The 251,809-nt window shown below is 40.6% G+C and overlaps 3 protein-coding genes and 1 long non-coding RNA gene across 13 annotated transcripts; 1 reads left to right on the plus strand and 3 right to left on the minus strand.

The window, feature by feature from the left end:
• Nucleotides 1-8,671: 8,671 nt before the first annotated feature.
• Nucleotides 8,672-18,917, minus strand: LOC131573026 (uncharacterized). 2 transcript variants are annotated; one of them, XR_009276108.1, is made up of 3 exons: nt 18,865-18,917; nt 18,315-18,375; nt 8,672-9,189 (listed from the first exon to the last, which is right to left on the minus strand). It is a non-coding gene; the product is annotated as an uncharacterized LOC131573026 (long non-coding RNA). The 2 variants fall into 2 exon arrangements; XR_009276107.1 differs by lacking the exon at nt 8,672-9,189 and adding an exon at nt 14,017-14,408.
• A 15,983-nt stretch (nt 18,918-34,900) lies between these two features.
• LOC131572987 (methionine-R-sulfoxide reductase B3, mitochondrial-like) lies at nt 34,901-114,040 on the minus strand. Of its 8 annotated transcripts, none has more exons than XM_058826468.1 (8): nt 113,606-114,040; nt 94,553-94,586; nt 90,351-90,422; nt 80,990-81,098; nt 79,091-79,168; nt 69,533-69,561; nt 42,430-42,527; nt 34,901-37,523 (listed from the first exon to the last, which is right to left on the minus strand). In XM_058826468.1, exons 1-8 carry the CDS (start codon nt 113,804-113,806, stop codon nt 37,359-37,361), a joined length of 786 nt encoding a protein of 261 aa, XP_058682451.1. In that variant the 5' UTR covers nt 113,807-114,040; the 3' UTR covers nt 34,901-37,358. The 8 variants fall into 8 exon arrangements, with proteins under 8 accessions (XP_058682451.1, XP_058682449.1, XP_058682453.1 ...); XM_058826466.1 differs by having other exon boundaries at nt 94,460-94,586; nt 113,606-113,786; XM_058826470.1 differs by having other exon boundaries at nt 94,460-94,586; nt 113,593-113,732.
• Nucleotides 114,041-114,741: 701 nt separating this feature from the next.
• On the minus strand, nt 114,742-157,289 carry LOC131572780 (inner nuclear membrane protein Man1-like). Of its 2 annotated transcripts, XM_058826128.1 has the most exons (13): nt 155,661-157,269; nt 140,840-140,877; nt 138,339-138,405; nt 131,153-131,220; nt 129,210-129,289; nt 128,981-129,129; nt 128,257-128,358; nt 127,084-127,186; nt 126,670-126,848; nt 120,129-120,210; nt 117,337-117,442; nt 117,169-117,247; nt 114,742-116,932 (listed from the first exon to the last, which is right to left on the minus strand). In XM_058826128.1, the coding sequence occupies exons 1-13, from the start codon at nt 157,177-157,179 to the stop codon at nt 116,769-116,771; spliced, it is 2,736 nt and encodes a 911-aa protein (XP_058682111.1). In that variant the 5' UTR covers nt 157,180-157,269; the 3' UTR covers nt 114,742-116,768. The 2 variants fall into 2 exon arrangements, 1 of the variants encoding a protein (XP_058682111.1); XR_009276048.1 differs by lacking the exons at nt 114,742-116,932; nt 117,169-117,247 and adding an exon at nt 121,796-121,920 and having other exon boundaries at nt 117,417-117,442; nt 155,661-157,289.
• A 17,540-nt stretch (nt 157,290-174,829) lies between these two features.
• LOC131572868 (wnt inhibitory factor 1-like) lies at nt 174,830-212,009 on the plus strand. Its single transcript, XM_058826275.1, has 10 exons — nt 174,830-175,006; nt 175,109-175,248; nt 191,820-191,928; nt 197,837-197,977; nt 201,036-201,131; nt 202,712-202,807; nt 204,136-204,231; nt 208,005-208,100; nt 208,699-208,794; nt 210,936-212,009. Exons 1-10 carry the CDS (start codon nt 174,871-174,873, stop codon nt 211,055-211,057), a joined length of 1,128 nt encoding a protein of 375 aa, XP_058682258.1. The 5' UTR covers nt 174,830-174,870; the 3' UTR covers nt 211,058-212,009.
• Nucleotides 212,010-251,809: the final 39,800 nt, after the last annotated feature.

Consider the following 251,809-nt stretch of genomic DNA (forward strand, 5'->3'; position numbering starts at 1 on the left):
TCGCCAGCAAGGTAAAGAAGTCCTTCTTCATGTTCAGGTGGAACTTCTGGAACTTCCTGTGCATCCATTTCTGCCCATTGCCTCTTGTCCTATTGCTGGGCACCACTGGGAAGAGCCCAGCTCCATTATACTGACACCCTCCCTTCAGATAATTATAGACATTGATGAGGTCTCTTCTCAGTTGTGTCCTCTCGAGGCTAAACAGGCCCAGTTCCCTCAGCCTGTCCTCATAAGAGGGATGCGCTCAATCATCTTTGTTGCCCTCTTCTGGACCTGATCCAAGAGCTCCATGTCTCTCTTGTACTGAGGAGCCCAGAGATGGACACAGCACTCCAGATTTGGCCTCAACAGGGCTCAGTAGAGGGGCAAGATCACCTCCCTTAAATGGTGGGAATGCCCTACCTAATGCACCCCAGGATACCTTATCCTTTTTGATGAGAAGGGCACTCTGCTGGCTCATGGACAACTTGTCCACCACAACCTCCAGGTCATTCTCCGCAGATCTGCTTTCTCAGCAGGTCACCTCAGCCTGTGCATGAGATTATTCAGATTCAATATTTTAGCTATGTGCATGACTCAAATCTGCATATTCTACAGTGGCATTCTGGTCCCACTGAATTTCATGGCTCACCTACTGACTTCAGTCTCGGTCAGGATTTCATCAGGGCCTGAAGATTGTTGAGGTCCTGGATGAGAGGCAGAAAAAGGCAGGGTTTGTTTCTTGGCACTGTTTGTCTATTGAGCTTGTGTGACTGGGAGATGGCTGGTCATCTGCTTTTTAGAGTTGTGCAAAGCAATTCCCCTGTGGCCTCAGACTGTTTGCTGGAGGCTCCCACTGTAGGTGTCTTGGCTGCAGCTGGCCATAGAATCATGGAATGGTTGAGTTGGCAGGGACTTTAAAGACTGTCTAATTCTAATCCCTTTTATGCACAGGTACACCTTCCACCAGGCTGCTCAAAGCCACATCCAATCTGCCCTCAAACACGGCCAGGGATGGGGCATACACAGCTTCTCTGAGCAACCTATTTCTAATGCCTCAGCACCTTCACAAGAATTTCTTCCTTTTATCTAATATAAACCTACCCATGCACAATACCCCTTATCCTGTCACTACAAGTCCTTGTGAAAAGTCCCTCTCCAGCTTTCTTGTAGCCCTCTTCATGTACTGGAAGGTCTCCCCAGAGTCTTTTCCTCTCCAGGCTGAACAGCACCAGCTCTCTCAGCCTGTCTTCACAGAAGAGATTCTCCAGCCCTCTGATCATCTTCACGGTCCCCCTCTGGGCCCACTCCAGCAGGTACACAGGTTAAGGAAGCTGTGGTCCAGCAGACCTGGGAAGAGGAGTCTGACTGCCCAAGGCACGTTTTCTTGGAAAGCCATGATGTGTCAGCAGAGAGAGGAGATGGGTGGGCCCCGTATCACCTTCACCAGGATCAGGGCCAGTGGCAGGCAGGGTCCCAGCTGCCAGACTTCTCAGGGCTGCATACATCCTACCAGCTGAAGGTGTTTCTGAATACAGGATATGTGTGTCTACTCACCAGTAAAGCTCATTTCAGAGCTCAGGTACGCAGGGTCCACCTCAGCCAGCCCTTGGCTCTGGAGACTGCCAGTCCTTCTGTGAGCAGGAGGATGGAAGGTAGATGCAGGTCTCCCTCTCCCATGGCTTTCATTTTGATGGGAGGTATTCCATCAAAACTATTCCCACCTCTCATGTGAAGGGGGCACGCTATAACACAGATAGTCTTCACCTGCATATTATGAGAGTGAATTTATGTCACCTCACTCTTTAGAAGAAAAGAAAAAAAGCAAAGAAAGCATTCGATGATAATTTTGAGAGGGATTTGTGAGGCAGAGGATGGCAGATGTGGCTGTGAGCAGACAGTGCCAACTGCAGTTTGGAGGCCGGGCAGGAAGGGAGCCCCAGCCTCCAGACAGCACAAGAGATATCGAAGGCCTTTCCAGACACCGTTATCTGCTTCAGCAAAGCACTGGGGCTGGCTGATGGACCTTCTCCAGGGAAAGATGTATGCAGCTCCTCGGAGGTCCACACTGAGCTGGGAAAATGAGGCTGGTGTGGATCTAGACTCAGAAACTGCAGAGACGGGGATGTCTGCATCTTCGGCAGGGTCACTGCTTGCAGCCACCCAGAAGTTTGGATGGATCCTAGACATGCGACAGAGGAGCAGATAGCATTCTTCCACATTTTCACATGCTGTATTTACTCCTGACTGACTGAGGGTAATAGCAGAGAGGTCCTTCTGGAGCTGGCACTGCTGTGTTTTCCCTTCTGCGCCACTCACTGCTTGCTTCATCAGTCCAGTGCAGTGCTGCAGCTGGCTCCTAACACCCAACATTCCTGCCATGAAACTCACTGACTGATAAGAACTCCAAGTCTGGCTGCTCATCCTGGGTAGTGCCATGGTAGCATCCTTCCATCATCCTTCCTTCCACCATGTTGACAGTCATCACCTTGCATTTTCCACACTCCTTTCTTGTTTCTGTGCAGAAAGAGATTGTACTGCTGCATGGGATAACCAAGGAATATCCCAGCCTTCTCACCCTGAGCAGGCCCACACAGCCTCTCTGTGTGCCCCCAAGGGCTGGGGGCAGCTTCACAGTATCTTGCATTAGTGCATTTCTCCTCATTCTGTGCCTTCCCCGGGAGGCCTAAGGCCCTCAGCGGTTCACAGGTTCCCACCACCTTTCACCATCCATATTTCTCCCTCTCCTTCTCCCATCACAGAAAGCTTTAAGATGAACTTTCAGGTGAAATGGGGGAATTTGGAAGCTCCCTCTGGCCCCAGCTAGAGAAATGGTGGGGAAAGAGGGAAAAGTGTGCAAGGGAGGGGGAGGAGTTGACGTGATGAGAGAATCTGGGGGCTGGAAGCATTATCTAGGCAGAGTGTGACTGAGGTAACGGGCTCCTCCCATTCATGCTAAATTGTGAATAGTTTTTCCTCAACATTAAATAGCCAGCTTCTTAAAAAATTGTATACATTTTCTTGTCAGAGATCCAGTCTTAGATGCTGCATTCAATTGACTGACATATCTTAATCCAGTTGAATTTAGATAGGCTGTTCTCATTATCTCTGCAGAACCAAGTGTCTCAAACCTGAGCCAACTGCATTTTCCTCCGGAGCTTAATATAATAAAGATTTTAACAATCATATTCATAGGATTCCAATTAGGATGAGGTTGAAAATAATGATACAGTGCAAAGATAAATGCACTTTGGGTGGTAACTAAGTACTGGATATCCAACATCAAATACACCAGTGATGACACAGGCATTAAATGTTCATGTAAAGTATCCATATGCAAATTACTGACGGAATGTTATATTTATGTGCAGAAAAACATACTTCCTTCTCTTATCTGGAAAGAATATAGGCTGAACTTCTGCATCTGCTTTTCAAACCAAAAAAGGACTCCTGAAATGGAACTCATTAGTGCAGGCTGGTCTACATTTCCAGGACAGCTGAAAAGGTAGTAAAACCAGAATTATTCACTTCTCTTAAAATTTAAGTTTTGCAAATACTTGGATGTTTCATATCTACAGAAAGAATGTTCCCTTTTGGATACAAATAGCTTGATCCTGCAACCACACCAGAATCATATGGAATGAAATTGGAAACAAAAGCCATTTTCATATCTGCTGTCAGTCTTCATTTAGAAGGTGGGGATGAATGAACCTTCCAGCTCACTTTCTCATGACTATTTCTGTGAATAGGATTTTGTTTGCAGTGGAGTCAAGCAACTATGGGCTCTCATGTGGGGTACTGCTGGTATTGAAGTGGCCATGTTCAATCTATGGGTTTTGAAGGCTTGGGAGAAGAATAAAGTGTTTTAATCTCCCCATCAGCAGAAACATAAGTAGGTACCTTACTCAAGAGAAGGACAAGAGTCTTGGAGATGAACTACACAATATAACTCGAATAAGAAGACATATCCCATGGTTTGTCTGTGTTGATATTAACATGCCGTAGTGAAGGAACTTGAAGGAGCCATGGGGGATAAGTGTTATGAATATTTAAAAATCTTGTTAGCTCATTTATTGTACCTTCAAGAAGAAAAATGGTGAAACTTTCTACCAGTATTTCTTTGTGTTACACAGGAGTTGTAATCCTGATTCTTTTAACAGAAAGAATACCCCAAAAATGGATCTGCTTTTTAGTAAGTCTTCTCAGAGGGTTTAGCTGCTGTGGTGCAGCACAGCTGTTCACTGCCATGAGATCCAAGGGCATCCTGCAAGGTGGCTGGGTCAAGGGCTGGAAGCATGGTTAATTCTGGAGACTATGGGACAGAAAGTCTTGCAAAGCACCAGGGCTAATGTTGTTGGGCTGGTATGTGATTTGTCATAAACCAATACAATATTTCCTCATTACAGTTTTTGTTCCTTGAAAACAAGCTTCAAAAAAGAGTAAAAATATGTATTTTCCAGTGGCACATAACATCTATGTTGTATCAGTCAGTAGGCAACCTCTGCAATATTATACGTTCACTGTGTGTCACTGCAGGTAAAAAAACTTACCTTTGCAAATAGTGTTTGTTTTGTTTTTTTTTTAAAGTGGAGACAAGCAGTTCATGACAATGTTACTGTATTAAAAAGTTCAACTTTTCTGCTTATTCTTTCTCTCACTCCAAAAATATGTTCTAGTCCAATGTATTTAAGTGGAGTTTGGATTTTTCTCTCCCAAACCTCTGTTTAAAATCTCAAATGTCAACATAACCCCACAGTTTCTTCTCTTACCAAAAGTCCCCTTTCTGTAGGACATGGAGCGGGGGGAGGGGGTCTTTCCAGGAGCTAACACAGAATTTCACACAGAAAAAGCAGCCAGTCTTCTGCATCCCAGTTTCTTATTTAATTTCTGGATCATCTGCTCAGTGGCAGCATTTCAGCTGCTCATGGAGTTTTCCAGCATCCCACAGCCTCCATTGGGTGTGCTGAGGCTTTTATTTCATTGTTGGTTTCCCTGCTATGCTGCCAATGACTGACAGCATACATATGCCCCCTGAGAGCACGATGGACTGTGTATAGTTCACCAGGGACATCCTGGCGGCTTGTGAACCGATGCAGGAAATATTGTCAACTATGTGTTACTGATATATCCCAGCTCTTCTCATGACTCATATCTTTGAAGGTTTGTTGTTTTTTGGTTTTTTTTTTTTCCTACTCCAGCAATTGATGGTGCCTGGAGCAACCCAAACCTGGTCATTAACTAATAAATACTTGGTTTAAAATATATAAGTTAACTAATTTGCTTTAAGAGAACTGAAAAGTCATTTATTTAGTCTTTGTGATCATATCCTAACCGGGTGCCTCATTTACAGCTGATTTGTAAATGTGCATCTTTAAAAAGCTGGCTCCTGTGCGTCCAGCTGCACAAGGTGAGATGAAAATGAGCTGTGAGGAGCCGGGATGTGGAGGAGAGGGCACGAATGGCAGCACTGCCTCTGGGAAGTGCTTCTCCTGCACCAAGGGGCAGCGTGGCCTCCTCTCACTCCCAGTCCCAGTCCTGACCTGGGCTGTGGCCACCTGCCCCACTGCAACCCTCCCCTCTGCACTGCACTCACATCCTTTTGCAGACAAATGCATCACTGCTGCTTATGGTGTACATGCCTTGCACCCAAACCCATATCATGCTCGCTCATATCCCACACATGCGTTTCACAAGTTCACAAACACACCTTGCACATCTGTTCCCAGTCTTCTTCTTGCTGTAGTACTGGGCCTTTCTCCAACACCTCCAAGAGAAAAACTGAAAATGAAATGTCTCCTGCTAGTCTCTTTAGCATATCAGCAGATAGTGCAGTGGGACAAAGAAAATTAGTTTTTTTCTAATCGTTCAACCTCTGCTAATGCATGACTCAAAGATAAAATTTTATTTAATCACAGCTAATTTTACTGTTGCTTTACCAGCCACAACAAAACGAATCAGGAAACTAGGTGTGATTGTTGGGCAGTTTCCCTATCACAAGTGGGTGAGGAAACTGAAGCAGGACCCCTTGGTCCAGTTCAGGGCAGCATCACCTTCACCAACAGATGAAGCAGGGCACCACCTGGTACCTGGTACCGTTTCTATGAAATGCCATGTTTTTCAGATCCTAAATATCTATGTGCAGCAGGGAAGAGAGGCTGCCTACACAGCTGGGCATCTCCAGGCAGAGGAGCAAAGCTGTTTCCCTATTGTCCAGGGAAGTCATTGAGTCACTATCTCTGGAAGCATTAAAGTATCTGTAGATGTGTCATTTAGGGACATGGTTTTGTGAGGACAGTGCTAGGCTAAGAGTTGGCCTCAATAATCTTAGCGACCTTTTCCAATCTAAATGATTCTGTGATCCTACATCTGAAGGAGTCCAGATCCTCAAGTCCAGATTGCTGAAGATGTTTTGGTTGTATTTTAATGGACACTGGCTTCAGTGCAATTAAGCAGGCAACTATCCATAAGAATTTGATTCATCCCATCCTGACTACAAGATATCCTCCCACTTTTTCAGCAGTTCATGCTAGGGTTGCAGTACTGTGGGGCAGTCACCTCTGCCTGTGTGGGTAGCACGTCCCCAGGCTCTTTCCTACAGCCCAGAGGAAAGAGGGTGTATCACTCTTACAGACATACTGCTTTCAAAACAGCTGGCTGCTCATTGACACCCACAGACAGCCACCAGCTCTTCAGTGCCAACTTCATGTATTTCTGATGGTTTAATTCAAATTATTAGTAAGTCAGAATGAACATAAGAAGATATCTCCCAGCTAACTGGGAGTGCTGTCTCCTTAGTGTGCTAAGGAGAGAATGCTCCAACATTTCAGTGACTGACCACCTTCTAACTCTCTTTCTAGTTTCTGGTCAAGATCTGCTACCTGGACAAAAAGGTGCTTTGAGCTTTTGACTGATGTTAATGCTCTATTTTGTGAGCAAAAAGCCTCATTTACCAGAACACCATAAATCTGGTTCAACTTGTGTGCTGGAATTCAAACTGACAGGTACAGTAGCTAGCTACAACTTCCCAGCCAGGCATATCCTACATCAGAGGAAAATCCACAGTGTGGAAAAGTGGTTAAAGTTGTGATAATTATAAGAGTCCTGTATTTTCTACCAACAATGAAATCAGCTTATAACTCCTGAATGGAAAGAATTATTCCATACCACTCTTCATTGTTCTGCATCATTACCAGGAAACAGGGCTATTACATAAGATTAGGTTAACCCTAGACAAGAAGAGATACATTTTGTTTTTTAAAGAGAATAAAGAAAGAAGAAAGTAAATCCTTTCTGATCTGGCAAATTGCTATTTTTTGCATGCATAAAAAAAAAAAAAAAGGACTTTTTAAAGAACACCTCATAGACACAGCATAAACAAAGTAAAATAAGTTAAGGTAGGTGCTGTGTGCTCAGCTAAACCAGGGATAGCACATTAAATCCTTTCAAGGACACCAAAGGTCAATAACCCTTCTCAGGCTACATCCATTAAGGGCTGATAGTCACCAGCAAGGATAACTCCAGCCATGGCTACTCTTATCACTGCGGGTGTCTCCATGCTGCACCACCTGTTCCAGCGTTGGTGGTGGTACTTAACCTGCAGCAGTTTTGTGCCAGGTCATGCACCGAAACATCTCAACAACATGGCAGTCAAAGTTCCCTTCTGCAGGACACACCTGCAGCTGGAGTCAGGACTACAAATGTCCACTCTGGACACAATGACCACAAGTGATCATTCTGACACACAAGAATTTGGGAGTTTGATTAATCTTTAGGCTTTCAGATAAGTTATACCAGTAAATATAAGTAAACACATACTGTAGATTTCACTGTGGTATGCAGTCATTTTGATACAGTCTTTCAAGTATTATTAAAAAATCAGCAAATCAGTTGAGATGTTGATCATTACATATGCTTTGCTCTATAGAAGTGAAATGATAACACAACAAATAGGTCCTTTTCATCATCATTACCTCCTCATTACCTCTCTACTTGCTGGAGCAGGGGCAGACATGGAGCCATTCCCTAGGCTGTTTTGTGTAATGCTTTTTTAATCTGTTCCAGTCATTGTTTTCAGGTGTTTTATCTGTTGTTTACTTGAAGGAAAGCAGATTTTCCTTCTCCTGCTACAAAGCCATAAAGAGGAAAGATTGAAAGATGAACAGAAAAAAGCTTCTAGCCTCTCTTCCCTAAATCACTGCTTTCTAATGTGCCTTGAGCCTTTCTGGTTTCTGCAAAAGTTTTTGCATTGAATGGAGAGAAACCATGTAGCAAGAAGGAGAGGTTATCTTCACCAAATAATGAGAAATACACTTCTTTTTTATTGCCTAGGCCCAAACCAGTCCCCAGCCAGGGCAGGACTGGGAAGCCAGACCATCCCATGGACAAATCTGCCCACACTTGTGTGGGGGCACGAAGATGCGTGGCAGGTTCAGTCATTGCCCACCCTGCCTGCATCTGGGTGCTGCAGATGGACTTTGGAGATGGTGTCCTTTGGAGATGAATTGTCTTTTCCTGATTGTTAAAATCACGAGATGACTCTGTCTGAATTAAGATGCAAACCATATGCTGAAGTCAATAGCATGGATTTTATTTAAAAGTAAATGGGTGGTAGAGAGAGAGAGAGGTGAGGGAAAGACAAAGAGAATAAGAGTGACAAAGAAACAGACTAAGTAGAAAAAAGCTATAACCACTCTGTAGATTCTGACGGCATCCCATTTTCTTCTGGTCTTCTCAGTGGCTGCAGACTGTACATGCTGAGTGGTGGGGAAAGACAATCCACAAAAGTCTCCTTTCATTAGTGGGGTTTATATGGTTCATGGGTTAGGTGGAAACCTCCCCTGGACGATGTAATACTGGATTAGGAACATTTCATGAGTCTTCATTAAGACATTATGACAATATGTCAAAATAGACATATGTCTATTTCGGTCTTTCATTTCACGTCTTTGGTAGATGAGCAGCTGTTTCTTTGCAGTTTGCTACAGTGGACAGAAGTCTTTTGGTGATCTTAGCAATGTTTAAGCTATTAACCATTTCAGTCTCTGGCACCTGGGAGCCCTGCTGCTCTCCAGCCAGGCAGCACGGGCTCTCCAGTAGTGGCGTGGGGCATCCTGTGTGTGGCTTGGCCCCAGGGCACGTAGCAGGAAGAGGGCTAGTCTGGCCAGTGGGGACACCCTGCTGGCTGCAGTACCCACAGAGTGCGTCCCACACCTGGCAAGAGAACACACGCAGCCAAATTTGTACATGTGCACCCAGTGAAGATGCCCTTCTAATACCTCCTTTCCACTCCTGTGCCACCCCTGTTGCCTGTGACTTTCTGTAGTTACTTGGATGTTGAATTAGAAACATTTAAATGTACTCTTTGATCCTTCACTGGAAATGGTAGCCTAACACATTTGGCTGTTAGCAGATTGTAGGGACTGTATGCACAGGCCTGTAGAGCAAAATATCTTTGGTTTTGTATAGAAACCCAGCTGTGCTCAAACACGTGCCATGGCACATGCTGCACTGAAGTGTGATGACAATCACAACTGAAAACACAAGATGCTTTCAGGGGCCTGTAATTGAAGCAGAAGGAAAAAAGGCTGGGCTTAGAGCCTGTAGTGATCAGTACCAGGCCATGCTCTCAGCAGAACGCTGCGTTGTAACTGGCAGCATTTGTCAGACTTTGTAATTGCCTTCCAGGCCTGGTGGCTGTTGCTTGTGCAGAATTGGAAATCAGAGCCATGTGGGACCAACCAAGTGGCTGAAGTCTGTGCTGCCTGAGTTTGCCTGCTGGCAGCAGAGGTGATCCCTGAGGGAAGTGAAGCAGGGAAAAGAGGGCTGGGAATTACTAGCCACCATCTGCAGCTCCTTGGGAAGGTGCCCCGTTACATCAGAGCCCTGCACCTCAGCCAAGGGTGTTTCTTGCTGGAACAATGACTTCATTACATGCCAGTGCCTTTTGGTTGATTGACTTTTAATGGAAGTCTGAAGGGTGGTCCCTCTGCTGAAGTTGCCTTCAAGCCCCTGGGAGCCTCAGTTGAGATGCAATTGCAGTGCCACCAGTCATCGTGAGCCTGAGTAATTGGGCTTTTGTATTTCCCATCTTGCCTTATTTGGCTTTCCACAGGTGTGTTTACTCTTAGCTTCTCCTAGCTTCTCTCTCTAAATACATGCCTGTACATACCCTACAAGTATATGTAGAACAAAACATACTCATTTATGTACCGTACTTGTGATATTGTTGGCTTATTTCCCTGGATTAAAGGATTATGTGCAAAAGATGTCCATATATGCTTGACTATTCATGCAATCCTTTAACAATTATTTACTGCCAGTCTGACCAGTCTGGGCTGGGTCTGATTTTCTGCTGGGAAAATTCAGTGTCACCAGCTTAAACTTGTCGTCTGGAGATCCAAGAACTAAATGCCCCATGTCAAGCAGCAGGAAGGACTGACCTCTCTACTTACCAGACCTTACCAGGGTTTAAAGAAATTAACTTTGCTAGAAGAACTGAAAGAAAGAAGGGAAAAGCAATAAAGCATCATCTTGGAAAATTTGGTGAATCTTCCCAGACTCAGAGAAAACCAGGGAGAAAGTTGCTCTCCTGTACCTGAAATGCATGTGGATTCAGGGAAGATTACAGTATATTCCAAGAAAAGTAATCACTTTTATGGCTTGGCAGAAAGGCCTAAAGTATCTATGCTGGTCTTTTTATTAGATTAAGCCTAACACTATCTTGGATATACTTGCTGCCATCAGTCTTCTTTGTTCTCACCACTTCTTCTCTACCACCACCTCACTGCCCAGAACATCCACAAAGTATTCCAGTATTCCAGCTTTTTTAAATAAGGAGAAGAAACATGGCAATGTCTCTTGGAGACATTCATGGTTGGTCAGATATTCCTTCCCAGAAATTCTCCCCCTTTCCTCATACTCCCTTACTCAAATCTCAGCCCAAATCTCACCCGTCTTCCTATGTCTGCTGGCCCCTGGGGCTTGTGGGACACAACTCCATTTTCCTCAACTTTTATATGCAAATTTTTGTAACAAATATAATTCCATTAATTATAACTGGCAAAGAAATCCCACTGGTGCAGTCAGCTTTTTGCTGCTGGCAGGGGTCTGTCTCAAGCTCTCACAGCTCAGCTATTCTTCTCCCTGTCCTGTCAGCAGAAACAAGTGTTGAGTTTTTGCCCTTTTGAATCTCCCAGTCCACATTTTGGGTATATGCATGTAAATATATACACACACACACATACACACACATATATCTGTGCAGGGAACCTGCTTGAGAAGGGAAAGCAAGAGAACCCTCCCACTGCCTTCCACTTTGTGGGTACACTGAATTCAGGGAAGAAGCTCATGATATGAAGGACCCTAATAACAATTTTTAACAACTAAATGAGGAACAGTGCAGAGAACCTGTGTGACTGTTTAATGTTTCAATTTCATTACATGCTCCCATCCCTTGGAGTATCTTTGGGCAATCTCCACATTGGGATGAGTCTCATGAGGGTGTGGCCAAGCTGTGCTGTCTCTGAGGTTCAAGACCTGTCCAGAGAAATTCTGTGTGGATCCAGGTTTGAAAACAGCTCTGGCACCCAGAGGTCTTCTAAGCTGTGTCCTTGGTAGTTGGCCTGTAGCAGAAACCACAAGGCTATGATCATTCTGATTCTTCAGAATAACACAGGACCAATTTTTGCCTTATATGTTTTCAGAATAGTTAGAGGTTATGTGCCCAGTTTCATTGTTTCCCTTAGTTCTATAACACATTATCAGTCTTAACTTGTCTGCATTTTCATAGAGGTGCTTATTTTTTTTATAATTAACAAGAACATTAAATCAAGACAGCACTTGTTTAACATTTCAACACATTTTTGTCTGTAGTGATTCACTCTGCTTGTTTTCCTGGAAAAGGTGTTTTCTGGGCCTGTAATCCCCTAGGTATGTGTTTCACCTTCCAATACTGAACTGGTATGGACATATGGGAAGAAAATCTTATCTTCTTGAATAATACCTAATACCACTTCCAGAAAAAATAATAATGATTTGGAAAATCTCCAGCTATTAATGTTTTATGAGTAACTAACCCCTCAATATGCTGTTTTCATCCTTCTTCTTCAGTACAGGAACAAAACGTCCCAGGCACTCCAATGCATTTGCCAAGTTTCTCTAGCACTGCATCATCACGGCTTCCATAGATGCTCATTGTAATAAGAAAAATCATGGGGTACTGTTTGATATTTATGTGGATATTTAATGTATTTTTATAAGCTTTCTTGCTCTTTCTGTCTCCCTTTTGGATTTTTACTTCAATGACAGGTATGAACTCTATGCATAATATAGGGAATGTATTTAATACACAACAGTTGTTCTCTCATATGCAAGTGGTTTCTATAAAGAAACCATCCATCATTGCTATATAATAAGCCACATCTTTTCCTGAATGGTCTGTCCTTCTGAACTGACATATGTGGGGATAAATAATATTGACTATAAAACAGGGAATGTGCAAATACTGGAGTTGCTCTTGGAAGAGTTATTAATTTGAGATAAAACTATTAAAAATGCTCAGATAACTTATGAGTCCAAACCCCATTTTCAAAAGGAGGTGAGATCAAAACCAGTGAAAATATGTAGATGACTAACCAGCATAAATAACCTAAACCCTAGTGAGGGCTGCTCTGGACTGTTTTAGCTCTTCAGTCCTTCTCCTGTTGTGTATGAGTTGCACACTCATACTTCCACCAGTGACATTCCCTGGGCTTGTATATATGCACAGGGTGATCTCAGGATTTTTGAAGCTAATTCTTACTTCCTGTACTGGTTAATCTCTTTGATATAACCCAGTTTTCCCACTGGTGACTGGCATAAGAGCCACTAGGATTGTCCAAGACCCATAATGTGCTTCACTACCCACCAAATCTACATGGTTCCTAGTCAGGAGATGGTGATTGATTCATGGCCATGTGACAAAGCCAAAACATTTCATGAAAATATTTTTTATTCTGGAAACCTTTGCCATACCTAGGCTGGAGCTTTCTTGCCAGTCTTGCAGGCTGTGTTCTGTGGCAGCAGATGATGCTCAGTTCCAGTTCAAGAGTTGCAGCTCCCAGGCACTGCACTGCAGCAGGGCTGATGGCCAGTCTGGAGGCCCAAGAAGGAATGGGACCAAGGAGTTTCTATGCTCCACACATCATAGAAACAGTCCAGGAAATGCTGTGGAGCCATGTCTGACACCATTGCAAATCAGATGTGGCAGCTACTTGAGAAGACCACTCCTCTCCTCCACATGAGCACGTCTGCTGCATTTGATTTTAGAAAAGGTAAAAGGTTTTAAGCTTCCTAGAGCAGAATATTTTCAGAATTTCATTTCCACAGGAAAGGTAAAACTTTTTTAGGCTTTGCTCCAATCCAGAATGGAACAAGAAACTGTCTGGAAATGTCAGCATTTCCACAGAAACAAAATGCCAAGTTTTGACCTACATTTTCTTTTAAAATTTCTTTTTAATCTGAGTCACAGAACATGAATTGCTAAATATTCTGTGGAAACTGTGGTTTCAAAGCCCTTGTTTTTTATGAGGATATTTCAAATTTCTGTACCCACATCCTTCACCTCATCCATGTGTCTCCCCTCCATAACTGTGTATTACACTACTGTGTTGTGGGGTATTTGTGTCCAAATGTGTGAGAAGAAATGCAATGCCAGGCTATCTGTTTAAACTAGAATTAAATTATGTGATGCAAAGTGAGCAGTGTGTGATAAAAACATGATAATGTGCAAAGAGAAAGGATCTGTTCTTCTCTGAGCATGAAAGGGAATTGGCTACGCTTTTCCTGATAATACTGAATGATGATGGATGGTCATGTCCTTTTAGATGCATGGGTTTCTTAATTTCTCCTAGCATGAAGTGTGGCTCCCTTGGTATTGTGGCTGCCTGATCCTCTCCTGCATTTTCAGGGACTCTCACTTGCTCCTCATGATGCCACTTGGGCTGCATGGGGACATTTTATATCCATTTCCTACCTCCATGTACAAGTGAAACTGTTGGCCTGCTCAGAGAAGGGTGGCAATGAGAAGTGAGACTGACAGAAATCTGGAATTATTAATTTCTAATGCTCTGAAAAAACACCAGCTTTTAGAAGTGTAGAAGGCTAGAAGTAAACTAAATGTTACATCAAGAAACATCCTTCCCATTTCAGATATTTTGCCTACAATTTTGCACATTGTCCTTCAGGGTGACAAAAAGCCCTGGCTTCTCTAGCCTTCACTCCCCATCACAGGAAAAATGTCCTGCCCAGCCTTGCAGGAACTCCTCTGAGTAGTCACAGTGAGCTGCCTTTCCTGCTGGCCAGTGTGGACTCTAAAACATCTCTTCCACCTCAGCTGTTTTCTTCACACTCCTTGTTCTAAATTCTTGTGTTGTGGTCTGCAAGACAGGAACCTGGAGATATAAATGTAGAATAGTTTTACCCCACCTGAAGCTACAAAATTTTTCTTCCTCCTTAATTTAGGAAACAGGGTTTTCCAGAGGAGGAGGAATCTCACCGATTTATCATTGTTGTCTGGACATAATCGCATGCGTTCTGTAAAGAAGACACAGATTCTTTTGTAGACCTTCCTAACAGGCCTTAACTCACAGCTTCCTGATACCTGCAAGTGAACAATCCTGCTAGCAATAAAAAATAATCTCCCAGGAGGACCTCTGATCCTAAAGCAAATGCTGTTTAATTCACCACTCATTAGGAGTGTATCTGGATTGATTTATTGAGCACTTCTGACCCCAAATCTTTTGACCAGCATTCCTTCACGATTAAATAGGGAATGGATTTGGGCAACACTTTTGGCAGGCAGAGTGGAAGAACGCAAGTGATTCCTGAAAACATTAATATCATGTAACTTAATGAAAATATACTACATGTTGGCATACACTTGGCCCAAACCAGGAGGGATATGTTTTCCACCCAAGGCTCTGGTAACTTTTGTAGTAAATACAGCTAGAACAATTCATTAATTATACATTTGTGGTTGTTCCACCTTCATGTGTATTTTAGAAATATGCAGTCACATTCAATCCATAAAAAAAGGAAAAAAAAAAAAAGGGCAGTATATTTGGGTCCAAAGAAAGTCTGTATGTTTGGTAAGTACACGAGAGTCTGCAACAGCAGAGAGTATTATATCCTCTAGGGAGTCAACTCCTACTTTTTGCTTAATATTCAAAGAACAGAGAAATGGACAAAACTGTACCAAAAGTCTTTCATATGTGACTGGCTACAGACAATTGCTTTCTACATTGAGGAAAAACAAACTTTCTTGCCAGCTGTACCCAAGTAATTACAAACATGAAGAGAATTGGCCTCTGTTCTCTGAGCATATAACAAAACACTTCGGACCTTGTAATAAGAATCAAGAGAGCAAAATACAAGCTCCTGCTATATGCCTTGCCATTCTCATTTGGCTACAAAAGCAGGATGAAGCACGGAATAGGCTGTTGGCTGTATGAATTATTTGGCCAACAAAGGTATATGCAGCAAATCTGGCATGTACGCTCCCCTCTCTCCTGGCTTCTGGTTAACATGAGAGTGCAGAACCTGGCTCGTCTCCCCCACAGAGATTCCAGAGAATTTGCCAGAATATTTGCATCTACATAAATCACTAAAAACAACTGTTGCTTTAGGTGCCACTGGAATGGTAAGCAATGTCATCAGCTCTCATGAATTAATCGGAAGATTCCTAAGAAAGTGAGCAGTTATCTTCAATCAGATCTCCTGTTCACAGGAGACTAAGTGGCTGGGAAAAAGCCTAATGAGAAATTTTTGAAATGGTTTATCTCAACTGACTTTTGGCACCTAACTCTCCAAATCAGATGTCTATTTCTGGTGGGTTTTCTCTGTTCTTAGCAGAGAGCAAGGGTTTCTTCAGAGAGTGAACTAAAGGACAGAAGAGCTAACAGTGAGTGATTAAGATCCTGAAGTTAGGTCCCTGTTGCATAAAGTTAGTAAGAACTGTGCAGAAAAGACCTACGATGTTGCACATTGTCAATTTGTCATCAGTGAGGATCTGACAACAGGATTTTCTGTGTGGTGCAGACAGGTTGCTGTGAGTCTGCTCCATCTAAGATGTTCAGAACCAGAGTTTTCCCTAAAAGGGGCACTGCTGGTTAGCTCTGTCAGCTGCTGCATAAGGCATCAGAATGTCTGGAGAGCAGAACTCCTTGCTTCATGAGCATGCACAGGACTGGGAAGGGTGTGTTGGTGGGACAGGAGTGCACATCTCACCAGGCTTCTCTCCACAGAGGCACCTGAAATGGGCTTGTGCTGTTCTCATCAAAACACTGATCCCAGAAGAGCTGACTTCTCTGCAGGTGGCTTCCCAGAGCAACCCTGCTATGGTGAAACTGGGCATGGTCCCAGTGGATTGCTGAGTGCCATGAGGGTGCCATGAGGGCAGCCTCATCTGGTATGGTCAGCAGGCTCCCTCCTGAGGTGTGAGCAGAAGCCTCAGCAGAGAGGGATGGAATCTACCTATCTCCAGGCACTGCCTAACCAGGGAACAGGACTTTGCAGTGTAGGTGGGGGAAAGATCCTTCCCTCAGAAGCATCAACACACCGAGAGCAACACAAAGCCATTAATTACCTTGCACTGCTAAGAACAAGCGACAGAAAAAGCTTTGTATCTTATACTTGCTCACTGAAAATGCAAGGAAAGTTTGTTCACTCTTCTGAGACCTTTCCAAGGGGCCACACAAGTGGCGAGCCGAATAAAGCCAGACGCAGCCAGATCTGCCTTTTGCTTGGGCCTTCTGGATAAAAAAGTTTGTGGTACATGAAAGAGCTCTTTGAAGTGACTGATGTTGATGCTTGCAGTGCATTTGGGTGAGCACAGAGAATACCAGGGCTGATGGTGTCAGGAGTCAGGGGGGCTCTTCTCCTCGTGCATGCAGAAGCTGAGGGTATCTGAGAGCTCTTCCTAAGACACTACCCGTCTATATTTAAAGAACTGCATAAATTTAGATTCTGCTGAAAAAGGAGAAGGGTTTGTATGCAGGGCTGAGGGTAGAACAGCATTTGCTGCGGCTCTGAGTCCTGCTTCACAGTGTGGTTTTGTTGCCAAACCCACCTTTCCCTGGGTGGCTGCTACAAATTGTTCTGATGGCAGGGCACTTTTCTGACTTCGGAACACGTTCCCCACAGACGGCAGTGAGTAGATTCATTTTCACTGTACGCAAAATTTGTGACCTTCGGTCTCCAGAATAAAACATACAAGAACCTATTGTAGGTGGGCTTTTTACAACAGCTCAAAGAGCTGCCAAATGACCTTTCTTCTCTTGGTGGCAAAACAAGTCAGTGTGTTTGAGACAGAGTTTTCCATATAGATTGTAAGGTAATTAAGAAGAGAGGGGGAAAAGAGCAAAATGAAAAACTAATAAAGATAAAAAAAAACAGCTTTGTGTCACATCCAGAACAAAATTCACATCATAGGCTGAGAGTTTGTGAGGCAGTGGAACTTTCCCTGTGTTACAGTATTTAAGCATTAATTAGAAAACAAATGTTTAATGTCTTGGGGCGAAGGTGCAAAAAGAACAAAAACCAGTCTGCCTGCTCCCATTAGACCAAGAGGCATCCATGTCACAACCCTGCACCGGCTCAACCCCTCTGTGTACTGCTCTGTTCCCTCTAGGACAAGCAGGTGGAGAAGACCAGTGGCACCAATGGGGAAAGCAAATGGTGCAGAGGATTTGAGCTGGGATGACCTGGCAAGGTACTGGCAAGGAAGTAGAATGGTGCTTGTGTAGGAAGATGGATCAAAAAAAGACAAATAGTGAAGGAGTTACATGAGGCTATATTTTTAGCCCCTTAGCCCTGACATCTTCTTATTTTAAAAACAGAAAACTCTAGGGCACAAAGCAACCCAAAGACAAATCCAATCTGTTCAGCTGGCAACTCCTCCCTGTTCATAAAGCCATGAATAGTTTCCAAATATTCCAGTGTGATTAAAAAGAGGAAATTCAAATACTTTATAAGCTTTGGGTTATAGGATTAGGCCTGTAATAGTTTTACTTGGCTTTATAAGCCTGATCCTGTCCCAGTGAACATGATGGGAGGTCAGTTATCAAGCCACAGGGGGTAAGATAAAGCTCTATATGAGTTGCTATTTTTTACTCTTAAAGTTAGTCTTATTGGGCCCAGCCCAACTTCAGCTGAAGTTAATGAAAAGACTCCTGCTGACTTTAATGGGAGTTGGATTGGCCCTATTGTCCTTTGTTGAGTAAAGTAATTTTAAAAGGTCAGAAGGTGAATTAAAAGAAAAAGAAACAACTACATCGATAAGCTTTATTCAAAGTGCTCACCTTATAGAGAAGTAGTGTTGTCTTAGCTGGTGAGAGTAGTTCAAACTAGTCCTTGTAGACTCTGCAAGGATAACAAAGTATGGTTTTACTAAAAAAAAAACAAGTGGAAATGAAAATTTCTGAGTTCCGATTTAATGATCTCCCAGTGGCTTCTATCTGCTCAATTTACAAATAAAACAGACACCAAAGTTAGACCCTAATCTCAATGAAAGCAACCTTGTGCCAGTGCAATTTCACTGACTTTAATGGCTTTCTTCTTGAGGCTTCAATGGATTTCTTCTTGATTGACATGGGTGGGAGAGCTAAAATAAGATGTTCTGTTTCTATTTGCTATGGCCACACTTTGACTTGATCAATGCGCTCTTCCTTCAGGACAGTCGCTCCTCCACCTACATCTGAAGAAACTTGGTAGTCAAAGTGACAGGGAAGAGAAGAAGAGTTATTCAATAAATCTGCTGATTGTGTAAAAAGGAGCACAGATGCAGCTGATTCTCCAAATGTTCCCTTGGTTCTGAAGGACAAAGAGGACAAAAAGGAAAGAAAAACTTACTCTTCGCTGTGTGAACCTTCTGGGTTTTGACTTGCACTCTGTGTCCTCTCCAGCTCTAAGAAAAGCAGAGTACAGGTTTTATCACCATAGTCAGCAGATAAAACTATAAAATGAAAAGTTGCTATTTTTACACAATACTTTTTCATTATAAATTATAGACCAGTCTCCCTCAGAACAATTCTCATGCACTAGCTGTCAGAAGATGCTGCTGGCAATCAGCTTCACAAACTTTTTCTTTTCCTGCTTACCCTTTTTTACAGGATGCATTTAGGATCCAAGGGGCATAGAACATGCTAAATTTCTTGGGAAATGCCTGAAGGAGTTTGGTTTTGATTTCTTTGCATTGTCCTTGCTAAATATTTCATGCTGTGAAACTCAGATAGCCTTCTCTGATGCAGGAAGTAGCAACAGGAAAATTAAAGTGTACACCCCCTCCACACCCCACACCCCAATTTACTGCCATTTTATATATACAAAAATAATCTCTACCAAGCTGAGATGAATCAAAACCATCTTTCCAGCAGATGGTTAAAACTAAAGGGAGAGAAGGATGGCTTCATTGGGCTAATCCAAGAAAGGGAAAAGCCCTCTAAGCAGTTCCCTTTGCAGGCAGGTTAACAGTCCCGCTCTCAGCAGGTTCTGACCATCAATGAACTAACCCTTTCCTCCAACTTGCCTCCCACTGGGCAGGAATTCAATGCATGAGCAGAGGTCAGTGTTAATGCCATCCTGCTAAAGGCATCCAGCTTTCATTCACAAAACAAGCCACTTTACTGGCTTGAGAGAGAAAAGGAAGTTACCCAGGAGAAGAAATGCACAAAGATTTTCTATTAAGCGAGAAGCAGTTTACGATACAATACCAGTTGCAAAAGGGTTGAATCAAACATTGATATAATATATCTTTAAAGCAGCTTCTTAAGCGAGAATCAATGAAAGATTATTTTGCCCATGTCTAAGCTTAATGGCACACTTACACAAATAAGATGAGAAGCTACAGCTGCAGTGAACACTTGTGCTGCTGCTGCAGTTTATAGAACAAACATTTGGGATCTATCTGGCTAGTCATGATATATTTTTCATGTGATCATCTGTTTATGTTTCTTTGGTTTATATGTCTTGGGACTGGGCTGCGTGCCAAGGGGCTGGGTGCTGCACTCAGCAAACGGGCCCCAGTCCCACGGGAGCCTTGCAGGACCCTCAGTTACAGCTGCTCCAGCCTCACAAGGGAGCAGGTCCCCCCCCACTCCTCCTGCCCATTTCTGAGGATGCAGTGTGTTTGGAGCAGCATGGCTTAACCCCTCCTGTCCTTCCCACAGCTCCTCTCCCACTGGAGCCACAGACTAGGCATGCATATGTAAGCACAGTGGCATATTCTGTTTAGTGCACATTTTAACCAAAAAGCTGTATGGAGCCCTGGGGTAGCTCAACTGAGCCAGTGCTGGAGACACTTATTTCTGTACTTGCTTAAAAAAAAAAAAATTTTTTTTTTCTTATGTTGTTTATGTCACTTGGCCAGTGTCAACATGAGGAACTTGCCATGGCTGCCTACTGAGCTGGGCACCCTGGGTTGGCCACTGTCCCCAAAGGCTCTGTACTGTTGTTCCTGCACCAGACCACCCCCTCCTACCATATGTGATTCCCACAGCTGTCCCACCAGGAAACCTTCACCCTTCGTCCATGTGCATCCACAGAGGCTGTGCTTTCCGCCCCAGCTCCTTGCCTGGTGCCTCCCCCTCCACAGCCCCACAGCCAGCTTGCAGCCCAGGGTACAGGGCTGATTTCTGCTCTCCTGGACCACAGCCAGCAGGAGCAGGTTGCACCAGCCAAGGGCCAGCCCATGTCAAGTGCTCATGCCCATTGCAGCCCCCATGGCCTCCCTAGGCTGGACTCAGCGGGTGCTCCTCTCCAAAGCACAGGTGTGGCAGCAACACACTGCTGCTTGGCAGTCAGATCATCAAAGCTGAAGATAAAAAATCAGGGTGAAACCTGGGCCGAGCAGCTGTTAAGATGCTGGGAAGAGGCTGTCTACATGTGAGATGTCCTGCTTCACTCCCATGGATGAAGTACAGCTAGTTCAGAAAACACTGAAGCAGACACACTTCTGTAGGAATTGCAAAATACAGAGGTTAAAGGAGCCTTAAAATAAGCCAGTGATGGTCCATGCTTTCAGCTCAAGGCTATGATAAATTTTACAAATGTGATGCTGCTAGTGGGGCCTCCAGCTGTGATGAAGCAAAAATAGGGCTCTCTCAACATCACAGCACTACCCAGGTACTGGCAGCAGACAGGAGGATTCAGAGCAGCCCTTGAAGATGGTTCTAGTTTTGGCAAAGGAGTAAGTCACTTTAAGCCCCCACACAGAGTGGCTGTAGAGTAATGAGAAGGAAACGCAGAACGAACCTGGGTAAAGCCACAGACACACAGCACCACAACTGTAGCCCACACTATACCTGCCTATTCTGCTGATGGTCACTGAAGTTACCCACTTCTCTGACTAAAAGGCAAATAAATGATACCATTCTTCTCCATCAGTAGTCACGCATCTGCTCTGCAGAGGACCACAGACTCCCCAGACAAGCAGTGTGAGGGCTGAGTGGGGGTGTGCCATGTGTCCCTCAGAGGTGCTTGCCCCATCTCAGCCAGGCTGGTGTTGCTGGCTCTCCCAGAGGAAACTTCAGCTTGACCTTGCCCTTCATCCCAACAGAGACTAGAGACTCTGTGGGTCCTTCTGCATACACACACACTGGACTATGGGCAAATAACAGCGGGGTCTGTTATGCCCTGCCTGCTCTCACAGTACCTCAGGATTTTGTGGGGTGGACATCACCAGAAGGTGATGCACCCAGAAAGCTGCAAGCCAAAACAGTCTTATCTGCTGGCAGGATCTCAACAATAGCATTGGAAAACTGCCCCTCCAAAAATCCCACCACTGAGGAAAAGACAGTTGAAGTCCCAATACAAGCAGCCTGCTCACCTGGAGAGGAAAGTGCCTGTACTTTTCAAATGCCTCACAGCCAAAAGCAGGTCCCACATGGCCTGGCATGATAAAGGACAAGTGTGTCGGACCCTGACTCAAAGGGCTCTATAGCCTCTGTGGCTGCTGGCACAGCCTGGAAGGACAACCCTGCACACAGGACTGTCATGCAAAGCTGAAGCATGTTAAATCCCTGGCTGAAAAGGGTGAGTGAGTGTTTCTCTGTGCAGTCTTTACCTCCCTGAAGATGTTTACTTTGCTCCTTGTGCTTCTCTATTTCCTTCCTCTCCACTTCACACCACCAATACATTAAGGACAGAGTAGCAATGAAACAGAAGAAATGAAAATGCAGTCTCAGCAGCAATAGCTCTCAAGCTGTGCTGGAAGGAAAAGATTAAGATGGGTGGCTGAGGGAAGGGAGCAATGTGCTTGTCTGGCTGGTGGGTCCCCACAGGGAAGCCCAAGTGCAATGGTCTCTTCCTTATTTACATCCCTATGGCACAGCACTTCAGTCTGCAGGAATACCATGAAGAGAGAGGATTGCCATGCAATCCCTATCCATTGCCATGCAATGACACTTCACAATCAGGTGACAGCAAAATTACTGGAATGTGTCCCTGCAGTGTGGCCAAAGAATAAGAAAAGGAGGTACAGAGAATGGCAAAGGAAGGAAGTGTGGAAGGAGGTCCCACTCTCAGTCTGGGATGTCCCAGTTCATACACTTTTGAAAAGAAATTATTTTTCATCACGCCTAAAGTGGGTTACACAGTGTAAAGCCTCCTCCTCATTGCTCATTAGCATCACTGAGGCTTTCAGACAGAGCCTGGAGGTCTTTTCCCTGTGTTGAACAAGTTATGTCCCGTGAAGGTCATGGGGATGGCTGAGTGAGAATAGTTGGCTGCCAGAGAGGCTGGTGGTTGCTGCACTGGCAATTTTTCTTTTCATCAGTCATTTTTAGGCAAGCCAGGATATTCCTTTCTCACAAATCTTGATCTTAAAGTACAGGCCCCAGATTGCTTAATATTCTGGGTGCTGAGGGAATTTCAAATTCCTGCAGTGGGACATATGTCTATAGAGACTCTTTGTAGTATTTGAGACCCTCTGTAAGACTTGAGTGGGTTCAAGTTTGTTGGTTTTTTTTTTCTCTCTTTTTTTACGATAGCAATATGAGAAAGCACAAAGCTCACATATCTGATGATTGCACAAGTGGGATTTTTTTGGGGGGGAGAGAAATAATTTCAGTCTGATCTTTTTCCATTATTTTTATTCAACTCTACATTCCTCAGTTCAGCTCTACTTAAACACAAGGAAGAAACAATGAAGTGGCCCTTGTGTGAGGAGCAGCACTTGGAAGAGACAGTCCCTGGGAGACCACAGGTGCTGGTGGCCTCGTTTTATAGGACGGTGACTGATATCCACCAGTGTCTGGAAACACCAAGCTTATTCACATGAAAAATAAATCTCATGTGAAATATGGGCTTCCATGGATCATCTAGTAAAGGTGAACGTTTTTTATATCATATTGCACACTAGGAAATAAAAACCAAACTGCACTGACAGGATGCATTGACAGTGCCCTTTCTACAGCAGATTTTTATGTGTTTTCCAGAGTCTTTAATTCTCTTACTTCAGAGTCCCTCTCACTGTGGATTTATGACATGTTTCCTGCCTCCCTTCTCCTCATCTGTTCTCCCACATCTCTTACTTGAACTACTTTAAAGTGACACGTTGACGCATATCCATGCGATGAAAGCGGGCACATAGCTCCGGACCCGACAGAACATGTTTCTCTGCAGCGTGGTGACTCCGGAGCAGCCAGCACTCCCAGCCAATGTCCGAGTGCAAATGCAGTGGACAGACAGAGGGACCTGGCAGGAAAAAGGCCAAAAATGGGGAGGTAGAAAGCCTTGGCCTCCACAGAGTAGTCAAGATACTGATCTATTACCAATTGAACTTTGGATGCCAACTGGACTTCAACCCTTTGGATGCCTCCCTGGGGCTACTGGGTGAGAAGTAAAACTTCTACTGCTACTAAGTCACAGCCCAGGATGGCAGCGCTTTGACAGTCCTCTCTGGAGCAGTTATCCTCTGGTAACTGCTGATACCTGACTTAGATACATTTACCTTCAAAACCCAAAGCCACCCCACCACCCTCCACCCACAATCTTCCTCCTCTTTCTTCCTCTAAGCCCAGGTAGCATCTGCTTGCTCAGCTTCAGTAGCAGGGGAGCAAGGATAGCATGCAGAGCAAGGAGCCGAGTGTGTGGCCATGCCTGCCTGGGGACTAAAGCAAGGGTTCCCCTCTCTGACTGACCTCAGATCGCTCATAACTGCTTTTGTGCCTTAGTTTCCCCCTACATAAATTAAACGAGTCTATTTCTTCCCTGTTGGGATTTTTTATTATCCTTTCTAATTGTGTTCTTCCCCCATTCTTACTGATTCAGTTCAGTGCCGAAGAACATCTGTATTTGCTAATGTTTTGAATGAAATAATTTAAAACATGTTTTGAGTCCTTCTGCTTCTCAATGCACTGCATTTCATGGAAGTGTGAAACCCTAGCAGGAGGTTCAGACCCACAAATTAAGTATACCAAATGCTGTAAGAGATCACTGTCCTCTCCCCACTGAAGGTCATCATTGTTCTCTGTCTAGATCAAGGAATCTCCTTGCTTTGGTCCTTACAAAGAAATGCTTATATGGAGGACTGTCTCCCAGCTCTCTGCAAAAAGTGAAATGCTGAACACCCTTGTAAAAATATTGATCCTCAGCACCCCTTCCTGGGACATCTGTTCCAGGGCAGCCTTTCCAATGGATGCCTTGAGCAGCAGGGATTACTCATCCTGCAGAAACAGCAGCACATGACAGCTTGCTGCTTTTGCCTTCTGCTGGGCAGAGGCTTTTGGAGGATGTGCACTTTTAAGGGATGCATTAATTTACCCTTCAAATGATCTGGCTGCACATGGTCTGGCTGCATCATCATAGAGAAATTGCTTGTTCCTGGTCAGTACAACCATAAGTTAAATCTCAGCTGTTCTCTGTGTAAATGTGGACATCAATGCTATGCAATGTGACAGCTATTAAGACCCTTTTCACTATCACTAGAGTAAAAAAGAGTATTTTCACCATAACACTTGTAATATAATTATGTGAAAATATGTAGATCTGCTTGCAAAAGCCCCTATAAAGGGGTGTCTTTAAGGATATTAAAATTTTTCCAGTGTTAGCATGAATCTTAGAGCTTGATATCTATTGAGATTAGCAAGGGGGAAGTTATTAAACAGGGCTATGGAAAATCATTACAAAATATCAAACCTGTGAGGTCATGCTCTTCCATAACTTTGCAAAACACCATGCATTTGGATTAGTCCAGACATCTATCACCTATAATAAAAATATGAATTGAAAAAAGCCAGTTCAAAGCAAGGCTTGCACAGAGCTAACCAGCATCCCATAGCATTCTGCGGTACTGAATCCAACAGAGTCACTCAGTGCTGTACAGAAAGGTTCTGTCTCTTGCTTCCAGTAAAACCTCCTGCCTGGAAATTTTACTGGGTCCCTCTAGTTCTTCTGCCACAAGAAACAGAGTTCCCCTTATCCATCTTCTCAACATAATCTTACAGTATTCTGGTCATCTGCCAGGATACTTTGGACACAGACAAAGAAACAAGATTTGAGACGGAAATAGTTAAAATCTCACTCTGACAGCTGCATAAGTGGGAAGCAGCCTGTGTATTTGAAAGTGTGAGAATGAAGCCTGCTGTATACAGAGAAGTGGGCATTTGTGTGACTTCTTAGTTTAGACATAGTCCCTCACAAGGTCACTGTTTGCTACTGTTCCACCAGGTCTAAAGGCCTTTGGAGTAGTTTTTTGGAAAGATTTTGTAACTCAAGTCAACCGCGACCTAGAAAACACTAGTCCATTTCAATACTACAGCTTTGCTCTCAGCTCAGATCTACATGAATCATGTTGGGAATTCAGCACATTAAAAAAAAACCATAGAAATAAGAATAGGCTGACTTCTAATTCCAGGGAAGTGTCACAGGAGTCTTGTCACCATTTAAAGTCACCTGCCTTCCAGCACTCACCTTCAAGTTCAAGGTATGCTGGCCATAGTCCCTGTGCTCTTCCAACACAGGCCATTTAAAAAAAAGTTCTTATTTGAGTATTGAGTATTCTGCAGCTGAGCTTCATTCTTTGTCTTCTCTCACTTTTTTCTATAGCAGACTTAATGCTTAAAAACTAACGATAAACCTACTTTCAAAGGGACCTGAGCCTGCAAGAAATCTCTTAAGTGAATCTAGTGGGTTATCACAAAGATCTCTTTGGACAAAGGCCTTTTCCATGCTTCCTGGCCAGTTAAAGCTGGATACACACCCATTAAGTCTGAGGGACACACTTCTGAAGAGTTTGCTAAAGTCAATAGCAGAATTTGTCCCAGGACAGCAGGGAGAGCAAAGCATAGGGTCACAGAGCATAAAGCACTATGAAGGGGTGTGCAGGATATGGCCCTCAAGCACCAGAAGAGATCTTTTTGCCACATGCAGCTGAGGAGTCTCAAACAAATGTGCTCTGCAATATTGCTCATACAAATGGCATTGGGCTGCGGAAGCATGGAGGAACCATTTCTGCAATATGCTGTCAGCTGGCGAGAAGTTTTGCAGGAAAGAAAGCACACAGCAGCTCCCAGCTGCCTTAGGCTACAGGCATCAAACCTACAGGCAGCCTTGCTGACACTACATAATTGTCCACAGGTAGGGCAGGCTGAATGGCACCCTTTGAATCACGGAGTTTCATGTCTCTGGCAAATGGAAAAGCAGACATCAATAGATGATGAATATAGTGAGAATTGTATTCTAATTGGAAATAAGATGTATATTACCTTGTACTGGATCAAATAACACGAAGGATTAAAATGGCTGTGCTGAATAATTGAGATCCCAGTTGTATAATTTTTCCTATCATTTTAAAGTTATGCCACGGAACCAGAAATATTCCACTAATAAAAAAGCTTGCTCATAAAAAGGAAAAATATCAAAGAGCCATCAGTGAATAGGAACATTAGAGAGAGAAGAGGAATTTTCCCACTCCTCACACCTTTTGTATATCCAAGTACTACTTTATAAGCTTTGATTCTTTTATAAAATTATAAACACAGAGAAATTCCTCAGAAGCAGCTAGTGTATTCATGTCTGACATATGGTGATGCCGAAAATTTCCCTTACTTTTTTTTTAACTTATTTTCCCTTACATGCATTTGAGGTGCTGTGCAATTAGGAAGAATTGGCAAAACTTGATCACAGTAACAGCTGCATCCAGTTGTAAACTGGCGATTCAAAGCAGGAATACTCATTGGGGTTGGGTTTAAGACAACTCCACCTGAAGGATCACTTTCTAAATCTAGACATGAATAAACAGATTCCCTTCTACTGGGACTGTTTGTCCCCACTGCCACACAAAGCAAGGAGCTTTGTAACCACAGGCATATTTGAAGCCCCCGTGTCATATTACTAGTAGCTTGAAATTCAGACTACAGCCTCTTTGAAAAGATAGTATTTTTCCAGAAATGTTTATTTTACATTTAGAGCTGTTATTGTTATTTCTTCTCAGTGGTGCAGAAGTCCAGTTGGAAGAGTTTTCTTTCCTCTGCATTGAAGCTGAAAATTCCTGGAAAGCCATGACAATATTCAGCATTCATGATTACACAGACAGACATATTTCATGAAAATTGCATAGGCTTTTAATACAGGATTATGAATGAGCTCTAATGTTGAAATTATATTAGATTGGATTTCAGAACGTATTTAACATATTTCCATACAGCAACCTTGGGATGTCTTTTCAATAACAGTGATTATTGCAGGCAGGCTGTTTTTTAAGAAAACATTAGTTCAAGGTGGACAGGGCTTCCTGAAAAATGTTCTACATCTTTATGGCTGATGTTTTAGTTGTTTTGAATTAACTCTTTTTCACAGCCAGAATGAAACGTTTCACCATATAATTCTTCATGCATGTCTTCAAACAAACCTGGAGCCTTTGCCGTGAATTTTTGAAGCTGTAATACAATCTCAGGCACGAAAACTCTTTGTGAGGTGAAGGTGAGCATTTTGCCCCAGGTTATCTGGTTTCTCTCAAAATATAAATATTCTTAGGTAATGTCTGTCCTTTAAAAATAGTGGTCACCCAAGGTGATTCGTAGGCATCTCTAGTACCAACCAATCCCAGGGTTACTCTTTTACAGGTCTCCAACAGCTGACTGCCCAGCCCACTGATCTTGATAAGGACAAGCTGCTTGATTGAGTGGAATGGAGCTCAGATTTATCTCTAATAATGACAAACACATTGAAATGATGCATTGCTCAGGAGGCATTTGGAAAGCAGAGGTCAGTGACTCATTGGGATCTGCCTGTATGAGCAATTTCTCGATCTGTCTTCATGGCACCAGTCCCCTGGACCAGTGGCTCAGCTCTGCCATTTTCCCCATTTTTCTTTCCTTACAGAAAGCAACAGAGTTCATACTCCTTCTTCTGTCTGGAACAGCAGTGGTTTCAAACGCAGTTAATTCGAATATATCTGCTAGATTAGGCTCAAGGTAACTGTGTATGCCTTTGGTGGTTCTTGTAGCTGTCTCCTGGGTTTGCAGCAGTTGTTTCTCCATATTCACTCACTGCCAAAAAGTGCACATGGACTACTGTGGTACGCTGATGCTGCCTGCTGTTTGTCTCTCTTTCACACTGGTGTCAACCAGACATAAAGCTACAGAAAACACTTAGATTTTACCAGTGTGGGGCACTGAAAAGCTTTCCTTCAGTCATTAGCAAGTTTGATAGCTCTCATTAGTCTACTTTAGTCACTGGAGAAAAGAGATGTATGTTTCCTACACTGGTGGCATAAACACTCCCCTCACTTTTATACTGCTGGAAGAAATGTGTATTTTTAGGGCTAAAACAGTAATCCATTCACAGTGCATTTCTGAAACCAACTCCATTCTATTCACCTCACTTAAATGGTCAAAACTGTGAAACTGGATGCCCCAGGTTCTACTCCTAACACCTAATAGAGATTCTTTGAAGGGATGTTTTGAAGACATTTGAAATAGGAAGCCCTGTGCCCTATTCTCACTGCTGTTGTGAAACTCTAGGTGAGTCCACACAGATGTGGATTTTTATTGCAGTTTAACATTTCTAAATACCAGGTTGGTTAAGAATAGGCTGAATCCTCTAAAATTGACTTTTATTTTTGCCCTCTAACTTGACCCATGGAATGTATCTACTAATTAAATATCGACAGGAAACAAATGTCTTCACAGAGGTAAAGTAGTTATCTATGGCAATTGTGGTTTGTGGCATAAAAGCTAGGATGAAAAAAAATCCACATTCAGAAAGACGCATACATTTTAAAACAGTATATATGAACTCATGCATGGCCACCCAGCGAGGGAAATGCCTGGAGACAGAGGCTTTCTCCAGAGCAGATTTGATAAGGTCTAGGACTTGGCTCTTTTCAGCCAAGCTGTCCACAGATACAGATTCCTGTACTCTTAGGCACAGCAGGCTTGGCCAGTTAGCAAGGAGGAGCAAAGCTGTGCATCCCGCTCAGTCAGCCTCAGCCCTGCAATACCATTCACAAGGGATGCAAAACTCTACTTAAAAGTGCCTCCATTTGTACTAATAGTAGGAACTTATCACATTTTTTTTCTTGCAATTATCAACTTCTCAAAGAATTATTTCTTCTCTTTTCTTCTGATGACTTAGAAGCAAATCCAACTTTTAGAAATCTCCATAGCCTGAATAGTTGAATCAACTGAAAGATGAAATAAAATACCCAAAAGGAAGTGGAAAACCTACCATCTCATATCTCATCTGGGTGTAGGAAAAATGCAGCTCCACTATGACCAAAATGCGTTTAGATAAAACCCACTACTGTGCACTGTCTTAGCCTTTGAAGAAATCACTTTCCACTGTAAACACTGACTGCAGTCAACACAAAATATTTATTCCTCTCATCTGAGGATCTTTCACATGCTTTGAGGTACTTGAGTTCACAAGTGAGAATACCAAATATCATCCCTGTTGCATATGCATCAGTTAGCTTTTGGACACTCTCCCTTGATGTCATGGTGTCAGTAAGGATGAGTGAAGCTGCCCTTTGCCCAGGCTGCTGTTTGGTTTAAAACACCAGGTTTGGTTGTCACTAAAAGCACCTCCCACCGTGGCTGTCCTTGTTTTCCAAAGTAAACAGTCTCTGGCATCTTGTGACCTGAACAGCCTCAAGTGTCTGACCTTGAAAAACAAAAAATATTTTATTTGAAAAGAAAAATCTGCAGCCTAAATTATTTGAGGCACTGCTTTCCTTCCTCAGCAGGATGCTGGAATGTCCAGGCTGTGGCAGGAGCTGCTTGTACACCACAGACATACACAGGAACGTATTTGCCCTTTAATGATATATTAGGCAATGGTTTTGAGTTGGCAGGCTACTAAAAGCCCTAGCCAAACAAAGATAAAATTGTAATTTATCAGCAGAGAATGCTGAATTCATGGTCACTGGTGGCTGCTGGGACTGGTGGTAGCCCACAAAGCTGAAGCTGACAACATAAAGACAACAAATTCCAGATACTATTTGGCTGTTTGGATTTTCTTCCCTAGAAATTGCTAGAGCTAGGAACAAGATGAAATGATCACCTTTCTCAAAATCCAGTATGATAAAGCTCAAGCAGCAAAAGTGTATGAAAAGACTGTGATTGCAACTACCTTCTGCAGCATGTAAAGGAAGGCATGAAAGCAGAGCAGTGGGGGTGCTTGCAGAGAGGCAGCAGGGCACTGGCTCACTGAGGAGTCAGCAGTGCTGGGCTTTGGTGGTACAGACCTCTCTTTTGAGAATATGGTCCATAGCTTTTAGGTCTTATATTCTCTGTACTAGTAATTTCAGGGAGTAGGATTTTCCAAAGGCCTCATCTTCCTCTCAAAGACTTTAAGGATTCTTGAAAATATTTTATCTCAAGTATGTTGAGAAACCTTTCCCAGTAGTTCCTTCCATCACTTCAGATTTCTAGGAGCATTGTTTCACTAAAGTCAGTGATGTTAGACACATATCAGAATGAGGTTAAGAATTAGGTCTTATTTTTACAGGGTTTCACAAGTCTGTGCTATTTTAATTGTCCTGAGTTAAATGTATCTTAACAGTGCCATGATGGAAATCCACGCAGTTTAAGGTGAATCAGAAGTGCAAACAGCATGGGGCAAAATCCAAGTTCCTCTCCCTTTTCCCACCCTCCATATACCCTTCCATCTCCTGACTGATCTCTAGATGGCAACCAACTGTTCTTACAACGAGGAATTTAATCTCCTCACCAGTTCTAGCATCATTGCCACAGTGATTTCTGTGAACTGGTCCCAGCACCAACTAATTTCACAAAAAACCCCAATGAACAGCTAAGAAATAACCAGGGATGCTGGCTGTAACAGACCTAGGGCATATGTGGGGTTCTGGAGGTGAGAGGATTTCTACACCATTACTGACCTTTGAAATTTCCCAGTCCCAGAGGTGTACTTTCATGTGAAGAAAGAAAAAGCTGTTTCAGATCACACCAGATATTTTCTGCACTGCCCAGCGGTTATACCTGAGGATGTTCTCCAGATGTTTGTGTTTCTATGAAACATACAATAATAAAGTTGTAAACTGGACGAGACAATACAAGAAATGTAAGAACAAGGGCTTTAGGGTGGCCTGGGAAAACATGGGCATTAACTAGCCCACACACAAAATCAACTTGTCCTCCTTAAGAGGCCAACAAAGATGTATTTTATTTGCTTTTCCAAAGAACTGCTACTTTTCCCAGCAGGTGGGCACATACAACTTGACATGGTTCTTATATTGCCAACAGGCAATTGTTTGTATTTTGGGGAACAGATACTCCTTTCACTTGGGCACACAAAAAGTGAGAAGTGTAAGGTCTAAGACAAGATGAAGCCACAGTTTAGACAGTTTTTATTCCACAGTGAAAAGAAAATAATAGTGTGCCATTGTCTGGAAAACTACAAAGAGCAACAACTGAGAGTGCACTGGCTAAGACATCTGCAGAATGAAATGTCTCAACTGTTTGCACACTGTCTAATGAGAGTAAAACAGGACTTTGAAAATGGGAACCTGTTGTCTTTTCTTCTCTGGAACCGTTTCTCTTTTCTGCTATATTGGCTAAGCAAAATGTCTGAGAAGACTGGCTACAAGTCCTAGGAGGTCTTCAGGGAAGGCTTCTGTATATTTCCTGCTTATTTTGGGCTGCTCAAGTGGGTCCCAGCCCCAAAAATACGTGAACATAATGGAGACTTAGACATAATGGATTTCAGAGTGTCACCTGCCTACACTACCTGGGGTTTGGTTATTCAAGTGATTTCACTGGGGCATGTTTGCAAGTATTATCTCACCTTTTTTTTTTTAATGTGACTGTAAAAGGAAGATGATTGCTGGCTGCTGTCATGGCTTTGATCTGAAAAGTCTAGTCAGGCCTTGTGGTGTATGATTTCTCTTTATGACGAAGTGGGAGCAAGCCAGACCGGAATGCAGGTCTTCACATATGCAGGATTAGACATTTTTGCAGGTTTATTGTGGAACCTGTAGGTGGCCTCACTTTAACAGTCAATAAAATGAGAAGTATTAGTCCAGTTTCCCCATGTGCTAAGCAACATTTTGTCATACTGAACTTGGAAGCTGACAAATTTGCTTCTGGTGCATTGAATACTCTGCCATTCATTCTATAAACAAGTGGGTATAGAGGTATATTACACTGATTGTAATGCAGAAAGCGCAAACATCTGTTTTGTTTTTATCCTTAAATTCCTTCAGGGAGAGGAAAAGAGAGGGAATGATTTTGAAATGCTGAGTTAGGACCAGAAAAGTAGCCCATGTCATGTATTTCCCATCCCCTCCCAGACCACAGGTAAAGGACAAGCGGACTGCCGGCTATGCAGTGACATTTACCAGATACATTTTGTAACAGAAATGAACAATAAGAAAAAATGAATGCGTATCACAAATTCTGTTAGAGAAAGTGTAACGCAAATTAGATTGGGTAAATGGACCGCAAAACAAGGTCAACTGAAATAAAACTGAGGGCATTCAGTACAACTGAGTACCACATTTGCATCCACACTTGGAATCATGTTTGCAACAATGCATCCTTTGCTGTCACCCCAACAGAAATCCTGACTTACGATGCTGTCTTATCTACGTGCTGTAGTCACTGTGGTAAGGCCTCAGTTTTAAGCACTTCATATACACACACTGGGGCTTTGTTTTAGTGTATGAGACCTGACAGAGTTTGTGAAAAAGGCTTATGATTCAAGTACCTTTTATATATGGAAGGCATAAAGCTAGAACAATATGAAAATCTCCAAGCAGATGGTTAACTGGCCTCGTGTGGCTGAGCCTGCCACCACTGCTTCTCCCACCCTGTGGCTGAGGCACCCTGGGAAACAGCAGGAGCAGCTGTGAGAGTGTCTCTTACTAGAAATTTCTCTGGTTTTGAAGTGGTAGGGTACACATGTGTGTTAAGAAAAACTGCATGCGATGCACTGCAGGACATGGCCTGCCTTGATCTAGACTGGAGCACAGAGCCACCCCCTGTGTCTTCCTCCAGCACCAGCAAAAGGATGCCTCTGGAGATCTGCCTTAGCACAGCACCTCTGGGTGCTGACAGACTGGCCAGGTTATGCTGGGAGCACAGGGCAAAGCCACCACAGGGCATCCAGCTCTGAATCTCTTTTTAGTGGGTACAAGTTAGTACCTCATTTAAGACATATGAAACTACTTCAGTTTTTAGAGGGAATATAGTATATGGGTGGGACACAGAGTCCCAAGATACTAATATTTGGACTAACAGGGATCATACAAAACTTGTTAAGTGTGCAGTGTGTCATCTGGATGCTTGGCAGTGTTAGAGAACAATCAGCAAGGGATTTAATTTCGATGTAACTCTCTGGTTCCCACAAACATAAACACAGAGACCAGCCTAAAAACAGCCTGCAACTCTACCCCTCCCTTATATCTATCTTTTAAAACCCGCTGCAGGGCTGATTTACCACGTGTCAATAACCTGCTGCCTCTGCAGTACTCCAAACCTGCATCCTTGGAGATGAAACTTTGGCAGAAACCACCTTGTGGTTGTACCTTGCCAGCTACATTCTTCCACTGCAGACTGAGCTGCAAGGCTCCTAAGACATGCTTGCCTGCAACTCACCACATCCCACACTGAGTCCTTCGGAGGAGACTAAAACTTCTACTAAGTTCAAGTTGAGCCTTTCTCTAAACAATTCCTTGCTCTGCTGAGGAGTTGGTGTTTGCGGTAGTCTCTTGAAAGCTGGTAGGTGCAAGGACACCTGGTACCCTGCAATGCTGTGTCCCTGCCAGAAAACTGCTGGAGATTAAGGCACTGTATGCATAATATTCACAGTAAATTAGGGGAAAGCAAAGTCAAATCAGTTCCCTAAGACATCCTGTAGTGAAGGATGCAGAAACATGACATAAAACCAGACAAATAAGGAAGCAGAACAGAATTATTTATAAAGAAATTTATTTTATATTTGTGTACAGCAAATATATGAAAACAAATTTGATTTGAAAAATGTATATTTGATTTCTTAAAAGTATTGAACCCTCTTATGGAAAGGTTTTAGTTATTAAAAAGGTACAGAAGGCTAAAATTATACTCAAATAATATATGTGTGTGTACGTATATATATATAAAAAACATGTGCAATTTTATATATATATATAGTATATATAAATAACGTGTGACTTACATGATTTTTAAGGTATCTTATTTAAACATCTGAGTAAAATAGAGATATTAGAAAATATAGTTTGGTATTTCTACACAGTTTGCATTCAGTTTTTATAAGCATCTAGACAGTGCAAAATTTAAACATACAGAAATATTCTATTCTTCTATACATTGTGCTCAGCTCCCAAGTTTCCTCTGTCATGATCATCACCAGACTGAACCAAATGTGGAGGGTTCAATACTAGCCCTTACTAGCATCTTCTAAGAGCAATGAAAGGAAATCTATCTTACCTTGCACTGTGCTGTGGTATAGCTTGGGCACAAGAACAATGCATTTCCTATATCAAATGATCTGACTCCCAGAGATCACATACACCTCACCATATTGATTCATTTCATTGCATCCCATATCCTGCAAAAATAAATCTCCAGTAGGACAGCATACATTACTGTGTTCTGAAGCTTAACTAATATATTTCTTTAACATAAGGTAGGAATATACTGAAATTTGATAATACTTAAATCGAAGAGCAATCTGGAATTAAACCACATTTATGTACCACATTTTTATAGATGCTGCCTTTTTAATGTTTATGTCAGAAAATGTGGTAGAGAAAACCTTCTATTCTTTAAATAACAGCAAAGGATAAAAGCAGCCCTTCTAGAAGAAATTGCTAAAACCTAACAACACTAGGAAAAACTCGGCTGTCTTGAAACACCAAAGGTCAATCTGCACAACCTTTCCTGCAGCTAAAGAGCAATTCCTTGCATGACATCTGGGGGAATACTCACATGAGAAGATGCTCACTGCAGCAGAGCCCAAGTGTTTTAGCTGTAAATACTTATCATCCTTATTTGCATCTATTAAATGTTAAGGTGCAGTATTGTGGAGGCTAGCTTTAGAGCAAGCTGCAGGCCCCATGGCCTGCCAGCCCTGCCTGAGAAGCTAGCCTGGGAATTTCATGGGAGGATTCAAAACAATCCTCAAAGACAGAAAACAGCCTGCAGGTGCTGTTTGTCTGTTCCCGTGTTTTCCTTGCAGGAGAAAGTCAGGGGGTGGTGAACCCCACTGACCAATGATGGTAATGTAGCACTTTACTAACCAATAAGAGTTTCCTTTCTGTACTCATCACGAACTAGTCTATATAACATGGCTGTAACAATAAACTAGAGATTCTCTCCTGTTCTGACTCCTTTGAGAGTCCGTGTCGTTCTTCCCGCCGTTCCTAATTAGAACGACACAGTATGTCTTTTTCATGTCTTTCTAATGTTGTTTAAAAAAAGGCAATTATGACCATTCCATATGCTTTCACAGTAGCTATATTTCAACTGAAGGGTGTTTGAACTTTAGATAATATGTTTATTATCACTGACATAAAAACCTCAATCCTGCTTCCATAAAAATCAGTGGTTGCTTTGTTCCTACTAAAAATAAAATTGGATCCAAACATGCTAGTCACAAAGTTTGCTAGTAGAAGTAAATACCGTATTCATTAAGTCACTCAGTGTTTAAAGGCAAAGTGGCGTTAGCAAATACTGTATAGTTTAACTTAAAGAACAGTATTATGCACAATTCTAAGTGTTATTCAACAGAATCAAAAAGTAGCTGTGAAAAACATCTTATGGGACAGTGAATTTTGCTACATGAAAATTTCTGGAACTGAGACAGGCTTTTTTTTGAGTTAATTTCTTACACCAACACTGTCACTCATGTCCTACATTTCAATTGCACAAATTAAAGATTGAATCTTGTATGCAGTATGCATCCAGACCAGATAATCTTTAAAACTGCATATGTCAGGAGGGTCTCCCTCCTTCTACTTCATTTCATTCCTAAACTTCTCTCTAGCAGAAACTGTCATGTTTCTGAATCCTTGCAGCAACTGACAAGATAAAGAGCCTAGTGTCATCCTTCATCTACTTCACTTTGCAAGATTATCTCTGCACTTGCCCATATAATTACCCCCTGCGGATTTCAACTTTAATTCAGATTTGCGTTACTCTTGTTGAACAGGCCTCGAAAACAGACAAAGCCTCATTAGTAACCTGCAAAAGTGAGCCTTACTAGATAAAACCTTGATTTAAATACTAAACAAAGGGGAAACACAGATGCTGAGACAATATATATCCTCTCAACCACACCCTTGAAATTTTGGCAGTAAATTAGCCAAAGGATGGTTTTAACATCTCATCCATCTCTTTCAGTTGGGAAGGAACAGACATAACTACAAGTTTTTGCAAGGTGTGGCTGATGCTGGGAGATGGTTGAATACATATGACCAAAGGCTGCATGCCTCACATGTCAGAACAAAGCAGAGATGTGCTAGGAATTCAGGATTTTCTTATGCCCAGAAGTTTCCTATAGACTGGAGATAAACGCAAGTCCCATTTCCCACACAAAAAGGAATAGTGTGTAAACCTAGAGTAACATAGTGTTAAGAAGAAACTAATAACTAATGATGTCAAAGCCTCTCAATTTAAAGATTCCCCAAAGCAATCTCAAAGAAAAGAATAAAAAAGAAAACCTGTGGACTCAGTCAATACATTTTTCAATCCAATTATACAGTAAATGCACTGGCAGGCAAGGCCTCAGTTCTGAAAAGGTGAGGAAGAGGAAGGATGGTGCAAAATGCTTTCATAGATTTGAACATTCTTAGGATATAAGAGAGCAGGCAACTTGAAAACTAGAAAACATTCCTTGTAAGATGTATGGGATCAACAGTTTTCTGTAGGCTCTGCTTCATCCTACAGCTCAGCTTTGCCTGTTTGGGCAGGACTGGCATTACCGCTGCCTTCTCCAGCGTTGTTCTTGTCTGCTGGCTTGAAAGATAACGAAGCAGAGTTTGTGCAGTACCGTTTGCCAGTTGGGCGAGGTCCATCATCAAAAATATGCCCCAGGTGAGCACCACACTGAAACAAAACACAATAGAGTATCACTGTGTCTGTGTGCTGCTCGATGGCATCACTGTGGTGATAAGCAATGACTAGCAGCTGCTGCCAAGGAAAAGCACCGGTGCCCACATCGACCTTTCAAGTGGGATCAACAATCTACATTAATTTGCAGGAGTGATCCAGGAAGATGACCTTCTGAGATACCAAAGGCAGCTAAGACTCCAAGCCCAAATTTTCTGGGTGTTTCCTGTTATGCCACTATGTATGCTTGGTTGGACCACCATCTCTGAGGAGCTGCCTGTTTCTGTAATGATTTCACGGCAGGAGCACAGCTAAAAACATGGTGGTGAGGACAGCAGTGCCCATGTTTCACTTACTGATGTAAGGAAATCTGTGTAAGAAAGGGACAGCCTCAGCTCTGGGCTTTCCTCAGCCTGCAACCATCTGCCACACTGCTCGGTTAAAAAACATTAGAACCTTTGGTGAGCCTGGCAATGACCTAAACCACTAAAGATATTCTTTTGAGTGTGCTCTCACGCTTCTTTTTTTTTTTTCCCTTTCTATAGCCTGGCACTCTTCTGAACATCAAGGTTCTTCTGGGTGCACTTCTTGACCCTGGAGGGGATGGAGTTCAGCCTACTCACCTCACAATAATTTCTATAGTATATACAAGATAGGGACAGGTGACAGAAAAAGACCTGTAGTGCAGATATGTAACATATTTCTTAATTAATAATCTTTGGGAGTAATTATAAATGATGCTGAATTTTGCTTTTTGTAAGTACAAATGTTCTGTTGCCACTTTTGCTCTGTATGAATCAGACCTAAACACTTGTAGTGCTATTGAGGGTGAACACTAATCCTGTCTGTAAGAAAGGTAACAGTGCTTTGCTTTACAAGGACTGCTTTACAAATACAGTATTTTGAAGAAACTAACCCTCCTGATCAAAAATCAAGATTACTATCAGTGCACATTGCGGCTGACAATTTGCCTGGATAATAAGAATTTCTTGTAATTAGTCACTTGAATTCCACAAGTTCATTTTTACAGCCTGCCATGAGAAACAAAAAAATAAAACCTTGCACTGGAGAAACATTTATCTTGAACAGGAAAGTCATGCTGCTTTACCAAAGAGCCTCAGCCTTTCAAGTCAATAGCAGATCTCAGTGAGAGGTGGAATAATGTAATTGAGATCACAGACCTGCTCGTGAGCTCACAGTCAGACAGCAAAAAATAAAGACTGCAAATTATTCTTAACATTTAATTAATTCACAGTATTCCAAATACATAAAGGCAATATTGATTATTCCAAACTCTGAATGAATTAGTGATGGCAAATCTCTGCCCTGCAGTTAACGTGTTGCTAATGTGCTCCTGCTGTTACAGCCTTTAACTCATGGAAGCAGCAGGAAAGATGTCTGTAGAAGCAGGTAAAGTCCTGCCTCCAGGTTAAACTTTCTCAATAGACTGAAAGGCTGAGGGAGGCTCTCACAGCAGCTAGGTGGGACAGAAACTGCTCACTTAATGACAGCTGAAACAATAATCTTCACTGCCTTCAGGAGCAGGGCAGGTAGACGTGTAGCTTCAGTGCTCCCACCTGTTGGTTGCACCCATGCAGACACATCCCACAGCAGGCTCCCTGCTCCTGAAGAAGTGTCTCTGAGACAGGCACGGCAGTCCAGCAAGGATCCCAACAACAACTGAGGGCTTCTAGCCCATGGTATCAGCAGAATGAGTTCCACAAGGCAATGGAAAATGGCATGCATGACTGGGTTAAGCAGCAGCTGCTCAGCTTTGTAAGAAAGGAAAATAAAACATGGGAAATAAGTAAAAGGAAGTTGAATGGGACCTAGAGAAAACTAAGCTTCAAGACTTCTTCCTGAAAGACTGCTGTCTTGCCATCCTTTCCTTCATTATCCACTGCTCATTCTTTTTATCATTTTTCTTTATATTAAAGGCCTTTTTCAGGTTAGTGTGTGCAAAAACCCTGAGATGTTTCTGAAAGTGGGGTATCTTAAAATGAAGTGTTTCACCTGACTATAACCATACATTTGGGAGAAAAAAAATAACTAAGTGTCCCAGAGAGAGTATTTTTCTAAATACTCAGCATCCCAATTAAATCATCTCATCTCAACTAAGAGTTCTTCAAAACCTCCTGGCTGGAAGTGTTAAACAGATCTTTTCCAGACTAACATTTAACAAAAGATAAATCATTCCCTCTCTACTGGACAGAAACAGAACAAGAGAAACTGCAGAGAGAAATGGTCTGTAGAAGTAATATATTCACACACAGACTACAAAGACAATCTATCAAAAAGGTTTTCTTCACAAAACCTGAGAAGCTGTGTGAGAGTCCAAGGTAGTCTCGTTACACCTTTTTGTGATGGCAGAATCACTCCAGGATAGAATTACTGCAAAATTTGTTACCTTTTGAGATTGCCCCTCATCAAAAATTTATGTGGCAATTCTCTGTATAGGGGACTCTATAACTCATCTGCCCTAAACAGAAATGTATTTCAGTCCTTTGTATCACAGTAGAAGAAAGCTGGCACTCAGCTGAGAGTACAAAGGATGAATTGACTTTACTGTCCTCCCCATACATGATAGGTGCTGACCATTTTTCTAGGACATATATACATGCCTGCAGAGACCCTGAAAGAGAAACAATTATCTGTTGCAGCCCTGCACATGAATATATTGGGCAAAATGGGATGTTGAAATGGTTAAAGCATTCCAAGTATGTGCTTGGGAGCAGGAAAGGTGGGGGGGGGTCACTGCTAACTGTCAGTATGCTTGGATCTCCCAAGCCTCCTGGTTCTAATATGCTGCTGGGAGGCATGGAAAGCAGCTTGCAGTCAGCTGCTGTAGCTGAGAGTTCAAGCTATTGATGTGCAAACACTACTCCTGTGACTACAGAACTTTAGTGATTTGTACAGGTAAAAATAGAAAAAGGGACTATTGAACAGGACAGAGATAAAAAAGAGATGCAACCAGTTTTACACTATTCCTCAACTGCATTTGTATTAACTTCTACCTGTCACTAATTGCTGACCTTTTAAATACACCCAGGATGTGTTCCAAAAATTGTGAAAGTTATTTCTAGGATAATCCAAGGGATGTATTTGATTAATATTACAGTGATTTTTTCCCCTGAGTTTGCTTTCTATAATGAAGAACATTTAAAAAGATTTCTTTTATTCTCTCAGATGGTGGGAAAGACTTTTAAAGAAAAATCAACTACTTTTTCATCTGCAAAGGATTAATGAGGTTTTGGGTGTGGGAGATGGTATTTCCCTTTGGTTCTACCAAGGTCTGTCATATCAATCCCACTGCTTTGCAGGTTGCAGTAAAACTGCTTTTTTTTTTTTGTTTTTGCAGCTGCATGTGTGATTCACACTCCAGGGGCAGGTACACAATGGAGCAGTATTAGCTGTGCTGCACACTTGCTGCAAAGTTGCTCACCACTCCTCAAGCTATTTTCCTGTGTGACTTTATAATTTATGGAGTTACTATCCCAGGAAGCTGGAATAGCTTGGATTATACAGCAACCTTCGTCATATTTTTTCCTTCAAATTCAGACTTTAGTTTTGCTTTGATTTTATGGTGTCTGTATGTGACTGCTGCTAATATTGCTGGTCTCAGGTCTGCTAACACTGTTATGTTTGGTAAAAGGTAAATGACATTTCCAGATTCTTTGGCCTGACCACAGGCTTCCTTGGGCTTCTCCAGGAGCTCTGTCCATCTCCTGCAGTGTGTCAGCAAATACAGGCTCAGCAGATTGGCAGAAAGCAGATTTTAGTACTATTCAGGCCTACTAAGCAGAGCTAAAGAGACTGGACTGCTTTTTTTATTATGCCAGTAACTTCTGGTAAAGCACAAGCTTCCCAATCTGCAGTCTCATTGCTACCTTGCTAGCAAATTTAGGGAAGTGGATATTCCCATAAAATGTCAAATGGATCTTCTACAGCATATCATCCATGTAAAAACTTCAGAATTATGTAGTACACATGACAAACTAGCAGACATGCTAATTTGGTCATTAACATACTGGGCCAAATGCTCTACACAGACTGAAGTTAATGGATACTCTTGAGAAGTTTCTTAACTCACTTTGAGCCTTATATAATGAGGATTGACTGACTAGTAAGGACGCATATTGTCAGGGATAAAATAAGTTATCCCCCCAACAACACTGAAAGAACAGCAAATTATCACTGCCCAAATGAAGCTGCTGCTTCTCTCAGGAGGAGTTTGAGAATGTGGAGCTAGAGGGCTGCAAGCTGCTGGCTACAGCTGCTGAACACCAATGCAGCAGCTTCTCCCTTTGCTAGGTAATGATCATGCCATTCCCTTCACAGAAAAGAGGGCAGCACAAAGGATGAGAGAAAGTAGAACAAGACAGATAACGGAAAATTTGGGCATGTTTTGAATGACTACTGACTTCATTATTACAGCAGATGGGATTATTTCAGGCAGCCATTAGGACTGTGCTGGGAATGAGTGTTGGGAATGAGTTAGCATGGATGCACAATAATGTAGAGTGATGGAATCAGCACACAGACAGTCGCTCCACTGCTTTCGACTTCTCTCAACTGCTCACATGTGGAGTCAGTCGGACAGGCTCAGGAGCTCCTTTGAAGGAACCCTCTTCAGGAAGACTATTTTTGTAAACTCAGCACTGAGTCCAACCATTTACATCTGCTCTGCAAAATCTCACATGAGACAGCAACGTGCATTCCAACAATCCCTTTGTGCCTTCAGCTCGTTCCACCAGCTTTTATACCTACGACCCATTGTGCTCTCTCACAATTATTACTATTTAATGGAACTGAAAGGTTTGCAAATCTCAAGGAAAGTACAGCACACTCTAATGGTTTTTGCAGCCTTTGCTATCAGAATGGTCTGTGTGTGCTATAAACTAACCTGACTGCAGGATATTTCAATTCGATGCATCCCATAGGAGAAATCATCGTTGAAAGCAATTGCATCAGGACTGATCACATCATAAAAAGAAGGCCAACCTGGAAAAGAGGAACAAGATAGGTAAGAAAAAAGGGTGTCTTTGTGGCATATAGCATTTCAAAAAGCAGGACAGAATCACACTTTGAAAAATGTTTATCTTACTCTAGAGTATGGAAATAATGAAATGGAGATTTTTTATCCTAAATCACTTAGGTACTTTGGAAAACTTTCCCCCCGAGTACAGTTTCCCCCCGAGTACAGGAAAGGACTAAGCTGCCACTAGCTGCCCAACCTCCATCTCCACAGGGATTTCTCCACCTCAAGCAGTGATATCAGTTTAGCTTAGGGATAAAGGTCCCAGGTAAGCCAATTCAGCTTTAACCACCAGTTAAAAAGCCCCACAAATTCCACCCTGAATATAAACAGCAAGGCTTTATGAAACACAAATGCTTTTAACTTTTGCAATATAAAGGTACTTAAAAAATGAATTGGGAAATTGCAGTTTAGAGCCCAAAAACATGCCTTAACCTTTGCCTTCACCATGGCAAACCCAAAAGGATGTGTTCAGACACTGAACCATCACACATTAGAGGCAGTGAGATGATTATTATCGTGTCTCATGTCAAAACACTAATGAGTGCTTCAGATCAGACATAGACAGGTGGAACCATAACTATGCCTGGGTTAGACACTAGTGGATGATCTGCATGTGGTCTGCATCCAGGATAAAACAACTGCACTCACTGATGCACATGTTCAAAGCAGCTGATTGTTAAGCACCGAGCTGTATGACCTGACACCAGATGATGATATGCATACCCGACCTACCAGTAATGGCCACGTACCAAAATTATGACCTTCCACTCTAACTATTCCACACTAAGTCTCTCCCTCTCCACAACACAGGTGGACAACAAGACACGTCTGTTTGGTGACCCAGAAGATACTCATTACACAGTAACCTTTCAGCCACTCCTCAAAAGCCATCATAACGCTCCATTTCCTGAAGCAGCATTCCCACATAACCACCTGACAGGATTCAAGGTCATGTCAGCATCTGCCAGTGACCATCTGAAATCTCACCAGCTATCTGTCCTTCTCATTCAGTCTCTTGCCAAATATAACACACACAGGCAGCTCTTGCCCTCTCCCTATATGACACATATTTCCAAAAATAGAGAATTTCATGTTTCTTCTTCTAATATTTGTTGAGCATTTGCTACTGATGACTTCATAAAATGACTTGCAATAAGCTATTAAGAGACACAGCAGCAGCTGTGAATCACAGCATGGAGATGAATTAAGGGTATATATAGCTTTCCATAAGAAAAGTGAGTAGCATTTTCTATACAGTAAAAGGAGATGTGGAAACGATCAACTTTTCTGAATGGGGATAGAGAAAATGTGTAAACTGGAAAAAGATCCATATGTCTTCAGTTGTATCCTAGATTATTAAATATGGAAAAAGATTCATTAGGATGTAAGCATAACATATTTTTTAAAACAAAGAAATCATCAGAAATGTGTTTCTCTTCCTTTATAGAACACACATACAGCAGCACTTCTAAGCTACCTGAAGGTATTGCAAGTTGCAAGTCACAAGTCCTATGCTCCCAAGGTGCCTACTGCCACCACAACTGTTTCCACACCAGAACTTACTGCAGAAACAAGAAGAGTCATCCCCTCCTCTCCAGTTGTTACAAATGGAAGAGTTACAGACAGCAGGCAGACTGAGAAGCAAGCACCCTGAACAGGGAAAATATCCCACAAAACAGGAACTCAAAACAATGCAGCAATGCTAACTGTAAAAAAAAAACAATTTATAAATCCTTCCCCTCATGCAAAATGTTGCTGTCAAACAACTACCTTCACAAACAGAAAAGGAGTAAACATATGACAAGTTTTGTAAAAGGGGTTGTCCTGTTGACAGAAAAATAGTTGTTTCCTAATTGGTGGCTCCTTTCCAACGCCATTTGTTATCTTCTTAGCTGGGCCTCTGTCTAATGAAAATGGAGGCCTTACAAAGAGCTAGCCAGAATATTTTTAATGAATTTTTAATTAATATTTTTAATGAAGCCTTTTTTGTTTGGTTTTGTGGGTTTTTTTAAAGTTATTAATTTTGCAAAGCAGACATACCAGCTTGCCCTTGTGCAATGGGCAGAGGAGTTTCAAAGAGAGAGCTCTTTGGAACTACCAACTATCTGATCATGTGAAAGCCTTTAGAGAAGGCAAACTTCAGGGCTGCAGAAATTCTCAAAGAAAACCATGCCCCCTTCATCATAGCAATGAGGGGGGAGCTTCAAAGACTGCAAAACAGAAATTGAAGCAATCTGTGTCTTGCTGAGAAAATTATCTTGTGAGAAGAGCTTGGAGGAGATGTGTTTATGTCAGCTTTGACATTAAGAAAGACCATCCAGCCTTCTTTCTCCAGATTACTCCTTTTGGTCTCCCATTCACTAGAGAAAAATTATTTGCTTTGGATGCACTCCACGCACTTCTAAAAATGAAGTCACCTGAAACCTATACAAAAAGGAAAGCTTCTTCTAAAGTAGTCTTTGTACCCAACTGGAGTGACTTCAGATTAGACTGTCAGTTCATGCTACATGTGATACATGCTCCAAAGGCACCACCACTGCCACATATGGTCCCCAAGAGAGGGACTAGGAAACAGATCTCCACAGTGTGTACTTTTAAATCCTTGCCAAGACATATCTTCCTGAGTAACAGGCCAGGCGCCAACATTCCCAGGACAAGCCACTAACTCTGTGAAGGTTAACTGAAAACTGAGCAAACCTTGGAATAAGAAAATGTCCTGAAGGGCACAGTGAGACACACTATCATTCTGTTGACCCTGAGAGGAAGATGAGTGAATTTCTCATTGAGTTCATGAACCAGACTGACCAGAAAATCAATCCCCTTTTGCAGTCTCATTTCGTCTCCTGAGGTAGAGTGGAAAACCCATCTGATAGTTTCCTAAGCCTTCTTGCAACATTTTGTCTACTTCAAAAGCTGCCAGGAACAAGCAGCAATAGTCTGCTTGCCTTCACATCAAGCACCACCCACTGGTGTAGAAAGCAAGCCTCGAACTCTTGATGTAAGTGGTAAATGGCCCAGCAGTGGCCTCCACTTTGCAGACCTCAGGCCACTTCATATGTCCCTCTTGCTGCAGCTCCTCCACTCCTGCCCTCCTGCCTCCTTCCTGCTGTAAGGCTGCAAAATGGTTGTCTAACTTGACATTTTAGGCTGCTCTAAATTGTGCATTAAATCTTCAGCCCACCTTTGAAGGCCATCTGTTACTTGTTAAGGGCATCCTCCTGTAGGGATAGGGGTGAAGATGACCATTTTGGATATTTTGTGCTTCTGATAAGCTGAGAGAAACAGTAACCCTTATCACTGCAGAGGCTGAGCGCTGGTGGAGACCCTTTGCAAACCCTGGTTCTGAGACTCCTCAGACTCCCTCCTTGGGCAATGGCCTTCTGTCAAATCTAGTCCATATTTGATGTGCAGCTGTAGCCAGACCATCTTTTAAAGGATGGTAAAACATACCAACTAAGAAGAAACAGCCTCTGGAGGAAAGGGGCAAAGGGTAATTGCAAGAGAGATGATGAGGGTGAGAGGAGTTTCCCAGATGAATGAACAGCGTCAAAAGACATTCACACTTCTGTGTGTGTGAACAGCAGCTAAGATTTGTGAATACATTTATCCTTGAATGTAGAGTTTAGTTTGAGGGGTGTGACACAGTAAGCACCAGCAATTTTTATTGCACTATAGACATTTTAAATGGGTTCATTCTTAGATTCACAGACACTTTGCACCACACTGGCAACATAAACAGGATTTAAAATAGGAGTCTATCGTGTTTGTGCTCACTCTAACAAACCCTTGCATGGGAGTCAAGCCACTATGTCCTAATGGCCAGTTTGGCAAGCCACAGAGATGAATAGTTTTTCAAATATACAGCAATTATAATTTCTTAGATCTAAAATACACTAAAAAAAGCAATGAAACTTTCTTCTGTCAAGTATTTAGGTGAAAAGCATGTGTAAATCGAACATTACTGACAGATCTTTTCCACTCCATCCTGCATGAGTAACGGAGAGGATCTTACACTGCTGGGAGTCACACATACAGTCATGTCCTATTCTTTCTCTTTCTAGGACTTCCCCCAAATATTTTGTAAAACCTGTGCAGTATTTCCAAAATTCACTCTACATGCCCTCACCAAAATTGAATCTTTTGTTTTTTATAATGGTCCTTATTCTGGAAAAGAGGAGACAGTGGTTTATGCCTCTTCATCAAAGAATGCTTTCTTGCCTGGTACTGCCCTGGGAAGCAACACAGAAGGACAGGGAGAAAGAGAAATGTTGAGTCTGGTAATCAATGCTGGATGGTGCTTTTGCCACTCTGGGCAGAGGGCTTGAGATCATTCAGAAGAGGCATCTTCTTTCTCATTTTCAGATCTCCTGTTCCAGGTACCTGATTGGGTCTGTATTCCTAGCAAGCCACCCACGTGGGCACCTATACAGGCAGCTGGCACAAGTTGAGTACCAGGACAGCACAGCTCCAAGCACACAGCAGTCCCAGACAGCTAACAAACTTAACAGTCAAACTGAGATGCCAAAGTAGCTATAATGTCAGAGGAAGGCAGCAAGCACAAACAGCGTGCCCATAGTCCAGCCCCCGTTTTGCATTCCTGATAACAGATATGAAACCCCAGCAGGAGTAGATTGTTTCTTCCACATTAGTCCAGGAAGCTCCAAAGACCCTTATCTTGTGGGCTGCTCCAGGATTCTTTCTTGGGGCAATGCTGACCTCATGCAAAAAAAAAGAAAGACATTTTGTTCTCATAAGCTTTTGGAAAGCGGTCCAACTGCTGATTGATTGATCAATTTTAGAAGCATCTCAAACCTCCTTCCAGTTTTGCAAGTTTGCACACATTTTATTGGAGTTAGATCTCCAACTTCATAGTAGATGGATGCAAGCACTTAGGCATCCAACCGTTAGATTGTGCATCTATAATTATTTGCAGAAGTGAAACGGCAGATTGCTTTTGAAAATCAGCCCTGCTAGGCTATTTTTTCCCCTATCCTTAACTAATATGCCTTTTGACAGTTTTTTGAACACCACAACTGCGATCCCAAAGCATGTAATACTCTGACATAATTCCCATTTCATACACCTGCTGACTGGAGAGTTCCAGTTTTTCAATAACTGTGATGTCTGTAGTTGTTTTTCATTTTAGATCTCTAGGAGATTAAATTCAACCTGCATTTTATCATTCTTTGCTGTAATTATTCCAAGCATTTACTTCAGTGAGTTATTTACAGATGGAGAAGTAGGGGGAGATGGAAGATGTTAAAACTACCGAATGGCACCAGATGGAAAAGAGGACCTTGACCTGAAAAATACCTTGTTTCTCTGATGTGCTGTATTTTTAGAATTCTGATTCCCTTTTAACCTAATGTGGATTAATGAAAACCCAAAGGCTTTTTAAGGTGGAGTCTCATCATTTATCTTCACTGAGAAGCCATGTCTGTGTAAAAACATAAAGTGTATTAGGATTAAAAAAAGGTAATAAAGCTTCTGCTTTGAAACTGCTGTAAAGCTGAAGGGCTTTCACTTTTTTCTTTCTCAAAGGTTTATTGAAACAGAATCTGAAAGACATAGGCATCCACAGCTGTAACTTCTCACATAAAAGTTTAATGTAGAACTACAAAGTGACATGTTGCTATTATGTAGGATGCCTGCACAGATATAGGGCTTTTTTTTTGGCTAGCACAGAACATCCCAGGATATTTTTCTTAATATCTCCATGATGATGAATGAATAATGAATATTCTTACTTACAATTATTTTACTGTCAGATAACACTTCTTTCTGAGGAGGTTCATGTAATTTACCCAAATCTAGCTAGAAACAGAATCAGGCACTGAAACATTATTGTTCAGCAGCGAACAGCTTCACATTAGATACAGAAAAAATAAAAAAAAGGCCATCCCTTTCCAGCACCATCCAGATACAAGAAAGACAACACAGTACTGTTTTTCAGCAGACCATGCCAAAAAAAGCATCAGAGTGGTAGCTAGGCAGGGGTTGAAGGGAACAACACAAAGACAAAATAAAACAATTTTGGAAGAAAAAGTAAAAGAGGGCTTCTCTCTAATACTACCTGTCTCTAATGGCAAAGCTGGGCTATTGCAGCAGGCAAATGCTGTGCTGGCAGAACAGTGTGGGAAGGGAATTTTTCAAAACAACTGAACTTCTAATAGCAGCTTTTATGAGACAATCGCCATCTGTTTTTTTCCTTTATGTTTCTCACTTGGGAAATAAAAAAAAAGTGAAAGCCATGAATAAAGGTGGTATTTGTTTTCTTCCTTTACAGCACTCTGAGCATCCAAACAACTTACCATGAAACAGCATATGCAATCCAGATTTATTTCCTTGTTGGTGGGAGGAGGTTATATTTGTTTAAAATGATTGTTAAGGGAGATCTGAAACTTAGCATCTACGATTTCATTTGACATCTGAATTTTTCAGAACAAGAGTGCCCCTGATGTCTCTTGAGCAATAAAAGCATGGGGCCTACTCTCTTCAGCAATTAATAACTCTATCACAATACTGCTCTTGCCCTAGCTGCTTCCTTTGTGCTTTCACTGTGGTCAAAAACACTGATAAATACAAGCTGGTTCTTTTAGAGTCTTCCTCTGTAATATTCAACATCTTGAATGTACAAGCTGTTGCTAAAATCTACAGGTAGGCAGAAGCTGGGCTCTTCCTCATGTCTTCTTACAACGATTGAGTTACTAATGGTTTCTTTCTTGGTTCAGGTTCAACAAAACTACTGAACCTAACTCACTTCCTCCCAAAGGACGGGTTTCTCCCCTCATCTGAATAGTGTCTCTTGTTACTTTAAATCATGGCTAATGTTTTTAAAAATATATCTTACACATAAGTCAGCTGTAGATCTTCAGCATCAAAGGAGACAAACAGAACTGTGTGAAGCAGTGTAACCTTAAGCTATAATTTTAAAATGCCATCATGAAATCTCTCAAATAGTTTTTAAAATTTACTGTTGACCTAATAACCTCAGTCCAAAGCATTCAACTTCAAATAGTTGTTTTTGTTTTCCCTCCTAAAGCAGTACTGGTAAAACAAATGTATATATTGCAAAATATCTTCAAATTTGTATACCAATGAGTTATCTGTGCAACTCACTAAAACAGCTAAAGATTTCATATAAGATGAGTAAACCAGGTTAGCAGTAGAACTGGCAGGCCTTAGATGGAAGTGATTTGATAAAATGGGAATTCTAATGCAGTATGTTCACAGAGAAAGTTAAAAAACCCAGCAAATGCAACCTTGTAATAATCAACATCTGGCACTGAAATGAACAGCAGTCACAGATGAAATACATATTTGAAAAATTTGTCATGGTGTCTTTCAAGTAATGAGCATCCACAAATTGTTTGTTGAAATATTTTCCTTTTAGTATTGTTATGCATGTCTGGGAAATAAAGTTTGTAAAGATCAGCCAGAACTCAGCTGTACACTTAAAACTGAAACTACAGAAGTTACTGAATTAATTTTAATTAAAAAAAAAACCGAAGTCTGTACTGTCTTTGTTTTGCAGCTATATTCCTTCTATAGTGTGTCCAGGATGTCCTTCACTAGTGCGTCCAGTATTGAGTGCTCTAACAGACAAGCACCCTCCTCATTTCAGCTGGACAAAAAGGTTCTCATCTCAACTGTAAAATTATGAAACAAGGGAAAGAGTTATTACACTGATTAAAACAAACAACCCTCCCGCAAAATAACAATAAAAAAAGAAAATTTTTGTCAGTTTACTTTATTAAATGAGATGTCTAGGTGAGGGAACTTGGTCACAAACTAAAAATGCACATAATTTTCTTGGCCATGAAGGAAAGCTTTTGTCAGGATTGGGGCAAAAACCTGGGGCATTTAGCTAATGTCAATGTCTGCCAAAGGATGACAGAACAGAGCATTGAAAGCAGAGTGAAGACAGAGTTTCAAACTACCAGGTCTCTAAAGGCCATTTGGCCACAGGACAAGACTGCAGGAGAATATGGAGAGGTGGAGCATGGCTCCTTCTCATGCCACTGTAGAGAGCAAAACTCTCCTCTTTGCCTAATATTACAGCTTATCCACAAAGCTAGTCCTTAAGACTGATACACTTCTGGGCCAGGATTTTTATCACACTGTAGGAACATCTCACCATGAACTACATGCTCATAAAGCCCTGCAAGGAACCTAGCCTTGAAGTCCTGCTTCTCATGGGGAGTGCAAGATCTACTCACTGCAGTTTTATGGAGATTTCTGAGGTACTTCTGCCACCCTAGGCCTCAGGGTAATTTTACATTTCCCTCTGCCTAAGACTTTGTTTCTGAAACATACAGCTGAACACTGTGCCACATGCATAAAAGAATGCAAAAGCTACAGGCAGTACATAAAATCCTAACAGAAGAAAAGAAAATTAATGATTTGCAGGGTTAGATTGTTTGGAGTTGCTGTCGGTTTGGGGGGAGGTTTAAATCTTTTTAACAACCTCTTATGCAAACAAAAAGAGGTAGGTAATAACTTGTACTAGAAAATAAAGACCTTCACAGAAAACCCTGGCAAAAACAATATACACATGCACACATACACATGCTCCTTTTAAGTTTTCTGTAGAAAACTTTGAAAAAAACAACCCTGTAAGTATTGAAATGGAAAAGTGAATATTTCTGATTGTAATGTTCACCTTCTGTTTTCTGTTACAGCAGGTTAGAGCAAAACATGCCCTTTCTCCTAAACACTACATTTTCCTTCAAGGTTTAAAAGGAAACTTGTTTCACAGCCATACAATGTCGTCAGTAACACAGTCCATGGAAAGAAACAGCAAAGCAGCTAAGACCAATCTCATGAGGAGCTGCTTTCCTTTAATGCTTTGCTGGGGGAAGCCCAGCTTGCCTCCAGAATATCCCAAAGACTGCGCAAGCATTAACATGAATATGGCTGCTGCACAGGTCAGCTCAGTACAGGTCTCTTATTCTCCTCTGTGCCTGTGCTATTCCTTTTATGACTGTGCCTTTTATGTTTTCTTTTCCTTCTCCATTAGCCTTCTACTATATTTTTTACTCAAATAAATAATTTAAAACAAAAGTACCATACATGAAGTGTTCAAGACATGAAAGCAACTTCCAAGGTATGCTATGAACATTTGTAATTAGGCACAGTGCAAATGTTCACAGTGGAAGTCAGTTATACTCTCTACATGTTTTTGCAGACAAATATTAGCTTGTGAACATCCAACTCACTTCAGGGTCTTGTTTTTTTTTACGATACTCTAGGCAAAGAAATATGTGCAACGGAGTAATTTGCTTAGAAAAGAAACCTGTTGCAATAAACAAGAGAAGAAATAAAAGAGCTAGAGAGTACCGGAAAAAGGAAATAGGTTCCTATACAGAAGAAAACTAGAGAGGAAAGATGCTAAGGAGTGGACATGCAGCATAGTGCCTCTCACAGAGGAGTTCAAGTAATTCGAAGAAAACTTGTGGATTTGCCTCCATGCGCTTCCCACAACGCCAGGCCAACTGTAGTAGCTTGCCATTCACAACATCAGCTATGGATGTTCTTTGGATACTATTTTCTCTAAGGCTGATGGCTGCTTAGTATCTGTGTTTCCCTGGGTCCCCTCCTCTGGGCCATGCTGCTGTACCAGTGCCCCGGCGCTGCCGGCCCCCAACGCCACTGCTGTGCCCGGGCCATGGTCCGGGCTGCGTACCCCGCCTGCCGCTGTCCCTGCGCGCTGCCCGGTCCCCCTGCCGCCGGCAGGCACCGGGGCTGGGCCAGGCACGGCGGGGGGACGAGCTCCGGCCGCGGGGAAGGAAGGCCCGGCCCGGGCGGGGGCTGCGGGAGGCGGCCGCTCCCGGCCCGCCCGGCCGCTCCTCAGCGGAGCTGCCGCCCCCGGGCGGGGGGAGGCCCGGCACAGCGCATGGCCTTGCTCTTGTCTCCACCTGCCGATCCCATGAGCGAATGTACTCGGGGGAAAGCGACCTCATGACCAGACAGACAGACACACAGGGGTCGGTGGTCGTACAGCCGTGTTTCAGGGCTGCTCCTGCGCAGTCACCTTGACCCGGGAGAGGAGACTGGACACCGACACCTCAAGGGGTGACCAGGCTTTTTCCACTTTTTCCCCCGGGACTGTGGAAGACAGGCCGGGTGCCATTCCGCCGCCTGTTTCCTCCTCGTCCAAGGTATTCATAGGTGCCGCCGAGCCCCGCTGGCCCAGCGCAGGGAAGGGGCCGTCGTTCCGCGCCCAGAGGGCGGCGAAGGCAGGCGAAGGCCCTGTGCAAGCAGCTGAGCTGGCACTGCAATCGCTCGGTACATTTCTGGAGCTCACATGTCAAAAAGCATCACCTTCAGTTCGCTGAACCCTTCAAAGGAAGCACACACCAGGGCTCCAGCCTAACCTAGCTCTCACCCTCCTCAGAAAGGACTGAAAAAAAAAAGGCAGGGAAAGGATATACAAAGGCATTTCTCATCAGCTGCTAAATGGCCCGGTATACCCGTAACCTCAGCTTCTCTGCTTTATAGCAAGAGAGTGATGAAAACCTGATGGGACAGTGTGCAGGCTGCGCTTTGAGCCACCGGGGTGCATTTTTGGAATTGGAGAAATATTCTGAAGTGGACACCTGGGAAGGGCATGGGCAGCAAGGGGAAATACTGTCAGGAAAAGAAGAGTTTAAAAATACTAAGAAAAATTTCTGACTACAGTTTTAAGAGGTGAAGTGCTGGCACGGATCAGTTTTCCTGAAAAGTAGGAATCAAGCTCGGAACTGGCTCCTGATCTGCTGCTTGAAGACCTCAAAAGCAGAGCAATTTAGACAGCAACTTCTTCAAGGAGTCCAGCTAAAACTACAAGGACATAAAATTCCAATCAGACACAGGAAATTCTTGGGGCAATTCAAGAATTTTATGAGTCAGAAGATAAAAATCCCTCTGAATACCTAACTAAACTAATCTAATGAAGTAGTCACCAGGAAAGGAGTGTGATGAATCTGCATGTCAGGAAGGACAAATTTAAACAAACAGGAAATTGAAAAACCTGAAGCTGTTTTCATTTTTACTCCTTGTGCCCTGCTTCTATTTTTTTTTTTTTAAGGTGCAAACCGAGTTGATGGCTGCAGAAGCTGTGGGGACTTTTTAGTTTTAGAGGAAGTCTCAATTTAAAAGAAATTAATTATCTGGCTTCCTTTTGAAAAGGTGGTAAGTTGTTTATTTGTGATTCATTATTTGCACTATTGTAGATCCTTCAGGGCCAAGTGCAGTTGGCCACTGACCATTGCAAAGGAATGAAGGGAAAATAATTGATATAAAGTTCATAACTTAGCATTTAGCTTTTTCTCTGGCAAGCAGAAGTGAAATTCTTCCTATCAGATATTTTACCCATGCTAGTAACTAGAGGGTTCATTCCCTAAATGATAGCTATACCTAGTCCAGGTTCATATTGGTGCATGATTAGATATTGACATAGAAAAGTTGACAGAGAGGTTTCCAGAGAGATCCTCATGCCCACAAAGGCCTAAACCTTAGATAAATGAAATTTTAAGACCATCTGTGTGAATCAATATTATACAGAATGTTACCTCACCTGTGCTATGGAGCTATACATTGTCTAGACTCAAAAAATATGTTTACAATTGAATTGTATTGCATCCCAAATGCCTTTTGTCAGGAGCTTTTTCAGTTTATAACATTTCCATTAAAAATTCTCTCATTTAGGAAATGAAATAAATTTTAGCAAATTGCACTTTGCAACAATCATATTAGAATTCCTAAAATTACTAAGATTGACACTATTCTCATCATGTTGCTTATATACTAAAGTTGAGTTTGCATTAAAGCTCAATACTCTCTAAACAAGCTTTTCTCCAAAACTGCTCTTGGGTTGACTAGAATGTTTCATTATACAAAGAGTTCATTATATGAAAACAAAAATACTATATTTTTATTTTGATTTTCCTCTTTGATTTTATATTTCATACTAAAAATTGCTGATAAAAAATTGTGCTGAAATAATTTTGAGATGAAAAATGAAACCTTCTTCCTCAAAAGACAAGCTACTGGTCTCTCAGCTTCCACAGTCTGATGTGCTTCAGTAGACAATGTGTTAGGCATAGGTTGAACTGACTGCTAACTGCTTTTGTATAAATTTAGAACATTTCTTAGCTTTCTATCTGAACTGCCGGTCTGGATCCTCCTATTTGGGGTTGATGTTGGACTCCACTTAAAATACTAATTGTTTATATTAAACAGACAAGAGAATGTGTGATGTATTTTAACTGTCAAAAGTGTTGTGAACAGCAGCATCTGGAAGAGGAATGTTTAATTCTCTCCGTTACCCCCAAGCCTTTTAGAATCCTGTATCAGCAGCTATATCTTAGTCTTGCAGGCAAAGAAAACAGGGTATGAAGGGGTGGTAGCACTGCAAAGCTTATTCTACAGGGGAAAAAACTCAAGGGGCATTCAAAAGCCATAACATTGTCATCATTATGTGAGAATAGAGTATCACCAAATCTGCAACAGTATTGATGCATCTGTGAAAGCTGTGCACATTTCTGTGTGGAACAGTTCACATATTATGGCTGGTTTACTCACACTTCGCTGACGCCAGAGACACGATGCAGGTAGTGGTGGGAGATAACCACTCAAACTATTCGCTAGGTGATACTCCTAAAAAAGTACTCTTAAGTCTTCTGGACATGGGTCAACAGCTTGTGTGACGCTGTGAGAAAGAAAAGGTTTTTGCCCCTGCGCAGTTTATTCTGACAGGGCACCTCAGACATGCTCGGGACAGCTCCTCCACCATAACTGTTGCAGCACAAGCTGGGACCAGAGGATCCCAAAACAATCATACGAGTTCTTACTTAAGAGAGATTATAAAGGCCTTGCTAAGTATCAAGTTATTTTCAGCATTTATAAAAACTTGAAATTTTCAAAAGCAGAAAAGCATCCAACTACATTTATACTATTTTGTGTATTTCCTTGAGAAAACCTTCTAAGTAAATCAGCAAATTAGCTTCACATGGAAAAATGATCCTTCTAGTGTCTGAAAACATTAGGTAAGTAGATGCAGGAGCTTGTGCAAACTGCTGTAGTGCAGGTTTTCTTGGTTTTCTAGGCCTGACTTCTGCCATGTGGTGTGGGATCCTTTTTTTTTTTAATGTCACATTTACAGAATGGATTTGGCATGCCCGGGAAAGTAACACTGCCTTTGTTCATCCCATCAGTCTTTCACTTGTCCAATTGCCACGGCTGTATTAGTAGGAAAAATAGACCTAACGAGGTGTAAAATAATGCTCTACATTCAAAACCAACTCAAAAACTGTAGCTCATTTCACTTTAATATTTACTCCAGAAGTAAACTACTGAAACCTTGCATAAATATTGCCAAATGAGTTTGCAAGGTATTCTAAACTTACTGAAGTAAAGTCGATTAACACCTTATACATGCAGTTGTTTATTTGGTTCCCTACTACCAAAACTTCTGCCAGGAGAACTCTACTATGAAGCAATAGAGGAGATACTTGTAGAGCAGGCTTGACTGGAAGAATTTTTAACAAAACAGCAGTTAGGCAGCAGAAACATCATCCACACCAAGACAGTAAGCAAAAATAGCTAAGTTGAAAAAGTGGCTGGAGGTAGAGATTTTAATTTGACTTAATGTTTTTTAACATACACCCTTATGTGTACCACTTCTAATTGTCAGCCCTTCCACTTTGTTTCTTCTATTAATTTTATTTTTCTTACACTACTTCTTTCTTTCCTTTTTCAATTAAAAAAGGCAGCAAACTGTGTGTTTGTGCTTCCTTGCAGGCTTGGGAGTGAGAAGTCAAGGAACTGTAGCCTTGATTTGCCCTTGGAAGGAGCTGTACAGAGACTTTGTTTAGGTTTGAGAGATGAGTTTGTGGCTCCTTCTTAAAGGAAAGTTGTACAAACATTCTCACCAGAGAAGGCAAAATACAAAATCTTGACAAGGGCTCAGTAGGAAATCTTCCATTCAAATATGCTGATTTTTAAACACAAGGAATATGAAACGCTTACTTGCTGGAAACAAACTTTTTCATAGGGATGTCTTTCACCAAAGAGGCACTCAATGCAGAACAGTCAGTGACCTGCTACTCAGGAGATCCCATAGAGATGCATGGGAGGCTTTTGTTCTAAACAGCTTTGAACGTTCTGTGTTCAAACTGGAGAAGCTTTACAGGACAGACTTAGGTGTCCTAGGATGGCTGAAACAATCTATCAGCTTCTTTGCCTTCTCTTTTCCCTGCCCTCAGTTGTCTTAGTTCTGCTGCTTCCTCATTGTTCACCAGCTCAGGTGTTTATCTGTTTGTGGGGAGAAAGTTTAATTCACTAAACCAGAAGATTATTCAATTATTTTTTTTTTTTCTGGGCTAACAGGCTCAATCAGTTAAATAAGAGGTTAAACAAGCATTGGAGGCAACATGAGGTAGAAGGTGAGAAAACAGGGCAAGGAGTGCAAGGATGACTTACTGTGATATCCCAGACTGATAAAAACTCTACTGTTAGAATAAACTAAACCTCTGAACTCAGCTTTGACACTACATCTGTGCACTAGTATCACAGAAACATGATTATAAACTACCCACACAAGCAACAGATTTGACTAGAAGGCTGTTTGAGGTCAGTGCCTTTATAATTCAAATAAGCCTGTAATCCTTCAGTTCCAAAGATTTCCTCTGTCTCAGTTCCAAAGATCTCCTCTGTCTCAGCATTACGAAAGGCAATGTATGTGAATTTAGAACTTAAATTACCTGGGCTATATCTTTTCACAGTGAGCAGGTAGCAGAGGATGCACTTTTCTGGAAATGGACTGAAATACACTACACTTTTAATTCCCTGAGCATGGTGTGAGGTCTTAAAAAAACAGATAAGAAAAACTCAAAAGCTACAGTATGTCACTTCCCAACCCTTAGCTGTAACAAAGTTTAACCTTTGACACCAAGATATTCCAGTACTGATCCAACCCTATTCAACAAACTCAGACTTTTAAAAAAATACTTCATAACTCCCCACAAGTACCATCTCTGTGTACTTAAGTTCTGAGTGGTCAAAGGGGATTTAGCAGCATTTCAACGGTGGAAGTTGCAGGGACAGGGAAGGACTGGAATTCCAGAGGTTGCTGGGTCTTCCCTCTGTACCTTTCACATCTTCATGAGATTGCAACCAAAATAACACGCATTCTGGCTGCAGGGCCCTCCTAGCCTTAGGAAAAAATGCCTGCTTTAAGTTACCTAGAAGGGACTGTTTGAAGCCCAGACCTCCACTGAAATGCAAAGGGTGTCTAGCACCCTGATTGGTTTGCAGTCCCACCAAAAACTTTTTATGCACTCTGTAACTTCTTCCCAGTTACCCAGGAAAGTGAGGCATACTCATGGTTTTAAATGCTCATGCTGTAATTGCACCACTTCAAGTGTTCTTAATACAGGATTCTTTCTTGTAAAGAAACTAAAGAGCTAAAATACAGTCCGAATCGCTGCAGGAAGAGAACAGAGCCAACAGCACTGTTAGTGGCTGAGAGATGACTTGGTTCCCATGCCACAAGCAACACCCCATAAGGCAGCTCACTGAACACCCAAACAAGCCTTGAAGCTTCTGGCTTTAGAGCAAGAACTAGAGGACCTGAGGACTTCTGACCCACGTTCCAAAACAGACTTTTATAAAATACTTCCCTCCCCTGCAGGCAGCTTAATGACCTGTACAGGCCATATCTGACATCAGCTTCAGAGCCTCACTTTCACCCTGATTAAAACTTTTTGGGATGAAACAAGATAGTGCTTCATTTGGACAAGACACCATCCCATTGCTGTATTTTTGAGGGAGGACGTGGAGTAAGGAGGAGGAAGAGGCCTCAGTATTAAAACTTCCAATGTTCAACCTTTATTTTTCAGTGTTCAGCACTACCATCACTAGGTGTAATATTTGTTTCACTCTGCTACCCTTAACACATTTTGCAGTCTACACCCTAAGAAATATTAAGTGTAAAATACTTGCATAACTATGAATTGTTTTCTAGAAAGGCCTGAAACAAAGTGATCACCCTTTGGAGAGCTGTTCGTGCAATGACTGATCATCTCTATTGTTGGCATCCCCAGGGGTCACAGAAGGGTTCAATTGCATTGTACCAGGGCAGAACAGAAAAGAAAGGCTGTCACAGCCAGATGATTGTAAAATCTAGGAAACCAACCTGTAGGTGCTAGTTATTAAGCATCCAATTAAATGGGGCCTGAGTTTTAAGTTGATGGCAGGTTTGGGAATTTGGTTTTAGTTTCTTTCTACATAATAATAGTGCCTTAAACCAGAGTCTCCAGTGTCTCAAAAACTTTCTGAAAAATTCTTAAATTTTGCAAAAAAATTCGACTGGAAAAGTTAAGAGAATTTGCATAAAAATCAAACCGCTCACCTGTTTTCCACTCTTCATTTTGCAAGCATATAGTGCAAGTCTTTGTTTCAAATGTTTCCTTTCCAATATCAATGTATGTTAAAAAATCTGAGTGGTACATACCCTGCCCCAGTTCAATACATAGAAAAAACAAAAATCTTTTCCTTCAGCTTGCCAGCTTAAACTTGCCTGGATACAGAAGCCCCCAGCCTTGTTTGCATATACAAGTTTAGTCCTCAAAAAATCTCACAGTTCTAGTTCTGGCTAACCCACCCTCTGGGACTAACCTTAGCATCCTCTGTTTGAACATTTTACCTCTTTCTACAGTAAGAATATTTAGCAAGGACTTTGCATCCATCTGAATATGTAAACTGGGTGAGCAGGACAGGCATTAATTTTATTGTATCTTTTTTCTAGCATGTCTTTCTATTCTCCCTGTGTTTAACGATCTACTTTCCTGCATTCATCCCATGCAACTATTTTTCTTATTTTTTTCTTCACTGATCTTTATTAGATCATTTAAATATTTGCATAAGCTTCAGTTGGTATCAGTTTGTTTCCTGTGAGGGTAACATTCTTCACTCTTGCTTTGAATCTTTTTAAAATACCTGATATCACTGCTGCAACTCTACTTCCCCATCATTCATTAGTTCTGAAACAGACCTACACAAATAAACCATATCATTGAACTAATGAGATTTGGGTGGTAAGTTTCTGTAAATACAGCCTGAATTAAAGGTAGAGTGTCTGCATAACTTAGATAATCTTATTTACATTGCAGTGAAGATGACACTGCATGCCCTTCATCTATTAATCTTCATGAATTCAGTGAACACTCTGCTTTATTCTTTCAGCTTCTTTAACAGAGCTTTTTTTTTATTATGTTATTAAATTTGAAGTAACACAGTCCTATCCAAATGTTAAAGCAGAACTTCAGGCTGTAACACATATGATTTCTATGGCATTTTAGTGTTACTGTCCATCTCCATCTGTGTGAGGTTTAACCCTGGCACTAGACAAGACAGTTTATGAAAACTAAAAAAAAACATGCAGGAAGTATTGGCAGAGAAGCGAAATAAATATATTGTTAGTGCTTGTACAAATTAAGAGAAACTCATTAAAGCTCAGTCATTTTGTGGGTAAGTAGAAACATTCCTGGAGGCAAAGTGCCAGGAGAAATCTCATGAGTTTGAGCTTCTGAAGTTTTCCAATAACTCTTTTTGCTGTGGGAAGGAGGGTAGAGGGTGCAGGGATGGACAGAGTCTCTGTACAGTCCATCCCTGTCTTGATCATCTTAAGGCCATGGGGATTTGGATGAAGGTCAGTGTCCTCACTCCCACCCAAATACGGTCAGGCTGCCTTGCCACTCTGGGTGCCATGCCAAAAGGCACCCATGTAAGTGATGACATAGGTCCCAAACTTGGACTTGTCCATAGTCTTCACAGGAAGTGGGGAGGTGGTCAGGTACCCTCTCCCTCCTCCCAGAAACAGGAACCCAGGAAGGGGCATGTCCCACCAGACAGTCTAACTGGTGTGTTACATGTCCTGGCTAGGAGTACGTCCTTTGGGAAGAGATTTCCTGATGTGAGAAAGCAAGTGGAACATGAAAATTTATATTAATTTATCATTAAATAACTTTCACAGAGACTAGAGCAAGGGAATTAAGATTAGAGTTCTGCTATGTATATTTCTTTGCTTTTTTAGGAGCGAGGCTTACTTTTTGTATGGTCTGTACTGTGATGCCTAGAATCAAAGGAGTGAAAGCAGCTGCTGGCATAGATTTCAGCATTGTGCTGAGCTTCAACAGCAAAATGTTGCCTTGTTTAACCACACTGCCACAACTATACAGATACAGGTATGCCTGAGATATGTTGTCATTGTGGGGCAAGGGAAGAGTCACACATGCAGATAGTAAAGAAAATAGAATGATTTAAAAAGACAGCTCCTGTAATTCTCTTCTCCACCAGTTAACAAGTTGATGACCAATGTAAATTCAGTTTGCCACAGTCTTAATAGTATCATTACCTGAAGTACAGTTCTGACAGTAGTCTTTCAATCTGGTTTTTCTTAATATACTTGAAAGCAGGGAGTGCTTTCATTCCAGTGAAACACTGTATCTTTCTTTCTTGCATTTTAAAGTTGTTTCGAGAACCCTGATGCCCTTAACACAGTACTCTATGCAGCAGATTTTTTTATTCACAAGCACATTTTTATGTCACTCTTCAATCTAAATATGTCTTAATTGGTTTCCAGATATTCTGTCGGTGCTGAGCACTGACATTTCAAATTCCACTCCTGTTTGCTTCAGTATTCCTGCAACTCCATTTAAATCCCTTCTAGTGTGTGTGACAGAAAAAAAAAAATCACTGACTGAAGGGGAGACAATAGTATAGTAGTGAGTGTATGAGTACTTCCAAAATCCATAAATCTTAAGGTAAACACTTTTAAAATGAGAATATAAACATAGGAATTCTGTTCTCATGACCACCTCCATGAAAAGTAAGAGCCAAAACCAGAATGCTTCTATTTTTAAATTTAATTTTTCAAAAATACACCCTTCTGTTTTCATATCTGCATTTATTATGTCGGCCTTCCTTAGTGTGGTTAGGGCAGTTAACAGAATAAAAGACTTTGCCTTTCTAAAAGTTTCTCAACAGTGACTTAAAATCAGCGAAATCTCCTCCTATTTAGCTTTTCAAAAATGTCACTTGCTTTCTGGAACATGGCAAAGACAAGTTTAATATTTGCGCCCTAATTGAAGCTAGATTGAATATGATACATTTTTTATTCACTCATATTTTCCTTAGGCCATATCTCTTTGAGTTACATATTTTTCTTCCTGCCTATGAACAGATGAACATTGATGAATGATCAATTTGCAAAACATATTTTATCAGCTTTTCCACATCTGACAATTCTTACACATAATTCAAGAAAAAGTTATAAAAATGCAGCAGTTCTCTGGGGTAACGATTACTGGGGACACATAAGCAGATTTGGTTTGTTTAGGAAAGGTAAGATTTAAAAAGGGAAATGAAAATGCATACAAAGAGAAAAATAGAACTAAAATAATCACAGCAACACTCATCTTTCTCATGAATAAACTCCACAAAAGCTCTGTGTACAAGAGGTTTACAGACACCCAGCAGAAGAACTTGGGAGCAGTTGTGTAGTTCTTCTCTTAAATTTACGATTTTTGCCTGACTAAGCCTCCACAGCATCAGCCATACAAAATTACTCGAGATCCCATCCACTCATCCCCAGCTCTTGGTACATGCATTCCAGTGATAATCTATTCCAACTTTAACCATCAAAGTTATGTTCCTAACTCTAAAATTGATGGGCACTCAAAAGGGTGATTCAGTGTACTCTGAAACAGACTTCTCCAGCAGAAGGGATGAACTCATCTGAGGATGTTAATCTCTTCCAACTGACTCAAGATGAAGCTCACAGGTTGAGGTAGATAGTCACAGTTAGTTAAGATGATCCCACTTCCCCAACATAGCAATAGCTTGAGTAAAATATCCCTCCAAATGAAATGCTACTTTCTCCACAGACACACAGGGATTGTGTGAAAGCCAGACACTGACAAAACCTGAAAGGAATATTATGCAGATAATGAAACTCCTCCATTCCAACAGATAGTATGGAAAAGAAAAGATCAGTGCTAAATTAGGTGCTTCGGTTTTATTCACAAAAGTCAAACACTGTGAATATAGATTCTGTGATCTCAATAGGCACAGTGTTTGGATTGGAGTAAAAAGTCTAAGATTGTTCAGATGCCTGGATCATGGCTGATGGAAAGGTTGGGATCACTTTGTAGAGAACAGTAAGTGGGCAAGGCAACTATATAAATAACAATAAACAGTAATTCACCCCTCAGTGGAAAGCAAGATTGCTAAGACTCCTGATCAGTCAGACAGGGCTACAGTTCTTTCACAACTGCTTTCAGGCCTTGTAACCAAATTCACTGTTGGCTGGCATCACCTGATTGTGATGTCCTTACTCACATAAAACACAGCGCAAATTGTGTCTTTCTTAAACTGGCAGCATTAGACCTTATTGGTGTTTTGACTTAGGACTTAATTCTAAGCAGATGGCTGCTCATATGTACAGTGGCAGTTGCATTGGCATGACACAAACTTGTCTGCCATTACATCTTAAAGGTTGTGGTTGTCGCTAAATTAAGTCAATAAAAGACAAGTTAATTTTCTTTGCTTCATACTCAGATCAACACTAAAGATTGTGATGGTGATCGCTGAACATTCCAGTTTGATTAAAAGCAGCTTGCATTTTTCTCTTTACTTTTAGTACTACAAAACCTGAAATCAGTTTTGATAAGAGACTAAAATGTGAAATAGCAAAAGCTGACAGATCTTTCATATGGTTTCTTAATGGTCATAAATTTACAGCACTACATCAATGAAAGAAAAACATTAAATATTTTAATCTTTATTGAATCTTCTGTCTTTAATAATTATCACATAGCTAGTTTGTACAGTCTCCTTTTCTTTCAAATAACAGATTTATTCTGGTTTCAAGTAATACTGTATATCATTCTCATCATCTTGTACAAACAAGATGTTCTTTTTTTCCTCTAACAAATCCAGAGGGAATAAATAAAAATATCTTGCATCTCTCTCTTATTCAAATTCATAACCCCATAAACCATGCTAATCAAAACAGAAGATGCGCTACTTTGGACAACATGCACGCAGCCACAAAAGATATTGTGCTTAATGAAATGTTGCCTAAAACTGAAACAGGAAAATGCACTTTATGGTAGTGAGAAAATAAGGAGAACAAGAGGGGACACATTTACCATAACGATCCTGTCCTGTTAAATTCATCAAGGCACACAGGCAAAAGACACCCCCATAGTCCTCTGCTTGGTGTATGGCAGCAGCCTACCCCACAGATAAGCTCTTAAAGTCCAAAGAGCACCTGAAGCATTGTGTGTGGGGGCTCCAGCAGGACACCCACTGAATGCCATGGTCTCGCCTCCTCCTCTTTTCTAGGGGCTGACGAGGCTGGCAGTGTGGTGGTTGTCCCAATGGATTTACACAGCTCTAGATTTCCTTTGAGCTCAGTTCTGGTCACAGCAGTGCCAAACACGTCCAGATAGTCACCAGTGTAATGATGCCAAGCTTTACAAGTGATACAAGAGCAGGCGATAATCAGTTACCACACATCAGCACACAGTTCCCTGGGATGTACCAGTGAGATGTCCCAGCTATCTAATACTCCAAGCCACATTACAGCATGGCCCTGAAACACTGACCAGACGGTTCAGTTTGCATCTGACTAAATCATCTTGCTGCTGAACAAATATAACAGGCCATGCTCCCCACCCATTGCATCCCCAACAATCTGCACGAAGACTTGTTAATGCCAAGAACAAAATAGCACTGACAAGTAATAACAAGGCAATCTGAGCTTTTGTTGTTTTTGCAGTAACTGTCTCCCACCATCTCTCTGTGCCAGCTCATACACCTTTTCAAGCATCCAAGCTGGTGGTGGCCAGAGAGAAGAAAATAATTCCTCTAAGCTGAAAGAGAATCTGAAGAGGTCGTTTACCTCATCCAAAAAGCTCTGGAGCATCCCTGTTCTTAAGTATCTCAGTTTATTTTGATACTTTTCCCTCTTACAGATTCTGCAAGATCTTTTAAATAAAGTACTCTGATTATAGGGTCACTATTGAACTCGCCAACATGGTTTTGTTAAGAATACCACTTCTTCCTGTTCCTGAAACTACTTAGCCTTCCTAAGAAGAAATTAAGAACTGCTCTAACACAACCTGGGTGGAGAAGCTGACATCATTAAAATGTAGGAACTTATTTCTTAATCTGTATTTAAATCTTTGATGGGTTAGATCAATGGATGTTTTTACTAAGTAACTTTGCTTTGTCTACCAAAGGTTTCAGGCAAATTACATTTCTTTTGTGCTTCCCTGGTAGCAAAGGTCAGTAAAAGTTACTCACTTTCAAAATGCCTTTTGGTTTTCGTTTCTCTCTTACTTGGGAAGAGGGTTCCTTATGCTCTTAATAGTTGTAGTGATGACTTTTATACAATGGGATTGATGACAGGCTATGGAAAATCAGGCCAGATACTGATGCCTTAAGTTTTAGCTTTCATATTTTCCAGATTCTGTACTGCATTAGTATATAACACTGAACTTCATATAAAGTGTTAGCAAGTTCTCTTCACAGTTTAGTTAGACAAAATAATCCTTTTCCAGCCTGAGAACTAAGGACACCATTACTGCTTCAGGTCCAAAAAGCATAAACAACAGTGAATTGAGGAGAGCAATCTGGGAGGATGGGACTTAATAACCTGAAATTGTAATTGGACAATTAGCCCCAGTATGTAAATGGACCAATACTTATAAAAGTGAAAACATGTGATCCGTCATGCATCTTGGGTGTAGGCTCGGCTGGGCTCTTGTACTGCCCAAGTTATATCCTTTGAAGGCCTTTTAAGTAAACACCTACTTTATTCCTTTAACTCTGTCTAGCCTCTGTTCTTGGTAGCCTCTCATGGCATCAATACAGAGAGTTTGGAAAGCCTATTGCAGAACATCTGGAAGTGTAACCAAGAGGAATTTGTGAGAGGAAAATATCTGATCACCTCCAACCTTGTAATTCTGTTCATTTATTCTCTAGCACCTGTGCTGAATCATGTAGCCTTGCAAGTTAGTACATTGTAGTGGCCACATTCAAGGAAAGATACCAGTAAACACTAGAGGTGAGAAGGGAAAGGATGGGAACCTTGATGGTGATATAGGGGTGGCATGTTGTGCAATAGTGAAGATGTGGGGACACACTCATTCTGGTGGAAAATGCAATGTGCAGAGAGGAGAAATGTCCTTCAGAGTCACTGGCTGACACTGTGAATCCAGGCAAGGCAGGCAAAAGAAATTCCAGGAACTGCTGGGGGCTCCTTGACTTCCTTTGTATTTGATTTCTGGGGCAGCAGGAATTCAACGTAAGGTCATGTGTAGCTGTCCCTCAAGACAGCCTCTAGGTGCATGGGCAGCTATTACAGCTTAATTCCTCATACTAATTGGAGTGTTTCCAAAGTATTGACACAAAGAGTGACATACAATCACATACACTATCTTTACATTTCATTTGATATGTAGAAGCAAGGGACAGAAGAACAGGTTTGGGAGTTAACGTCTCTTTTTTTGAGAGAAGTGTAAAGCTGGCACAGCAGATGATGGACACAGCTGAAGGCACTGTGTGTCCTTGGGCACTCTTTTTCTTCAGTGCACAGATGTTTCTATAACATGGTGCTTCCCTGACTGTCTTTTCTGTATCCTGAATCCTACATTCCATGGTCTAAGCTGCAGATACACAAAAAAGACTCCATTGGAGTCCTTGCATATTGCCCATGAATTTGTCCTTCCTTTCTAACACAGCACAAAACTGATTTTTTTTTTGCCTGTGATTTCACTGTGAACACTCGAACGCAATAAGCATTTTAGACACTAACACAATATTGGCAATAAGAACAAAATTGTTTCACCTGTGGTTTTTTGCAGTTTACTTTGTTCTCTAACAAACTGTGAGGAAAAAAGTATTTTTCCTACAACCTTTTTTGCTTTCAAGTACTTTGTTGGAAAAAAATCTATTTTAAGTACTAGTAGAATTCATCATATTATGACAGGAAAGCAAAATTGTTTCATTTAAATGATCTTCTAACAGCGTGAAGCTAACCCCATGGTCTCTGAGACAGAAATTCTGCCAGCTATAGACTTATAAAGAATCGGCAGAGAAAAAGAAGTTTTTCAGATGGAGCTGTTAGTCATGATATGAAAAATGTGTGTCCCCGACAGATGTTATAGTTATTTGTATGATAAATCCTGATCATCACTGTAGGAATTTTGCAGCCTTCTTTTAAGTTAATGCTCAAGTTCCAATTAATCTTCTCTTGACAATGTTTGTCTAATATTTCAATGTTGAACAACATTTCCAGGGTTACATTTGCAGTGAGCCTACTGGGTACTTTAAAAGCTGTATTTCTGACTTTATACTTGCTTCAGAAAGACTTCTTTTAATTCTTCAATGCTTCGCAAATATTTCTAGGAAAGACAAGTATAATAAGCATTGATAAATGTTTATTAAGGGCACATCTAGACTTGCAAGTTAACTGGAATTAACACTGGGGTTAATTTAGAGCAAGCAATAGTTATGGAACAGCTCCCTGGGAAAAAATATGTATTCTATAATAAAATTACCTCATTCTCACGTGCAACACTTGAACTGTTTTGAGTAACATAAGATAAATGAGAACAAAGCATGTTTGTTCCAGTTTGTGGAATCATTACTTTACTTAGGAATGACAGTCTAGGGAATTCAAAATGAAATGACGTATGTGAAAATACCTTTAGGAGTCTCCAAGAAACTTGAGGTTGCATAAATACAGACTCAGATGCCAGCAGCCCTTTTTAAACTAACACTGCATTGACACTTTTCAAAGGTCTGTGTAATGCAGAACATGGTGCTACATAGGGCACTGCACCCACACACACAAAGGGGTTTTTTTACAAGGATGCCATTGCCAATGCACATTGAGTGAACAGGATGCATTCACTCAGCAGGAGGTCTGGGATTATTGTCTGGTTTGGGAAAGTTATAGCAAATTCTTTGGTAGGGAAACAATACCAGTGGTATTTTATTTGGGTGGTAGATGTTGAGTTGATGTTGCCAGTATCTTCACTTCTCTGCTCTTACATATTGGGAACAAAAGAGAAACTTAAGAGTCTCTGTGCCATCTGATTGTCATGAACAGCTTCTTGATGGAAGAAATGAGTGCTCTCCTTATAAGGAGGAGGCAGCTGTACCTCTCACAATGATAAGGGCGTTTTCAGCCTTGGTGTTGCTTGGTTTTAACATTGGTTGTTGGCCGAAACCTGTTCTGAAAGACACAGCACGGATGAGACCAAGGCATTAAACCTTAGTAATTCTCGGTTCCAAGTACAGCATTTGGGGCAAAGATTAAAATGGGACCAGGAGACCAGGTCAGAAACGCCTGGTGACATGTACTGAGCAGGCCCACAGCTGCAATAGTGCCAAACTTTTACTGCTACCTTAGGGAAAACCATGCCCCTGCTTTTGCTGCCAAGGGAGTGGCAGGCAGAATGGCATACCTAGCAGGAGAACTGCTTCAAAAGAAAGTCAGAAAACTACTTGTAGCTTAAGCCACCAAGCAAACTGAAGCTCTGCAGAGAGAATTTTCCCTTCAACAGAAAAGTAGGTGCGTCATTCTGCTCCACATTCTAGTTTTGGTGACTGCACTAAAATAAAGGAGGTAATGGCAGAAAATGTGTCAAGCTATCCCCCATGCAATCCCTCTGTTCTGTCAAGATCAAAAAATCAATCTTAGCATAGAGTTTAATCCAAGAAATATTTAAAGCAAGTAACTTCAAACTCACAGACTAAAATCATAATAGAAGCAAGATGACACAACTATACAAGATGTAGGCACTGGCTGTTTAAATGCTTCCTGCTGTAGATTTCACTCCCATATAGTTCCAAAGATAAAATCTAATGCGGAAAGAAAAAGCAGCGTAATGCCTCATACTTCAAACCCAAATCATGCTGTAACTGGGATAAAAGGAAAGGTGCTATTCCATAAACACCTGATTAATATATATTGTAAAATTCCTAACATTATAAGCAATTATAATCACCGCATTAAGCAAACTATATAGAAGATAACATTGGCCTAAAACCAAAACTGCCATAATAATATCAGGTTTCCTGTTTTAAACAATCTTTTTCATCTTAAAAAAAATGTATTTTGAATTACCTTTTCAGGCAAGGTACATTTTGCCTAGCTTCAGGACACATATATAAAAATAATTTATTATTATTTAAGGAACACTTAGGAATAGTTAACTGAGTAAGTAACAGTCTGGTGTTAGGATATCTGTTTTTTACTCCTACTGCTCCCCTGTTTGCTGTCCTCATTTTTTTCTCTTGTTAGATACACATTAACCTGTTAGACTGACCTTCACTTCCTTCCCAATTCCTCCAACACATTACAATTCTTTAAAAAGACATCTTGTGAGAGACTGCCTTTTGGTAATCCTCTTCAGCTGAGCTTTACAGACTGGTCTGGGATGCATTGTGCACCTGCATCTGACATGAAAATTTGATGACAAATCATCTGTTTCCTGACAGATAGGCTGCACTGACTTCAAATTCTCATGAAATGTTTTTGTCCACCAGGGAGAAAAACATTCTCCTCTATTGCAGTGATCATTTCCAAACTTTAATCCTCCCTTTGCTTTAGTCTGCATTATCATTTACTTGTATTATCATTTTCCTGGGTCAATTAAAGCCTGTTGCAAGATACATCTTCCCAATCATCTTTTGGGAAAATGTAAAGAGACCGGAACTAATGAAAGGAATGAAAGCAAATGTTTCACAGTAACAATGCTGTTTTCAGAGGGTGAGAAATGAAGATCCTTTTTAAGGCTGACCTACCCCAGTTTGTTTAAAACTAAACTGAACTTGAACTGATAAACTACTCTTTTGAGATTAACCTGAATAATGTATATTCAGTAAAACACTGTAAATGTAAACATACCTGAATTGGAGTCAAACTTTGTTTCTGACCTGAAAAAGAAAATAAAAAGTTCGTAAGTTACAAGAACTGCTTTATGCCATAAAAGCCATTTGTCAGACCGATCCCTCCTGCAAATACCATCTTTAACCAGACTGTCTAACTCTGTACATTAACATTTAATGCATTCAAAGGCATTTGAACCCAAATAATAACCATTATCTTTAATATTTTACTGTTTTCTATGCTTTAGAGTTATAAAGAAGATATTTTAAAAGACAAATGACAAAATTAAGAAAATAAAATATAAATTTAAACCAGGATTAAGTTATATACTGTGAATCATAGCATACAGTTATTTGTATGATATTTTCATTTTTGAAATGTCACTAAGAGGATTTAATTCATTCATGAATGTTTCCAATCTACTTTTGAAGCAGACACCATTTCATTGATGTCATATGTATTGTATCCAATGATCTGCACTTAATTGTGCTACATCCTAGGAGGTTTTTGTTTGTGTGTGTCTTCAGTTTACTCACTCTGCACAGGAGTAAGTGGTTTGATTTTCTTAAAAGAGGAAAGTGGAGGGTGGGAGAGAGAAAGGGAGCCAGACCTAAATTTTAACTTGTTTTAAAGTCTTTGCGAAAAGACAATGATGTGTGGATTATGCACCATTAGCTTTGGTCGTGCACTGCCGATTTTTCTGTCCCTAACAAGTAGTGTTTTCTTCTAAGGGCTTAGCACTTAGCAAATGAACCCTATAACCTGTATATTTAATAAAAGGAAGAAAAAATTAGCCCTTGTGGGAACATCATGTTTCAGATATCGGTTAATAATACTTGTAAATGTAGAAGCCTTTGAAGGTCTCAATTCAACTGTGGGAAAACTTAAGTTGGGTAATTACTCAAGATGCTGCTGATATGCTGTCAAGCAGAATTAACCCTATGACTAGGGCTATCTACACAATCTGCTACAAGACAGCATTGTCTATATTGAGCTCTCAAACCAATTAACAGGCATGTTCCAATCAGATTTATATCGCCCACTAACAATCAGTTGTACACATGGTCATGGCTGTCACAGCAGGACACAAGGCCTGACCAGCAGGAGACCTGTTAAAGCATGTTACGTTGGCAGCAAAATGCATTTCCCCAGAAATTCTAAGGAGGAAGTACAATGTTGGATCCTTTTACATCACATCGAGGAAAGGATGTATTTTAGGAAGTTACAGTCCTTTTTTCAGAAACAAATTACTGAAGCCCAAAAACTAATTGTAGATTTATTTTCAACTTTTATTTTATAAGCTTGTACATGTCCTTACATGTAAAGTCTTTTACATGCACTCTGCATTTTTATATAACACACATTGTAATTGTTTACCAAATATCTATGCTACAGCAAATAAAGATGAAATCAATCATAATTTAAAAAGTTAACAGGTTCACATTATTAAAGCAATCAGAAAGGAAACAACTCTCTTCTCCCATCCTGCTCATTCTGCACCTTCCTCCAGTGCTCATAATATTTTGTCTTAAATATAACTCTCAGGAGATGAAAAGGTGAAAGGGAAAAGACACATCTTCATAATTAATATTTTTAAAGTACCACCAAAAGTACCGAACAAAGAAAGCGTGTTGCTGACATGCCTTCACAAGTATCAGCACTAGTGACTTATCTGCCCAGGACACCAGCCCATGCTTAATTTAGCAGTGTAACTCAATTGATATTTGCACCAGCAGGATGAAGTCCCCACCCTGTGAAACGTGGTACCCTGGGGGAAATTCCACTGAATTACAATTAAAGCCACTTAGTCACTGTTTTATTTGCAATATTCTCCTCAAGCTGCTGTATACCTGCCTAACCTATTTTCTCTCTTTCTCATCACTGTATCAGCAACACCTCACATAGACACAATATACAAATCTTACCCTCAGTATCTGTTTATCTGCACGATCAACTTCTTGTTGCCTCAATTCTGGATACTCCCTATCAGCTGGTCAAAAAGAACTCTTGCTTCTCAGCCTGGATGACTTGTTACAGACGCATGCACTGCAACTTGTGACTTCAGCAAACTAGTCCAGGGGCCAAGGTGGCAGAGCACACATGGGGAGGAGGGTTACAAGGGTCACTAGGCACTGTAATGAGTACCAAAGCTCCAAACAGTCATAAATTACTGGACAACACATCAGAAAACTGATATGGGAGTGATAAATGAATCAAACTTTGTCTGGCAACAGTACAATAGCTATGAAAGAAAACACAACATGGGAGGTAGTATTAGGAGCCATCAAGAGCAGGCGGGTCACCTATGTTATGGTCATCCTTTCCCCTTGGGAAAATGATGTAAAATTTAGGACACAGTATTACAGAAACTGTTAGAAATCTTAGTAAGGCACAGAAAAAGTCAAGGAAAATAATGAAGCATCTTTGGCACTGTAAATAAGCAACAAGTGGCATATGTGAGAGAAGCACTCAGCTAGAACAGTCACCTTGGCTACTTGAAGGAATGACAAAGCTTACAGCAATTTTAATGGAAGCAGCATTTTCTTCTTCTTCCAGAATTTATATTTGCTACTCAAGAGAATGTTAGGCAAATGTGTCAGAAACTAATTGCACTTGGTTGTTAAAAATGCTCAACTAAAATATGGTCATTAAATAGGATAAAATTAAATACTGAAAGTACATTCCAAAGGGATGTTCTGCTATACACAAAAATACTCACTTTGACTCCTTTATAATTTTAAAACTACATTAACTAGAAGGAAAAAACTCCTCAGTACATTGTTTGTTATCATAGTACATACTCTGATACTAAGCATCCTACCAGACAAGATGCATCTTACAGAGCCAGTTCCTGACTGTACAAATTGTCTTTTATCACAACAAGAGTGGAACACCACATGCCACCCTCCCACCCCGAAATGAACAGATCATAGCTTTCTGAATATTTTCTCTACTTCTGTCTCTTATATAGGAGTATTTTGAAGGCCAGGTAATAACTCATAAGTATCTTCAGAAAGGAGTCTATATGCTTAAAGGGAACAAGAGGGTATTTATAAAGTGCTTTTCATTTCCAACTTTGATATGGCTCAAATACACACAACATATGACAATACAATTGTCAAGTAGGCTCAGCTGGCAACGCACCATATACAAGGAAATAGTGAGCTACTGCAAAGATTTAGCTAAGCACAGGCTGTGGCAATACTTGTAAAGATCCCAGGAATAATTAAGTCAAACACAAACAATAGAATATATGATGGTAGTTTTTTATGTACTGCAAAGAGGTGCAGGGTTTCAACCTGTTTCTTTTAAAAGATATCATATACCAGCTCTTCAGACTGTCAAGTACTAAGAAAGAGAGAGAAATGGAATAATGATAATCATCATGTAGTCTGAATTTTAAACTACTGCCTTCCTAAGTATGACTAAACTGCAGTTGTTCAGTGCCACATATTACAGTGTCAACAGACACACTACAGCTGAAGTTAACATAGATCTGCTGCTTGCCAGGGAAGCAGGCCTTTGTCAAAAGAGAGAGGAACGAGAACTTACTGCAGAACCTCTGCTGTTGTGTTGCAACTGCCTTTCCTTTTACCTTTCACGATGAAGTATTTAACAGGTTTGTGTAGGTTTTGTTGAGGGAACATGGGGAACAGCCTTTGGAAGCCCCACAACTCTCTCAGAAATTACTCTGCAGTTCTGATCCTCGTATTTTAACATGGAAGAAGTAATTTATTCTTCTTGGCTTTATTAGACCTTTACATTAGCAGTTTATACCAGGCTGTTCCTTCACAAGACTGTGCTTCAATGGTGCTAAACAGAACATTGGTAGGGGCAGACATTCAATATACTACTTCTCTGAAAAGGACTTTGATAAAGATCTGTTACACTCATAAAGATGATGCATCTTTGGTATATCTTCCTTTTCAAAGAATTTTGTTCCATATTGGCATGGGTAGTTTGCTGAAGAGATGATGGTCTAGCAGGCTCCTGATGCAATTCAAGCCAAACCATGTTCTGGTCCAGGAGACTGAGCAGAATACAATTGATCCTCTCTCTTTTGTGTTTGCGTCCCAGTGGTACAAAAAATACCTAGCTGCAGTATCAGTGTTCCTGCTACAGCATTGCTAGCAAGCTAAAGAAGTCCAGCACAGTAATTCTCAGTTGTGAACGTAACCCTGGACACGGCATTGGTCCTTATCACGCTGATGGGAACCCTAGAGAGGACCAAGGTAAATCACAGGGGAGGCTCAGGCCAGAGACCATTCCCCAAAAGCAGAATGAACCAGGCCACTCTGTTTCAGAGTAGAGGAATTGATGTTAAAAACACAAAGCCATGTCTTCTCATTTGCCTTTAGGGCCAAAGAAGAGACTTTTATTTTTAAGTATAGACATAGCCCTTCTGAAAATGCAAACCATTACCTGGAAAGCAGTCAGTGATCATACTCATGAGGTTCTGAAAGCCAAGCTTCCAGAAAGAAAAATGCAGCAGTATTCCAATGTAAAAATTAAGACCTGATGTAACTACTTAGGAATTTATGACCGGCATCATCAGGGTATTTGAGAAGTCCCCAAGCTTTAAGAACCAAGCAGAAAGAGCAAAGCTGGCTTGCTGCTGCATTGTGCCCAGGGGACAGATCCTGTGGTGTCTCAGGCAGCAAAACTACTCACAGACATTTTGCAGAGCTGGACATCCCTAATGTCTGTCTCTCTTCAACCCTCATGTTGATTCTCTTTTATAATACAATAATATATATATTATTTACAATAATAATTATCTGCTAAAATCTGGTAATATAGTTGAACTCTTGTTCAGGTCTTCCCTCAAAGAGAGCTTGATAATGTTCTCTCTCTTGATTTTCTTACTGCCTTAAGGACTTAATATCTTTGAGGTTGAATAACTACTTCCCTGAAAAACTTGGCTGAAATTGGCAAATAGATTAAATGATACAGTTTTATTACTATTAAAGGATTGACATGGAGTCAGCATTATGCTATACTAGTTCCTTAATAAGCCTGGTTAAAGAAAAAAAAATCACTATTGACAGATGATGAGATAATTTCTATTCTGCATATTGATGGAAAGCCAAATTTAAAATGAGCATTTTAACATCAGAGAATTATTTAGGTTGGGCAATACTTTTATGATCATTGAGTCCAATCATTAATCAAGCACTGCCAAGTCCATCACTAAAAACTGTATTTCTAAGTGCCACATCTACATGTCTTTTAAATATCTCCAGTGATGGTGAAGAGTAGTCTCTGTGAGTTCTGCCCAGAGAGACAGAATGTCTTTAATGTGAGAGCTCTAAGCAGATAAATACAGAAATATATACCTTCTGCAGTCACAGTCCATAGAAATCCACTCTACCTGATTTTTACTTGAGGTACATAACGTACACATAGAAAAGCATAAAGTAGGTTAAAACCAACTGAAAATTACTTCTTCCAAGGAGTGTGACTGATGAACGGTCACTACAAAGCAGTATAAATTTCAAAAAAGGGAAAAAATATATCTGACTTAAAAATTTACAAAGAATACATTGTACTTTTACACTGAAAACAGCAATGAAATTCATACTAGAATCAGTATCTATACAAGGATGGTAGAATCAGAATCTATACAAGGATCATTTCCTGTACTCAGCACTGCTGAGGCTGCATCTCCTGTTCAGTTTTGGGCCCCCCACAAGAAGGACATTGAAGTGCTTAAGTGGGTCCAGAGAAGGATAAGGATGCTGGTGAAGGATCTGGAGCACAAAAAGGATGCTCAGGGAAGACCCTATCACTCTCTACAACTACCTGAAAGAAGGATGTAGCCAGGTGGGTGTTGAGCTCTTCTCTTAAGCAACAAGCAACAGAATGAGAGGAAAGGGATTCAAGTTGTTCCAGAGGAGGTTTAGATTGGACATTAGTAAAATTTCTTCTTGACGTGGAAAGCATTGTCAAGCACTGGAACAGACTGCCCATGAAAGTGTTTGGGTCACCATGCCAGAACTATTTAAAAGATCTGTAGATGTGGCACCTGGAGACATGGTTTAGTGGTGGCTTTGCAGTGCTGGGTTAACAGTTGGACCCAATGATTTTAAAAGTCTTTTCCAAGCTACACAGTTTGTTGATTCCTACACTGGGGTGAACCAACTTACTTCAAACAAATGTTATTAAGTAGAAGCTGCTGGGTTTGACAGTCTTCTAAGGAAACTAAGAGACAGTGAAGACAGATGAAATTGCTCAAGTAGTTCTCTTGGATCTTACTAGAGAAACGAGGTAATTGATGTTACATGGGCTTTCCTGAACAGATAACCAGTGCTGATTTTTCATATGTCTTCCTCAAAGAATATAAAAATCAGTAATTCATTAAGCATGTAGCACTGGTGCAAGGAAATTCCTTGTAGAGATCTAGCCTGATGACTGAAATCCTTCCTTGCCTTGTGAAGGCAAGAGTGGTACTATGTTAATGGTACAATAAACATTGCCCAGCCACTCATTGATTTTCTCTTGACTGGATGTCTGAGAGATGTTGAGAAGACCTGACACAGATCAACAAAAATCAAATGAAAACACAACATGGATAAGCCTGTTGCTATGTCTGCTAGTACATGTTCAGAAGAGCCAACACCATTACCAAGAATTCCTTCCAGGAAGCAATAAAGGCAGCAGTGGGTGTTTTATGAAGACTTGGTAATTTAGTCTTTGGCCCTAAAAACTGGAAACTGACAAAACAATATTTCTTTTTAAAAGGAAATAATTCTCCCAGGCTTCCCAGTTCCCACCTATACCACATCTTTGTCACAGTCCTGCATATGGTAAAGGACATGACCATGGTTTATTAAATATGGAACAGATTCCCTCCTATGGCAGTAGCACGAGTTGTGGATTTCACTTAGGTCCATTTTAACCTTCTGTTTCCATGGCTGTGTGCAGAATGGTATTCTTGCATAATGTATAAGAAAATGCCTTGAAAAATTAGAGTAGGCACAACCTTGCAAATAACAGTTGGCCCTTAGAAAACACTGAGGATTTGGGTGGCTCTTTGTGAACTGATACAGAAAAACACAACCTTGCTGTGGAGACCGTCTAGCCATGATAAACATGGCTGATAAAAAATTAACACAAGTGGGTACAGTTGATAAGTATAAGGACTTTTTCTTTGGCTTATTAATTTTATGTCAGATCCAAGTTCTGCATTGAGACATGCTCCAGCCACACCAGATGAGGTCTAGTGAAGAGTTAGCTGTGAAAAAACACCCTAGAGAAAGGTGGGGGCAGCAGGGTTCCTTCTTTTAGCATTAACCTACAGCTAGATTGAAGTAAGTGCAACACAAAACTGCATAAGGACTGGCTTGCAGAAAAGGAGCTTCTTGAGGTTAGTTTATTGGCTCTTTCATTTATTGCTTTTTTTAGGCAGCTGTACTGGGATGTAGGAGACTGCCTGGCGTGAAAGTTCAGAGATGGAATAATAAGATTCAATAGCATGATTATGCATTTTATATGTGAGGCACCTTTGATTGTGGAAAAAGTTAAAGCGTGTCCTCCATAAAGCTTGAGGTTTCTCATAACACTAGGACAAGTAGGTAGATGAAGAGATGTGACATTCCTAATTGTTTCTTTTATCTTCCATGTGATAGAGACACAGTTCTATTTTAAAGACTTACCAAAAAACAAGTCTTTCATCTGGAGCATAAAATTCATGTGTTCCCTGACCTCGTGTGTCACATGGTAATGAAACAACGTAAATCAGAAATGTTAAAAGTTGAAGTTTGTTAATATTACTGCTGAAGCTCCAGTCTCTTTCCTAGTTAAACTGACAGGTCCATAGTCCAAATATATATATTTACAGATTACTACGACATAAGGACAAAAAAATTAATGGACATCAATGAGAAACAAATGTAAATGCAAGTTTCAGATAACTATTTGGAAATTGCAAAAAAAAACCCACCAAAAAATCCCATGCCACCACAAAAATTACTTGCATTTTAAATGGGGCAATAGACTTTCTTTGTATCGTACTCCCATCTTACTCCTAAGGAAATAGTTCAGTGATTTACACTCTGTGGGGAAAATGTAGTAGAAAGCATACATTTTACAGTCTCTTATCTATGTTTCCTTCTCACTTTTTTTAGCTGTCTGGGCTGAATCAGTAGCCAAGATTCAGAAATCTATCTTCCCTGGTTGAGAAAGACATCATATGCTGATATTTTGAGGTCAATACACAAAAGAAGATGGACTCCTACTGGCTTCTGCATTTTTTCCCACTGTTGCCAGCCAGAACAACTAGCTGAATTAGATTCTCCATCAGATGATAAAAAGGAAGCCAGTCTTAAATGTAGAAAGTGCAATCCTGACTCCATTGTATTCATTTGCCAAATATGAATTTACTTCAACAGAGCCAGGATCTCCCCACAAAAGGTTTAGCTATAGTAAGCAGTGGAATGTCTAAGTGGCAGAGTAAAAAAACAGGTTATGGAGACTTTGGATCCCCACTTTGCACCCTCAAGCCAAGGACCATAGTAACACATCACATGAGACTATTGTCTTGGCTGGGTCTGTAACTGTCAGATTTTCAACCCAAAAGAGTCACATTATTACCAGCTTCTGCAGGTAATCCTTCTAACAGAGGAATCAAACATTACAGAGATGAAGTGCTTCTCTCATTTTACAGACAGTCTCTTGAGGACAACTATCACTACCACATCTGGTGATTCCAGAGCTACATCAATTGTATTTTCCTTTAACCTATTACTGGCACAATGTTCTATACTATTAGCAGTATCCTGACCATTCTGCCTCATGCTCTTGTAAAGGTAACTCTTCAAGTTAGAGGGACTGAGCTAGGGTGAACTGATGGAGAAAAAAAATATAAAAGATTAAATTCTTCATCAGAATGAACACAAGCCACCAGAAATAAGAAAAAGCACATAAACAACAACAGAATCTGTGCAGAACAATGCAGTGATCAAGGAAATTCAATCAGCACTGCTTCTAGCATCAAATTTAGGGCCATATTTCCCACAGTACTTCTAAAGGGTATTTTTAAACCAGCTCTCCATGTGCTAATTGGGATAAACATAAATTCAGTAAGTAATGCCATTTTCCTTGGTTTTGTTTTCTTAACTGCTTGAATTCTAAAAAAAAAGCATCTACTTTTTTCTCGATCATCAGCTAAAATGCTGTGTGTAAAATTCAACATTGCCACCATCTCTTAAAGCTACCTGTAAGTAAGTACAATAGTCAAAACTCAGTATCTGTTGACACAGTGAAAGACTGTTACAATTATTTGGCATAGCTGCATATACAAAAAAAAGTTAAATTATTAATTTTTTGCTTGTCATATTTCCTCTTTTACCAGAATGTTATCTTCCTATCTTATTTATCCTGATTTTTATCTTTACAATAAGACAAATTTTACTACAGCATTATTTACATCGCTTCTCTTGTATTCCTTAAAAGGTTGAATGACTTCACCATTCTGTAATTCTGTGGAATGACCTTGTACAATTATGTATGAAATATATACAAGATTACACATAACCTAAGAGACAGAAATCTCAGAACTACACTTAGCATACTCACTTGAATAAAGGAGTTCCACAAACAACACATTTGTATATTCCTTGAGCTTTATGGTGTGTGTATTCCCCCTCAAAGGCACTGGGAAAACAACAACACTACATTTTAAAATTAAAGAAAGGAATTTGGGCTTTTTTTAATTATTAAAGTAGCTGAGTCTTTAGAAAGATGTTATAGAAGAACCCCACAATTTCTAAGTTGGCAGTTGTTTTTTATTAAAGGTAGCAAATAAAGCAGGCACAGGAAAAGGAGAATGTCCTCATTAGTGTGCCTCGGATGTTATGCATCATGCAAAAGGAAGCAAATTTTCCCACAGTCCAAAGGCTGGAGCAACAACAAAAACAAAAAGGGGTAAAACAGGAGTCTTCCCCTATCTAGCAAGTGAAATGTCAAGTTTTTGTAAACACGGATTGTTTGGCACATAGCTGAAGCTGCCGCACCTTGCTGTGTCCATGTCTGGGCCGTGTGCAGGGCTCAGTGGCTGCACTGGAGCGAGGTGTGAGGCCGCCCGGGCGCTGCAGAGCCGTGGCGCTGGGTCAGGCCAACACCGGCTGCCCAGGCGGCAGAGACATTGTAGCTGAAAATTATATAATTGGTCCAGGATTTCAAGCTGTGTGCGCCTTATATTTTCAGTTGAAAAGCAATATTCCAGCTTTAAGGGAATATTTTTCTAAGTTAACAATCTAAAAGGCTAGGAGGTCATTCACCTAATACGAATCAGCTGCGCTAGCCCAACAAAAAGCCTATGTGCTCAGCAGCTTGTTTTTATTATCCTTTCACCCTTTTTATGAGGTCCAATTTTTTTTTATAAACAGGATTTTTAAGAATGACCTAATCTCCGATTGTTTGTGTGCATTAAATCATGTTGTTGGTCCGGTACACAAGAGCGTGGAGGGCTGGGGGGAAGGCAAGACGGGCCTCCCAGCAAAGGCCACCGTCGCTGTGGCCTACCAGGGCTGCGGCAGGACAGAGAGGGCCGGGGCAGAGAGGGGGACTGTCCCCACCAGCCTCTCTGGCACATTCAGCCTCCAAATTTGCCACTATCAGGAAGAGGTTTGCCTATTAACCAGGACCCCACGTGCAGCAGGGAGCTCTTTCAGCTCATGAATGAAAACAAGCAGTTACATCATTAGTACATTTAGAGCAGAGGTAAAGCCACGGCCTTATGCCAAGCTCAGTGGTATAAATTAGACAACAAAAAATGGCTGGGCCTTGGCAAATTACCTTTGGCTGGAATCAGCTGAGAGAGAGAGACTTTATTCACTAAGAACAATCTTGGAAGCCAGTCCTTTTTTTTTTCCCTCCAGGACTTGAGGCTGGGTTCCAGCGACTAAAGCCATGTGAGGGCAGTTATTGAAAATTTTTGACATTCCAACCACAAATGAGCCAATAAATACCTTCTCCACATGTGCTTCAAAAAGAAATTGGAGTGGGGTGGAAAAGAACTAAATTATGCTACCTTCTTTCTGCAGCCAAAACGTCTATACTTACAATGGCCACCTTCAAAACTCCAGCCTCCTGGCACGGGGCCATTTCCCTCGTGGTTCTGCTTACTGCAATGTCTTCCAAAAAAAGTGTACCTAAACCACTATTACTTCCACACGTTTTGTAGTAAACTAAAAACAGACTCTAAATATGAGCCTGGTGACTTTATAAGACATGCAGTGTTCATTAAAAGAAAAAGTCACACAAGACCCTTGGCCCTGGCCCCCCTGTTGCAGATGCTTGTCTTTGCAGTAGCGTTAATTTGTAGGGGTTAGTAAACAAGTGCAGAAATCCTGGAAGAAAAAAAAACTACTAACAAAACTTGGTAGAGGAAGGTGAGGAAACAGTAGTAAGAGGAGGTGTGGAAAAGAAAGATGCCTGTATTTTTAGATCCAGCTTTGCTTAATCCTGCCTTACCTTTCAGTCCCCTTCTCCTGAGTGACATGGTACTGCAGGGGTGTCAGCCGCTTCCTCAGCTCCTCCTGGGAAAAGACCACCTTACAGTCCTTTTTATCCCTACATGACCCTGCAAAAGGAGAGGATATGGGAGAAGGAGCCTTTTTAGCTTAAATCCTGAATAATTGCTTTGGCAGACAGCCACAGTATAGCTTCTGCATTCACTTGTCAATGACCAGACTGGTCCCTAATGCACAAAGAATGGCTCAGCTGAACTGCAGCTGACTATTTCTTCAAATATAAGTATAGAAAAGAATTTTTATAGAGAGCCAGGTGATTCCACTGGAGCAGTGACAATGTGCTACAGCCAAAGCCCTTTGGTGTGTTATACACTAAATTGTTGCGCACACAATAATTCACAAGAAAGTACCATTTTTCAAACATTAAAAAAAATCTGCAAAAATCCCAACTACAGCTGAAACATTCTTTACAAGACATCTATATTGGAGACTTACGGTAATGGGCATATGATGTTTAGCCACAACATGTGGTAATTTCAGCACCCTTTAAAGTAGCTGAATAACAATTCTAACCTTCAGAATTACAGGAGGTTGATTTAACTTCCAGTTGCATCCTCATCCTTTATAACAGTAGCCTTTTTATTTTTTCACTGTTGAAGCACTAGAATAGGAGTCCTAAAGAGTAAGTAATTTCTTCATGCACAAAGCTGTACAAGGTTCAACAATAAATTTGTAAAATTTGTTGCAAAGGAGGGTTGCTGTTGAAATTACCCTCCTCTGAAAATCTATTCGTAGCACTTTGCTTAATTCACACAGAAAATCCAAGGAGTACATAAGGATTACTGAATAAAAAATCAACATCTGTATAGTGCAAAAATTCACATTGGGAAAGCAAAAAAGAACAATAAGGTTACTTTTGGGAATGAAAATTCCCAAAGTAGTAACATAAATTGCAAAATATTCAGGTAACTTTGATAATCATTGGCAAAAATTGGCTGAGAAAATACAGCAGGGAAAAGGCACTCTAATTATGACAGCAATTAAAATATGGTACAATAAGAAATAAACATTTGCGACAAAAACATTTTTTGCTAGTAATGTATATACACTCATAAAAAGACCAATTGTGTTCCCAAAGTAGAGGCAACAGAGCTACCCATCTGTATGTCATTTAGTACAGGAGAGGCAATGGCAGGTTTAAATTACATGGTATTGGATTGCAATTTCCTAACATTGGATGCTTTTCTGCTTTTTTACCTTGAGTCATTACTAAGAAGCGTTCATAAAAAGTAGCTTAGAGCACAGATGCTTGCAAATCATTTAAGAAAAGATGTTTCTTTCTTCCTCCCCCTCTTCTTTTCTCAATTTTTTAATGTGTGGGGGTGGGTGAATAGGGGAGAGAGAAAAAGAATAATGCTGTTGGTCACTACCAACTAACCCTAGGAAGTATTTTCAGGAAGAAAAAAGTAAAATTGAAAACATCTGATTGAAGTAAATAGTGCAAACATAAAAAGCTTTACTAGTGAAAGAAGAGTATTGAAAAGCGACTTTATTTCATAGATTAGAAATTACTTTTGATCTAAACATTCTTAAAAACAGATTGTTTTCCACTCTGACCCATCTCATTAGCTGTGCTGCACAGCCTTCATTTTAATGGCAAGCTTTGAAAGAGCGCTGCTGTATGCCTTTGTTAGCTTCAATCTTATTTGGGAGAGGGATAAAGATTTCATTCCAGGTCTCTTTGTTTGTATTTCAAGAACCACTAAAGCAGTATTCACACAAATTTTGCAGGAATGTGCCCTGTGCCATAGCTTACAAATTATTTAGTTTTGGTGCACTTAAAGGTCACCTTCCAAATTAGCAAAATTTTCCTACATCCTGGCTTTTCAACCTTAAATGTAAATATTGTTTCCTAACTGTAAGTGAGGTTTGTTCTTTATAACATTTGGTTGCTTATTTAAAGATGTCAAACTTTGGAGGTTTTTATTCTCCAAACGTGCAGGACTCTAGGACTAATAAGTCTTTCAAAGTATAGCTAACAGGGAAAGGAAACATATGCATTATATAAATAGCTATTGTTATCTTGCATTATGCAGCTCAGAAAGAAACTATTTGAGAGGCAGTCTTTATAATTTCAGTTTTAAAAAGTAGTCTAGAGAGCAACAAAGAATCTTACAAACCAACATCTCTTCACTTTTTAAAATATCTACTCATAATTTAAAAAAAAAAAATCAATTTGCTACTTAACTGCTGCAAAAAAAGGGCAAACTAAGCATAACTTCACTTTGAAAACAGAGAAAATACTGAGTATTTTAAAAAATGGTCAGTATTCCCCCTTTACTTTCCTTAAATAATTTTTCATCTTTTACAAATTTAATGTTCTCCAATCTATGGGTTGACTATATGCACAAGAAAATTTCTAGATGCCACATGATCCATAAAAATGATCATAAGTAGGAAGCATGTCAAAAATATCTTTGCCTGCCTTGTTTTAATAATTAACCTTATGTTTTATAATACAAACAATTATTTATGTCTGCTGGGGAATTTTGCCAAACTACACTGGGGTAAAATGCAACTGACCCCAGTAAAGGTTTTTTCAAGTTTGTAATTTGAGTATTGATCAACAAAAAGTTGCACTACAAATTATAAAGGAAATCTCTTGGTCCAGCCCTCAGCATTCAAGAATGGCCCTATTCAATTAATTGTACTTATTATTTAACTGCTGGCAGTAAAAAGATAGCTCAGTAAATGGATCATGCTATTTCCCTATTGCCATAGAGGCAAGGAGGCAAAGCAAGACTCATCCCTGACTGCAGAGGATATAAGAGTATGTCATCTGAAACAGAGATAGCCTACAAGCTTCTATAAAAATGCAATGAATCCTAGAAACTACTGTGTAAGATTCTAGGAATACATTCCTTCAGTTAGGAAAAAAATTATATGCAAGAGTGCACAATTTTCAGCAAAAGTGTCTGCTTCTGATTTTGCAACTGTTCCTTTCTGACATGACTGTCACATTCAAGCCAACTGTTTGTATCTTGGGAGGGGACAACATAAAGCTACACAAAGATATGCCCAATATGAGAAAAACTGCCACTAGTAATGGAGCTGTTACCTAGCTCATTATTAAACCAGAGAATAAACGGGCAGGCTGACCACCTTCCTCAGTCTGGTTCTCCATAGATGGGATGAGGTTTGGAAAGGTTCCATACTGGCAACAAAATGCTTCAGCAGCTCAGCTGTAAAGGCAGGCTCATAGTTCACTACCAAACCATAGTTTGAGGCAAATGAGAGAAAAGGTCATCAGTTCTACAAACAGCATTATATCAGTGTGGTTACTGATTAAAGGTGAGGCTAAATTAAATGCAGTATAAGAGAACCTGGGTTCATAGGGTCTGTATTAGCACTCTTGTTGTTTGGAGGTGGCGTTCTCAGCAATGACTTTTAGAAAAGCCCAGGACAGCTATGTTCTGAACTCCAGTCAGATGCAGCTGTTAAGAGATGAATGCTGGCCTGCAAAGGCAGACAAAATCCCCTTTACATTCCACTGCAGGATCGAAGGCCAGATTAAATCTCTCTAATCAGCACCCCATGGTGCCTTCTTTGGGGTTGGCACTCCTAAGAAGAGCAATGTGCAGGCAGCTGTCACCAACAGGCACTTGCCTTCAGCCCTCTGGCAACATCTACAGCACTGCTCAAGGCACATCCTCATGGAGCAGGATGGTAGCCTTTGTGAGGAAAAGACCAGCCTCACAAATCTTAATGCATTAAAAAAAAAAAAAAAAAAAAAAAAAAAGGAAGAAAAAGCTGAGGGGGGTGAAACATTTAGGAATGTTTTTTTTTTCTGAAAAACAAGGCAGTGCATGCTGCCATTTACTATTCACCTGCAAACTATGGGCATTTCAGAGTTCAGCTCTGAAGTCTGCTGTACAAATTAAGTGAACAGAAAGTACTTTCTGAGTGTTGACCTGATAATGAAGACATTAAGCATCTCACCTCACATATAAGTTCCAACTGACCTTTTCAAACCTGTGGTTCATAACATTCCTTCCCTATAACCAATCACAAGAAAACCAGCAACAAGATATTTTCAGACGGACGGACACAAATTAGCAGACCATTACTCCTCACCACTCAGCCCCTCACCTGTTCCAGCACACCAGAGGGTGGTGATTAGTGTCTGACATGCCCTGAAATACATGGCATTTTGCCTGATAGCTTTCCTATATCAAACAGTCTTTTGAACCATTCTAACAATTTTCTCTTATGTTTTGTTGCTTCCTATCACTGAAATTAACTCACCATTTCAACTGCATGGAGGACACAACATTAATTTTCCCTCTTCTACCTATGCTTATATTCCACTGCATTAATGGACATTACAGTCATGCACTGAGCACATACCACTTAGACTTCCTGAACTAAATAAAGCAAGATCAAATGTTCCAGCAGACCACAGACATATCATAAATCTGGCTTCTACTTTTCAGTACTACTACTTTTAATATAACCAAGCAGTTTTTTAGGGGCCTTCCAGTAGATTTTACTTTTCATATCCCACCCCAGACCCAATCCTGCAAAGTGGCCTGTGTGGGCAGATTATTGAGAATATGCATAGTTACTTAAGAGTCTATGAACATACATAGGACTACGGAATCTGGCTCTAAGTATATATCTCTCTGCTTCCCAAAGTCTGTCCCTTCATGAGTGGGTCAGACCTTGGTAGATCGATGGTAAATTACCTCAAACTGCTATTAAGATGAATTCCACGAAATTAAAAAATGTTTGCATACATTTCTTTAAATAAATATCCTTACATATGCTATTGCTAACATTTAGTATTATTAAAAGTGGAATCTCTGATTTCTTAATACTTCAGATTTACACAGTTTATGCCTCTTGTTGCCAGTTTTGCCTCACTGTCTGATTAAGAAAAGGCAAATTCACGTATTTTACTCTCTCACATATTTTAATTTCTGTTTAATTTGTTCTCTGCGGCCTCTAGTCATCAGCCTTAGGAGAATGCTGCAGTGTTCTCTCACTGCAAACAAGCCAGGAACTGCTATCTAGTTTATAAAAGAACAACTCTTGAGAATGGTTACATTGCAAATAGTTCTATTGGCTTTTATTTGGAAAATAAATGACATGATAATTTGACATGATAGTTCTTTTTATAATCCCCTCACGAGCCATTTCAAATTACCTTAACCTGCTGGTGACTAGGATAGATGTTGCAAAAGAAATGGAAACTTCAGTTTCTGAACTCCGTCTGAAATGTTGGGAGGTCAGGTTTAAGTAAAATTCAAACCTCATCATTAAAAAATCCTGTAAATGTTTTACACATTGAAAAACAGATCTGTGGCTCCTTTGCTTTCTTGCTGTAGGTAGCTAACTCCCACCTGCTGTTGAAATACCATTTGCAGTTTCATGCAAGCATTAGGAGTAATGGAGCGAAGACCATTTCCACTATATTGTGCGTTGAAAATCCAAAAGCCAGGTACCAGGACAGCAGTTTGAATTTTGGGTCAAATTCCAGGTTCTGTCTTAAAGAACACCACCCAAAAACTAACTGTCTTTAAAAAAATTATTTACTTCACAACCAGGAGGGTTAGATGGCCACAAGCAAAGGGCAAGCCCCTTCTCTGCAAACTTGCAAACTTCCCATACAATCAAGTAACAGAGCTGTCACCTTTATTTTTCCTACCTGTTCATCAGCACAGCTCTTTGTTTAATACAAACACATGTATTTTGAATCGCCATCAGAAATTTCCTATATGACAGCAAATTTCTCAAGCACTAAATCAATCAATCAATCTCCCCAAGCTGCCATCTAATGCATCTATATGCACTGGTTTTCTCTCTACAGAAAGTGGTACTGGAACCCCAGAAGGCCCATATAGGCAGCATCTTTTGTTTCCACAGGTCTGCAAACCTGCTTGCAGCAATTTACTCGGCTAAGGCAGCCATGCAAGCCAAAGAGACATTCCCTGGAAAAGCAATCTGAAGCTGTCTCTCCTCCCTGTGACTGTAAAAAACATTTAACAAAAGACTGAAGTGTTTTGCATACCAGGAAAGGGGGAAAGAAAATCAGCTCCTTTTGTCCTCTCCAGCCATGTCTACTTTACTTCCATATCTGACATCAATGAAATAAATGTCACTACTAGACACAAACTTGGTCTCACAGCCTTTCCAAATTATAACAACTGAGAGGAGTCCACCACCACCCTACTCTAGCTGGTGGAGATGAAGCTTTTTGATCTGTCATCTTCACTAGTATTGCTGCAACAGCATGTGGCTGCTCAGCAGAGGTTGGTGAATAGAAGAATCTTCAATTAAGTGGAGCAAAGGCTCATTATGTTATAAACTGCCACATTTATTATTGTTTCTGCTGAGATGGCCAAAGACAGAGTGCACAGGGCAGCTGACCTATTTGCCTTTCTCTTGGATGCAAACCAGGCAAGACAAGATCAAGATCTATTGGTACAGCAATGGAAGGGGGAGTATTTATAACGATAGAGTTCTCTTCCTCTCCCCCCCAAAGAGACTTTTGTTTTTCTGATATTATCCTAGCACCTTTCACAGGCACTACATTTGTTTAAATTAAAAACAAGAAAGACAGACACACTGAGCACTCTCTATCTGGTCAGTAGATTTCTGACAGAATCAATAAAAGGGTGCCCAACATATGGAAAGGCATTTTATTAACAGTAGGATTAAGATTAATTAAGTGTGCTTTATGCTACCTTTTGCATTTAAAATATTTCAGTAAGTCATCAAAGTAAGTTTATTCACACAGCTTTAATAAAGGTTTAACCCTGCAGCAGAAACAATTAAAAAGTCAGCATTTTCCAGCAGTGGTGTGTAGCTTATTTTGGCATTCAGGCTGTTGCTAAATCCTCCTGCTGCTTCCTCCACAATAGTGATGTGTGGCCTGTGAAATGAGCACTGGATTTCAAGACTCAAGGTGCCGCAATCTGTACTTGGGATGGCAGTGGAGGAAAGGAGGGGGCTGGGGGAAAGTCTTGCCTCTCCTGCAATTCTCTATAACAGCCCAGATCTAACCCCCTGCAAAACTTGATCTGTCTCCAGTCTTGCACTGGGTAAGGAACATTTTTGGAAAAGCACCGCCTGCTCTGTGGCCTTCCATTCCACTTCTCCCAGCACTGAGGGACATACCCAGCATGAAGACAGGAACTGCTGGGACACTCTGCTCCAGTTTATGCTCTGCTATGACCACCACAGAAAACACTGTAGCCCCCTCCCCTCCCAATCTGCTTCAAGGCTAAAGGTAGAGAGGAATAGTCAAAAAGCTTTGTAACTGCCAACTTCATTCCCTAATGGGCCTTCTGGAATTCCTTATTTTTTGTTAGAATTCAGCCATGCCTTATGGGTCAAGAAGATGGGGTCAAGCCCTGTAAAAGGGCCTTAAGAGGATTCAGTCAAGCCTTTCCTTGCTCTGCTCTCCACAGGACTCACTGACCCGGGCCAGAGCATTGATGAGGGAGTTCTGACCCACAGTGCACAAAGCTGCCAGCACCTCCCATCCCACAAGAACCTCTTCTCCAGACACAGCGGAGGGCACCTTTGTACCCTAGCCATGGATCCCTTCCCAACACAGCTTCTCTTGAAGGAAATCACAAACTGAGATATATATTTAGCTTGTAACTAAGAACAATTTCCCCTGCTTAGCATTCTCAGGGACACAACTTGTCTCTACTCATTTACTCTCGGACCATGATCTGTGCTGTAGAAACTTATGGTTAACCTAGCAGTTAAGTTATGGTAATGTTCAATCCTCTAGTGACTGACTCCCAGTCCACACTCTAGACCCATTCAAGGTTCCATCAAATTCCAAGCTCATACATTCCCTATGTGATCGTCTCCTCCATTGTTTCCCAACACACTCTTACTGACTTTAGGGCTCACATTGAATTCTTGCACATTTTCTTGCTTGTCCTCCCTCAGCTTAGCAATATAGAAAATCTCCTTCATTTCTGTGTGCTGTCATCTCTCCTTTACATCACAATCTTCTCTGAAACCTTCATCATATACTCCTCAGAGAAAAGAAAAAAGACAGGAAAAAAGACAAAGACAGGAGTTGCTTTTAATTGGAGGGAGAAAAAATGAAGGCAGGCCTTAAAGGACTTCGTAGTCCTCCTGTTAGACACTCTGATAACTAAAAAAAGTAACTTTTCATGAGAAGCTTTAAAACCCAGAAACACCCTGCTGAAAATTCATCTTTTCCATACCCAACTAAGCAGAAAACACACTAACTCTTAGCTGCAGAAGGCTCAGGAATGGAACACAGGAAATTTATGTACTCCCGGAATTAAAACATTTCTGCAAGAAGGGTAGAAATGGCTTGTGGTCCTTTATGGGAGCAGGAAGAGAATAAGAACAACCTTAAAAGATCCATCAGAGAACACATTAAGGGACTGTCTTTCTGCATGATCTGGGAGAACAAGAAATGTCTCATCATTCCAGTGCTTCTCAGTGCAAGAATCACCGAGGATCCCTCCACCCAAGTGGGACAGCATCTGTCTCCAGAGCAGATATGGGACAGTACAAAACTCCACCTGAACAAAAATTTAAAAAGAGTGTAGAAACAGAGTATAACTGCTAGGGAACATAACAGAAGGCTTCTAGTCTTCTTCATGATCCCAAGTTTGGCAAGTATCAGGCACTCTTAAGAGTATTACACCTGAAGAGATATCTACTAATAAATTTAATCTTAAAATGCATTAAGGCATTCTAGCCAAAAGAAATAATTGTAAATATGGTACATCAAATTTACTCCCCTTAAGACAGCTTTATCTAATTTTTAAAAATTCATTTTAAAGCCATTCCAAAAGTATGATAATTTTATGCTCTATTATGATAATACAGTGTTCTACTCTCATATGACTAAAAGGAAAACATATACACAGACATTGATATAATAATGACACATGAATGGTTTCACATGCTATTGACTATTGTGTTCACATAGTGGATATTTTCCACTCTTTTCAAGAGTCTTCCTCATAACTGCTGGGAGGCAGTAAACTAAGTATTTGTAAGACTGTTTTAAATTTTAAAATCTATTTTAGATCCAAATTTATATTTGCTTTTTTTTTTTTTTTAATTTAGCTGGATACTAATGAGTTTTAATTTTTGCCCCCCCAGCCAGTTCTGAGGAAAAAGTACATTCATCTAAGACCTTGTATGATATACTTAAACCCAGAGCAAATTTTTATATTCAAGATATAAACCCCAGAAAATATGAATTTATAATGAAAACATTCGTATATATATGGTTCAATAACAGGCATTTAACCATAGCTGTATGGATGGTTTGTGCTATGCAATATCACTCTTACTTTTATTTTCTTTTGGACCATGTGAACAGACATCTGTAGTAGTACATCTCTGGTGATACACATTGCGGAAAACTATGAGGAAGTTATAACATACATTATAGAAATTCTATCTCTGAACATAGACAATATGAAACATTCAGTCATACTCAAGTCACACCAAGTTTGACTGCAACTTCCATTCTTTGAATCCACAAGGCTAAGGTCTTAACTAGACTTTCGGTCATTAAAGCCGTATCTGGCAAACAGTACGCACACAGATATTTCATTGAGAGTTCAGAGGAACAAAGGCATAAACATAATTCATATATGCAAATGTTTTCAAGATCTGTTCCTAAACATAATTCTTTATGTTAACACATTACTGCTAAAAATTCAATGTTGATACCTAGTAATTTTCTGTTGACTATTAATTTCAATTTTATGAAAAGACATTCTATTAAAACATAGAATTAAAGATTTAATAAAAGAATGAGAAACCATACTATAGTTATTTACTTAATAAAGACTTACACCATATGCCCAACACCATCTTCATACAGATGCATTGTAGTTTAATCTAATGCTAGAAAAGTATGGTTTCCTGCTAGTAGTTATTTTAGTAATTAAACACTACACAACAATTTAATATTATCTAGGACTTTATTATATGGAAAAAAAAAAAACAACCCCAAGTCTACCTCTATAATTTCTTCATCATTACTTTTACTTAATTTTACAAGCACCATAATTTTCTTTGATCTACAGGAGAGGAAAAGCCAAATTATCACATGCAAAAAATGTGATGTAAGCAGCACAACATTCAAAGTGTTAAAGAAATATAGGGTCTTTTTAAGAAATGAGAACCCATAATAATTAAAAAACACAGCAAAGCAATATAAGCTATCTTTTTACGTTATAGCTTGGTGGTCTGCTTCAGAAAACATATGTACATGGAATCATGACTTGTATCAGTTGCTTCTTAGTATGCATAAAGCAGATGAAGTAGTTTTTATATTAAAAGTTTGGTGGGGATTGTCATGATTTTGAAGTGGGTTTTTTTAAGAAACTTAATTTCTGTGAATTAAATCCCAGCAGGTGCTGAGTGCATCCTACATTTCCAAAGAAATTCAGAACATTCATCTCTAATAAAGTGGACTCAAGGAGCAACACCTGTGTCACACAACAGACACAATGGAGCTGAGGTCATCATTGACAATGAAGAAACCTTGAACCAATGTGATGGTAGCTTGCATATGGGCAAAGATTTTGGTTTTTTCCCCAGTATTCTTGCTTTTCTTAAAATACCTGTAAATGTTCCTAAGGTCTCAGGGTGTATTTTCTGTATGAATGACTCCTAGACGGCAAGCTTTTCATGGAGCCCTGGGTGTGCAGAACAGCAAATGCCTAGTGCCATCTGCTGGGAGCGCCTGCTCCTGCTCAGACTTGCCATCTTGTCTACAAAAAATGTTATGGGCAAACAGTGCACTAGGTGTGCACACACTGAAACGTTTAGTCCTAACTTCAGACAAAAAAATATTTAAAAAATACCGTTTTGAAGAACAGATCCGCACTCCAGGTGCTAATATACAAACAGAAAAAGAACAAGTAAAAACACTTCACCAGCACAAGTGAAACTCACAAGTGCTTAGAAAATAGTAGATCAAAGAAGGCACGGGTCATCTCTATTCTCAGATACCTCCCAATAGTATTTAATTAATTTAAATAATTAGGAGGAAGGGGGAGGAGGAAAAAAATCCCTTGTTTATGATCTACAACTGTATATTAAATATAAATAATATATTGCATTGTGTTACTTTATTCTTTACAGGAAGGACAGAAGTACCATTCCAAGCATAAAAATTGAAACAATACTTTCATTCAAATCCTTGTCCTGCAGATATTTAACTGCATAGTGTTTAAAACATTGTTTGAAAGCCCAGTTTAATGCTGTGACAGCACTTCGCTTCCTTACTCTGAGCACGGGCCCCAGAAGGTTAAAAAGTCTCTTTCCATATTGACTTTGCCACTCAATTAGAAGGTGGCCAAATCACACACTGTCCCAGACTAGGTGGACACATGGCATGGTGGCATGGTTACAGTATTGCAATTAACACACAACTGGATGGTGGGAAAAGTACTAGCTCAAAGTGTTACATTATAAAAAACTCTTGAGAACTTGGGGGGTTTTCTGTATATTCAGAAGCCAAAGTCACAGGGCATTGTGGCATTTAAGCAGATGTTGGCTCTACATTTCCTTCCCATGTTTTATTTGATACATGCTATGCCATTTACTTGCAATCCCATACACCACACACAAACACCAAACCAAAGGCAAAACAAGTCTACCTTACTTTTTAAGCATCTGGGGAATTTAGATTACTCTTAAAATATGTGAGATATGTGATTGTATATTATTCCACTGTTAGCAGATGAATTTGGGCTTATTATATATAGATATATAATATATATATATCTATATATATATCTATAAATATCTATAAAAAAAAAATAAAAAAAAAAAATATATATATATATAAAGTTGTCAGTTAGTGGAACTCAATCTATTAATGGTCCCACAGTTAGAGATCTAAGGGATGGGAATAAAGAGTAGTGTTAACTTTTTATTCCAAAATGTGACTACTGGATTATGACTGAAAAACAACTTGATAAAACAGCTAATGCAGTGTTTTGGAAACAGGCACAGAACAGCAAAATCTCCCATGGGCTGCGTGTGTTTCTAGCTGATCAGCTTGCAGATCTCCTTTAGAGAGTGGGGACACAAAGACTGAGTGCCCCCATGTTAAGGTAGACACCAGTAATATGAGCACATATCGAAAGATGCATAATGAGGGTTAAAGAAATTTGCTTACCCAATATTTTTAGGATTTTAAATCTGGCTCAGCAGCAAATATAACAGGAAACCGAGGTCAAGCTGACACAATGTGGGTTATTCTCTCTCTTCCTCAATATGTGTTTGCAGTTCCTATCAAGGTTAATAGGAGTTTTGTGCACATGTGGGGGAAATGGAACGTAAATGCTGCAAAAATTGGACTCAGATTTAGTTCAAATAAACTCTAATAAGCTTTAGAAAAATCCATCAGCTTGAAAACTGATGTCCTATCACCAAAAAAAATCTTTAAAACATCATCTCCATATGCTTGCTAAGTCGAGGTCTGGGAGAAACTGCTTGTAACATTCTGCACTCTTATGAACCAGTTGTGAGTGTAGCACTAACATCCAAGCTGGCCCATTTTTGAGGCTTCAAACAGAGATCAGCCACGACTGTATCTTTTTTATTTGGATGTCAAGAAAATTTCTAGTAATGTTCAAAATTAACTCAGTATATTTTCTCCCACATAACCCTGTACACTGACCTTTTACGCTGACATTACAGACTTGCAATTTAAGTGAAATAAAAAATACTTATGTTCAAGGTTTGCATGATATAATCAATTCATGGAGATGTGGTCTTATGGCACCCTTCCCAGACCTAATGAACAAACCTAGACCTTACATGAAAAGTGCAGCTGCATGTGGGCATTGAATTGCATGTTTTCACTTAGTTATGTAGAAAAGTGTCACATAACTAAGGAATATGGTGTTGGAGGAATTAAAGAATTAAGTTTTAAATTCTACACACTTTTTTTACATGATTTTCAGTATAACACACTTGATTTATAAAAACTGTGGAAAGAAACACATGGAATATAACTATAATATAATGCTAAATATTTTGGAAAATATTTTTAAGTCCTATGATTTAATAGCAATCAATATGTGAAATTCGTTTAGATAGTCTCTTTTAAAATTAGGAATGGAATTTAATAAAATATTTTCAGTTTAATTACAAAGTTTTAGCCAAGAATGAGGAAAATAATATAAAATTTAAGATGAAGAATTTTGGACAAGTCAGCATTTCCAAGGTTCTTAAATTCTCAGATATGAAATTGCTCACTCAACTCAAGTGACTTTTACAAAAAAAAAAAAAAATTAAAAAAGTGTAAATAAACTTCTGCTTTAAAGGAGAATTTAAACAGAACAACCCATAGCACATTGTTTCCTGCAGCAGAGACACCCATTCCTACAAGGGCCTTTATTATGCATGACACAACAAGCAGCACCCATTCAACCTGAGGGAAGCCCACAGGCTCGCAGGGCCACTGGCTGGCTCTTTGTCACCAAATGCAGCAGGTTGAATGCAGACATCACTGTGATATCCTCACCAACAAAACCAGAGGCAAAGAACAGGGGCAAGAGCTGAGTAGGGAAGAAAAAAAAAAGAAAAAAAAATAAAGATGAGAACAAATTAAAACATCAAAAATGTTAAGATACATTCACAGAAAAAAACAATACTTAAAATTTTGTAAGACCACCACATGGGAGCACAACTCTAAATGCACTTTTCTTAGTGCGTTTAACCCATTTTTTCTACCCCACCCCCCAACATTTTGATACATATTACACAGTATTCAGTAAAACCATTTTATAATGCTACAAAGTGAGAGGGACTGGACATTTTTATAGGGGACATTCACAACAGCTGCTTTAGATACCCAACTGAGAGCAACTTGGGGTAGTAACCTAATCACAGGTGCAGGGGTACTAAGAAAAAAAACTTAGAACCTCAGCTAGATAGTAGGAATCCTGCTTGGAACACCCAGGAATGCTGGGCAGATCAAACATGCAGCCTTTTTCTATTTATTTTATTTAAACCAAGATCACACTCTGCAACATTTCTGAATGGTGAATGCTGGAAACCAGTCATTGCTAAAAATTGTTCTTTTGATGACTTGTTTTAGGAATGTGACTTTTCATTGTAATAAACTTGCCAGTTATTTTAAAACCATGGCTTTTCAAAGGCAGGAAATAATTCATGTTGTAAACTGTCCATGAGATATATTTAAACAATCTTCCAACCAGTTCAAATATAGCAAACAGAGAGATGGCAGTCATGAGATTTTATTTCAGAAGGGTTTAATGCACAAATACTAATTGTTCCATGCACCCCACAATGGGAAAGAGGAAATGCAGCTGCCTTATAGCCCAGCCATGCACAGCCACAGCTCACTTCAGAAGAATATGTGATGTGGGACTGGAGCCAATCCCCAACCAAAATCGGCACTGAAAGGCCCTGGGACTCTCGTGGAAGTAGGATCTGGCCCCAAGTAGTTGTGGAGCAGCAGGGCAAGTCTCCCAGCCTCCTCTCAATCTCACCCTTTTGTCTGTGGCAGCCCAGGAGCCGCGGGGGCCAGAGCCCCGCCATGGCCCCCAGCAGCGGCTGTGCCAGCAGGGGACAAACTGACCGCGGTCCCGTCCTGAACGGGATTCTGAGGGGAGCGACACTTAGAGAGCGCCCCAAACAGCTGCAGACGCCCCATCCCTGACAGCATTCACTGTCAGGCTGGACGGGACCTTGAGCAACCAAATGTAGTTGAAGTTGTCCCTGCCCTTTGATGGGGGTCGGATTAGGTGGTCTTTAAAGGTCTCTTCCGAGCTAAACCATTCTGTGATAATTCCATGACTATAACAAGGACCCAGCCCTCAGCCGTATCAATTACCAAACTGGTCTGGAGTGCATCTGACAGAAACGTGCCCGCATCCACACGCCTCAATTCGGTCGTACCCAAATCAAATTGGTGGCTGCGAGACCCCCGACACTTCCGTGCTGCCCGACGGCGGCGGGTAGGGTGCCGGGTGGGCACTGCGGGGCAGGCAGCCCGTGAGCGCCGTCACACACTCACAAACACGTCCCTGTCATAGCGGCGGCGGAGACGCGTGAAAACCAGCGCGAACCCCTGCGGAGCGAACCGCCAGGAGACCGGAGGGCTGCGCGCAGCCCCGCCCCAACTCCGGCACTGCCCCGCAGTCCCGCACCTCCTACACTGCCCCTCAGACCCCACACTGCCCCTCAGACCCCACACTGCCCCTCAGACCCCACACTGCCCCACAGCCCCGGCACTGCCCCACAGACCCCACACAGCCCCACAGACCCCACACAGCCCCACAGACCCCACACACTCCTCACACCCCACACTGCCCCACAGACCCCACACAGCCCCACAGACCCCACACACTCCTCACACCCCACACTGCCCCTCAGACCCCCACACTGCCCCTCAGATCCCACACTGCCCCACAGACCCCACACTGCCCCTCAGACCCCACACTGCCCCACAGACCCCACACACTCCTCACACCCCACACTGCCCCGCAGCCGCGGGTGAGGCCGATCCCGCGCTCCGGCAGCAGCGGCATCGAGCGCCCCCTGGCGGCTGGCGGCCCGCGGGCGTGGCGCCGCCTAGCGGTCACCGCCCAGTGCGCTGCTGCGAGGCGCTGCGCTGACAGCCCGGACCGACACCGCCTCCCTGCCCCCCTCCTCCTCCTCCTCCTCCCTCTCCTCCCTCCTTCAACTGTAAACAGCTTAAAGGAAATTATTTTAAATCCTCGAGAATTATAAAATAGATCCTGGCCTCTTGAAAATGCCAAGTATTTCAGTGTTCACCAAAATGTTATTATTTACTCTCATCTATTCATAAAGATTTGGAGGATATGCAAGGCCTGAGAGCCCAGTAAAATATCACTGAGCATCCATGAAAGTGCTTTATTGCAGTTAATCAGATTTACTCTTTTATTGGTGATGCTTTGACTGCTATTTCTATTTACTCTGTACATTATAGCAATGCCCAGTAGTTCCAGTGGGAGGAGACCTCCTGGTGCCAGGTACCATATGCACACAAACCTTGCTGCACAAAGCTTACAGACCCCTAGAAGAATGGCTTATGAAGAATCAGTAAGGAAAAGTGCAAAGTCAAACTCATTGCAATTAACATGTTTGGTTTGGAGGTCTTTCACCCCACCCACCAATTCCATGGGTATAAAGAACAGATTTAGGGAGAATGACAGTAACATTGGGACAGGTTCATATCTTCCCTCTGCTCTTTCTGTGGTGCACGAAAGCTCGGCCATTATCTTTAGCAGGCTCAGGTGCCATGTTTATGTCTCTTACTTAAGAGGAACAGCCAGAGCATGACAAGAAACATAGGAAGAAGTCCAGAGAAGGGCGATGTCATTGGTGAAGTGTCTGGAGCACAAAGTGTCTGATGAGAAGTAGCTGAGGAAGCTGGGGTTGGTTAGCCTGGAGAGGAGAAGGCTCAGGAGTGATGTTATCACTCTCTTCAACTACCTGAAAGAAGGTTATAGCCAGATGGGGGTCAGCCTCTTCTCCCAGGCAGCTAACAGTAGGATGAGAGGATGAAGTCTTAAGTTACGTCAGGGGAGGTTTAGGTTGGGCATTAAGAAAAATTGCTTCACAGAAAAGGTGATTAGACATTGGAATGGGCTTCCTGAGGAGGTGCCATGGTCTAGTTGACAAGTCAAAGGTTGGACTCAATGATCTCAGAGGTCTTTTCCAGCCTAAAAGATTCTGTGAAAACACCGTTGTGGGAATAGAAGGCTGGTGGTTTAAACTCCCATGCTACACGTGCCTAGCACTCTATAGGTTAAGCAAAGCCCTCATACTGGTGCTGGAAGTACCTGCCTGAGCCCCAAGTGAGCCCAGCTGTACTAGCACAGTTCCTCATCTTGCCAGTGCTAGGGCCAGGTGGCCTGGGGACAGCAAAGCTAACATGACTGTCACATGTCTGAGCCACAGTGAGTGCCACAGTGCTGCACTTCCACCACACACACTTACCACCCCCCATATCTTTATTGCAGTACTGCAATATGCCTCTTTCATCTAGGACAGATGCTACATGAAGAGGTCAGACCACAACACACAGTTCAGGGAAGGGGACAATGCATTTACACATCACTGTTTGGGTTTATTTTGTTGGATTGCCCTGTTTTAAAAAACACGTGCTGCTTGCTGTGCTGCCTGCAACACCTAGGACACTGTTGACTCCTCCACAGTTGTCCCTGGGTGCCATCAGAGCCCTTGGAGCTCCTTCACTGCATTTCACTCTTTAATAGAGTACATGGATCTTACATCTGTCTGGCTCTCATAAGAAGGACACCATGCTCAACAATAACTTGTGTATCTTTTAAGTAAAGACAATACAAATACAGCAGTAACTATGTCATTAGCTGGGTTTCAGAAGCAGTTTTCTAGGATGCACATTTTAACTGCAGAGAAGTCTCCCTTTTAGGAGCCCACTGTTGGCAAATATTAAGAAACTACCAGCTCTCAAAAGCTTCTATATTGTCCATTGTGGACATTCAGGAAACGTAAGTTTGGCCCCGAAATTATTAGCTATAAAGTAACATAGGTGGTCTGTCAAATTTGTCCTTCGGAAATTAAGAACTTTGTATGTACTCATGCTATGTTTTTTCAACCTCTGTCTGCAACTAGAAAAATTTCTTTGAGTGAAGGACAACTTCAGAGGTTAAATTCTGATATTACCACATCTTGATTTTAAGAGCAGTAGGGGAAACGTCAAGGGTCTTGGGAGCTCATAACACTACTGGCTTAAATTTTTCCATATTCAGTGTTTTTCCTGACAACTCAGCTCCAGAATTCCTAAAATTACATGAGAATCCCAGCTCTCACAAGAAAAAACATGAAGTTTTAGCTCTTTACAAGTAAATTAAAAAAACATTCACAAATTCTTAAGGGAAGGATCAGGGGTTTTTTCTTGCCCCAATAATAAGACCTTAGTAGTGTGAGGTTTCTACTTTTTTCCAATTTCCCTTCCCCCAGCCCCAAGCCTCTGGCCTCGTTTGGAGGTCAGGAAACAATTAAGAGATAGGCACACACTAGTCAGAGAGCCAGGCTCCCAGGCTCTTGTCAGGAATTCCTATGTTACTGGCAAAAGCAAAGAGCAAAAATATTGCTACACTAAAGAAAGCCAAACAAGTTAGAAAGAAGTAAAGGCCTGGGTGTCTAGTGTACTCAAGTGTTAAATTAACAGTTTAATTTTTATCAGTATTTGTTTTGTAAAGTTTTTTTAGTCCAACAATAAGTTTGAACAGTTGTTTTGCAAAGGGTTTACTTATAGCAAACGATAACCAAATGTTTCCCTGACAAAACTTAGTGGAGTATTTTGTATATAAATATACATATATATTTCAGTTCTAACATTTGGATATTTACTTTTTTATTTGGCTTTCGCTCACCTAAAGCTGCTGCCAGTCAGAGTCAGCAGACCGGACAGATCAACTCTCAGGAACTGCAGAAACAAAATGTGTGGCCTAAAGAAAGAACCACATAAGCAAGTGTTTCAGTAGATCATGTCTTTCTGACTTTGCTTTCTTATCTGTCTTTCTGAACAATTATTTATTCCCTAGTCATCTTCCCTTAATACATTCTGTGCTAACACAAAAGCCTTGGTCTTTTCTGTTCTCCACACTACATTTGGTGGCTTAATTTAAGGGACTTTACAGTGTGCAGGTAATATCTCAGGTTTGTCATGGTGTAAGCTAAGGTGCAGACAAAGGCAATGTTGAATAGCTTGTAAGAGATGTTTAATAAACCATTGTGAAGCTGTCAGCTGTGGCAGGAGACTGGAGTACAGGAAAACTTTTCAGCAGGGGCCTGATGATTGCTGGTTATTTATCAGCGAAATAAGTAGGGAATATTTCCAGTTCCTACTCCAATCCAAGATCTCAAATCCTGAAACTAGCACCCTTTGCAGTGCACAAAGTATTCTTACATTTATATACCTCATTACCTGGGCTGTTGTAGCCTCCCAACAGCCTGAGAGAACCATGAAGAGGCAGCCTTCAGCCCTCAAAAAAACCACACATCCTGTGGTTTTTGCATTTGTGCTTTATAATGATATTTTCAGACAACTGCATGTTTCAATGCACCATACTGTATTTAAAGCATTAGGCACAAATTAGTAAAGGTAAGTGGCAAAAGCCTGGGAAAGGATAGTTTAGATTAGATATTAGGAAGAAATTCTTCACTGTGACTGAAGCAGGTTGTCCAGAGAAGTGGTGAATGTCCCATCCCTGTAAGTGTTCAAGGCCAGGTTGAATGGGGCTCTGAACGACCTAGTCAAGTGGGAGGTGTCTGCCTACAACAGAGGTTTTTTGAACTAGATGATCTTTAACGTCTCTTCAACTCAAACCATTCTGTGATTCTATGAAATCTACCTTTGAAGAGAGATTTTAGGCTCTGGATCTTCATGTGCTTGTACATCTGTTGATAATGCAATAGGTGTCATCAAAAGTTTGTGATTTGCTATTTGCTATTAAAATACCTTATAAAAGCTCACTGATGAGAATAAAATACTTTAATCATTAACAGCTAGGATAACCATACCATAACCAAATTTAAGCTTCTCAAAGACTTAGAAGAAGAATAAAACATTCTAAATGAAATTAATTGCATTAACCTTACAGGTCTGTAGAAGTACTGTAGCATATAATTTGCACGCTTGTCAGCATATATCCCCCCCCGCCCCCCATACAATATTAGCTTCTCAATTACAGCCACAAAAATCTGAAGTATTAGACCTGAATTCCAACTCTACTTTCAAGACTCTCATTTAAAGCACGTTCCCCTTAGATGCTTGTGCTGGAATGTGCAAACCAAATGGCAATCCTGTCTACTTTTAGGAAGTTTACACTGTGCCCTGATAAAAGAGGTAATTACTGCCATACCTTGTAATATTTGAATGGAACACCAGGAAACGTCAAGGTTTAAACTTGAAGTTAGTACTGCTATTAGAAAGAAGCCTAAACAGTGAAATTCAAAACCTTTTTGTTTTCTTGAATTTTACATATTCTTTTATACTGGATTTTGTTCTTAAACCCTTCCCAGAGCAACTGAAACTCCAACTTATAAAAACCTTTCTGCAAAACGCACATAAAACATTTTCAAGTACTGGTTTGGCTCACATATGCTTTAGGACACTGTCAGATCCAGGTGTTTCAATGGCCCTTACTGATAGGAATGATCGTTAAAGCAACCAGAGAAGTCACTAACTGGGGAGTCTATTCAGTGCTTCATAACATGAACTGCAGCAGTTGTCCCTGCACCTGCAGAGCCAGCAGGGCTGGAGGTGGCAGACACCTGCCTGGGCACAACAAGCACGACACACAACACGGCTGCCCAAGCTCGAGGGGTGCACAAGGCCCTCCCCAGTCCCACGGCTTCCTCATGGTGCCCACAGGCTAGCCCCCTTCTCCTGTGAAATGAGGTTATGAGGTTATACAGTCCAGTCTACTGATGCTCCTGAGGTATCCTTTTCATATTCTAGTTGTGAAGTTTCAGCAGCAATGCCTTCTATATTCCTCCTGTTAATGGTGAGAGTAGGGAAGGAAGAAGAAAAGTCTAAAGGTTGAGATCAGGCAAAAACCAGAGGAAAGCAGGAAAAGAGAATGAGCAGAAATGCTCATCTGCTCACACTGAGTCCCCCTCTGTGATACACAACCGACAAGCATTGCCTTACGGACTAATACCCTCCATACTTAATCCTTAGGCTGCTTGGTCCATAGGGAGGATAGTAAAATGGAAGGAGATTTCATTAATGTAGAGACAAGACATGCAAGCCTTGTGAACAAGAGATGAAACAGGAAAAGTGAAACTGCAAAGAGACACAAAAAAGCAGCAACCTCAAGGAAGAGAACAAACATGACAAGAAAGGAGTCCCCAAGCCCGGGATGAAAGAGGAGTCTTGGCTAAGGGCAGAAACCAGTGAGTCTCTCAGTCTTGCAAGTGCTCATACATCTATCATTTGCAGATTGTTTCCTAATAGTTAGGACTAGCAATACTTCCCAAAGGAAAGTAAATACAGGCCAATTGGGATTCCCCCCCTCCACTCCTGCTCCTCCCAGATCTGATGCACTAAAATAGTGCTGAGCTGCACTTTCATTTTCCCTGACTTGGTAGCCTGCCAACATACAGCACATTCCTTTTACGGCAGTGAGTTTATAACTACAACAGTCATAAACTATTCTTAAATGGGTCTTTTCCGAGAATCACCATCCTTTCAACATCTTGAAAAATTTCTCATCTTTTCCATTCCAGGCAGTCCTCTCCAGCAGAGTTGTAAAGATTTAATTGCTTCTGGTCCTCAGATGATGAGATACAAGTGTTCTGGAAATAACCTTTTTATTTAACAATTCCTATTGGCAAGACCAAAAGCTTTTTGTGTTGCACACCAATAAGGGATTAATTCTCAATATTAAAAGAAAAAAAAATATTTAAAACTTCTGGGTTACTGCTGTGAATAGAACTATCCAAGGGGTACCCTAGCACTTGAAGACATGAAACCTATTTTTGCTATCAGGTTGGTTTAATCAGGTATGTCTCCCTTTCTGCCACTATTTGCATTGTCAGGCTTACTAACACAGCAGAGATAACAAGCTTTCTATTCTATTTTTAATTTGGGACAAATCCCATGCATCATGTTAAATACAACTTCCTTTTATAGCAAGGAACAGAAAGTCTTCTACAGAAATTTCTACTCTGCTTTTCTGAAACACCTTTGTACTATCTTTTACTTTTCAATAAAAAAACCCAAAAACTAATTTTGAAGATTAAACAAATGCAGCATTTGGAATTGGCATTCTTTTAAATAGTGTTACACATTACTCTGTAACTCAGCAGACTTTTTCTCACCTTACAAACATTGTTTGCCTGGGTAACAATGCACAATAGATCCGTGACATGAGCAGTTTCTCTTAGGTAGAATATCTCATAAATGAAGCAAAGATAAAGTCTCCAGCTAACTGGCATGACTTAACAGGACCTCAAAGCAACACAGCAAAACAGTGCACTCTTTTCAGAAGACCACCATCTCACTTGTTCCACAACGAGAGGTGTGCAAACCAGCCCTGCAGAGGTTTGTTTGCTGAGCATGGCACGCACAGGCTGCGGGAGGGATGAAGGAAACAGCAACTTATGCTGCACGGAGAAAATGAATTCTCAAACATCACAGACCACATAAATTTGATGGCTGTCTTTTATGTTTTTACGTTTCCTTGTAAGGAAATGCAGAAATGACACCTACTAGTCCACTGAAGGAGACAAAATCCCTGAACACATCAGACCAAAAGAGTTGTGATTCCAGATATGGTTTTGTCCTCCAGTTTAATGAGCTCTCAGAGTAAAATCTGTACCAGGGAATAAAAACTCCCAACACTCCCTGCCACAGCAGGAAACTAAGGCATTCTCAATGAATGTAATGGAGTTATTACAGTGTATATGCGAAATAACCAACAAACAATCAATAGGTCTATTGCAAGCAGATTTTTAAGATATTTAAAACTCTTTTAATTGAAAAAGTGGTTAGTGCTAATATCTGCCTACATGTATATGCAGATAATGTGCTTGTAGACACCTAACAACCCACTAGGAAAATAAACTTCCAGTGAAAAAGACGCTTTTGTTTTGTTTGTGTCATTTCATTCATTCTGCATTCTTTAGCACAAACCATTTGAAAGCTGAATTATCTCCCTGTATTTGTATTATTTCCTACTTGAGAAAATATAATTTTTAGATCAGTCTCTGAACCAGAACTGAATATCTTGTATTTTGTAAAAATGTTTTTAAGGGTTTATAAAATTTAGTTATGATCTCTCTGTCAGATAGTAATACTTCATCTCAGAGCAATTCAGGTGGTGGTTTCTTTTTTTATCATCCCAGCTGTTAGAAAAGCACTTCGAGTTAAAGACATCATAGCTGCCAATCTCTCTCCAGCAGTCTCCCTTACATGGAAATTTTCCACGTGGCTTTCTCTACAAGCCAATACCGCTCCTCACCACCGAGCGGTGCCAGCTGCCTTTGGTACAAATCACACACTGCACAGCCCCGTGAGTTGTCCTTCAAACATCCTCAGCACACACAGCTCTATGCATATGTCAACAGAACTAAAGCATCCTTTAAAAATGCAACTTTGATCACACAGATTGTGTCACGACGGTATGCAGAGCAGCCTTATGAATATACAAGAAAACCTCAGCCTTTTATCCAAAAATATTTTCTTAAAATTATACCATATAGAAGGTCAGACATTGCACAAATAACTAACAAAAACAAACATAAAAGAATGCCTTACACACTGCAATAGGAACATTTATCTCATCCAAACATTTATTTCATCATCTCATTTATCATCCAAAAACCAAAGAAGCCTTATGCAGCTGAAAACAACCCCAAACATCTAATACATAACAAAACAAAATACCATCAAGTAAAACAGAAACTCCTAAGTCTTCTCTTGTCAAGGTTGTACTTTTATTTTTATGAATAGCAGTGAGAAGACACCACAGCAAGGAAAGAGTACAACCTAAACTTTGAGTGAATACTGAATGTCAATGACTGAAGTGAGAGAGCACGGAAAACTGATTCTACCCTAACAGCAATAAATTTGATTCAAATATAAAGACCACTTGATTTTAAACAACTACCCAAACTTTCTGCCATTTAATAACCAGGATTATATATACATCTACCTGTATTTAGGTAATTGAAGGGATAAAAAACATTTATCCAAGACTCTTCTTACAAGAGAAAATGTCATAGAGCCATAAAATCACAGAATGGGTTGAGTTGGAAGGGACATTAAAGATAATCTGGTTCCAGCTCCTCTGCCATGGGCAGGGCCACCTTCCATTAGACCAGATTGCTCAAAGGCCCATCCAGTCTGGCCTCAAACACTTCCAGGGATGGGGCATCCACCGCTGCTCTGGGCAACCTGTTCCAGTGCCTCACCACCCGCACAGTCAAGAATTGCTCTCTAATGTCTAATCCAAGCCTTCTCTCAGTTAAAAGCCAAATGGCCCCTTGTCCTGTCAGTCCAGGTCCTTGTGAAAAGTTCCTCTCCAGCTCTCTTGTAGCTCCATTTAGGTACTGGAAGAGGCTCTAAGGTCTCTCCAGAGCCTTCTCTTCTCCAGGCTGAACAAACCCAGCTCTCTCAGCCTGTCTTCATAGAAGAGGTACTCCAGCCTCTGAATACCTTCCAAAGACAAACGTTTTCAATGGAAAATGTCATGTGGAATCTCTGAGCTGAATTGTGATTTTCATTCCGGTGCAGTTTAAAAGTCCATAAACATAGCATTTCATTTTTTAATTAGCTAAATGTATTTACACTGTCTGTGCAGCAAAAGCATCTGCACCTTCAGGCATCCTAAAGTTATTCTTCAAATCTTGAACAAAAGAAGTATTAATTCTAGCAAAAATTGCTTAAATTATTTCCCTTCTCTTCAATTCTATTTGAAGTGTCCAAAACACAAAGGTGTCTCTTCCACGTCTTTTAATTGATTGAAAATATATATTCAACTTTACATTTTTGTCATTCCACATTTCCTGGTCCTAAATGCATTCAAAAGGAAAAAAAACTCATCCTATGAGTATTTATGAGTCCTCCAGCTGGACTTACAATAACCATGCAAAACCTTTCCTGCAGGGCAAAAAGCACTTACCTTAGAAAGAAAACCCCATAAATATTTTCTTCTGCTCTGCTAAAGCAGACTTACAGCAGTGCTAGGCTTAGCAGCAGCCACACAGGCATGCGTGGAAACCCCCCTTCCCCTCTTCCCTCAACCTTCGGCTACTTTCATGGCTTTGTAATTTAGCTTTCCTCTGGATCAATAGCCTAAAATAAATGTTGATGTTTTCTTTGCATAATCTGTCCCTAAAAGTGACATCTGTTCCACTTCCTTCAGCAGAGGCAGCAGCAGGCACCCGCAGGCAGCCCCCCCCACCACAGCCTGCTGTCAGGAACTTCATTAAGCATTGCCCCAAAATGCAGTTTGTTTCTGTCCTACTTGGACTCGTGCTCTAAAAAAAGAAAATCCTGCACTTAAACCATCAGGGCCCATCTTTCCCATCTTGGTCCTGGTATTTCACACAACCCTGAGACATCAGAAATTCCTCAGCAACTCAGCCATGTTCCCAGAGCATCCTCATGCCAGCACAGGGCCCTTCTCCTATGGTTCACTTCAGCACATCTCAGTGAGGGCCCTCAGCATCCCCAATCAGGATAAAACAGTGAAGCTCTATGTCCACCTGAAGTATTTTTGAAATAATAATTACTGACTAGAATTCTAATACTTTTGTTCAGTATGCTATTTTTATAGCCTTGGCATGTATGTACAGATTCACATTCTCTTACAGTTTTCTATATGTTTGAAAATTCTCTGTAGTTGCTCAGCAAAACAAATAAGAAAATTAATAACCCATAACCTATAATCAGTTAAGCCCATCTACAAATTTCACACTTTGTAACCCAATACAAAGAAAATAAAGGCAACACATCCTATTATCAGGTTGGAAATAGGACTGTTTAAGAAACAGCAGAGGCAATTGCCTGAAGTAGTTACAGTGACTACTTTCAAACTTGAAATCTGTTGTGCAGACCTTGCTCTGCACAGAAACTGTCACTAGAGCTGCCAAAACTCCCTTTTCTTTTTCTTTTTCTTAGAAATCTTTATCAAAGTCTATCAAGCTTTCCATTTCATTCTTGGGAACTATACCTCATGTACTTTAGCTGCATAAATATGAGACTACCAGAAATTAGGCATACTAATGTTGATCACTATATTCCAGGATGGAGCTGTCCTGTGTGCCTGAGATGTTTCCCTGAGGTTGCTCTTCCTCTTCTGACAGATTAGGAAATTTATTCTAAGTGTTTGGGAAACAAGGAGAGGAAATTGTTCAGAAAAGAGAATGTACCTTCAAAGATTTTCGAAAGGTTTTTGCCTTTACAAAATCTCAAGAGGAAGAGGATAATATCCATTTTTAAAAAGGAAGAAAAGACTGACTGGTGAATTACATGGCCATAGATCTACCTTCAACCCACAGAAAGCTTTTGAAACAAAATACTAAACAATCCATAAACAGGCAGTGAAAATTAGAAAGCAGTAAGCCACCATGATGGGCTTGCCAAAATCTAACCCCATAACTAACATACTTTCCCTCTTTCCTTGTACTCTACAGACAGAAGGAAAGCAGCAAATCCAACAGACCTCAAATATAAAATACTTCCAGACAAAGCAAACTGGAAAAGCACTTTTCTTTTGGATCAAGGTCCTATATCACAGGTGCAGACCTGCTTGAATAAACACACTTGCTCAGCGCTTCTCCTACTGACCAGGGCCAAAACCCATCAAGCCGTCCTACCAAAATTGCAGAGACACCAACCTGCAGGGAGTGTGAAACACCCCTGAAGAGCTGAGCAGAACTCAAGATGGATTTAATAGATTGCAGAAATTGTCAAAAACCAGCAAGATAAAATTCAATACAGCCAAATACAAAGAATCACATTTGGACTTTAAAAGAAAACTTCAAATGCATAAGACAATCAAAAGTAAGAACGCCAGACTAGCAGCAGTACAGCAGAAAAGGTTGTAAAGGTTACAGTGACAATAAATTGAGCCAACAGTGTGAAATTATTAGAAAAAAACAGAGTAACAATCTGGAGTTTATCAAAAAGAGAAACATAATACATAACAGGAGGGACTGGGGAGGAAGTCTGATCTGCTCAGTAGCCGTGAGGTATCAGTTGGAAAATGCTTCTGGTTTGGGGTGTAGGACAGAGACAGTCAAGGAAAGCCCAGAGGAGAAGTAAAAACAAAAAGAGTGGTTCAGAAAGCCAAATCCCTGCAAAAATTTTTGAGCACTGGGTTTGTTTAGTCTACAAGAGTGATTGTGGAAATGGGATAATACTCTGAAATACTTCCTCTCATCCAAAATAGCATTACATCACTCATCTATTACACTGTCTTTATTACTGCCACAGTTATTACTTGACTGTCATTAGAGCAAAATGTACTGGTCTATAATTCGTATGTAACTGAGCAACAAAAAGGGCTTGTTTTTCCCCAGACAGCTACTGTATTTCACATTTTAAGACTTCACAGAAAGAGCCTAGAGTCTTGCAAAATATCTATTGTAATCCTTCCCAGCATGGTTCAACAACTGGTAAAATAAATTGGTACAAACCAGCACCTCTCTCAAGTTCAGAGGCAAGTAGCAAAGCTGCCTTGTATTTTTGGATGAGGGATGCCAGGTAGCAGTTTATAGATACCAAGAGCATATGGTGGGTCCTTTTCCCAGTGAGCCCCAAATTTTCTACAAGGTCTTGTCCCTTCCATGAGCTTGCCTTTAAGTAAAAGCAGGAGTACACAGAACAAGCACTACACAAACAATTTGGTTTCTCCCATGAAAAGAGATGTTAAGAGGTGTGCTGCCAGCACAGTGTATTTTTCCACTGTGTACACACAAGATCTGATGACACACTGATTTTAATTCTGAAAAAAAAAAAAAAAAAAAAAAAAGAAGATACAGTCTAAAAGTACATAGCAGTTAAACATTAAGGCTTTGACCAACAGGGCTGATTTTCCTTTTCTGCAGCCATTCAAAAGCAGAGACAATAAAGCTATAGAAAACCCAAATAATTTTATTTGTGGAGCTTCTGAATTTTCATCTAAGGGCTGTAACTTCACACAGTTGACTGATTCACCTCTATTTTTCCACCTGTCCTTGAGCTGGCAGCCAAAGCAACCGCTCCTGTCTTATTCCCATCTCTCTCTCACATTTGTGCTATGGCTACTGACACTGTTGTTGGTGTGCAGGAGTGAAAGCCCAACAAATCTGACCTGCAAGCCTCGGTTTCAGCATTGTGCAGACTGGATCAGGGCACTACTGAATCACCCATTAGTATAAATGCAACTTGAACTGAGTGTAAGCTCTGACTGTTCATCATCAGGACGCAGTAGGATGGATCTGCATTGGGTTTGTATTTAATATCAAGCTTCCTCTCAGCAGCAGGATGGTGACAATCTGACCCAGGCAGCAAAGCCTGCTTGTATATTCAACCACTTTTCTTACCCAACCAAGCAACTTTATATCAAGCCAATGCTTGCTCTTGAACCAGCTGCAAAAAAGCCAAGACCAGACTCACTGTGCTGCACAAACTGAAAGAGACATCCATGCGGCTCCCACCCACCAACCCACCTTGAAGGTTCTCAGAGTTGTTAAAGTTACCCACACTCTCTGTGCAGGCAGCTGGAACAGCCTTGCCTGCAGATTTCCCTGAGAACCACATACTGGGGAACGGAGAGGAACAAGAACAGGGCAACCCCTCAGCCAGAAGGAATGCTTTGTGGGCTGTTTCCTTTTGGCAACGACTGGCACAGATCACTTCCCCAGGAAGCTGCTAAGGTTCCATGTGTTGAATTTTTTTTCCATTTCCATTGTGTGGTGGGAGTGAAAGTGGTGGCATTTGGCAGCCACATTCCATCAGCGCTATTGTTATTCCCTGGTAGTAGGGATTTGTTTTCCATCAGGTGAAACGCAAAGGCGTTGTCCCCTTTTGGAAGAACACAGAGTTAAAGAGACCCGTGGGGAAATATTTCCAAATGCCATGTATGACATTACTCTTAAAATTTCTTGGATGAGGTAACACTTCCCAACCAAACAATGTGTGAGCACGCTATGTACATTTTGCTAAGCTGCTGCCCACAGTTCAAAGAAATAATCACTCCAGATGCTACTGAAAGGAAAAAGCAAACTGGGGACCTCTGCAGAAGGTCCCTGTCCTTAGATTTTGTCAGTGCAACACTCAGAAGCTGACTCATGTTTAAATCCAAAACCTTCTGGAAATAAAGAAGTACTTATGCTATTAATTATTCTACAAAACAATGCTAAACTATAATTTAAGTCTGTGAGGACAGCAAAACTGTGTTAGTACCTTATAAGTGTAAGTATTGTTCTTGCCTGTTTTGGGCTAGTATCGTTCACTTCCTCAGATCTTAAAGTCCTTATTGCAAAAAGCCTCTTTATTCCCAGTTCCAGTTGCTAGATTGTGTGGTTTTCAGATAATGCTGAATTGAGGTTGCTAAATGAGAACCAGAAGGCTAGAGCTAAGCAGATAAATTATAATTTCCAATTACCTCACCATAAATGGGGTTCCCAAAGAATTCTTCTACCCTATTTTCATGCAAAAAATACAGATCACCATCCTCACACACTAAAGACACAAAAATCCTTGCTAAAATACACAATGACATTCTTCAATTTCTGGTAGAAGTTAATAAAGCAATATGTGTTTCCTTTCTTTTCTTAAGTGGTTAGTTGAAAATTAATTTTAAAACACTGCTAGTTGGTTATACATTCACAAATTTCCATAGAGAAGGATTTAAATCTTTAGTTTTGTGGTTTTTTTAAAAGCTAGTACATATTAATAGCTCACTGAGAACCAAAGATTCTTCTGAGGGAAATGAAGCCTCTGAAAAGGCAACAATAATTCCTACCAAAGCAAGGTGAATAAGGGAAGGGAAAATTAACCTGTCACTTCTTACTCTATGAGGCAACAAAAAAAGTGCCCCAAAAGCTCTCAGGTTTTTTGTTGTTATGTTTAAAAGAACTCTGTCTTGTGTGGAGAAAGCAACCTTGAAATAACTCCATGTAAGGACGTGATAGCTCCCAAGCAAGAAACACCGTATTTCTGTCTGGCCTTGCGGTTTGTTCCAAAATAAGCATACCAACTTCAGAGTTACTCAGAAAAATCCACACCTGACTTTATTTGACAGTAATTCCTAATTGCAATGCCATAAACACACCAGGAATTTGAAGGTCCATTTTTGTTGGGGTCTTTTGGCTAAGGAACCCTTAAGCTAGAGCTAGACCCAGCTATAATTAGGCCAATGTTTATCCCACTTTCCTATCAGTTAAAGCCTCCATAGCTTAAGTTCATACATAGCTTTGGTGCTGCCCAAACTGCAGCTTTAAACAAACAAAAAGGAAAATAATAAAAAGGGGGAAAGAAGGTCATATTCCCTACCTATGACTAATATAATGCTGCATGTAGCTTAAGAGTTGCTCTGTAATGAGGACACACTCACTTGAATAATGCAGCTCAACAAAGCTATCTCCAAATTGGATGGCTTTGCTGCATTGCTGGCTTGTAGCAATGCCAGTCAGATGCAGACAGGCAGACTTCTTAACCTTCTGTCTGAGAAGATTAAATCCTTAACAGAGAATTCTCTTCTCTTCCCCTACTGACTCTTACTATCCCATCTTTTAAAACAACTAACAAAAGAACTGTTAACAACCCATCTAATAGAGAAATTCTGTTTTCTGGCATTTCTAAGGTAATAAATAGGCTGGATCTCCAATGATACAGAAACAAGTATCAGCTTACAAAGCTGACAAAACATGAGTAGGTAAACAAGATCCTCCCATACCTTCATAAATAACAGGGCAAAGGACCAAATACCTCCCTCACGTGCAAGCTGGCCCTTACCAAACAGCTGTAAGGAATTCATATCGTACGTACAAACAAAAAATAAGAAATTCTCACAGCATGTACTGACATAAACATCTGAATTAACTAACCCCTGTGTGAGCATGTAATTGCTACCACTTGGAAAAATGAGCAAGGTCATTCAGTCAAAAGACTTTATTTTTGTCTAGGATCAACTGCTTTATATGGCTTTGCTACCAAATATAGAAACGTTAGCCCATCTACAAACGCACTATTTTTAAAGATTGCGCCTTTAGAAGAAAAATGGGATTGTTTTCCTCCTAAAAGATCTTTCCAAACGTGTATTATTAAGATCCAAGACACATCGGATGGGAAAAGGACAGACTAACCACATTCTGGACAGAACTGTATATTGTTTAACTCTGCTAATTTTACTGCTTTTAACAAAGCAATGCAGAACTTTTTTTTTTTTTTTTTTAAATCCTTTTCTAATGTCAGAACTCTAGGATTATTTAGTAACTCTGGTTAAGCTGCTAACCATATTTAATTCCCTACATTATTTGTACAAGACAGTTGAGAAATACTGTTCTAAAATAAGCCATGTCTAAAGCGAGGCAGGCGATTCTTTTAGAAACTATGAGCAAACGTCTGATTAAGATGACAAGCCACATGGAAACTACTCCCAGAATCAGACTCAAAGGGCACTGTTACCAACCAAATTTGGCAGACAAGGATTCGTGACGAACTGCAAAGGCACGCAGCAACGTAACAAAAAGTTGGGAATCATCAGCAAATAAGACAGAAAGCACTTGTGTCTACTCAGCAAGGGCAAGAACACAGGCAGGACAAATTCTAAGCATTAAATTCTGGATTCAGATGAGTGGCACTGTGCCATAGTGGGAGTGGAGATGGCTGTTCCATTTACAGGTGACTTGCCATAAGCAAGCTGTATGAGTAAGGAAAAGAATCTGGCCATTGCAGATTTCTAATTCTGACTTCTGTCTGTCCAGAGAGCACATCTTCAGAACCGTTTCAGTAGTAACACAGAAAGAGCTAAAATCTTGACATACATAATGTAAGGCTCTATACTTCCCTAAAAGCTGGTCAGAAGACTTAGAGAGACTACCTTATAGCATTTATCACTAGGTAACAGCTGACATCCGGCCTTATCTGTAGATAACTACTTTGAGATTTGGCATTTTTAATACACAGCTATGCTTGTTTAGGATTACTGCACTTTTTAGTGCAGTCAGGACTACTGACTTTTTAGTCTTGGTGCTAAGAGGGTGATGACTGAAAATTCAGCTCAAGCAGGAAAGACAGCATTTATAGCTAATTTGTCAAATACTACAGGAAGCTTAATTAAGTCTCATTTCTGTTTCCAGGAATATTACGATGCACCAAGTACAGCTACATCTACTCGGCCAGGGGACAGTAAGAAATAAACTGTACTTTATCCTTTGCATCGATTGTATCTGACAGAATAACGCCAAACAAACCCAGTCAGTGAACACATTGAGCTTCCTTGGAACAACACAGCCAAATTGCGAGCTCATTTGAGAAGTTTAAGCTCCTTTTTTGACCCAGCGCCGCACAATTTACCGAGCTGGGGATAGCGGCTGAACCGAACTCATCAGGCGCTCGGTCAAGCGCTGCTTCCCCGAGCCAGCTATTCTGCTGTGCACCCCGTTTGAGCCGGGAGCTCCAGTCGGCGCAGGACACCCGGAGCCAGGGGCTGCGCCAGGGTCCAGGCGCTGCGGCGGCCGCAGGAGCGGCTCAGCCAGGATGCGGCCGGGACGCGGCCGGGATGCGGGGGCGACGAGCGCCGTCAGGGGCTCGCTCCGTGACACGGGCAACGACCCGAGCGATCACCGACCCGAGCGATCCCCGACCCCAGCCCCGCTCTCGGCCGCCAGCAGGGTCGGCGGGGTCCCCCTCAGCGCCGACCCGCTCCCGCCGCCGCCCCGGCAGGTGCGGCCCGGCCCGGCCCGGCCCCCCGCGCCGCCGGGGCCGCTCCTCCCCTCGCCCCCGCCGCAGCCCCCGGCCCGCCCTCCCCGCGGCACGGCAGCGGGGCCGGTGTGGAGGCGGGGGCGGGGCGCAGCTCCTACCTGCGGCTCCTACCTGCGGCTCCTGCGGCGGCCGCCAGCGCCAGGCAGAGCGCGGGGAGCAGCGGCGGCGGCGCAGCGCGCATGGGAGCGGCCCGAGGGAGCGAGCGAGCGGCCCCGGCCCCCCCGCCCCGCGGGAGCGCAGTGACGGGCCCGCCGCCCGGGGAGCATGACGGGAAATTCCTGGGCACCGGCGGCCAACGCCAAATATGAACATGGAGCCGGGAGACTCCCGCCGCACGCCCGGCACGACCCGGCAGCGCGGGGAGGCGGCCGGCACCCTGTCCCGTCCCGCCGCCGAGGCACAGCCGAAGCGCCCTCTCCTAAAGGCTTAAAGGGTGCGCTTCGGACAGGCCGACGAAGCGGCTCCTCGCCCCTTTAAAGAGACGTTCCCGCGGTTGCAAGGAGAGCCCCGGCCGGGCTGCCGTGCCCCTCAGCTGCCTGCGCGGCGCCGGCCGGGAGCGGGGACAGCGCTCTCAGCGCCCACGGCTCCGGCCCACGGCTCCCAACCGGAGCCCGCTCCCGCCTTCAGCACCGGCCGCGAAACCAGGACAGCGCCCAATGCCCACCGTGCCTAGCTGCCAAAACGGAGGGAACTGAACATCGAACCTCTTCCTCCTCCTGCTCCCCTTCCCCACGCGACGCGAATATGTATGCGGGGCAACTGACTGTAAATAATGGACTTACACGCCTTTCTTTGTTCCTCCTACCCCCCAAACCTTCAACCTGTCATTTAAACAATTCTAAAGCAGCCTAAGATAAAGACAAGAAAAAAAAGCCAGTCTCTTCTGTTAATCTATCAACACCCCTTTGATGACTCTTTGTATCTCAAAATACAAGGAAGAGGCTGAAAGCACAAGGTTATGGCTCTTCACCCCTGCCCTTTGGCAGGGGAGACAACATGGTATGTCCACGACTTCGGAATCAAGCTACTGTCTCTGCACTCCCTGTGTATAGAATCAGGACGAAAGTCAAGCTGAGAGTTAAGTGAAACTCAGCTGTGTGTGTCAGCTCACAGCAGCACCTGTTCACATCTGAACAAATACTAAAAATTAATTCGGTGGCTGTAAAAAATTGATCTCCCCCTCCACCCCCAGATGAGAAAAGCATTTGAGTCAGAGACACCCAAATATCTAGAAGGTGAGACACATATAAAAACCCCTAATAAATCTTTAATTCGAGTCTGGTTTGGTTTTTTGTTGGTTTTTACAGGATAGGGTGACAAGTTACAACAAACATCTGATTTTTCTCAAATGTTCAGATATTATACATATTCCCCTGTCTTGCAGGAAGGGATATCGGTCAACTTAACAGTTTAATGTAAAATAAGCTGCATAATAGTACATATTACAATTAAAATGTACAGTGTTTACAAGAAATATATCTTAGAAGCAAGACAGATGCATTTGCATCGAGGCGACCTTTTAAAATGCCACAGCTATTTTTACATTCACTCTTGCAACAGGTCACAAGATGGGGTCACTAAGGTCAGGTTAACAAATCACTATGATGCACATCAAATACAACAAAATTAGTTTATATACATATATATAATACATATACATGTATATTATACATATACATATATGTATATAATAAAACTCATCAAAAATCTACCAGACCTGGCACAATCCACTTACCCATCAAAAATATGTACTTGTCCTTGGTAAGTAGAATTCTGCATGGCTGATTATATATTATATATACTCATTCATTAGCATCTGAGACATAAAACTGAGGATTTAAAATTTTTCGGTTAACAAACTCTCCAATAATAAACATGGTGCCCACAAAAGCACAAAGGTAAGGCACAATAGGATTTCCTGTTGCAGAATAGTGTGCATCATGTTTACTTAACCGTAAGAAAAACGTGCATTATTTGTGCAAGTTCATGCTGCAGATCCATCATATCTACAAAGTAAAGTGAGTTTCAGTAAAATTTGTGGGACTGGTGTGCTTCCAGTCTCACCTCCTACAGGATGTCCAGCTGGATAACTAGGTAAAATTGTTGTAGGAGTGGGGATTAGTAAAGCCAATAATCTTAGATTTGCAACTAAGCTTCTCAGCAACAATTTTGTACTTCTAGGTAAACATTAGTAAATTTACAAGCTTGGAATCACAAGATTTACTGTCAGCTGCACTTGCTTGCATGAACCAAAATTGTTGCAAGGAAGTATGTACCTTTTAAAATTTTAACAGATAAATGGTTCATTAAAATATGTTATAATGTACTGGGAATGTCACTTAATCCAATGGTATTTTGTCACAGCCCTGACACTTGTAATAATAAATACAGCTTTTCACAAAATATTTTTCCAGTATCTGCCAATTGCTTCTTTATTGCTCACAAATTTGAATTCATTACAATTGGTATCAGACCTTTCACACAAAATCAGTCAGGTATTTTATATAAAACCTATAAAAGATATTTAACCTGTATCCAACACTTTTAGGTATTTGGCCTCTTGTCATGGTACAGCCAAAACCATATAAAACAATAGGTTTTGAATAAAATAGGAAGCTTATTTGCTGCTTCAATGCAGACATCTTCACAGAACACAACCCTTTTTGCCACCACCAGCATTTACATTTATATACAAAATCCAGTACATCCGCAATCAGTTCATCTTCCCTCACATTGATATGCAACCACTAATGCCAAATTCACTTTCCCCACACCCCAGCTGCAGAAAAAGATTCTTATACAGCAACAAAAAACTAATATTGACTGAATTTTTTTTTTTTAAACTTATTTACCATCAGGAACTGTAGGTTGCTTGTTACAAAATACCCACAAGATTATTTCACAGGAAACTATGGAAATACAGGAAGTCTTCTTTTCTCCATGCTTTTGTATTATCAAAAACACTTCTTGGTGCAAAAATACGTCACCACATCTGCAAATGTATAATGAAATCGGTATTCCTCATGCAAAACTTAAATGCATCGGTTTACTATAGCCCCGGAAAACTTTGTGAAGCAACTTTTTTTTCTTTTTTGTCAGCTCAGTATTACTGCCTCATTGCTAAGTCCCTTTGGAAACAAGACTTCTGGAACGTTCAAACTTTTATTTAATTCTTTAAAGTATTACATAGAAAAAGCACTAAAAAAGGAAGACGGCAGCCAAACAGGAACATTCCTGTTGCAAGTAACAGTCCTAGCAGTTGTAGAAAGTTTTCTCAGGAACTTCCCTGAGAATTAGTTGTGCCTGTCCGAAGACGCAGATGTGACATAGAGTTCATGTGTTTGTTTGATGGCTTCAGTGGAGTGTTACAAGTAAGAGCCTGGGGAAAACGATGATGATACCGATCTAGTCGCAGGTATTTTACTGTTACCAGCTTTCCTGCGAGGCAAAGAAATAGGAAAAGAGAAACCTTCCAGTTCAGTATTATTGCATTTTGCTTCAGGATGTAAAACAGAAATATGTCATTATATCAAAATTAGTTTACTTTTTTTCTTTTTTTACTGCTCAATACTTTACATACAAAACACTTCAACATTTAAAAGTCCAACTGCACCCATCTTCTGCACCCATGGGTAATTTCTACCTATGTTTTATTATAAACTCCCATTCCTTACCATCAAACCAAGAGCCATGTAATGCCTTGAAAGCCTTTCCAGCATACTCCGGGGAGAGACACTTGACATATACACAGCCCTAAGTAAGAGAGAGAGGGTTTAGGTTTTTTGCAAGTCCAGCTGAAAAGGATTAACAAAGTATTAAGACGTTACTGGAAAGTCACTCACCTCACGTGAATTTTTGTCTACGGCAATATGAACAATTCCATCATTATCACTACATTTCTCCAAGATTGCTTCTTGAATTGCTAGATGCCAGTGATCACCTATTTCCCTAGGCGAACAATGAAAGATTTAATGGATTACATAATTTTTTTAACATTCACAACATTCTCATACTTCCCCACTGAGTCTGGTTTCTCTGTAACTTGCCATAATTTTCAGGTAAATACCTCAGGACAGATTTAGTATTTTTCCTACTGAATACACTGTAAATTTGCTCCTACAGCCCACTTTAGAAAATTCAACCCTACAAATCAAAAGGCAAAACTTCTGTTTGGGGGGTGGGGTATTGTCCTAAAATGGGCTTATATAAGTGATGCTTAGACTGATAGTTAAAAAACATTTCTGCCTTGCAGAGTAAATGTCTGGAACACACAACAAGTCTGCTGCTGTGATGTGAGCGTTCACAATGTACAAGTGAACAAGTTGGACAAGTTGTTCCCTTGATATGAGTCCTCCCAAACTTTTGGCTGTAGAAAGATGATTATTTGCTGTGATAACATTAATAAAAACAAATTAACTGGTATATTCCCACATGATTCTCAAGACAAGAAAAAAAGACTGGTTTCATGGGGCTGCTTCTAACAGCTACTAGTGTATTGCTGAAAAGAATTCAGTAATTACTGTTAGTATACGGTCACTTAAAGAGCAGCTAAAACTAGTTTTGTTAAACATACCTTGCACCCACAGCAAAAGTCAAAACAATACTTGACAATCTAATCACAGACACTGGTACATTCTGTGTTTTAGGTGGTCAGTGGAAGTATTCATCCCTTTCAGTTCTGGGACAAGAACATAAGCCTCCTTCCTCCAATGACACAAGCAGATTAATAATACAGTTTGTCTTGCACTTTGTATTACTGTTTGTGTTTTCTTTGAGATAACTCCAAGGGTATGATAAGAGCTATTTCCTTAAGCAATTGTCCTCTCAAAGACAGCTCACAGAAGAATGCACTAGGGAATACAATATGGAACTGGATGAAGTATCCCACTATGAATGTAATTCAGCAGTCCAGTAATGGAACTAAGTCAACTTCCAAAAGAAAAGATCTACAAAAAGTCAAAGTATTAGAAGTCACAATGTTCAAAATAGCTGACTGGATATAAGCACTAAAGACAAGTGTCAAAACACAACAACTCCTACTCTATAAATGTGGGGGCTTTTTAATGCACCTGCTGGGCATGGACTGGGTCAATACTGAAAAACAGTGAAGCTTACAGCAAAGATATAGGCTAAAAAGGGAGCTTGCTCTGACAAAAATAACACCTCAGTAATTAGTTCCATTAACAGCAGACATTTTGAACTGCTAACATTGTGCAACAATATACCAATAAATATTACAGTGAAGCTTCAGGAATGGACTTTTTCAGTACCACTCAGACTAACCTATAACTAATACAGCTCACAAAGTCTTCTTTAAAGCAAGGACAATAAGGATGTCTATATCACTTAAAATTCTCTGCAAATCCCATGTTTTATTTAGTCCTCCTACAGGAGGATCAGTTTGCTTGAAGAACAACACCTAAACCTTCAGTCTTGCTCCCCCTACAGCAACCTGAAAATTATTATAGAAGCCACAGAAGCTAATGTCTTCAACCAGTCATTAAGTCTTAAAGCTGTTGAGAAAAGGTTTTTAGAGTACCTCTCTAGGCTGGGGGTAACACTGTCTTCAGCTACATTAACTTACAGCTCTTCAGTTAATAAGGCAAGGAACTAATTAAGTGTGGCTAGAAAAAAGGCTGAAGAAATACATCCAAACTTTGCAATTATTTGTGTCCATACTCTGGTGTCCTCCCCTATTTCCTGTCCTAATCAACAGGTTTTATTTTCCACTCAACTTCTTATATTCTTCAGTCCCAAGTAGCATCTCACATTTACCCTGTAAGACATAGCATCTGCATTTTTCCCTTGTATAATCATATTAAGGAATAATTTACTCCAGAGAAGTTACTGGAGTCCCTGTATCTCTTGACAGTGGACAAAGAAACTTTCAAGATTAGACAGGATTATCTGGTGTAACATATGTGTTAGTTCTCAACTCCTAGCATGATCTAGTCCAGAGCCAAAGGGGATGTAACAGAATAGCAGAGGCAGATGAAGATTTAAAAGACTACAAAAAATTAATTATTTTTCCTTAACTCCTGACACATGAAACAAGGCTTTTTACTTATTCATACACAGTACATTGAGAATTACATGAGCATTACAAGCCAGTACACAGCACTAATTTGTTCCCAGAGCAAAAATCCGTTTGCTTCAAAATTAGGCAGTCACAGTGCCATAAAGTAGAAAGTGATTTAAATTCAGCCTTTTAAATGCAAACTCTGTGCAAGCTCTGTAGCAGTCCAAATACTCCAGAATATTTAACAACACTTTAAAAACTTACTTGTCAGGCCACATGAGTCTCTTCTGTCAGATGATACAATTGAACATTTACAAATTTAATTAATGGAGAAAGATCAGTCATTGCTCCAAACAGTTTGACTATATACCACATCCTTCAAGAAGTGAGCCAGAGACACACAGCAATACAATGAAGCACAGAAGACAGACAGTTAAGATTTTTTATGTCTTCTCATAGAGGTTAAGAGAAATACTTTTTTTTTCTTTTTACAACCTGTTGGCTATTTTTTAACATGTTCATGTTTCTTCACTTCTTCCAAACCCCACTCAGAGGTAAGAAATGGACTCTTCCAAAGGAATGCAGAAATACAGATAGATAACTGGTTTTACTTACATAACTGGATCAAACATATTGCGAATCTTTAGACATGGTGTCAAGCTGTTTGGTGGTGAATTTCTTCTATCTAGATGAAATGCTAAAAAAAAAAATAATTAAATAATAATTATTGACAAGCATAATACCATTGAGTTAAGAAATGCTTTATGCTTTAATACCTTTCTAGTTTTACTCAGAAGAAAGTTTCCTTCATATATGAAAGAATTCAAGCAAATTAAGTTTTTCAGTCTTCCACCACACTGAAGAAAACATACCATATTTAGCTGAATTTTTTATACCTAAAACTTCTACATTTAAGACACTCTAATAACCAGGCCACATGGAAGGAATTCAGGATATTGATATTACATCTCCACGAAAAGACAGATACACATAACACCTGGAGTAAATTTTTGGAACTGGAAGATACCAATACAAATCTAAGTGCCTGATCGATTTTCATTTCTTCCATTTTTTTGGGACAATTTTCTGCCCACCTGGCTAATAAATAGGGAAACCTTAAGATGGATGTTGCATTGCATCTGTAGTGCAGTAACATGTCAAGAATGCTCTACAAGGACAGGGCTTTTGTAGCCCTAAATGATCACACATGATCGAAAGCTTCTAAAAATCTAAAATGAAACATACTAGAAGAAAAAACAGATGTAAGAATAAAAATGAAAGTCAAAAATAACAGAGTAACTCAAAGCTGAATTGTGCCACGAAATACCTTCCGAAATCCTAAAAGAAATATTAACTTCTCTGAAGCTCGCAAATTCTACTTGTGGGAGTCACAAGAGAAGACTGTACCATGAGAAATGGAATCAAGGAGCATTTCAGATTCAGATAGGGCAGCTCCATATGCCTTGAGAAGGGCTAACAAAGCAGCAACCAAAAGGGGATAGCCTAGTAAAACAGCTTTCAAGGCTTGAAGGAAGTTTTACTTTGAAGATTGAGATAAGTGGATTCAAGAGTTTAAACATAAGGTTAAAAAATCTCAACAAGAAAAAATGACGTTCCAAACTGCTGCTAATGATTCTCCTTTGCAATCCCTACTTCAGAAGAATGTGACATATTCAAGATGTTACATTCCAAGGGTCAAAAGTCTCTGTATTGGGCAGATGTCTTGTGATTCTTATTGCTGATCTTTTAAAATTTTGAAACTACATCCAAAATATATGAACACTGCTGCTCTTCTGTATGCCACCCAAACAAAAAACATGTCACACAGACAAAATTAAGTCATGTGAAAGACGCTGCTCGTGAAAGACAAGCACTAACCAAGAGAAAGCTCACTGGAGATACAGCATAGAAAACCTGCTTCTTATGTAAATTCCCAAGACAAATAAAATACAATCACCAACTCAAAATTAGAAAAGGTAGCATCAAATTCTAATATCAAGCCTACTGCAAGTTCCCCAAATAACTAAAAACGTTCTTATTAAGAATCCTCATGCACACAGAGTGCAAGTCACCAACACCTGTCTGTTCTTCTCTTGGGAACAGATTTCTAAATATGCTGGTGACACTGCATCTACCTCTGAGCTTCCTATAGTTTAAGGACAAGTCCTTTTTCAATAGCACATGGTTTTGTAAAGTTTTTTGTCCCTTATTAAAAATTATACATAGGGTATACAACAAAAACTTTACAGAACTAAGCAACATTGAAAAATACATGGACTTACCTTACTCATGGAGGTTGGCTCCAGCAGATCAAGGGTGGGGTGAAATGTCACCAGCATATTGTACACTGGGGCACCACACCATATTGGAGAAGGTGGTCTGGGGTAGCCTAGTCATGGACCTGGACCTGGAAAGGTGTGGGGTTGAGGAAATTATGTGCTGATTGTTTACAGCTAGGTTTATTCAGCACATGGTTTTAATCTAAGGATAACAAATGGTGAGGTTATTTGCAGAGATCCTGGACCCAGCGGATCTACATTTCTGCAAGCTTTTTATGAACTAAATAAAAAATACATACTGATATTTATGGAAGCAGCTACACCACTGAGCTAAAGTAACTAAATGGGAGATTCACCCTTTAGTGTAGTTACCTATATAAACCAAGCTTTGTCTGTTCCAGTTTCTAATAACTCTGATGTCCTTTCGACTGGAAGATCTCAGGTGCTTATACTGAGATAACTTCAGCCAGAGCCTACCACCAGCACAAGACTAAACTGCTTCTAACAATGTAACATCCTACTGGTAGAGATGTGTGCCCAGAGCAGTGCAGCATATGAAAATAAAGATGAAGTCTCTCTTTTCTCAAAAAAACTTCAAAATCATGGTAAACTAAAAGTAATCTTTGCAACTTAGATGGAGCGTTTCATGTATAAGGGAAAAAATTACCGTGGAAATCAGTAAGGTGTGAAATTAAGGCTAGAACAATAATAAGCCTTAATATGTATACCAGAAATGGTACCAAAAAGAGAGCTTAGAGAAGACACTGGCAAGTTAATGCTGTACCTGCACAACAAAACTGAAAATAGCATAGTTAACTGGTATCTCTTGAACTTCGTTACAAGAAGTAAGAACTGATTCTCCCCCTCCCCCAAGAGGAAGTTTCACTGACAAAGCTATTCAGAATACAGTACTGATTATTTGAAAAGTTACATTGGTGTGGAGCATACAAAATATTCATGATAAGGGCATAAGCAGACATCCTTGCAGGAAAACAGTCTAAGTTGCACACTAGTTAACTATGTATCTCACACCTTTTTCTACACAGGTCTAAGGAGTAATGCTTTCAAGACGAAAAGAGAGAGGTAAAGATGAAATCTGAAAGCAGAGGCACAAAACTGTGCAGTAAGTCACTGGGAAGAAAAAATTCAGGACTTTGATAAATTCCCCTTGGGGATTACTGAGCACTTAAAAGAAAAGGAAGTTACTTTTTATTTAATTCATAATGTATTTTGTTTTACCACCTTAAACTGACTATCACTGCATCATTCCAGATTCCAAGAGCAGCAGCAGCTAAACATAGGTGCTTTCATCAACCCCTTCATCAGACTATGATGGAAGAAGTGTCTCTTGCACTGGCTTCAAAATGAACATTGAAGAGATTGTAGTAGAGCTTTCTATGCCCCTTGAATTACTAATATATTATTGCAAAAGGAATTCCAAGTATCATCACCATGGGCTACAAGACAGCCCAAAGGACCTTTAGATGTGAATTTGATGAACCTGGTAAGGCTGAAGACTTGCCTCAAACATCAGTAATAGTGTTTCTTAAAACCAGGTTTTATCAGTGTTAAGCCACAGATCACTGCAATTTATTAAGTACTAATCCTTCTTATCAAAGGCAAGAACAAAAAGAGAAAACAATTACCTGAAAATATTGAAGTATGCCTACACAACATGAGGTTCTTAAATACACACAGAAGATACTGAAATGATTATCTTATCAAACAGAAAAGTATGGTTGAATATAGTTAATTCAGCTATAGGAGACAAACACAGGATGGATACAGAATTTTACAAGCAGCATGAAACCCAGTTTTCTTGCAATAGTTAAGAGTTTTAATTGTGGTTTGGGGTCCTTTTGTTTGTTTTTGTCCAGAAAAAGGATTATGTTCTCACATGCTGGAGAGGGAGGAGGGTGTCATTCACAAAAGGTAACAGGTTATCTTCCATGCTGCAGGATGAAATATCACCCTAGATGTGGTACTTCAGAGAACCTCTTTATCTCATCTCCAGAGCTGTCAAGGAACTTCAGCTTCTACTGTTAGCTTAGCTACACTGCTTACGTAGTTTTCTTCAGTGCTCCAGTTATCAAAGATGTGACAGGACAATTGTATCTGTTCTTTCAAAAGCAAATTGAACACACTAGAATTGTGGGGTTCTCTCCACTGATTTAATTAAATCACTTGACATGATCAAGATTGTGTCTCAGTTGACTATACTCTTGTACATTGTTTTCAAAACATCGCATTTGTCCATCCTACAATGAGCTTCCCTACACTTTTCTTTTTAACAAATATACTTACTGCATCTAGTAGGTAGTATTTCAAAGGGATGGCACCAGAATTTATTCTGATCCAGAAAAAAAAACAAACCAACAAAACTGTCAAAACACAGGCTGCATCCTGAAGGACTGGACAAAATGTCACAGTGGTGGGTTAACACGCTGCTGACAGACAGCAGACATTAGATCTCACAAGCTACAGGTCCCACAGTTAAAACACACACTTATCATTTCATGGATGATCCTTGTATAGTCTGACAGGCCATTCTGAAAAGGGTTTCTTCTTCAATTGCACATGATCAGGTGCTGTTCCCTGCTACACAGCATTTCCAGATCTCAGATAGTTAAAAAATTGCAAGCTTGAAATTTATTCAGAAGATTCAGACCCAATAACTCATTATGATTTTCTGTATGCTGAGTCTGTTCAGGGCATAGCAGTCTTGAAGAGTATTTAGACTTATGAACTTCCACATTCAAACATCAGAACTGGAGTATGGACCTAAGTTCGAGTTAATGTATACTTCCAAGAAAGGAAGAAAGCAACACATACATGTAGAATTCCTAACATCGGGAAAGAAACAGCTGTGCAAAAAGCATGAGACTTCTGCAACTATTTGGAACTATTTCCAAAAGTCATTTGAACACAAGGAGTGCAAAACAGAAAGAGCCTTCACATATTAAAACTGCCTTTGCCTCCTGACTGTCAGGAACCCAAATAACCCATTGTCATTTCACCCACCCCATTTCCATACCCTTCTGTTAGAGCTGAAGTACGCAATTTCAGTTCTTCAAAGATCTTTGCTAAACTTCAAACATAACAAGAAAATTAGGAAAATTGCAATTAAAAGGACTGAAACAGAATGCATTTTGATACATTCTATACAACAGAAAACAGGGAGTCTTAAGTACATACTCTAAGCAACACACATATAAAAGCCACAGCTAAGAGGTTAAGTTATTCTGTCCACATTTGCAATGTGCTGAAGTAGGTATCAGATGGTCAGATTGGGATGGTACCTAAAAGTAGCTGTCTTTCCTGGAAGTTTTGGAGACCACTGTTCTGTTTACAAATAGCAAAACACCACCTGAGCTATCACACACTGAGTAGTCTCCAGGTGAGGATAATCTAATCCTATTTCTAATACATGACAGAACATCATGGAGTGATGTATACTGCAATCAAACAGGACAAGAAAAACTGAGAGCAAACGAGTAATAAATTAGAACTAGAGGATGATGTTTTTCATCCTGAACTAAACAATACACTGTGCAGAAGATTCAGATTTATAATACATTTATATAGCTTGCAGAAGCTGTGTTCAATTTGAGTGTTTGAAATTCAATCGTGGCAGTACTACAGAGATGGAATAGGAACAGCTGTTGACAAAATCCACCATTTCTGTATTGCAACTAAAGCACTTACACATCCCTAATGTACAATGTCCTGGAAATAAAAGGTTCTGCAACTCTTGGAATAAAGTCCATATACACATCTTACTAATGAAAGCTTTGAGAAATTGAGAAATCAAGCAATACAGTGGTCATGGCAGAATGCTACATTACTTCTACTGCAAACACAGAACCTCAAGCCTGAAGTAGCATCCACGTGGAATTTTTTAAAAAGCAGCCCCATTTCCAATGAATTATTTAAAGTGAGAAATGTAACACTAAAACCAATAGTGTAACTTTGAGACGTATATAATGATATTACTTACTTTCACACTCAGGCTAAGATAGAAATGATCATTCCTTAATTGCAAACCAGAATTCAAGTCCTACCATTTCAATTTTTCATTGAGCAAAAAAAAGAGCAACCCAAAACCTGAAGCTTGACATGAAGAAAGGTAGAAAGAAAACAAACCAGGAAAATACGACCACTGCAGACATAGAACTGCAAACGTGCTAGAATCCTGCCACTTGGTTTCATGGTAAAACTGAAAAGTGACAGACCAGTGCAAAATCCATGTATGACAAACTGCCTTCTCTATTAAAGGAAATGCTTTACACCACAGAGTTTGAAAAACAAAGGCAGTGTAGAAAAACATTTATGACAGAGCTAGAACATCAAACACTACTAGATGTTCCAAATGCACATTTTCCTAGTAGAGGAGTCTTTTGTCCTGGCAGTTCCCTTTTGAAATAAAACATCTCCTACTCCTTATTGACCTTAAGGCACCTTACTGACAACTTAACAGTAGGAAACTTAAGTCTGTAAGATCCAATTTACCTGCTGCCAGATACAACCAATTACATTACTTCCAGTAATTGTAAGGCATGTCAGAATTGGACCAACTAAAGAGCATTTTTTTTTTAATTCACCAAAAAAAAAAAAGAAGCAACTCACTTTGGCTAAATACCCAATACAAATTTCTGCAGTAGCTGTAACAGAAAAGCTCATTTCCTTTGAAAACAAGGCAGACACAATGCACCAAAAAAGTAAGTCCACAGAACAAGATAACAGAGAAATAGCACTGACAGTTCATAACAATCCTGAAATGTACAAGAGAAAACAAGCCTTTCATGTTCAAGCAACAGAGTAGCATTTGTAAGTTAGATATCTAAGACAATTATATCTGCAAAATATATCTTAAATACCTTGGCCTTGCCATACTTTCGATGGTATTACTAAAATTTTGTCACACGCTGCAGAAGGTTGCATCCACTTCCAAACCAAGAACTCAGCACCACCCACTCTTCTTGTCTCTGTACGAACTCTAGATTCATTTGCTGCAAGAAAGTCAACTGCTCTGTTCCAGACTTTATTCATCTTCCTCCTTCAAAATTGAAGCAAGAATTACAAAGTTAGCATTATGACAACATGCATAGTTGACATCCACCGTGTAAAACAAATCCAATGCTTATCTTCCCACCTGTGTCAATAGGAATCTCCAAAATATTACACTGCGCAATCTACTAAGAAATTAAGTTATTTCTATCTGAAATTAAGTTAATTGACCAATTTATTTTTACTGGTTTTCCCTCCTTTCCATACTTCTAGTAAGAACGTACCTGTCCTGAGGTGGTATTAGAGAATCACGCACATGTAAAATTGGCATATAAGGCTGCAACTCTTTATTTTCTGAACATGCCTCGCTGTGGCTTCTTAAAACATCTGAGGACCATAAAAAGAAACCAAACTGATAACTATGTAGCTCATACAAACATTAAGAAAAGCATCACTTCTGGCAATTAACAGATACTCTGAACACCCCTCCCAATTTCAGTAGTTAGGTTTTCCCTGCATTTTGAACCATTGTTTTCTCCAAATCATTCTTAAGGCAAATTAACCAAAAAGTGAGCGCATCTATGTCAAATACATCAAATAACTTTGAAGTAATGGAAGAGAGTTCTTACAGTTGTTCTTCATTGGTACTTTTTAAGTGTTAGCAAAGATGACCATCTTTGAAAATAAAATGTTCTCCTCCCACCTCAACAAAACTTGATTTTCAGACAAAAAAGGTAGGCACATGGTTAAAATAGAACAGTTCTGATTTCTCTATCATCTCTGTATATATGGTGACTACCATTAATGAAATTAATAACACAACTTAAGTAAGAGTTTAAAAACTACAAACACAACCTACTGCAAACACTGTGGCTTTGAGTAGAAAGAGGGAATTTTGGAGCTTATGCATATTGTTTTAGCAATATAATTTCTGCTCAAAGTAATTAATTAAAAAGCTATTTTTTCAATGAAAAAACATTAAGGATGGTATCAAGAGCTACCACACATTTTTGAAATGGATATTTTAACTGAAGTTAGCTGAAAAAACAGATACAGAAAGCAACATGTGACCATACTTCAGTAAACAAATATTGCATTTATATTTTTTATAAAATATATATTTTATATTTATTATTATATTTATTATTTATATTTATATATTTATTATTTATTATTTATATTCAACAGTAGGACAAAATACTAGCAAGTCAATGGCAACTTTATAGACATATTGATGTAATTCACAAATTACAAGCTTTATGTCAAAAGCTTTGATTAGGTTTAAAGGATAGGGTATTTAAAAAAAATAGAGAAAAACAAAACACACGGATTACATTGGACTAAGAACTCTAACAGCACAACGACTAGCAAACAGGAAGAAACATAACTGAATTAATGCCAGTACTTTGAAAGCTTATACAAAACTGATACATTAGACACAACTGAAGAAGCCATACCTATGATTTTCACCACCATATCATACATCTGCTTTGTTTCTTCTTCCTCTTTTGCCCAACGGTATTTCATGTAGTGTAAGACTCCCCAAACCATCGCGATACCTGCATTAACATGCGTAATAGTCTTTAAGCAGTATTAGAGCATTGGATATTTAACAGAGTTTACAGGGCATACTTCAGAAGTAGACTGAACTACCTAACATGCACTGTACATTCCAAAGTTAGTGAAATACTCTGTACTGGCTGTCTGTATTTTATACTCTAACACAGAAACACAAACTCTTCCACTTGAAAGAGCAGTTACTTCTAGAACAAACATTTAATTGTTTTAAGAACACCTCAATATCCCAGATCATCTTTTCTGCAGTTACTTTTTAAACTTCCTGGAACAACACTGAAATATCCTTAAAATTAAGGCTATCATCTTTTTACTGAACAGTTTGCTTTTTCTGACCAGTTCAACATGGAACTTTTGAAAGCTACAAGATATTGTTCTGGCAGATAAAAATGTTTCCCAAATAATGAATATGTTCAGCTGACTACAGAAGTAGATGACAACAACCAATTTGTAAATACAGTGGTGCAACAGAAATGCAAATCAAACCCCAATTTAATAAAGAAACAATAGAAACTCTAAGTTGAATAAAAACTTTCTCTAAACTTGCTTTTCCCCATGCACTTAGATAAATACAACAAAAAAAGGTTGACTGTTTTATTAACTTACCCCAAAGCAATATTGATAATCTGTGAGTTACATTAACAAATGCACGGCGAAAACGACACCTGAAAGACATCTTTGGACTAGTGGATTCCAGATACTTTACATCTGTCACATTAGTGACATCCATCTCATTAGGGTCATTGCTGAGACACCTATTCAAAAATATAAAGTACTTAGGAAAAGAGATACATTCTCTTAGAAGAAATTAAGTTAAGAAATAAACACCACTTACTTTATGCCAACATCTTCCCCACTATTCAAGATCCATTGTAATGATGTGTTAAGTACACTTTCATATTCTGGATCTAAATTCTGTCAAAATACAACATTAATTAGTAATTTCATAAATAACCAGGGAGTTACCATGCCAAAATAAAATCGAGATACTGCACAGATTAGTAGTCAAAACGACATTGTTTTGTTCCTGATTCTTCAGATTTTGAGTAGGTGTTCACTGCATAAAGTCAATCTACTTATGCTACAAGCAGTTCTCACCAGCATCCCTCAAACTAAGGACTATTTGAAAAGCCAAGCCACGTTCACCTTTTTAGTCACGACTCTAATCTAGAGCAAGAAAAAATTATTCAGCCACTAGGCGGCAATCACTGGAAACCTACTCTGGGAGTGAAACTCCAGCTAGATCCAAACTCTGCTGGAAATGCCTCCTACAAAAGCAGTTCCATGTTCCGTCCTTTTTTAAGAAGTTTGAGCAAATATAGTTTTAACAGATATTTGGAAAAAAAACCCAGTATTTGTAGCTCAAGACCAGACATCACTACGTAAGAGATTGGCTTTTTTTTTTTTTTTGATCGTTTGATATCAATTCTAATAGGATAACATTCACTGCTATCTGAGAGCTAAGGCTTTCTCCATAACTCATTCTGCATGGTCTTTTGCAGAAAGAGAAAAGTGAAAATGGAAGTTACTGTTGTATTTGGAATTACAGTCCCCAGAAAGTTTTATTTTCATCTTTCCTCTGAACCTCACATTGGCTTAGAATTCAAGCATAAGTACTTAAGACAGTAATGGCTTTATTTTACCTTAATGAGATTAAAGTATTGAAAATTTTATCACTGAACACAGAAATTCTGCAAAGCAACAGTACAGTTAAATAAGACTTCCTGCAAAGCAACAAATTTTCATATTAAATTTGAGCTTCTTAGCAGAGCTAAAACAGTTATAGTAACAGTAAACAGTTACATCATTCTTTTAGAATAACAGATATACACGACAATCTAGCACACCACCTTAATCTTTTCCACAATGCACTGGTTTTAACAGATACAGATTATTATTGCCAAACCATAAACCAGTGTTAGCAGCTTCTTTGGGATGCTCTAAAGCATTGCCCCTTTTTGCCTACTCCATAAAAGTTTGCCAAAGTGTAAAATTCCTATACATTTGTATATTAAATACATCCATTTAACTCCTCCTCATCCAATCAAAGAAATCTTACACACTCTGCCTCTTAAAAGGTTCAAGTAGTTTTCCACTGAAGAGTACACCAACATGGGCTAAAATAAACCCTACAGCTGTCAAGACAAGGCAAGAGTCATCTTTTATTTGGGGACTGAGGCAGGGGAATGACAGAGAGTGGGATTTCATAATACTGCTCAGTGATCAAATTAACAAAAAGGCCTTTTTTTGACCTTTTCTATTTAAAGCATCAATGAATAGCCTCTTCCAAACAGCTGCTGCCTGTCAGGCTGCTTGTACAGACTTTGCACATCAACCTTTCTCTAAAAAGAAAGTAAAACAGTATCATTTTCTACTAAGTCTCAAAAACCAACACAGTGATTTCTGGAGAAGCTTCTAGATATTTGAGTTTTATAAATTTATTATTTTCATGTTGGTCAACTATTTCCATCAATCCAAATAATCTCCTGGAGTTTTAATGAAAGAAATAAAAACCCTGCATGTCATTGAAGCACTACGAGTTAAACTTTCATTGCAATTAAATCAGTTTCTTTTACCCTCCCTCTCCCCAGCTGCCACTACATCCCCAAATAAAAATCATACATAGCATGTATTAAAGTTATCAGTTCCAATAATTTCCAAATAATATTCAATATAAGTCAAATTTTAGTCAATACACTAGACATGAAAACAGTCGTTACAAACTGTAACTCATATAAATCTTCTATACAGTCAATGAAAAACAAGTCATTTGCTTACTTTTAAATATGCAGCTGCCTCTTGGACGGTAAGGTTTCTTTGAATAGAGCTGCCACACTCATGTTCCCCTGGTAAAATGAAAACTTTTATTTTGATCTATTTATTACTGCAGTATATAAAATACAATCACCTAAACATCAGCTTATGATTAACAAAATTTACACAACCAGCAATAGCAGTACAGTAATTCTCATAGGTTCCACTAAAAATATGGGAAAAAATCTCTGCACAAATTTTTCCATCAAAATAAATTTTAAAACGCCAATGATTTTCAGAGCTAATAATATGTACAAATCACAGCAATGCAATCTCATGTACTGATCAGAAAGTGTATTTCCAAAAGCAGAACAATAGGTAGCATGAAGAACTATCAGAAGGACATTACCGTAAAAGTTACTGTACCCAGACTCACCTTTCAGATATTTTCCTTTAGCTCTGAAACCTGTATTATCTTTTATAAAGACCAAGTTTCAGTTGCAATACATCCATACTATTTAAGGCACTATGAAGTTACTGCACTTCAGATTGGCCTAAGTTATTCTGGTAATTCAATGCTTTCCTGAACATGCACAGAATCCCACCATGGCTTGAAAAGGGTGCTTTTACCATCTCCTAGTAGTTTTGGAATGTGTGCAGAAGTAGCCAGGAAACATGGTATTTATATGCATAGTCAGTCCTCAGAACAATGTGCCATTATCTCCTTGGTTTTCTCTGCTAAACTAAAGGTAAATGGTTCATAAAACAAAACAAAAGTAGTGGAAGTAGTGACAGCCACATCAACAGAAAGACATACAGAAAAAGGTGATGGTAACTGGTGTTAGCAGCAGTTTTTCACCTATCACTAGGCCATCATTTCTGCAGAACTGTCAGCAGTGGCAAGTCACTTTTTTCCCCTGGTATTTCTATAAAAAACCTTGTACCTTGGCATCTGTAACTATGCTTTTACTGTGCCAAAACAATAAAATAGGAAACAACAAACCCAGTCTTTCACTGGCTCAGCATTATGCCTGCCTTACCTTCTTGAATCTATGCCAAGTTGTACTATTCCCAAAGCTATAGAAAGGCTAAGAAAATTTAAGATACTTGTGCTTCTATAAAACATAAACCTTCACTTATACTGAAATACAGTTTAGAAAAAGCAATTTCAAGTATTAGTTCCCTACACAAGCAGGAACATTTAAAGCAATGTGAGTAAAAGTTAGGAAACACTAGCAAGTTATGGAGAAGCACCTTCATGGCTCATTCATTTGGAGTTCCAAAGAAATACACGTTTCTATGAAGCCAAAGTCCTTCTCAGACTGCTGAAGTTTTTTCAGTACACATGAACATATTTAAGAGAATTTGGCCTTGCAAGCATATCAGCGTAACAGGGATGCTCTTACTGTCGGGATACAGAGAAATGGGAACAGTGTTTTTAAGAGTGCTCATATACTAACTGGCCTAGAGGTGCTGCTGGAACTAAGCCTGCATCCATGCATGTATTTTCAATCAAGCACAGAGCAGAAAACTTTACAAGTTGTTTCACTTGAAAATGCAATGTCCAAGACTTTCAAAGTGCCTTAGTCTACTGTAATAGCAAAACTAGACAGATCACTGCTGAAAATGGACACCACTTTCATAAAAACCCAGTCTAATTTTAGAACTCAGCACCTGAATTGGAGCTATAGGCTTTTCTTGTAATTTAGGCAGACTTTGTTTTTGTACAACATAAACTGTACAGCCTGTAAATTTACATGTGTAATCATCAGTGATTTCATGTTTCAAAATTAGCAGACTTGGAATAACTACACATGATACTCATACAGTCTCTGGTGTATTGTTTAAATATTGTTTTAAATCTAGAACTGATGGAATAAATACAACAAACCCAAAACACATCTCTGTAGAAGCCATATGTACAATTTACATCTGATGTTAAGTTGTATAATGTGAGCAAGCCTGACAAATATTCCTATATTTAAGTCTTTTCCCTGGTTTGTTAAGACCTGAAGTCTTTCTGTGGTCTTTTTAATACAGAGAAAGCATGTCAGTCATACTTTGACCAAAACAGCTTGTGAGAGAAGGGGGATGAGACCCTCCTGCTAAGCAGCTTTTCTTTGGTTGTTTTTTTCGTTATCTAGATAAGCAGAAAAGCCCTGTTATGAAATAAATGAAAGAGAATAAAAAGGGTGAGGCTAATACACAGATGAGAAAGCAAACCAAACACACAAGCAGGAAACTGATTGTGAAAAATATGAATTCTTAAAAACTGGTTTCAGGGTTCACGTTGTATTTTCCACCTTTTGAGAACACAGCACTGCCTTTTACAACAGGACAAAAGCACCCTGAGGTAGGGGACTACTGAATTTAGTAGTTTGAAATGCTAATCTTATTTGCCTTCTTCCAAGAATTACGTTTATGCAGCACACAGCCAGCACACTGACTTAACAGCTTCTGGTCTCATCTCCAGAAACCAGCAGTTTCCTCTCAGTCCTGCTGCTGAAATTTTTTTCTAACTGTATTCCCTCTGAACAAGTTTAACAGTTAAAAACACCTTTGCTACCCAGGCTGTGACAATGTGTAAGGCACATCAGTTCAAATTTCCATCAAGCAATACTGGGACAGGGGGGAAGAGGAATAAAAATCACTTTCATCTTGTCTCCCACTCTCGAAAACAGTAAGCTAATCGGTTATGGAGTTTTGGTCTTGTACAAAAAGCTATTGGAGACACAGTTCCTTGTTCCAACACATCTTTTGCTGAGAACCATTTAACAGCTTTCTTCTGAGAAACTCATGAATTTGAACTTGCAGAAAGTTAGGCATTTCACAAGTCAGACAACCTTCTGTTTTACTGCAACAGCAGGATATTCCTATATGCCATTTCAGTCACTGCGTTAGCTAATAGTTCTGCAAATGAAGGCTTACTTTGAATAACTTTGGTGCAATCATTAACCACTTGGCCTGGAAACCCAGTTTCCATAGCCTGAGCCAAAAATGTTTCCCAACTGTTCCATTTGAGGCCCTATATTCAGGAATAAAACTGAAGCACAGGCAAAAAAAAACTTTACACAAGTCTGCTGCAAGATACATTTGAGTTCTTTGTAAAAACTGCCCCTCTGTTATAATGTCTGCTGTGATCTTACAGAAAGTATGGATCTTTGAGCTTAAACTTTCCTTGGGCACCAATTTCAAGAGCAAAGAACTTTTCTATTTGTTTTTGTAGGGAGGCAAAAAGTAGCACATCCCAGCAAGGATCACAAAACTACACTTTAGCTTATGTTAGTGTATTTGGGCAAGCGACTTAAGAAATCAAATTCTTTTAGTAATACTACCAAAAAGCAACTAAAGCTCCAGTTCTAAAGAAATATTATGTCTCAACTGCTTCTAACACAGAAACCAAGTCAGATCATCTTTTTCATGCAGGCTAGAACATTTAAAACTGACTTTGCTTTAGGCATTTAACTTATGAACTGCACCATATACAGGCAACAGAAATATTCAAAATTTTGAAGTATTTACTTTACACTGTAAATAATTTTCTCATTTGGTAGCAAAACACAGTGGAAATCTAGTATTTCAAGGAAGACATGGATTTAGCACAGATCTCTAGCTTACAGCTTAATGTGATATGGTCACCAATACAAACTGCAAGTTCTCATGTTTTCAGGTTACTTGCAGCAGAACACTAAAGTGGGGAGCTCAAGAAAAGCAGAGGCAGACCAAGAGCAAGTAAGAATCTCTCAAAGGCAAATTCAACAAAGGCCCCATCTCTCAAAGGCAAATTCAACAGCTCAATAACACTGCAGAACACCAGACCCTGCTAAATAGCTGTTCAATCACTGGTTGGAAACAGCATAGCATCAATTACCTGAAAAACCAAATATTAAGGACAGGGACAGAGCCTCTGGATACAGTAGCTGATATCTGAAATTAATATTAAGTAACATTAGGTGTTTTGCCAGAATTTTCTTCCAGTCACGGATTTATCAGGAAGCTTTATTACATAAAAAAGCCTAATTCCCCCCTGCATCTCAAGAACCTGTAAAAAGAAGGAAACTATCTAAATCCAATAGTCTGTCACACTGAAGAATGCCAGGCAAAAGAAACAGCTACCTAAAAAATCCTTTATCTACAAGAAAGGGTCATACCCATGGGTAGCTGGCTGCTTCTTGTGTATATAGTGGCTAGATTTATTCATTTTGCAAGTCTGACTGAAAATTGATGGGAGCTATTGAAATCTCTCCATGAAAGACCAAGACATCCAGTAATTAACATACGCTATTTAAAAAAGCAGGTATTTTGGTTTAGCAGAAAGTGTTGGGTACTGAAATATATACTGTTTATAAAATGTTGCCGTTTTGAAGAATGGCAAAACTATTCAAGACATGAACACAGGAATACAAACTTCAACTCAAGGGAGAAGCACTATCTGCCCATGCAGTTCTGAGTTTCCTGTGAGGCAAGAATTACTCACTGTAGTTTGAGCAGACTAGTAATTCAGAGAACGGTGATGCATTAAAGGCAACCTATTTTTATATTGGATAATTTGACATCGTATTGCAGCACCACAGTTCAGAATAAGTATCTACAGTTGGAACATGGTATATTAAGTCAAAATTAATGAATTCTTACTCTGACATTTTCTTCCTTAAAAAAACTTCATGTTCTATCTTCTAAAATAAAAGCCCCATAACTTGCTCTCCATTTGAAGTTGACAAGGTAAGAAATTAGATCAGTAAAAATAAGTCTGTTTTATTAAACAGATCTAGAAACCAAATTTTGAGGGGACCATCTTTATGGAAGTCAAGATGTTGAATAAAGCTTAACAGAACAGACTACTTCAAGTTTCCAGCCTGCCTTTTTAATATTAATAGTTATAACATGAACAAATGATTCATAGCCAACTATGAAATGAGAGAAACTTTTCCAAGTATGTGACAGAGAGACCTGAAAAGCACCACTTTGAGTAAATCTATATTCCTTAACTTCTCCTTTGAAGTGGTGCACTGTGCACAAGATCAACACTCTTAAATCCTGCATCTCCTTTGCAGCTTCCTCTGTTTTATACCTTTTAAACTGCTTCCAGATATTGTGCCATGTCTACATCAATATGGTATGCAAAAACGGATGGCAGACATCTTCCTCTCGTATCTTAAGAAACTTGGCATTGAGGAGAATTTCTGTCTAAGTAGAGATGGATTAGGTCCTTCTTCAGAATGTATGAAAGCTACTCTGCTGAGCAACCAGGTAAACTCACATTACAGCTCCAGTCTGAAGCACCACCTAACCAGAAAGGATAGTTGTATTTTTCAAAAGGAAGCATTTGAAGATCCTGCTGGCCAGAAATAGACTGATAGAGAATAATGCATCTTTGAAACCTGGTTAAGCAAGCAGCTGTCTTGGAGACAAAATTTCCTCATAAGGCAGACAGGTAAAGATTTGTATACGTTTATGTGCACTGAAATAAGCCCCAGCTAATAAAGAAAACTCCCTTTCTTTCATGGATGTAGAAATTATGTGCCAAACTTTTTTATCCATGCAAATACATTGTTTACTGTATGGGCCCTGGAGGGCCAGATGACACACTGAACAAACAGCAAGCTGTTACACTCTTCAAAAGATAGGAAAGCAACATGACGATGATCTAAGCAAGGAAAAGCAACAATCACCTTGAATACTCAGTTATAGTATGATCTACGCCAGAAGACAAAGATGATTAAGAGACTGAAGCATCTCTCTTATGAGGAAGACTGAAGGGGCTAGACCTGCTCAGCCACAAGAGAGAACTTAGAGGGGACTTCATCAATGTCTATAATCATCTGAAGGGAAGATGTCAAGAGGAGGGAGCCAGGCTCTTCTAGGTGGTACCCAGCAATAGGACAAGAGGCAAGGGACAGAGATTGTTGCACAGAAGTTCCACCTGAACGTGAGGAAGAACTTCTTTATTGTGTGGGTGACTGAGCACTGGAACAGATTGTCCAGAAAGCATGCGGAATCTCCCTTGCTGGAGACGTTCAAGAACTGTTTGGATGCAACCCTACGCCATGTTCTCTGGGATCACCCTGCTTGAGCAAGGAGGTTGGCCCAAATGACCCACTGTGATTCTGTCCAACTTGACCCATTCTGTGATTCTCTGATACAAACAAGCTAAAATGTATGGGGTTTGTCCAAACACCTATTTTATTCATAGCAGACACTGTAAATGCTGTGGAAACAAAATATTTCTGCAGAAAGATGGATTAGTGTTGCAATTTAAATGGTATTACAGAGCTCCTCAAATTTGTCACACATTTCCTATACAGCCTTGACATATTATATTGTCAGCTTTGTATCTGACATAGAGTTATTTCCACATTTTTTCATGTTTGCAAAATATCTGTAGCACCTGATAATAATGGAAAAGCCTTCTTGGTAAAACTTGCTGATGCAAAACAAATAGTTGGCACAAAGACCAGCAAGACCTCCTGAATGCATTATGGGTTAAATATTCAAGGATGATAAAACCTGTTTAATAGTCATGACACAGACTCAGCTGTAACTCTCATTCAACCAGATGCCAAAGTTGTAACCACAACCTTAACTTCACCATTTCCTGATTGTGATGTGTAAGTATGTGTGCAGTTTAAAGCTGTGTTCCTTATGACTCTAGATAAAATCACTCTATTTTTTACTTTGAATATTCAGTAATACTATCCCTAAACACCAACTCTAGCACATTACTATATGCAGCACTTTTCATTACTATGGAACTCATATGGTTAAGGTGGACATTTTCTCTAACAAGGCAATCTTGTTCAACCACTACTGTTTACTTTATTAGTACCCATTTTATCACTGTTGCAAAATACTTTCATTTTCATCACAGTGAATTAACAACATTTAAGAAACCCACACAGTCCTCTTCACATATAGCAAATTTAATTTAAGCGTTTTAACAAAATCAGATTAATAAAGTATTAAGACATTGGGTCAAAAACCACACAGGATCACAATATTCAAGAGCCTACCTCATGAGCAAACATTGCAACAAAAGGCGCTACTCTGATGGAAAAATACAGTGTAAGTGAACTAGAAACAGGATTTAAAGTTTCCCAAAATGGAACTCTAAATGGCTATCAGGGACCCAGTTACTGCAAATCGCTATCTGAACAGGACTTTTTTGTAGCTGTTACCATAATGTTACATCACAATATTTTTAAAGTGTTACCTGCTACTTGCGCCAATTTATCATGAAGTGCATACAAGCTCTTCATCATGAGACTTATCTCATCTTCCTAGAATGATAAAAACATATTTACGTTAAAACAAGCAGTAGTACAGATCTACTTTTTTCCATTTAACCCCAAAATCTTCATATAATCTGAGGAAAAAAACCGATGGTTTACAGGCAGAAAGCTGTAACATCTCACACATCAACAAAAATGCAGGCAATAGATTTCTGAATCCAAGTATTCAGTACATTGAATTTTCAGATCTTGACTGAAGCTAAACTAGATTGCAGCTTGGACTCTGACAGATCTGCCAGTTAAAACCAACAGACTCTCAGCAGTATTTTGATACTACTGAGAGATTAGTGAAATGACTCAAAAGAAGTCTGTTTTGTTTGGGGTGGTTTTTGATAGCTACTATGTAAAAATAGAAGCTTTATTCTTTATAGATGTGCAACGACATTTTATACAAGCCACACTAAAGTACCATCTGGCCACATTCCAGCATAAAATTCAGAGCAAAGGAAGATTTTTGTTGTCTAACTTCAAACTATAGTAATTTAATTAAAAAAGCAAACAAACCAACCGCCCCCACCAAACAAAAAGCCGAAACAAAGCACACCAGAAAGCTGTGGACTATCTTGTTGATGCTTCCTGCACACACCATAGTACAAAAAGGCCTGATTCCCAAAACAAGCATGAATATGAGATGTCATATAATTGCAACTTACAGGGAAGTTAAACTTATCAAGATATCAAACAATTTTATTTAAATATAACAAGGACCATTTTATATTAGAAGGAAATATTCAAAACATAAAGACAAAGAACATGCAATTACATACACATACAATTACATACACTAAAGGCTATTCTGAAATGTTGAAGTTTTATCAAATGGCTAAGACTAGAGCCTTCATTCAAAAAAATACTCAAAAAAATTATTTTCCAGTTTGTGCATATGCTGATTATACTCATTTTGAACAAAACGTAACTATACTAGGCTTAATTCCCTGATGCACCAGCACTATTGACATAATTTTAAAACATGAATAGTCCAATATTTTTCTGTAAGAAAACTGCTACCAGAAAAGCAAAATACTTCTTTCAAATACTTTCAATACTTATTTCTTGATCAAACAATGGACAAATTATTTCCCAGTAGCATTAACAACAATTACCAATGTCACCTCTCCCTGTTCTGGTGCTACAGAACCATCACTGATATTAAGTTGATGTAGTTGATACTCCTCAGGAAACTAACCAATCTTATTAACTCATTTCCTGGCCGGAAAACACTGTGAATGGCAGAAGAGGAAAATCAGTCCTCCAGCACACACACACCCCCCCACACCCACACCACCAGCAGTACTTCAAGTTCTGTTTATCTGCCAGTAGGTACACCCATGATTCCACTACTAGCTACAGTGAGATGAACATGAGAAATATTACTGTGACCTTTTTTTTTTCCCTAATTAATGGCTGAACTGCATAAAGAAGGAAAGAACCGAGTGGTGTAACCTTTGTAGCTAACAAACAATCAAGCATGCAATAGGATTACTACGGAACACTGCAGTAGAAACAGATGCAAGTAACATATAGAACAGGTTCCCAGGCTGAGTCCAGTGCACAAAATGCATTCTCTTTACACTAGTAATTATGAAAGAATCCCCAGAATCTGCCTCAAGAAATTTAATTTGTCAAGAGATTCAGAAACATTTTCTACCCAAAAAACCAGCCAATGCCACCTGCTTAATATGCAATTACTCACTTTCGGAGAGTTCAACCCCAGACACAAAAACCCACCAATCCACCAAACAATAAAACCAAATCCCAGACAGTAAACCAAAAAAATGACCCCCCCACCAATCCTCCACAATTATCTTGCAATACTTGCTTATATATGCCTAGCAAAAGCAGATCCCTGTGTTTACAATTCAAGTCAGAAGAGAGAACCACCCGAATGCATGCTGCAAAACTAAGAATACAGATAGCTTCAATGGTGACATCTCAAAAATGTTTAGCCTGATACTTCAGACAAAAAATGAATATAGGAACAAGTAACAGAATGGAATCAAAGTGAAAAAGACCGATTTTTAAATCCATTTTGAAGGACTTCCTCTTCTGTAGCACTAAATAAGATCTTGGGGTTTCATGTCAATCATCTCTTACCAGTAGTGCTTTCAAGGTTGAGAAGCCAAATGGTAACAGTAAGTGAAAAACTGTTAAATTTAGTCTCAAAATTTACAACACTCTTTTCTTTTTACAACACAAATGATGTACTATTTTCATTGTATATGAAGCAACCAGCATGCCACAGCCAAATCTTGTAATCCTATTTACACTGCCCAAGATGAAAAAAAAATTAAAACATCAGTTACAAGAAGTGCATTTATTTCCTGCAAATTATACTAAAACTGCATCCTTCTGAACAGATCTATATTGTTTTTATACTATCACATGACAGATTAAAACCTCAATGTTAAGTTGTTTTACTTACTTGTATTTTTTGGAGTTCTTCACTAAAGGGATCCTTGACTGTCAAAAAAAAAGAAAAAAATTAATTCACTCTAGTGTCTGAGAACACTAAAAGGGTATACCAACATTGTAGCTTTATGATAACACTGTAATAGTTAAGACAAATAACAAAAGAGCCATCTATTAACCTTTGTCCTAACTCTGCATTTGATAATGCAGTACAGTAGCATTTAGGTTAAACCAGAGTTTTGTATGTCAACAAATTTCACAGCTATTTCCTTTCAAACAAATCTGAGCTTGCTATTTGCCAAATACTTGTTTTAATAACTCAATTGCTTTGAAATAATTTGGAGGTTTTACATTTAGTGGGCATTTTAAAAAAGGAAAACTCCCTTTTTACTAACCACTAATACATACAACAAAGCTCTACAACTCAGCATTTTCTTTTAACAAGAGTGAGACAACACACTGAGAGCTCATGCACTCCTGTGCATATAGGTATCCATAAAACATCAAGAGCTGCTGACCCAAGAATAGATTGATGGACAATATCTTGATTTCTGAACCACAACCATGCTTAAACTGATCAGTTAATTTAGTAAAACATGGGAAATATAAGAGAAATATAAAGGTTGACACAGTAGATCAAATTCATGGCAAGAGTTCTCATTTAGGAAAAATAGAGGATACAAAAGAAACTAAGGACCAACTTGTAAAACAGGGTTCCCAACCTTAATCAAGTGTAAGTGAATATGGATAAGAAAGGAAAAAAATAATTTTCTAAGAAAAAAAACTAATTATTTGTGAAAGAATGTGATTTTTATTAATTGCATGACCTTCAGTAGCACTCTTGTCAGCAAACAAATGTTGATCCACTTCACCTTAGTTTTGAAAGGAAGTTTGAAGTAGAAACCATTACCCTTCCTTTGTTCCAACATGTAGCAATGGTAAGATTCACATTCCTATGGTTACAACCAACAAATAATGTCTACAACAGTGGGACAATGAAAATGCTCTTTAAATGAAGAAGGCTTGACTCTCTGTAACTCTGCAAACAAGTCTGCCCATGCACCTAAGCTCAGAAAAAAATTAACTATCCAATAAGCCCTTCAGCTTCTTCTGATACAGCAAATGGAAAAATACCCAAACCAAACTAAACCCACTCAAACACAGGGACTAGTTTTCACAGACATCCAAATAATGTATTCAGATATAAGATTAATTAAACCTGATAGAAGCAGATGTTGAAGAGTCTTGCAAACCAAGCCCTACAGCACTTTACGATTTCATTCTATAGGTCCAAATTCACAGCCATTGCTTACTGGATTATCAAGCTACCAACTTTAAAAAGTTTTATGTATTTCATTCATTAACTCAATTGAACATCACTAAGCACTCAATCTAAACAGCCTAAAACAGGATTAAACACCTAGTTTGATTGTTTGTTATCCAGACAAGGATAATTACAGACTCCAGGGTCAATCTTACTGAGCATACATGGAATCTTGATTGAGTAGGGGTTTCAGATTGGAAGGGGGGTACAAACACAAGACGCAAGAGCATGTAGATTTCAGTATACCTGACTAACGTATTTTAGCACTGGTGAAAGTCATGAAACAAACACATATGCAACATTTCCATGCCTGCAAAGACACAAACTGAAAACTGTCACCTGAAATTCTACACGTGTTAGGGCAGTCCAGCAATTCAGTGGAGGCTATGGTGGTGATTAGACTTTTCCACCATCACAATCCCAGTGTAAAATCAATCTCACATTTGGGCAACTTCATATTTACATAAATTAACACCTTGAATTTATTAAGCAAGCCAGATGATGTTTGCCTCTCGTTCACAAATACACAGTGGTTACAATGACCAAAAATACTAACACAACCGCCTCTTCAAAATTACCTATCACAAAAACTTAACAATCTTTAAAACTCCTTATTTTAACTCACACAATAGGATAACCATGAAATCACTCTGAAGTTAGTGATTCTTACAGTTAACCAAAAACTGAAGAACATTTTATATACTATGCTATTCAGTTTAGCATGACTTGTGCCTTAAGAGGCAAGTACGCAAAATGCAACTGCAGCAATTTATCAGTAGCAAATGCAATTACAACTGTTAATCAATGTGCATTTATTTACCACACAACCTCTACTGACTTGAGTTAATAAGGCCACTCCTTAACTTCTTCAGTAATTCCTCTTTTGAGTACACCCTTCTTTTTTTTGTCCAGAACCTAAGCTCTTACCAAATCCTCCCACATGCTCGTCATAGATGTAAAATTTTCACCTACTCCAACATGCCTAAGGTATTTCAATATATTACCTCAGCATTCTTGGTTCAAAAGCTTTCTTGACAGTTCTTAGATATGTAACTACATTTGTATGAGTGATAAATTCTTATTCAACCAAACTAAACATAAATTAAGAATTATTAATGTAAAATTTTTATCTGAATGAATACTTCCTAGGCTCTTCCTTAAAAAGGGTTTGAGACCTCTAACTTGCAACAATTGCCTTGAAAATAGTCTATCAAGCTCACATTCTAATGAAGTTCAAAGAACAAATTACTATCTACTTATGCTATAAAGTTAAAACATGCATCCTTGTACCAGAGGCAAGAGAGACTAATGAGACTATTCAGCCCTTCCATAATACTCATGCTTTCACTTCTTTCCTCATTCCTCCACATTTGAGAGTCCTCTTCCTCCTTGCTATAAAAGCCACCTCTGAACCTTTCTGCAGCTCACTGTTCCTCCTAATATTTTAAGGTGACACTTTTAACAGAAGTGTTTTAATGCCACAATCTATTTCTGAATGTACAGATAGTTTGATTTTATAGATGAAAAAGCAAAATTCCAATGCAACTTTAAGGAGCAGTACAGCTGCAGCTGTAGAAACAAGAATGATCCAAATTAACCTGTAAGCAGCTCGTTTCTGAGTGTGATGACACAAAGCATCTAATACCATTCACCCAAAGGATCCAGAGACTGTGCACTACAACATATATCTCCAAGTTAGCAGCTTCTGCACAAGTAAGAATGTTCCTTCCTGTGAAGTACTTTTCTCCCCCTCATCCACCATGCCACAAGCAGACTAACCTCAAAACAGAGGTAGTAATAGCTCCAAAATCTGCCTTACAAATATGTGTTCTGAAAGCAGATAACCTAATGCTTTCCATCAGATTTTTTTTTTCCTCTTAAAACAAATACATTAGCTGGATAATGTACTGCTACCAGAGTAAGAAACAATATTAGAAGCATTACTAATAGAATTTACTAGAATAAACATTTCTGCTATCAGAAATGTTTAGCTGCATCACCCTTTCTAGAAAGGTTCAAATCTATTCCTGCCTACTTAAATGCTGGTTAGAATAGATCTGAATGCTGAAAGGTGCTCCTGCAAGTCATGCCAATTTAATTCAGGTTTGAGAACAGACATAAGAGTTTGGGTAAAGTTTCTCATCAGATTATTTAGTTTACTGGAATAACATTAGTTTCATTCTAGTACTCGTATTAGTAACCTAAAAATTATACAAGCTGTCAGTTCTTAACAATATTTAAGGAAATATTTTTTAGAAACAGTATTTGCACACATCTTCTTCTGCACTATATTACAAACCATAGAAAAAACAGCTGTCTCTGTTTTATTAGGGAAAATGGTCCAGAAGTGCACTTGCTGTGCATTGTGAAAAACAGATTAAAATCACATTCCTTGCACACACATACACACAGTATTCACTACAGGCTAGTGTGTATACTTTGGAAATAACCCACCACACTAAGACTGCTCTTATGAGCAGTTGCAAAACATTAACAGGAGAAATATTAGACAGCATTTTACAATGGGTAGAGAATCAGAATAGGCTTCTGAAATAGCCCTTCTACCTTCTTCTGTACCTCTCCCAATATTTTAGCTCCTGACGTTTTATAAGGCCAAAAAATACACACCACTTCAACAAATGAACACAAATTTAGAGAAAGGAGAAACTCCATCTTAAAAGCATGGCAACGCAGTATGTTTTATGTTAAACTAGGATGTCTTCCACTTTCCTCAAACTCCAAGTTCAAAGTGGAAAGCAAACTAATAAAGCAAGTGTTCTTGAAACACAGAAGGTTTAAGAATCAATGGCAAGCTGCAATTAAATACTGAATCTACTGTCATTCTGCCAAGGAGCCCAGTCTTGATAAAAATATCCTGTAATTTCGTACAAGCAGTAAGGATTTCTGTCTTGAAGAGTTTCCAACATAAAAACACCAAATTATAACCTCTTCTTCCAGACAGACTTCAGTTACAAAGTACTAGTAAGAACAGTTTACAACATCCAAACTAACACTCAAAGGGAGAACACTGACAATAAAACTCTTAAAAGGGTTTTCATCAATCATGAGCACAAAGTCATGATACGGCTCACATGGGAATTTTTTATTTTTAAAACTGGGGTTCCCCTGTGTCCTCTGTCCTTTTAATCATTCAGCACACTGGTCTATCAGTGCTTGCTGCACTAAGAGCAGCAGAACTACTGAACAATATATTTACAAAGCCTGAACACAACAGCAGAGCTCTGAAAACAGGCGCTCTATACAGGTTATACAGCGGTAGTTGCTAGCAGGTCTCCTGGCATGACAAAGATGAGCTTCTACTGAGGAAGCAGCAGTTTACCACAAGTATCCATATTAGTTAAGAAGGAAAACTGCTCACCACATACTTGTGGAAGTTTGAAGCGCTCCAAATCAGGATGGGCTCAGTAGTAATACACAACATAACACACTTGACTGGACACGTGTAACAGCAGGGAATATTGAGTTACTTCCATTTTTACTCCACTGGACTAAGACTCTGAAGAGCTGGTTAACCTTCCAGGCTGTCTATCATAGCAACTGCATTTGTTTGATGATTTGTTTGATTAATCTACCTGGTTCACATAAATATTATCCAAAGGGAACAACTGGACTAACACACCAGTATCCTTTACTCATATGAAGAGTGCTTAAACAAAGACTGAACTTGAACTAATGTTATGATAATTGTTTATTAATTAAATAGGTTATGCCTATTAGTTAAAAGGTTACATCATCAGCTTGTGGATTAAGGTGATGAATCTTCTAGCAGCACTTCTGACCTGGTGGATCTAGAGAGGAGAAAAAAAGCCAAGAAAAACCAAAACCTTTCTTGGCAGGAAGCTCACCTGCCATGCAGAAACAGGAAAAAAAGAAAAAAAGACAGAAAGGAAGTACAAGCAAGTTTTACCAAGATCTCAAACACTAGGGGCAATAAAACCATACCACACCTTTGGCACAGAAGAGCTCTGTAGTATGTAGGTCACTACATAGTAGCACAAAGCTCAGTGCTTGAACAATGAAAAAAAAAGTTTACAGAACAAGATCCTAACTCTCTTTCCTCAAATCATGAATCTCGTGCTTACTACGATCCCAAGGCTTGTGTAAGCAGCTCGGTAAATTACCATATTCTGAATGACAAAGGATATCACATGCTAACTCATTCCCTTACAGAAGGACTAGGCTCGCCCTATTTGGCCTTAGGTCCTCAATTACCAGGACAGCCCCTTCCCAGGGCTGCTACTTTTGTGTCATTTCCCTCCAGTCTGGTCTCTCTCAAAAGGAATCATTTAATACCACACATCCTACACAGCAGAATCAAACAAGTCTGGATTTAACATCTCATGGTTTTCCTCCCCCTTCTACTTCATGTGCACTTGTACTCAATCTGCACATTTTTGTTATTAGTTCAATAAGTAGCACCTTTAGCTAAACATCAAAAGGAAAAGAAAGTGTTTAAAGTTATAAATAAAAAGGCCACTGCACTGTACAATTCCAAAGTATGCCAACACATCCATGCTCAATGTAAAAAACTGAAACATATTCCACAATGTTTCTGCAAGAATACCTACCACCTCTGATGGAAGTAAAACTTAACAGACATTGATCATAATACACCTAGGATCACCAAATCAAACTGTGCATACATACCTGCCCATTCTGAATGAATGAGCTCTCAGGAGTATGCAAAAGACTGGTATTTCTACTCCTAGTTCAAAGGTCACTGTACAAACAGTACAGCACTAGAGCTCTCTCAGATACTCTCAAGACTCCTTAGATTTTTTCTGAGCTTATATCAAAATGAACATGCATTTATTATTATAGGCAAAAGACAAAATACCCAAACATGAACATATCCTTCAAACACAGCTCAGATTCCCTATTTCCCATAGTGCCTTACACTTTTATCCACACCTGCTTTTACATAAGCAGATGTAAAAGCATAAGTACTTCTCATGCTTACAGATAAGAAAAACAAAGCCCAAACATAAATTATGAGACTAGTTCCTTCTCCAGAAGAAAATCTGCACATCTGCTCTGATTTTCTCAGCTAAGCAAAGTCTCCCTAGGACAACATAAAATTCCTTTCACACACACCCCCCCAAAAAAACCCCAAAACCAACCAAATTAAAAAAAAAACTTCTCAGCTTTTTCTTTGAAATACACTATACCTTTCTCCTCACCATACTTTCTTTGGTCATACATGGGGTGCACACCAATTCAGAAACAGACTAGATTAAACCAAATATGATACTCTCCTTTGCAAGATACCACCCTGGAATTTTATAAATAATTTTCTCTTATTTACAAGGTAACAGTAAACTATTTCCAAGGAATTTGTAAAGAGGAACAGTACAAGCAACAATACCACATTGGCCTTTCCCCATATTCTGGTTTGAACTGTGGATTTCCACAGCCTGTGAAAACGCCTCTCAGGTGTTTGCCACACAAGCACCACCCAGTCTGTCCTCAATAAAATCTAAGGCATGACACCTGAGAAAAAACAAACAGCAGTCTAAACTTAGATATAGGCAGAGATGTATAGAAATTCCTTAACAGATAATGTTATACCATTTCCCAGAAAATATACTGGGAATTAAAAAAAAACCAAACCCAAGCATTATTTCAGGCAACAATTACAAGACAAACAAAACCCAAATCACAACAAAAAGTAATCATGTATCTACCTCCTCACAGATATGAAACCCATCCCTCACAGTAAATCTTCCATTGCTCAGCATCTACTGACAGGTTTCAGATTAGCTCTATAGCTAGATTTCTGTTCTCTATGACCAACAACATTTACATATTCAGATAAAAATGTGTTTGATGAAGTTGGGATATGAGGGGCTTCTGCTGTGCAGGTTGATGATGCTGAACAAACACTGGGAAAAGTACTACTAAATAATGAAGTGTTGTAGAATATTTTATTGCACAGCTACATAGTGAGATGATGAGTATTGAGGATACAGATCGTTAAGGTAAGTGGCTTTGATATGCAGCCTATTGAAAATATCCTAAAGCTAACAAATACAGCTATGAAATTAAAGAACAGCCTGAGGTGTCTCCAATTCAGAGATTAAACTGATCAAAGAAACACTTTTCTGTGGACAAAAGTAAAATTAAGATCTAGACATAGCCTTAAAATCTAGTGTTAGGAAAAACATTACATTTATCCACCTTGTGCCCAGGAGTCCTCTTGTGATAAAGTTTTGTTCAGCTGACACCCAGAAAGGACAGGCTGATGCTGCATTTACTCAAGACACTGTAAGACCAAGTATAAATATTTCTTGTACCTTTTTGAAAAATAGGTTAAGGGATGTGACCATGTATTATGACTTAAGTGAAGGCAGTATGGAGGAAGTCTTAGCACGTATAAAAAAAGATTATTCTGTAACAAGCCATCTTTAAATTTTTACTTAAGTAAATGGCCATCTCTGAAACAAAGAAAAAGTAGCCAAGGAGTTGTTCTACAATCCCTACAATTATGAACTGAATCCCTACAATTATGAATCTCTAATCCTACAATTTATGAACAGACCCACTTCTTACTACCTAGCAGAGGGTTACTAGAATTCAATGGATCATAGAGAATACTTAGTAAGTTTTAGTGCTTCTTAGTTCAATGTAAGACATCTCTTTTTAAGCCCCTACTCTTCTCCCCACATTAAACAGCCTTTTCAGTCTGTCACTCAGAGCTCATTTAAAGCAGCTGAAGGAGCTGAAGACTCTAAATAGGCAGCATTATTCAAGATATCTCGATGTCACAATATGACACTCAATAAGCAGAAAATTTGACCTTTTTCTCTGCAAAAAGAATTCACCTCTGCAAAATGCCAGCCATAACAGCACATCTCCTCCAGCAAGCTATGCCCAACAGGCACCATATTTGCCTGTTTCACGGTTAACATACACTTACTCTCACACTCCACAGCAGAATATAAACACAAGCAGAACAGAAAAACAGCACTAAATAACAGTGTGGGAAGTACAACACAGCAGGACTCAATATTGGCCATTGTAGACTGTAGCAAGCCTTCTAACACAGAAGGAACCTCCATGAGATCACCTTTAAGATGTGCAGCAGTTCTTCAATCTATCCCTGCACATATCAGTATGCTTCTTTCCATCTGTACTACTGCCCACTTTGACAAGTTTTTCTGTATCAGAATGACTCAGTAGGCAGAAGCTACCAAGGTTACCTTGATCAAGACCTGAGCTACACCATGTCCTTATTTATTATAATCACAGCAAAGACACTGCCACCTTCCACAAAGCTGTATCTACCAGGGGAAACAGGAGTCAAGACAAAGACAAGACAAAGATAGTACTAATGAAGTTCTCAGCAACATGGGATTCTCCCCTAAAAAAATCTTTTCTTAATATACCTTGATTTCACAGTCCACTGACCAGTAAACTTATTCCCCTCAACCTAACACGGATCACAAAAGACAACTAATTTTTGCAGAGAATACAAATGCTCACAAGACCTATAAAGGCAAAAAGAATGTATCCTTTCCTCATGATTATAACACTCTGTGATTCTCCACTTTCATCAACAAAAAAACACTGTACTTCTGTATTTTACTTGCCTAAGCCTTTTAGTGAAGCCACTTTCTCAAACAGCAGTTCTGGCCTGTTCAAGTGCTCATACAATTACTGAAGGACAAGTCTAGAATCACATCCTAGATCAGTTCGGTACAACTCTGCAACTCCTGCCAGCTTAGCTGGGTAAGAAGTCAGGCTAAAGTTTGCAACCTACTGCTCTCACATGAAAAACAGATCTCAAAAGGATTTCAATGTACATGATTTTTAGAAAAACAATTGTTTCCCAGAGACAGGAGGACTGCAGGCCTGATTCTCCTCTTGTAATTGGGATAATTATAGATTATGAAACAGTGCAAAGTAGGGCTCCTATAATGCGTAATTTAAGTCCTTGTGTATCATGGGTGCTTCTTTAAAATATTTCCACTACATCCATTACCACTCTACACATCTGTCCTAAGCAGAAAGAGCTGCATTGCACTTCAACAGTACTAGAGTTGACAGAGGCTCTTAACAAATGAAACAAGTCTCCTTTTTGCTTTCCCACACCTTCTAGTCCCTAATGTTTCTTAAAATGGAAAAGTTGCAACGAGATCTGCTTTCAGATTCTGTATCACTTTTAATTTTCTCACAACAGAAATGAAATATGCTTTTGCAAAAACTATGTACTATAGAATACAGTGCAAACTTTTGATTACTTTTTCATACCTAAAGAAAACAGACTGACTCCTGTCAGAGTTCTTCTCATCCTTGCTCCACAGACAAGCGATTCTAGTTCAAATTTTCCATTATTTACTTCAAAAAAAACCAGCCTCCAACAGCAACTTTGAAAAAAAAGTCATAATAAGAGTCTACAGTAATGGCATAAGGAGATGTTTTGTGCATATCTGCAAACAGCAGCACATTTAAGGTATGAATGCAAAACAGTTATAAATATTCTGAACAAAGTATCAACTACCCTAAAAACAGGAATTCTGAATTTCTATCATTTTTGTTTCAAACACTGCTGAGCAATATTCATATTTATACTTTATACTCCAGATCTATTACAAAGGTAAACAGAATGTTTATTATCCTTTAGGAAGAACTTGAATAGCTGAGCTATTTTGTACTATATAGCAATTACTTAGACTTTCCTAGATGAAAGTCACTACATAATAATTATGCAGACTTTCCTAGATAAAAGGTCAAATTATTCCCCATTTTAAAGAGCAATTTCTGACATACCATAAGAAAGACGAGAGTTTAAAACTGTCAAGGATCCTAAGGAAATCTAACTATTCTGCCTGGCTTTACTTTATGAAGGTAGAGATTCTTTTTGTCTGATCTATCGATCTTGATCCAAAATTTACCAAACCATAGAATTGAGATTGCTACAACAGAGATTAGTCTTTACAAAAAATACCAGGATTTTCTTTTATATCACCTAGTTGATATAATAAATACTTGCTAATTAAGATTTAAAGTAATTTGCAAAAAGTGAAACAGCAATATGCTAATATTTCAGTAGAAGTTGTTACCTTGTCAAATACAAGTCAGGGTACCCCCTCGCAAAACAGAAGGAACATCAATAGGCACACAACACAGGAACTCTGAAAGTCTTAATTTTTCTCCCTCCCTTTATGATGTCCTCTTCTGTAAATACTTCTTATCCACAACTAATTTTCCTCCATTAAAGTCAACACTGTCAAGAATATAGACTCTTCTGAAAAGGTGATCTTAGAAAGTAAGTAAATTTGTAACAGTTATCAGTGAAGTATCACAGCACTTCAACAGTAATTTGCAGGCCCATGAGCGTAAAAGTCATCATCGCGTCTTTTATACAGCAAGTCTAACTTCTTAGCAATTAAATTCTCTGCATAAAATTCCACAGAATTTTCATTCCACCTGAGAGATTTAGACGTCAAGAACAAAGGAACATCAATCTAATTGAATGAAACTCTTAGAACTGTGATTTGCATAAGCTTGCACTTGCAATATATACATCTGCTAAGTCTCTCTGAATTAACATTTCAAAAACACAAGTTGTAGCAAATGCAGTAAGGATTATCCTCCTAGCAGTTTTGTAACAAGTATCACAGAAAGACCAAAATTACTAGCAACAGATGTCACTTTAAAAAGCCTCTTCTTATAAGAAAATAAGATTTTAAACAAGACCTACCTGAAACTTTCAAGATTAGTTTTTTGTTGTGGTGGTTTTGTTCTGGGTTTTTTGGTTTTTTTTTTATTTCACAGCAGCTGCTTCCAAGACAAAGTACCGGAGCAGAAATGGTAAAAGTAACTTACATACAATGTATTTCAGATTACAGATTTCAACAGCATCTGTACTAGGGCCCACATCTTTCAGAACAAAAGTCAACCTAATCTGAAAGCAAAATCAACCAATCTGATACAGTTACCAACTTTTCAGGAGAAATAATTTTTTAGAATTAACTTCCAGGAGCAGCCACATGAGATGCTCAGAGTAGCATCACAAAACCACAGAAGTTGGAAGAGATACACAACTCTTCAAGGTTTGAAGAACCTAGGAAGTAGACTAAACTCTACCATTATCCTAACAAAATACTATGCTGGTTTGACAAGAAGTCGATACAATCCCATGGTATTTTGAAGGCACGTGCAAACAAAACATGCTTTACAGCCAGAGCAAAATGAAGTTACACACACCAAGCCCAAACTGATCTTTTTCAAATGCAGCGCTGTCAGAGACAGCAAGCACAACATGCACTTACACATTAGTTGGTCTTTTATGTGAGCTTGAAGAGCAGTATATTTCAACGGGTTTAAGAAAAACTGCACAGACATTTATCTATATTTTAGACTGCAATAATGCATAAAAACCTTACTTCAAGTGACCTTTCTAGCTTAGATACAGAAGAATTAGCCCAGTTCTGATTTGTCTTTGACCATTTTATGCTACACGTGGAAAAACGAAACAGCTTCATTGCTATTTCAGAGCTCTGGATAAGGAATCATTTGAACACTATGCACAGTGTAAGTGACAAGTCTCTTCTGAAATTCTCTGCTCACCCCTTCTCATTTATAATGTTACACCTGGCCTAAATTCAACTCCAATACCTGGTTTTAAGCCTCTCTCTCATTAGACACACCTCCTCTGTTCTTAGATTACAGCCTGACAAATATTTACGTGTTGATACTGACTGTACTTTGTGATAAATATTTTTCAATGTCACAACCATACTATCACCTTATTTTGATTGCATTTAATTTTAGGCAATTAACTATTAAGAAAACCAACATTAAGCTCACTGTGCATCATTCCCTGCAAATTTAAAGTAAGAAGCCACCAAATATTCAAATAATTGCCTTTACTGCTTTATCACAGTAAGCATGATAATTAGAGAGATTCATATATTGCAACTTTGCTGAACCCTAGAAGTTTTTATGACACAGATTTGAGTCTAAAACAACTGATTTTTTTCCACAATCAAATCGCTCTCACCCAACAGAATCTTACCTACAACCACCTAAAAGACAGAAAAATGTCAACATCCAATCACCTAAATGAAAAGGTTGTTTTTGAGATGTACTATCATTTTTTTAATTAAAAAGTATGAATCACTTTGGTTTCTATTAAAGAAAACCAAACTATACACGCATATAAGCATAAGAATCTAAGGACTCACTTGGATGTTGCTGAAGCTTAGGAAGCATACAACAGAAGACAGGGCTCTCCCCCTTTTCAGTAAAAATCAGTCTTTACTAGTCTGTTTTGTCTTTTCTTGCCCGTTCTACAGACCCATAGTATTTTTGTTCCACATGCTGATATGAGAGGAATTTAGTAAGCACATGCTAAACATATGGGTAAGGTAACTTCTTGTTCATTCCCACATTACTTAGAAGTGGCCTGCTCTTCCTATCAAAGGATCCAGCCACAAAACCTGCTGTTTGCTTCTGCCAAGGGACACTATTCCCCGTTCCCATTTGTTATGCTGCAGCAAAGCCTGGGGCTGTGAGGAAGTAGCACAGATAAAATACGAGTGGCATTGCCAGAACAATTCTTCAGGAAATCCACCTTCAAGAGTTCCACTGAAAAGACAGCAAGTAAGAACAGGCCAAGAATTGGTTTACTTGAACAACCAAGCAACACTGGGCTACCAGAGCACTGACTGGGCAGCCTAACCTAAGCAAGGTCCTCTGAGAAGAGGACAATTTTTCCTAAAAGTTCCAGTTGGGTTAACTTTTTAAGAGCAATACCCCCAACACAGTCATCACACGTGCTCTATAGGAAAGTTCACACATTCAAAACCAAAATTTCTTTCAATACAAAAAAAAAATCCACTCTGAACTGTAAGAACTATTGCTATCTGCATTGCTGAAACACTCAGCTTGTATCAAACAGGATGACAAGCCAGTTTTAACTCAACCACTGAATTTGGCAGTTTACCCTAGTAGGCTGACAGATCTTCTCCCGTTAAAATCATCATATTTCAAGAATAAAAGAAGAATATAATGCATGCTAGTACAAGAACACAGCTTATCTGTACACAAGAAAATGTAGGCATGTCTGCAGCAGTTATGGCCAGAAGCTAACCAGAGCAGTTGCAACAGTCACACTATACCGTATCTAATTATAGCCCACCTGCCTATGTTCACAGCCAGCCCAAAAACAAGACTGAACAGCACTTAAAAGCCACGTGGACCACTGCAATGAAACCACTGCAAATCCCCAAGTCCTTGTTGCTGCTGGCCTTCCTCAACACTGAATGTTTTACTTGCTCCCTCCCCTCCAAAAAGTGCAAAACAGAATTAAAAAGTATTATGCTACTGTAATGTAATGAACAATATTTGAAGGGGAATAGAAAAAAAGCCAGCCCACACTGCTGCCCTGTGACATCTAGCAGATCCCAAGATAACAGTCAGATCATTCCTTACAAGGCACTGTATACATGTCCACAAATGAGTATATAAATCCTCTACCCTCCATACAAAAAAAATGTACACACTTGCATATACCCCACTCACCATCCTCAATCATGTCCAGAAAAATACAAGTTGCCAAGAACTTTCTAAAACTCTTACATCCCAAAACCAGATTTTGGCACAATTTCTCACCAGGAGCAATGAAAAATCAAGACAGCAATGGCATGAGTTTTCTTTCTTGTGGAGATGTTAGAATCTCCACTGTCCATTTTGGAACAGCCAAGAACTGAATTAGCAAGAATCACCACTCTTAGGTGGTATGTTTCCATACCATCTAAAAAAAATGGTGTTTTTTTAAATCCATTCCAATAAGTTACTTACAAATGTTAAAGAAGTTCCCAACTTCTTCACAAATAATTCAGTATTTAAAAAAAAAAAGCTCTGAAATTTAGACTAAAGCACAGCAGTATTTCATGTATAAACGTTATTCTCAACTAAATATAGAAGTACTTATTAGAAAACAATACACATAAGTCAAACATTCACTGCACAAAGTCTGTCACAATGTACATCACCTCAACCTAGGATCCTTTTCAAGCCTCAGCACACATGAATGAAAACAACCTGCTTTATTACCAAACAACTATAGTAAAATCTTAGCCCTGCAGGAATCCCAGGTATCTAACTGTGCACGCTTACTCCTGTGAGATTAACATAAAGCCTTACCTCGTCAATTCTCTATTAACCATACTTCTGCTAAATTGAACAAAACCCAAAGAACTGCTTTGGGAAGAAAACTTGCTAGAAAACAAGGTAGCAACAGATTACAGCAGGGAATGCTGGGATTTAAGTTTATCCTCAAATGTCTTGCAAGCTTATTATACTAGCTTGCAAGCACATACATAAGGGAAGACAATTTCTCTGTGCACCGTCCTCTACAGAGAGATTATACTAAGGTGGAACGCAGAACTGTTCAGTAAGGGATGTCTGGGAATGCAAAGGCGTATTAACAGTTGTTACATCCAGTTGCAGAAACTGCTCTTACCCTTCACCTAATACTTACTGTTGGCTCCCACATCCTCAGCTACTCCAGAACCTCTCATTCTCAGGTATGTGAATCCCAGTATCAGAAAGAACAAGCATGCAGCAGTTAAGAGGAACATGGACAGGTAATGTGCACTGAAGCCTCCAGTGGTGGATACCTCCTCTCTTTTGAACTGTTGGAGAAGCTCCTCCTCGGGCTCTGAGAGATTCTTCTTGTAGGTGTTTTTCAGGTAGGTATGATTTGAACCCGTATGATTGGAGTGGTTGAGTCTAAGGGAGGAGGGGGTTCCACCCGCGGGAAGGCTATTAGTAGATGAATAGATCCTGGATTCAACACTACAGCTACCAGGAGCACCGCTGAGAACATGATTATTGGTCGCTTTCCTAATGGTGGCTGGAGGGTCAGTGATTTTGCCGCTGTCCACGTCCGTGAGCGGTGGTGGCAGCAACAATACTGATGGGGATTTCTTGGATAGCCCAATGCGGTATCTGGGGCTCGGAGGACTAGAGTCCAGATTTTCACATCCTCCTCTTCCCCCCCCCACCACCGCCGCCGCCTCCTCCTCCTCCTCCTCCTGATTTCTGCCCCTGTCTAGACTGCCGGCAGCAGCCGCCCCCGCCGCCCTGTCATTCGTTACGAGCACACCAGCACCGCAGCCTCCGCCAGCCCTTTCTTGGCCCGTCTCCATCACGCCAGCGCCGGCTGCAGCGCATTTGCTTGTTATGAATGGAGCAGGCGACTTGCTGAGGCTCCGTCTGGGCCGGCGAACTGCAGACTCCTCCTTCGGTCCCTGCTGTTTGGCCCTCGCCCCCGCCGCCTCCTCCTCCTCCGAGTCCGAGTACTTGTCCCTGCTGCCTCCGTAGAAGAGCCGGTTCCCGTTCACGGTCCGGTTCTTCCACCTCTGCTGCTCGCTCTCCTTCTCCTCCTCCTCTTCGTCGTCCTCCTCCTCGCCGTCCCCGAGCTCCCTCACACCCTGAGTCGCCGCCGGTCTCCTGGCGGCCGCCCCCCACCAGGCGTTGGGCTTCCGCCGGGCCGCCTCCTCCGGGGGGGAGCTGCTGCTCACGCCGCCGGCGCCGTGGGGGGCGGCGGGCCTGAGGCCGCGGTAGAGGGGCGCAGCGCGCTCCCTCCTGCCGCCGGCCTGGCTCCGGGGACTGCTCTCCACGTCCGACTCGTCCGAGCTGAAGCCCAGCAGCACTTTGCCGCCACCGGCGGGGGGTGCGGCGCGGCCCCGGCCGCCTCCGGCGGCGGCCCCGGCGAGGAAGGGGTGCTCGGCGCCGGCCAGCCGCGCTCCCGGGGCCGCCCGCCCGGGGCCGCCGCCTCCACCCGGCGCCGCTCCGGCTCCCGTGTTATTGTTGTTGCTGTTCCGGGTCTTGTTGGCGCCGCCGCCGCGGGCCCCGGCCCGTTCATCTTCGCGCAGCTTCTTCAGCTTCTTCAGGTAGACGGGCCGGGTGCTCTCGGTGACCGGCCCCGGGGAGAAGCCGAAGCGCCTCAGCTCCGAGAAGAGCTCCTCGTCCGTGAGCTGCGCGGCCGTCGCCATTTTCCGCTCCCCCGCCGCCGCCGCGGCGCTTCCGACCCACGCGCCGCGCCGCGCTCCCCGCCGGAACTGACGCGCCGCACTCGGCTGTGGCCGAGACCCGCCCGTCACCCCGCGGCGCCGCCCGCCGGGAACGCGGCCGGGAGGGAGGGGGAGCGGGGGGGATGAGCGGGGCGGGGCCGCCCGGCGCCGACGGCCCTTCCCGGCCGCCCCCGCTCGGTCACGGCTGTCGCGCGGGGCTGGCACCGCTCCCGCCACCCCGGCGAGAGATGGGGCCGGGGATCGTCCCTTCTGCCCCGGGGCTCGCGGAGGGGGTCCCGGGCGGGAGTCGCGCCGCTCCGGGCGGCAGATGGAAGCACGATGGGCACCGCCGAACGGGCGGCCCCGGCACCGCGCGGGTGGCCTGTGGGAGGCGCTCTCGGCGACGGCGGGGAAGTGGCGGGGCGTGGGGCGCCGAGTCTGGGGGCTGGGAGGGCCGCGCTGGTCAGAAACGCGCTGTGTCAGGCACGCTTGAACAGACAAAACCGCGGCTGCAGCCGAGTGTCGGGGAGCTCGGGAATGCTCTGCAGGGAGCAACGTCAGACCGAACGCTGAACCTCCATTAACGCCATTCCCGGGTGTCAAATTTAGCCTGAAGGTGGCTGGAGAGATGAGAAGAGGCTGCGTGCACCTTTTGGCGGGCCCTTCCCGAGGTGACAGGCAGCGGCTCCTTTCCACCAATGTGCTTGGTGGGAGCAAACCTTTCCCTGTTGCAACTCCAGCATCAGGACATCTCGGCTGTGTGGAGGCATACAACCTCTCATACATACCAGAAGACGTAGACTTAAGCTGGGCCAGGGGAGTTTTAGGTGGCACATTAGGAAGAATTTTTTCACAGAAAGGTGATTAGACATTGTAATGGACTGCCCATGGATATGAAGGAGACACACCTGGAGGTGTTTAAACAAAGTCTTAGTGCTGTGTTCTAGTTGCCGTGGTGTTATTCAGTCATAGGTTGGACTTGATGGTCTGAGGTCTTTTCCAGCTTAATAAATTGTGTGTGATTCTGTATGTGATTAATTTTGGAATTACCTGGATGTATTTTGCTTTCTTTTGAAAAATACAGTTCTTTGTATGTATTGCGGTTGAAATTGTCAAACTGTATACAGAAACATGTACTTGTCAGATGATTGTGCCAATATAGAGATGTCATCCTGGCGTTTCTCAAAGGCCCTTCTGGCTGGGCCTTTTTGGCCACAGAACCACATATGGAGGCTTCAGAATCTCCTGGCCTGCCTATCTCGACCTATCCACCCTGAATGATGAAAGGGGCTCGGCTTCTGCATACCGCATAAAAAACACAGGGGGCTGAGTTCCAATTTTGACCTAGCTCTGACTGGCCTTACACCACCATTGGCAAAAGAGGTCCAAGAATAAGATCTAACTGCATGAACAGCTGTGTGTTCCCCTTCACAGTCTGCTGCAGGATATTGTGGATACATGCCCTGCTAATGTCAAAACTGAAGTTGCTAATTTTGTTATTGAGGAACATTTGCAGAAAAGGAGTTGAGGTAGCTGTGAGGCAGCTATGTGTGAAGCTCAAGCCAAGTCTACTGTGCTAGAGGGGTGGCCAGGAGTCTATATCACTGCTGTGCTTTATGTGGCAGCACTGTGTACAGCCTCTTGTTTCCCTGAGAGGAGCTGTTTCACATACAGCAGTATAGGGCATTGGAGGAATGCACAGAACTCCAGCTGTAAGGATTACACTCAACATGACCTCCATCACACATTAAACCAGTAATGTAAATGTACCTGTTCTGTCCTATTTCCCAATCTATACTAGCCATATATACTGTATCATAAATGCCATTAGAAATGCTTCTGACGTTCCATTCCTCCTCATCAGTGAGAAGCAACCCACACTTTCCACCAGCTACTTGGGACACGTGTTTGAACATGCCCTGCCACATTCAGTGCCTGCCTCCAGCTGCCTATGACACTGGCCAAACTAACAGCAGTCAGTCCCAGCCCAGGCACCATTCTGGAAAGCACCTGCTTGGACACCTTCCTTTTATTAACAGAAGATATGCTGTCCTGCAAGAAAGAGAGGATCCTGTTGTCCTACCAATGCAATTCCTATCTTTCCTCTGTTTGTTATAGCAAGGCCAGGAGTTACTTTATAAAACTGTTTATTTAGCAGTAGGAGTGCAGGAAATACTAGAAATTGTTAACAATTGAAGAATCTGCAAAACTATGGCATGCAGATACATGGAACAGCTGAGAAGTCTACATGTTCCAAGTAATGATACAAAATCTGTGTGCCAAAATATTTTGAAATGTTTAAAAAAATATGTCTTCTGGTTGTACTGAAGTAAGGATACCTCCATTACCGATCCAAAATCACCACATTTCTTTCATAGGATACATTAGTATAAATCCCTTATTTTACCAATATAGTCAATTTTTAAGTCAATTCTGAAAGTGGTTACTTAAGGTAAATTTTGACTGCAGGAAGTGTGGAGACTGTTATTCATCAGGAAAAAAAGTGGTGGTTGTGTTTTGGATAAGATATTTTGGGTTATATTTTCCCTCTCATCCTTGAAGGACTGGTGTTCTAAAGAAATTGCCAGTTCTTCCATTGGGTGAAAAGCTGTTCTAGAAATTAGCAACCATACTTATGTTGACCTCATTAGACTGTTACTTGGAGTTGTATCTTAACACTGCTTTTATTTTTCTTCCCCGATTCCAGATTTGTGTGATATTTATGCTTTTTTAAAAGTTCTTAGAATATGTGAATGACAGCTGCCTTTCAAATGTTAGCAAGTCTCTCACTGCAACTTCCTCTTCAATTAACGCAGCCCACTCCCTATACAAATCACTGTTGCATACCTGAAGTAGAAATCATGAGTCACATGTAAACAAAGTATTATCCACTCATGAAACTCCCAATATTGTAAATGCTGGTGTATTTCTATTTACCTTTTATGTTTTGAGCCTTAAGATATGCTGAGATCACATTCTGTTAAGAATGTGATGGTAATGAATGTGAATGTTAGTGAAAAGTAGGAATGTGCCTTTCCTGTCTTTTTAATAAAAATGGAGATAGTTACAAAATCACAGACCTCCGGGAACTAGTGGGGTTGCTCTTATGGCAGTATGCCATGGAAGAAATCACTCCACTATGAAAACAAACTGTACTAACCTATTTTTAAACCTATTTACTCTTGTTTATCCAGTTGTTTAAAATACTACATGATGAACATGCAATAACCTTCTGCTTTTAAAACCGAATGGACTTTTTCCCAAGAAAACTAATTTTAAATATTTCTGTTGCTGCCACTTCTGAGTGAACAGACTCACTTGCACATCCTTCTTTTAATTTCTCATTTCTCCTCCTTAAAACTCCCATGTGAGTTTTTTTAATGAGAGCAAATCCATCTTTGTTAAAGTTAACAGTGGTGTTAAAGTAACGTGCTATTTGTTTATGTCCTGACCACGCCATTCAGCAGGTAAGCCTGTGTATATGTTTTTCTTTCCTGTGGGCGTCCTATTAATGTTCAAAAGGCTTATGTTATCTCTTGCCTTTGCATTGCTGCTTTTTTGTGGCTAAGATATGGGCACATGCAAAATATCTCTTGCCCACACCTCCCACATGGCGCTGGACCACACATATTGCAGCAGCATGAACAGGGTGTGCTGGCTTCTCCACCTCCTGCAAAGAGGCCATGTACTGCCACATTACAGCTCCTTCCTAAGTGTCCCACGCTGGCTCCACTCCCACAAAGTGTGTGATGATGTGCTGTGACTGTGCAGTTCTTGTTGCTAAAAGTGAACTACCCTAGTTCATGCCTTCCAAAAGGCAACAGAATCCCCTCCTGAAGTTAATATATCAATGTTTATAAAACTTAAACTGATCCATAGCATATCCTCAATTGAGTGGTCATCCCTGATCAGGTCATATAATTCCTGCTCACTTTATGATGTCTGTATTCCTGGGAACTGGCCATTTTGATGAAACTGTTGGAGGCATTACTGCTGACTCTGTAAGTTGAAAAAAATAATCCAGAAAGCAGAACTCCAAATCCTAAAGACTGGTTTGAAAAACTATTTATTTTTGAAAGTTTTGAAAATTTATTTACATATGAACTTTTCACTTAAATTCGCTTTCTGTATTGATTTCTCTTCTCAGGAACCAGAATAGCTAGGTATATTTATTTTAAAACCTGAACCTGAACCATTCAATTCCCCCAGAACTGAGCTTAAAGAAGAATGTCAGCTATCAGAAAACAAGAGATTTCATGACAAATCGTGACAAAGAAATAGTAGAATTTAAGAAAACACCAACAATAGAGACAAGGGCTTTAGGAATAAAACAAAGAAATAATAGTGACTAAAATCTGATGTTTATCATTATAGTCACTTTTTTGCCTTCCAGCCTCTTCTTTTCAGGAAGCAAAAATGTAGTTACAGAGGGGCAGATGGATGAAGTCATGAATGCAGATGAATGGTGGAGGGGATCATCCTGAAGCTATTCAGAGAGAATTAGTAGGACAGTACCAAAATGTTCGCCCACCTGTTGGTCCCTAAAACCTTCTTGACCGGCTATTTTATGTCTCAGAGTAATTGTTGCTAAAGACTACTGCATGTTGTAATCAACACTTTGAAGAAGATGGCAAATCAGTTCTGTTTCATTCTCTAAAGCATTGTACAGTTACATTCAGAGCTTCTTGTTTAAATTTGAAAAGGAAAAAGTGAAGCTGAGCTTGGTAGTCAGGCAGAGTACTTTATCATTGGTTCACCGCTCTTAACATACAGAAACTCTAGCTGGGTAAAGCACATATTTGCCACCTGGAATTGGCAGAAGTACTGCTACATGTACAATGACCTCCCAGTGCAGTTGTGACCAAAAGTTCTGGCAATACACTACTCTGGCTTTTGAGCATCTACTTTGCTATGATTAGGTGTCCCTTGCAAATATTTCCAAGATCTAAGGAATGATAAGAACTGGAGTGGCATGCTTAACCACAGAAGAATTCTGAGAAAGGATCCTGTCTTTTTGAAATCAACAGAACCCTGGAAACTTGGAGATGCCTGATTCCCTACATTCTTGTACCTTTCTCACATAAGGAAATACCTATTAACAATATACAGGACATAGACATGTTAACTACACCTGATGAGGTTTTCTTTTTGCAATTACCTAAACAACTTTTAATATGGCTGTAAGCGTGGCACTGTAACCTGAAACCTTGATAGTGTTTGGCAACAAAGTGATGAGCAGCGTAGATGGAGCCATAAAGAGCTCACTGTTTATAATTGCATCGTTGACTTTGATTCAAGGCTAATATCTTAAAAACTTAGGATTATTTAATTAATTTAATAATGCTTAAAAGAGGAGAAATCATGTGCAGAAAGAAAAATGAAGTTTACATTTTACATTTTCATACAAGGGTAATTGTGTAATGGATTTTCCTGTGCCATAAAACTCTAATTTCAGTTTGTTCAGTAACTAAGCAGAATATAAATTCATAGAGTTGACAAAAATAACCAGATCCAAGAAGTCGGAATAGGGCCATCATTCTGTTTTCTGTCCATGTCATTAGACTGCTGCAAAGCACTAAACTCGGTGTGTCCCAAACAATTATTGGTATTGTCTACGCTTCTTTAGCACTCAGAGATCTGACCCATTTTCCTCACTCTTTTCTACCTGGCTCTGTGCAAACACAAGAGAAGATACTCCCTTCCCCTTGAGTACCCATTGCCTCCACTACCTCTGACCTGAAGTGCAGGCAATGTACATAAGCAGGAAGCCAGGAGCCCTTAGAAAATTCTCTGTTTCTAGAGAAAACACTTGTACATCTCAGCAGCGCAGACTTCCACAAGTCTCTCCATCTCTCCTACTCTCAGCTTCTTACTGAGTATTGAGTCAATCCTTTTGTTGTTAGCGAGCAGTGGTGTGGTCCTGGCACATTTTAAAGATTTCTTTAGGCTATGCTATTTGCACTGTTGATAACTCCACTTACATAGAAAATGTTTCACAAAGAGGAAGGAAAAGCTTCTATAAGAACTACTCACAGACAATGGGAAAAAAGTACCACTGGCCCTAAGACTACCATTTCCTTCTCAAAGTACCTGCTGCATTTCTAGAACTTCGTTTGCTCTTGTAAAAATCAAGTACATCTAGGGAACATTAACAGCAACCAATTTTTGGCCTACACAAACATCTCCATCTGAAAGCAGCTTGATCCTGTCTGAATTGAATCTTCTGTGTCACACATTATGGGATTCTCTAGCACACCCCACACTCTGGTTTTCTTAACACATGTGAATGTCATCATTGCATTCAGTTTCCTTCTGTGCTTAATCCTTTATGGCCCATACAGGCCAGAAATCTCTTTCCCCTCTTTGATGTCAGACTTCATATGAAGGCTGGATATTTAATCTCTACAGCATACCATGTAGCATCCTGTACAAAGGTTTAATTTCTCAGACCAGAGACACATCTGACACAATTTGTTATTGTACCTGAAAAAAAGATGGCCTTCACCTTGCTGAACTTGCATTAGAACTGCGGTCCTTTTACTGTAAACTGTTGGAACAGCTCCAATATCACTTCTGAGAAATCCTCACAGCAGCAAAACCCTAGTCCTCTCCCTGCATAGCCAGACATGAGCAATGATTTCTGCCAGTTCTCTCCATGCCTCTATGATGAGTTGGTCTAGAGTGGAACACCTCCCTTTTCTCATGGAAAAGAAGCATAAAAAGGGAAAAAAACCCAAATAGAAATGAAACAGAGGGACATAGTAGACACAGCAGGGAGAGTATCAAAAAGATGTAAGAATGTTAAAGGGAACAGAAGAAAGAATAGGGAACAGTGAAAGTAGTAATACTGAACAACTTAAAAGCTAAATACTGAAATGCCTGCTTTGTACCCCATGAGACTTTGTAGGACAGTGAGGAGGTATTTTTACAAGGAAACCTAGAGGAAGTGTTTGGAGCAATCTATGTGCAAATGGGTAGGGCAAGGGAAGGAGTGTTTTTTGTGGTTCATACACACTGTGTAGGGAGCAGTAGGTGGAGGAGTGCATACTCCTCTCATCTGCCCCCTGAGTTGGGAGTGCAAACAGTTGTTCTCCAGATGTCTATGAAAGAGTAAAATAGTATTTGCAAATCTGAAGAACTGGGAGCCCATAACACACATTTATTGTACCCTTTGAGCAACAGAACAGAGGCTCTTCTAACTCACGGTTTTCTTTCTTTTTCTGGCTAGAATTATTCTTTGTGATAACTTAGTGGGCAAAAATAAACACAGCATGAAAAATAAGACATTACCTAATTGAACAGTATGCTGAACAAAAAAATATCTCTTTCAAAGTAGTTGAGAGAAGGGATGAACCATCCCTGTAACATGCCTGATATATCAGTGGAGAGTTTTCATCCAAATGTGATCATTAATAAAACAAGCTTAAATCAAGCATGTACTTCAGTAGGAGAATAAAGGACCCAAAAGGTCTTACCTAAGGTCATAAAGAAGACTGTGGCAGAGCTGTAAACTGAATTAATGTCATGAGGGCACCAGGCAGGAAATGAAGAGCCTTGTACTTTGCCCTTGGCTCTGCCACCGACTTGCTGCGTGGCAAATTACTTCCTCTTCAGGTGACTCAGTTTCTCCCATAGGCAAATTGAAATAATGATTCATCTTTGTAGAAGTACTTCAAGAGTGATGATGGAAAATGTTATAGAAAAGCAAGTAGGAATTTCATTCCAGTGTGCTCCCCAAGCTATCGCTTGTCCTCTTGCTGGATTTTTTTGAAGAGTGATGTCTTTGTTACTGTGAATGGTATTTTGTTAGAGATAATAAAGCTTCAAAATTATATAGCAAAAACAGAATTGAATGCTGAGTGACTTCTATTATGTGTTATAAACAAACTAATGCTTGCTTATAGCACATAATATCGTATAGTAAAACTTATGTCCTAAAAGGAAGTTATCTGTGTAGCAGAGGTGGCCAAGCAAAAAATGAAATGCCAATTCAATACTCATTCTGGGGAAAAAAGCAGTATGTGACTAAGGAATTATAAAATTTGTCATACTATAAAAGAAACAAAGTGGGCATGTATTATTAGACCCCTAAATGTGTCCTGAAACAGGCACAGATATAAAAAAATGAATGAAAATATGTTAGGCCATAAAAGGAAGGTTATAATTTTAAAGTCGACAACCTTATTTACAGCAAAAAAAGGAAAACACATAGCAGTTAAGGTACAACAAGAGGAGTACAGGCCTTATCTTGTGGTTGGTACCCAGGGAAACTGAATTAACCCTTAATTAACAAACTTCAAGTAAAATGGGAAAGACAGGTAAACCAAAGTTTTCAAATGAGCCTTTTGTAATGTATTTCTTATCATCCAAGTGTCCAAATTGAGCTATACATAAAACCAGCTTTTAGAAATGTTAATTATGCACAAATCTAAATGAAATTAATTGGAAAACCATCTAGAAAAATATAGACAGAAATTTTGCCAGCTAAGATTTTTTATAGGTATTATTATTTATTTGAATTAGAGTTTTCAATATCATACATTTGCAGCCTACTGTACATCTGCCATTTGTTATAAACCATGTAAAGAAGCCAGCAGTATCTTATAATGACCAAGATGGTACCTTCAAATTAATGCTTAAATCTACATTTTTCATATGCAACTGAATGTACATAATATAGAAATTTGTGAGGTGCCCCCCACCCAGTGAGGCAAAGATTTCATTTCAGATAAGCATTGTTAAAGTGAGAGGCATGACTTTAAAGCCCAGGAAGAGTGGATTCTATCCCTCTGCCTCAGGGGATGGGCCCTGTGAGCCCGGGAAGAATTGTCCCACCCTGGACCCTCATGGGGTGGCAGCCCAGGGAGTTCTGATTGGGTTTGAGCCTCTTGGGTTTCTCCCTTGCTGTCTTCCTAGTGGTCCCTGACCTTGAACTCCACCTGGTTCTGTCCCTCAAAACCCACCACCCTGCCTCTGTTCGGGGCTCTCTGTCTCTGGATCTAAGCCAAGTTTGTTCCTGTATTGAATAAATATTTCCTGAGCAGAAGCCTGTCTCGTTGAGTCCCATGTCAGTCACTGGTAACTGTAGCCTCCCTGGACATGATCCCGCAGCCCTGGAAAGCAATAGAAATTATGTTTTGATTTTATTTATGAAATATTTTAAACCCTTTGACATTGAGAATATTGTTCAGTCTCAGTAAGACCAATATCCAATAGGTCTTAAAACACAATTTTGTTTATTCTCTTACCCAGTTACATTTTTCATGGTCCTTTATCCTCAGCTCTAGGACAAAATCATATCCATTCCTAGACATGTCTGGACCTATTTTTATCATATGAAAGAATATAAAGGTATGTATGAACCTGAATTGCTCTATGAAAACACTGCTTTAATTGTTTCCATATATTTTGCATGATGCTATGACATTTATTTTATATCACTGACTTGTAATCTCATTTCAGCTTTCTTTAATAACATTTATTTGCTTTCCATGGCTTTTTTACTAACTCTTTGGACCATTTCCTACTTAAATTATCATTTACTGAAACCATGCTTAAGAACCTATTTCTCCTTGTTCCTTCCCTGAGGAAACATTTTACTATGCACAGTTCAGCAATTTTTATATCATTTTACATCATTCATCTTGACATTGTGTTGGCTGTACAAGTTCCCTCATTCATTCTGCGAACTGTGGAAGTCAGGACTCTTTTAAATCTATCTGCAGTTGTCATTAGGATTTTCTGAAGAACTTATGCCAGGCAAAATTTTCTAAATACATCTTGTAGATAATATATACATTTTAGCACTCTCATTATCCATCTGTTGCTCTCAGATCTCATGTTTTACTTTCAGCTTTCCCATAATCTCACATTATTTCTTCTCTTTTTGACAACTGGTAATGCTGTAGTGCTGTAATTTACATAATGAATGGATTTCTGAGGATACCTACAAATTCAGCTTCTCCATCACTCCCTCCCCTGAATCTCTTCCTTCTATGGGTTTCTGTATTAAATTTGTTTGTATTAGCATACCTGCTATGCTTTGCCTGTTTGGTACTCATTGTGGAGTACTCAGTACTACATGAACTATGCAACTCAATAACATGCTGTGCCTAAAGGAGTACTTTAACCTATTAATAAATATTCTACAAGGTAGCTGTTCTCACTCTGTTCCAGGTGCTGCCTATGCAGTTTGGAACTAAAAAGGCTCTTTCTTGTTCTCTCCAATCTACCACTTGTGTGAAAATATTTCTGGTCCTGACTATTGAGAAAACCCTAATCTCCAGCAATTGATATGACAAAGAGAAATCCCAGTGGTGAGCTCTTTAAGCAGTATAGTCCATTTGTATGCCCCTATTTGCCATAGACACAATCTCAGAAGTCCTCTGGAATGCTTAATGCTTTCAGTTAAAAAGCAGCAACAACCTTCTGCAGAGATGCAGAAGCCTCTTATTTTCTCAGAATATCCTATTTTAATTAGATGATTTCCAAACATGTCATTACAGAAACATGAAAGATGTTTATTGCAATTTAAAAGGGTTGTAATTATTGTGTTTAATGCCAGACATGTCATATGCCCTTGCTGATTGGATATTTTCATAGGTTTTGACTTTGCCAGCACCCCATGCTTCTACATCTGTTACTGCATTTCTTCTCTTAGGTTTTCTTCCCTGAGCCCTGGGGATTACATCCCTTGGCATTGAGTTCCTTGGTTCATTAGAAAAAGGACTGCTCTCAGTCCAGATGTTTTGATTCTTTGTATCCAGTGTCACATGAAACCTACCTCTTTGTCTGCCCCATGCCAAGACAGCAAAGGATTTTATTGAAAGCTGAAAGTCAGCAAAATTCCCTAATATGTGATAAATTAGGCTTAGCAACTGTAATGAACATTAACAGAAAACAAAAAGTGCCACTTGAATGACCAGGAAGCAGAGAAATCAAAACTCATGTAGTAGAAAATAATTTGCTGGGGAAGGAGTATATCACAATTAGAGAATGCAAAAGGCCCTAATTTTAAGTTCTTTATTTTCATGGTGTAGTCTTCTGGTGTTTCAGATCACCTCAGTGTGTAAAGTTTCTCCTTCTTTTAGTTTTATCACTCAATATACTCCATTATTTCTAAAGGAGGTTGTGTTACACAGCTTTCCTTGTATTGGGATACATCATTATACCTTTACCTGCTTCCTCTGTGAGCAGAACTGCCACGTGTCCTATCTTGTGCTAACACATGGATTTTAAATGAACCACTTCTTCCAATTTTCCCACATGTTTCTCTCTTTAAGGAATTCAAGGGGTTTTCCTCCAAGGGGAAAAGTAACTGTATTACTTTTGCTGTAAAAAAAAATGGCCAATAGCCTGTGTGTCTGAAAAATAAAATGGACCAGAAAAGAAAGGCTAACAGATGATTGGATCCCCACAGTGCCATACTTGCCATATTTCGGACACAAAATGTGGGGTACAGGTGGTCCAACTCCAATTATGATGCACTCAATGTCCTATCATATCCCCAGATGCTGTCAGAAGAGCTGTGGGGTACAGTGGCACTGGCAGCTCAGGGTGACACTTCAGCAGTCACTCCAAGAAGATGGTGGACTTTAGAATGCATAAGGAGACAGAAATTCTGGCCCTGTTAGGTCAATGGCAGTTTTGTCACTGCCTTTATTTAGGCTAGGATGGCATGCTGCTTGCCTGACTCATGTTCTACCAAAACTGTGAACTGAGTGTCAAGGTCCGTGCTCTGCCCATCCTTCCTCTTTTGTCTCCTTACCTGTTCCAGCACAGGGAATGTTTGAATCCCTTTCTTTAGCACAGTTCAAAGTATTTTATAACTTCTCATACCTTCTCTGGGTAGTGTACAAAGGCAGGGGGAGAACATAGTTGAATTCAAAAATTACATTATTTTTGGATTATTTTGTTCTCCCATGCAGTTTAATGCCAGAGAGGAACATATGGCTCAAAGTGATTCTTTTCTACTTTACAATTCACATATTCTTTACCATATGTGAGGCATTATCTCATACTATGGCATGTATAATCATTCCCATGTTTATTCTTCCTTATGACAGAATGGACAATATACATTTTGTCTTTCTGCTCCTGAGGTACTGTCACTCTGATGGTCTTTTTGGACATTGACTGTGGTTTTCCAAGAATGTTCCTAAAAGACTTTGAGGTGCTTTGTTGTTATTTATGTGATAAATTGTAACGATATCTTTAGTTTTAACCTTGATTCTGAGGTTTTCTTTCTAGGCAAGCCCCAGACTACTTGATCAGTTATCAAAGAAGCTTGCATGATCCCATAGTCGTAGAATTTGAGCTTTTAATCTCCAGTGTATGACAAAAGCACCAAAGGCTTTGTGGGCAGCCACATTCAGCAACAAATCATACTGCTGTCATACATTTCATTCCTTTTCAGTGAGTAATATTTATACAATCTACCCAGTATCTCCTCCAATAGATGTCAACATTAAACCCACTGGAGCTGATGCTGCAGGTAAGTAAATTTGATAAAAGAGATTGCTTCATTTGGTATAATATAAAGAAAAATTTGTGAAGGATTAATTGCTTAGATCTGTTACTCATGTTCTCTGTAATTTCTAAGGCAGAAAATTAATTGCATCCTCTTTTCTCTCCTTGCATTTTATTTTTTACTTTTCTAAAATCCTCCATCTCTCAACCAGATGCTGGACCCACTGCTAAGCCAAGGCTGCCTTTTCTGGGTAATGCTACATCCTCACTCAAACAACTCAGGACAAAATAACTGGGTGAGTCTGCAGTGTTCTCTTTATTCACTAAAAAGTACTAAAAATATTCCATGAAGGCAAACAATAAAAGGAAACTTGTAGAAAGAGTTTTCCTATATGCATACTTCAATATAAAGTTTTTATTTTAATTATTTCTGAGACTATTTCACAACTAAATGCTTCAGTGAAAACTTGACTAAATTATATTTTAAATCTGATTGTGAATCTTATACAAAGGAAAGGTACAATGAATTGTGTTAATACTAATGTATTTAGTTTAGTATATTTTTCGGTGCTTTAAGGACATAATTTGAATTGAAAATATATTTTTCAATGAAAAATTCAACAATCAAGATTTATTTTTAGAAAAGCAATAAACAAAATAAGTCTACTTTTCTTTCTTAAAAATTGCTTTAGTCTGATAGTTTAGAAACTAGTATTCACATCTCCCAGTCACATACAAAATCAGTTTCAGAAATGGAACTTAAAACCTGAAGCAAAGTTAGAAGTCATGTCACCAGGAAAAAGAGAATCACCAGATGAGAGAGCTGGAAACTGATGCCTTCAGGATAATATCAATGATTAGTTTGGGGATTAATTACAAAAGTAGTTAGTGTGCACTGTTCCTTTCAAAAATTAAATAATTGAGATCTGAATTTACTACAGTCTATTAAAGTAATGGAAACTACAATAAAATTAATTAAGATAAAGCAGTGCAATTTACTAGTGAAGTTTAAAAGGTTAGATCTGCTTTTTTAGGAGCGGGAAAATATCACACAAGTTTTATATTAAAAAAAAAAAACAACAAGCCATTGAAAATTCAAGTATTTGAAAACTTCAAAAACCTCTGGGATATCATAACCAGATTCTACAGACAAGACCAAAGATCTGATGTCAGGCACGCTGAAATGAAGAACAAAATTGGTGGCCAGCTGGGAAAATTAATAAAATAACTTCCCTATTGCCACTCAATAATATGACAGAAGCGAGGACAAGGACATCTCTCTCTAACTTCTCTTGCAATTTGGTAATTTTTATATGTGCAAACTTACATTTGCTATGCTTTTCAGTTTCAACAAAAAGTGGGGCAATGACTGTAAAAATAATTGTCTTCTTCAGTACCCAAGCGGGTTCAAAGCCAGACTAACTCCATGTTCTCCAGTGGATGACCCAGGACTATTGTAGGAAAAGAAATTAAAGAGATAGTGAACTGTATCATAAGTGGTATAAAATAGAAGACTCCTGCCTCTAGAGTGTGTGTTGTTACAACCTTCAGTATTGCTTTGACATAGTTTTTGAAACTACAATCAAGAGTATGTTTTAAAATAAATAGTTGGGATGTTATAGCCAGAATAATTGAAGGCGGAGTCTTTAATTTCCCATTTGAAATTTCAGAAACTTCAATTTATTCAAATTTCAGCAAAACTGATTTTTCCAATAAAACTAGTTCTATGGGGTTTTCTCCTGACAACTCTTAATGACAGTTGTTCTGGGTTAAGCACAAAGAATTTAAAGGGATCTAATTGCCAATGCATAAGCTTTGTGTCTGCAGAGACTGGCAGGAGTTTTATGATTCACTTCAGTGAATAAACCCAGTGAAGGCTGAGCACTTCTGAAAATCCTGCTGCAATTTGGCATCTTCTTGTTTATTTAAATTGTGCAGGTGTTAGTTATTATCTACCAGTGTTCACCACATAGAAACAAACCAATAAAATATGTGTTTGCTATTTCTGTACACCTGAGGTGAAGCAGCATCTATAACCTGTGGAATGAAAATTATTGCCTCGGGCCATATTTATGCCCGGCACTGTTGTTATTTATGTCTTTTTCTTCCTCTTTTTATATTATTCCTAGCTGTTGATCAAAGGGCAGCAGTCTCTGACTTCCATATCCTCCCCTGGATATGTCATCATTCAAACAATCCATTCATTAATTCATTCCAAGGCTGTCATCAGTAGGATGCTGTCAGTTGCAATGAATGTCAGAGCAGGCCACAAATGCACTGTATATGCATTATTATGAAAGCTAGTGGAACTTGAAACTGTATTCACAACACAGTTCTATTTTCATAATATATGTTTTCCATTTCATTAAACAAAGAACCACAAAATATTTGCTTTCCCGGGTATATTCCTCTCTCCATAATGCTTTCAACTCACTTAAAAGGAGACTATTCTTCCCTGAAATATGTCATGTAATTTAGGAGAGACATTTAAAAAGGGGATCAAGAACAATACCAAGCTTATACCTAGATCTCCACATCAAATGCAAGCAGGCAGTATGAGCACAAGTTTAGCAAACTTTACCTTCAGTGAATCTCATTGTGCTACAATACTACAGCAGAGAAACTGGGGAGAACAGACACTGCAGGACAACAGGCCAGTCTCAGCACTAACACAGGACTCACCTAAGCCTTGGCAGATGTTGGAGAAGAGACACACAGTCAAAACACATATAGAGGTGTCTCTGGGCTTGGATAATCTGTTGGTACAAACACCCAGCAAACTGGTCTTCAGCCACTAGGTACCAGCTAATTTCTGCAGAAAGTAACCAGATTGCTATTGCATTTTTTACTCAGGAGTGTTTAAATGGTACCATCACAGTTTTGGAAATCATGTTCCAGTGTTATTACTTGGCAATTAAATTATCTTCCCTTGCTGGATCTTGAAAGCCCTTTTACATGATAGATAGCAATGTAAATCATTGCATTAGAGTATTAAATATTCTTACTTATCCTGAGGTCACGTTTTAACCTCTTCCTTAAAGTTTCGTTTCAGATATTATTTTTTTCCCCGCTGTACTTCTCTTTTGCAGTACAGTTAAAATTTCTGGAGTATTTTCAAGCCAAGAAGGTTCCATCCCGTTTGAAAGCGAGTGCCTGCGATCAGCTCTTTACACGGGTGCTCGGGAGGGGGCTGGCAGCCCATGCTGCGGGACGAGGCTCCGCACGCTGGGGCAGGGCAGGGGAGCGGCGGCCGGGGCTGCAGCGGAGGCGGCGGCCGGCAGAGGGCGGCCCCGCGCCGCCAGGCTCGCCTCGGCTCGGCAGAATCATAGACTCGCAGAACCTCGCAATGGTTTGGGTTGGAAGGAACCTTGAATCAACATCTCAGGTTTCAACTCACCTATGACTAGGTTGTGCGAAGCGCCATCCATGCTGGTCCCCAACACTTCCAGGAATGGGATATCCACAACTTTTCTGGGTAACCTGTGCCAGTGTCTCGACAGCCTCACAGTAAAGAATTTCTTTCTGATCTAAACTTACCCACTTTGATTTTGAAGCCACTCTCTCTACCCGCTTTGTGATCGAAGCCATTCCCCATTGTCATATTACTACAGGCCCCTGTAAAAACTCCCTCTCCAGCTCTTTTCTAGGCTCCCTCTAGATACTGGAAAGATGCTCTAAGGTCCCTCTGGAGCCTTGACCAGAATGAACAACCCCAACTCTCTCAGCCTGTCTTCATAAGAGAGCTGCTCCAGCCATCTCATCATCTTCTTGGCCCTGCTCTGGACTCAATCCAACAGGTCTACATCCTTCCTTTGTTCGGCACCTCAGAACTGGATACAGTGCTCCAAGTGGGGTCTCACAAGAGCAGAGTAGAAGGGGAGAATCACCTGCCTCGACCTGCTTGTCACACTACTAAATAACCTAAAAATAGCAAATAATCACCCCTATGTAACAAGCATCTAGAGGTGAGCCATTTCTGTTAGAGTACATATGCTGGCTCCAGTTTTTGGAGTGTAAGATTTTTCATCTGGGCAAGTTACGAGGGAATTCCACTCAATTATGCCTGTCTGGAAAAGAAAGACCAACTTCACGTTGTCCATTACATAGGGAACTCCAGTCCTGGCAGATATAGTCTACAGGTAACTTTAGCAGTCACACTAACAGGATGAGGTGGAGCACCAGCAGCATCTAAAGCAGTAATCACAGGGAGAAAACACCCTCGAACTCCCTCCAGAATATTACAGACAGAAACTTGGGGATTTTACTCAAACTTTAGCCTGCTAAGTTTTGGGTTTGTTTGTTTGTTTGTTTGTTTTAAGGCTTTTCTTTCTCTAATGGAAGATTTCAGAAAATTTAGAAACAATACTTTTTTATTCCTTTAGAAGGCGTGGTTCTGTTTAAATATTTTTTTTAACAGAAAATTCTTTCAAGCTTTACTAAGTTTCTATAACGAATCAGTTCCAGTTTCTGTGTAAATGGTAACATTTCAGTGTTTTTCAGTTTCCACTGTTCTCAAGACCTTCGGACAAAAGCCAGGTGAAAGCCTTTTTATTTCCTTTAGTACATTGCCTCATTTTCCACGTCTTTCCCTGGTGCTGGGAAGCGTGTCCCTGTGCCATTGCCCGGCTGATGGCTCGCTTTAGGGCCTGACCTGTCCAGCTTCGCGGGTCTCCGCTGAAGCCACGGCCGCACTGCACCCACCTGCCGTTCGGCTGATGCTCCCCCCATCTCTGAGTCAAACCCCGCCTGTGCCAGGGGGGCGGGCTACGCACAAACTTCGCTTTTCACGCAGACACGAGTATCTCCAGCGGCTCGCTTGCGGTGCCACCTTGACGGCCGGAGTGCCGGGGTGCCCCTGCGGGGAGGGTGAAGGCAGGGAGGGGGCGGGACGCGCGGCAGGGCTTGTCTCGGGTTCCCTGGGACAGAGCGGGTGTGAGTCACGGTCCCGGCTCTCGGCTCCGCTCTTGCGGGAGTGGGCGGCCCCCCGCAGCCCCGGGCAGGGAGCGCTGACCGCCCTCGGCGCCCGGGGAAGGACGGTGCGAGCGCCGCGCTCCCGGCCGCCCGCGGCGCCGCCCGCCGCCCAGCCCGTGCCCGCCCCGCCGGGGCCGCCCCGCGGCTGAGGGAGAGAGGGAGTGGCGGGCGGGAGCGAGGGCGCGGTCGGAGCGGCAGCGGAGCCGGCGAGCCCCGGGCGGGCGGTGCGGGAGCATGGCCCCGGCGGGGCGGCTGTGCTGTGCCGCGCTGCTCTGCGGCGCCCTCAGCCTCTGCAGCCTGCGGGCCGCGCCGCGCCAGCCCGACACCCTCTACTTGTGGATCGACGCCCAGCAGGCGCGGGTGCTCATCGGTAAGTGCGGCCGCTGCCCCCGAGCGGCGGGAGGGAGCCCGGAGCCGAGCCGAGCCCGGCCCGGCGGGGCTGCCGCACATTGCGCCGCTTTGCCTTCCGCAGGCTTCGAGGAGGATATTCTGATCGTGTCCGAGGGGAAGATGGCCCCGTTCACCCATGACTTTAGGAAAGCCCAGCAGAGGATGCCCGCCATCCCTGTCGGCATCCACGCCATGAACTTCACTTGGCAGGCAACGGGACGGGTAGGTGCCGAGATGGGGCCGCGGCAAGGGGCGAGGAAGGCTCTGTTAACACGGACAGGTGGTTCGGCTTTGGAATAGCTGAAGAAACCCTCTCCGAGGAGTGCCTGGGCAGCCCCGGGTGCGGGAATCCGAGGTGCGGGCGGGGGAGGGCTCGGGGAGCAGCGAGAAGCGCGTTGGGACGGCCGGGAAAGCGCGTTGGGAAGGGGCTGTGAGGGGCGGGGGAGAACCCCCAGGCTGGTGAGGCGTGAGGCAGAACTCACCAGGAACACCCCAATCGACTGTGCTGCCGTAAAATTTTCTACTGGACGGTAGTTGCGTGGATGCAATTTTCTTTAGCTTATGGACATACACTACAGGCTCTTCATCTATCTCTATGTACTAAATATGCAGGCTTAATTTGTAGTTCTAGTAAATAACAATTCTCTTCTGTGGACTTAATTTTACCAAGTTAAATTGCAAAACCACATGAGTCTGCAGTTTATTGAATCCTGTTGGATTTTGTTGAAAATGTAAGACTCTGTGACATATTTTTGTGAAGAAACATATGTACGATTTGACACACTGACAGCATATGTTGAATTTGCATAAGGCTGGAACTTGTTAGTGTACATTATCATGGATACAGAAAAAAGTATGATGGCATAAAATGCTGGATAAAATTATTTCATTTTTACAATGCTGAACATTGTCTTTATACAATAAAGAACTTGGTAGAGATGAAACAATATTTACATTTAAATAGCGAACATTGATTGTATAATTCAGCTAATTGCAGTTTCACAAATTTGGTTGTGGTTTTGGTTGTTTGAAAGTACTCTATCTACAGGACTTGTTTGGCTTCAAGGTGTTGTCTGACGCCCTTGCAATTTTTGCTGTCCTCACAAAGCCTTTGGGTTTAGGAAATGCTTCACCCCCTCCTCCAGAGAGGAAGGTGAATGTGGAGAGACAAAACTTATTCACAAAGGTTAAGTGACTTGCTCTAGGTCTTTGCTGTTCCCATCAAGCTTTACAGGGAAAACAACTTTGTACATCAAGGGTTGGCATTTAAATACCTAGAAGTAATAAGTGTCTTTCGGGACTGTATTTCCCACCCCATTTCTGTGCCAGCTTAGTTGCTGTTGATGATAAAACTAGCTCTTTTTTGAATGGGTGATCAAGATGCTAGACTGAGCACTGTCCTTCTCTTGTATTTCCTTCTTGTGCTCTCCTCTCCCTCCTTTGCCTCCTGCCTACAGGTAGGTCTTTAGGAAAAGGTTGTTTCAGTGAGAAGAGTCACAGGCTTAAGGACAGTGTAGGAAAATGTTCTGCTTGATGCCACTTACAGGATGAAATCCTTTCTGAGCAGCTGCAAAGGCATTTAACCCATTAGTCCTCCTCCTATTTTCTGAATTACTGAATTCCTCTTAGACAAAGCATTCACTTTTAGTAAGTGAAATACCTAAATGGTTAAAAAGATTCTACATTTCTCCAGAATTTCCAATATTTTATGAGGGGAAGAAATGAGTACATTTTAACTTTTTTCCAGTGTTCTATTTTGCTTTTAAGTATACATGTTTTTAGAAGTTTCCATTAACACATCCAGGGAAGTGCTAAAAACATTCTACCTTTATTATGTACTTTTCTGGGAATTTCCTAAGTCAGGGAAGGGAAAATGAGAAGTGGAAGGGAGGAGAAGAGAAAAGAGGAGAGGAAAAGAAGAGAAAGGGAAAAGAGAAGCAAAAAAAGAAGAAAAAAGATAAGTGGAAATTAGTAGCTTTTGAAAGAAAAAAAGCATTTTAAATGCTGAAGTCCTAGACTGCTTTCTGCAAAATAGCTGTTAACTTGCATACTGTTGCCTCTCCTTTGGTGAAACTGAAATAAGTCTTCTGTGAGTCTTGTGCCTTATAGACCTCTCACCCTGTATGCCACTTGAAATTTGAAGATGTGTCTCCACATCTCCAAGGTTTGAGGGGCTCTCAGTAGTATATGCGTCACATCTAGGAGTAGCTAGACCCTTTTTGAGTCTACAGATATAAGGCTTCTTTTGAGTAGGTTCAGGAGATCCTGTCCATGGCATTATGTGCTTCCTAGTCCTGATATCAACAAGATGGGGCAGTGAGAGAGCAGCTAGGTGGGTGTCTGGCAGCCAGACAAGGTTAACCCACCACACCTGGCATCTCCAACAGAGCACCTTAGCATGTATAAATATCCTGTGGGTGGGTCCCATCTGCCTTCTCCTGGGATAAATGATGATCCACCTTTGAGGTGAGTAAATAATCCAACCCAGGGAGTGGTAATGCTTCTCAGTCCTGCATGGCTGAATATTGTAACTCAAAAATATCTTGTTGAAAGGCACATTTTAAGGATTAGATTACATCTGTATTCTGTGTAAACAGAAGTGCTTGAAACTCATTACTTTTAGGTGTTATGCTCCTGATGCAGTGGCCTTTGTGTCCTGAATACATTTTATATGAAAAAGATTTTGTTTGATGAGCAAACAATTAAAATAATTTTCACTAGAAAGCATTAACCAAAGAAAAGCATTAGTTGCTTTTAATTTCTAGTCCACTACTTCTAATTAATTATTGGGAAATATAATAAGAAACCCAAAATTTAAGGGTCTGACGGTGCTGAATATATAGTTTTTTTGCTAGTGAAAGGAGGATGAGCCAGGGGTGACAAGAATGTTAAATGTATGTTTTTGTGCACTTCATGCTTCTGCCAGTAAATGAAAGCATAATTGCTATGTTCTCTTTAAAAAATAAATGTAATCTCTGTAAATTGACCGTTACAAATCTTGTTCTTTGAATTGAAAGGTTTAAAAAAGCAGAAATCAGTGATAATATGTAGTACATAGTATGCATCTGTGTAACCACTGGAGCTCACTGGTGTGCTTCTTGCTCTTATTCTGGATGGTTTTTCCAAAAGAAGATACAGTGGCTGTTAGTGGTCTTGTCCTCTGTGGAAGATTGAGCTAAAAAACTTCCCAGTGAGACCCTATCACACTGATTAATGCTGCAACATGTTTTACTGTGTCCACTAGTGGAATTTACGAAAGATTTCGGTGATAACATCATCACTAAAGCATTTAGGAATTTATGACAAGTATTTAGTCTCCAAATCCACGATACCCAGCATGTATTTTTTAATTTTCAGTGGGAATTCTGACAGCTGTAAAGTTCACATCTGGGAGGGTACTGGTGGTATTAAAAAAAAAGTTGATTATTGCCCAGACAGCAAGTGCTCAGTGACAGAGCAGCAGCCCAGTTGATTTAATAGACGGGAGGTGAAAAAAAGAAACCAAAAAAGCAAGTTGGAATTTTTGTTGTGTAGCATGGTCTGATCCACAGAAATAGTCAATCTGGGCCACAGCCTGCCCAGGCTGCTTTCTTCCTTTCAGATATGGGAGAAGTATTTGTGGTCAGAGGAATTATTCCCCCTCCCCACTGTTATGAATACCCCATGGGTTCTCTCCTGGTGCCTGGTTGAATGCGTGCCCATGATGTGACATCTGAAATAAGTCTCAAAGAGTTATTGATAACCTTGAGTAAATCAAAAAGATGCCCACCTCTGAGAAAGAGGGAATGTCTTCAGTGCATTTTCTAGCATCATCCTTACATTGTAAAGTGAAGGTCGGGAATGCTGTATAGTTAACAGCTCCTGGAGGCTAGTTCTGATCTCAGCAATGTGACCATCAGCCCTGAATAGCTCAGTTGAGTTTTCTGAAATTGTCTTATATTGCTGAGATGTAGCCTGACCATAAATATAAAATGGAATATCCAGTTATGCTAGAAGATTGGTTTCCTTGCTCAGAGGAAAATGAACAGACCACCAATTTTAAGGCATTAGTGGTGCAATAAGGTGCTCCAGTCAAACATGGCTATTTCCCTAATAAACTGAAAGAAACCCAAAAGTATTGAATTTCAAAACCTAATTCATCAAGGGAAACTTTTCTTTAAGGAAAACTGCTGAAATTTTTGTAAATATCGTATACATAATCAGTCATTACAGTGATGCTTTTCAGCTTCAAAAATGTCTAATATGCAAAAGTTAGATTTTTTCCAATAAAAGTATGGCTCTTCTCGAAGTTTTGTCAAGGTAATTGTGTAAACTCACACTCTTGTGATTTTCAGTGGTACCTCCACTGCACTTTCATGTCAACAAACCAGGGAAATACTTTGTTTTCTGACCTCTGTACCAAAATTTCCGTGTGGAATGTGAAGATGTTTACATACTGCGAGCATGATTTTTAGGCAGGGGGTTCTCATATCAAGAGCACAACTCCAAATCTTTAATACTTAGATTCTGCTTAGCTGTGGTATTTTGCATCTCAGTGTTGTAGACATGCCACCAGGGATCAAAGTAATACTGTAGAGATCCCAGTTTCTTAGTAAAGCAGGCATGTGCCAGCCATCTGTTCTATCTGCTGATAGAAAACAGCAGTAAAGTTTCTCAAAGTTTTGCCAAGAAAAGGGGGGATTTATTGCTCAGCAGAGATGAGTTACAAGGCACCTTGTAGTGTAAGCTGCATCTGGTTTCCATAGTAATTTACATGGCATATGCGTAAACTACACAATTATCCTTTTTACACAGCAGTGTAAACCTCTGTTGAGTAAACAGTTCTTCAAGATTTTCATTGTTAATCATTTCTATAAATAACCAATTTTTAACAAAAAAGCCCCCTAAAGTCATAAAATATCTTCACTACTTTTGCAGGAGTGGCTGCAATGTACAATGTACAAATGCTGTTGAAAAGCATTGGGACTAACAAGGATGCCCCAAGCTTCAAGAATATATTTTGTAAAAATGTACAGATTTCATTCCCTGTGTTACTAACAATTTTTCTGAAACAGAAAATCTAGGCTTTCTGCTTGTGTTACTTTCTTGTTTGTGGAAATGAAAATGTTTTGTGCCAACAGACACAGACCTGTTTTACAGACAGTTTCACAGGTATGTTCTTAGCGGTCTAAAGCTAATGCCACTAGCAAGTGCTATAGTAATGCTATAGAGAAAGAACTTGCAAAAATGAGAACAAACTGAACTAACAGGAAAGAAAAAAAAGAGGCTTTACCTGCCTGTGATACCTGAAGTGCACCACAGTATATGGAATCTTAGTCCATGCACAGGATACCTAAGCAATGGCTTGCAAAGGTTTGGGGTGGATTTTTTTTTTTTTTCCCCAACCACATAACAAGAAAACCCCTGGGTTTTTTTATATCTAGAATGAAAGTTTGCTTTGTTTTTCTGCCCAGCTGGTGGAGTCCATCTTTTTTTTGCCATACAAGGAAAAATGGGCAATCACCTTTGAGCTGCTTCAGCACTTGCTGTCATCACTGCTAAATGCTTCAATAAATAACTTGAAGACCAAACACTGCTGGTCCCACAAATCCTCTGAAGTTGCCTCTTTGCCTGGCTAAAAAGCTAGCTAAACCCAGCTGATCCTAAGGGAAATAAATATGCCTGACATCAAACCTGGCAATCTCCCAGCCTCAGGTTTTGGCTCATCACCAGGCAAAATAAACTCCCCAAACAGCAGCCCACTAATGAGAAGATCTGTCACCGGCTCTGAACACTGTTGCACAGAAACCAGCAGCAAGAGCCAGAGCGCCAGCCTTTGCAGTGACAGCTGTCCAGAGAAGGCCCTTGGACCATCCTGACCATTAGAGAACAGAGCTTTCAGTACTGTGATTATGAACCTATTTTTTCTCAGAAGACATGGACAAATCACAACTTGTCGATGAGCAGAAGTTAAGCTCTCCCTGCAACATTTTCTACTTGCTCTCTTTTTGCAAAGTGTGTGAATATTGATATAACCAGTGGGAATCTGAGACTTAAAGCTTCATAAGCAAATAATCAAGTCTACTGAACACCATCAGTAAGGAGTACAAGTACCAGCTTCAACCTGCTGCTTTTGAACTGCAGCAAACATTGGTCTCATTTTGCCAAGTTTGAGCCTTACCCAGTCCTCTTTCTTGCAGAGGTTTTGGGAAATAAATTGAGCTGTTGAAAGAGAGTCTATTTGAGTAACCAGGTTGAAACAAATTTATTTTCCCATTGTGAAGTCACAGATACATAAAGTTTCTGCAAGCAGTTTCTGCAATACTGCTTGCAGAGACTGTCAGGGAGAACAGGCAGGTTGCACAGCAGAGCACACTGTCAGAGGGGAAGAAGAGGCAGAATACAGTTATCTGGGTCTGTAATCACTAGCAACAGATGATATGCATAAACATATTGAGAGCTGGGAATTAATTTGCCAGCAGAGTATGTTGGCAGTTACCTTGATTGATTTTGTTAGTGCTGGCTTTTCTTTCTTACCTCCTTCCTTCCAGTTTTGCACAGGAACCTCTATTTATATTTCACAGGCATGATCTAATTTCTGTATTGGCAAGGGAGGGTAGCTGAAAGCTGGTATTAGATACAGGCTGGAGCAGCTTATACTGATCCTCAAAGGCAAAAATTAGAAGCCTTCATCACATCAAGAACCATGGGTTTAACATTTTTACTGGATATATCTGTAACTTCCCTTTGATGCGACAGTCTGCACCTTATCCTGCCCACTGACAGTGTTCACATTTGAATTGTATCAGTGTGAATATCCTGCTTAGTTGATAGTCCCTTTTTAGTTGTCTTGCCAAATATTTACAGTAAAGCAAACTATCATTTTTATAGGGTCATGATGCCACTGTTACTTTCATTCTGATTTTATGAATCACCTGACACTAGAATTAGAAGATGTAAAATATTTCAACATGCATGTCATATTTATATAATACCTTTATTCATCCAAAAGTAGGGGCTTTCTCATCCTGTAAAATACAATCAAACAGTATAAATTCATTAAATTATATCAATTAGGAAATACTTAAAAGGACAAGGAATCGTATAGTTTCTGGGCGGGAAGAAGTGTGACCTGGAGGTAAAAATCTCACCATATCTTCAAATTCTTGTAGAATCTCTTGCTTTTCCACCTCTTCCCAAACCCAAAAACTCCAATAGAAACTTCTGTCTCTAGGTTTATATATTTGTTCCTGTCCCTGATTGCAAAGACTGAAGTAAATGCAGTGAGGTCTTTCTCCCTTCCTGATTTAGAGTAGGTGATGGATCATACCAAGGTTCTTCAGCCATTTCTGTGCCTGTTGAACAAGGTTTGTGGTGTGGGACAGTTTTCCCCTCCAGCATTTTTTTCTTCCTGAACATGCTGTGGACCCCACTCAGCCCAGTACTACTCACTTCGTTTGTCAATGAAGGCTGGTTTGGGGTATTTGGGGAATCTCCAGCAGCCTATGACTCCAGCAGAAATTAGGGATTGTCAATGTATCTGGAGCGTATTGAGTGGCAAAAAGGACAGGTCTCAGTCTGCAAGAGCAGACCAGATTTACCATAGATATTCATCAAGGAATAAATTACATCTCTGATCTTAGCAAGCTCTTGGATCCCAAATGGGACAGCTGTCTTATAGCAGAGTGCAGACTTTTGCTGTCATTAGACTCCTGCTTGTTTTTCATCACAGGTAAATTCGGGCTTGGGGAGGCTCACACATTTCAGTTCTGAGGCTGCTGTCCCTCTTGCATTTTCTCTAATAAAAATGAGGTTAGGGTCTCTGCAAAGATTCTTCTGGGGAACTTTCAGCTGCTGGCTCTCCCTGTCAGGATTTAGATTGATGCAGGATAGGTCATGTTATCCAGAATTTAAAAAAACACAACAGAAGGATCCAGCTTTCCCAAAATAAACTTCCTACCTTTCTTAATAGGACTTAATCCTGCAAGTGTGTTTAAAAGGTTTATCTGGAATCTCAGCTTGACTGTGTGTCAAGTCAGCAGAGTCCAGGCCTTCTGCAGATGCCCATGCTGCAGATAGACTCCATGTGCATCCAGGCAGGGAAAGAAAGGTGGTTCAAGACAGCAGGTAAATCAGATTCTATCTGGGCTGAACCTTCTTCTGCAAGTGCTGGTCTCTGTCTTTTGAGTGCACAGGAGGTCAAGGATGAGCTGAAGATACTTCATTTAAATGCTGGGAAATACACTGGATCTTAGCTCAAAAGTCTGGACCTTTGAAGGCTGGTACTGCAACCTAGGGATGAAGCTCTACTGACCCTGCCTATGGAAACAGTCCAAAAGACAGAAAAGCTGTTTGTAGAACCTGTTCAGTTTCCTATCAGAGACTGGGGATAGGGTTATATTTCCTTGCTTTACTCTGAAGAGAAGTCCATCTAGCTTTGAGTAATTCAGGGCATAGTTATGGAGGACAGAACTATGTGGAGGCCTCTATAGTACATGGAAATATGACAGCAATGTACATCCACTTAGCAGAGTCTTCATCAGTGTGATTTCAGGTACAACAGTAAACACACAAGTTCCTTTTCAGATACACTTAGCAACCTCTTAGTGGCGAGTTTAATTCTTCTTTCATGCTAGAATTTGCTTTGATCAATGACAGCCTGTGAAACAAGGAAGAAAATACTCTAAATTTTCACAGAAAAAGGAATTTGAAAATCCATATAGTAGATATTAAAAGACAGCAATGTTAAGGAAGTCTCTCCTAATAACTAGTCAGGATGGAGTTGAATTTTTGCAACTTTTCAAATTTTAAACACTCATCTTCTTGTAAAATAAAGCTGAAGACCAGTATTTGCTGAGCAATAAAGAAACTCTCAGTGGTGCTGGAAACTTTGTCATATAGGTACACAAAAGTAGAGACATCCCTCTTTGAAGCCCTTGAAGGACTCGAGTCTGACAGAAGCTGCTGTGAGATTTCATAACTTTTGAGAAAGTTCACTGCTTGTATTTTGAAGAGAAATATTTATATTTATTATACAGGAGTGCCAGTTAAAGCCAAGATTGAAACACATGGACTCAATAAAGGCCAATTATGTGACCTTTGCTGTTTGCCACGCTTTTAACTTGTGTAAGTAATTGATTACACTTTCATGAGATCATAATCAGAAGGTTGTTCTTCGGTAATGGTGTGCTAGAGGAGCTTTATCCTCAACTTCAAAGGTATTCTGTGAGGCTTAAGAACAAAGGGTTGGAAGTTTGAAGTGTGGCCAAAATGAATCTGTATGCATTATCCATGTTTACCACCATTCAGGAGGTGGATTAGCTTATTCTTCATCCATGAGCTTTCCCTCATCACATCAGATGAGCCACCATCTCTAAGGTTTACATTTGTGCTTTTAAAACTATTCTGTTTAACTAAATATAGTATCTGTTCAGATCCCCATCATAACTAACCTAAATACTTTTTAGCGTGATCATTTCCCTAATTGTAAAGGTTTTATTGAAATTATTTTATGTCCTCTGTGAAGAATTTTCAGGGTAATTTTTAATTTCCAATAAATCTATCCAATGTCTGAAACTGTAAACAGACTATAATCTAAAGATACCCTCCCAGGATCAGCCAACCAAGATAGTCACTTATTTTTCAGGCTGTGACAGGGAGAAAATAACCCTGTGGGTTTTTCTCAGATAGAGCCACATAGAAGTGTTGCAGGTGGCAATGGCAGACCTGCAGAGACTTGTTTTCTTAGGAGGTGACCTGATGCGACAGTGTTTTGTATTTTTTTTTCTCTAAAAGTAGTCATCATTTTCTCCTTTTTTTATTAGCTTTGGGAGATGAGTATTTTGAACATCCATCATCATGAAGTGTCCACCAGAGAGAGCACTAATCTTTTCCTGGGCGAACAAAGAACGAATTAGCCCTTGCTGTGCTGAAACAAGAATTAACTTTTCAGAATAGCCTTTTTAAGTTTTCAGGATACTAGGGCAATATGTTTTGTTGAAGATTTGAAGATAGCAAAGGCGTGTGTGTCTTTTACTTACTTTAAATCTGAACTCTTGGTGATATTTCTTTTTTGTATACTGTTTGCTTCTCTACTCTTCCCTAAAGCAGAATTATCTAATTTTCATCTGTAAGGCATAAGAGAAAACAACTTAAAGGAAACTCGTGCACCAGTCCTGATTCATACAGAAAAATGTTATTCCTTGCCAGAAATTTTCAAGATGTAATTAACTGTGCATATTTGTCAGAACCTTAGTGATTCTGTCTTCTTTCAGCTTAATTTTTTCAAAAGTAACTAATGAAGCTGTACTAAAATGCGTTACAGAAAATTAGTTAAACAAAAAAAAAAGGTCTAAATATGGTAAATTGGGATATTTTGCTTTGTTTGTCTCCAAACAAAGCAAGACAGAGGAGTGAGAAACTCCCAGGCTTTCATCATTGAGGAGGTGTAAATTTGCTGTGACTGTTTTAAAGAAATCATGCATGCCACATGCCTTTGTCTCCTCGTGCTTGTACTTAACCTGGGGGCTGCTGTGCATCTCTTTGCACATATGCTGCTGTCCAGGGCTCTAGCTTGGTGGGACAGCCCCACAGTCCCCACTGCAGGTACCTGCTGCATCAAGGGGCTGCCTCTGATGTAAACCAAAACCTTATTGTCATTAGCAGGCCGGTGATGGACAGGAATGTGTACTAGGCTTTTATTTGTCCCTCTGTTACAGGAACCTGCTTTTTTGGTATCATGATGCATCTCAGAGTTAACGCTCTGCTGGTAAACTTGAATTTTTCTTTTTTACCTCTGTTCCTCTCAAACCCCAGTCTTTATTCCTAGCAAGCCCTTCAGCTTTCATTCCGAGATTAGTTTCAAATGCTAGAGTGCCTCCAGAGCTCAGGGTCTGGTGAGAGAAAATATTTGTTCAAAATGACTGAGTAGCTGCCCTGTTTCCCATGTCTCCCAAAAATCTGACAACTGCCAGAAACAGTGCTAAATATAATCTAAATCTATTATGTTGTGACCTCACCAAGCTTCTTTACAGTGATTTTTTCATATTACTTATCTTTATAGAAATTATTTTCTCATTATTTGGAGGAAAAGCTGATGTATTCTGCAAAGATTTCAGTCCATCTCCCCAGTGCAGAGCATTCTTGTGAGCCTGTAATGTCTCCTTTCAAAATCTGAGGCTTCTTTTAAAAGCAAACAATAAATTTCACTTCCCCAACTTCATAAATCATTCTGTTGGAGGACCTGATATGCCATCCACAGCTGAATGCCACAGGAGACATTAAGCACCAGTTAGTCATCTTCCATTGGCAAAATCAGAGAGTTTTATACCATTCTTCTAAAACCCTTAAAACCACAAGTAGTTATTGTTGAAAGTTTCATGCAGGGATGCACTCTATTGTTAAAAAGGTCTTCCTTCTTGTGCATGGATTTTCTTCAGTCTGCCACAATTTCCTTAATGTGAAGAAAGCAGACACAGAAGAGGCTCTAAAGATTTGTGAGCATTTCACCACAGCATTGTCTAATTACTACTGTCACATAATGTATTTTTCTTTGAGATTGCCCATTTCTCTGAGTTCTAGTGTGTGTCCTTTTTTTTATTTCTTTGAAACACCAAATATCTCTATTCCTCCTTTTGTGTGCATCTCTGGTTTTTTAACCCTACTGCTTCAGTCCATTCCCATACCCTCAGCAGCTGATACTGGAAGACAGGCAGGTTATTCTGTCTTCTGTGTAAACTGATTTTCTCAGAGCAGGTTTCAGCATCACTTCATGTTGTTGAGCATGCCTCCCATTTTAGGTCTACCTCTTGAGGTAGACAGTAAGTTTCTGAGTGTTACACTGAGGTGTGAAAAATGGTTTACCCGCTCTGTGACAGGACCAATTAACAGGTTCTGTCCCTAGCACAAAAATAGGCAGTCTGTAGGCAGACACTTTATTATCTGCTTGTCTAAGGAAGCCTCATTATGTTGTTCATTACAGTAGTGTCTAGACTGCACTGCAGTAACAAAATGTTCACGTATATGTACATATTCCTACTCTGGCCAGACTCCTGCAATAGCCTGGTATGCACAGTATGGATAATCTTTGTTGGACTTCATCTTACTTTGCTTCATCTTGGACCACAGACCAACTTCTCTGACCTAATGCAGTTAATATCTAGGAGAAGCAATGATCCATGCTGTGAACACCTAAGAAACACATGCATTGTCTCACTTTGTGACTTTATTTATGGTGTATGCAGCTGTGAGCATCTGCTATGGATAATGCAAGGGTAGAATCTTCAAGTGTGTGCATAGCCAGAAATATTCGTGGATCTGGGATAAAAAGGGACTTCTTTGATGTGTTTCTTTCTTTAAATATGGAAAATTGGCATTAAGATATATTTGTCATTTAATTGACAACAGAACGTTCAGCACCGATCTCTTTAAAATAATAAGAAAATATAGTTAATTTCTTACATCTACTTCCAAAGCTAACATACGTTTGCTTCTTAATTAGAAAGGGTGCAGATTTCATTAGGTTATTGAACCATGACATACAACAGTTCAAGCTACTCTGCTCTGCTTTAGGTACTACAATTCTGTGTCTATCATGTGAAATGAAGAAAACATAAAGCATATTATGGTGAATTCTTTGATTAAATATGAAAGAAAAAATAGGCAGAAACAACTTGGCATCTGAATAATAAGAGAACTTCAATGCAGTAGATCTTGAACCAAGGAAGGGAGATCTGTAGGAATTTTAACTGTATATCATTTAAAACCAAACTGCCGACAGATGTTTGCTACAATACTTGTTAGAGGGCTTCATTATTTTTATAACCTTTTAAATTCCTCTGATTTATAGAAAACAGCCATTCAAAGTCCATAAAAGTTAATCCCAACTGAGGAATTATTTGCCTAAAGTGAAATTTCCTCTCTCTGCTAAGGGCTTTACCCACATGGAGAACTGTTAAAGGGCATCTGCTTGGGGCTACCTGCTGCCTGAATGCACCAACTCCCCAGACTGTTCACACAAGGTCTGCAGGGGTCCTTGCCTCAGTTTCTGAGGATCTCAAATAAAGATTTTCCACAGAAGCAAAGCATACTTTTCCTTGGGTACTTCTTGAAGTCAAGCCAAAAGTTCTTTGTTTTATTGACAGTTGCAAAGTGTGCAATTGTCAGTGAATGCAATCCCCATTTTCTTCACCACCTTTGACAACACTGTTCCTCTAAGATTTAGCTTCACCAGCAAATTTAGACCTCCACATACCAGAGAGTTCATAGGCTGGCTGTAAAAAAAAACCAAAAAAACAACAAAACAAAAAACATGAGAGTGCCTTTATAATGGAAAAGGGATTACAGGTTATGGATTTTTCCCCTTTATCTGGCAACAATATCCAAGCAAATTTCATTCTCACTACCAGGTCACTCATAATGACCACTTACAGCATAAATTATGGTAGTTACTAGACAATATTTTAATTGCACAGACCTATATCTTCAATTAACCATCATCACTAAATTTCATGGTAGGCTGGAGCATGGTAAATATTTGCTGAGAGCATGTTGTTTGCTTTTCAGTCATGATGATTAATGCAAGTTAATTGGCAATCAACTCCAATTACAGCAGGACAATACAGGAGACTTGATGTAGGATTTGTGTCAAAACAGATTTTCTCCAAATAGATAGGATTTGTGGCAGTCAAACAGTGTTTTAGATTCACATATTTGAGCAGTTAAACTACTCTGCTTCACTGTGCAGCCTCTCTAGACTGGGATTTTGGTATGTAACTTTTATGTCAAGGTTTAACCAACTCAATCTAGCAGATATGATTTGCAAACATACTCTGCAGCACATGACTTTGAAGTTATGCTAGCTGGATCTACCTGAGGTGTTTCAGCTCTTAGATACCATCATTTCAAGAAGTTCAGTTTCTGTCAACTCAGCAGATGTACAAACCTTAGCAGAGAAGTGGTGAGAGCAGTTACCTCTCCCCAGTATGTGCAGTATGTGGCTTTCCTTCTGAGCAGCCTGTTGCTTGTGTAATGTCTCTTCCCATCCTTTTAATGTGCCATCAGAACACACTCCTGCCTCGGGCACTAACCGCTGCTACGCCTTTACCCTGGTTAGAGGAATTACTTCCTTGAGCGGCAGTGAGTATTGTGGCTCAAGCAGCAATGGGTCCCTTTTTCCACAGGGAACTTTCTTTTTGTCTTTATCCTTAGGCTCTAGAAAATTTGCTCTAGAAAATAAGATTCCAGTCCTTTTCCTAACAAACTGGGAATCTGGCTCACAAGATGACCTTCTACAACAGGGTGTCTGGAATGGAAATACAGGAGTGGAGCTATTTGGTCTAGTTACCAGTTGTTGTTTACTAGAATAGTAAGAACATAATGTTTTAATATCCGAGGCCATAACTCATTGTGACCCGGTTTAGATACAACCAAACATCAAAGCTAATCAATGAGAAACAGACAGTGGAGTTTGACTCACTCACTGTACTATTCTATAGATGTGTGGAGACATAAAATTATTTTTCTGAACCAAAGTTTTATTTGAAAACAAAAATTTTCACAATCTGACTTTATGGCTTGTTTTCATATTTTGGCATGGTATATTGTATTGGAAAAAAATGTCTTTAATTAAAAGCAGCATTTTGAACATTACTCCAGACTTCATTTTTCATCTCTGGTTTTACTGCTTCTCTCCATGTCCTCTCTCCCTCACACATTTACTCCATGTGCTTAACCCCCACTTAAAACCTTTCATTGTTTCCTGCCCTGTTGTTTTGCAAGTCCTCCTCTGAGGTCTCTGTGCCTACAGAACACCCTCTGAATATCATCCATGCTATCAGGCCTCAGGCTATCTCTTCTCTGTTATGGGGTCTCCTTACCATCCCCACAGAGCAAGTGGATGTTCTGCCAGGGCTGATCAGGAATTTCATAACAACCCTTCTACCCAAGTCATGAATACTTTTCTGGTGCCATCAGAAGCTTAGAGAGATGCTCTCTCACACCCTGTCAGGGCTACTGCTCATGTTAGCAGAGCACAGAATTATAGAAGGGCTGAAGCTTATCTGAGACTAGACAGTCTGACCTCAAGATGATCTAGTCCACCCCTCTGTTCATGCAGTGTCATCTAGAGCAACTTGTTCAGGGGTGTGTTGAGTTGGATTTTTGAACATCTTCACAAAGGGAGGCTTTGCTTACCTCTTCGGACAACCTGTGCCAGTGCTCAGTCACCCACACATTAAGAAGGTGCTTTCTCAGTTTCCAACAGAGTTTTCTGTATTGTGCCTATTGCCTCCTGTCCAGTCACTGGTCACCACTGAGCAGAGCCTGGATCCGTCTTCTTCACACCCCCCTATCATCTATTTACACACATTGATTAGATCCCCCATAAGCCTTCTCCAGGCTGAATACTCCAGCTCTCTCAGCCTCTCCCTGTACATCTGACACTCCAGTACCTTGATCATCTTTGTGGCCCTTCTCTGGCCTCCCTCCGCTAAATCCATGTCCTTCTTGTACAGGCAGCCAGGATATTACAGGAGAAAAAGGACCTTGTTCTGGCTAAGGACATGGTCAGGTATCTTACAAACTAGCTATCATTATCATTTAGCCCAAATTTTGGCTTTACTCTGGCTCTTTGCTGCACTGTTTTAGATAAAAGGTAGACAGACTAGTCTGCTGTCAGTGAGTAGACAGAAACATTTTTGCCAGTGCCCATGCTCAAGTACCTACCTGAGACCAGCAGATAGAATTACCTGTAAGTCCTTGTATGCTTCATGGTAAATGAGATGCCACAATTTAACATAAATTTTAATTACCACTTGCTCTGCACACCAGCAGCTGTGCTACTGGCAGTAGTGGAAGCCTCCAGTGACTGGCTAAGTGACACATCTCGGGTGTACGTGGTATGTACAGCCACACTGCAGACACATGAGGGCACTTTGCATAAAATGTGAAGAAATCTTGAACAGATGACTCAACAGAGAGGCCAGGCTCCCATGGACAAAAGTACCAGAGCCTACAGTTTGTGCCACAATGCAGGTGCTTATCAGGGATAGGATTAAGGTAGTGGAAAGTAGTTTTTAAATCATGCTGACACTTTCTAGGGATTGCAAAAAAACATCATTGATGTTGCAGTTAATGAGCGACATGGAGCCAGCTTGGGAGGAGAGCTCTTGGCTCCACCCTTGGAACAATGGAGTGGAACCCCACATGGAGTGGGGTTGAACAAGGCAGTGTCAGAGCTGTAAACAAGATATGTGTCCTGGCATGGTGCTCCAGCAGTGTGGCCACTCACTGCCTGGCACTGTTTGCCCAAGGCAGTGCGCTGTGCTGTGAAGATCAACCAAGAGCAAGCCTGGATAATCTCATGCCACACTTGTGTGTTTCTATGCCCTTTAAGCTGTACTCGTGGTACAGGCAGGTCATCCAGGCTCACCAGTCAGTTCCAGGAGGATTCTACCCAAAAAACAGCTTTAAGAATGAGTTTAGTGTTCAGATATTTTTGTTGTCTGCCAGCTGAACAGTGTGGGTTGTGAAAAACATCTCCTCTGTATAACATTTGTCCACTATACACATCCTGTTTTTCTTGCTGATATGCTGCATCCTGATTACTGTATGGTCACTTGCAATCTATGAAATTGAAGGAAATTATCTGAAAGTTATGTTTAGATGAAGAAGCACTGAGGGAACTTACAGAAACTAATCCAGAGAATGGCATCATGAGAAGTGTAGTATTTTTCTGCTAAAGTTTATGTGCTCAATAGTTTGCTTCTATGAATACAATTAAAATAAATATAGATTTTTCATTTATTTTGTCACAGGCTGAGTACTACTATGAATTCCTGTCTTTGCACTCTTTGGATAAAGGCATAATGGCTGATCCAACTATAAACATCCCCTTGCTTGGAACAGTTCCTCATAAAGCATCAGGTTTGTACTGTTGATATTATAAATTTTGTTTCTGTAAAAAGTATTCTGCAGCCAGTAAAGTCTAAATATTTCATTATGAATTGTAGTTCTGAAGTTTATTGCCTAAAGCAATGCTTGCCACAGTGCTTGGCGCTGAACAGTTTGTAATTGCCTTGCCTAAGTACAGCAGCATATTTTGTCTGAGCCAAGACACATGAACCTTTTATGTGTAGATAAATCAGCAGAAACTTGTGCAAAATTTTTGCATAAAATTGATGAATGCTATTACTTAAGTTGTACAACTTTTGAAAAACAAATTCTTTGATCGCTATTGGAAAAATTATCAAATTATTCATTTCTCAGAGGTTGCAGTTTGTGGATGTTTTGCTTTCATTTGGACTCATCAGGCATTCAGCTCAAAACCACAAGTTCTAGTTTAGGATATTACCACTTATCATTTATCCTTTAGTTGTGCATTCTTAATCCTTCACTGGAATTTACAGCTCCACAGCAGAGGCTGAGCCCAAGCCAATGCAAGTGCTCCAGAAATACCATGGTGCATAGTGAGCTGATTTGAGTACAAAAGCTCTCCATGAAAGATTACTGAATCTGGTTCACTCTGAAGCAGATGAATAACCATTTATGTGATCTGTTTCAGGGTTCATACATGATAGCCTCTGGTAGAAATGCATATCTTGGTGACAGTAGTGTCTTAGTGATTATTGTTTCCTAAATTCCTTAGCCAACCAATGGGATAAATGGATTGGACTGCAAATGAACTACTGATACATAAGTTTTCATTTCTGATGAGTCATTATTCCTTCACTGTTTTTTAGTGGATGAATTCTGAAAGTTTGTGTATAATATTCTCCATTTTCAGCTTGCAGTAGATTGGCATTGAAGTAATGTTTCAATATAGCTTTTTGCTGTGCCACCTGGAATTTAACATGAATAATTGGTCTCTCCATTCAAAGTGGATTGAATTATTAGTACTGAAAATAGATTTGGGTGAAAGATGCTATGATATTTATACCACAACTGCTGCAATTTAATTGGTTCCAAGCCAAATAAATGTTAAATAAAGATTAAATTAATCTAAATATTAATTTAATTAATTAATAAATTAATAATTAATAATTAATAAAAACAACTTAAAAGTCATAAAAGCCAAGTTCTTGTTAAGCATTATCTCTATTTCCATATAAAGCAGGTGAGATATGTGAAAAGCACTCTGTGCTGCACTCAGCACTATAATATAAGCTAGTTTCTCCTTTAATTTTTAACTATCTAGAAAGGCTAGACCAAAATTACCCCTTTCTGAATAATTTTAGGAAAATTTAATCTACAAGTACAGGGAGGCCAGAGATGAGAGCTCATAGTTGCAGCTGAAAGTCTGTTAGCCATCATGGGTGGGAGATCTTATTAAAGCCAAAAAGGACTTTGTTGGCAGCACTGGTGCCTCAGTTCCAGGACTAATAGGGGCATGCCCAAGGTGTTCCCTTACATGGATCATGAGCAGGGCAGCACTGCACTGGCTGTGTAAATAAACAGGATTTAAGCCCTGTTGGGTGTTCCAGTGCTCAGTACCCATACAGGATTTGAAACATGTACACTGTTAGTGGTGAGACACTATTATGATGATGGGTTTTCTACACTGCCTGTTAGTTAGCCAAAATTAACTGAGTAGTCCTAAGTAAATACATGCTATAATATTATACGCTAAATAAATATATATATATATATATAATAATACATGCTAAATAAATGCTATAAAGATAGCAATTGTTTGTTGCTTTGTAGTTATTGCTGTAATTTAAATGTTGGCAAAACAGAGTTAAGTCTAGTTTGCCTGGATGTACTGCACTACCAGAGCACTTTTCTGTACATACAGATGTCGGAAGAAATTCAACCACAAGCTTGTATTTAGTAACAAATCAACAGTTGGTATTTTTTGAAAAAGTGTTTTAGCCCAAAGACAATTAGTTGCTCTTAAAGACAATTAAGAAGAAATAAAAGGGGAAAGACAACTGTAGTAAACATGAGCATGGTAAACAAGAATGAGGATTAACAGATACCTTATTCAGAGGTAACTGAACCCAGTGGTTTTATAAAAGTCAGTGGACTCTTGAAACTTCTTTGAGGATATTTGCCTCCAAATAAGGCATATGAATGGCTTTAGTGCTCTAGGGCCTCTCTAGCCTGTATTTGCCTTATGGCCAATGGTAGCCATAAGATCTGTGGAAGAGCAAAAGGAGGACAAGCATATGTGATACTTCTGTTTACCCTCTTAGCTCTTACTGCCTTCAGCTTGGAGGGTTTCTTGTGTCTTAAGTGATTTGTCTGCTTTGTAAGTCCACGTTGGGTTATAGATCTCTCTTTCCAGTACTTCTCCAGGCTCCCCTTGAGTCTGTATAATCTTCTGTTCTCTCCAATCACCTTGGCAAGGAGTTCACTGCCATCTATTGCATGAAGATCCCCCTCCTGTTGTTTCAAGTCTGGCTGCAACAGCTTCATCTGATGGGCACTGGTCCTTGCACTGGTAGACACAGCGGTCAGTCTATACTGTTCATCCTATCCATGATTTTGTACACATCTATTATGTATCCCCTGGTTTGTTTTTTTTTCTTTGCCAGACTGAAGAGTCACAACCTACCCAATTGCTCCTCATTGGGTGCAGCCTTGTCCTTCTCTTTGCTTTCTCTAATTTGATATGTCCTGAGATGAGCTACCAAATTCTCCTTGGATTTAAGTGAGATTTAAATCACCTAGGTTCCTTAGACTTATTTGAAAACCCATTCCCAAGTCCCAGAACTGGTACTTGATTCAGTGCTCACAACATGGATATTGTTACACCTAAACACATGGTAAGATGTTAAGAAGGCTGTAGAAGATGCTTTTCAGTGGGAGCTTAAAGAGCTAAGACTGCTCAGCTTGTGCAAAAGAAGGTATTTGGGAGGAGTGTGGATACCTGCCCAATGAGAAGCAGATGGCTGCTCATTTCTGACTGCAGGGGAAAGCCTATGAAGATCCAGTGGTTCAATCTGAGGTTGGCAAGTTCCAAACAACGTGAGTCATTTTTGTGGCAGTGATTAACATCTGGAACACTGCGCTCAGAGGGTGTGGTAAGGTAAACACAGCTATAGGTCTGTGCCCAGAAGCAATGTAGTGGCCTGTGACTGAGAAAGTGTTGGCCCCCTAGGTGACCCAAGCTGGCCCCTGCTGTCCCTGTCTGACCCAGGCAGTGCGGTGCTGGTGCAGGCTGGTGTGATCAGGCTGCTGGCACAGTGCTACTTCATGTGTTGCATGCAACTCCCACAGCCCACCTGCCAGGCTCATGAGATCTCTCCCTCCCCACTGCTGTTGTTGAGACATTGAAATATAGGTGCTGAGCGTCCAAAGATGCTGAAAATCTCTCCAAGCTCAGTGGCGTATCAGCATAGTCTCTGAGCACAGCACCATCTCTGCTCTGTCTGCCATGCTGGTGGAGAGTGACAGTGGGCTGCAGGGCTCTCTATGGGCTCTCCAGACCTTTCATGCCTGCTTCTGTTGAGACTGGTCATTCAGAGATGTCCCTTAAGCAGTCCCACCCGAGACTAAAGGTGGTTTTTGTTGCTGGCCTTGGCATATTTGCTTAGTGGGTAAGGCAATTGCTTGCAAACTTGAAGGGCTTGCAGACATACAGGAGTTACTCTCACCCTGCTTCTATTGAGGACAATTTAGAGAACCTTGGCTTCCTCAGCAGAGGGCAAAGGTATGATCTCCCAGACAAAAGGTATTAAACCTGCATCCTCTGCATCCTAGGAGAGCATTCTAACTAACACCTAAACTTAAATTAGGTTTAAGAACCTTGGTTTCCTTAGGTTCCTTCTCAAATTAGTTAAACTTTCCTTGTTCCTGTTAGATCCAACTGCTCTGCAGCCCTGGATAAAAGTGCTCCAGAGGATACAGATATGTATATGTGCAGGAGAGGCTGTTTTCTGGCCTGGTGGTGGGAGGATGGTTAACAGAAAGAAATCCATATCTGTGATTCCCTCCCCTTGTTTTTAGCCAGTAATGGACAAATGTAAACTGCATCCTGAACTTGGGAAGCAGTGACCAGAGCTGAGGTTTGCCCTTCTGTGGCCCTGGTCAGCACTGTGATAGGCCATGGGAGCTCATTGCCATTTGTTAATGCATGGACTTCTCTCTGTGCTTTGGGTTGACTATAATGCTATTGGTGGGTACTTAGCATTATTCAAACAGGCATAAAAAATGCAAAGATTCAGGAAGAGCTTAAGGGTTTTATTTCAACTCTGAATCGCCACAAAGTTCAGCCAGGATTCAGGTGGTTTTTCGCGCATAGGAGGGTCCTTTTCTGCATGTCTGTGTGCCTGGCTGTTCAGACACCTGGTAAGTCCAAAAATTTGGATGCTTCCAGAGTGGGCAATGGTGGAATAAAATGTTTATTATCTGTGTCCTTGGACTCTAGGGATGCATTGCTGGGTTTTTCCCTAGGCATTTAAACCATGGCCGAATCTCAGGGGACTTCAGGGCTTCGTACCAATTCAATGAAATCTAGATACAGTTATAGTGCTGTCATTAACATTCTGCCACATCTTCCTCCCCACTGCAATTTGTTCAACAAAAACACATCCCAATCCAAGCACTGATTTCCTGCACTTATGCCATAAGAAGGTTACTACAGTTTAAGAAGTTCACAGCATTTAAAATGTATTTTTAAATAATCAACTATAAGAGTTTCTTTCTTGCCACATGGTTACATGGTTTTGGTCTTTGCAAAGGCTGGTGCAAAAGCCCTTCGACTACATAATTGCTTTAGGATGAGAACTGCAAGGGACCTTTCAGTTTATAGGACTTACCAGAGGCAAAAATATTATTCTCAGCAATAAGTTATTCTGTATTTTACCAAGGCACCAAATAACAAAAATGGCCAAATTATGGCTTGCAAAATTTTTGTAACAGACAATGTAAACTAATCCAAATGTAGGACTTTTAGCTCTGTGTTTCATTCGGAAATCGCAGGCCAGCTTCAGAAGAAAGGAATAAACAATTTCTATTAGTTGGATTTGACTTACAAAGCAGCTAAGAAGAGCCAATTTTGAAGAAAAGAGATAAAATCATTTCATCTGAAGATTATTTGAGATCACTTGTGACAATCACAGCAGAGAATTCCGTAGTTCTGAGGTATTTGGCTTACTTCATCATTAAAATAATCCAGATTTACTGGCCTTAATTAGTTGCTTAAACTCTTTGTATTTCAAAAGTATTTGAATACTTTCCCTGGAAAGGCAATATCCAAATGTCACTATGTTTAGCTAGTTCTGTCAGAGTGAGGTGTCTATGTCTTCTTTTTAAAAACTGCACCCGTGATCATATTATAAAATGTACCATTTTTTCAGCAATTTATGGAGTAAGTTTTGGTTAGATCAATATATTATTTAGGTATTAATTGCAATAACCAAACCAGAAAAACTTATCTAAAGTAACCCTTTTCCCAAAATATATTTTTACAGAAGTTAGCATAGAAAATTTAGACTCAGAAGTGAGAAGTGTAACTCAGAAAATTAAAAGTAGGCTTCCAGTTTGTTTTGATATATCCTTAGTTACCTCCACACGAGTAATTTCCTCATCTGCAAGAAAAGTATGGTTGTGTTAAGATCACTGTCTACTGTCTACAGACTCTTGGGGTTATTTCAGCAAATAAGCACAAGCTCTTCTCCTGTGCTGTTGTACTTCTAACCCTGGAGCCACCTCTGAATAAAGGGATTTGTGTGTGTCTGTGTTGCAAGTTTTCATCAGTGGCATTCCTCCAAAGCTTGAATACACCTATAATATTTATTTTTTTTTTAGTATTTCAATGTATGTTTTTATATGTATATGTATATGTGCATGTAAATATAAGTATTATTGGTATTTTTATCCTTTTAAGTTGTTCAGGTTGGATTTCCTTGCCTTGGAAAACAAGATGGGGTTGCTGCATTTGAAGTGAACGTGATCATAATGAATTCAGAAGGCAATATTATTCTCCAGACCCCTCAGAATGCCATCTTCTTTAAAACCTGTCAGCAAGGTAACACTGAAGAAAACATGCTGGAATGCTGTTAGACTAGGTCACCTAACCATCTTATGTTTCATTCAGGATAAGAGCTAGAGAGGACGGAAATAAAGCAGTCACACAATATGTGGCAATCATGGTGAATTCCAGGCTTTCTGTCTCTGTGCATTTGCTGGTCATTTACTACATGTTTACTGAGCCTTTTCTTACTGAACTCCCTTTGCAGACTGGGTTGGAGACACTTCTCCTTCCTCCTGTTCACTGCTCATCACACTAAGGACATTGATAGAGATGTATGATATGAAAAGCCCCTGTTAGCAGACAATCTGAGATGCTTGGAAGAGAGCTAGTTCTGTGGAAGCATGTTAAGGTCTCCAGAAATGATGCATCATCTGGGGAACTGACCTTCTGGGAACTGTAGTGGGGGCTACTGGTATCAATTAATGCTCTCAGTGCCTTAGTTCCAACGTGGTGTCTTTAGTTCCCTAAATCTCAAACTTGCACATCCAAACTGAATGCAAAAATCTTAAATCAGAAAATTTCTGCAGAACTTGGCTTTACTTTCTCTGTAGCTCAGGTGCAACCTCTTGGCTCTTGATACAGGTAAAATGGTGGAAACTGGTGTTCAGTACTTGCAGTTATCAAGCAGTTGGCGGACGGAGGACACGCTGGTAGAATAGCACGGTGAAGTTATTGCAGTGTTTGCTTGGAAAGGAGAGCACTTGTTCGATCAACTGAGCTATGAACCATGAGCACTATAATAAGTAATAAGACTTTCTGAATTAATTTGATACACCACAAACAACTATAATTATCACTTTCAGCTGAGGCTATGGAGATTGAAAAATTAGTGTGTAAGGTAAGATAATTATCCCATATCATGTGCAATTGTATCAAATTAACCCATGACAGGGCTGATGTACAAAGAACAAGATTTTTATTCTTCTCTTATTAAATCTTCCTTCACAGTCCCACATTTTCTTCTCTGCACTGTTTGCTCTGAGATAATTGGCTGTAGTGTGGCTTCAAAGAGTGAGCAGTGGGAGCAAGAGCTGTTTATTCTTTGAAACCTCACTACACCCAAATAGCAAAGCTGCTTGTCTCCTTTGAAGCCTTGCTGCTGCCAATTAGCCCAGGGAAAGTGGAGGAGGGGGAGAAGAAGTGGGCAGAGAAACAGGAATAAAAATGGAGGCTTAAAGGACACAAAGCAAATCATATCTCATGTATGAAGTTGTGTGTCCAGTGTAAATACAACACAAAACATTTCCTATCTTTTCATTTTCAGTTCACCTCAAAGATACTGAACTTAATAAACTTTGGAAATAGCATTGGGGTATTCTAATAGCAGAGTCACAGATCTGTATTTTGGAAAATAGTGGCTTACAGAGGAAGGGTTCTGAACTCAGTTTAGTAGTAGCATTCATCCAAGTTATCATTTTTTGTGTTATTATTTGTTGTTACCATTTTTATATGAGTTGCAATATCTAACAGTTTAGTAGTATTGCATCATATGACCTCTCAAGAAACCTGATTATTGTCCCAGTCGTTTGTTACTGGAGCCAGCTGAGAGACACAAGAAAGATTTTCCAAACTCTAGAGATGTGCAGAGGAGGAGCTTTTTCACATCATCTGTTCCAGCCCATACTGGAGTAACTCCCATTCCTGCCCTGTGTCTAGTAAGGTGGACAGAGTGGTGTTTTGGGACAGATGCTGAAGGATAAGAGTGTCTTTAGTGGTTGGTGTTAGAGTAGGTGTGAGTTTCCTTCCTCTGAAAGGTATCATACATGGTGAGGAGCTCCTGTCAGGGCCCTAGTCACTGTTTCCAGTTATTCTTGGCCATACAGAAAGGCCCCTAGAGGAAGTGAGGGGAACAAGGGAGCAATTTCGTGGATAAGAGAGGATTTGTTGTGGCTAAGAGGTGGCCACAAAGAAAAAATATATGTTTTCCTATTTTTCTTCTTGAAATGGTATGTATTTAAGCATGCATTTTTTTGGTAATGAATAGCAGCTCTGCATTTGAGTACAAAGAGTCCTAGAATACAGTGTTAGAACCCAGTAGGACCAAAAAACCTTTACAACAATTACTACAGTTGCAAACAGCTGTACTTTTAAGGCATACCATTTTACCTCAGAGGTTTTGAACCTTCTCACTTGGAATGTCACACAACAGAGCATCAAGATGAGGAGGTTGTGCCTACCACTGATCCCTACTGATGTTAAGTTTTTCTAATGGGAATAGGCAGTCTCTCCTGCCTTATTCTCTGTGAGGGATCTGGGAAGGTATTTTTGAGTAGTTGTTTTTCTACCCAGCAATCCTTTTTGATGGTATTCCATAGGGCTTGATCTAGTTTGCCTTCTTGTTTGATGGACTCTTGTGTTTTGAGGATAGTGGTGGCACCCAGAAGTATCTCTCAGCCTTGTATAATCCTGCCAGTGTTGCCAAATGCTTTTACGTTTTTGATCAATAATTGATATGAGTAAGAGTTGACAATGATACAGAACTGTTGTGCAGGAGTGCTTTCATCTTCCTTTCTGGCCTTCTTCCATTTAGCCTTGATGCTCACTCTCTCATATGAACACAGATTTCATCACTGTCACCTCAGTAGTAACAGATGTGGTAATTAGTGCAATGCAAGTTGCAGTGATGTCTACTTCAGGCTGCAGAAATCAAAACTGGTCCTGCACACTAAGGGTAGGTCTAACCAGCCACGCAAGTCCTTCACTAAGTTGCCTGCTCATTTCCACACAGAAAAGAAAGTACTGGATTGAGCAGACCATCTACATTGCTCATGCACTTATAGAGCAGTAGAATGCTGAAAATGCAGAGTCCATCAACAAGCGCATCACCCATGTGAGCACGTGATGGGACATCTATTTGTAGACTATGAAAAGAGAAACTATCTTGAAGAAATCTTAGCTGAATTTCCATTTCTTCGGTGTTTGTCTGCCAGCAAGTATTTTAACTGTTGTGTCAAAGAAATATATTGATCCTACTGAGGTCTGGCTGGCAGCTGAAGTATATATATATATATATATAACATTTTAATTAAAATTGTTGTTATATTTTATGAAGCGGAATGTCCAGGAGGATGCAGAAATGGAGGGGTTTGCAACGAAAGACATGTCTGTGAATGTCCTGATGGATTTTATGGGCCTCATTGTGAGAAAGGTAATTTAGTAAAAAAATCTCAACTGTCTTCTTTACTACCATCTCAAGAAAACCGTATCTCCTGCACTGTAGGCTCTCCTAAAGTTAAGAATGGCCTATTCTGAAGATTTTGGATCTTTGGAGTTCAAACATGTAAGAGAATTGTTGTTATCATCCATCGTCTAGTGGAAATACAAACTGCTTACATGAAAAATATGTTATCTTTCACAAATTGCTTTTAACAAAAACTGATGCAATAGTTAAGTGATCCTTAATTACAGGGAATCTATCTGGCAGGAAGATTAAATAAAATTCTTCTGCTAATGAGGACTAGCTGGGAAACAAAGCCCAGTGCTTTAGTTGCTCTGCATTTGTTTATTTGCAGATAAGATCAGATTTGTAAGCAGGCTGAAAACAAAAATGGGAAGATGAAGGGAAGATTCTCTTTCTCTTCCGTGAGGGGATAATTGGTGTGATTTGGCAAGAAAACTAGAACTTCTTCCTATCCCTCCCTTCCTTTTCCCAGTGGCAGTCCGTCCCCAGGGTGACTGGAGATGCCCATCTCCATGGGTATCCTACTCCAATACAGTCATTCAGTCCCAGATATTCTGGGATTACATTTGGCTACATCAAAAATGTTAAATACTAAGGATCAAGGACTATTCTCTGGCCTGGAGAGTGACTGGCACATCTTACATTCATATATTATCATATGAATACCATATTATTCATATCTTACCTTCCAACAAACCCATTACAAACTCACTCGTGGGAGGAGCCTGTGGTCACTACTCATCCCAGGACCACAGCCAGGAGGATTTGCTGGTCAGCCAGGACAAACAATTGTCACAAGAGGATTTCACAAGATGATTTCACAAGGTCATTTGGCCCCATGCCTGGGTACCTGTTTAACTCACTAGCCCAGACCCAACCTCACTGCATGTACCAGTTGTGGGCAGCCATGAAGTGAAGCATTGCCCCCTAACACGCCTCCCTGAAGAGCGTTTTGGGGTGGCCACAAGGCAGAGAGGTCTTGAAGAGCAGGGGGGCTCCAGAGAAGATTCACTGGAAGCATGCAGGACAGTCTGGCTGAGCAGCAGACTTTCCTAGCCAAGGTTAGGTAGCCATGCTTCTGCTCAGGTATGCAGGAGAAGTGAAGATTCATTCATTGTAAAGCCTGCCTGGGAACCCCACTGAGTTACGACCCCTCTGAGGTAGTCCTGCCTGCACAGCTGAGGAACCAGACAGCACTAACAGAGAGGACTTGTCTGGCAGGATTTTAAATATCCAGAGTGTGTAGGTGTATGTGGATACTTTGCTCTCCCCTGCTGGGTAGGAAACTAATACAAGAGGCAATTTCTGCTTACATATGGAATCAGATTTGAACTTGAATTAGCTTACAGTTTTTAGTAGTGCTATACAGAAATTACCAGATACAAACAAAGCTATAATAGATTTAACCTGCTACTAGAGGCATTTTGCAAAGGTGACTTAGAACAATAAGCAGAAGGAAAAGTAGGTTAAGGAGCCAATGCGCCACGTATTTAAATACCAGTTGCTATCCCACCAGCAATGCTTTTTCTGCTCTTCCCACTCCTCAGCACTGTGTGTTCCTCGTTGCATGAACGGCGGGCTCTGCATCACACCCGGCCTCTGCATCTGCCCCCCGGGGTTCTACGGCATCAACTGCGACAAAGGTAACGCCAGCTGAGCCCCCGGGCCCTGCACGCAGCACCCTCTCATTATTCACCTGCGGCAGGTGCCCTCTAGGAGCGCCTTTTGGAAAGTCAGGCAAGCGATAAGTAAACAAGTTTGAAAAGTATTGTGACTCTTAAAATAGATGCTGTAGCACAGCCTGGTAGCTGTTGTAAGAATATGGGGATTTGCAGGTACCCAAATGCCGCAGCTCTGTGAAGGATACTTTGGATAATCACTTCAGCTTATTCACTAAAAACTGTGGATCTTGCCAAAGAAATCTCTTATATTTCTGGAGGAAGAAAAAAAAATCTCTATTTGAGCTCTAGTTTCCTGTAGTAAAATTAATTTTACTAATTATTTAGTACATTAATGTGCTGCATCCAGACACATGAAAAAGTATTCAAGCCATTCATTTTTTTTGTTGCATTGAGGCTCATGAAGGGTAAAAACAAACAATCGGTTGTTCAGAACAGTAACATAGACATAAGTCTAAGCTACCATGTAAAAAAAAACAAGTAATTTCCTGCAGAAATATAACTGACCTGCTCATGGCAGAGCAGAACATTGTGCTGCAATTTTCATTGCAGGTCTATATGAAGTAAAGACTGAATGCAGATGGTTCTAGAGGACTTTTCAACAAAATAGTGGGAACCTTCCTATTATTTTGCACAAACTGTTGGTGTCAATGCCCTCATGTCTTGTATCTAGTCTTCGAATAGACTCTTACCATATTTAGAAATGCTTCAAATGTGCTCTTTAATTAAATGCTCCCGATGTCTTGAAGGATTAATGTGAATCCCAGCTGTTTGGTGAAAAGTCACATCTAACACAATGTAAGACATTTGGCAGCTGCAAGTCAAAGCATTTGCATCTATGTCACCGCACAGAAAAGTTCACAGAGGTTTCTTTTTAGTCAAAGGATTACTTAGGAGCTCTAGTCAAATATCCTTGTGTAGAAGTAACTTCCAGTCCTGGGCCATGCTCCTTTTATCAGACGCTGGCAGTTTCAATGGCAATAGTGCCTTAATCCTTCAATGAGCTTTATGTATGGGGGTTGATAAAGATGTAGCACAGTCTGTCCTCAGAGAGCTCACTGCTGTATTGTTCACTTGTCTCATTCTATATTACCCTGTGTGTGTGCCCATGTAAAGCATTATGTAGGAATAACTGCATTTCAGTCTTACTTTGTAAACCAGATGAAAAGAGGTTAATCCTGCCTTTACAACCTACTCAATGTTTATTTATGATGAACAGCAGAGAACATTAAGTCCAAGTTAGTCCTAGTTCATATTAATGACTTAGTTCATTCCTCTTTTATTTGTTTCAGCAAACTGTACAACAACCTGTTTCAATGGAGGGACGTGTTTCTATCTGGGAAAATGCATTTGTCCTTCAGGCTATGAAGGAGACCAATGTGAAATTAGTGAGTAGCATCTCTGTGTGCTTGTTTCGTGTATGTCAGCTTCTTCTGTCAATGCCTGAACGATGACATGTGACCCGCCTCTGCTGGGTGCAGAGCAAGGGTCTCACACAGCAATTTGGGACCCTCAGACAGCACATGCCTCCAAACAAGTTCCCTACTTAGAAATTTGATTCATTGCTGGACTGTCTCACCCCTTGCCCTGTTCAGTTTTTACTAGTAACCAGTGACAATCCTCAAGCCATAAGTGTGCAAGCAATAATACCCTTTGGCAGATAGATGTGCTGCCATGCCAAGCCTGTGGGGTGCATCTATTTTCAAACATTATGGGAAATCACACTTGGGCACAGCAGATTAAGTGTGAGCTAACACCTCTGAAAGGGCTACTATAATTTGGGAATGAAAAGGTTTGGAGCAAAAGGAGGACTGAACAGTAAGAGCTTCCATGTAATATGCAAAGTTACACTCACAAGGTATTTTGAGGATGTACAACCAGACCTCCTTCTTCCTGGACTTAGAACTTTGATCAGGACATTGTGCAGAAAAGCTTTCCCTGCAGTAAATAACCCCACCGTTATTCCCCAGCACCTTCACAGGAGCATGGAGAGAGGTATTTGGCCTGGGATATGCAAATGCTGATTTTTTAATATGTATCAGCAGAAACAAGCTCCTCTCAGAATTAGGAAATTTTCATCACTTTGGAAACACATGGAAATAAGCTCTTAACTTGCTGCCAGCCAATGCACAACAATAAGTGAGTTGCTGGGCAAAGAAAGTACACAGATACAATAAGACCTACATTTTTCTGTCTTTATGTGTAGATTAATGTTTCATCATGTCTCTATGCATTACAAGGCATTTTGCAGCTCCTTTTTACATCATTAAAAAAAAAGGAAAAATAAGTAGCAAAGCTTTATTTTTTTAAAATTAATAAAGATTGCCCATTGATATAAATTCAGATCATATGCCACAAGAACAACAGTGTGGCTTTTCGCTGGATTTACCTTTGCTTACATCAAGTTCAAATTTGACTATTTGGCAGATTTCTTTCTTCAGTCCCCAAAAATTCAACATTGTTGACATTTTTCAGAAGATTAAAGTTTGATTCAAAGAGGGAAGTATGTATTTTATGTTTGGTGGTGGTTTTTTGAGGAGAATTCTTAGAACTCTTATTACAGCGTGTATAATTAAGGGCAGTCCATTTAATTGATCTGTCTGAGGAGCTGAAGCTCATATTTGTCTACTGCAGCTTGGGATAAGTGCAACTGTTTTGCCTTCCTGGAGAGACTTACCTATGAAACTCAAATTAAATTAATTAAAATACAGGCAGTAAACTAGTTTTTGTACAAAAGGAAAGAAAAAGCAAATTCAGGATCACAGTATGCTTAGACCTAAACTGGGACAAGGGCAATGAGAGCAAAGAAAGCTATGCACTTACTCTGGCTCTTGTAAAGCCAGGACTGCAATTGTTAGACTGTGAGTGACAGCTGTCATCACCTCTGGGCACTGCACCAGCACCAGCACAGCAGTAGAAGATTGCAAGAAATCTAGACAAGGCTTAGAAACACAACAACAGTCCATTTCCTTAGATCCAGGGCCAGCTACATTCAGTCATGGGATTCTTAAAATAATGAGTGGGGGAAACTTTTCAACAGGCAGAAAGCCATCTTCTGAAAATTGCAAGGTTTTATTGTTTGTTTTGTTGGGTTTTTTTAACATTGGGTATAGGTTTTCAGATCTTGTGTAATAATTGAATCCCTCTGTAAGACTCCTAGGAAGTATACTGAACCCAGTCTACAACACTAACAAGCATTCACAGTCTTCCAGATTTTTTTCCAGTTAGAGGTATGCGTTGTCTCTAATTAGTGTTTCAGTTTGAATCCAGAGAGTTTTATTTTGCTTTGGATTCCTCCCCTACTTGTCACCAGATGTTTCGTTGCTTTTTCCATTTTTCAGTCAATAACAGAGTTAATACTCTTTCTTTCATTCTGTGACAATATCTTAGTCCAAAGTTAATTGAGCCAAATGCTTGCCTGTTGCAAATTGGTGGAAGTTGGTGTCACGTCTCTTGACCCATATCCTCCAGATTTACTTAAAGAATTAGGAAATTTCGTTGATTTCTTTAGCATTGCTCTTTCCAGTTGTTAATTACTTGGGATGCAAATGTTTGCAAATTAGAATGCCTAAAGTTTCCCTCCCCAGAGGCTCCTGCAGAGAAATTGTGATTTTACAGAAACTCTCCTTAGCATACTTTGTTCCATCAGCTGCTTATGAAACTTGTTTCAGGGTTATTAAAATAATTATGTACATTAGGACCAAGGGTTTCCTTTATATTGACAATACAAATGTAAATCACAAAGGTCTGCAGGGGCTGAGGGCTAAGCAGGCGCTGCCTGTGATGTTGAGCTCCCAAGAGGGCAGTCTGTGATCATCAGAGGAGGTTTTCAGCACAGTAGGCCAATGTTGATGCTTAACTTATGACATGCAGGTCTCAGTTAACAACTTTCTTAAAAAAAAAAAAAAATAAAATAAAAAAGGGGAAAGGAAGCAGTTTGCTTCCTCAGGTTCCAGTTTTTGTTTGCTCACAGATTCAGGTAAATATTAGTGTTAAATCTAGGAAGGATGCCTTTTTTTTATCTTTTCTGAAGAATCTAGGAAGTGTGGTGGCATTAGAAAAGATAAAAAAATGGTTTTGGAAAACAATGAGAAAAGCTGCACTGGTGCATATGGGCACCAAGGTAGCAGGAAAGTGAGATTGTGGTTCCTGGTGGCCCAAGGGTGCCCAGGGAGGTTACAGTGAGCCTCCCTCAGCCTGGGAGTGACTGAGCTCATGGGCCCTGTGCTTCCCTTCCTAGAGATGAGTGAAGATTTAATTGGTTCACTAATGCAGACAAATTCTGACAAGGTATAGGCAGTTTGATGATGGCACATTGGACATTAAGTTTGAGGAAGGTCCTGGTGTGTCATGCCCAGCAGGAAAGAAAAAAATTGAGAGTGGTTCTCCTCCACCAGTGGGGGCCTCCTCAGTCCCAGGCAATCAGGGCCAAACAAGACTTCCTACAACACCACCACCAGACCCAGCCTATGCCTTTGGCAAAGTCTGTTTGTGAAGGAAAGTCATTTCTAGACCAAGAACTTGGAAAAATGTCTGCCAGTTCCAATTACTGTTGGCAAAGTTGCTCTGTTCATTGCAAACAGGGAAGAAGGGCATGTATTTTTAATGTGCCCTTAGTTTCTGAGCTGTCATGTGGGACATCCCTCATTGCACCCTCCACAGCACCACGGTGCTCCCCACCGGGGCTACAATCTGACAGACCCAGCCAATACATTTACTGTCTGCAAGTAGCAGCCATGCCTGTCATTTCCTGAGTATCTTACTGTTCTCAGATGTCACTAGATTTTTTTCTGCTGGGGTCCCTCAGGTTTGGGTCCTGTCTTTGGAACCACACAGTCTGGGCAGTGCTGCGTCCCCTGTGAAGGGTGAGGAGAGCAGGGGTCAGTACTGACCAGTCACCTGGGGAGTTCTGCAGAGTCAGGATGGCACAAACCTGGGCAAAAGCTGGAAGGTCACACAGGCTTCAGACGTGCCAAATTATTGTCATATTTTCGAAGGAGAGGAGCACTTATAAATGGGAAGCACAGACTTGCAGAAGGGTCTTTCCTGATGGATCCATAGTGCACACTGATAAGTTTTTCAAGTACAAGGGAAGCTTGTCAGACGCTTGTCTCCAGGAGGCACAGGGGACTAAGACCGTTTCTATGTTTTCAATTTCTAGGTAAATGCCATCAACCCTGTCGAAATGGAGGCAAATGTACTGGTAAGAATAAATGCAAGTGTTCCAAAGGCTACCAGGGAGACCTGTGTTCGAAGCGTGAGTACCAAAACTCCATCACTCCTTGTGGGAACATCGAGCTCACTGTGCAGTATCTTCTTTTCACATGACATCAGTACTTATTGTTTGTTGTCAAAGTAATTCAAGTTATTTTACATTCTGGACATATGTCATACACCAGACTTAAGGAAATTACGAAACCAGAAACATTTTTTTACAGAAGTTTCCTCACAGTCTCTTGTGTACTCTTAAATTTCTATTAAACAGCAGTGTGACAGGTCAGCAATAGCAGTTTAGTAAAAGAGAAATGCTTAATAAAGTTAAAATGCAATGAGAACACTTTGTGAGTGAGGTGCTGAGGAGTGCTGTCCTTCTCCCGCTGGTTCTGGTGGATGGTCAGATCTGCTGTACAACCTGATTCTCTTGCCAGAGGCTGAGCCAGACCTTGCAGGCAAAGAGATGAGTGTGGACTGTTTCAGGGCTCTGACTGCACTCAGTGCAAAGTCACAGATTTACTTTGAGAGCCCCAGCCCATGCCAGGGCCAACCCATGGTGTGAAACAGCAGGGAATGCAAATGTGTGACTGTCTCTGGATGAAATGTCAAGAGGCCTGGTGTATGTGTTCACTTTTTTACAGCTGTCTGTGAACCCAGCTGTGGCCTGTACGGCACCTGTGTGGAGCCCAACAAATGCCAGTGCAAAGAAGGCTGGCACGGGAGACACTGCAATAAAAGTAAGTGAGAAACAAACCCTGGGAGTCATATCTGAAGTGTTACACACCTAATGCGATACAGAAGTGATTGCCTCAAGAGCATTTCCAGCATTATTAATGACACCACAACTCTTCTTTCTTTGATCTTTAATACAAGGAATAAAACAAAGGTTTTCAATACTCCATAATTTTACATACTTTAAAAAAACTCATAATAATTTGAAAGTGTTTTATCAAGGTAATTTTTGCATTAGAAATTCCAGAATCTGGTATCCATCAGAGGAGGACTTTACATGTCTTCCAACTGTAGTATGGAAGGGATCCGATTCCTTCAATACTCCTCGGAAATATCAGCTAGGTTTGAAATGCTGAGTAGATATTTTTAAAAGTAAAAGTCTGGCAGGTTTTAAAACTGATTGAAACTTAGGAAAAATAAAATGTCCTTTAGAAATTTTGTGGAAAACTTGAAGAATTATGCAAGATCTGTCCTTAGCAACTTCACAGTTTTCTCCTCCTCTACCACCTGTGTTCCACAGCATACAAAATATATTGCCCCAAAGCAAAGTTAAAGTTCTCAAAATGAATTTCTGTTGTGCTTTTTGGTCCATTTACCATCTATTGTAGCAACTGATCATTTCACTGGGCTTAAAATGGTACTGTATAATTACTTGAAATACAATTGGATATATCCAGCAAGAACTTCAGATTTAATTTTGTGCTTCATGTGCAACAGTAGTGTAACAGCAGATCTTCAATATATGATCTGTATATACTCCCAAAAGATATTAATGCTTATCACTGTTGGCAACCAATTCACATGTTGTGTTTTATGTGTTGATAATTAAAAAGTTGAAAGATTTTGCAGCTACAAAACAGATCAGCCATAAGGATTGTGAACCTTGCATTGCAGCATCAACTGAATGTTCATTTTTATTAAAACCTGTTCATGCGTATGATTTTTGTCGCATCAAAATGTTTTAGAATAAATATATTTTCATTAAAAACTAAGTTTAAGTATTCATGCTATTCTCTGAAAGAAAAATACTGTTAATATGAGTTGTGGCCAGAAAAAAGATATATGAAATGAACCAATACGAGCTACAGTTGATCAGTTCGGTATGGACTGTTTATTCCTGTCATAGTCTTCCTATAAAAAACACAGATAGCAAATGAAGACAAATACATACTTTAGGTGACCATCACCAAAAAAACAAGTACCTGTACAACAAAAGCAAAGCTCATACCTGCCTTGTGATGAGAAGTCAGTGGTCTCACATTATTGGAATCTCCAAGGTTTTGCATCCTTCATTACTCGGAGTTTGGGTACAGTCCTGCTGTGTTTAGTACTGCAAAACTCTCTTTGCATTCAGCAGAGAAGCTGTGAAATGGACATTTGGACAAAATTCACCCCCATTTTAAGTGTCCATTAATGTGCATGTGCTGCAATTCACTCTTTTCAACTGAAACCAAACATCACCAGATCTTGAGAGGAGATTTATAGTTAACTTGCAAGATTTGTTTCATATTCCATCAACTGAATGGCTCTTTGGTAAAGCTGTTTTCTTAAAAAATAAGTGGTTAAAGAATTGAACAGAGGACTCCGTTTTTCAAAGTCATTTGCATGAGCTTTAAGTAATGAGATGGGTAAATGAACCTATAAAGAATTACAACATAATACTTCGGATTCCATTTTTATTGTTCACTTTCATTTTCCACAACAAAGCAGCTCTAGTAAGCCTGTTTCAGATTTTTTTTCCCCCTCAGGTGTTTATGGTGCCTGGTATTCTTTTTCTTTGCATTCAGCCATAAACCGAAGCCCAGCTCAGGTAGTTGGTGCAGATTCTCCCCAGGGGGTTGCTTGCACCCCATTCCTGAGTCTTTTGGTGGCAGCTCATCGTGACTGGTGTGGGGGTTACACATGTGAACCTGGGCTGAGTGACAGCCTGGCTGTGCTGAGGTCCCTGGGCCCCCTGGCCAGGGCAAGCACCTTTCTGTCTGGCAGGACTTCATTCATCCTGAGGGCAAACAGAGGCGTGAGCACTTTTGTAAGGCAAAGCAAAGCCCTTTGTTCAAATATGCGAGACAGTTTCCACTTGATATATTAGCTGTGGATTGCAAGCCCATGTCTGTGGATTCTTTTCTTGAACTGGATAATTTTCCAGGGTATGGAGCCAGCGGTCTGAGCGCCCTGAGGCCAGCAGGCAGCAAGCACAGGCAGCACACACCTTCGCCGAAAAGGGCCGAGGAGAAGCATGTTCCACCCGAATCCAATTATATCTGGTGAACTCCAACATCTGAAATGGTTCGTGTTACACAAAGTTCACAGCCTTCATTAACCTCTCATGGATTGAATGTTAAAATGCTGTTCATTACAGTTGAGATTACCAGCTGGAATTTTATTAGCTTCATTATAAACCACTGAGCTGACACTTACTATTTCTTTTAAGTTTTATACATACTTCTGTAGCATGATTATATAGGCTTCTTCTCTCAGTGCTTTGGATGTTGTTTTGTACTATACTTCAGTTAGGTTTAAACTTTCTTTTTTTTGGTCATATAGCTGCAAATATTTTCCAAAAATTAAGTAACAATATTCAAGCAGAAAACCCTGTAGATGCTAACCCTGAATTATTTAAATGACTACAGGTGTAATTTGCCTAAGACAAAAGAACAGTGCATTTTGCAAATTTTTACAAATTGTGTATTTAGACTTTTCCCTAAGAAAAAAAAACAAACAAATAAATAGCCTAATTTTAAAACCTAGTAACTCAATTCAATGTTATTTTTGGCTTTACAGTTTTGTGTATTAAAAAGAAACTGCAGTGGTGCCATTTAACCAACATAATATATTGTAAACAAAGTAGAGCTATAATGTATGAAGTTTCTGCATCAGCTTGAAGCAATATAATATATTGTAAACAGAACAGCTCTTATGTAATAAACTTTTTATACTGACAGTTATGTATAAAATAAAGATGCTGCTTTAGTTTTTTGAGTTCTGCTCTGTGTGCCCTCCTGCAGTCTCATCAGCGCTGGGTTGGGACGATGGCTTTTCTAGAGCACCCTCGTAAAACAGTGGCACTGTAAGGTTGGTTTCTCTGTGTCTGATTTTAGCCACACAATTCTTAAAAATGTTTTGGAAGAGCAACTTCTTCTTGTGCCTTTGCCAAGGAGGGGATAACATGGAAGGCCACGTGTTGCACTCCCTGTACTTGTCCTCCACCACGTCCTCCTGTCCCCCAGCACCACCAGTCAGCCGTGTTGGTGTGCCCAGCTCGTGGTACCTCAGGTACTCAGAATATTCTTCTCACAGCTTCTGTCCAAGCAGGTAATAGTCCAGCCCTGGGCATGTTTCCTGTTCAAGGGTGGAGGTCCTGTGTCATGTTGTGATCAGGCTGTAGAATGTTTGAATGCTGCTTCTTGCAACAGTCAAGGGCTGTGTGATTTGTTATTTGATGTGGCTTGGAAACAGGAAATATGGTTTCTGCCTGCACTGAAGAACAGTAAATATCCAATTAATTATTACTGACCCTTGCTATACTGTATTTCTGGCAATCTTATTATATGGGAGACAAAAAATAAATAACGTAGTTGGAAGCATTAGAGCTGGGCTTTTCCCTTTACCGAGGTCAGAAAGAGGAGATACAGGCAAGGAAAGGTGCTCAACCTTTTCTGCCCACTGTCAGTGCTGTCCCCAAAATACCCTGTTCAGATTTAAGATGGAAAAGAGGCAGCCTGAGGCGGAGGAGAAAACAGGTGCTGAAAACCTGGGGGGAGCTGTTCATGAAGGAAATATTTTTTGTTATTTGCTTTAAAAGCGATGAAAAGAGGAGATTAATTTGAGGTTGAGATTAAATGTGTAGCTGAACTGTATGTTCAGGGACGCATCAGGAGCTGTGTACAAACGTGAATGTCACATTTACATGCTTTTTGTTCTTCCTGTAGCAAAGATAAAGTGGTTTGTCACACAATACAGTAAAAACACAGAAAATTCTTACTTTAAATTCCTCGGATGTTTTGGCTGAACTTTTTCCGCTCCTGTCAATTTCTTAGAAAGTACTTCCTTAAAATATAGCAAGTGTATTCTTTAATACAGAGTAAGTTTTTTGCTACTTGCCTTAAAGACACTTAATGCTGCTGTTTTGTTTTCAGAGTTTCACCACTGATTTTTGGAAATATCAATAATCACAAGAAGAATATCATCAGAAAGGTTACAAAAGGAAAAAATAGTCCTCAAAATGCACACTGTACCACAACTCTGTTTCTTAAATAAGATCAATTGTCTACTCAAAATTTCCACAGCTTTGCCAGTCTGAGCACAAAGTTTCCTGTGTAAGAGACAGTCCTTGATGTCAGGGTTTTAAGTTAAAAGTCTATGATAACTGAGAATACTTAAAGAAGACATGAATTTTCCTGAAAAACAACAATTGGAAGCTGGAAGCAATTTTGCCATTCGAAAATAAACTACAGAATTTATCACACTCTGTCACTGGACAGGTCATACTTATGAGGGGAAAAAAATAATGTGCCAGAGATGAAAATTATTTTAAAATAGCAAACAAAAAAGTCAGAATTCCAATTCACTACAATAGGTCAGACAGAAACTGCCTTTTCAATGGTATTTGGAAAGTGTGTAGTTAGCCAGAGCAAGGTGCCAAACATTACACTCATGAGCAGCAGCTGTAAGGTGATGAAAATGAGTAGAAGATAAAATGTTAAATCACTATAGCTCTTCTGAAGAAATGTCCATTCAAGCAACTGACAAAATTATAGCTTTACAAAGGGCCTCTAATGGTACTTGATAATTTGGGTATCTAATATTGGCATCCTGCTATGTCCAGGTGTGCACAACAGTTCAAAGGACGAATACACAAGGCACACAAAGAAAGCAGAAACAGACATCCTAAGGGCAAACTGCCTTTTTTGTACTGCTGCCATTGCTGAACTGATGCACATGCTTTTGGGGCTTGGTTTAGTTTGGGTTTGGTTGTTTGGTTTTTTTGGAATTTGCATCTTAGGTTAGCTCCGTCTACGCTGCTGGATTTCAAACATATCTCTTTCGGTGCCTCTTCACATCTTCACCTGACTGTGGGGGTGCTGGAGAGAATTGTGGCCTCTTCTTGCTCATGCTATGCAGGAATTGGCAGCCTGTGTTGGTGCCAGCTGCAGAGCAGAGGCATCAGGGGCGGCAGGGCCCAGTGCCACCGCACACACCGGGTGCTGCCCACGGGGTCTTCCTGACCAGGAGGCAGCACTGGCTGCTGGGACTCAGCACACTTGCTCCATGTAGTGTGACTGAATGTTCCAGTTGTTCTTCTTCCAGCTTCTGCTGCATTTCGAGGAATATTAAGGGGAAAAAATTACAAAGAAAAAAATTCTAAATTGTTCCAGATGACTTGCTGCCTGTAAGATTCAAACTCCAAAAGCCAGACTCAAAACTTTGGCCAGACTTTCTGCTATTAATTCAAAAATGTCAGCTTTGTTTCTGCTAGACAGATTTGTTACCTTTCCTTTCCTCTCACTTCTCTACATCACCTGTTCTACTGGGATTGCCTACTGTGGAAAAAATTCCTCCTTGCAGATACTGAGGGGAGATCTGGCAGCAGCAGAGGGGGAGCAGCCTGAAATGGCCTGAAGTTATTCCAGGATTCCCCCGGTGCCTGCACTGCCCACAGCATGGCACTGGGGCAGGGGGAATGTGTGAGTGGGTGTTGAGGCATCACTCAGAGGCATGGCAGCTCCAGGTCTTGCAGTCATTTCAGCTCTGGCCTAGAGGAACTGCATCAGTCAAAAGTGCTCTCATCCATTACAGGGATTAAATCCCACTAAAACCCACAGATTTTTCAGTGTGAATACGACTTTGTGTTCAGTGAGGTGATGAGGTGCTATGATTAGCCAGGACATAGCCAAACCTTAAGACCCTGATGTGACACCCTCTCCAGCTCAAAAATGTGCCAGCAAGATTTGCTCAAAAAAAACCATCAAGTGAAACGTGCCTCAGTTGCTGTTTATTTTTTCTTACATCTCTCTGACAAGATTGCTGCAGACCAGTCCCTCAGTGGCTCCCAGCACCCAGCTTCTGCTGGAGCACAGCTGACTGCACACCCCTTGCTGCTGGCTGGGGGCAGCAGCCCAGTCCAGCCATGCAAGTTCAGCCACACTCAGCAACAGTGCAAAGCTGAACTGGACACAGAACAAACGGGTTAGGAGAACAGCGAGGCTTGGAAAAGGCATGCATGCAGATCTGAGAAGATTTATTTCTTATCTCTGTGGCTTTCTGAAGTTCAGTTTAAATGTGCCCTCACAATTTTAAGTTAAAAAAGCCCCACTCTTTATTTTTTACATAGAACACTGTATTTTTTTGTTCATATTAGTTACAGAGGTTTCATTTTAATCCTTTTCCACGTAGCCCATCAGAAGACAGAGTAGACTTGTTGCAGAAATCTTCCCATGGAAATGTGAATTTTTTTCAGAGGTTTTAACACACATACCCCATCTGGCCAAACCACAGCTCAAAAACAGTTCAGATGCGTATGAGGGACATCCCCACAAGTACTTTCTAACACTTTGTTTCCTGGTGTATGCTTGGGGGATTTTACGGCTGAGGAGCTGGCACTGGGGCACTGCAGGGTTTACAGAGCAAACTGGCTCTGGCTTCTCTGAGTGTTTGCCTTTACAACCCTTAATTATACATATCCCTTAATCAGCGTGCTACACTTGTACTGCATCCTTCCTGGCCAGACATCCCAGTGAACCTCACTCCCAGGCAAGGACCAGTGAGATCCCACAAAGTTCTCCAGCAGGCAGTATTTGGAAAGGATGCCCCACAGTGTTTATACTTTGTGCATCAAGTTTCTGTGCTATCCATCATCTCGAACTTGCAGGAGCCTTGCCCAAATTGAGCCTGCTATGACCCTGGGCTGGAATTTTCCCCAGTCCTATTATAAATTGCCGAGACTTTGTTGGACAAATTTGGCTACTATGGGAGCTGCTTGTGTGCTGGACTCTGGCTTTCTTCATATTAGGGTAATCCAGCTGAAAGTCTGAGCATTTAATCAAGGTCATGACTGTTCTCAGCATGCACAATTTCACCCTTCAGTGGTCACTGTGGGTATCACCTCTCCTTTGGTCTGTCTGGAGAGTGATTTCCAAACAGATACACCTCCCAAATGGTGTCACTGTTAAAAAAGTTAAATGAATGTTCAGCACAATCCACTCAGTGTTTCCTAAACCACTCTTTTTTAATAAAGGCATAAAGATTTCTCCCCTTTTACAGCTACAGCAACAATAAAGGAATTGACTGTACTGCTTCACTGTATTTATCCCGTGTAATAGTGACTCAGTAGTGAGAGTTCCACCTCCAAAGCTTATTCCTAAAAGGAATCAACCCAGTTTGAAATGCAGCTGAAATGTTAACCTAGTTTGACAGTTGAGGAGTCCTGAGTGGAGTAGATGTCACAATTTACAGCAATACACTTAAGATGTAAGGGATTTCTAGGGAGAGGTGAGTTTGGAGTTTCTATTCCTTTCCATATGCCTTTGTGATCAGTGAGAGAAGGAACTTCCCGAGCACCAGAGGACCTCACTAGGTGGTGTTTGAAAATGGGGCAGCAACACCAGGTGAAGTGTGCGTAGTGCCCTGGAAGTGCATCTGTGTTGTCACCAGGGAGCTGGAATAGGGATCACTGAGGGTTTTGGTAGTTGTTTCTGAACATCTTTACAGTATATGACAGTAATGTAGAACGGAATGGAAAGGACTTTACATATCATCTAGTTCCAACTCTCCCCTTTCCCCTTTGACCAGGTTGTTCAGAGCCCCATCCAGCCTGACCTGGAGCACTTCCAGGGATGAGGCATTTACAGCTTCCCTGGGTAACCTGTTTCAGTGCCTCACCACCCCCACAGTTAAGAATTTCTTCCTTATGTCCACTCTAAACCTACCCTCTTTAATTTTAAAACCGTTGCCCCTGTCACTACAGGACCTGGTAAAAAGTATTTCTGTCTTTCTTATAAGCCCCCTTTACACATGGAAAGGCTGCATTAAGGTCTTCTTGGAGTCTTCTCCAAGCTGAGTTACCCCAGCTCTCCCAGCCTTTCCTCAAATACTTGATTTTGTTTTTTCCTCTCCACTATGCTTCCCTTTTGTGGTTTTGTCTTAAAATACAGCAACATCAAATAAATGAACAAACAAATAATCAAATAGACCCCAAGTATCCCAAATATTTTAATTTGTTTAGGATACACCACTTCTGGTCTTTTTAGAGGAACAATTTGATATTGCAGTAACACCATGTTTAACTCTGCACTTGTCCCTGGAAGTATGATAGTACTATAACGTTTTTTGAGCACTTTGTGGACCATCCACAAGGAAGAGGAGATGCCACAATGGAGCCAGCAGAATGCCTTGGATGTGATATTTCCTTTTTAGGGCTTTTAGAGGACAATAAGAAAATAGTTTGTTGGTTAGTATTTTGACTGAAATAAGTTTTGATCATTCAGATGAGTTTATTCTGCATGAGACACAGTGGTTTTCTCTGAAACAAATGAGTGACATGAACACTTAGGTAAAAAAAGTGAGCTGTTAATTACAGAAAGTACCCAAAAAGTGTCATGAGGGTAGTTAGGTATTTAGGTTCCTGTTAATTTTTAAAGTTTATTATCTGACATATCATCATGGAACAGCTCTGACTGCACTGCAATGCTCTATTGTCCATAGCAAAGGTTGTTCTGGAAGAGTTTAAGATAAAAGATCTGCTGAACACATCTTGGTCAAAAGAGGAATGCAGAATCCTATGTTCCTTTCTAACTCTTCTTCCTTTCCTAGCAAAGCACATTCCTTTTGTATGTGACCCCTTCCGCATTCCAGAAAACAGAGAGGGAATAATTACATGGAAAAAGTGCCTTATTGGGAGGTATGCTTTTTCTGTCATACCCAGCACAACAATTAAGGTCTCTAAAAGACAAGACAGTGAAAGTCCCATTGAAATTAGCAGGGGTGTGTGTGGTGGGGAGACTTTAAAAAACCTGGCAAGCAATTAACAGCAATTATAACTTCATTACTACTGCCACCTTCCTGTCTGTTGTGTAACACTCCACTCAGGTTTCCTCATCTTACATCATGATACAACACTGCTGTTTCATATCTGTGAAGCTACTAGAGATAAATGATTTTTCTGTGAAGCGAGTGTGGCTGTAAAGCTGCTGCCCCACTGCTTTGGATCTGAAGACACAGCTACATGGCACAAATGTAGCTTGGCTCTTATACAGGATGTGTTTGGAGCCTAGAAGTAACTTCTGCTGAATGTGTGGAGGTTTATTTGACTTTCAGGGCCAGCAGTGTTAGCCAAGCCCTGGGGACTGTTCCATACTCAGAGCCATTTGAAGCAGTTTGATCCTGCCTGCTTTTTCCAGTTTAGCAGAGTTCTCCCAGCTGAGTTACCCATCAAAGTACAGAGGGGAGCAGCAATCAGAAGCTGACAGTGGGTTTTCCAACAGTACTGAATTATAGCTCACAGGAAAGAGCAAGAGAGAACCTTGCAGTGAACTGATGTCATTTCATTTATCATTTTTGTGATAAAATTAAAGATCTTTTTATTAAAGGTGTGTAGCACTAGTTCCAAGGGAAAAACAGTCTACTTCCAGTATCCATATTTCAAGAGATCACAGAAATTCTATGAGAATTCAGAAGAAAGTTGCGAGAGCGATTCAGAATCTTAGAAAATTGTGTGACAAAGTAAGAGACTTCAAACATGTTTCAGGAGAACTGACTGGGCTGCCCAAAGTACTCCCTGCTGTTAGAAGAGAGGCCTTTTCCTCATCTCATACACCAGAAAAAACAAGCTGTTTTCTGCTGAATAAGTGAGCTTGACCAGCTTTCTGGTAGATCAGCTACTTGCTGAAACACCAACTCCCTTTCATAAAAATGCTTCCTGGGCCTGAAAAAAATCAATATAGAGAATTTGCAGACTGGGAACAGGGTACATGTTATTAACAGTGGATTAAGTAAGTGTTGGGTTTTATCTGCAGCAAATTAGTCATCATCTGATCTTAAAGGCAGGACCTTCTAAAAGATACATTAGTAGCTAAAAAATAAGTTACAGGCTTCATCTAGAAATGGCAAGACGAGGTTTTGGTTCCTTTCACAATCTGGTCACCTTAGATTTGATCTAATAGCTTGGTCTTAAACATATAAAGTGGTGAATAACCCCAAAACTGAAGCCAAATCCTAATGCAGGTATTTAATTTCTGAGTGCATCTACAATTTCATTCCAGTGGTGGAGGAAGATGAATAATAACTCAGTGAAGTCATAGCAAGGTTCTGTTCATACACTGATATTTGGTCATATGCCATGACTTCAGCTTGCCAAGGACAAGGCAAGGAACTCAAGGCCATGTCAAACCCTAAAATGTATAATTAGAGAAGAGTAGTGGCTTTTTTATTTCCTTCCTTGCTCCTGAAATGTGTTTTTCACTGTCCCATGGCAACTATTCCTCTCCAGCCTGTTGCTATGTGAAAATTAGAAATTTAAAAAGTTATTGTGAAGGAGTTTTGAGAAACACTTCAAAAATTCACACCATTTTAAAAAAAGTAACAGAGAAGTGTTCATAAGGGCACAGAACTGCAGCATGCTTGTGATACAAGCCTTCATAAGGGCACCTACTCACAAAAGCCCAAGAGCAGAATGAATGTCTCGGTGTACTTCAAATGTTTTCACAGATACAGTCACAGCTGTGATGCCTTCACTTTTCTGAGTACCAAGTGTGGGTCACAGGGGGTGACGTGATTGCTCCTATGTATCTTGGCACATTGGGTTTTGTAGTCTTAGCCCAAATCCACCTTGGACAAGTGTTGCCTTTTTTTGCTGGCAGATCATTCAAGGGATCGTTTTGTGCAAGTGACAGCTGAAAGGCATTAAACAGTATAGTAAATCATTTAACTGGAGCCTAGAATGTGTGAACATCAAACCACAAGCTCTGATGGAATGAAAATTTATTTTGTGTTTTGAACAGTCTTAATATTAGTGGGCCAGTTTAACCACATATAACAAGCATAATCTGTTCAGTTTTCAGCAAGGTCTTTAACCAGATATTGTATACCCCTGGGGTGGTTTCCTCTAATTATTTGAGGTTTCTTACTTGGGAATTTTGTTGTTAAAATGAACTTTTTCATTTGCAGCCATCAGAGAGAAAGCCTTGGTTTGAGGGAATACCGGTGTGCTGCAGCGAGCCTAGGTCTTGGAAAAAGGTGATAGATTGAGGTTGGAGCATCCAGCCGTCTGTTTGCCCCTCAAGCCAGACTCCCCAGGACATCCTGCTGCAGGGGGAGATGCTGCAGTCACAAATGACCTGTGCTATGCAGAGGTATCACTTTCTGTCCAGGAAAGGTGCTCATGATCACCAGGCTGCCTTTCCTCTGGCCTCTCCCACTCCAGCCATCCATCCATTTCTTGGCTGCAGCTTCTGAAAAGGCAGAGCCCATTCACAGCCACCAGGCTACCAAACCACTGGGCTTAGCAACATTAGGAACCATCTCCCAGCAACAAAACCCACAGGAACCACACATCCCCAAGACACCACCAGAGGAAAGAGTCTCATGGACACAACAGTGACAACATGACCCTGCTCCCTGAGTCTTGGCTGCCACCTCCTTTTCACAGATGTGCTCTCAAGTACAGCACAGCGAGCAGGGGCAGTGGTGCCACACAAACACTCATTTTGGCAGAGCCAGGGCACATGTGTGGCTGTCATTCCTTCCAGCAGCTACCCTCCAACAATAGCCTCCAACAGATAGCCTGTCCCATTGTGCTCCCAGCACTCAGTGCATCCTGCCACCACCCTGCTGGCCTCTCCAGCAGCCCCAGCCCCTAGGAAAGATGCTCCAAGAGTGTTGGAGAGCAGGAGAACAGAAAGACTCTGTGTGTGTGCATCTTTGGTACTACTAGGCTCTGCCAAGCTGCCCCACTGCCACTCTGGACTCCCACGATGGTGGAGTTTCAGCCTTTTCAACTTCCAGCCTCCTGTGTTTGAAGCTGTTGGAACCACATCAAACAAACCCGAGAAAAGAATGCCGTTAAAGGATTTATTCAGCCTGGATATGAGTGCTGCTGATGGGAGAAAAGGGAACAACAAAGATTTCTCAGCCACCATTGTGATCTACCCATTAAAAAAATTTTTAGAAAAAAAATAGAAAAAAAAAAAAAGAAAATTCCATTTACTATCAACATCATTTGGCTGAGCATTTTACCCTGAGCTAGGTCCAAATTGCTTGGCTTACATAAATACCTCTACTACCAAGGGACCTTTGCAGAAGGAAAATGTTTATAATTGAGTAGTAATTGACAATAATGAGATACATTTTTCAAAAGTGAAATGTCCGGTTTTTGAATTAAAAACACGTAAGTAGAAATATAAATTGCAAAACAATAAGTAGATTAAAACAGTACTGTAATTAACACTGTAAGAGTAAAACACCTGTGTAGAAAAGATAATAAATTCTAACTTTTTCTGCTCAGGGAAGCTGATTTTTGGTAACGATCATTTTCCTTAGTTCCTCTTCTTCTTTCTATATTTTATTCCAGATGCAGGGAAGAACATCAGTTCAATGTTTTCATCTCTATGTTATGTTTAGTGCATTCAAAGGAGAGCAGAAGTCCAGTCCACAAGCATATCTGCACTAACCAAATCCACCCATTTTAAGAATTAGTTTGCAGTGAAGTTATCTATGTAACTATCTATCCTTTCTAACCCCAGTTATATCTCTTTAAATGGGGCATTTCCATTGCCTTCTCATGCTGGTCTTTTAGAAGGAGACGAGCCATCCAGGTGATCTGAGCCCCTCTGTAGGGCTTTCCACAGTCATTGCTGCTGTCCCTGCTTTAGCACTCTGTCCCATGACCAGGTTTTAGTAACACCCAGATTTTTCCCTTCCTTGCTTTCATTTTTCCTTCTTTGCTGCCATTACAGTGGGTGCACCTAAATGAAAGGTAAAGAGGAGAAGGGACCATACTCTTCCAGTAGGTGCACAACAATACAAAAGGAAGCAGCAGACATAAACCACAGCAAAAGATATTCCAATACATTAAGGAGGGGGGAAAAGGGATTTATCATGGGTATGGTGGAACACTGGATCAAATGTTGAAGGGAGGTGCGGAGTCTTGGTCCTTGCAGGTGTTCACATTTTCCCAGGCACAACATCTGTAGCCTGGTACAATTCCCAGCTGGCCCTGCACTGAGCAGGGGTTTGGACCAGGTAATCTGAGGTGACTCTCAACCTGAATCATGATTCTGTAATGACCCTTACTGAAGACCACATACAGATACATATGTCTTGTATCTGTAATAAGATCACAGATAGGTACCTACTCTCTATGAGCTAGTTCCACATATTACATGGAGACGAGTTTAAGACAACTGAAAAAAACATCCATGTCAGACAAGTCCAACTAGAGCAATTCCCTTGGATCCATTTTTTTTTTTTAAAGATGTATCTCACTTGAGCTTAATTCTTGGGATGCACAAGCATGACCCATAGTACTCAACCCAAAATGCTTTTTTCTGTAGCCGAGAATGAGGGTGCCTAGAATTTAAAACAATGTATGGCCTTGAATGTGCATATCCAGAAAACATGTTTATACCTTTGCATTGATAAAGAATATTGCAAGTTTAAGGCACAATTTGACTGCAATTGCCACACTCTGTGGCACTCATAATCACATCTTTAGCCACCTCATTAATGACCTTCCTCACACACAGACATACTTTGCAAAGGCTGTAACAATTGGATCTGTAGTTTCCTCAGGGTCTGTTACCATCTTCCCTGCTGTACAGAGCAGGAAAGAACTACAGTGGATAGAGACAAGAACAAGATGACAGAGTAGAGCCAAAACAATCGCGTACCAAATTGCATAATATTTGATTTTTTTTAAAGGGCAGGTGAAATGAAAGGTTGCTATCTTGGCTTTTTTTTCTCCTCAGAATCAAAAACAATGTCCAAGCAGGACTGTCCTTGGAAGAGGAAAGCAGCAACTAAATAATGAGAAAGCAGACAGGAACCTGAAATACAACCCAAATCCTCCTGCCTCTCTCTCTGACTTGTGGCCACTTACCTTTTATGTCCCTACGTAACACACAAAGCAAATGTCCTCTCCTTGCAATTCTTTCCTTCCACCTGGTGAGAGGCACAGCTCTGAAGTACCTAAAGTTTCAGTTAGTATTTCTTTCTAGTTTGAAAATATGTCAGGGAATTTTGTGTGTATAATATAAATACTTCCTGTTGCAATTAAGTCTCTGCTACTAGTAGAGAAACAGACTGCATCAACATTGCTTTTTTTGCTAAAGCACTGCTGTAGTTTCAGTACATCCCACAAATGTGGCATTGTCTCCTAAAATTACATTACTAATTGCAGCTAATACACCCAAGCCCAGATGAATGCAACTTTGATCTGAGTAGCACCCCTACGCAATCCTTCTGGCATGCAAATGGCAATTACAAAACACGGCTCAAATACAGCTTGAAAGCAAAGATGTAAGGCCAATTTATTTAGTGCCCCTAGACTAAACAAGGTCCTTATTACAGTGCCAGATTATGATTGACCGAGATTTACTCACAAAACATTTCCCACTGAGAGTGTGCGACAAACTGCAATTATTACTTGTCCAGCTGGTTTAAAAGAAAAAAAGAAAAAAGAAAAAAAACAAACCCACAACTGAAAAAATCCATCTTAACTTCAGTTTTGGCTGGGCTGCCTGACAGAGATCAGCTGCCAACTACAGCAGCAGACCAGGCTGAAGGGAGTAGGTGTGGGGGTACAAAAACCAGAATAATATGGGGGGATGGCAAGGAGCAAGGGTGAAAAGAATGAGAGAGAGGAGAGAGAATGTAATTAAATGGGACAAAGGAAAAGGAGAAAATAAGAGACATTAAAGGAATATGAGGACACAAAAAGTGAGCATGGAAAAGTAAAATACAGATATGAGAAAATGAAGGAAATTGAGAAAGAAAGCAGGGTAGATGAGTTAAAAAAAAAATAAAAATACAAGGACCAGACAAAGATAGTTCTCTTGAAAACTTGCCACCAATAGTTCACTAGGGCAAGAGCTGGACCACATGCTTTCAGCTTTTGGAAGAAGTAGGTTTAGGCTTCTTGTTCTGCAATCAAGCACGTGAAATCTTCATTTCTCATATTAAATAGCTACAGGCATGAATTCAAGCGCAGAGCTCTCCTCAGCACAGTTAGAAGAGAAAGTGCTTGCCACGTGGCACCTAGTCCTGGATGCTTTGTGTGTAAGCTCTGCCATGAAAACCTGACTGAAAAAGACTTTGAGAAAAAAAGAAATGCAGGGCCAGTAATTTAGCAGTACCCTATGACAACACTAAACAGCAAGACAGACATACACATGTGATTAACAGGTATGTAGCAGACAAAGTCTGTTAAAGGTAAAAAAATGCCAAAGGAACTTCTCCACTGCACACAACCAGAGATAAGCTTTTCTACACACTGCAGAGTTACAAGGGAATCACAAGCCAAAACAAAAGGTTTCTTTTTATTGTCAGTGAGGAAAGTAAGTCATCCATCCCAGAACTTTGGCTGATATATCAAAATAGAGCTGGGCTGGATTAGAGAAACTGATATTTAATTGAAAAAAAGAAAAAAAGAGGGGAAAAAAAAAAAGCAAAGTGATCTGAAGCCACTTTAAAAGTTTGCTCTTTTAAAAAGAACCCAGAACTGGATTTAGAAGATGAAAAAGTGGTCTTGCTTTTTGAAAAAGAGCAACAAACAAACCCAGCAAAGTAAACAGTGACTGTGTCAGAAAGACTGAAGTAAACAAAATAGGCAGATAAATTACTTTTGTCTTAGCATGGAGAGTGCTGCAGTGGTAGCACCTTACTATTTAGTTCTGATTTACTCTCTCTTAATTCAGACCTCATTTCTATGCCTTAACACCCACATTTAGACACACAAAGATAGTCTGCAACTTTCAAACAGAATGCAGCTTTAACCCATGCAAATAGATAAGTTAGTCAAACATTAGTTAAAAGGCACCTAAAATTCTCATTTGCAGTAAGAAATACAATGCAGATAGCACAAAAATCTTGATTAAATTCAAGCCAAGTAGAAACCATTTCGGTAGCAACTAAATGACATTTTTAAGCAGGAGGTAGGACAAAACTTCACAGGAACATAAAATCCTTCTGATGACTCATTCCAAGCCTACTTATTGAAAACCTGCATAAATATCCCTGATAATTACTACATAATCACTAAGTCATGCTGGCATGTGGTACTAATTTGTTTTAAGAGAGATGAAAAGTGTGAATTGTCTCTTCAAGCAAGAGATCTGGGCAGGAAACCCTAAGGGAAGGAGTTCAGATTCTTGTTTGTGTGCATTATTGTTCTCAAGTTAAATCAGTCAAGTCAAGCTTACAGAGCAGGTCTGACTACACAATAATCTGTCTCCTCGGAGTGCCTTGGAGGAGTAAGGAAGATTTCTAACTATTTCAATCCTCACTCAGAATATCCTTTTCTTGTAACTGTTAAAAAAACACCCCACAAACAAACCAAAACTACAAACAGGAAATAATATGAATACCTTAATAACAGAATTCCTGAAGTCAAAGGTGTTCTTACATAAACTTATGCAGAATTTTCAAGATCAAATTTCTACCTTTAAGCTATAATCTTATAGGGTGCCTAATAAACACAGTTTGTGCTTTTATTAACTAGTTGTAAGGCATCCTTTACAGACAGAATGTGTGTACATCAAACTTTGACAGATGGGTCTAGCCTATACAACTTAAACTCCTTCCCCTTCCCTTCCTGTTCTAAAAAACCTTGCTAAAAAGAAGCAGCATAGGCTTTAAGCTTATTTTTTCCCCTAAATAAGGGAAGCTTCACTATAGGAGGCAATGCACTGAACTGAGTCCATTAGAGCAAAATCAAGCAATGTTATCATAAATATGCTGACTTTGCCATGCACTGAAATTTCAAAAAGAACAGGTTGACTGTGGTGATGGCACTGAATTGAGGAGTACCAAGTTGAGCTCTCTGCTGTCATTAAAACTGGGATAGTGAGCTTGGGCAAGGAAATTAATAAATCTCCATTTGTAAAATGAAGGTAGCTATTGATTTAGATTTGTCCTTTCAGTTCTTGGAAGAGCAAATCTTCAAGGATTGTGACATACTGTGTGCAGACAGTCATGAAGACACTAGGTAGCTGGAAGGAGAGGGTTTGACTGAAAACTGTTTTGAGAAGCATGCCTCTCCTGAAATAATGCACCCATGACAGCGGGACTGTAATGTCAATAATGAGCACTGCATTCTGTGATTGTATTTCCCTGAGCCAAAAGCAAATGTTTCTGCAAAATATGCAATTAACAAGATGCTAAAATTGTTCTGTGGCTATGAAAGTGCTCAGAAACGTGCATTTTTAGCTCTCAGATTATTTGGGTCGGCTAAGTGACTGCACAAACACAGTCATTGTCAGCCTCAAATTGATGTGCCGCTTTATTCCTATGCCCCTACATCTCCTGGAGCATTCAGATTCCCTCTCACCAGCACTGGCAAAGCAGTCAAGCTCTTGTCATCAGCTGCAGCTTTGCAGTTTTGCAGAGCAGATCCAGCCAAAGCACAGAAAGTCTGAAATGGGCAGAGGAGGGTGGTGGTGCCCAGGCAGTGCAGAGCTGCCACAGCACATGGAGCAGGTGCTGGTGCCTGCTCAGTGCCATACAACAGCCCTGGGGCCACAGACTACAGGACAAGACTCTCCATTTCAGCTGATTACAAGGGAGTTCACCAAGCAACTAAATCTGGCATTAAAAGCTAGATGCATCACAGAATTAGAACATCGTCTGTGAGATGAATATGGTGCTTGGCACCCAAGAGTGACACAGTGCTCAGCCTATTCCTAACTGAGGGGATCCATGAAACTTTACATATTCCTTCCTGAGCCTACAACATCAGGACATCAGAAAGATGAAGGGAGAGGCTTTACTGAACCCCAGGCAAATTACTGGATTGTTTTAATGGACTTTGCCTGCATGTAGCAAGCTCTGAGGCTTGCAGCCCTCCCCAGCTGCAGAGCTCAGCAGGCAGCACTGGGTGTTCATGCTTTCCATGGAGCAGCTGGTCTCCAGCTCAATGCTTAACACAGACACCTGTGGATGCCTTTTCCTGCGTCTTTTCTGAGGACTCCTATCCAATGACTGTTTCACATAAAATACAGAACTAGGGTTAGGAAAGGTAAGAAAGCCCTGGGACTGCCTCCTCTCGGTGAAGGCCTGGGTTATCACCCCACACACATTTTTCCTGTATCATTTTTTCATGAAATTACTGGTATTACTGAAATTACCTCTTTTTGCAGATCTCTAACCATCACATTTTATAATAATGAGGAAAGACAGCAGCAAGCATTTATTTGGAAACCATGGGGTTAAGCAGATCTGACATCTCATCTGAAAGAAATGGCTTTTTACCCAACAAGAATGAAATTACATCTCCAAACCCTAAGTAATGAGGAGTCTTATGTTTGCTAGCCAGCATGCTAACTACTGTAGCTCTTCTTCTGAGAGTCCTGGACATCTTCTTAGATGTTTAGATCAAAGCTTAGCTTTGCTCATGGCTGTAGTCGTAGGCGCAGAACTGCCTGGTGCCAGACTGTAACACCCAGCAGGTTCTCAGGGAATGATCTAACACAAAGTCCTGCTGAGCCACACATAAACTCCTTTTAAAACCCAGCTATTTTTCCAGCACATAATTCATTTTTTACCACCCCTTTTTGTGTCTGTCTGGGGGGCTCCTGAGAATAATGCTTAAAAAAGAGCAGAAGCTCCACATTTCCTCCAGGTCCCTGGGAATTTCTCCTGTAATTTAGTTCTTCCTCTAGGGTGAGAAGTCTCCTCTGCTCATAAGTACATGTGATAAACATATGTTTATTGTATCATCTTAAATCACTTTTTCAGTGATCTTGTCACAGAACAGAAAGAAAATTGTTTTCATGTCCCCTTTTTAAACTCAAATCCAATAGAATATCACACAAAATGCAGCTTTGATAAAAACTAAGTGAAAAGAGTGTCTCTGTGAAGAAGAAAGCTTTGCACATGGTGGTTTTGTTCCATATCTCCCCCTACCCGTTCCAGTCTATACAGCCCCAGATTATACAATTATCCAGCCCCAGAAAATACTAAAGCTTTTACTTGATTGTCCCTGATTCCTGCTTGATATGGGCCCTGTCAGCTGTTTCCTGACAATTGCCTTGCAAAGGGCCACCTGGCCCAGCTGCAGCTAATGCACAACTAATAACCAACCAAAGGAGCTCCTGCAGCTTGATGCAAATTGTTTGTTACTGCTTTTCCCTACAGCAGACCCAGTTACAAACGGTGGGGCTGTGTTTCCACCCTGGGGCGGTCGATTCCAGGTGTACTCGATACCCCTACAGCTGAAAGCAAGCTGCACTCTGCAGCCAGAGGGATCAAGAAGAGCTCACTGGCAGTAGAAATGGGTGTATGTCATTTGGCAGCCTCTGGCTCCAGCTCGTTTTGGCGTTCCAGCATGTCTGGTACAGCAGCACTCACTACAGCGTGACTTCATTCAGGTCACAATTGTCCAGATAGTCTTCACTCCCTTAGACTTTTGCACTGCTTGTATGGTGAGAAAGCCAAGGGTTTAGCAGATCCTGCTGAGCACTCCTGGGCTGTCCAGTCACCAGATCAACATGTGGATGGAAACCAGGGAGTCTCAATTGGTGCAATATTGTCACCAGTGCATTGTCATGGTAGCAATAGGAATCTGCTCTTAAACACAGCAACCAAACTGCAGAGAGATCGTCTGTGAGACCAGGCAAGCCAGACAGCTGCTTCATCTTCTCTGCACTGAAGGCACACAGCAGTACCCTCCTGGGTCTTTGAAGTACTCTCTCCTGAAGCAGTCTATGCCAATAATGCGTAGTGACTCCAGACCAGGACACTTTTACCATTCTTTCCCAGCTAAACTTACCTCAATCTACAAGGCAGGCAGTTTTTGAGATCCTCCTGTCACTCAAAAACTGCAGATGGATTCAGTCTCTTTATATTCTGATGGCAGTAGGGTACACTGTGTGCAGATGTGCACTAGAGCTTTATACTCCCGTGGGGCTGATGAGCCAGGCCATGTGAACCCCACAGTCCAGTAAACCAGTTGTTCCTTTCCTCTACCTGGCCTCTCTGTTCCTGGTTGGGGTCTTCATTACTCAATATTTGTAGCTGCAAAACAGACAAAGAAGTTTCTCTGTCAGGGTCAAAGGTACAATCAGCTCTTCTCTCCACTTGAGAGACACTGGAGCAATAATTTTCCTGGATGGATGCTTTTGGACTGATATTTTCCTTTCGGTTCCCATATCCAAGTTTCTAGCCTCTAGGTAGGTTTACCATCCCAGTTCCTCATGGTCACACAGGAAGAACCCAGGATTATACTTGGTGTGCAACACTGGTACCCTTTCTCTTGAAAAGACCAAGGCTGACTCTTCGTAGCTGAGGCCTTGGTAGGAGTGTGAGAGGATGACCCACATTCCTCAGCTTGCTCAGACATTTTTCTGGTCAGTCTGTGCATGGCTGAGACACAGCCCCATGTGGGAAGCAAGATAATCTTCATACTCTCAAAGCTGTCTGGCCAGTTCATCTGTAGTTGGTGCCACCGTGTCTGTCCAGATGTTATCACCAGAGTGTGGATGATGACATTGGTGTATTTTGGACAACTTTCACCATGCAGGCCACATGTCCTAGATTTCATCTGGGTCTTTGGATGCTGGTCATTATGCAGGTTATCACAGATCACCTTCAACGTGGTTACTTCCCTCAGAAGATATCTCAGATACTGGATACTTCCCCCAATGCTGGTCCATTTGCTTCAGGAATATGTGAATTCTTCCCTGAATTCTTCCCTGACACCTGTCCTTCACACTTGTTTGACCTTTTTGACAGCAGTTGTGAGGGGGGGTTTTGTCCACCTTAGCAAACCTAACACAGCTTTTTATAGCTGCAACTGCAGATTCAGCACAGTAGCTAAACATTAGGATCTGGCACGGAGGCACTGGGAAAAGGAAGATGCACCCATTTGCTCTGTTTATTTTTGAAAGCTTCCTCATTATCGTTGTTTTTGTGGGTTCAAGCTCTGTAGGCCTGTCAGGAGATAAAGATGCCTTTCCTGGCTGCTGAAGCCAGTCTCCAACATCTGCCCTGTCCAGAGGGAAAGAAAGCTATGTTAAAAGAAGAAAAAAAGCCACCACAATTGTTAGCTATTCGCTAGTATGTTTAGGCAGTGAGATCAGAGCGGTCAAGATGAAGAAAAGTTTGCTCAGTTCTGATTAAGAGAACCAAAAACTTCTGGCACATAGGTTTTCATCTTACAGTAAATCAAATGAGCCTCTTATGAACAAAGCCCTTTTCATATTTTACAAACTATAAAACACTCTAGTGGGTGTTTACTTGCAAATGACAAAAGGAATGACATGCAGATTTCACAGTACATTGAAAAACACTGGTCAGAACTTAGTTTATATTTAAAAGCAGTTATTGTAAACTCGATTGTATAACATGCTGATCTTTAACAGCAAACATCTGCGTATTCCTCCCAGACATGTATTTTCCCACTTTTCTTCTAACAAAATGCTTTGAATACTGGGGAACAAAAGTGTCTTCATGTCGTGTTCAATCTACATGCACATAAAGTCAATGTGTGAGCATTTTCCAGGGACATAGCATGAAAATTCATGTGGTTTTACTACCAAAAATCTACCCCAGAGATGAGAGAGACGTCTACCACACAGCATAGGTAATCAGAGCTTCATTTTCATGTTTGCGCTTCAAAAGGCTTTTCTTCAAACTATTCCAAGTTGCCTGTAACCTTTGGAATATTGTCTAGAAAAAGTATGAGAAACAATTGCTTCTAGACCTGTCTCTCTAGGCTGAAAATCAACTTTGATTTCCAGCAATTGACCAGCCAGGACATGCCCAGGAAGGATTGTCACTGAGTTGCATATCTGAAGAATGAAGGGTTAAATGTCCATATTAGCAAATAAATGCTCATGTCACCTTCTGTGATGGTGATGGTAGGTTCAAACCTATAACTAATCTGACAAGCTCCACTGAAACCTGGAAAACAGAGCAAAAACCCACATAGGGCTCTTCCTTCCCATAATTAGGTCAAGAACCTGGAGCTATCTGTCTAGTGGGTATAGTTGTGGTACCTTTGAATTAAAATCAATCAAGCAAAATAAAAACAAACTGTTGGGAAATGGCCCTTTGCAAATTTTACTCGGCCCTTTCATTGACCATTCCTGATTTCAGTGGGATGTATTCAGGCCGCATTAGGGTTAATACAATAATTGTATTAAAAAGCCATGTGAATGGATGAGCAGATGCCAGTCAGGGGAGGCCTTTCCAGCCTCCAGCCACAGGAATGGCTGCAGGCAAGGTTCTCCACAGCTCCATGTCCTGTTCCAGGGTAGTTTGGGCACCTCCCTCTAACAAGAAAGTAGCTGCATCCCTACTGACTTTTCCCTGGGGAAAGGAACAAATGTGGCTGCCATCAAGAGATAATAGGTCTCATCTCGCTTGTTAGGCAATGAGTTAAGTTTATGCTGGCTGCCACATGTTCCCTTTCTCATCCCTCTCTCTCATGGAGCCTGCAGTTGGAGCAACTGCTCCGTTTGGTTGTTGTTTTTCTCTTGGTTTAGGATGGGGAGAATCATGCTGTGGAAGTGCCTGTTTCTCCCCTTTAGTCAGAGATAGCATCTAGAACATTCTGTCAGCTACAAGCATCTGCACCGGTCAGATGAGATCCTTTTGAAGTAAATGGTCAGGAAGGGCAAGCTCAGAGCATGTGGGTGACTTGACTGGGAACCTCATCTGGATCTGGAAAGATCTTTCCAGTAGGTATGAATCATGGGACTGGGGAGGGCTTAAATGTTTCTGGGAAACAACCTGGATTTTACTTAACAAAAGAGTCACCAAGCAGTGTTTATTCTCTGGTCTTCATCATTAGTAGTGTGTATTATGTCTTTTACCCTGATAATGCCATTTCTAATTGAGTCCAGTGGACTGATGCTAGCTGGATACCAGGTGCTCCCCAAAAATCACTCTATAACTCCCCTTCTTCAGCTGGGCAAGGGAGAGAAAATACAAGGAAAAATGGTGGGTCAAGACAAGGACAGGGAGAGATCACTCACCTGTTACCCTCACAGGCAACACAGACTCAGCCTGGGGCACTGCTGGAAGTGCTCCACTGTGCACTTCCGTGGGCTGCAGTGGGACAGTCTGTCACCATGGGCTGCAGGGGAAGCTCAGCTCTAGTACCTGGAGCACCTCCTCCCCCACCTCCTCACTGACTTGGTGTCTGCAGAGCTGTGGCTCTCACATACTCTCACTCTGCTCCTCTCTGTCTGCTCCTGAGCGGACACTTTTCCTAAATCTGTTATCCCAGAGATTCTTCCACCGTCACTGATGGGCTCAGCCTGGGCCAGTGACAGGCCTGTCTCGGAGCTGGCTGGCATTGGCTCTGTGCTTCTGGCAGCTTCCCACAGAAGCCACCTGTAGTCCCTGTCTTCCAAAGCCTTGCCATGCAGACCCAATACATGGAAATATGGAATAGCACAAATAGTGGAAGAAGTGGAAAATTCAGGCAAAGGGACTGAAGGGAAGTCAGACCTGGGAGCTGCTGGTGTGTGTGCTGGCTGAGAAGGCAGAGTACCCTGGAACAGGGGACTTCCACTTGATCCCAGCCGTTTCTGCTTCCTAGAGAGAGCCCCACCCAGAACAATATTGACACTGTTCACTAAAGCTGCACAGGATGAAAACCCAGGACATTTCCAGAGCTGTTTCTCAGGGAATTCAATTTCTCCTAGCCCTAACATTGCATCAGAGAGAAATCTACCATAGCAGGGTCACAGGAGAGGCAAACCTCATCTCTACAGGTTTTTCAGATGTATTTTCTCTGAATAATGTCAGCTGTCATCTTGGAACTCCAACTCTTATCCACTCACAAGTATTTTTTTAAGACTAAGTGATAACAAAATATATACAAACCTGAGTACTGATGCGATAATCTGAATCTAAAGACAATGCCCATGAGTATCAGTGAAAGCCAGTGTCTATCAGTGAGATTAGACACTGCTAAACAGATGATGTGGTTAGTCTGGAATGTCACTCTCACCCTGCTATTCATATTAGTGCACTTGTGCAGTCTTGACAGACCATTTTCTGGGCCCACCCAAGGGGATCATTTGTAGGTTGACAATTTTAAAACCTGGCTGAGACTGAGATTGTGTTAAGTATGTGCAAGCACATACTAAAAAAATTGACATCTGAAGTCCATGGCTGCACACCTGGCAAAATGTGAAACAGATTTCCTCTAACTCATGCATCCCATGGAAACCACACTATGGAGAAAATTTTACACCTGGGTCTCATCTTGACACAACCAACATGCAGAGGGGGTATCTACCTAAATTAAGTTAAGAAATGGTCTACACTCAGCAGTTTAAATGGACTAAGAAGATCCCTTCTCAGATGAAAGAGCATATTAATCCAACCAGCAAAGTCCTGTGTCTCTGCAGACCGACCCATTTCATGTCCTCCTCCATGAGAATCCAGTTCATCAATCCTATTTTTCTGCTGCTTTCTGATGTCCTCTTCTGACAGCAGTCTACCAGTGTGTGATCCTGACTGCTCTCCTTCATTCCACAGCCTGCAATCAGGTATAATGCTAAATGTAATTAGATTGCTCTCTTTGTTAAAACAAATTATTTTTTGCTACTTGTTATGGAAATGTCCAATAGCTAAACATAGCTCGAAAGGTTGACAAACAACTTGTTTGTGAATAAAGAGATCTATAAATATGTAAACAGAGAATGGGAGAAAACATATGCTCAAAAAAGTTAATTCTAAAAACATTTATTGCTTGACTTCCTAGGTGACCACTAGATTGAAGAGTACATGTTGTAACATTTAGAAAACACACACTGAGGACAGACAAGGTTTTCCATTTGTTTGTTCTGTCTGTTAAAATTATACTGTGGTTTCTGAATCATAAATCATGGAGTGGAGCTGGAGCTGCATTAGCTGTACTACACAACCTCCCTCCTGCACACAAAGTCAAAATGCAATCCATTTGTGTCCTATGGTGAAGTTAATATGTCCACCTGCGTATCCTTCAGTCAGTAAACACAGAGCAGGTGAAATCAGGAGGAAACTTAAATGAGATCAAAAGATAGGTTCAAAAGAAGGGCTGAAGCCATCTGGAATCCCTCAGAGCTGCCAGCTACACAAACGAGACCTGCTGGCATCCTAAGTGGAATTTCTTGCTTCTCTTTCTTCTGAAGCTGGAGGAAGTTCAAATGAACTCTGGGAGAACAGTTGGCACTTTCTTTGTAAGGAGGCTCATTGTTCACAGAGGTGAGATCAGACATATGTTTCAAGGACACCCAGATTTTGACCCTGAAACGTTGCTGCTTTTGTTTAGGGAGCTCTTCGACACAGAAAAGGAAAAAAAAAAAAAAAAAAGGAAAGAAAAAAAGAAAAAGCAGTGTATTAATCTCTGTTTTTCCATTGTTCCATAATACACTTTGACTTGTCCTACATCTTTCTTTAACTGAAGCAGAACAAATCTAGGAAGCCCACAGGAAAATTTGTTTGGCTCTTTGTTTGGAAAGTCTCTTTATTTAAAAGAAGCAAAATAAACAAAAGAAGTCCCAGGACTTTGATTTCAGAGAAACTAGTCTGGCTGCATATTAAGTAAGAAAGCTATGGATTGCCCTGCCATGATTGGAATAATATGTGCAAATCCATGACAGAAAGAACAGGATTAGAAATCTGAAGTAAATAAATATACATCTTTAATCCTAAAGTCAAAACTGCAATTACAGGGAGCCACGTACTTCAAACAGACCTCCAACAAAATTGACATATCATGAAGGAACGCTGTGTTCCTCCTCCCCCTGGCTTTCAAATCAGGGTTGGCAAAGGAGCAATTAATGTGGCATATTTAACACAGTTCTGAGGTGGCTTCAGCTTTAAACTTTAGGTGAACTGAGTATCTCAAACTATCTTGAACACTGCATTTAGAAAGATGCACCCCTTGGGAACAGGGCTATTCCCCTTGGAAACAGAACATATTCCAGGGGGGCACTTTTGTTTTGGGTAAGGAGCAGGACAGTTCACAGAAATTTTGGGTAGAAGGAGGAGTTGGCTGTTCCTGATGGACTGCCAAAGGATGGCAAAAACATATTCAAGTATGTTTGTTTTTTCACCTAGCTACTGAGACATCCCAAATCCATGAGATATCTTAGATACTTCTATACTTAATTTTGACTATATGTGAATACATTTACATTTTCCCTAAAATTTACCCCTCTTTCATGCTGTCTGCATGTGAGACACACCCCCTTGACCCACAACATGCATCTTTAAAGATAACCCAGGCATATCCCTAGATTATGGCCAAAGATGGCATAGCAAGGTCTGTACCTGTTCAGCCTATGCCTACAAGATCTACCACAGTACTTGCTGATGGTGGTACATGGCTGATGCTGCATTCAAAATTGTGTTCCAAAAGGCACCCCAGAACACCAGAGGTATCATGACAGTGTGGGCAGCAGAACAGGTCCCAAAATAGAGGCCTCCAGCCTGTTCCTGTGGAGGGTGTAAGTGTAGTCTTTGGTCTGTATTTACTTTGGTCTCAAGATATACAGGCTAATATTTGCATGGGATAGGAGAAAATATTTTATTGTAGCAGTCTCTTGAAGTGGAAATCATATTTTGAAAGATTTCATACAGCAAAGCAAAGTAAAAAAATTCTTTCATGTCTCCAGGAGAAGCTAGAGTACATATATTTCTATCATACCTGAAGCCCAAAATAACCTGTGTGTGCTGAGCAGCATTTCACAGCCTAGGAAGAAATAATTTTAGAAAGCCAGGAAGACAGTATCAACTCCACACAATCTCAGAAAATGGATGCCTTCCTCTTCAGAAATCATGCTATAAATCCACTTAGACTTTCACAGAGATCCCAAACATGTATCAGCAACAGACAGAATTTTGAAAAAAACTCTTGCTGCTTTTAAGTGCCTCCAGTACTGCAGGATTCTTTCTGGTTTTAAACAGAAAATCTATATGCACCAGTGGCATTCATTTGACTGCTCAGAAATTGTCTTGCTGAAAACAAAGAAATTTCCAGAAAAGCAAGTCCTTCAGCAGGTTCTCTAGTTCCCACTACTAAAAACATGGATTGTAAAAAGAAGGGACCACATCCTTTGATGTTCTGTAACAGACAAAATAGTAAAAATTCAGAATTAAGGGGGGGAATCATCAGTGTTTGGGTTATTAACCAGGATCCCATGAAGCAGTGGAGTGCCTGCAGCATGAGCAATTGGCCATACCTGCATGGAAACTGTAACAGGCAAAATGCACTTGACTGAAGTGAGATGAAACCCAAACCTGGCATCAGTCACACATCAGCTCTTTAGTGCTCTCTTGCTCACTGAGCTGTAACAGTTCTTTCTTTTTTGGGGGGCATTAATGTTTTTAGCTTCAGTGTTTAAAGTTAAGAAGGTTATAAATTTTTTGTTCTCTACATTTGCTATGAGAGGAGGCGGTCCACTGGTTGCAGGTGAGATTTCACCTCCAGGTAAATGGTTCTCCCTTCCTGTACTTAGGTTCATGGCTGTGAACCCCTGTTAGCCTTATCTTCTTTAGGCTGGGTTGACTCAGCCAGTAGCCAAATGCCCACACAGCCACTTGCTCACTTCCCTCTCCCAAGGGATGGGGAGAAAAATCAGAGGAAGACAAGACTCATGGATGGAGAAAAAGACAGTTTAGTCAGTGAAGCAGAGGCTGCATGTGCCAGCAGAGCAGTAACCTACAGAGGTTTGAATGATTACTGAGTCCCACCAGACCAATCTACAGTGTTCAGGATGGAGAATTTCAAGGATCTCAAACTTCATATATGAGATTTTCCTTTGTTTCTGAGAGTCATAGGCAGTATCTGAGTTCAAGCACTACATCCAACATGGGGAAGATTTAAATTTAACCCTTCTGTTTACACAAAGACCACTAGCAGAAGTAGAAGGTAGTGATAGCTTAGAGGCCAGCAGTCATGATTTCATTACCTTTGTTTTGTGTAACTAGAACAGAGTCCAAGCTATACACATCCCTGGGGCTTGAACAGGGTTGACTTTTGGCCAAGCTGAAAACAATTGACTGAAGTCAGCTGGGAGATGACTCTAAAAAGAAAAATGTTAATTAGGAGATATTTAAGAATATTTCACTAGATGCTAAGAAAGCCACAATACCACAATTGGAAAAGAAGGCTGTGATGGTTACAAAATAACATGACTTAGTAGGAGTGCAAAATAAACTAAAAGCATTATGAAGAAAGAGAAAGAAGGACATGAATGAAAGGATGATTTGATAATAATTAGTACAGCTTAGGAATAAAAAGCTAATAAGAGAAACAAAGACACAGAGCTAGAATTTTATGGCTGGCATGCATAAGAACAAAAAAGAAGACTTTCTTTAATAGACCAAAACAAAGAAGCCTGATGATGGTGCTGGTTTATTACTGAAGGGAAGTGGTGGTGCTGCTGTCACAGTGGACAGTGATTTATTTGGGAAGAGAGCCCATGGAGAGCAATTTTTTTCACAACCCTTTCACAAACACTTGAGCTTGAAGACTTAAATCCTCCCATATCTGGACTTTAATCTTCCTGTATCTTTTCTTGTCTCTTTTTCCCCTTTCTACACTTAACCAGTCATGCTTGGCACTTTTCCATTTTCTACCTCAGTCTCATGTCATAGGTTGCTGACAGGGAAGCTGAACACAAGGCTAACTCCTCACCCTACTCATGCAGCCTCCATTTAACTTTCCTGCCTTTGGAAGGCCCAGCTGAGTTCAGCCAGCACTCTTGTGATAGACAACTAACAAATGTGTGCTAACACCATTTATTGCTCAGCTTCAATTTATTCATTTATTCCAGGAGAGCCACTAGAGCTCCACAGATCCATTTCTGACTTCCCTGAGGGTGTATACCCTGGCATGTATACCTTGCTTTGGGGAAGGTGCTGGAACTAATACCGAACCATACAGGCTAGCAGAAAACAGATCCTTACACAAATTTTTAGATCCCAAGGCTGCAAGACCACTGTGTTGCGCTTGTGTTACTAATAATTTGTTAAGGTGTCATAGCAGTGCCTAGAGAATATAAGGAAGTGCATAAATGAGATGGAAACTGGATGAATTAGGTAGAAATGAAGGTGGAAACCACTCTCAAAGGACTGCACAGTACTGCAAGGTTCTGTATGCAACCCTTCTCTAGTTAAAGTTTTTCAGTGAGAAAAGAAAAGAAAACAGGAGACAGAGATCCTCAGAAACCACACTGACCAAGGGGCACCATCTGAGTCCCATGGGCAGTAGCTGGATGTTATCTCCTCTCCAAGCTGGTGTTGTGGGTACTGTTCCTTCCCACAGAATCCTGTAGGAATCTTCCAAATCTTCCAAACACCAAGTTTCTAATTTCTGTGGCACAGCACAGTTCACAGAGCAGCGGAGGGGGGGAAAGCCTATTTGGCTGATGAGACAGGACCTCCCCAGGGCTCATTTACAGGGCTGGACCTCACACAGAGGCCAGCCACAGGATTTTTCAGGCTCCCTTGGCAGAAAGCACAGCTTTGAGTACAGATCCTTGCACCTCATAAGACTCTCAGGCTCTCCTGCCGAGACAGCTTCTATTTGCTTAAATTAATGAAGTATTTTTACAAACAGGACTAAAAATGTGGAGATTCAGAGATGAGCTGTGAGAACAACTAAAATCACAGAATCACCAGGTTGGAAGAGACCTTCAAGATCATCAAGTCCAACACAGCCCTAACACCTCAACTAGACCGTGCCACCTAGTGCCACAAGGCTATTTGCAGTTAGATTAAGGCAGAGAAAGCTGAAATTGTATGTGCATACCTACCTAGGCACATCTGTTATTGGAAGGTGTCCTTCCAATAACAATATCCTCTGATACACTGTAAAGAATTTCCATTTAAGTAAATTCAGAAAGTAAGTCCCACAATCCTATTAAACATGACAGACATCATCTGAAGGGACTGACCATGCCTGGAAACCAGGCTTTGCAGAAGACCAGGTTTGGCTTTATCTCCTCCTGTGTTCTGCTGTGGTAGGAGGCCTTATAAGGGTGTTAAAGAGAGAATCAGACAAGAATATCACAATGGTCTACTCACATGTGGTGGAAGATAACAAAGAATTTACCTAGTGATACCATTCAGTCAAGTAACCTCTCAGTTTTTTTAACATTTTGTAGATTTTTAGATTTGCAGGAACCTACCTAGTTTACACTCAATAATATTCCCAGCTATTTCCAGCTTCTCTGGGCAATCTCCCTTCTCTCCTCTCTCTGGTTTCTTCACTTGTCGTTCCAAGGACAATGCATTTCTTTATTAAGGCTTTGAAATTTGGAACAGGCAGATAGAAGAAAAAATATCCTTTGGTTTAGACTAAGCTGAAGAGAAAACTGAGCAGAGCCTTGCCAGGAATATTGGACAATTAAAACAGATTACTTAGCTGCAGGCTCAGGGAGCCAAAGAAGGTAAATAACATGGCTGGCTGTCTCCTTCTCAATTGTCTAAGTTGGGCTTACAAATCACCACATGATAAAGAAAGCATTTCTGAAATTGTACAAGGAAGAAGGAATATAAAAACTAGCCAATTTTTTACACTTTCACAAAAGCAAAAAAAACCTGCTTGAAGCAGTTAATCTCCATTAAACACTCAAAAGTGATATTGCTTTAAACTCACAAAAACACAGCCCACAGGTGAAGTCCAAATCAGCTGTGCTGTGAATGGAGTGGCAAAACCTCAGAGAATGGTTGGTACCATCCCAGAAACACATGGACTATATAAACCCTGCTGACAGCAGGGTCCCAGCAGGGTCCCAGCAAAGACCCTTCTCCGAAAAGGATCTTCTTGGACTGACAATCACTAAGGGGGTGTTTGCTGGGGGAGAATGATTTTTAATGGCATCCTACACTTTTGGCACCTTCACAGCCATTGTTCCCTCCAGCGGAAGTTTGCTCTCCTCCGAAATGAAAGATTTGTCTGTTTTTCAACCTCAGGGATGGTGTGCAAAAAAAGTTGGTCAATAAGCCACATAACTAAGCCTAACTTCTCCCTTTTCAGTGACAGATGGACTTACTAACGTGGAAATGTCATGGCTACATGACAGCCCCGATGTTCATTAACATTCAACAATGAGTAAAGAATATGCCATTGGCATAATTTCCATACTCTCAGGACACTGACAGCATGAAGCAAAATTCTCTTATTAATTTCATATGATGATGCCTACTCAAGTACCCTCCTTTTCTACTGTGCCTGCAACTCCCCTTGAAATCAACAGGGAGTACCTACCTCATGAAAGGCATAGTAAAAATCTCAAACCAAAATCCATATCCCTTGGTGGGTAATCCACCAGAGATAATTTTGCCCTTAAGTCCTCATATATCCTGGCTTACTATGCCCACAACAGTTTTATGGCAAGGAAGGGTCTTCATTTCTTCAAAAGAAAAACTTTCAACTGGATTTTAAAGAAAAAGGGGAAAGATTACAAAGAAAAGCACTACAGGGATGAGAAACTGGTTAAGGTAAGGGAGTTTAGATAAAGCTAGAAAATAAATAAACCTGTAGCATTCCATTTTTAGGCCATCCCACAAAATGTAGATGTCAAAGGGCAGGGGTTTGAACAGCAGATTTGTGCTAGGACATGCTCAGATGTTTATTCACGTAAGATATGGGACCATCCAGACACTGTGAAACAGGGGAAGATTATAACTAACATGCCAGAAGTATGACTGAATGCAGAGCTCTCAGAGATATGGCACGTATTACAATGAAATAACTATGGGTTTCTCAAAAGTAAATAAATATATATAAAATTGATAGTTTCAGCTTTAGTACTCAAGCAACAAAATGTGTAGTTAATCAGATACTGGAAGGAACAAAATCCCACAGTTATTACAAAATTGTAAGTGTCTAAAAGACAGTGCCATTTATGGACACTAGAGGTTTCTAGCTTGTAACCCAAGAGGAATCTTTGTTTTGTTTTGAATTGGTTGTTTTTGAAGAAAAAAAGCAATTTTTATGGTTGTATTTGAGCCTGGAGATGACAGTGAAGGGGTTCAAATTTTTGTTGGCTTTTGTTGGCTCACTGTGTTGCACTGAGCAAATTATTTAACTTTACCAGTGTTTTTAAATTATAATCATCAGTAATTTCTATCTGTGCAAACTTCAGACTGTACTGCAAATCATTTGGTTGTCATCTATGATCAGTATCAGGCTGGCCATAATGAAATGTCCCCTTTTTTATCCTTCATGCCATAGTACTTGTGCCTAAAGAAATAACAGTAAGGATAGCAATCATGGTCTCCATCTCTGCAATTCATTCTTTCACAAAGCAAGCGAAAAAATGACCAGTTAATTTTGTTGGTAGTGTTGTTGTTGTTCACCTTCAGAGTAGCTGAAGTACAGTGGTTTAGCCATCTCTGAGGCAAGATGCCTGACAGGGCTCAATAGGAAAACTAAACTGAAATGTGTGAAGAAAAACTGAATATTTTTATTTTGGTCTTGCCTTTTTTTTTTTTTTTTTTCCTATTAGTATTCAGGTTTATTTTCTTTCCTTTCTATTTCTTCTACTGCCATGTTGCAGCAATCTTTCCTCACCTCCCCTATGCCCATCCCAGCCAAGCCTTGTGGTGGCCTTTCTCCTCCTGTGCCAGGGGTGTTCCTAACAGCCTGTTAATTAAGTAGAAACCCTGTGCTGACAAATTCCTTGTTGGTGTCATTGTGAAATACTGAATATCATCAGGAACTTCTGATGAACTGAGCAAATAGTTGGATCAAAGTCAGAAAGTTTTTGTTGATCCCAAGATGCCTGTGAGTGACAAAAAAAAATAAAGAAGGAAAAGAAACAGAAGACATTGTTTTTTGCTCAAGTCACAGCAAACTGTTAATTGACTTAGGGATTATTGCAGAAAGAAAGGGTAAAATGTAATGCAAAATGAGAGCTATATACCTATTCTTCTCAAACAAAAAGCTACTCCTCCATCTTTTCTGACCTTCTCTATCCCTTATTGACTTTCTTCTTTACTTAATCTGTGCATTGTAAGTCTGATTTTACACTTCTCAGAGCATCCTAACCTGGGAGATCATTTCAATTCTTTGTTAGAAAACCAGCAAACACTAAAGAAGCACTAGTATTTTCTGAAAAGACCAATATCTGCTTTAGGTTTCAGGTGAATCTGAGTAGCTATTCTGCAAGCAACTCAAGTTTTCATTGCATTGAGCCCTTTTCCTCCAGTTGGCAAATGCCAGGAGCCTGCCTGTTCTGTGGGCAGCTTAGTGCCCAGACAAACACATCTTGTGTGCCAAAAGGAGGGAAGGACAAACTCCCCTACCCTTCTCTAACAGTCAAGTTTAGGGTGAAGGAAACCCACTCCCACACTTCTCTCAAAAGTAAAATGCCAGAGGATTGGGGTGTTCCAAGCCAGTTGAGGAGGGCTTTTTCAATGATATGGAACGTATGATTTGAATTAGATCTCATAATATAAGCATTGCAAAAATAGAAACTGGAAATTACAATGTTTCATTAAAAATGTGAGTATGAAGTATTGTTGACACTGAGATTTTTTTTTCTTTTTCCTTTATTTTATATTGACTAAATCTAGGAAAATCTACCCAGAATGTTTCAACCGCTTTTCTTACAAAATATAAGTCCACTTTTCCACTCAGCTCTATACTCCACTCTGTAGGACCAAGCCAGCCTTGTTTCCCTCGGTGTTACACTTTGATACACATATAATCTGTTACTGATTAATGTAGCAGTAGGCAGTGCTCAAAATCAAACCTCCAGCTGCCCTTCTTTTTTCTGAGTATTAAAGCCCTGTGCAGCCCTACAGAGACCTTCCCCCAAGCACAGCTTCCCTACAGAGAGTTTTGTGACTTCCAGATAAAGGGGTTTTGCTCTTCAGCTTGGTTCTGGCTTTCCATTTAGCTCTGAACAACAGTAAACCACAGACCAGCTTCTTCTAGACTTCAGCACTCTGGTCTCAGACTAAAACCTGACGTGGTAAATCCCAGTGGATTTACACTGCCACAGGGGCTGGGGGCTGGTTTGGGACACCCACTATCCATAGGCTTTATTATTGATGGGGCAGTCCCTGGCTGGACAGATTCTTCCCCACAAAACCTCCTGCTTTCCTTGTAGTCCTGTTCAACAACCTCTTGCAGCCGCTGCTGTGCTCTCTAGGTAATGGTCTAAACTGCTGCAGGATGCTGTGAGGCTAAAGCCTGGGAGGCAGATTTCCTGTAGTTCAGCCTTAAAATCCTACTCCCCTGTGAGATTATACAGAAAATGCAGGAAAAGGAGGTGCTTGCCTGCAAAGGCAGCATTATCAGCCTCAAGAACAGCTCCCCATTTCCTCCAAGGAAAACGGCAGCAGTGTAGATGGAAGCATCCCACCAACCAGTTGAAATAGGTGAAGAGCTGCACAGAACAGCAGCTCAGGCTGGAAACTTAGCTGGGTTTAGAGGGACACTATGCCCAGGGAGGATGGGCAAAGCGCACCTTACTGACATACCTCCACTTCTTTAAATAGGCCCAAGGACCTCACAAACACTAAGGAAAGATGGAGTGCATCCTTGCTCAGCTGAGATCACCTTCTGAAGGCAGATAAGGACCTAAGCTGATACCCTGCTCCCATCCTGATTCAAGCAAGCTCCCATGGTGCGAGCAAACTAAAAATCTGCACCACAGCAACATTACAAAGTATTACAAGAGCCAAAAAGAGAGCCTGGCAATACCACCCAGACAACAGAGTTATGTTACAACACTCATTCTGAAAGCAGTGACTTCAGGGTTGGTGCATATGAGGCATTCTCCACTCCAGCCCCTCTCTGCATGGGAGTAGTGAGCAAAACATCATGAGAAATACATTTCATCTGTAATGATCTGCATGTGTGAATGGTAGAGCTGGAAAATCATGTGGGCACGTTCTGCCTGACAAAAAAGCAAGCAGGACTTATTCTCTGTTCTGAATAGAGCTCAAAAGCTGGTGAAAAATCAAGATGCAACTTATCAATCCTTTTTCCAATTAGTCAGTCCATTGTGTGAGAAAAGGAGAAGATAAAACAAGGAGTTCCTTTTTGTTTTCTACACATATGTCATGGCTCTTATCATCATCATCAAAGAACTTTCATCAAAGCTTTTCTTACTCTCTAGCAGAACCTCAGAGTGGAACACACCTCTGAGAGAAAAAAAAAACACCCTGGTTTTTCACTCACCATTCACAGTCAGTTTTGTCTGCAGCAAATTCCCAGTGCTTCCATCTTCTCTGAGCAGCAGTGAAATACACAGACAGTGAGAAATTTTAACCTGCAGCTAGTTCTGTAGCAGCATCAGCTGTGTAGTAACTCCCTCATAGGGCTTGTGTTTTACTGGAGCGGTTCCAGCAAGGCCAAAATATAATCTCAGATCCACACTCTAGCTGCTTTCTAAGAAAAAGAGCACAGGTCACTGTACTGGAAAGAAAGGGAAGAGCTGTGCCCACCCCAATCCTCTCCAGGCTGGAGCATTGCTCTCACTTTCCTTTGAGCTTCTACCATTTTCCATTCATCTCTTACTCTGAGAATGATTGCCTTCAAGAGGCAGGTCATCTATTTGCTGCTGTCAACCTGAATAACAACTTCTTTCTCAGTTTTGAAAGACAGAAATATTTTTTATGTCAGAATGCTAAGAAATCATACATTACACTCCAAAATCACCCAGAATCAAAATAGGAATAACAGCTTTGGGAGAACATTTTTCCCTCTGATGTTCAAACTTCTGGCAAAAATCTTCTCAAACTTCTCAAACCTAGGAGAGCTAGAAACAATGTCCTCTTCTGGTTTGGGGTTTGGAATGTCCTCATCTGGTTTGGGGTGGGGGGTGTTTTTGTTGATATAGTCTGATGTTAGCAGCTAAGACTCCAAAAAAAATCCACCAACAGAGAAAAACTCCACAGTGTTGATACATAATGGGCAGGACTTGTAACAGAGGGAAAAGACAACAGAACAACCAAACCAAACCAAACCAAAAGAAAACAAACCCCAGAACAACAACAAAAGAAAAACCTCACCCTACAAAACTTCATGAGTAGAAAAGAAGACAAGAAGCAAAAAAAAAAAGAAACTTTTAGCTGGTTCATAATAGGAGGGTGCATGTCAAAAATGGCCTTGTATGGCCAGATACTTCACTTAGGTCCTTGCAGTGTACTGGAACAGAGATAAATCATTCAGTTCTTTTCTCCTGGAAGTCTAGAAACACATCATGAGTCTTGTGTAAGAAGAAATAAATGTGAAATGGAAAGATGGATAAACGAAGTATTACATTCAGGTCGGGTACCATTATGGGTTTTTTCTGCCTCATTTTTTTATCAGCTCTAGAAAGTGTTTTTGACATTCTCAGGGATGAAAGAGGGAAGGGAGGGGAAGGGAAGGGAGTAACAGCCAAATGCCCAATGCACTGTGTGTCCTTGAAGGAAAAAGGTACCCAAAAATCTGTATATTCAAAATGCAGAGCCTCTTCAGCTCAAAGTACAGATGGCACCTGAGCCAAAGGTGCTCAGGTCTCATTTCTGTACTCACTGGCAAATAGAAACATGAAAGTAAGTCGAGAATTGACACAGGAGATTTATTATGGGTTACCTCTAATATAGATTTTGTACTTAAATTACATCACTGGTATCTTTTCATCCTTTTTTCATTAATCTAAAGAAATAAGCCTCTGTTTGAGACAATTCCCTGCATCAGGCTCCATCCTCTTTTTGCATAATTACTGCACAATGGAAAATCTAACCACACACAAGTGGTGGGGTCCAGGCCTCCATCATCCATATGAGAGGTCAGAACTCTAGGACAGAGCTTTCATACACTTCATGATTTGCAGCCTTTCCAGAGGATGCACAGACCCATCTACAGCTATTTTTTAAACAAGGCTATTGTCTGCAACTTTAGGAAGGTCAATGCCTTCCTCCTCTTTCACCCTTGTCAAGCCACAGCCCACAGGATTAAACCCATCCATCCAGTGCAGATAGCACAGAGCCATGTTCTTGCATCTGGAACTCAACTTTGCATGCATGGTATTGCCACCTCAACAGGAGCCACAGAACATGGCCTCATGTACTCTAAAACATGGTATGCTCTACAGTAAAGACACTTGTTCATCAGGAGGGGAACACTGGTTGGAACTGTCCAGGTTCAAGGATTCTGGTCATGGACATCTTGGCTGTACAAGAGAAAAACAAATTCTGAGATAAAAAGTGATACCTTTCTTTGAAGTATATCTTGAAATGGAGATTAAAAGCAACTAATTCCTGAACTTCTCCAGACATCGCTGAACTATTCACACTTGTTCTGATCTAGAAATGACCACAAGCTCTTTAGGCACATCCTGATTTAATGCCCCAAATCACTGTTTCTGGCTCTGCCCAGACACGTCAAGATTTGCCCTGTGCTGAAATTCATTATCAAAAGGCAAGGAGAAGCTCTAGGTGTACCAGACTAATCTCAGAGTTAATCAGAATCCATTTTTCAGATGCATTGGATTGCCCTCATGTGAATTACCCAAGGGACACAAAGGTGACAAAACTCTGGAAGTTTTACAGAGCACCAAAGGCCACTGTTGCTGTGCAGTAGCTAGGCAAGGGCTGTGTTTCTTTTTAAGCATCTTAATAGGCCCTGCTTTAAGAGCCTAAGTCCTTAAATGGATATAGGATGCTTGTTTTTCAAGTGACCTGCATTCAGCTGGTGCTTTTTCCTGGCAGTAAACTGTCTGGTGCACATTCAGTGAGGCTGTGTCAAGACTGTGTGTTGCTGCATGTGTCTGGTCACAATAATTTGAAGAGCAAGCTGCTGAAAAATTGAATTGCAAATCTAAGGTTCATCTCATTTTCCTGGGATGCTTACAGTGACTGCATCCAGATGATGCAGGTATCTGAGAAGCCACCATGTAATCATACAGTGGTTTGGTTTGGAAGGGACTTTTAAAGGCCATCTAGTCCACCCTCCAGCAATGAGTAGAAGCAGCTTCAAATAGACCAGGTTGCTCAGGGCCCTGTCCAGCCTAATCTTTAATGTTTCCAGGGTTGGCCTTTCACACCTCTCTGGACAACCTGTGCCAGTGTTTTACTATCCTCCTCTAGCTTAAAGCCACCCCCCTTGTCCTATCACAACAGGCTCTGCTATAAATTTTGTCCCCCATTTTTCTTATAACACTCCTTTAGGTAGTAGGAGGCTCCTGTAAGGCCTCCCCACATCCTTCTCCAGGCTGAGCAACCCCAAGTTTCTCAGGCTCACCTTCACAGGAGGGTGTTCCAGTCCATCTTTGGGGCCCTGCTCTGGACTTGCTCCAACAGGTCCTCATTCCTGGGACCCCAGAGCTGATGCAGCCCTGCAGGTGGGGTGTCACCAGAGCAGAGCAGAGGGACAGAATCCCCTCCTTTCCCCACTGCCCACGCTGCTTTGGATGCAGCCCAGGACACGTTTGGCTCTCTGTGCTGGGAGTGCCCATGGCTGGGTCATGTCCAGCCTCTCCTCCAGCAGCTCCCCCAGGTCCTTCTCAGCAGGGCTGCTCTGATCTGTTCATCCCCAGCCTGTGCTGGTACCAGGGTTTGCCCCATCCAGGCGCAGCACCTTGCACTTGGCCTTGTTAAACCTCCTGAGATTCCCACAGGCCCACTTGGAGTCAGTACTGATTGCTGATGACAGGCAAACGAATGTCAATGAGCTCTCAGCAAAGGCAAGCAATTCTTCAAGGCAGAAGATCCACATCTGAAGACCTGAATGTGTTGCTTTTCCCAAGCTCCAGAAGTTTAAAATATTCATGGGTTGAGCAGTAAACTCTCCAGGGCAGGGCAGAAAGCTGGTAAGTATCTGAGAGGAGTTTATTAGTTCAGCTATATTTTGTAGGAGATCTTTTTTACAAAAGTTTGACAAAAAGGTGGTTTTTTTTTCTTTCAGCCTTTGGAACAGCTCAGCTCCAGTATTTATGATAAAATACCTCAGCTGATTCATGACTGGCAGGAACTGGTTGTCATTGCTGGTGCCCTCATAAAACAAGTTTCAACAAGGCACTCGGTAAATCCAGCAGACTTCCTTCACCTGCCTGCAACTGGAATTCTGTTTTTTGGCTCATTCACCAAAAAGAAAATTTATTATACCTCTGACTGAGAAAGAGCCTTTTAGAGTGTTTTAGAGTCTTGCTATGAGCACTGTTTCCGAAGACACACTGTTAGGATGTCTCTGCGCCTTGGGATCACTGTGCAAGGTCAGCAAGCTTACTAAGAGGAGTCTGATAGAGCAGAGAGGCTGCAATGTGAAATCAAAGGTGAACAGACTGGAAACTGCTTCACATCTGGTCGAACATGAAGGAAAATTGGAAACGCTAAGCTACGGCGGTATTTCCTTTCACAGGAATTGCAGCAGTTGTGTTTGTGTGGAGCACCAGTGGCATCTAGCGACCATACCTAGACGATCACCTCGAATAGATATGAGCACAGAAAGCCACGGTGCAGGCTGAGCCAGAGCACACATCACTGTCCTGCCGCTGCTGATGACTGCAGAGCTGGTCTAACCTCAAGCAGCAGCATTGCATCTCCATGGCCAGACACTGCAGCGCTTTTACAGAAGATGCTATCGTGTCTTGCCAGCTGCAATGGTGAAATCCCCCCCAAGCCTGTCTGTCACACCAGCCAGGAGGTTCAGCAGCAGTGTGGCAAAACTTGCCCTCACACCATGACAGAAGAAACACCTCTTCAGCAGCAACCACTTCTTGGAACAAACACTTTCCAGTCTGGACAGAAATCAGTGACTCAGCCCTGGCTAGTGGGGATAGAGAACGTGTTCAGCAACATCAAGTCACCTGGCCTGCTGCCCAGCAGACAACAATCCTTTTGTTCCCTCTGGAGAAAGGCCTCTTCTCCAAGAGCACTGGAGGCCAGACACTGAACAGTATTATTGCAAGTGAGTGAAAAGTTTACTGGTGCAGGGGAAACAGTATAAAAATTATCATACACAGTAATTTGGAGTTCAAAAAGGCACTATATACGCCTAATGTAAGTGACTAGTAGCGTGGGAACAAGCAGAAGACAATCAGGTCTGTACTTTAGTACAGATAAAACAGAGCAATAGACCTACATTTATTTGGGGGAGAAAAAAAAAAGTTAAAAAAAAGTAAAAACAAGTAACTCAGTTTCATTAAGAGATGTCATTAAAAGAATAAGAGAAGCTTCAATTTTAAGTCACAGTTGGGGGAAAAAACTTATACAATTTCTGACACTCTTTTTGGGGCCTGGAACTACAAGTTCATACACTGTAAGGTTCCACTTGGCTCTCCTCTCCTTGAGCACCTTTGGCTGGTTGCTGGTGAGCTGTAAATCTCTGGCCTCTCAAAGTCTTAACACTGGACTCCTATGCCTGTGCTGAGTGGTTGCTAGAGATGTTTCCTATTTTCCTAATAAAGTTACTTTATTCTTGCTGGCCAAACACCTTCCTTCCACAGCTGTCCTTGTGTGTCTGCACAGACTGGCACCTGCCCTTCACTCTGGGTTTGTCATCTGAGAAGCCACTGGAGCTGCTAGGAAAGGAAAGCAAGATGGATGAGCCATCATGGACAGTGAGCAGCAGGAGCAGAGCAACACGACTATTTGTGCCCAAAAGGGGCTGAAAAACTGGCTGGGAACTACTGCCCACGAGTCCTTCATCACTGCACAGGCTGTGCGATGTGCTGGATCTGGGATTTTCAGCCATGTCTGACCCTCTGAGGACCTGTGAGGCTTTCCAGTCCATTTCCCACCTTCTGCCTGTTTGGAAGATCCCTCCAGCCAAGTTCCCTGGCATCTCCCCGCAAGGGGAGGCCAGTCAGCCTCGAAGGGAGGAATCACCATAAGGCTGGAAGCTCAAGTGGAGCCCACAGAGGCAATCTGGCCCCCAGCAGGAACCACCACAACAGCTACTGCTTCAGACTCACATTTTCTGGTGTTTATTATTCTTTTCATTCTTGGCCATGTCTCCATTATTACTTTTTTCATGTGAAGGAGGAAATTTTTCTTATGAACCTCTATTTGTGGTCCCTGCTGTGCACACAGCTGCCCAGATCAGAGCACTGCTGGCTTGCTGTGGACGATCCGCTGGCCCAGACACCCAGATCACCTCTGCATCGTGTGCTCAACCCAGACAAAATCAGGTGACTGTCCCGAGAGAAGGCTGTCTTTGGATGCACTGTTTTTCTACAGGACTCAATTTTTGGCAGTTTTCATCCATGTCAGAGAAAAGCCACTGGGCTAAGCCACCTAGCATGGTTATCCTTATCTTCCTGAAAACTCTCATCAAACACCCAGACGATGAATACAAGCAAGAGCTGGGAGTTCACAAAGGCAGAAAACAAGCCAAACAGAGAGGAATAGTTGCAAATCTGTTGAGTCCTGAGATGCAGAAAGCATCTGTCTTTCCTGATGTAATATTTAAAAAATGAGGAAAGGATCTAAAAATTTCCCCATGACACCAACAAATACAAAACATCAGAAAACTAACAAGTGAGAACAAAAAACCATACACATCCATGAGAGGAGACCCTTTTAGATAGCACAGTGTGAAGCAAACCATGGTGAACCTCATCAGAGGGCTCAACAGAGGGCATCTCCCTCCTGCCAGGGCTGGCTCCTGCCAGGGCGGGAGCAACCACTGGGCTACCAAGAGGGTGGAAACACCATGGCAGGATATGCATCTTGCTGGCATCAGGCAAGTCCATGATCTCTTTGAACACAGGAAGGATGGGCAGGAAGCAGCATATCATGGATTTGTTGTTTATAACTACAAAACCTAAAAAGCCACATAGGCACCAAGGAGTTTGCTTTCCTTCAAAACTTATTGTACCTTTTGCTTGGATGAGTTGTTCTTCCCATCCCCCCAACCTCTCCACCAGATGTATTAGCTCTGGTGCCACCACCATGCCTGCCTGCTTATTTGTGGTAAACCAGTGTGGTTTGATACAGTTTTATCAGAAAAAGACTTGGAAATATTTGTGGTTCTTTTTAAACCTGTGGTGAGCCAGTAAGGGCTGTGTGCTGCTCATAGGACAACTCACAGCTGAAATGGCACCTTGCAGGCTGTGGGAGGCTGGACCTGAGCATAGTCTGACCCTGCAAACCATATCTAGGTCCTAAACTGTGTCAAGTATCTTGTATCAGCCCATCAGTTGATGCAAGCCCTGAGGGCTCTTCAGCAGGAAAGGGTGTGCAGAAGAGACCCTTCCCACGTGCATTTTCCTGCATTGCGCTGGATTCACGCCCTCACAAAGGAGCACACCTCCCCAAGGACAGGGTTAACAGAGAGCTGGTCAAAGGTGCCCGAGCAGCTTCTGCCTGCCTGAGAAACCAGTCACCTCACCAGTCCCTGCTGCCAAATGGCACACAGCCTCAGGGTGCTTCTCTGGCATGACTGCGCATCCCAAATCACTGGCAGGCCTCTACAAGAGCCCCCTGCCTTGAATGAATCTTTCACCAAGAAACAGCAAGTAAAACTGGAGCAAAAAAGCATTGACTCGGATAGGGATGCATTTGGATGAGTTTTCTATCTCTTCATACTTCAGTAGAGCTGGTGTCAGGTGATACTGGCTCTCTGCCACTCAGCCAGATGCTACTACTGCCCATGGATGGGGATGAGATAACTCCTTGCAAAGAAGGTCAAGGAAAACTACAGTACAGTGAAACCACTCACTTTCTTTCTGTATGAAAAATTTCACATGATTTAAAACAGATCTTGTGAAAGTTTGATACAGATTTTAAGTCTTGAATTTTGAAAACGAGCTTTTACCTAAATTGGAAATACCAGTGTAAAGGGCTGCATTTTACTTTTGCATGAAATAATGGCTTGTTGCCTTTCTAGTAACCATTTAGGTTGTTTTGAAAGGAGGTAGG

Source organism: Poecile atricapillus, chromosome Z (assembly GCF_030490865.1).
Source record: "Poecile atricapillus isolate bPoeAtr1 chromosome Z, bPoeAtr1.hap1, whole genome shotgun sequence".
Taxonomy (NCBI): Eukaryota; Metazoa; Chordata; class Aves; order Passeriformes; family Paridae; genus Poecile; species Poecile atricapillus.

Coding starts and splice junctions, on each gene's coding strand:
- LOC131572987 (XM_058826468.1), bottom strand. CDS start 113,806: ATGTTCATATTTGGCGTTGGCCGCCGGTGCCCAGGAATTTCCCGTCAT. Junction 90,423..94,552: donor CTTTGCCTCTGGTTTTGTTG/GTGAGGATATCA, acceptor ACTTCCTCATAG/TTTTCCGCAATGTGTATCAC. Junction 42,528..69,532: donor AAAGTTTGACTCCAATTCAG/GTATGTTTACAT, acceptor CCTCTTTTCCAG/GTTGGCCTTCTTTTTATGAT.
- LOC131572780 (XM_058826128.1), bottom strand. CDS start 157,179: ATGGCGACGGCCGCGCAGCTCACGGACGAGGAGCTCTTCTCGGAGCTG. Junction 140,878..155,660: donor TGAGGATGTGGGAGCCAACA/GTAAGTATTAGG, acceptor TTTTTTTGACAG/TCAAGGATCCCTTTAGTGAA. Junction 117,248..117,336: donor TAGACAAAAATTCACGTGAG/GTGAGTGACTTT, acceptor TCTCTTACTTAG/GGCTGTGTATATGTCAAGTG.
- LOC131572868 (XM_058826275.1), top strand. CDS start 174,871: ATGGCCCCGGCGGGGCGGCTGTGCTGTGCCGCGCTGCTCTGCGGCGCC. Junction 175,249..191,819: donor CTTGGCAGGCAACGGGACGG/GTAGGTGCCGAG, acceptor ATTTTGTCACAG/GCTGAGTACTACTATGAATT. Junction 204,232..208,004: donor AGGAGACCAATGTGAAATTA/GTGAGTAGCATC, acceptor TTCAATTTCTAG/GTAAATGCCATCAACCCTGT.